The sequence below is a fragment of the Desmodus rotundus genome, chromosome 8 (genome assembly GCF_022682495.2).
Source record: "Desmodus rotundus isolate HL8 chromosome 8, HLdesRot8A.1, whole genome shotgun sequence".
NCBI classification, from domain to species: domain Eukaryota; kingdom Metazoa; phylum Chordata; class Mammalia; order Chiroptera; family Phyllostomidae; genus Desmodus; species Desmodus rotundus.
The window spans coordinates 93,776,799-94,065,156 of record NC_071394.1 but is presented as its reverse complement, the minus strand read 5'-3'; the positions used below and the strand labels follow the sequence as shown (position 1 = coordinate 94,065,156).

Genomic DNA, 288,358 nt, shown 5'->3' with positions numbered 1-288,358 from the left:
TGGTGGAACAGCAGGGGGAACGCTCTCTTTCTCTGGGGATTACTAGCAGTCGGTATTTTTGGTCTAGAGAGGGCCTGCTTGAGGGTGAAGCCAACAGAGGAAAGCAGAATCAAGAGATGGAGAGAGTAAGACTAGGTCCTGATGACATCCTTTGAGCCCCTGGATCCAGTTGTGCCTGAGGCCAACCATCTCCTATTTCTTTGTTTGTTTTTTTTAATTAAAATTTTTGATCCTTCAAATTTTTGCTCCTCCTGTTACTATCATTTTTGCTTAAATCAGTCTGAAGTATTTCTATCACCTCAACTAAAGGGGTTCTGACCAATAGCCATGATTCTGGGTTGGTGTTAGTTTCATCCACTCGATTGTGAGCCATCTCAAGACGTATCCAGTCATCTTTTTAATCCTCTGTGACTAGCACAGCGCCTAACACAAAGCAGACACAAAAACCATTAGAAGAGTGAGTGAACAAATGAATGAATGAATGAGATTCTGCCCAGGACTATGGAGGGATACAAGGACATATAAGAGATTGTTCCTGCCTTCAAGAGCCTTGAAGGATAGAGGTAATCAAGTAAAAATGAGGTCATTAGTAGGGGCCCTAATGCAACAAGACTGATGTCCTTATACCAAGGGAACATGTGGACATGCACAAACGTACAGGGAGAATGCTATGTGAACATGAAAGCGGAGATTGGGGTGAGGTATCTATAAGCCAAGGAACCTCACAGATTGCCAGCACACCACCAGAGGCCAAGGAAAAGGCCTGGAGTAGAGTCTCCTCTGTAGCCCTCAGAAGGAACCAACCCTGCTGACACCTTGATCTCAGACTTCCTGCCTCTAGAACCGTGAGACAAGACATTTCTGCTATTTAAGCCACCCAGTGTGACACTTGCTACAACAGCCCTGTGCACAGCAGCACACAGCACAGGTCCTCTTCCTGTCCTTCAAGGACTGGCTCCCGCAACCTCGCTGGGCTGCCAAAGCCCTTGCCCTGCCCCTTTGCCCTCAGGCCACACTTACCTTTGCCTCGTTCTTGAAGGTGCCCATTCTCATGGAGCCTTCACACTTACTGTTGGGCATGCTCTCCCTTATCCCAGGGTGGTGTTGAAGCCTATGCACTCTTCTGGTCCCAGCTCATCCTCTGGGCGCATTCCACCCATTCAATTGACTGTATGCGCAGCCCTGCCTGGCACCAGAGACACAGTGGTGAGCTGGACATATATAAGCTAGACAGGGGGGTCAAAGGCCAGAAACAAAAAGTAAATGAACAGGACAAGTTCCGTTTGTGGTAGTGTTGTGATGGCAATAAAATAGGGTGGTATGCTAGAGACCGGGGGGCCACTGAGGGTCAGGGAAGGCCCCAAATAGAAACATCTCAGCTAAGGTCTCAGTGACAGGAAGGACCAGCATAGTGAGCTGACACCCACCTCCACCTTACCTGGTAGACTCTTGCGGCACCATGCATGTTTCCTTCAAGGCCCCTACCACTGTTGGAATTTCCTATCTGTTTATGTGACTATTTGATTGACACCTGAGGCCCCCACTGGACTGTAAACTCCATGCATCAGGGAGCACGGCTCATTTTGCTTACTACTGCCTGGCACAAAAGATGGCACTCAGTTAATATTTGCAGAATTAATGATTCATGCTCCAAGATAGGGTAATGAATCCCATTTCCTGCCCAAGGCAGCTTAGGTAGCAAGAGTTTAACCACATCTTTTTGGCCCTGGAATTATATGAGAGAATGCTTTTCAGAGGCAGCTTTGCTGGCAAACGCCCAAGCAAGCCCAATGCAAGGCCCAAGAATGTTCTGGAAGAGAGCAGGGAGCCAGAGGCAGGAACTTGGCGTCTGGGGCACTGTGTCAGCTGCAGGAGCTTGCCTTCCTCCCTGAGGGACCATGATCCCAGGGCAGTAGTTTTGGATCCATCTGCAACCTGGGACTCTGCAGGCCTGGAAATGGACTCTGTTTGCTAAGCGGAATTTTCCGGTCCCCTGCGGAGAAGCTGAAGAAGCTGGCTCACTGCTAATTTCGTTTTCCTAACTCACCAGCTTGGCAAGGCCTCACTGCTCTAGCTACAGTCTCGTGGAGCCTCAGACCCGTTCTGCTAGCCAAAGAAAGAAAGCTGTGACTCACCAGAAATTTCATTGCCTTTTTCTGGATTTTATATATATATATGTGAAAGTTCTCACATTATGCCTTAGCTCAGCAGCTTCCACCTGCTGCATAGATGCTCAGATGCTAGATTGGAATAGTAGAAAGGCTGCTCAAGATGTACCTCAGACGAGAGAGCACAGGTCCACGTTCATGTCGACATCCTCCAAAAGTGCAGCTGCAGCAGGCAAAAATGGCTCTCAGGTCCAAGGGGTCCCACTTTCAAAGAAATAATAACCCCCTGAAAAGGGAAGGACAGTGTCCATCTGTGCTATCTGTGGCTTAGGCGCCTCTCTGCGGTCCCCACACAACCCAGATGGCTGACAGGACGGTGATCAATGTGCTGGTCTTGCAGGTATAAGACCCTGCATCTGCCCCCTCCTCCACCATCTTCCTGGGCTCCAGCCATACTGGCCTTATGGGGTTCCTTAAATCTAGTGAGTTTCCTGCCCCCACAATGAGCCTTTGCCCATTCTGTTCCCTCTGCCTGGGACTGTCACCCAAGTCCACTCTTCTGACCCTTTTCACCTTGCTCCTTCCTTTACAGCCTGGCCACAAGACCTTCCTCAGGGACACTTCAGTGACCCCTGAAGCCAGGCCAGGCCAGTCCCCCTTGGTGTGCGCTCTCATGGCACCATGCTCCCCTCTGTAGCACTCTCTGCAGCTGTAACGTCACACGCATTTGCTGAACTCTCTGAGGGTTACCGTCCCCTCACTAGACTGTGAACTCCGTGTTGGCCTCCATGAGTGTCTCTAGCCCAGGTGTTTCCATCTGGATGTTCCAAAAGCCCTTTAGACTGGTCATGTTTCAATGCCCCTCCACTGACTGGCTCATCCTCATCTCAGTAAATGCCACCTCTGCCCTCCCAGTGGCCCAAACTGGAAAAGGGAGTGGTTGGGAGTGGTCCTACCATCTTTTTCTCCCCCCCCAACTCCAACCCTAACCCTACTTGGTGTCCAAGTCCAGTCAGTTCACCACCTAAGTATTTCATGGGCCCCTTACCTCCTCTCTTGGCCCCCGTGAGCTCATCCTCCTCATGGTAGCCAAAATGAAATTTGGAAATTCAATTTTACCCTTTCCCTCCCCTGCTCCAAACCCTTTGATGGCTCCCTGCTGACCTCAAGACAAAGCTCACACTCTACTGAGACTTAAAGGCCCTTAGCTATGTGGCCTGGTCTAATTCTCCAACCTTGTTTATCACCCCTTCCCCCTAGAACACCATGCTGTAGCCCCCCTCAGCTATGTTCGGCTCACCCACATGCTCTCTCTGGCCACTGTCTGGGCCTTTGCTCATTATATTTCTCCACCCTGAAAGCTCTGCCCTATAAAGGCATTCGAGCCTTTAGTTCTCAGTCTAGAATATGCTTCCTCCAGAGAGCCATCCATGTCCACCCCACCACCACCTCCATTGCTCTACAGCCTCCTTCCCATCACTACACTTACGAGGCTGCATCATCATCTCGTTTCCTTGCATGACTCCCTCACTCGAGTGGAAGGCTTGTGGGGGATCAGGGTCTTGCCTGCTCTGGTCTCTGCTGCATCCACAGTGTCCTGGCACATATACCTGGACAGACAACGAAACAGTGAAAGCCAGAATGAGCCAAGACCTTCATCTTCCCTGCAGCTGCTCACTTTGACAAGTCCGTGGTTTGCTTTTGGGTACCTTTCTCCTCTTTACCTCCACTCATTCTGCCTCCCCCGGTAATTCCATCCAAGGCTGCATTGCCTCTTGCCCACGGCTTCTCATAAGGAATGTGCTGTCCTTTCTGCTCTTTCTCTTATCTTATCTCCCTGACCACGTGGCCTAATTAATGGTCCCCAAGCCATCCCAGCACTTCCGCACCCTTTCAAGATCTTTTTTATCCCCCCACTCCCAAAACTTACCTTCTGGCTGTGACTTCCATAACTTTTGCACATTTAATTCCCAGACGCTGTTCAATTCTTACATCCCAGGCTGAGCTAAGCTCCTGAAGTAATTTAGGTAACAGCTTCATTATCTCATCTTTCCTTTACTCTAATCTTCCCATTTCTATCGCCACCTAGGAAGCAGTGAAAAATGGGTTGTGAAAAGTATTTTCTGCCCAAACCTATCTCTTCCCTTGCAGTTCTTATCTTAGTTCATGTCATCGGCATCCACCCAGTTGCCTGAGATCTGAACCTCAGAATCACCACCTACCTCCTACTCTCTATTTCCAGGATGTCTCCAACATCCTGCTCTCCTATTGAGGAGTCCCTCAAGTTCAGCCTTCTCTGGCCACCACTCGGGCCCTCATTATCTTTATTCTCCTGGACTAAGCTCACCTCCTGACTGGTCCTCTTGTCTCCAGCCCTATGCCTATGCACACACCCATCTACCTATCCACCAACTACTCATTTATTCAAGCATCCATCCACCTATCTGCCCATCCATTTTATCCATCAATCCACTCACCCACCAACCTACCCACTCACTTACCCATCACCCATCCACCCATCCATCATCCTTCCATCTTCCAATCTGCCCTCAGTGATCTTTCTAAGACACACTTTGGTCACATCATGCCTCTGCTTAAATAACTTCCATGCTTCTACATTAGAATATTCTAGAGAAGGTTTAAAAAAATACCAACACCAAGGTTTATCCCCAGAGATTCTGACTTAATTGGCCTTGAATGGGGCCTGGGTCTTGGTGTTTTTAAAAGCTTCCCAGGTGATTCTAATGTGCAACTCAGGTTGAGAACCAGGTGGCCTAGAAGATAAAGGCCCAGCTCATTCTCCTGTCATTCAAGGCCCCCCACCCTCCAGTCAAGCCCTTAACCTGTCTCCCCAGCCTCATGTCCTAACTATTCTCTCCTACCACATTTGGAATCCTTGCTCTACTGAGCTACTCCTCTATCTTTGTATCCACGGTTACCTCTGCCTATAAGTCCATGTTTCTCGGCTCCTCTATTTGGAAAACTTCTACCCATTCTTCAAGACCCAGCACGAATGTGACCTTTTTCTATTTATGGGCCTCTCTTCCATAGCACCTCCTATGTGTCATCCCATTGCTTGGCACTGTATATGGTCACTAAAACAGGAATACTCCCTGCTTTGAAAGAACTTATAGGTGGGGGTGGGGGGGAGGCTCCTTAAGGCAAATGTTCACAAACTTGAGTGTGCATCGGAATCTCCTGGGGGGCTGGTTAAAACACAGATGCTGAACCCACCCCCAGGGTTTCTTGTTGAGTGGTTTGGAGTGGCCCTGTATTCCAATACATCCCCAAGTGATGCTGCTGATGCTGCTCAGGGATCACATTTTGAGGACCTATGCCTTAGAGTGTGGTCACAGGCATGCTGTCTGGGGAGGTATCATTTAAACTGAGACCCAGAGGAAGAGAAAGAGGCAGTCACCACCAGAGCAGGGGCTAACGCATTCCAGGTGGAGGGAACAGTGGGAGTGAAGGCCCGGGTGGGAAAGAGCTCTGCATGAAAGGTAGAGAGCACAGGAGGAGCAGCGCTGTCAGCTTCTCATGTATGAGGAGGCTTTGTCACTTTCCACTGTAGTCTCTGTCTTCTGCCTCAGCCACTTGACAAGGAGCTCCTCCAAGGCAGGTCTGTGTCACATTCCTCCAGAGCCCTCCTGAGACCTGGCTGGAAGTAAATGCTGAGGAATTTGGGTTGGGTGGTTGAATTTTAGTATTCTAGCTTATTCTCTAGGCTATAAACAATGGAGAAATCTCCTCCCTTTTTCTTAGAGAGTTTCTAATATATCTATTCTCTATATAACCAAATTCCCTCCTCCCAAATTCCCGCTATCTATACAGACTTTTAGCTCATTTCATGACAGGAAGAAAATTCCTCCAAGTCAAGTGTCAGGGGCTCCACCTACCCTTCCCAAGCCCAGGGTTTGGGCAGGGTGAGGGTGTGGAGGTGGTGTGGGAGCCCAGAGGCCCTTGGGGCTGCACCTTCCAGCACTTGCACTTGGCTTTGAGAGGATGATAAGGTCAGAGCAAGAGTCAGCAGACTTCCCTTCCTCAAAAACACTAATAGTGGGAGGCTCAGAGTGTAACGTGGTCAGCCCTCATAGGCAGCCCACCCTCAGGGCACAGGTGGAGCAAGGCAGGCCTGGGGGACCCTGAGCCTCAAGGGTAGAGGATGGGCCTCTCCCTCACAACCTGTCTTTCCAACATCTCCTTCCCACCATGGAAAGCGGAGTAAAGGAAGAGTCAGGGTCGGAGGGCAAGATGGTAACATGGGACTGGGGGTCTGATTTTGCCCTTCCCTCTTCCTTTCTGGAGAATAAGATATACATACCCTTTGCTGAGGCTAACAGAGGGGTCTTTGAGGGATCCAGTTCATTTTTGGCAGCATCCCATTTCTCAAGCTTTGGTAAAACAGGTTGTGAGGGAGAGGCCCATATAGATCTGCGGTTCTCAGACTTGAGCATGAATCAGCATCCCCTGGAGGGTTTGTTAAAATGCACATTGCTGGGCCTGCCCTCAGAGCTTCTGTCTCAGCACGTCTAGAGTGGGGCTCGGGAATCTGCATTTCTAACAAGATCCCAGGTGCTGCTGCTGTTGGTGGTCTGAGGATTGCACTTTGAGAAACCCTGGTTTAGCACAGTGCTCAGCCAGAAGATGCTAAGAATCTATCCATCATTATAGGACAAAGATTTACTTGCCTTATGTGTAGTTTACTCAAAGTAGCTTTCCTTAATCCCTCCTCCCAAATACAGAACCTGAAACTCTCCAGGCCCATGTCCTGGGGGAGGACCAAGGGGTTAAGAACCTGAGGGGACCCCAGGAGCTGGGGCAGGCAGAAAAGGGAAAGGGAAGTGTTCACATTTTGTTCTTTCCACTGCATAGTTCTGGAACTCACACAAGTATTTCAAACACAAATGGTTTGTTATTTCTTAGCCCTGGGGAAGGCCACTTCTTCCTAGAAGGCAGAGAAGCACGTAGCAAATGCCATATGCTCTGGGGGACTAGATGGAACAGGAGTCAAAGACCTGAGTTTGGGCCCCAGCACGGCTCTGGGACCTTGGGAGGGTCACTTCAGCTTCCGTAGTATCCGTTTCCCAAACTGGGAGTGTGTTAGAATAAAACTGAGCTTGAAAGGGCCCCATGAGAGTCAAAAGAGCCATGGTGAGTGACACTGTGGAACACTGTCTGGATGGCAGTTTCAGTGAGGCCAACCCAAGCTGTCTCGGTTTCCACAGGAAGGACCAGTACCTCCTCTCGCCGGTGAACTGCTGGTATCTGGTTCTGCATCAGACCAGGAGGGAGAGCCGAGACCATGCCACCCTCAATGACATCTTCATGAACAATGTCATCGTCCGCCTTTCACAGATCAGTGAGGATGTCATCAGACTCTTCAAAAAGGTAGGCAAACAAACCCACTGGCCTGCCTGGGTCTCTGCGCCAGGCTGGCCATGGCAACACTGTGCCAGCCAGGGTGGTGTGTGGTTTGGGGATATGAGACCAGGGGTCAGGTGTGTTGATGGGTACAAGGGGCCGAGGGCTGGACTTGGCATCCCAGACCCTGAGTTTGAAGCTTGGATGTGGCTGGTGGCTCAACCATTGTCGCAACCACCACAAAAATAAAAACCTTTTCACGAAAAAGTAAGCAGTTCATATTTGTTGCAGGAAATTTGGGAAAATGGACATAAGTACACACACAGAAATAAAATGTTATCACTCAGCAGTAATCACTTTAGTGTCATCGGTGTTTTGTATCATGTACATATGCAAACACATTTTCTATGAGTGCTCATTTTTGTACACGTGCCAGTTTACACATGTACTTTCCCCAGTGAGATCAGACTGCATGAATGATTTTACTGTCTGCTCGTCACCTAAAAGTTATGTAACACTTTGTTGTAGAATTTTCCCATGTCAATAAATATATTTCCATAACATTTTTGAATGATTAATAATATTTCATTATACAATGTGCCCTAATTTATTTAACCAATGTCCTATTGTCGAACACTTGAGTTATTCCATTGTTTTACTCTTATAAACCATGCTCTGCGAGCGATGTTGTGTGATACACAGGGTTCAGCAGAAGCAGCGCCTGCTGGAGTGTGGTGGGCAGGGTATGTGAATGTCTCACACAAGATGGGCAGCAATTTGGTTATTTCACCTAAAATGTCAGATGATGTGCTTGAGTGTGATATTGTTATGTTACAGAATTACATGCTTATGATTTTGTAATAAAAGATTTTGTAATAGAAAAACAGGGATGTTATTTGTGCTGGACCCTGCATACACCTTTGTCACATTCACTGCTATTTCCTAGTTTCAGTTTCTCCAGTGGGAATTGGGAGATTAAAGGCTTGTTTTTAAGTCTTTTAACAGACTGCTTGGTTGCTTTGAGAAAGGTTTTACCCTGTGAAGGCCCAGAAGCCCAGTGCAGTCACGGTTTATGCCCCTGAGGTCTCAGTATCCCAAGCTCCTTGCACAGCATGGAGCAAACACTAGGTGCTGTGTGCAAGTCCAAAGAACTGAACTCACTTCTGTGAACTTCAGTTTTCTCATTTGTAAAGTGGGCAAGCCATTTATCTAGTCTTCCTGAGCCTCATCCTCTTTGTCTTGTGAATGGCCTTAAGGTCCCCTTCCCAGGAGCAGCAGGAGGGTTAAAGGAAACAGTGCCTGTGAAGGAGGAAGTTGTGGAGAAGTGGTTCAGGGTGTGGTCTTTGTGTCCAGAACTCTTGAAATTCCTGGGGTCATAATTCTGGTTCCATCATTAGCTCTCCGTCATTATTCTTCAAACTTGTTCCGTATACTCTCTGAGCCTCGGCTTCATTTGTGAGGTGGGGGTAGAAATATCCACTGGGCAGTTGGAAGGATTAAGAAGGTTTTTAATCCCAAAGAAAGCATGGAAAACAGCCCCTGGGGCTAAATGCTCTGGAAAGGTGACCTGGGATTGCTAGAAGCACAGGAAGAGGACTAGATGATATGAAATATAATAATCTCTTCATGGTCTGTACTAGGATTATCCCTTCTGAGGATGACTTCTATAGCAAACTGTAGTCACAGGCTAGTTCCTTCCTTCCACTCAGCTCAGTGTGCTCTGGTGTCCTCCTGGGGCCATGTTAAGGAAACATAGTCTAAGTTTAATATTTGCATAAGCAAACATAATTAGGAAGGTAAATACAGTGCAATTAAAAAAAATCGCATAGTGCTTTGCAAAGCCACACTGAAGTGATTCAGGTCACTTGGTCCCATCACAGGCCTCTGCCTGCTGCCACTGTCACAGCTTGTTTCCTGGGTGGGAATGACTCAGAAATAAAGGGTCATCAGAGCCTTTAGGAAATGAAGGGTCTTTCTTCTGAGCTGAGGCTGGGGACAAGCGAGATGAATCTTTTCTGTTCTCATTTAGGCTGACAGCAGCCTCACTTGTGATGAGGTTAACAGGGTGGAAAATAATGAAAAAATTTCTACAGCTGAGCTCCTAGCTGCCTTGTTACCAGGCCTGTGCCTGTGGAACAAAGGAAACGACCCAGCCCCTGTGGGCCAGGAGAGAGATGGAGACAGGGCCTCGCTGGCTGATTTAGCCCAGCACAGCCCTTTGTGTTGCGTTGGTTATAGATAATCTTGGCACTGAGGCTGCACTTCTTACCTGATACGAGTTCCTGCAGGCCTCACTGCAGGGGCTGCTGTCTGGTCAGACTGGGGAATGGGCTCATCACTCACCCATCTTATAGATGAGGAGGTGAAGCCTGAGCAGCTGCCAGGAGAACCCAGACTTGGTGACTTTGGGCCTGTTCTCATCACTGGCAGGTGGCAGTGTGGCTGGGGTTTTGGAATCTCTCAGAACTGCCTCTCAATAACTGTGTGACACTGGGCAAGTCTCTCTGAGCATTAGTTTTCTCAATTGGGAAATTGAGATGGTGACAATGTCTTTATCAGGGGCCTGTTTTGAAGAATAGATGTAGGCCAAGTGTATAGCACAGGCTTGGCTTTCAGTTGGTGCTCACTGAATGGTGGCTCACCAGTGACCCTGAAGAGCCCCCTCTGCATTCCTGAGATAGATAACACTTGGGGTGGGGCAGTGGGGTGGGGGTGTGTGTGTTCCTTCATCACCCGTCACTTCATGCTCTAGCAATGCATCTGCAGGAGGTGGGAGTGGCTTCCAGGCCAGGTGTCCTTCCTGGGCTTGGGCCTGGGGTAGCTGCCTTGACTGCTGGCTTCTCACAGATGCAAGATGCTATTTGACTTAATAACTACCTTTTCGTGATTCTCCATTTTCCCTTTTGTAGCAGAATTTATTTACATGGCTAGAGGAAGCACTTCAAATTCCAGAAGCCATTTTAGGATTCATCCATTCAAATAGACTTGTACATGCAGGTGGTCCTTGCTTTAAGTGTGAGGTCCACCATAGCAGAATGGAACTGGATGGGGTTTTGGAGGTCATTAGCAGGATCAGGACTATTATAGTTGCAAACAACAGAAACCCAGCTCAACCTGCTTGAGAGAAGAAAGGGAATTTACAAGCTATGTAGAGCCAAGCCTGGCTTCAGGCATGGGGGACTTCCAGGGCACAAAGGAATTCAGTTTCTCTGCGGCTCTGCTCTAATTCCTGCCCTGCTCTACACACCCTTTTTAAGGAGAGACAGTGAAGGGCTCTTCTGTAGTCAGTCTCTTTCCATGTGATAATCAGAGGGCCCCTGGCAGCTTCAGGCTTACATCCTACCTGTTTCAGGTTCAGTGGAAAGGAAGAACTCCCTTTTTCCAGAATTGAGTCTTATGGGCTCTGATTGGCCCAGTGTGAGTCATATGAACACTCCTACCTGTGGCTGGGGGATGCAGTGTGGACTGACCAGGCCTGAGAAACACACCCACCCCTGAAGCCAAGTGTATACTCAATTTCACCTGATGCATGTGGCAGAGAATGAGTGAGGGGCGATTCCCCATGAACTGGGGTGTATTAAATCAACAGATGTCTACTAGGCTTTATGTTCCAGTCCTTTTATCATCCTCCATAAGAGTATTCATCCTCCCTCTTCTAGATCTCCCTCAATAAAGGGCATTCATTACCTCTCAGGATGGTTCATTCTATTTGGGGACAACTGTGGTTAATAAAAAATTCTCCCCAATGTTGAGATAAATCTTACAATGTTCCTACTCAGAGGGCTTGGTCATACACTTGAGGGCCACATCACTCAAATTTACATGGAAACCTGTCAGTTGCTTGAAGGAGACAGGAGTTGTGATCACCCACCCAGGTATTTCCCTCCACTGGGTAACATTCTAGGTTCCTCCACTTGTCCCTCTGTGATGTGGCTTTGTGTTTCCTCCCCACCAGGGATACTCTCCCTGGGTCAACCCTGGGTCTTTTCTGACCCACAGAAGTTAATATTCAGGACCATTCAGAATACTCTGGTTTTCCCAGCCTAGAGGAGAGCAGGGCTATGTTGACTCTTCATTTCTAATAATGAAATCTGTGATGGCATTTTGCCTTTTTCATGATAGTCTCATCACGTGGTTGACTCACCCTGAACTCTCAGCTCAAATCCCCAGGTGTTTTTGTACCAACTGTTTTTTAATCTATCCTATGGATTCTGCACTTAGTTTTTTGTTTTTGGGGTTTTTTTTTTTATACTTGCCCTTTTAAAACTTTATTATATTAGATTCTGGTCAAATGGGATCAGTGTTCTTATTTAAGTGATTTTTCAAGCAGCAATGGGGTAACTTTTTTAAGAGGTCCTAATTCTTCCTCTGTGGGAAAAGCCTGTCTTATTACTTCTCTGTATCTTCCTCCTTGGTGTTAGCTTCTTCTCTGTGTCAATTCTTTGGCCATATGTTTGATTCTCCTGTATGTTCTTAGTGGAGAGGTGGAAAGTGGGGCAGAGAGTTGAGAATGAGATACATTTAAGGTGACTCTTGAGTTGGGTGTTAAAGGATGAATGGGAGTCTACCAGTGTGGAAGGGAAGAGGGGGTTCAGTGTTAGGAGAAAGGCAGGAGCACAGTGGGTACAGTACATCATGATGGTGGTCCAAGGCAACTCACAATGGAGGTGGCAAAGTGGTGGTCCACAGCTGAATTCGGTTTTCAAGGGTAATCTGCTTGGCCCTCGCTATGTTAAGAAAATTAGATAGCCAGTCAAGAAAAACTTCAGGGTGGAGACTTCCCGTCAAGGTGGTGGCATAAGTAAACATGGCTCACTTCCTCACACAACCACATCAAAATACAACTAAATTATAGAGCAACCATCACAGATCAGAAATCAAGTTGAATGGAAGTCTGATAACTACAGAATGAAGGAAACCATGTCCATCCAGACTGGTAGGAGGGGCACAGACTCAGAACAGGCTGGTCCCACATCCATGTGTAATGGATAAAACTTTGGGAGGGATATCTTGGGAGTGAGGAGTCCCAGACCCACAACAGGCCTCCCAGTCCAAGGTTTCAGTGCCAGGAAGATAAGTCCCCATAAGTTATGGGGACTTAACTTATGGGGGCTGCAAAAAACATCAGAGACTGAGTTGGTGGAAGAAATTACTGGAGTTCCAAGCAGTTTCCCTTGAAGAACCCATACACAGACTTGCTCAGACTCACTCCTTCTGAGATCCAGCACTGGGGTAGCAGCTTGAAAGGCACCAGTGGCATACAGCGAAGAAGTGAAGTGTCTGGCATCAAGGCAAGTGCTGGGGGTCAGCTTTCTCCCAGACAAAAAGGTGGACAGAGGCCATTGTCCCTTTTCTGAACCTTTCCCCCACAGAGCCACAGAGCTGGCAGGATGGTGCCATATCTGAGACTCCATCAACCTGGCTGACACTGTTTGCCTCACCCTAGAAATCCCCTGAGACTCCTTCCCACCCAATTTACAGGCCCACCCAAACAGTTGACAGTGACTTTTTCATATAAATGTCTGGTCTTGGCTCATGCTGCACAACTTCCTAAATCCTCTCAAACAAGCAACAGCTGGCCTCAGTGAGCCCCTAGCCTCTGCACCACTTGATAAGTGACCTCAGGCCCAGTACTAGCAGCAGTCAGCCTAGATTCACAGTTTGGCTTCACATGGGAACTTCTAAGCCCAGCAAAGGTAGCAGCCATCTCTAATTGCTTTATAGCCCAGGCAGAGTGGCCCTAGGCACAACAGGTGGGGGCCGACCTTGGTCTGCACCACCCAGAAAATCCCAGAGCCTGTGAACCCAGTAACAGCTATAGACCATATCAGAGCACCATCACCCTGCCCCTGCACAGCTGATTCTCCATGGAGGATGGAGGGTGGTGGTCAGTGGTCACAGCCAGTCCTTGCAGCTGACTGGACTGGGTAAATCCTTCCCATTGATCTGCGAACAGCAATCAAAGCTCAACTATAAGAGGAGGGTACACTCAGCCCACACGAAGGCTGCACCTTGAGTACCCAGCTTGGGTGATAGGGGAGGCTGTGCCACTGACCCTACAGAATACCTACTACATTAGGCCACGCTACCAAGTCAGGGAGTCATAGCAGCTCTACTTAATACATAGAAACAAACACAGGAAGGCTGCCAAAATGAGGAGACAAAGAAACATGGCTCAAAGGAAAGAACAGATCAACACTCCTGAAAAAGAATTAAACTAAAGAGAGATAAGCAATCTAACAGAATCGGAATTCAAAATATTGGTTATATGGATGGTTAAGGAACTCAGTGAGGACCTCAACAGCATAAAAAAGATCCAGTCAAAAGGAAGGTTACACTAACTGAAATAAAGAACAATTTACAGGGAAACAACAGTTGAGTGGATGAAGCCAAGAATTTAAATCAATGATTTGGAACATAAGGAAGCAAAAAACAACCAATCAGAACAACAAGAAGAAAAAAGAATCCAAAAAAATGAGGATTGTGTAAGCAGCCTCTGGGACAACTTCAGGAGGTCCAACATTCACCTCATAGGGGTGCCAGAAGGAGAAGAGAAAGAGCAAGAAATTGGAAATCTACTTGAAAAAACAATGAAAGAAAACTCCCCTAATTTGGTGAAGGAAATAGACATGCAAGTCCAGGAAGCACAGAGAGTCCCAATCAAGATGGGTGCAAAGAGGCCCACTCCAAGACACATCATAATTAAAGTATCAAAGTTAAAGGTAAAGAGAGAATCTTAAAAGCAGCAAGAGAAAAACAGTTAGTTGCATACAGGGTAGTTCCCTTAAGACTGTCAGCTGAATTCTCAAAATAAACTTTTCAGGCTAGAAGGGACTGGCAAAAAGTTTTCAAAGTCATGAAAAGCAGGGACCTACAGCCAAGATTGCTCTACCCAGCAAAGCAATCATTTAGAATCAAAGGACAGATAAAGAGCTTCCCAGACAAGAAAAAACTAAAGGAGCTCATCATCACCAAACCATTAGTATATGAAATGTTAAAGGGACTTATTTAAGAAAAAGAAGATCAAAACTATAAATAATAAAATGTCAAAAAATACAAATCTATCAACATTAGGTCTAAAAAACAAACTAAGCAAACAAGAACAGAGACAGAATCACGGATACAGAGTGTTTTAATGGTTGCCAGATGGGAGAAGGGTGTGGGGGAATGGGTGAAGAGGTGAGGGGATTAAGAAGTACAAATAGGTAGTTACAGAATAGCCATGGGGATGTAAAGTACAGTGTAGGAAATGCAGTAGCCAAAGAATTTATACGCATGACCCATGGACATGAACAATGGTGTGGGAATTGCCTGAGGGAGAGGAAGGTGCTGGATGGATGGGGGCAGAGGGAGAGAAATTGGGACAACTATAATAGCATAATCCATAAAATATAATTTTTTTTTTTTAATTTCTTTTTTTTTTTTTTTTTTTTTTAAATTTATTTATTGTTATTTAATTACAGTTGTATGCCTTTTCCCCCATCCCTTCACCCCACTCCAGGTGAACCCACTTCCCTCCCCCCTCTCCACCCTCCCCCTTGGCTTTGTTCATGTGTCCTTTATAGTAGTTCCTGTAATCCCCTCTACCTACTGTCCCCGCCCCCACCCCCCACCCCCGCCCTTGCTATTGTTACATTGTTCTTAACTTCAATGTCTCTGGTTATATTTTGTTTGCTTTTTCCTTCTATTGCTTATGTTCCAGTTAAAGGTGAGATCATATGGTATTTGTCCCTCACTTCCTGGCTTATTTCACTTAGCATAATGCTCTCCAGTTTCATCCATGCTGTTGCAAAGGGTATAAGCTCCTTCTTTCTCTCTGCTGCGTAGAATTCCATTGTGTAAATATACCATAGTTTTTGGATCCACTCGTTTGCTGATGGGCACTTCGGTTGCTTCCAGTATTTGGCTATTGTAAATTGTGCTGCTATGAACATTGGGGTGCACAGATTCTTTTGGATTGGTGTTTCAGTGTTCTTAGGGTATAATCCCAGCAGCGGAATTGCTGAGTCAAAGGGCAGTTCCATTTTTAGTTTTCTGAGGAAATTCCATGTTGTTTTCCACAGTGGCCTCACCAGTCTGCATTCCCACCAGCAGTGCACTAGGGTTCCCTTTTCTCCGCATCCTCTCCAACATTTGTTTGTGGATTTGTTTATGTTGGCCATTCTGACTGGTGTGAGATGATACCTCATTGTGGTTTTAATTTGCATCTCTCTGATGGCTAGTGATGCTGAGCATCTTTTCATATGTCTCTGGGCCTTCTGTATGTCTTCCTTGGAGAAGTGTCTGTTCAAGTCCTTTGCCCATTTTTTAATTGGGTTGTTTGTCTTCCTGGAGTGGAGTCGTGTGAGTTCTTTATATATTTTGGAGATCAGGCCCTTGTCTGAGGTATCATTGGCAAATATGCTTTCCCATATTGTTGGTTCTCTTTGTAATTTGGTGCTGTTTTCTTTAGCCATGCAGAAGCTTTTTATTTTGATGAGGTCCCATTTGTTTATTCTTTCCTTTATGTCCCTTGCTTTAGGGGATGTGTCTGTGAGGATGTTGCTGCGTGGAATGTCTGAGATTTTCCTGCCAATGTTTTCTTCAAGGACTTTTATGGTGTTACGGCTTATATTTAAGTCTTTTATCCATCTTGAGTTTATTTTCGTGTATGGCGTAAGTTGGTGATCGAGTTTCATTTTTTTGCACGTAGCTGTCCAGATCTCCCAACACCATCTGTTGAAGAGACTGTTTTTGCTCCATTTTATGCTCCTGCCTCCTTTGTCAAATATTAATTGATCGTATAGATTTGAGTTTATTTCTGGGCTCTCTATTCTGTTCCATTGGTCTATGAGCCTGTTTTTATGCCAGTACCAGGCTGTTTTGATTACCGTTGCCTTGTAATACAGTTTGATATCAGGTATTGTGATACCTCCTGCTTTGTCCTTCTTTCTCAAAATTGCTGCTGCTATTCGAGGTCGTTTATGGTTCCATATGAATTTCTGTAATGTTTGTTCTATATCTGTGAAATATGTCATGGGTACTCTAATAGGGATTGCATTGAATCTATAAATTGCTTTGGGTAGTATGGCCATTTTGATGATGTTAATTCTTCCAATCCATGAACATGGTACATGCTTCCATTTGTTTGTATCTTCCTTAATTTCTTTCTTCAGTGTTGTGTAGTTTTCTGAGTACAGGTCTTTTACCTCCTTGGTTAGGTTTATTCCTAGGTACTTTATTTTTCTTGTTGCTATATCGAATGGGATTTTTTTCCTGATTTGTGTTTCTGCAGTTTCGTTGTTGGTGTACAGGAATGCCTTTGATTTCTGGGTATTGACTCTGTATCCAGCTATTTTGCCAAATTCATTTATTAGGTCGAGTAGTTTTTGAGTGGAGTCTATAGGGTTTTCCATGTACACTATCATGTCGTCTGCAAACAGTGACAGTTTCATTTCCTCCTTTCCAATTTGGATGCCTTTTATTGCTTTTTCTTGTCTGATTGCTGTGGCTAGGACTTCCCATACTATGTTGAATAGGAGTGGTGAGAGAGGGCATCCTTGTCTTGTTCCTGATCTTAGTGGGAAAGCTCTAAGTTTTTGTCCATTGAATGTGATGCTGGCTGTAGGTCTCTCATATATGGCCTTAATTATGTTGAGGACTGCTCCCTTTATTCCCACTTGGCTGAGTGTTTTTATCAGAAATGGGTGCTGTATCTTATCGAATGCTTTTTCCGCATCTATTGATATGATCATGTGATTTTTGTCTTTGCTGTTGTTGATGTGATGTATTATGTTTATTGATTTGCGAATATTGTACCATCCTTGCATCCCTGGGATGAATCCCACTTGGTCATGGTGGATGATCTTTTTAATATATTGCTGGATGCGGTTTGCTAATATTTTGTTGAGAATTTTAGCGTCTATGTTCATCAGCGATATTGGCCTGAAGTTTTCTTTCTTCGTTGTGTCTTTATCTGGTTTTGGGATTAGGATGATGTTGGCTTCATAAAAAGAGTTTGGGAGTCTTCCATCAGTTTGGATTTTTTCGAATAGTCTGTGAAGGATAGGGGTTAGTTCTTCCTTAAATGCTTTGTAGAAATCTCCTGTGAAACCATCTGGTCCAGGGCTTTTGTGTGATGGGAGTTTCTTGATGACTGCTTCAATTTCCTTTGCTGATATTGGTCTGTTCAGGTTTTCTGCTTCTTCTTCAGTCAGTTTTGGAAGATTATATTTTTCTAGAAATGTGTCCATTTCATCTAGGTTTTCAAATTTCTTAGCATATAGGTCTTCATAGTAATTTCTTACGATCCTTTGTATTTCTGTGGTATCAGTTGTAATCTCTCCACTTTCATTTCTAATTCTGTTTATTTGGATCCTCTCTCTTTTCTTCTTGATAAGCCTACTTAAAGGCTTGTCGATTTTGTTTATCTTTTCAAAGAACCAGCTTCTGGATTCATTGATCCTTACAATTGTGCTTTTAGTCTCTATGTCATTTAGTTCTGCTCTGATCTTGGTTATTTCCTTCCTTCTGCTTGCTCTGGGCTGTCTTTGTTGTTGTTCCTCCAGTTCTTGTAGGCGTAGGGTTAGGTTGTTTGTGTGAACTGTTTCTAACTTCTTAAGGTAGGCCTGTATTGCTATGAACTTCCCTCTCAGGACTGCCTTAGCTGTGTCCCATAGGTTTTGGGTTGTTGTGAGTTCGTTTTCATTTGTTTCCAGGAAGTTTTTGATTTCTTCCCTAATCTCGTTCTTGACCCATTCATTGTTTAATAGCATGCTATTCAGTCTCCATGATTTTGAGTGTTTTGGGTTTTTACCCTTGGGGTTGGTTTCTAGTTTCAGACCCTTGTGGTCAGAGAAGATGCTTGATATGATTTCAATTTTCTTGAATTTGTTGAGGGTTGCTTTGTGTCCTATCATGTGGTCTATCTTTGAAAAAGATCCATGGACACTTGAAAAGAATGTGTATTTTGCTTCTTTGGGATGAAAAGCTCTGTATATATCAGTTAAGTCCATTTCCTCTAGGGTATTGTTAAGTGACACAATATCTTTGTTAATCTTTTGTTTGGAAGACCTGTCCATTTTTGATAGTGGGGTGTTAAAATCCCCTACTATAATTGTGTTGCTGTCAATATCTTTCTTGAAATCCTCCAAGATTTTCTTTATGTATTTGGGTGCTCCTATGTTGGGTGCATATATATTTATAATGTTTATGTCTTCTTGGTGGATTCTTCCTTTGAGTATTATGAAGTGACCTTCTGGGTCTCTCTTTATGGCCCTTCTTTGGAAGTCTATTTTGTCTGATATGAGTATTGCTACCCCTGCTTTTTTTTCCTGTCCGTTTGCTTGGAAAATTTGTTTCCAGCCCTTCACTTTCAGTCTGTGTGAGTCTTTTGTCCTGAGATGGGTTTCTTGTAGGCAGCATATGTGTGGGTCATGTTTTCTTATCCATTCAGCTGTTCTATGTCTTTTGATTGGAGCATTTAATCCATTTACATTTAAGGTTATTATCGATAGGTAGTTATTCATTGCCATTATTTCCTACCTGTGTTCCTCTGTCTTTCTCTTTTCCTTCCTTTCCTTAAAGCAGTCCCTTTAGCATCTCTTGCAGAGCTGGTTTGGTGGAGCTGTATTCTTTTAGACTTCTTTTGTCTGGGAAGCTCTTTATTTGGTCTTCTATCTTGATTGAGAGCCTTGCTGGGTAAAGTAGTCTTGGTTGGAGGCCTCTGGTTCTCATTACTTGGAATATTTTTTGCCATTCTCTTCTGGCTTGGAGCGTTTCCATTGAGAAGTCAGTTGCTAACCTTATTGGGGCTCCCTTGTATGTTACTTCCTTTTTCTCCCTTGCTGCCTTTAAGATCCTCTCTTTGTCTTGGAAATTTGCCATTTTAATTATGATGTGTCTTGCAGTGGGTCTCTTTGGGTTCCTCTTGTTTGGGACTCTCTGTGATTCCTGGATTTGGGTGACTTTTTCTCTCCTCAGATTAGGGAAATTTTCCATCATTACTTTTTCAAACAGGTTTTCTATCCCTTGCTCTTCTTCTTCTCCTTCTGGTATTCCTATTATACGGATGTTGTTACGTTTCATGTTGTCCTGCATTTCCCTTATTGCCTCTTCATTCTTTCTGAGCCTCTTTTCCTTTTCTTGTTCCTTCTGGGTGTTTTTTTCTACTTTATCCTCCAGCTCGCTGATCCGATCCTCTGCTTCATCAAGTCTGCTTTTAATTCCTTCTACTGTGTTCTTCAATTCAGAAATTGTATTCTTCATTTCCTCTTGGCTCTTGTTGATATTTTCTATTTCCTTTTTCATGTTGATATAGTTTGCAGTGAGTTCATTGTAGTTTCCTTGTAGTTTCTGGTAGTTCTCTTTGAGCTCAGAGAGCTCAGTGAGCTTCCTGATGACCATTGCTTTGAACTCAGTATCTGATAGTTGACTTGCCTCTTTTTCGGTTAGTATTCTTTCTGAGACTTCCTCCTTTCCTTTCATTTGGGAATTGTTTCTTTGTCTTCCCATTGTTTGTGAGGCTCTTCTTGTTGGCCTCTGCTTCTTAAATTGCTTTGTTCTGAATCCCTGGGTTTATGATATGAACTTCTATGGTAGAATGCCAATGGGATTCGGTGGTGCTGTCTCCTTACTCTCCTGTGCTCACTGGTCTTGAGCTGACGTTTATGTGTTTAACACGGTCTAACTCTAGTCTTTTCAGCACTCCAGGTTTTGTTGTCGCACCTGTGGGAAAAATAGAAAGGGGGGGAGAAAGAAAAGGAAAAAACAAACAAACAAACAAACAAACAAAAAAAACCAAAGATGGGAAGGAGGGAAAAAGGAAATAGGAAAGGAGGAAAGGGAGGAAGGAGGGAAGAAGGATTAAAGAAAGATCGGAGGCAAGATAAGAAGGAATTTTAACAAAAATTAAAACATAGAAATAGATAAAAGAAGGGAGGAAGAAGACATAAAAATGGTAAAGGATGGGAGGAAGAAGGAATGAAAGAAAAAAAAGAGAGAGAGAGGAAGAAGGAGTTCAGGGGGAAAGGAAAAGGGGAAAAAAAAAAAAAAAAAAAAAAAAAAGAGGGAAAAAAAAAAAAAATCTTCTGTTGGCTTTAAACCGTTCAGGTTATTTCTGCTGTTGTCCTGTCTGTGCAACGGGAGGCGGTGGTTGGAAGGATTGGTTTCACTTTTCTTCCTTCCTGGGTCACACTCTTCACTGTTTTGTAGGTGTGGTCCCTGGCAGGCAATCAGGCCGTTGATCAGCCAATCCAGCAGCTTTGTTCTTGGGACTCTCGAGTGGCCGCTCCAGCCGCTTTGGCTCCGGACGCGTGCGTGCGCAGCAGGGGAATCCAGCCGCTTCGGGTTTGTGACGTTATTTGGGCTCTGAGAGCGCAGCCGGCCGACCGATCGAGCCGCCCAGGCTAGGGAGGCTGGCGCGCCGCAAACTGCTGGTTCAGCCGCCTTGGTGTTACGTCTCTCGCCAGCCCCTTTGTGCTTGGGAAGTGCGCATCCAGCCGGCCCTACGCTTGGTGAGCGCGCAGCCCGCCGCGGAGCCAGAGGCTCTACGCTTGGGGGCCCGATCCAGCTGTCCGGGGCTTGAGACTCTCGGGTGGGCGGGGCCGCCCTGGGACCGAATCACGCGGTCCTCGGTTCCGAGGTTTTGGGTCTGTGGGTGGAGCAGCTAGTCTCTGCTCCAAAAGATCTCGGAGGTTTCAGGTGTGGGCGCCCCTCCGGGGTTTCATGTACGGCCCCGTTCGCTAATCTGCGCGCGCGCTACCGCGCGCAACCGGACCTCAGGTGAGCGCCGGTGCTGCTTATCCCGCGTTCCCCGTTCGCAGTCCAGGGGCGGAGGGGGGAGGGGCGCCAGGGGCCTCGGCCACCACCGAGAGTTCTCTAACTAGCCCCTGAGTGTCTCTATTTTCTTTTTCTTTTTGAGAAATTCCTCCTTTTCAAGCCCCCCTGGTCCAATCAAGCACCTGGCTGCTCACAGCGCAGCCTGGCCCTCTCTCAGGACTCCTGCAGCGGCCCCTGCGCCAGGGCTGGCGCCTCTGCAGCCCTTGTACCGCGCGGTCCCGGGTCCCGGGTCCCGGGGACCTTATTGTCCTTGAGCACTCTTCTTACCGTCAGATCTTTCAGTGTCCTCTATCTTTGGTCTCTAATCTTCGTATATGCTGGAGTACTGTTGGCTGTTCGCTCTGCTCCTCAGATCAGCTAGGTATTTCCCTGGCACTGAGGGGAAGTGAATTCTGCTCCCACCTATGTTGCCGCCATCTTCCTTCTCCCTCCATAAAATATAATTTAAAAAAAAGAAAATTAAATCAACATTTTAAAATTTTGGGATTTCACATAAAAATCATGATTTTGTGTTTCTCTTAAGAAATCAGAAGCGCTGCAAATACCAGATCCACGAGGGTTCATACTTGGCAGTACTTGGCTGAAACCCAGTAGCTGCTGGCCCCTTTAATCAGGGCACACTCTCTCCACTGCCTGTGGACCCGCTATTGTCTAGTGTATCACACCTACTTGGCTCCTTTGTTTTGCCTCCCCAACCTTTATGCATTTTAGTTTGTGGCCTCATCTTTAAACGTTACCTACCAGTGGTTGGTGTACAAATTCTAGCTTCAGAATCCCCTGGAAGGCTTGTGAAACATGGAATGCTGGGCCCCATTCCCACAGTTTCTGACTCAGTAGGTCTGAGTGAAGCCTGAGAATCTGCATTGCTAACAAGTTCCCAGATGATGTTGTTGCTGCTTGTCTGGGGGACCACACATGGAGAATGGCCTACCTAGTCCAAACTCCTTGTTTTCCAAGTAAGGAAACTGAGCCCCCCTCCTCCTCTGGTAAGTGCAGAATCTGGCCCCAAATGCAGGTATTTGACTCCAGGTCTGGAACTGAAACCACTACCCCCCGTGGTGCACCAGTGGGAGGTTCCATCTGCATCCTGCTTGCTCTCCCTTCCCACCCCAACCATTTCTGAGACTGGGCACTGAAATCCATTTCATTTCCAGCCTCAGCTTCCTTAACAATAGCCACCCATTATTCTATGCTCTGATGCTTGCAGAATTTAATTACTTGCCAGGCAGTGAAGTGAATTCGATTGTTGGAAGCTGTGGTGTTCTAGAGGAAGCGCTAATGAGGAAAAACTCTTAGCAGAGAAGAGAGAGCATTTTGGGGGCTTGTGTTTGAAAGCAGCCATTCACTGTGTGGCAATAAGGGCTTGGTCTTAAGTGAGCTTTTTCATTCCTGCCTCGAAGATGTCTGTCGCATTTCATAAATAAATTGGGGCTTTTGTGTGCAATAATTGCTTTGCTTTGTAACCAAGATCAAAAGCACCAATGGCCTTGGATTCAAAGCCAAGTTTACTTTTTATTATTGGGTTGAAGGAGAGAGTGAGGGTTTGCATACTGGAGGGTCCAGCTCTGAGGTCTGCATGGAGAGAGAGAGAGAGAGAGAGAGAGAGAGAGAGCGAGAGCGCAAGTGCAAAGTGGGCAGGCTGCCAAGGCATGAGGAACTTTCAGCCAGTCTCTACCATCTCCCAGGGAGATGAAGTTGTGAATGCTTACCCTTCTAGTACAGCTTGCTGCGCTGGTCACCATCAGGCATTCCCAATGCATTCAATAAACATATATTAGTACTATCATGACAGTAGATAAACATTGATTATAAATAACAATTAGCGAGTGCTTACTGTGTGCCAGTATAGAATGCTGGGCTAAGCATTCTATAGACATTTAATTCTTAAAGCCTAGGAGTAAGATGCTATCATCACTTAATTTTTCAGATGAGAAAGCTGATGCTGATATAGGTGGAGCTGGGATTGGGATCTAGATTTGTCTGACTCCAGAGCCCAGTTGTAAAGGCCAGTGCTAAAGAAGACAGAGAAATGAGTCAGACATGATACCCTCACCCAAGGAGCTCACAGTGTAGAATGGAAGTGAAGACAGATGTGTAGCAGTGATTCAAATACAGCAGAGAGGGAAGTTGTTTCAGACAGAGGAGGACCTCCAATCTGGGCCAGTGTGGGGTGGAGGGAATTCGGGGAAGGTTTTACGTTGGGGAAGCAGCATTTGAAGTGAGCCTTGAAAGATTAGCATCTATCCCAGTAGGTTCCCTGGAAAGCTGATTCTGAGACAGTGATTATGATGCAGAGGTATATTAGCTAGTGGTCTTGGGGTGCCCACCTGTAGAAGGAAAGGGAGTCAGCCAGTGGAGAAGGTGGGTCATGGTGCAGTCACAACAAAGGCCTCAACTGAGTCCTTGGTAGCTCTGAAGCTGGGGTGCCCTCTGAGTTGTTCTGGGTTATGGCAAGGAGGCTGGGTGGACCTTTATACCCTCAAGTTGTTCCCAGAAGGGGGTGTGGCCTTGGGCAGTTGCCTTTTTATCTGAGGTAGTTCCCAAAAAGGCTGACAGCTAGGGGTGTCTGCTGGCAGCAGTTCTCATAGCTGGGGGAACAAGTCCATGAGTCAGTCAGTCCTAAAGGGGATCTGGCTGGCAGCGCATCACTGTGTCCTCAAACATACTCAGAGATTCAGGAAAAAGGAGAGACAGGATCCCAGACCAAAGGAAAGGCCCGCGGGCAGAAAGTCTGGGTCCTGTACCAGGAACAGCTAGGCCGATATTGTAGTCTAATGCAGCGGTTAGGGTTACGGACAGACTCTCTGGCTCAATTCCTGTTCTCCCACTTTCAGGCCATGTGAGCTCATCCTAATCCCTCGATCCTCTGAGTCTCTTCAGTTTCAAAATGGAACTAATGATAACCTCCTTCATGGGGTTGTTGTGAGGATTAAAAAAATAATAATATAAAATCCCTACCTGGTACACAGTAAGTAATCAATAAATATTAGCTATTATTGGGATGATTATTGGACTTTGAGAAACAATTTAGTGAGAATTAAGATTGGAGAGTAAGATTAAGAATTAAGATTGGGGTAAAGGAATATTTTATTCGGGTACACAGGTTAAATAAAGGGTCAGAAGTAAAAAATGTGCTCAGGAAACAACTCACTGATTATTTCTAAACCATGGTGGTCTTATCTCTTCCTTGATAGCCTCTTATTTCTTTTTCTTGCCTTATTGTATCGGTTAGGACCTCCAGCTGGTACAGTGTGAAGGGAATGGGAAAGAAGTGGCACTCTTGACCTTTAAAAGGCAATGCTTCTAACTTTTTACCATTTAAGCCACAAACTCTTAGCGAATTAGGAATAAATAGGAACTTCCTTAGCTCGACAAAGGTTATTTACCAAAAACCAATAGCAAATATCATACTTACTGCCAAAGAGAGTTCAACAAGATGACTGGTTACAAGATCAATATAAAAAAATTAATGTTCCTGTGTGCCCACCACATTCAATTAGAAAATGTAATTTAAAAATACATACATTATAAAACAAGAATGATTGAAAATTAATACCATTAATGCTACAAATTAACTACATCCTAGAAGCCTTGATAAGTAATGCTTTCATTGTCATTCAGATATAAATGTTTCATAATTTGCATTACAATTTATTCTTTGCCTTATGAATTATTCAAACTTAGGTTTATTTTAGTTTCAAAGATTTTTGGAAAGCTTTTACTTGCCTTTAATTTGTAACTTTATTACACCATAATTTAAAAAATAAGGTCTGTTTATTATTGTTGTTGTTGTTGTTATTATTATTATTATTATTATTTTGGGTTTTTTTGAGTATTTGCCTCATCAGACTATCAAGACTTCCCTAAAGTGATAATCAGTAGAACAGGTGGCGCTAGAGCCGCAAGGCAAACTGACCAATGGGACTGACCGCCTGTCTGCACAGGGAACACAGTGCAGGGTGAAGGTGCGTTACAGATCGGGGGAAGGACAGAGTACTTCATACATGGGGTGACTGCGTGGTTGGCCACCCTCGTCTTGTTACTTCATGAAGTGGTTTTATGCACACTCACATCACACCCATATTCTTTCCTATGGAAAAAAATAAGACTTTTACCTTAGTTCATAAAACTGTATTATACATGGACTAAAGTGCTAAAGGTAAAAAGCAAAACTTTAAAACTTTTGGAAGTGTGAGAGTTATATTTAAAACCTTGGGGGTAGGAAAAGAAACATAAAAAGAATGTTTTATTTATGTTAAAAATAAAAAAGCACAAACCGTAAGAAAAAATATTAATTCCATTATATAAAACTAAAACAATCTTCCTACAACAATAACGAACAAGGGAAAATCCAGATGAGACAAGAAGATATGTGGCATGTACAAAAATTTTTTTTGATATATTTATTGATTATGCTATTACAGTTATCCCATTTCCCTCCCCTCACTCCACTCCATCCTGTCCACCCCCTCCCTCCCACATTCCCCCCCTATAGTTCATGTCCATGGGTCATACTTATAAGTTCTTTGGCTTCTACATTTCCTACACTATTCTTACCCTCCCCCTGTCTATTTTCCACCTATCATCTATGCTACTTATTCTCTGTACCTTTCCCCCCTCTCCCCCTCCCACTCCCCTATTGACAACCCTCCATGTGATCTCCATCTCTATGGTTCTGTTCCTGTTCTAGTTGTTTGCCTAGTTTGCTCTTGTTTTTGTTTTAGGTGTGGTCGCTAATAACTGTGAGTTTGCTGTCATTTTTACTGTTCCTATTTTTTATCTTCTTTTTCTTAGGTAAGTCCCTTTACATTTCATATAATAATGGCTCGGTGATGATGAACTCCTTTAACTTGACCTTATCTGAGAAGCGCTTTATCTTCCCTTCCATTCTAAATGATAGCTTTGCTGGATACAGTAATCTTGGATGTAGGTCCTTTCCTTTCATGACTTGGAATACTTCTTTCCAGCCCCTTCTTGCCTGTAAGGTCTCTTTTGAGAAATCAGCTGACAGTCTTAGGGGAACTCCTTTGTAGGTAACTGTGTTCTTTTCTCTTGCTGCTTCTAAGATTCTCTCCTTCTGTTTCATCTTCGGTAGTGTAATGATGATGTGCCTTGTTGTGTTCCTGCTTGGGTCCAGCTTCTTTGGGACTCTCTGAGCCTCCTAGACTTCCTGGAAGTCTATTTCCTTTGCCAGACTGGGGAAGTTCTCCTTCATTATTTGTTCAAATAAGTTTTCACTTTTTTGTTCTTCCTCTTCTCCTTCTGGCACCCCTACAATTCGGATGTTGGAACGTTTCAAGATGTCCTGGAGGTTCCTAAGCCTCTCCTCATTTTTCCGAATTCTTGTTTCTTCATTCTTTTCTGGTTGGATGTTTCTTTCTTCCTTCTGGTCCACACCGTTGATTTGAGTCCCAGTTTCCTTCGCATCACTATTGGTTCCCTGTACATTTTCCTTTGTCTCTCTTAGCATAGCCTTCATTTTTTCACCTAGTTTTCGAACAGATTCAACCAATTCTGTGAGCATATTGATAACCAGTGCTTTGAACTGTGCATCCGATAGGTTGGCTATCTGTTCACTGCTTAGTTGAATTATTTCTGGAGCTTTGAAGTGTTCTGTCATTTGGACCATTTTTTTTTTTCTTTGTCTTGGTGCGTCTGTTACTTTAAGGGGCGGAGCCTTAGGTGTTCACCAGGGAGGGGTAACGCTGGTTGCTGTGCTATGACGCTATACGTCGGGGAGGGGCCGAGAGGGAGCAATGGCGCCTGCTGCACTCTCCACCGTGTTTCAGCTACTCCCTCCGCTTCCCACAATCAAACTGGGCCCCTCTGGTGCTGGTTCCCGAGTGCGTGGGCTTGTGCACAGTCTAGGCCCCTGTGGGTCTCTCCAACAACCTCTCCTGTGAGGCTGGGAGTCTTTCCTGCTGCCGCCCCAACCCCCACAGGCGTTTTCAATCAGAGGTTTGAGGCTTTATTTCCCCGCGCTGGAGCCCTGGGTTACGCGGTCTGCTTCGCTCCCCTCCATTAGTCCCGGTTTATCTGTGCGTGAGTGTGGGGCCGCGGGGTGGTACCCACGCTCTGCCTGCCCCATTCTCCGCCACTCTGAGTCTGGCCCTCTCGGTTTATCTGTGCGAATGTGGGTCCGCAGGGTCTGCTAGTGGTCAGACTGCCTGCCCCGTTCATCCCACACTCCGCCAGTCTCGGTTCTGCCAGGGCAACTCGAGTCCTCTCCGCCCCGGCTGCCCGTCTCCTCCCCTCCTACCGGTCTGGATGAATGTTTATTTTTTATTTCCTTGGTGTCGGACTTCCTTGCCGTTCGATTTTCTGTCAGTTCTGGTTGTGCTAGGAGGCGCAGTGTATCCACCTACGCCGCCATCTTGGTTCTCCAGCATGTACAAAATTAATCAAAGGTTAATACTGAGAATATAGAATCAGTTCCTACAAATTAATAAGAAAGGGGCAAAGAACCCAATAGAAACATAGGTAAAACATATAAATGGGTAAGTCACAGAAAACCATTTTTAAATGGTTAAAAATAAAAGAATAGATGCTCATAATCACTGGTAATCAGGAGAGGGTAAAATGAAACGCGACACAGTCTGAGTCCCATTGGACTGGTAAAGCAATCAATCCTACGTGGTGGCAGGAATGTGGAGCAGCGTGGGCTCTCAGATCCTCTTAACAAACCTCTGAGTTTGGCCAGCCCCTTTGAGAACAGCTGGGCAGTATCTAGTAACAGTGAAGTGAAGGAAGAGGTACATACCCTGTGACCCAGCAATGTCACTTCTAAGTGTAACCTAAAGATATTCGAGCATATCTGCACACACACAAACCTTGTACAAGAACATTTGCCACGATAGTGTTTGTAGTAAAGAAACAAAGAGAAATCACCTAAATGTCCATCATGAAGGGAATAGTTAGGTAGGCTATGGATAGTCATACAATGGAACTAGATCTACATGTATAAACATGGGTAAAACTTGAAAGATAATGTTGGGCAAAAAAAGCAAAGATCCTATGATATTTTGATACAATATGAAACAAAATTTTTTCATCTTTTTAAAAAAGATTTTACTTATTTATTTTTAGACAGAGGGGGAGGGTGGGAGAAAGAGAGAGAAGCATCAGTGTGTCATTGCCTCTCGTGTGCCCCCTGCTGGGTACCTGGCCCTAAACCCAGGCATGTGCCCTGACTGGGAATTGAACTGGCAGGCCGGCACTCAATCCACTGAGTCAATCAGCCATGGCTAAAACATAAATTAGTAGTTCATATTGTTCATATTGTCTGATGCCTGTCTGACATAGAGCTATCCAAGTGTAGACCATGTAAGAATACATACCAGCTTCAGGAGAGTGACTGAGGGATGAGGGAGTAAGTAGAGTGACAAAGGACATTCAGAACACTTCAGCTGTAACTATTTTGCTTTCTAAGAGTAATTTTGAAGCAAAAATGGGAAAATCTTAAGAGTTATCTAATTTGGGTGGCTTGTTCTTGGGTGTTTGTTACTGTTCCTTCAACTCTTCTGTACGTTTAAATATTGGAGATATTTAATACTTAGATATTTAAATACTGGAGAACTGAAATTAAGGGGTGAGGGGTGAAGACAGATCAAGGAGGCCCTTGGGTATCAGAATCAGAATCTGGGCTTTATTTTTTAGACATTGGAGAACATTGTAGGTTCTTGAATAGAGAGTGACATGATCAAAGCCAAGTTTATGATGATTAATAATATCATAATTATTGATAATTATTGTGTATCTGATGGCTTTGAAAAGAGAGATGCTGGACTCTCTCTAACAAGGGAATGGGTAGTTACATGTTATTAATATATATACACTAATATACAGGTCAGTGGTGGAAGATAGTAGGAGCCTGGATCGGGGAAGTTGATATGGGAATATAAAGGAAGGGAAGGATAGAGGAATGGTAGTTGGATGAGTGGATGACCGAGGGGATTGGTAGGTTAATGGGTGGGTGGGTGTGTGGATGGATGGATGGATGAGTAGGTGGGTAGATGGGTGAATGGGTGAAGGGGTGGAAGAGGGGTGAATAGATGGGTGGATACCTGGCTACACTTTTGAAATGCCAGTGAAATCCTCATTCCATCCTATTCACAAACAGTGGAAATGAAATTAAAGATCAGATTAGAAAATGACAAGGAGTTTAAAGAAATGTCTCAGGTCAGTGATTCACCAGTATGATCAATAATGTTTTAATCCGACAAATAAGCCAGACAACACCCATATTCACCTTAAAGATAATGTGGAGGGGAGAAAAGAGCTCAGAACTGAGTGGCCACAGGTTTTCATAGATACTGATTTTTCAGGAAGACAGCTTTGTCATCTTCCCCAGAACACACAGACTCTCACCTACCCCCTGACCCTTTCCTTCCTGATCTGTAAGAGATTCATGGCAAAACAAACAAACATAAAAAAAAAACACAGGCTGACATCAGGGACATAGTCAAGCAAGAATCTCCTGAGTATGACTTGCTTCAGCAGAAACTCAGCCCAGAAATCTGCACCATCTTCTGGCTTGGCCTGGAAGCCAGGAGGAGGGGCCAGAATTTGGTCATAGGTTACAGGAGATTCTGCAAAATTGCACTGAGCACTCTGTGCTATTTGATAATTATGAGGATCTAAAGCAGACCCTTGCAAATATCAGTATGCTTTTTATGATAAGGCAGAGGAGTATCTGTGTTTTATAATTATCTCGGAATGTTTGGGAAAAAAATTCTAAAGGTATGTAGAGTGTTGGCTCTCCCGACGGAGGCAACAGAGTGAAATGGTTGAGAAAATCACATTTACTAGCCCTACAATCTTGGGCAAGTTACTCACCCTCCCTGAGCCCTGATCTTTAAAGTGGGGTTAACGATAATGCCTCCAGTGAAGGGGTTGACATTAGGCCTACACCAGGTATTATCTGTAAAGCAGTTACCATTGTGCCTGGCACACGCTAAGATATCAAGAAACAATAGTTATTGTTGTCGTTATTAACTACTATGATAAGTATTATTGTTAGTAATAATACCAAGCATTATTATTAACAATAAGTATTGTTAACTAATATTTAGCATTATTAGTAGAGATCCAGGAACATCTAGCCTGACCACATCAGTTCACTTGTTCATAGCCATCCCAAGGTATCTTTGCACTACCTCTGACCTGTTACTTTAAACATTTTTTAAAATGAAGGCTTTCAGTGCAAATAGAATCCCAGAGAGATGCTGGGAGTAATTACAGGGGAAGAGGGTGGCAGGCATGATGCTGGGCTCATTGCCTCAGCTCATTGCTGGGCTCCAGTGGGGCCCACCCCTGCCAACAACCTAGGATGAGAGGTTCCAGGACCTTCCTATTTCCTTGCAGCCTGGTATCCCAGCCCCAGCAACAGGGGAGAGAGTTCAAGGCTCAAGTCTACATTCCATCTTCTTGCAAAAACAACATGTAGAGGACAGCATTTGGAGCTGCAGCAACAGGAAATAGAAATTAGTTTGGGAAGGAGTGGAGAAGAAGGGAGGTGAGCAGCAGCAGGGGAAGGAGGACAGTGGGGGACAGGGGAGGGAGCAAGTGTCCAGATGGAAGGTGGGGCAGAGTGTAGGCTAAGGACGATGTAGGGAGGCAAGGAGTGGTGACATGACAAAGTGCAGACAGCCCAGTTACTGGCAAGCCAGGACACAGCCAGAAGAAACACTCAGCCATAGCTGTCCAAGCTGCCCTGCTCAGGGCTAAGCTGACCTTCCAGGACAAACTGGAGAAGCCCCATTCCTCTGAGACACGCCTTTAAAGCCTTTGCTTTGGAAATGCAAACACAGTCGCTTTGGGAGATGGCCAGTGCTTACATACACCAGATACTTAAATAGGGAACATCTGTGCGTCTCCCGTTTTGTTATTTGATGAGAAAACAAGCTGGAGTGTGGAAAAGCGGTGGGATTTAGAATGACAAGAGCCAGAAGTTTTTGTTTTTATTAAGTTTTGTTAGTTTGTTCACTTCCCATTGTTTGCTTGGAACTCCAGAGCTGGGAACTGTGGAATGTCCCAAAGGTAACCCTACATGAGGATAGCTGGTGAAGCAATGTGAGAAAGCAATGTGAGAGGCCTTGCTGTAGCGGGGTCTGGTGAGATGGAAGAGAGGCCTGGAAGCCCCGCATGGGTGATTGGGGGTTGAGGAAGGCTCCGCCTTACTTCCTGCATTAAAATGTTCTAAAGGATTATTTCAAATGGTCTCCTCTGGAGACCTGAAGGGGGAGTCTTGTCATTAAAACACAACACTTTGGCTCTGACCAGTGTGGCTCGGTTTATTGGGCATTATCCCACAAAGAGAGGAGGGTTGCCAGTTCAGTGGGAGGTTAGGGCACATGCTTGGGTTGTGGGTTTGGTCCCGTTGGGGCACGTACAAGAGGCAACCAATCAATATTTCTCTCTCTTTCTCCCTCCCTTCCTCTCTCTAAAAAATAAATAAATAAAATATTTAAAAAAATAAAATACAACATTTTATGACAGCATTATTTTCTAGATGTAAAGGGTGGCTTTAGCCATGGGAATGATCCACTTCTAAGTTCATTTGAGGGAGACAGAGACATGACCTAATAAAACTTTTCAAATCTGCTCAAAAAGCCCTAGGACCAATTGTAGTAGTTTTGAGGATTTTCCCATAAAAACATGCTTAACCCTATACTGAAAACTAAATCAAGCAGCACATTGCAAGATTCTCATGGTGAAGAAATTTATTTAACTCAGGAACCATTGTGTCAAAAAAATCTAGTCAGCTGGTCCCATTCGATAACACTCTGGGGGGGGGGTTTGTGCACAGGCATTCACAGAACCCCTTCTGTATGCAAATATTCATGACCTGCACTCTGGGAAGCCAGGGCTCCAGCCTTTAGGAGCTTATGCACCCTCTAAGTGGTTGGAACTTGGTCCTCCTGCAGGAACTATGTGAAAGCTGGTGCTTGCTTGGTAGAGGGTTTTCAGAAGGCTGTCTCACTCCATGGTCGTTTGGGTATTTTCACACTGATAGAAGCACATATTACACCAGTATTCTTTCACATAAACAAAAATGAAGTTTTGCTGGGTCCCATAAGCTGGGGAAGTCCAGGGGTAAATCTTATCCAGGCAGGTCTAGATCCAGGACTCTCATGCTGCTGTCAAGGTCCCAGTTCCCCTTTTGATGGGCAGCCCAAGACCCCCTGACACTCTAGCTTAGTGTCTGCAGAGGAGAGATGATCAAGGATGTGGTTGTTGGAAAGCTCCCAGAGAAGATTCTTATTGGCTCAGCCTGGACTACATTTCCATCTCCAACCCAGTCACTAGACACAAGGAACCAGAGCAGCACTCTGGTCACATTGGGTCCCATGCCCGATGGACCATTTTCTATGACTAGGCAAGCAAGGGTCAGTCCCATCATATCTCCTGGCCTGTTATAAGAAGGAGGAAGGGAGAAGTCAGAGATGGCCATTATGGCTGATTAATTCCTAACAGGGCAGGTGGGCCCACAAGGACCAGGCAAAAGACAACTAGACATGCCTGCAAGTGGGGGCAAGGAGCAAGGTGATGAGAAAGTGAATTGGACAGGCAGGTGGTGTCCAGCAGGCATGCCCTCCTGCATACCTTCTTTGTGGCCTGAACTCATCTCTATGACAGCATTTTAAGGGCTTATTTCACCCATGTGCCTACATACCATGTAAGGCCCTGAGAAAGCAGACCACAGAAAGTTATTACAAGGGCCCTCTTTGGAGTCAGACCAACTAAAAGCTGAATCCTGGCTCTGCTACTTCCTATCTGTGCAACCTGGAGCTAATTGCTCAACCCTTTTGAGCTCTGGCTGTCATCTGTCAAGTAGGCATAATATTATGACCTACTTTAAAGGTTTAAATTAGATAACATATGGAAGTGACTTTGGACAGTATTCAGCAAATGGAAAGTACTCCATAAACGCTAGCTGTGATAAATAGAACTGGGGCCTGCGTCTCACTCAGCTTTGTGTCTTTGGTGCCTAGTAGAAACTGGTATCTAGTAGGTTTCAGTAAATGCTTGTGTAAATCGCATCAAAGCTAGGTGGGGAATTGGCCACAGAAGTGCAAGAGGAGAGTGAGTTCAGGGAGTGCTGGGATTCTATGCAGGCTGTGCTGTTGGGGTCCATGGAGGAACCTGGCGGTTCAGTCACAGGACGTGGACTCTTTAGTGACTCTCAAAGCTGGGGTATGAGAAGGACATTGGTTAAAAAGGCACTCTCACAGGTTCTGATTTGGCAGGTCTGTGATGGGTGTCCTTAAGGAGTGCCAGAAGATTCACATGGCCACCCCCTGCCAGACCCTACTGGTTTCTGGGTCATAAACTCAAATACCCTCATGGGCCAGATGAGTGATGTGGACGAGCGGAGTGAGAGGGAGGTGCTGGGCACTGTGGAGAACACACACCCCGCCCAAAAGGGCTGCCATGCTGGACGTGGAGGCCCAATCTGGATCTTCTGGTTTTTTAGAAGAAGCTGAAAAGCTGCACATGTAAGGGGAATTTCCTGATTTATAAAAGCTGGGAAAAGAATCAGATTATCTGAAAACACTGAATGGCCAAATAAAACATGTCCGCAGGCCAGTGAAGCTGCCACTTGGAGCCCTTGGTCTGGGGCAATGGTTCTCACCCAGGGCGATTTTGTCCCCCAGGGGCCATTTGGCCATGTCTAGAGGTAATTTTGGTTGTCAATTTTGGTGTGGGGTGGGGAATGCTACTGGCGTCTAGAGATTAGAGGCCAGGGATGATGCTAGACATCTGACAATGCCCAGGACAGCCCCCACCCCCACTGAAGCATTAGCTGTGGGCAGAAGAAAGAGACAGGTCCGGGGCCACCTGCCACCTGGTTTTACAGACTTACTTGGGTCAGGCAGACTGCACTGCAACCTTTCAACCTCAAAGAACCACAGTTGCCATGGCTGAGCCCTCCTTGGTCCAATGTAATCATTTCGTACAGTCCACACACTTCCTGTGCCTGAAGGAAGCAGCCTGCCACCCCTGACCTCTGCAGGCATGAAAGTCATGTGAGAAATGTGAACAAAGAGTGCTAATATGTTGCCACTTGGTCCCCAAGGGCTGGGTGTGACGGTCTGCTAGAGATTATCAGGGTTTTGGCCTCCTGTTTCTGGTGGAATGTTTGGTTTGGGCTCCTCATTCAGTAGTTTCTGGAACTGCAGTTGAGAATATTTCCCTTCCAACCAACCCCAACCATAACAAAATAAAATTCCTTCGAGTCCTTGCAGTTTAGTAACTATTTGCTGAGCACTCACTCTGCAGCCAGCCCCATGCTTGGTGCTGAGAAGGAGGTGAGCAGAGAGACTCAGGTAGGGTCCATCTGGTGCCTTACGGGGCTGTTGAGGAAAGCAGAACCAGACCTCCAGCTCTTCCCTGTCCAATCCACCCTCCATACACACCCCGTCTTCCTCTTCCTGAAGAAGCACAGCTCTGATCATCGCACTCGCCTTCAGAGGCTCCCAGTTCCACTCTGAATGAAGCCTGCCCTCCATAAACCTGTGTGACCTGGCCTAGCCTCCATTTCAAGCTGGTCTTCACCCTACTGTTGCTGTGCTTCTCTCTTTTCAAACCAAGCTTCTCCCTACTCCCAGTCTCTGCCTTTGCTCAGGCTGTGCCCCCTCTCTGGGACACAGTGTCTGTGCATTCACCGGAGCTGAGGTGTCTCTGGTGGAAGTCCCTGCAGCCTCTTCATCACTTCATCCCACAGGCCCTTATCTGTAACTCTTTTGCGGCCCTTTCTACCTCCTGCCTTAGAATTGTTGGGTTCTTGTCTCTTGATCCTGCCAAGCTGCAAGATCTTTAAGGGACAACTTAATAAAATATTCAACTTGTATTTCCTTTTGTGGGCAAATTCTTAGCCTGGTCCCTGCCATCAGTGGATGTCAATTTAGCCTGTACTATTATTTCCCAAGCCCCTCTTTGATGCCAGGTGCTGCCATATGTGGTATCTCTTTTCATCCTCATAGGTACTCCATGGCACCTGTGACATCCTCCCACTTTTACAGATAAGGAAACTGAGGCTTAGAAGAATGGTCACTTCATTTGTTCATAGATTCATTCAACAAATGAGCACCCACTGTGTGACAGGCTCTGTGGCACTGCAGGGAGGGCAGGGGGGTGAGACACAGCAGACTGGGCACCCTGGAGGCCGATTCTGACAGCTGGGTTTAGCATCCAGCAGAATAATTAGGGATTGTTCTTGGGATCCACGCCTGGGGAGGGGGCAGGGAGAAAGCATGGGGGCCATGACTCCTGACTGAAGTCGTAGCCAGCCCGATGGCCTGTTCTGCAGGCCGAGCAGCACTTCAGCGCTGTCCAGGTTGAGACAGGAAAGGCAGGCCCCTGTGCCCCACACAGATCCATCTTTGAATGAAGTGTCAGTCTTTGGGAGGTATGTCACCTTGCCCTCTGTGGCTATCCTTTGAGGGTGCTCTTGGCTAGAGGTTGTCTGCTGCCAGCCCTCCTAGCAACTGGAAGAGCTGAGAATCTACCACCAGAGAGGAAGTTGTTTTCCTCTCATGGATTATTCAAGGGGGGGAAACAAAAGACATGAATAAATAAGTAAGCAAGCACAAACATTCCACATCTTTACAGGTGCAAAGAACAGGAATAAGTGTTATTTTGCAGATGGGATAGATGATGTGCCAAGAGGTTAAATGGCTTGAACCCCTAGGTCCAGTTCCTGTCTCTGTGGCTGCAAAACACAGTCCTCTCTACTGTCTGACCAGGCCAGTTGCTAGTGCTAGTTGCCCAGAGTCTTGAAAGTCCAGCTGAAGAGCTGGATCTTGATCCTTGTAGGCTTTGAGGAAACTTTGGACGGATCCAGTGGAATACATTTCTAGGAGGGTGCACGGGCACAGGCATGCAGAATTGGGGATAAGAGTCGGACACTTGGTTAAGGGGCGGCTTCAGTAATCTGGGTCCTGCAGTGATGACGTGCTTGTTCTGGGGCTGGTGGTGGGAAATCTATCTTTTAGGATGCTTTTGGCTGCAAGTGACAGCCCCAGCTTAAATTGGCTTAACCAATAAAGCCACAGAAGTGGAAGTTCACTAGGAGGCAGGCTTTGGGTGTAGTTCATCCAGTTTCTCAGGAAGTCATTAAGGAGCCAGGATTTTTATTTTTTTGTTCTGCCAGTCAAGGCCGCTTCCTTTTATGCCCCTAAGATGTCTGCTGGTAGCAGCTGGGGCTCAAAGAAAGGCTAAAACCTTCCTGTTAACCATGCAAGTCCTTCTCTTCCATCCAGTGAAGTCACTTACCCCTGGGCTAACAACACAGGTCAGAATCTGTCATCTCAAATTGGGGTGGGGCCAATGTCCTTGGAAGAACTCAGCTGGCGGGTTGAATGCAGAGCCAATCCACAGCTCTGTTAGGAAGTGGGAAGGGCAAGATGGTTGTTGGGGAGGGGACCGGCATCACCTGCCTCTGAGAACAAAGGATTGGGCTGTCAGAAGGCAGGAGGCAGTGACAGAGTGGACTGAGAAGGAGGGATTTTTTTTAAAGTATCAAAAATAACTCCCCATTTTCTAGTCACCATGCTTGGGAAGATATCATCCCATTGACCAAACTCAAGGCAATGGAGGGAAGTTCAGGAGTGTGCTTTGGGGTAATTTGAGTTCAGTGTGATAGGGGATATCCAGACCATACTGTTTTGCAACAGCTGAAAACAATAGGTCTCTGAGCTTGGGCTCATGGTCATGCAGGATGGAGCCCAGGAGAGAGGGCCATGGAGATGATGACATGGCTGCTGGCCACCGAGAAGTGGAAGGTGGAGTCAGTGGTGCGTGGGGAGCCGGTGGGGCAGAGGCTGAGAAGGCACGGCTGGTGGGAACTGTGAAGGCAGGACTCTCCCCAGCACAGCCACTTCTGGGGATTTATCTGATGGGGTTACTCTATCAGATAACCCCATCAGTGCCCTTGTGCACAGTGATAGAGTACAAAGGTGGTCACCTCACCATTGTTTGAAATATTAGGAGGCTGGAGACAACCTAAATGCCCATCACTATGCACCTGGTTGATTAATTATGCTACATCTGGTACACAGAACCCCAAGCAGCTGTCAAAAAAGGAGGATGCAAGAGCTGCATGGGCTGTGAAGGAGAAACCTCTCAGATATATTGTTAGACGAAAAAGCGAGATGCAAAGGTATACAGAGAATACTCCCATTTGTGTTTCAAAAAGAACATATGCTATCCAAATGCATGCTTGTGCATCCATAAACTTTCTGGAAGGTATCAGAAGAGACTTTGAATAGCAGCGACTCTGGGTGGGGGGTCTCGGAACCCGGGAGACTTCACGTTTACCTTGCTGGCTGTTAGGGTTCCTTTCACCATGTGCATTTAGTACATTCAAAAATGGGAGATCATAAAAATAAATACAGAAGAAACTGGGTCTTGGGTGTCAGATGTGGGCGAGACTGAGCACTGACAGGAGCCACTGTGGGTGCCAGAGAGTCCAGTCATCAGTGGGGCAAATGCCCGGGGGAAGGGCTACGGGAGACACCATGGCACAGACTGAGAATCGGGGAGAATAAAAGGAAATGGGGGTAGCTAATTGGGTTGATCGAGCAGCCCTGTAGAAGCTTGGGGTGGAACTGAGGGCTCCCTGCGAGATCTGCACAGAAAGTTCTGCTAAGGCTCTGCTGTGCTTTGGATTGGGTCCCTTTCTTTAGTCACCAAAGCTGGAGTGAGGTCTAAGCAGATCTCTGGGAATCGCCCCAGAGCTTTGCTGTCTGTTATGAGATCTGGTCTATACAAGGGCTCCCTTCAGACAAGTGATTCTTGGCAATTCCAGGCCCAGAAGCTGATAGAAAGGCTGTGGGCAAGGGGCACGAGCCTGGTACTGAGCCCTCCCCAGACCACTGAGTCCAAGGGCTGCTGACCTGCACTCCAGCCCCCCTTAGAACGTCCATGCACATGAGGGTGTAACAGCCCCTGTAGAGTTCTGCAGTAAGAGAACCTGTCTCACTTCGTTTAACTAGCTTTTCCCAAATGTATGTGGTCACAGAAGCCCCAGTCCCCTTTTATAGTGTGCCCCCCCCCTGCCCCGAGCATGCTTTGGGAAGTGTTTCTTTGGTTTTGTAATAGATGTGGTAACTAAGTCTTCAAGGCCACGTGGCCAGTTGGTGACATAGTGGGGGGGAGAACCTCAGTCTTCTGCCGGTGATCCAGAGGGCTGTCTATTTACCTGTGCTGCTCACGATGAATTGAGATGCTAGATCATTATCTCTCAAACTGTGTGCTGTGGAACCCCACTCTCATGAGATGTTAATGAGTATTAAACTAGGGACACATATTCTGGTCACATAAATGTAGGACACACAGAATTAAAGAAAGCTGAACAGGTTGATTGGCTGTGGGGTTTCTCAGAATCTTTAATAATGGTGATGTCTCTGTGAATCACCAAGCAGGTTCCCCAACTTATATAGCCAGGGGAAACTGCTTCATGGACACAAATTTAGGAATTCAAGTCTAGATTGATGAGATTTATGCTGATTTCTGCAGCCTTCCCCACCTGACCTCACCCCAAGCATTCCTGCCCTTGCTGTATTGAAAAGGAAATTTAATGCAACCAGCCACCTTCTCCCCTCTGACATCTGCTCTTTCATCTTCCAGAGCAAGGAGATTGGCCTGCAGATGCACGAGGAGCTCCTGAAGGTCACCAATGAGCTCTACACAGTAAGTCCTGCTCAGCCTCTGCTGCCATTGAGATGGAGCCCCCTTTCTTCAGTGCCCAGGGCTGGAGGGCAGCTAACCAGAGGTCTGGGAGGACCCTGGGCCTCTTTGCTGTGTCATATACCCCAGTGACAGTGGGTCATTGTGGGGGGATATAATGATTTGCAACCCCAGCTTCTCATTCTGTACATCGGTGCTGGGACCCTGGACATGTCTACTCTATAAAAGTTCCAGCTGTGGGAATGTGTTACCTGCCAAAGCAGAAGACACAAACTTGGGGTGGTGGGATCATGGACACAGAAGCTCCCGAGGAAGGAGTGTGGGTTTGGAGTCAGGACAGGTGGAAGCCGGGGCCTGCTCCTTGCTGACTGGGATCTCAGGTGCACACGTAGCTCGTGTGTGCTCAGCAATCTCATCTGCAATATGGGGCGCGGTTCCGAGGATCACGTGAGGTGATGGGGGTGAGCATGCCCTGCTGTCACCAGGAAATAATTTCAGAACACCACAGTTTGGCCAAGAACTGACCTTGCTATCTGCTTGGAGGCAAAATCTGACTGGACTTGGGATGAGTGTTAGAATCCAAGGAGGTGAGCGAATGGAGAACACTGGTTATGGTGCAGGCACTTACTTGGTGGGTGGTGCAGCAGGACTTCAGACCAGATTTGTCTGTGATCAGTTTGCTCTGCTGGGATCTACGTTACCTCTCCTATTGAGAATTCTCTTTCTCTTCCTCTCTTCCCCTCTGCTTCTTAAATTCCTGCCCATCCAAAGTGCCAGGCTCAAAACTCACCCTTGATCACAGAATCTCACCTGGAGACATCACTTCTCTGAACTCTTAATTAATCTCTCTTACATGCACACACTCCCCTTCTCATTTCTTCACTCAGCAAATGTGTACTGATGGCCGGCTGCAGCCCCCACAGGCTCTTGGTCGAGGCACCTGCTCTCTCTCCCAGGCTACATATCCAGCATACACGATGCTCTGTCTTAGGCTGCTGTATCATCCTTTCACACGCTTTACTCTCGTCTCCCTGCCCAGATTCTAAACTCCTTGTGGGTAAAACCAGTTTCTTTCTTTTATTCATATATCCCTCCCTCCCTTCTCTGCTTCAGTGAGCACCCTGGGAACACCAGGGATGTACAAGACACTTCAAAGACCATCTCTTGAAATGTTCACAGCCTGCCACTGTGCCTCTTGCAGCTCTGGGTCCACAGCAGGCAGCTCCACATGCTTGAATTTAAATGAATTTCTGGGCAACTACTGAAGACGCAGTGTGCAGTCAACAAATGACCTGGGGAGGGGGTGCTGTTGGCACCCCAGTGCTCTCACTCTTGCGCGGTACGCGGCACCTCCAAAATACCAGATCAAAGGCAATAGAACAGCACCTCCCCTCTTTTATTTTATTGCCTCCCTCACTTTTCCTCCCTCCTTCATTTCCTCCTGCCTTCTTTCCATCTGTCTGTCCACCCCCCTATCCATCTACTCTGGAAGTCAGCCTGTCTCCCTCCTTTGGTTTTGTTTTCCTCTGTGCTGCTTTCATGATCAGGCAGGCTTCTCCCAGGTGGTCACAAAGATGATCTCCCCACCCCACTGCTGCACTCACTTCCTAGCCGCTTAGTGCCCTCTAGTGGAAGGAGAACATGCCTTTCCCGGGGTTTCCAGCCAAGCCCAGGGCTGTCTCTATTAGGCCTGGCTGGACTCCTGAGATCCAGTCCCTGTGGCCAGATTAACATAGTGTTACTAATTGGCCAGGCCTGGATCTCACACCCACCCCCAGGATTGGAGACTGGTGTCAGTTTCCCACCAACCACATGGACTGAGAATGATGAGGGGAATTTGGGGGACTTCCTCAAAGAAAATCAGGAAGCTGTTCTAGAAGGAGGACTAGATGATCCTAGGCAGAGAAAAACAACAGATGTCCACTGAGGAGTAGCTGGGGGAGAAGAAGGAAACCGCTCCACACTGGCTAGTGCTCAAACCCCTGTTCCTCAAACCTGTTTGGCTCCTGCTCCGGGGCTTAATACTCACATGCGCCCTTTGTCTGGAGTACGCCACCCCTCACCCCCACTCCATGCTCTGTTCACCCAGCTAACTGCTTCCCTTCTTCAAGGTTCAGTTTAGATGTCAGTTCCTCCAGGAAGCCTTTCTTTAGTGCCCTGTACTTCCTTCATCATAGCATTTATCACACCGTATGATAATTGCCTGTCCAATTGTGTCCCTGCTGGAAGGTATATTCTGTGAGGGCAGAAACCCTATCTGTCTTCCACACTGAGGTATTTCCTGGCATAGTACCTAGCACATGATAACCTGTTCACTACAAATGTGGTGACTGAGGGTATAGCTGTGCCCCAACCTGACCATATTTACCAGATTGAAGGCAGCAGAACTGTACTTCCCCTACTTTATTCTCCCTCCTTCCCTCCCTCTCTCCCTTCCATCCATCTACCCACCTATTTATTCATTCATGCAAACATATATTGATACTTACTGGGTACAAATTTCCACTTTAATATAAGGAATATGATCATGAACAAGGTCCTGGCCCTCATGCACTTTAACTTTAGTTGTGATGAGACTGTTATAAACCTGCAAAATGAATAAATAGGATAGTGTCGATAAGTTCTATCTAGAATGTGGAAGCTGCACAGTGTGGGTGGTTGGACTGAAATTTGGGGGCTTCTCCTTTTCTTAAACGTTGTCTATGGCGTGCCCCTGCCCCCCTCCCGTCTCACCCACTTACCTCTCTTGAATGGCCCAGGGCTGGCCAGCCCGGGGGCAGAGAAAGTGCACACGGACTGCACTGTGGAAAACCTGTTTTCTCACAACTGATCCTTATCCTGCCCCAGCATGTCCTTTTATGGATATCGTCAACTTCCAGGCTGCTTTTGCCTTCTTTTGCATTTAAACCACTATCTGAAGGGCTATGCAGATAGTGCTTTCCTGTTTTTAAGAGCTGAGGATTTGGAAAAATGTAAAGGCAAAGGTACACAGCAGAAGGCAGTGTGATTACCAGAAAAGACAACGTCCACAGCTAAGAAGGCCTGGCTGTCTGCCTTGCTGTGTGAGTTTGGACAACACATGTGCTAGTTCTGGGTCTTAAGTTTCCTTCAGCGATGGGTTAACACACCAAGATTCCTGGAGGGCCTCTGGAGCACCTATGAAATGAATCTGGGTCCAAGAACAGTGGTCTCAATTTCTGTGTTCCTATGCAGTGCTAGACTTGTTCTGAGGGACCCTCCTGATAGGCTCTGGAGGGCTGGAAAGGGCACCCCCGTCTGGCATGAAGCTGGGTGGGTGCCTCTGAGGGGCCCTTTACTGATCCTAGGTTGGAGACTAGACCTCAGCTAAAATCCTGCATCCATCTCTGCTCCCTTCCCAGCCCAACAGAGCTGTCAGCCAGTGACTGTACAGTCACAATTTATGGAGCACCTTCCTATCTACCTCCCATGCAGTCTTCACCAGGCAGCACAGAGAGGGCAAGCCTCTGCCATGGGCACCCCGCAAGTGGTGGGAGTGTTGGGTCTCAAAGCCAGGTCTCCTGGGTCCCTGTGGGGTAGAGGATCCTTTCATCCCTATTTTGTGGTTTCCTCATCTCTAAAGCAGGGATCACATGGTATCCACATCATAGGGTTTAAAAAAAAATGTGTTAATTGATTTTAGAGAGAGAGGAAGGGAGAGACAGAAACATCGATCAGTTGCCTCTCCTATGCGCCCTGACCAGGGATTGAACCCACAACCTAGGTGTGTGCCCTGGCCGGGAATTGAACCCTCAATCTTTTGGTGAACGGCATCACACTCCAACAAGCTGAGCCACACCGGCCAGGGCCTTACAGGATTGTTTTTGTGTGTGAGAAATAAATGAGTTCCTATATGTGAAGAGTTACTGTATGTAGGCAGGTAGCATGTGCTCTGTAAATGTTAGCTGCTATTGTTGTTGTTATTGCTATCACACTGCCTCCCAGGACTGGGATGAGGATAACTGAAATTCCCCTTGGGGATAATTAAAAGAGAGATTTGTGAAGTCTGAAGTAATAGATGAGTTTAAATGTTATTTAACCTGTCCTGGCCTGGCAAAATTGAGCAGACTGTTCTAGGCTATTGAACTAAGGACCTTTCATTCTGACTCCTATGTTTTAGTTAATCAAATAAAATACATTTATTTATCTAGAGGATTCTAGGTATAAGTAGTTAGGCTCCTTTCAGAGAGGTCCCCAAGTAAATTCTTTTGTGGCAGCTGTGGGACGTAAGTCACCCTGGGTGATCAAGTTCACTGATGTTCTTGGGATCAGGAATTGCCAACTGAATCACAGACCATGTGGCCTCAGCATTGTCAGGACTATGTTCTCCAAACATGGGGTTTCTGGAATGCAGTTTGGAGACTGCTCTGGAAGTTTGGCTAGTCGGAGAGCAGGAAGAGCGTTCCATGGATCAAGAAGAGTAGAAAACTGGGCAAAGGAAAATGTGAGAACACCCTGCTGGGATGTGGGCCTTGAGTGAGTAGAGGGATGCATGCATGGATGATTGGACAGGAAGGCCTAGCTCCAAACAGAATGCTCTCTCTTCCTCTAACTACCTCATGCAGATGATAGATTTAGTGGTGAGACAAACAGACCTCCACAGCTGAAGCAGAAAAAAATGGATGCAGCACAAATGATTGAACCCAGAAAGGGTGGAGTCCAGAAATGAACTTCACCTGCATCATGGTGGAGAAGCAAAGGGACTGGTGGAGCCTGTGAATGTGGAGGGATATATAGAGAAAAGCTTCAAGAAGGGGAAAGACAGGAGCCATGGAGGCAGACCTGAGCAGGCATTTCCAACTCTCAGCCACATTATGTTCCTGGAGCCATAGCATAAAGGAGATGGTTGAAAATAAGCAACTGCTTTGGTTCTCTATGCCTGCAGTCCTTCCTTTTGGCCACTAGATGTCGAGAACGCATGGGTCCAGCATGCTTTCTGGTCCCTTGAGTTTGGAAATATGCTGAGTGTAACTGACGAAACGAGTGGATGAAATTAGCAAGAATTTTAGGGCAACTGCAAATATGCAAAATATTGGGTGGAATGCTGAGAAGTCTTTTCACCAAGACCGACAAAGAAAAATTGATATCATTTATTATTCATTTATTGTTTTGAAATTTTGGGAGGTTTTCAGGTTGAAAGAAGGAGGGAGAAGCATGGTGTAGAATGACTTTTTCACAATAGTTGATGTTCTGTACAGTTTGCAGACATTTTTTTTTTGAAGTCAGGTGAGTTCAAGGTTCTCAAACTCTCAGCCCAAACAGGAGGATGATGACGATGGTGATGATAATGGTAACATGGCTCTTACTATGTGGTAGGCATGTTCTCAGAACTTTACAAAAATTAGCTCATTAAGTCCTCACAACAAACCTATGAGGTAGGTGCCATTATCCTCATTTTCCAGATGAGGAAGGAGCAGTCAGAGGGGTTATCACTTGCCCAAGGTCACACAGCCTGTAAGTGGCAGCATCAGGATTCAGCCCAGACATTTGGGCCCAGAGTCCATACTCTTACCTGCCATGCTCTGCAACAGATGTTGCCCCTGTTGACTCCTGACCTCTGGCAAAGGGAACTTTCTGAACCACAGATCAATGCTGTGATTTAATAAGAGTCACAGAAGAAATCCTCATTCTAATAAACTTACTTCACAAGACTTTAAATGAGAGTAACTAAGGTTATAATGTTGGCCAGTAATTCATTCCAAGTTCCCTGACTTTAAAGGGCCTAGTTAGGCAGGCAAACAGCACCCCCAGGTGGAAGCCGCTGCTCCATTAGCTGCTGTAATTATCCAAACAACAGGAGAAGAGGATAACGAGGCTCAGGAGCCATGGATTCTGGGAATTGTTGTGTGTTTTAACATAGCAAGTCAATCATAAATTTGATATTGCAAAGGAAAAGTGTACTTTTAGTTGGGGACCAGGAATCAGGATATTGCTCTAAGGCTGCCAAGAATATTCAACTACTGAGAAAATTGTAATAAATTAAGGAAACAGTATTATATGGTAGAAAAATGGTGGATTAAAAGTCAGAGACCAGGTTTCTAACTTGGCTAAATATACGCTTATCATGTGACTCTCCACTCTGCTCCTAGCTATTTACCTAAGAGAAATGAAAACATACGTTCATGCAAAGAATTGTATGTGGATATTCATAGCAGCTTTACAAAACTGTAAACAGTCCATATAACTATCAACATATGAATAGATAAATTGTGGTATAGTAATACAGTAGAATACTACTCAGCAATAAAAAAGAACTTCTGATACCAGCAACAACATGGGAGAATCTCTGAAAATTATGCCAAATGAAAGAGGGCAGACCCAAAAGAGTTCATTTTCTGTGGACCCATATACATGATGTGCTACAGTGACAGAGAGCAAATCAATGAATGCCTGGGCCTGGGCTCAGGGTGGGGATCGGCAGCAGAGAAGCACGAGGGATCTTTTCGGTGCTTCTGATTGTGGGGTTGGCCATAAGGATGTAAAGTCTGGAGACTATGCTGATAGTACCGTATGATCTTAGAGAGGTCACTTTGCTCTTCTGGGCCTCAGTTTCCCTATTTATAAAATTCGGTGGTGGATTAGATGACATCCAGGATTTCCTATTATAACAATATACAACTTTTATTGTGGATACAGAGTAGCAGAGAGCAATGTGCTTTAGAGTCATTTTATAGTCAACGATGAGTTTAGTTCAGAGAGCAAAGAATATGTATTCAGTTTCCCAGTGGTACTCCTTTTGGAGACAGAGCCATTTGTAGGCCAGTTTTACTTAAGGAAATAGCAGAGAAAATAGTTTGTATGTGAGTAAGAAGGATATTCCCATGGGAGCTCCATGAGTATTGGAGGAGGGGCTTTCCCGATGACCCTGCAGGAGGGGGCAAGCTAGAGAGGTCAACTGCAGAAGAGCCAGCTTTGCCTTATCACCTCTGAGACCTCAAATGTGTGGGGACTATGTTTGCCCTTTTAAATTTTTACTTGTCCATTCCTGGCACTTAGTAAGGACTTAATGATGGTGGTGATGATGATGATGATGAAGAAGAAGCTGCTAGTGATGATCATCATCATTTCCGGTCCTCAGAGAGTTTGTGCAGAAGTAAAGAGCTGCGGGAGCTCAGAGTATGTCATGGGAAGAGGCAGGGCTGAGGAAACTAGCACAGAACTTTGGGGGCCCAGGCTGGGCACTCATAACCTTCTGATTCCCCCACTCATGTGTCCTCAGGTCATGAAAACCTACCACATGTACCATGCGGAGAGTATCAGTGCAGAGAGTAAGCTGAAGGAGGCTGAGAAACAGGAGGAGAAGCAGTTCAACAAGGCTGGAGAGCTCAGCATGAACCTGCTCCGCCATGAGGACCGGCCCCAGCGCCGCAGCTCTGTGAAGAAGATTGAGAAGATGAAGGAGAAGGTGAGTGAGGGCCCTGGAGCAGGAAGAGGAGGGCCAGGCCCCCTGACAGCCTCAGACTCCCCCTCTGCACCCTGGGGGGTGTGAGGGCAGAATAATGCTGCCTGCATCTGATCCTTTTGCCTAGGTCAGCAGGCGGGAGAAGTGCTCAGCTGAAAAGAGAGCTGAACTGTGACAAGACTCATGCCCCTTGAGTGCATTCTCTGATGGGCAGGAGTCACCAGGCATTAGTGGTGACAGGAGCTTGCCCCAGCTGGGGGCCAGCTGGGACTGAATGTGTCCCAACCAAAGGGAACAGCACTAGGCTACCAATCAGCACCGGGGAACTTGGTAAAGAACCATTCCAAAATTGCCACTGCCAAGGCAAAAAAGCACCTGATACACAGTGATTCTAACATATTCTAAGTGTTAGAATCACTGTGTATCAGGGCTGGCAGGTGCTTTAGTAGGATATGGTGAAGGACATGCTGGTTTGGGAGGTGGATAGGCTGAGTTTGAAAATGCCACATTTTTAACGCCTCCCTGAACTTCAGTTTTAAAATCTGACGGTGATGGCAAATAAATCTCCCATCCATGTCAACTCTGATCTGTCGGTAGTGGCTGCCCAGAGCTCTGTGTTGTGGATCATGAGCCCTCTCCAGGCTTCAGCTGAAAACGGTGCTGAGGTCGAGTAAATTCTGCCATGGCCAGAATTTAGAGGGACAGTGCACAGGTTGCTTTTCTGTCATCCTAGGCTAGGTGACTTCTAAGGTTCATTTCTTCCCAAAATGCTATGATTTCTTGTCGAAGTCTCTCCATTCATTCATTCATTCATTCATCCATTCATTCCGTGGAATCAGCAAACATTTCCTGAGCTCTACCTATGTGTCAGACATTGTACTGGATGTTTATTTGGGCTTAAATGAGATGAATTCTATGATGATATGATCCTATAGCTCTTAAAAATTATAGGAGATTGAGTGGGAACAAGATCCAACAGGGCCTGGTTAAGCTGGAAAAGTAACCAGAGGCAAATAAAATAAGACTTCTGGGTAATTGCCAAATGCAAAGAAAAATAGGCTCTACAATACGCAGGCAGAGACTCGAATTAAAAATGGACAAAGAATTTGAATAGACATTTCCCTAAAGAACATGTACGAGTGGCCAATAAGCACATGAAGAGATGCTCAGCACCGTCAGTCATTAAGGAAATGGAAATCAGATCCACAGGGAGACACCACTTCATACCCATTCGGATGGCTAAAATAAAAAAGGCCGACAATGTCAAATACAGATAAAGATGTCGAGAAAGTGGAACCCGCGCACACTGCTGGGGGCAGTATACGACTCAGCCACTTTGGAGATTTTGGCAATCCCTCCAAATGTTAAATGTAGACTAAGTTACCATATGATTCAACAATTCCACTCCTAGGTATCTACTCAAGGGAAATTTAAACATATGAGGTCCGTCCAGATGGTATCCAGCCATGTAATATGAAAAATAGAGACATTTACTGAAGAAGATACAAGATGCAAGAAACATTATATGTAGGACAATGACTCCTCAGTCCCCTTCAAAGTAGGCACCTTAGGACCTCACACAGTTCTCCCAATCGCCATCAGCTGCCCCATTGTGTTTTCCTGAATCTTATTGATGGACTGAAATCTCTTCCCCTTTAAAGATGATTTTAGTTTTGGGAAAAGGCAGAAGTCATAGGGCATCACATCTAGGCTGTAGGGGGGCTGAGTCGCCTGGGTGATTTGATGTTTCACCAAAAAACTCTGCACGAGACGTGATGCACGAGTGGACGTGTTATTGTGATGAAGCTGCCAGTCACCGGTTGCCCATAGCTGCAGCTTTCTAAATCATCTGAATAGTTTCCATGGAGGAATGTTCAAGGTTAATGCAAAATTTGATGCAGATTCATTGCTCTACTTGCTCAGTCATTTTGAATGTGAGGGACACACAGTACACTTGCTCACTCAATGGCATCTACCACGCCCACTGACTAACTAGTACAGTGAAGTCGTCATTGTTCACACATGCACATTCCAGTCCTCTCCCCTTGGCTGCCAGGTTACATTGATGTTGCGCAAACTGTTCTCATTATATTAAACAATGGCTGGACTTTTTCCAGACAGACCTCAGATGTCTGTATAAAAACTGGCACATGAATGTTCATAGGAGTGTTATTTATAATAGCCCAAAAGTGGAAACGACCCAAATGCCTGTCACTGGTGAACAGAGAAATAACATGTGGCCTACCCATACAATGGAATGTTACTTAGTCCTAAAAGCAATGGAGCACTGATTCATGCTGCAGCATAGATGAATTTGGAAACAGTATGCTAAGTGAAAGAAGCCAGTCACAAAAGGTCACCTATTGTAGGATTCTACTTATATGAAGTGTCCAGAATAGACAAATTCATAAAAACAGAAAGTAGATTAGTTTTTACGGGGCTGGGGCAGAGGAGATTAGGGAGTGACCGCTAATGGGTGCAGGGTTTCTTTGGGGTGATGAAGATTCTCTAAATTTAGATAGTGGTGGTACTTGTGTAACTCTGTGGGTAAAAAAAAGATGATCAGGGAATTAAAGAACTACAATGTAGGGAGATATATAGAAGGGTAGAGAGAATACTGTCTGGGACTCTAGAGTCTAATTTTTGTTCGGAGTTGTATGCTAATTAGCCATTTGGCTCTTGGACAAACTACTTCTCCTCTCAGTTCTCATTTCTTTACCTATAAAATGGACAAATTAAACTAAGATACCTATAATATCCTTCCCAGGTATAAAATTATATGAGTCCATAAAGGGCTGGAAATGGTCTTGGGGTCAGAGTGGCCCCCTGCAGATTGGTCAGGAGTATCAAAGTGCTCTGTGGGGGGTTGGGTGCATGGTTGATGTAGGGTGTTACTGTCAGAGGTCTGTTTCCGGAATTTTCCAGAGTAAATGGACCCTGGAGAAAGGTCAGAGAAGATCTCTGGGGACACCTCTGCTAAAAAGCTAGAAGACTCAGTCTGGAATAAGGAAGGTTTAAGAATGTCTAGGTGAAGGAGGAAACCCTGTTTCTTTAAGGAGAGCTGCCTTTTTACCCAACAGTGGGACTCACTAGTCTGAAAGGGGTGAGGGCACAGCTCTCATGTACTCTGTACCCCTTCCTGCCCAGCTGGCCCACAACAGAAGCAGCTTCCAGGGAGGCAGTCCAGCTCCTCGCCAAGACTGGCCCCTCTGGCCGCCCCACTCTGCCTCTCCCACCACTCACATCCGGACAACCAGGGAAAATCATTTAATGACTGCCTCATGCAGGGGTTGTTCGGGGTGCGACAGGTGCAGCGATGAACAAGGCAGATCACGTCCCTGACTTCATAGAGCCTACTTTCTGGTGGGGGACACTGAAATTCAGCAAGTGCACAAAGAAGTAAAAATATAACTTTGGGTTGGAAAAAGTGCTTTTGAAGAAAAATAGAGCAATCAAGATGTCCTTCAGTAGATGAATGGATAAGTAGACTGTGGTAAATCCAGACAATGGAGTATTCACTAAATATTTAAGATCCAAAAAGAAGTGAGATAGTAAGCCATGAAGGGACCTTAAAATGCACATGACTAAGTGAAAGAGGCCAAATTGAAAAGGCTACATACATACTGTATGACTCCGACTCTATGACATTCTAGAAAAGGCAAAACTATGGAGACCATGAAAAGATGAGAGGTTGCCAGGGGATGGAGGGAGGAAGGAATCAAAAGGCAGAGCACAGCAGGTGTTGAGGGCAGGAAGACTATTCTGTGTGACACTGATGACATCTACACCCATAGAATGTACGACACCAAGAGTGAACTCTAAGGCACACTGTGAACTATGGGTCACAATTATTAATGAGTGTACCACTCCGGTGGGGATGGTGGTGATGGGGGAGGTTGTGCAAATGTGGGGGCAGAGGCATATGGGAAGTCTCTGTACCTTCCTCTCGATTTTGCCATAGACCTAAAACTGCACTACAAAAGAAAGTCTTAAAAAATTAAATAAAAATGAAAATCACTAACAATTGAATGAAGATTAAATAAGTGAAAAAATAGAACAGGGCAAGGGGATAGAGGGTGGAGGGAAGGATAGTGGAGAGTCGGGCAGCGCATTTTGTGCAAGGCTGCCATCAGAGTCCCACCTGACCATGTCACCTTGGGACCTGGATGACTTGAAGGACCAGCCACATAGAGACTTGGAAGGATGGCCTGCCAGGCAGGTGGAACAGCTATTCTGAAGGACCTAGAGGCAGGAATGAACTTGACCTCTTAGAGGATGGGCAGAGGAGGCTGGCGATGAGGGAGAGAGTGGAGGAAGAGGGGCTTGAGAGGTCACCAAGGCCATTGTCACAGTCTGGGCAGCCACGGAGGGCTGTTAAGTAGGGGCCCCAGGAGGTCTCACTGACTCAGCTCTGGTAGATGCCTGTAACGGGCTGCTGCTTAATGAGTAGTGCTGCTATTGGCCCATGTGGGCAATGTAAGATGAGCTTTGTTCAAAAAATCCTCACCCAAGGATATGTTTCTTGATTTTAGAGAGAGAAGAAGGGGGGCGGGGGGAGAGAGAAACATTGATCAGTTGCCTCCTGTACTCGCCCTGACCGGGGATCAAACCTTCAACCTTTTGGTGTACAGGATGACACTCCAACCAACTGAGCCACCCAGCCAGGGCTAGGTGAGCTTTTTGGATACAGTGCCCAAATCTTACTCACCTATCACATGGAGTAAGGTATTTTAGAGGGATGGTGTGGCGGATTGAATTACCTGCAATGACCGTAAAGAAAATCCCAAATCCCTTCCATCAATGGCTCAGCTCTCACATCTACTCTTTCTTTCCTCCAGAGGCAGGCAAAGTATTCTGAGAACAAGCTGAAGTGCACGAAGGCCCGAAATGACTACTTGCTGAATCTGGCTGCCACCAATGCAGCTATAAGCAAATACTACATCCATGACGTCTCCGACCTAATCGACGTGAGCACCTGGAGTCTGGGACTGAAAGGGCCCCACACCTGGGCTGGTGCCAGTCATCAGCTGCAGGACAGGCTGGCCCCTGTCCTTAGCTGAGGTTCCAGGGTGGAGGGGAAGGGCCCTGAGCATGTGGGGCCTGGGAAATGAGTTTCTTCTTCCATGGGTGGGAGAGGGCCTGTGGTGGATCCCACACTATTGGGTCAGGCAGTCACATACTCAGAATGCAATTCCCAAGTACCCTCCTCTGCACCAGCCCCTTGGCTGGGTTTGGGGTCTGGGAGCGACTGTCCGCAGTCCACACCCTAGAGATTTCCCAGAGCAGTACAGATGTGTTCAGCGCCCCCAGGTCTAGCTGTCAGACAGTCACATACACAGGGAAGAAAATAGTGGGACAGAATTACAGCTGGTCCTTGAATATTGTGGGGGTTAAGGGTGCCAATCTCCCCCTTCAGTGGAAAATCTGCATGTAACTTTTAATCCCTCAACCCTCAACCACAGTCGTCCCTCTCTAACTGCAGACGGTCATTCCCTGATAGAAAATGGTGTGGGACATTGCATATAGTTGGCCCTCTGCCTACACAGGTTCCCAACCCTGCATCAAAAATACCATCTTCAGTCCACAGTTGGTGTAATCCGAGCATGTGAAAGCTGGGATACAGGGAGACGGCTGCACATTTATTGAAAAAAATAATCCATGTATAAGTGGACTGGCACAGTTTAAACCTGAGTTGTTTGAGGGTCCACTGTACACAGGTCAGCTTTACTTGGGGATGTTATCATTGGAGAAATCAGGCAGTTTAAGCAAAAGGAGAACGGCACACTGACTCCCGAGTGCCAGCTGCATGGGACAGGCCAGAGGGACAGCTGTACTTGGAGAAAGAACATTGTGAGCAGTGTCATCAGGGAGAGCCTCTGTCATCTATGTTGGAACTGGGACTGCTTTCTTGTGTCTTCCCCCACCTAGCAGATGGGGATTTGGTCCAGGAGATGCTCAGTAAGGATTCCACAGTGCTGAATGGATCCCTTTCCTCTGGCCTTGGTGTATCCCATCAGGAGGGCTGCAGGAGGGACCCATGGTCACCATCCCCAGGAGAGGGATCTGCTGGGCCCTGCCTGTGCCCTGCAGTGCCTGAGGCCAGACCTCCCCACCTCTTTCTTACAACTTTCCTTTTCATTCTTTCCAGTCCTCAAATTTTTATTGAGCAGCTACTAGCTCTAGGTCTTGAAGTGCTGCAGTAGACAAAAGCCAGTGGTTCTGCCCTTGTGAAACTTATTCTGCATAGCCCTGACCTGTTAACAGGCAATTGCGATGCCATGCGGCAGGTGTCGTACTGAGGCGGGTGGGGGGAGATGTGGACCCCTAGAGGAGGCATATCTGACATAAACTCTGAATGGGGAGAACATCAAAGAAAACTTCCTGGAGGAAGTGACCCTAAACTGAAACCTGAAGGAAGGGCCTTTAGGCAGCAGGAGAGAGGAAGAGTATGTCGGGCAGAGGGAATGCATGTGTGAAGGCCTAGGGATGAGAAAGAGTGTGGTGAATTTGGGAAGCTGAGAGAAGTTCTGCTTTCCCCAAATGCCAGTCCCCAGCTCCCCCTGAAGGCGCTGGCGTGACTTATGTGGTAGGATTCCAAAATGCACAAGGACCCCCAGGATGAAAAATTTTGACTGTGGAATAAAGGGTAATTGTAAGTCATCATGATGGGACAGGAAGTGCTGGTGGTGCCCACCTTCACATCACAGCCCTCACCTGCACCCTTCTGTTGTGTGCCTGTTTCCAAGTGCTGTGATTTGGGCTTTCATGCCAGCCTGGCCCGCACCTTTCGGACCTACCTCTCTGCTGAGTACAACCTGGAGACCTCTCGCCACGAGGGGCTGGATGTCATCGAGAACGCGGTGGACAACCTGGATTCCCGAAGTGACAAGCACACCGTCATGGACATGTACAACCAGGTCTTCTGTCCTCCACTCAAGTTTGAGTTCCAGCCCCACATGGGGGATGAGGTACGTTTCTCTGAGGACCTGCGTTTGAGGCTGCTTCTGTGTGTCCTCCCATGTGCTCCCAGAACATTGGTGGGATGGGGACCATTTTCCCCCATTCCACATGCAAGATGTTAATCTCAAGGCCTGGGGTCAAGTTCTTGGTCCAAGGGCTTCCCCAGCCAAGGAGTTTACACTAATACCTTAACCTTGCTGGCTCCAGTTCCCCACCTACAGAATTGCAGGACCTTAGTGCTCCTTCAAATCCCCCCCACTTATGTCCCCAAGAGAGTCCCACATCTGCGTACTTTCTCCCCTGGATCACAGGAGGCTGGGCCTCATCAGAGCCCCTCTAGCCAGAGCCTCACGAGGGCACTGCCTGTCCTCTGGCACAGGGAGCACACCAGCGACGGCGCTTCCCTCAGTGCCCGTGCTGCTCAGATCCTCGCTGTATTCTGAGGGGGAAATGATGGGACACGGCATTTGTCACTGGCCCCAAAGCAGCACACTAGTTACCCAAGCTTCACAAAATTCCTTATGCAAATAGTTCCTTGAGCTTTTCTGTATCATTCCTCCCTCTCTCTAGGGCTTGGTCCCTGGGCTTGGAACTGATGGAGGATAGCCACCACACTCTGCCTCCCTGTCTCTATTATCTCTACCCCAGGGATATGTGTGCAGAACTTTCTCCCAGTGGCCTCTGTCCATCCACCTAGATTAGGGTCCGGCACAAATAGTGCCCCTCTTCTATTACAAAATTATAAGCATGTAATTCTGCAATACAACAATATCATGCTCAAGTACACCACATGACATTTTAGGTGAAATGTTCAAATTAAAACTATATTACACCCATATTATTACCCAACCAACCACACTCAAGCTGGCCTTTCCTCTGCTGGACCCTGGATATCCCAACCAGGCACATGGGAGCTCAGGGTACCCAGACCAGTAGTGTACAGGACCCCACCCGCCTCTGGATCCTGTGGGAGCTCAGCTGGACCATCCACTGAACTTGCTTGACAGGAAGGGACAAGGAGGCTCCTTAGCAGATGGCATTTTCTGGACCCTCCGGATGATTCTACCCACTTTCTTCATCTGCAAAAAAGAGGCCTGTGCAGGGCTTCCTGCAGCACCTGCCCCATCCCTCTGCCCTCACATCTAGCCCTTTTGGCCCATCATCTGGACCTGAAAGTTCTGACCACATGGTTACCACTGGTGCCTGCGAAGTTTGGGTTGCCTAGTTAGTGATATATAGCTAGTAAATAACAGAGCTCTACTGTCCCTTATGATCTCAGCTGAGTTACCCCAGGCAGCCCAGCCTACAGGTGGTGACAGGGCCCCGGGTGGAATGGATGTAGGGAGAACAGTATTTCTCCCCACTCCTCCCCTTCTCCACCTCTCACCCAATCAAGCTGCTGGGGAGGGATTTCCATGAGATGAGATTGCCTCCCAGTTGCCTCTCTGCCTCTCTGAAGCACTTTCCTGCTGGGGAATAGAAGCACCAGCTGGTTGTTGCCCATTTAGTGTTCTTTTCATTGGCTTCTCTTTGGCAGTTGCTTTCTTACTACAACTTCCTGCCTGGAAATTAACTAACTAGTCTCACTTATTGAGATTATGTCAGAGCTCTTAGTCAACCCTCAAGAGCGCACAATGTAGAAGACCACAACTGAGAGGCCAACATTGCAATTCGGGAGGCTGGCCCCTTGTTCCCGTCTAGTGTTACCAGGTATAAGCTGTGGTACCTTTGGCAGGTCATTTAAGGTCTCCAAGCCTGTTTTCCCAGCTTTTGATAGGGATATTTGTGATAGCTCTGGCCCTAACTCCACAAAGGTGATGAGGGCACTGGGCAACCACAGACAGGTCGGGGCTCTTGTTTCTACAGGTGTGCCAAGTCAGCGCTCAGCAGCCTGTCCAGACAGAATTACTCATGCGGTACCACCAGCTGCAGTCCAGACTGGCCACTCTCAAGATAGAGAATGAGGAGGTGAGTGAGCCCCTCTGCCCTATAAGGGACTTCCTTACAAAGTCCTAGCTTGTCCTGGGGAATCCAACTCACCAAAGAACACATGAGAAATTAGGGTTCATCTGTAAGATGGACAACCATTAAAACCACTCACACCAAGAATCCTTAATGGTAAGGGGGAATGCTCACAAGATATTAAGTTAAAGAAATACAGAGAAAGTAAAACTGTGTGTTCAGTATTATCATAACTAGGGTAAACTAGAGTATGTGCATATGTATCTGTGTATTCATAGTCATAGAAAAAAGACGGGAAGGAAGTACTTCAAAATGTTAATAGTAGTTATGTCTGGGTTGTGACTTCTGTTTTCCTCTTTGTGCTTTTCTCTATTTTCTGTGATGAGTTTATGTTATTTTTACCATCAGGAATAATAATAAATATTCTAATTTATACAATTAGATAATAACCCCAAACACACTAAACATGTCATGGATTCTGAGTTCAGGGAACTTCTGTCTTACCATGGCCAGCATACCTCCCATGCAGCTGGTGACACGGGATTGCCACTGGGAGGGTACAGATGGAAATCCAGCTGTGGTGGTTCCACTGTGATGTGGATGGTTGAGGCCAGGTGGGAGACCCTCTATTCTAGCCTGGACACCTCCATGCAGGGAGGATGTCAACCAACTGGAGGACACCAGGATGTGGGGCGTGTCACCCAGGATCATGGGCAGCTTTATCATTGAGAAGCATTCACAGCTGGGGATGGGGAGCCATGGTCCTGTCTTCACATCTCAAGAGGGCTGCCGTCCTGGGCAGAGAGGCTGGTTCACCCTGGGTCTCTCCACAAAGGACAGAGCTTGTGCAGATGTGAGACAGGTCATCTCTCAGGATGATGACGAATCAAAGCACTTCTTGGGGGGAGGTTATGAGGAGACAAATGAATGTATTTGTTTTTCATACCTAACAAACTGTTTTCTTTATTTATTCATGTTCTACATCTTTCCCTGAAACATTTTAAATTGTTTACATGGAACAATATATGGATAATAATGTTAATGGAATTTAAATTGGAAATAGGGGCCACAGAAAGAATGAAGCAAGTGTTCCTCTGTATAGGCTGTCCATGGTCATGGAAATTCTTGATTTTGAACCTGAGCTTCTATCAGCCATGTTAGAAAGAACTGATTCATTCATTTATTTATTCAACAAGTATTTATTTAGTGAATACTTACTCAAGTATTTCTTAAGCACATACTATGTGCTAAACATTGTGCTAAATGCAGAGTAAAGTGAGTGAGCAAGACAACATAGTAGCTCCTCTCATGGAGTTTATATTCTAGTGAGAAAAGATAGATAATCTAAACACGCAAGCAAACAAACCAATAAATGAATGAGTATGCAAAGTATTAGACAGAGATAGGCACTAAATCAAAAATTGTTGTCAGGGGGGTGCCTGATGTCACTAGGAGGTGACAGTTAAGTAGAGGTCTGAGTGACAAGAAAGAGACTTTGAGCAACAGTAATTTAACAATGAATGTAGGTGCGGTTTCCCCTGGAACTGTTTTTGGAATGACGCTCCCTCAGAGTACAGGGCCCAAGCCAGCGAAGGGATATTGTGAGGTGGGGGCTTGTGTAGCCTTCTAGGGATCCCATTCAATCCCAAGAGAGAAGTTGGAATCCTGGAGAAATGACCGGGCAATGGCGTTTCAGCATCTGTATTCTCTTTTCTGTCCGGCTTTTGATAGGACTCAGGTGGCAGATCGCTGGAGAGTTCATTCATTTAGGATGGCCACTCAACTTACCCAGACTTTGTCCCCTCCCGGGAGAGAACCAAGAGTATTTTTAGTGTTGTCCCTCCTCAAGGGACCTGCCTCCCATAGAAGGAGCTAGTTTGGGGCTCTATAAAACCAGGTAAAGAGAAACACCCCTAGAAACCTGAGTTCCTTGTTCATCACAATATTCTCTGAGGTTCTCTCTGTACGAACCAATTCAATAAAACAACTTCAGATTGGGCAACCTGGGTTCTCACCCCAGCCAGCTAACTGGCCTTAGTTTGCACATCAATATAATAGGAATGAATGATTATCTTGTCCTGCCTGCCTCCTAGAGGCTTTGTGTGAAAGAAATAAAGTAATGGTTGGAAAAGGACTTTGAGGTGTCAAAGGCATTCTGAAGCTAAAGGATCTTTGTTGACATGTTTTCCCAGGTGAGAAAAACCCTGGATGCCACCATGCAGACCTTACAGGACATGCTGACTGTGGAGGACTTTGATGTCTCTGACGCCTTCCAACATAGTCGGTCTACAGAGTCTGTGAAGTCGGCTGCCTCTGAGACCTACATGAGCAAGATCAACATTGCCAAGAGGAGAGCCAACCAGCAGGAAACAGAAATGTTTTATTTTACAGTAAGTGAGCCTGCTGTCTGCTGACCCGCTGGCATTGACTTTTGGGGAGCAGCCCAAGCTAGTGGGAACCAGCGAAACCACAGGGGTCAGTTAGACCTACAATTCTTCTAATATGCTTCTCAAATTAAGTTACCTGGCTTGGCTTTGCGAAGTGCAGAAATTGAGTTACCACTGATAGTATTGGCATTGATCTTGAATTGACAGTCACTGCAACTTTCCTGTTCTAGGAAAAAACCAGAGAGTGTGTTCAGAAGGGTAAGAGGAAAATGGTAATAGAGCCAGGTGCAAGCCCCACGTAACAACCCGAAAGTTTAGTGGGTAGTTGTCATGTTGCAGTGTCTTAAATTGGGGTGCAGGCTTTGGAAACAATGCCATGCGTGGTCCATGCAAATTGCTGGTGAGTTGCTAGCCCTTTATATAAAATCCCAGGTGGCTAACAGTCCACTCAGCCAGGGACAGGGAGGAACAAGGATAAGAGGCAGCAGGGCTTTAGTTCGACGTGTGCTTAGCGAACATAGAATTTGGGTTTGTAAGGGACCTTAAATCCTCTGTCTGATACTTGATCCCATTTAACCATATCCTTGTCCAAAAGCCATCCAGACTCTGCTTGCACAGCCCCAAGATGAAAAGCTCCCTCTTCCCCCAAACAGCCCTTTTGTTTGGCTTGTGGCTGGCTATAGATATTGTGATGTTTTCCCTTGTGTCTGTTCTCTTTAAAAATCTGCCTCACTAGGATTTCTGGCCATCGGTCTTGATTCTGTTCTCTGGGGTGATCCAGAGAGAGGCTAATTGTATAGCCTTTGGCGTGACCGCAGGGTACTTGGTTTTCATTTCTCCAGGCTAAATGTGTCTGGTTCCTTCAGTCCTGCCTCATAAGATTCTTTTGAGTGCCCTCAGTCTCCTAGTGACTGTCTCTGGAACATGGTCCCTTTGTCAGTGCCTCTTCCAAAGTGAGACTCCCAGCAGCGTGGTCTGACCAGCACAGAATAGAGCTAAACTTCCACAGTAGGTGCTATGCCCCTTTTCGTATGTCCTAAGATCATATTCCTTTTAAAAAATAAGGATGGGTTTATGCCAGTTAAATCTGTTCCCTGCACCCTGACATTGAACCAGGTCACCCTACTTCCTAAGGATGTGCAGGCGATGTCTTGGGTAGGGCTTATGTTTACCACCAGTGGGATTTCCTCTGGATGGATTTGGTCCATGGCTCCCGGCTGTCAAGGTCCTGATCCAGTTCATCACACGGGGGGGACAAAAGTAGACTTAGAGTTGCTCGTATGGAATATTTACAGTAAATAAAAATAATACAAGAATAAACTTTGTATTTCATGGACTCACTACTGTAGACCTACTTTACTCACCCCTGTATATGCTGCCTCGTCAGCCCTGGTGTCACCTGTGGATTCAGTGAGCGTGGCTTCCAACCTGAATGTTTGTCAACAAGAAGAGAAGGCTGGTACGTCGGGGCAAGGCCAAAGCCAGAGTTGTTCAAAATATGCCACGAGGCTAATATTGATCCACTAATCAGTACTTTTCGATTGTGGTCATTTAACCGTCACACACTCTCCCAGTTCTCACATTCACCTGGTGACAACCCTTCTCAGATCCCTTGTTAAAAGCCCATAGTTGACACGGACTGCATTTCCTCCATCAACACTCTTTGTCCTTATTGTTTTCAAGAAAGACAACAGAGCTAGTCTTAGTGCATCAGCCGATGCCGATTTCTGGCATTCACCACTTCCACTGGGGGCCTTCTCTGTTTACTGGGAGAATTTGTGGGTATGAGAAGTGCATGTGAGTGCTAATTCACGCTGGCAGCAGAAACAAAGGAATCTGGATGGCAGGGCAGGGAAGGGGGGCCAGCCTGGTTGAAGCTGAAAGATAGAATTCACCGGCATCTATGTTAAGGGTCATCGATGTTATGTGTTCGTGTTAGTATTCAATTTATCAACCTGGTTGACTAGTACACCTTATGCCTTGATTTTGTAACATAATTTTGGGTATTTAGAAGGACATAATATTCCATCAGTATGATTGGATGGCATTCTTTCCTTCATAGGTCACACATGAAGGCTGGGTGAAGCTTGGAAGAAGGGGGCAGAGTCCGTAGGCCCCAGAGACCCAGGGTGTGAGTGGATAATCCACCAAGGCTTATTATGTTTTGGGATTAAGAGCTTCAACTACCAGGGGCAGTGGAGTGTGATAGAGAAAATATCTACTTACACCTCAGCCCGAAGCATTTAGAGAGAGCCTGTAGGAGAGTAGTTGTTAAACTGAAGTGTGCATTTGAATCACATGGGAAGCTTGTTCAAAACATAGGTTCCCAACTACTATCCTCCCCAAGGTGGGGCCCTGGAATAATGAACGGCTTTGGGCCTCTGTGGGGTTCTCCTCCTGTATAAAATGAGGGCTTAGGCTCTTAACATTCCAAAGCAGGAAGCTGCATTTTGACCACCTCCCTAGCTGGGTGGGAGGCCACAGTGCCTGCACTGCACTTGGAGAAAACTGCAAGTCAACTCTCCTTTTACAGCGAAGGGGCTGTGGCGGCCCAGAAAAGTTCAATAACCTGTCCAAGGCCACACACTGAGCGGCCACGGCTCGGAGTCTTGCCTCCTCCTGGGTAGAATGGGAATGACGATGCTCCCCATGTTTGCCATCCAAGATCGTGGTGATGACCAAGTGGATGTGTTTGAAAACTGTCAAGTGCTCTATAGATACAAGGGGGAGTGACTCTTCCTGGCCAAGGGATGAGGTCGTAGGAGCTAAGAAAGGCCATGGCCAAAGTGAGGGGCCATCACAACCTTCCACCAGCCCAGCACTGCAGAAACCCACCGAGGTGGGAGCAGGGTGAGGTGACCCAGTGTTACCTATGCAGATGTCAACCCCCACCCCAAGGGCCTTGCCCCTACAACTGTGTTCATAGAAGATGCTGGGCTCCAGACACTCCTTTACAGGTTGTACTGGGGCCCTGAGCCTCCAGGGCTCACTTCCCTGCTCCTCTGCTCCCCCTTCTGAGCATTCTGGCTGGGGCAATAGAATAGATTTCTCTGTGAGAAACTAGCTGGCAAATCTGGAGCAATTACATCCATTCATGTGCCTCAATTCTCGGGGTTCTTCAGTTGCTATTCCAGCTACTTAGAATGTTCCTTCCCTGATGTACCTACACAACCCCCTCTTCACCTCCTTCAGGCCATGTCGGCTTTGCAGCAAGATCTGCCCGAGCCCCCTGTCCTCCATTTCTGCCTTATTTTCATTCAGAGCATTCCTCCCCAAATAGTGTAGTTTACTTACTTTTGGTCAGCTTGTTTCTCTTCTCACTCTTTTGCATCAGCTCCACCAAGTCAGGGATTTAACTAAATCTCTCAGCATCTGCTATAGACCAGACATATAGTAGTCACTGAACCAGGTAAGGACCGCACCTGCAGTGGCTCCTGGTCCGGTGAGGGCACGCCGCAGCAGGGGTGACTCCAGCCCTGTGTTTGTGTGATGCAGGGTGGCAGGGGAGCTGAGGGAAGTTGGTACCTGTGTGAAGGTGTGGCTAAAGCCCTGCTGAACTTGGGACAGACAGATACATTTCTATTCTGGGTGGCCCTTTTCCTCCCCACTGCACAGAGCCCACTGTGCTTGGCTAGACCTCTGAGCTCGAGGCAGCCGGGGGTCCCAAGGGCCTTGAGCATATCACTTCCCTGTGCCAGCCTTACCTCTCTCATCTGGAAAAAGAAGAAAACGTATCCCCCTATGCAGTGAGGGTTATTTTAATAAGACCATCTCTAGGGGCCTGCAGAGCCCTTCCTCCTTCAGAGGCAGGCCAGATGAAAGAAAGACTTATTTCGAAGCTCCTCTCTGACAGATCTGATAAAGCTCTCTTGCCTCAGCTGTGTGCCCCCAGGGATGGATCCGTCTTCATTGCTCTTGGCCCAGAAGCACAGTGGAGCTTTGATGCCCAAAGATGCCCTCTGCTGGGCCCCCACAGCCCTCACCTGTCAAAGCGCCTTTCACTGCTCCCATTCCCCCTGAGCTTTCTTTGTGTTCCCAGAACAGACCTGGGATGCCTGGAGCCCTCATAGGTCTGGGCAGCCACACTCAGCGGAGCTGGGGATCTGATGGAGCAGAGCGAAGGAGCAGCTGCAGAGGCTCCCCTCTCCCCATGCTGGGGTCCTTGAGGGTGGCATGATCTCCCTTTGACCTCTCCACCCCAGAGGTCCATTCCACAGCAGATTGTGGGTCTTGGCCCTGCAATCTCTAATGTCCTTGTGCCTTGTGTCTTACAGAAATTTAAAGAATATGTGAACGGCAGTAACCTCATCACTAAGCTGCAAGCCAAGCACGACTTACTCAAGCAGACCCTGGGTGAAGGTGAGTCAGGTGGCAGAAGCCTGTGAGGAGGGGCTGTCTTCCCCACTGGGTTCTGTTGTGGCGCCTTAAGCTGTTTTAGCTTCAGATACTGGGCACTTGGCAGAATGAGACCTGGTACTGGGGCCACCTTCCAGGACTGGGTAGGCTGCTGCGGTCTCTAGTCTATCACCCTGGTACCAATGCTGAGAGGGCTCCTGTCTGGCTGCAGAAACTAGGGGGCAGACACAAGTTTTGGTTTAGGTTGTAGGGGAAGGTCTAAGGCAAAGTGATAAAGGAGTCCCCAGTAGGGAGGGGGTGGGACTTCAGAGACACAGGAATACATTGCAGTGACCGGGATTCTAGGTCCAAAAAAGAAAAATGCATATGTGTAAGGCAGGGTTCGGTCCTTGAGGGGCCTGAGGACTAGGTTTAAATCTACCCAAAGGTTTCCATGGCATACGAAGCCTTATGTCATTTGACCTCTGCCCACTTCCCTGACCTCAGCTGCCATTCTCTCCTCCCTTACTGTGCTGCAGCGACACTCAACTGCTCTCTGCCCTTCAAAACTCACTGGGCTTATTCCTGCCCCAGGGCCTTTGCTGCTCCCCCTGCCTGGAATGCCCTTACCCCAGATCTTTGTATGGACAGCTCCTTGTCCTTCGGTTGTCAGCACAGGTATCATGTCCCCAGTGAGACTGTCCTTGCTTCCCAACCTCAAGGAATCACCACCTCTGTCCCATCTCATTCATCATCATGTGAAATCATCCTTTGTATTATTTGTTCACTTGCTTACAGTCTTTGGTCATTCCTCCCCCGCCTGCCCAACAGTATCATATCTTAAACCAGAGTAGGGACTTCCTTGCTTATTTTGTCCATCACTTTATTTCCATTGCCTAGAACAGCATCTGGCTCATAGTCAGCCCTCAATTAATAGTCACTGAATGAGTGTTGAATAGAAAGATCACCAGAACATGAACTAGGACCTAAGGTCAAGGATGGTTTACAGCAAGTGCTGGTGGCCCTGGAACATGGAGTGAGGCGAGGCTCTGAGGGGAGGAGCTGACCTGGGTCTCAAGCTGCTGGGCCTGCTTGGAGCACCATTAGCTCCGCCCCAGACATATTGTGTTCTGTTTGCAGAGGGCTGTTGGCTGACTGATGTGCTCCACCAAAAGGAAAGGAAACATGGGGTGCAGGAAATAGGGAGCCAGCACGAGATAGATGAGGGGAATTTCCAAGGTGATGATGCCAGTAGATCCCTAGATGACAGCTGGAAGCTGCCCCAGAGGGTGCCCAGGACTTGGGGGCAGGAAAAGCGTTACAAGATGAGAGTTGTCCTGGGGCTGGGGCTGGCATTCCCTGGCTGTTGGCTGTTTGCCATCTGACGTGGATCCTGGCCGGCAGGATCCTGGGTTGTGGTGGCAATAGACAAATACACACAGACTACCGAGTCCTGTGGAGGAAAAGGGACAGCGCAGCCACTCTCTCAAGAGGAGAGCACTCTGACCCTTGCCTTGACAGGCTTTCATTGTTTTTCTAGGCCCCTTACATCAAAGATGGTCCTTGTTTACTACGAATAGGTTTGTTTTGGGTGGTTATCTTTTACAGACAACAAAAGAGAGGATGTTGTTAAATACATCAAAGTAGGATGTTTGCAATGTGAAGGGAGAAATGGTCCAACCGGTTATGCTCCATACTTGGGAGGGTCTAGCTCAGATTTTAGGAAGATAAAGATACTCAGTAACCATTTGCTGCCTCAGGGTGAGGGAGTTTTAGCAAGAGCAAGTCTCATAGCAGCCTAGGTACAATGCAGGCCTGATTTCCCACTGGAGAACCTGTCCGTGGACGTGGGTCCTGCCCGCCAACCTCGCTCCCCACTGGCTTTTCTGAGTGGGGGCTGGGCCACATTTCCCACGCTTGGAACAGTTCCCCACAGCCATCCACAGCATGTCCTTGCCCTTCACTGGACCACTCTCTTCCCTTTGGGGGTGCACATCCCGGGGGCTGTGCCCTGGTCACTCAAGACCTCCCCAACACTGTCCACTCAGCAGACTACCCCCTGGGCCTCCGGATCTGCAGCTGCTTGGCATTTGTGAGCCCCATGCTTTAGAGAAAATGGTGAGAAATTAAACCATTTCCCAGCCCCAAGGCACTTATAGTCTAGCTGGGAGACAACTCATGAATTCATGAACAACTAAATAACAATAACGTTGTCACACAGAAAGACTGGGCGAATTCCCAAATGAGCAGCACACACTCTGAGGCCTGTGAGTCAGGAGAGGAAGGGACCACCGTGGGTCCAGGAGAGCTGGAAAGGCTTCAAGGAAGATTAATAACTAGGGCTTAGAGGAATAACCAGGGCTTTAAAACTAACACTGATGGAAAATTTTCAATCAACTTCATTGGCATGTAACTTGTAGACAATAAGATGTGCCCATTTTATGTGTAGAAATCAGTTTTGATAAACATACACCCCCAGGTATAATCACTCACATCAAAATATAGAACATCCCACCACTCCAGAAGTTCCCTTGTGCCCTTCTGCAGTCAGTCCCCCCATCCTCCACCCCACGCAACCACTGCTCTAACTGCTGTCACCACAGATCAGCGTGCTGTGTGCCAGCCGGCGCGAGCTGGGGAACTTTGGGGAGTGATGGAAATGCTCCATATCCTGATTTGGGTGGTGGTTATACCAGGGCATGCATTTTTGTCTAAACTCATTGACTTGGGGGGAGGAGAGGGGAGAGTGAGTTGCAGTGGCCTTTTCTTCATTTCCTCCCACCCCTCCATCTTCTGTGCGCCCTGACCTGACGTTGCAGCGTTGGGCCAGGTGACTGGGGCCATTGAGGGATGTGAGTAACAAGAGGGAGACACAGCAGGAAGAATGGAGCCAAAGAGAAGAGACAGAAAGTCCTAGAGGGGAGGATGGCGAGGTGTGAGGGGGCATCGCCCGACTTGCATTGGAGACAACGATTGGTGCTTGTGGTCATGGGGCCACGGGCAGGCGGCTGTTTCTCACGTCGTGTTTTTCACGCTGTGTGACATGGGAGTTGGTGGCTACTAAGGTTTTTGAAGTCGGACGTGCTGGATTTAGAAAACTAGATGTTCTCTCAAAGAATCAGATCCCTGATGAGAAAGCGCTTCTCTCCGGCTTGCCTGTGCGTGCTCTCAGATGCGCCTTTCATTACTGCCCCAGCCTGAATGGCCTTAATGAAGTGATGATAATAATTTCAGTTGGCGTAACTCTTGACCCATTTGGTCTTCCGAGTTTATTTAGTCTACTACACCTTGCTCTGCGATGGGATTCACCAGGCCTTCTTCTCAGTTCGAGCTGAACAGCAACAAGAAAACTGCAGGGAAGTGCAGCTCAGGAGTGTGAGGGCAGCTGAGCTAAGAAGGGCTGTCTGGAAGACCCCCTAGCCGATTTCCAGTGAGCCGGCAGTGGAGAAGCCACTGTGTTTCTTTGATACCCGGGACAGGGAAGTTTTAATAATTTGTTTTAAACTAATTTTAGACTTACAGAAAAGTTGCAAAGGTAGCACAGAGTTCCCGTGTACGCCATGTCCAATTCCCATTATTATCCTACAGTCGTAGAGTGTACTTGTCACAATTAATGAACATTGGTGTATTAGTATTAACTAAAGCTGATAAATCACACAATTACTGAAAAAACTGAAGCTGAGACCAGATCTTTGTCATCATTGCTGTTCACTGCATGAGGAAGGTATACCTGGATGCTTGGGGCACTGGGTGAAAGGGGAGAATTTTCAACCAGGAGAATTTGCACTGACTTAGACTGATAAAGTTCTTGCCCGCTGGGCAAGGGGAGGCATGGAATCAGCAGGCCAAAAAGAGCTCAGAATTTTGGCTGGTTCATTCTTTTGAGTGTCGGATGGTTCACATCTACCTGAGCACATGGACCTACATCCTGTAGAAAGCTGTGCGAGGAGTGGGGCTAGGGTGGGGTCCCACCCGCAGTGGTGGTCTTCTTATTTCATCTGAGACCTATTCTGTGTGGGGAGGAACGATCTGGAAATTGTGAGAACAGGTGAGAAGTGTGGGGCCAAGGGGAATCCTTTGACTGAAAAGTTGCAAGGTTTTTTTTTTAATTAAATAAAGTATCATGTCACACGCCTCAATTTCTCTCAAGTACTCTTTTGCCAGCTTGGCTGAAAAAAAAACCCCATAAATTAGAGAAAACACAACGTGTTTTTGGTCACCTTCACTTAGAAGTAAATTTTTGAACATGACTGATCCCAGTACACAAGTAAAACAGATTCAGTTGTCATTCCTTGTTATAAATTATGTCACTGCCACATCTTGGGAACAGGAGCACCTGCCCTTATATACCTCTGGCTGTTGCTATGTTGTTTTATTGGCCAGAGAATTCCTAGTGTATTATCTCTGAGTCTTAGCCCTTTGACCTTTTTATTGCTCTGGGTAGTCTGTAAGCTCCAGGGCTTACGCCAAAGATACAGGTGGTTTTTCAATTTACTAAAGCCCCTCACGAATGAATGTGTGTTGCCCATAAAAGGGGTGGGACACAACCTTTTCAGGCCAAGATTTAATAGCCCCTTACAGAGCTCTGTATCAACCAGGACCAGACAGCCTGACCTTCTAGAAAATGACTGAGCCACCGAGTATAAAATACTTCTTTTTAATCTCAACAGGTCTCCAAAGGGAAAGGACAGAGTAGTTTTGATTTCTTATACTTGTTAGAAGTTGAGACAACAGATTCCAAAAGATGTTGGTGATGGGGCTCTTGAGAGCTGGAATGTGGTCTGAAGCTGAGGAGAGGGTGTGAGCGTCCTCGCCAGGGGGAAAGCTTGCTGTGAGGGTGCGCTGACTGACCTTCCACTGCAGCACCCCAACCCTTTGATCCCTGTCTCCCCACTGCTTCCCTCCCTGCCCTGTCTGTCCGTTCGTCTGTCCTTCCATCTATCCAAAAGCACAGGCACTGTACTTGGCCAAGACTGAGGGTACAGTGTGTACAAGACAGACAAGGTTCCTGCCTCTATGGGGAGAAGAGACCTCAAACAGTAAACAAACTATGAAGTAAAGAATTATAACTGTGATAAGGGCCATGAATGAAAAATTCGGGCTGAGGTGGAGAACAATGGTGCAGGGGCAGCCATGGGGTGACCTGCTTTAGGTTAGCTGATCAGAGAGGCCTCAAAGGGGCGAGGCTGTTTAAGCTGAAATGTGGTTTAAGCTGAGGCTGAAGGAGGAGAAGGCGTCAGCCATGTGGAAAACTGGGGAAAGAGTGGGGGGCAGAGGGGCCAGCATGTGCAGAGGTGGGAAGGATTGTGGTGGGCCAGCACTAAAAGGAGGGCAGCGTGACTGGCCCGTCTCGAATACGTGGAGGAGTGGGCAATTGGGGACCAAGAGGAGGAAACTCCTCCTAGGTCCCTTTGTGAGTCAGGCTGCACCTGCGACTGCTGACATGAGGGAACGATGCGCTTTACGGTCAGCGCAGGCCACTGGCCCACCTTTCATGGGCTGCCATTGGCTCCTACTCAGGGCCCTGGGTCTACATGAAAATTTACTGCAGATTGGTGTCTGGTAGGAGTTTGCTGCAGACCCTGGGCATACAATCAAATCAAGCAGAACACATTTGTTTCACCTGACTTTTCTGCTTTTCTGCTTTTCTGCTTTGGTCTTTGGCTCCAGTTGAACCCACTTCAGTCATTCTTTTTTTTTTTTAATATATTTATTGATTATGCTATTACAGTTGTCCCATTTCCCCCCCCTCACTCCACTCCATCCTGCCCCCCCCTCCCTCCCACATTCCCCCCCTATAGTTCATGTCCATGGGTCAGACTTATAAGTTCTTTGGCTTCTACATTTCCTACACTATTCTTACCCTCCCCCTGTCTATTTTCCACCTATCATCTATGCTACTTATTCTCTGTACCTTTACCCCCCTCTCCCCCTCCCACTCCCCTATTGACAACCCTCCATGTGATCTCCATCTCTATGGTTCTGTTCCTGTTCTAGTTGTTTGCCTAGTTTGCTCTTGTTTTTGTTTTAGGTGTGGTCGTTAATAACTGTGAGTTTGCTGTCCTTTTTACTGTTCATATTTTTGATCTTCTTTTTCTTAGGTAAGTCCCTTTAACATTTCATATAATAAGGGCTTGGTGATGATGAACTCCTTTAACTTGACCTTATCTGAGAAGCACTTTATCTTCCCTTCCATTCTAAATGATAGCTTTGCTGGATACAGTAATCTTGGATGTAGGCCCTTGCCTTTCATGACTTGGAATACTTCTTGCCAGTCCCTTCTTGCCTGTAAGGTCTCTTTTGAGAAATCAGCTGACAGTCTTATGGGAACCCCTTTGTAGGTAACTGTGTCCTTTTCTCTTGCTGCTTCTAATATTCTCTCCTTCTGTTTCATCTTGGCTAATGTAATTATGACGTGCCTTGGTGTGTTCCTCCTCGGGTCCAGCTTCTTTGGGACTCTCTGAGCTTCCTGGACTTCCTGGAAGCCTATTTCCTTTGCCAGATGAGGGAATTTCTCCTTCATTATTTGATCAAATAAGTTTTCAATGGTTGGTTCTTCCTCTTCTCCTTCTGGCACCCCTATAATTCGGATGTTGGAACGTTTCAAGATGTCCTGGAGGTTCCTAAGCCTCTCCTCATTTTTCCTAATTCTTGTTTCTTCATTCTTTTCTGGTTGGATGTTTCTTTCTTCCTTCTGGTCCACACCATTGATTTGAGTCCCAGTTTCCTTTGCATCACTATTGGTTCCCTGTGCATTTTCTTTTGTCTCTCTTAGCATAGCCTTCATTTTTTCATCTAGTTTTCGAACAAATTCAACCAATTCTGTGAGCGTCTTAATAACCAGTGTTTTGAACTGTGCATCCGATCGGTTGGCTATCTCTTCCTCGCTTAGTTGTATTTTTTCTGGAGCTTTGAAGTGTTCTGTCATTTGGGCCATTTTTTTTTTTGTCTTGGCGCATCTGTTACTTAAAGGGGCGGAGCCTTAGGTGTTCACCAGGGCGGGGTAACACTGGTCGCTGTGCTGTGAGGATGTACGTGGGGGAGGGGCCGAGAGGGAGCAATGTCGCCCTCTCCCCTCTCCACCGGATTTCAATCTTCCACTCCACTACCCACAATCAAACTGGGCCCCTCTGGTGCTGGTTCCCGAGTGGGTGGGCTTGTGCACACTCTAGGCCCCTGTGGGTCTCTCCAATGACCTCTCCTGTGAGGCTGGGGGTCTCTCCTGTTGCCGCCCCAACCCCCACGGGCGTTTTCAATCAGAGGTTTGAGGCTTTATTTTCCTGCACTGGAGCCCTGGGTTGCGTGGTCTTCTTTGCTCCCCACCGTTTGTCTGGTTTATCTGTGCGCTAATGTGGGTCCGCGGGGTGCTACCCGCAGCTCTGCCTGCCCCATTCTCCACCACTCTGAGTCCGGCCCTCTCGGTTTATCTGCGCGAATGTGGGGCTGCAGGGTCTGCTAGTGGTCAGACTGCCTGCCCTGTTCGTCCCACACTCTGCCAGTCTCGGTCCCGCCACGGCAAGTCGAGTCCTCTCTGCCCCAGCTGCCCATCCCTGCCCCTCCTACCGGTCTAGATGAATGTTTATTTTTTATTTCCTTGGTGTCGGACCCCCTTGCTGTTCGATTCTCTGTCAGTTCTGGTTGTGTGAGGAGGCGCAGTGTGTCTACCTACCTACACCGCCATCTTGGTTCTCCCACTTCAGTCATTCTTGTAACTGCTTGTGGCTTTGGTCAGGAATTAAGGAATTGTGTGATTTGTTCTAAGTTCTATTTTCAAGTCTCTATCACTCTCTTCTTCCCCTCTTTTCTCTCCCTAGCCCCATTCAGCATTGTTTTCTGTAGAGAAAATAAATGCTTGGTTCTTTCTTTTAAAAAGTCTCTTCTTGTGAATGCTGGGTGGGATTCTAGAGACTGGAGGTGTGCCATCCAACGCCGTGGCCACTAGCCACGCGTGGCTATTGAACAGTTGAAGCATGGCTAGTCTGAATGGAGATGTGTGAAATGAACACCAGATTTCAAAGAGTTACCCCTCCCCCAAATACAAAATATCTTATTCATTTTTATATTGATACATATTGAAATTATATTTTTGATATGTGATATTAAATACAATATATTATTAAAATTACTCTTCACCTGTTTCATTTTGCTTTTCGTAATGTGGCTTCAAGAAATTACTGCTTGCGTTATATTTCCATTGGGCAGCACTGGCCTAGGGGTTTTCTCCTGCCCCATGAAAGGAATAAAGTCCTGAACCATGCAGTATGGAAGAACTGCACAAGCAGTGTGCTAAGTGAAAGGGGCCAAATGCAAACGACCACATATTTCATGGTTCCATGTGGAGGCAGTGTCTGGAGTAAGCAGGTAGATGGAGACAGTGGGTGGATTAGTGGTTTCCAGGAGCTTCAGGTGAGAAGCGGGAGTGACTGTAAATCGACACAAGGGATCTTTCTCATGTGACGGAAATGCTCTAAAACCACATTGTAGGTGATGGTTGCACAACTTTGAATATTAACTAAAAATTATTGAATTTTACATTTCAAGTAGGTGAACTTTATGGTATGTAAATTATGTCTCAGTAAAACTGTTCAGAATAAAAGAGGGGGCAATGGGTATGAGTCTGGAATTCCAGGGAGGTGTGGGATCTGGAGGTAAGATTAGGGAGCTCTCAGTAAGCATCTGAGGTCACCCAGAGAGGCTCCCAGAAAGAGAAGGGGACGAGATCCAGGGTGCATCCTGGGGCATTCCTACCGTCAGAGGGTAGAGGTTGGGCAGATGAGGAGGAGACAGCAAGAGAAACTGAGGACTAGCCTATAGGCAGGAAGGACACTTGGGAAGTGTGGAGCTATGAAAATCAAGAGGAGAAGGCTTTATAAGAAGAAGGGAGCAATGAACTGAGTTGAATGGTGCTGAGAAGTTAGATAAGAACAGAGAAGATAGTGGATTTAGCCACACAGCACCATCTCCTGGGAGTGGTGAGGAGAGAAGCCAGCTGCAATAAACTGAGGGGAGGAGGGACAGGGGCCCTGGACAGCTCCCTTGGGAAGCCCTGTTATAAAGGAGAGCTGAGAAGTGGGGATGTCATTAGAGGGACAAATGGGGTCAAGGGGAGGTTGAAAGCTAGGATGTACACATCCAGAATGTGTTCACACACTGAAGGAAATGATCCAGAAGGGAGGAGACTGGTGATGCTGGAGAGAGGGAGATGCTTGCAGGAACAGAGCTCCTGGGAAGGGTAGAGGGATGGGTCCCAGAACACAGGCGCAGAGAGAAGGAGTAGGCTTTGGCAGAAGCGGGGAGCCTCCTCAGGAGTACCAGCAGGTAGCAGGTGAGAGGGCGGGTGCAGGTATGTGGGTGGGTCTCTTGGAGGCAAACCCAAGACCCCAACTTACTGATTTCTCTTTGCCATGAAAGGAATTGAGCAGGTCCTTAGCTGTGAGTGACAGGAGCAGGGTGGGAGGTGGGTAGCAGGGTTGAAGACCAACAAGAAGGTATCTTGTAGCTGATACACTTTAAGGCCAATCAGTCTTAGTTGACATAAAGCAAAGCAAAGTATGGAGCTTTAGTATGCATAGACAGAATCACCTGGGGTGCTTGTTAAAGTGTAGGTTCCTGGGTTCTTATCTCAGACATGCTAATTTAGGAGGCCCATGGGAGAGCCCAGAAATCTGCATTTTTAGCAAAGGTCTCTGGTGATTCTAATACAAACAGGAGGCTGTAGTTTGAGAATCACTGAAGAAATTTATGCGAACAATAAAAAATAAAATGTATGTGGACATAGCCCTATGAATAGGAGGCACTTCAGATTTGATAAAAGGCTGTTATTTTTAACAGACCACAACTCACACATGATTTGGTTTTTCATTTTACAAATAATTAAAACCAGTTGGTTTTTGTTTTTAGAAAAATGTCTTCTCTGGTTAAAAAACAGCAACTAAACAGTAACATATACTTTTCTTTCCAGGGGAGAGAGCAGAATGTGGCACAACCAGGTAAGAGCTGGGCATCTTGTTTTCTCTCACCTGTTGCCCTGAGGTGGGGAGTGGGAGGAGGTGGGAGGAGCAGGAGAGAAGCGGAAGGTGGAAGTCAAGACTGCTGAGAGCTCAGACTGGCTGGGCTGCTCTCAGAGTGGGATAGCTCTTCACCACTGTTGCAAGGAAGTGATGTTTTTACCACTGCTCTGCTGGGATGCTGATGGGGAGGGGGCTTTCAGAGTGGCTGTGGGTCAGTGGGGTATGTCCCCACCTCAAGTGCACTGTCTATCAGCTGGGACAGTAATATATTGCGGTGGCTGAGGGCAACCAGTAGAGGCCAGAGACTGTGGGGTAGCTGTTGACCTTTCTTCCCATATGGCTACTGAGCAAACTGCCCAGCTGAAGTGTGGGGCCCAGCCGAGGGTCCCCGTTTGCTAAGGCTTTGGATTTGGCTGGAATTGCACATATCTGGGCACATGCATGCGCATACCCATGTAAGCGTGCACAGACGCCCCTACTGCCCGCGCCCTGGCTTTGGACCTCACCTGCACCTGGATGGGGAGCCCCTTGTTGGGAAAATAACAAACGGGCAACTTCTGCTTTCTCTCCAGCTTGCTCAGCGTTACCCTTTGTGCCTTCCCCTGAGCAGACCAGAGCCAGTGAACACTTTCCACTTGGCAGCTGGTAGCTGATGTTTCAGCAACTGGACCCTTCCTCCACTTTCACAGAGCGTAGACCCACACACAACCTGTCGTTGCCCACGTTGTTCCTTAGAGCCCATTTCTTTCAGAGTTCACAGGAGTAGCTATCCTGCTGCCCGACACCATTTCAGCCATGACCCCGGGGCCTGCACTTGTCCAGCTGTCTTTTGCCTCATTCTGGACCTGGCAACCTGATGACATCCTTTCCCCACAAATTCTTCCCCATTGACCCAGAATCCTGGAAAGCTGTCATACTTGGCAAGTGGGAAGATGAACCCTCAACTCTCTGCTCATCTGGAAGGGAGTTGGCTGGGAAGAGGCTTGGAAAACTCTGGGGTTTTCAATTTGCTGGGTCCAGGAAGTCAGAGGCTGGGGGCTCTCCAGAAGCTTAGCTGTGGGGCTGTTCCTCTGGGCCCTGCAAGTCTAGGACCATCAGGATGATCCATAGTGCCCAGTGCGAACCTCTGGCACCGGGGCAACAGATACACACGGTCACTTTCTAAGAACCTTTTACAAACAATTTGTTTATTCTGGCAAGAGGATGTTCTCATAGTCCAAAAACAACAGGAGCCACATTTTACACCCAAATTTGCAAATGGTGAAACAGATGGGGGATGAATTGAGCTGTCCCTCACTCCCTCTGAATTCCTAGAGTTTATGTGGGAGAAGATTGTTCCAGCAGGTTCGAAGAGAGAGCTGTAATCAATCCTTGGCCAGGTCCCAGGGTCTACCTCAGTGAAAAGTTTAGTTTTTGTTGTTTGTTTTTTTTAATAAAGCCCACTGAGATGTTGTCTTCCACACCCTCTTTGACCTAGGGCCTGGGAAGTCAAAGCTAGGATTACCAGACCTCCCACTGAGACGTACTGCACTAAACTAAACACCCAGTCGTCTGCACTCTGACCCTTGGTCACTGTCAAAGGCAACTTTGTTAGTAAACTAAAAGCTTCCCTTTACTTCCACAATTTTTTTTAACATGTTGTACAATGAATTGTCCACTTGGTAATGGGTTTTAAGTTAATCTGAAAGGCCCTGGGTGAGATGTTTCTATACTGTACCTCTCTGTATCTTCCATATTTCCTGTCCAAGGTCAGTGTTGTTGTGGATGGTCATTTGTGCAGGTCCTCTCAGCCGAGTCGCTGCTGTCCTTGTGTAGATGGACCAGTTTGTGCACATGGGCTGTGACACGTGATGTTTTTCTCACACTTAAGACCTTACCTTCTAATGGCCCAAATTCGTAATAGCCCTGTAATTTAGGCTGAACATACACAACAGTGCACTTGGAAAGTGTATGGCAAATGTCAAAGCCAGATGAAAACGTAAGGTTTGATTATGGTTACTCAAACTTAAGACTGACTTTCCTAACCCAGGTTGATGTGCCCCTGTGGTCTAGATTAGAGAAGAAATCACTGGAGATTTCTGTCCAAACAAATGCAACCCAATGCACACCCACGCACAGCCTCCCAGAGCCTGACCACCACTCTCCTACAATATTGCTGCCATTTTGGACGTTGACACCCATGTCTGTTGGGTTTTTAGGGAACAATCTAATCACCGTCCTTTCAGTCACAGAGTAATTCTGAGGTCAAGTCCTGTGTTGCCAATATTTGTTTATTTTCATCTTGGTTGAAGGGCAGAAAGGGGACATTGGTCTCTGGTTTCTCTTTCTTCCTCTTCCGTGGCTTTCTCTGTTCCTGTTTTCCCTGCCTCTCTCTCTTTCTTTCTTTCCTTTTTGCTCTGCAACTGAGCAGCAGAAGAGATGGAAGGCTTAGGCTGCCCCACTTTCCTTGGCTGAGCTGCCCCCCTGCTCCCCACTTTGTGCCCCACCCAGCACTTCAGTAAGTCGGTATCTACTTGGTGTCATGCAAAGTTGGGATAGCTACGTTTCCTTGTCAGAGATTCCAGGCAGCGCACAGAGCACCACACCAAGAGAGAAACCCCTGTGTGATTCCACCAGCCCTCTGCTTTCTGGATTGGGTAGGAGAAATGGGAAAAAGTATCCTATTTTCCCTTTATTCTATTTTGTAAACTCAGAAGAAAAAAATCCTTAGGACTTATTTTCAGGAAATCCAGCAGCTGGGCACCAGGACTTTTTGGTACTCGGTGTCCAACACCTGTATTAAGAGTCTCTACTCCTGCTGGCATGGGAGTTTAATCCATAATTTAATGCTACTGCTGGATGTTCTGTGATAAAGTCAATTTCCCAGCTTACACCCACACCTGAACCTGGAGTAGAAAGAGCTGAATTCTATTCATTCCCATGACCTTGGGCAAGTGTCTTAATCTCTCATCTGCTCATTTGCCTTATATCTAAAGTGGGTCTAATAATTCTTGCCTAACTCCCAGGGTTGTTGTGAGGGTATCATACCATGTGAGATAAGGAGCCGATCTGAGAATGTCCAAAAACAGAAACCCCAAACACTTTGAGGACAAGGTAGCAAAGTTGCTATCTTTAAGTTATTCCTAATTATAAGACTTGAAGCCTGTGGCCTTGTGTCACATTTTTTGGCAATTTCTTTTAGAATTTGGAAATTTAAGAGCAGATTTATTGTGAGAAATACCAGCTCCATACGCCCACATCCTCAAAAAATAAGCAACTTACAAAAAAATAAATGACATGGACTTAGCTAACCGAATTGACAAAAGATCCAAGATGGGCTTGAAATATTCTTGCCTGTTGTTTCATTTCAAAATTTTGGTCTGTGCTGTTATTTTGGTTCCAATGTTTGGGTGGCATGATATTTGGATTCAACTGTGTCTTTGCCCATGCATGTCCTGGAGCTAGCAGCATTTGCTCAATACTTAAACGCCGGGGAGAAGCTGGTTAGAGCTTCCAGGGTGCCTAGGCTCTCGAGGAGACACTCACAAGGCCAGTGAACAGAGGCAGCATGACTCTTATTCACATTGATTGGCTCCAAAACCCATAAAACTTCTTGCCCATTTACAGAACTCAGTCGAGACCTGGAGACCAGGTCTTTGCTTGTCATGTGTGGACATTATCTGTGCCTGGCTGGGCCCCTACTTGCTGCTTCCGAAATTGTGAACCAAGCCATTTGAAAATGAACGGCCTCTTTTGGTGAGGGGTCCTCCTCCTAACCTCAGAGCCCTTTGCCCTGGAAGGCTGGCAGCATTGAGTCAGGCCGACTTGGGTGGCAAAAGATGAGCAAATAAGCCAACACAGGCATATGCATGGTGAGCAACTCTGGAAACTGGTCCAGTGCTTGTGGCTGTTTCACTGTTCCTGGGGAACTGTGGTGCGGTTTCCCCTCCCTGTGGCCAAGAGTGGAGCACAGGGAATGGAGATCCTAAAGCAAAGCAAGACACTTTCAACCTGACCCCTTGGGTCCTCTGCTGGCAAGGGTTAATGAGAGGGCTGAGTCTCTGGCTGGAAAACAAGTAGTGCCCTGAGGCTCTATGACCAGCTCAGGGGGAGAAAGTTTGGATTTGGAGGCCAAATCCAAAGAGGCCTGAGTTTAGGGCTTGGCTCTCCCAATTCCCCTTTCTAGGTCTCGGTTTTTGCCTCTTTAAAATGAGGCCACACGGACAGGACTGAGCTGGTGTTAAATGTGGCAATGGACCTGAAAGTGCTTTAATCAAAGTGTACTTGACTGAAGAACAGGATGTAGTCGTCATCCTGGGTCACCCCAGAACCCCAAAGAAGCTGCAGCCTCCCTCTTGGCATCAGTTTCTTTATCTCAAAAATGAGAATAATAATTGCCTGGCTCTCAGGTCAATGACATAAAGATTACTCAAGTGCATTTGAAATGCCAGGAGACATTAGGAAGATCAGTGCCCTGGTACATTGGGAGTTGACACTTGGTGATAAATTTAAGCCAAAATAATGAAAATTAACCCTTCCAATCATCTTTGGAAGTCTCTTGCTTTCTCAGGCTACAGTACATCTGTCTCCCCTGATTCCCCCTCCATCTGGTCAGCTTTGCAGGATGACAGCCTCCGATTGGAGGGCCAGTGGTTTCCTGGACACGTACTGTGTCCCTGCTATGATTAGAATGCATTTGCGTTATACGAGTGTGGCTGCTGCCTAACATTGTGGGTAAAGTAAGAGCCCCCAAACATCCAAAGGCCTTCAGATGGAGCATCAGACAGCCATGTGCTGGGGGTTCAGGGGCTCTCATTTGCATTTTGTGTTCTCCCATAGTGGGTTTTAAGAGCGTCTTTCCCAGTTGTATGTTTACATTGGTTGCTTTCTTGATTTCTTTTGTTCCATTTTCCCCTAGGCCCCCCAGTCTTCCCCCTAAACCACAGAAAATGAGGAGACCTAGGCCTCTCTCAGTGTGTAGCCATAAACTATTTAACGGCTGTATGGAAACGTTCATTAAGGTACTTGCTGGGGAGCCACAGAGTCCGCGAATGTGCCCAATGTAATGGCAGCCTTTCTCCACCTCCTCTCCTTGGCCAGCAGCCCTGCCCCTACCTATTGGAACTTACCATCTGTGCCCTTGGCCAGGCCCTATGGCAAACTAGTTCCTCCTTGCAGCCTGCGCTTAGCTTTGGTGAGGGCTTCTAATCAGAGCTGCCTTTGTCTTTGACCAGTTGCTCCTAAATGCCTTCCTGTGATTCTCAGGGGTAAGATCATGAAGAAACCCAGCGAGGTCCGAGCAGGGCTGAGATGCTGGCCCTGCCTTGCTGCTTCAGGAACTGTGGTCCTCACTAGCCAAAGGGACAGTCAGAGAAACCCCCTACCTCACTTTGCACCCACATCTTCCAAGAGGAGCTTGGTTGGAAGGAACACAAAGAAAATCTCTGTAGGCAACAGTGTGATTTTTTTTTTTTTTTTAGTTAAGAATATACCAGCAAAAGGAAACATAAAATCTGTACAACAGGACACCCTCCTACCTAGTTTTGCTTCTTGTTAGGCGGTTTGGGAGAAGGGAGAAAAGCTGAGACAGTCCCTGTAGAATTCCCGGTTAACTCTTTACACCTTAAAAACAAAAGTATTTCAGGTAGGTGAGGTTGTTTTTCCTTGCTTATTAAATGCAAAGGGTACAGGATCAAGCCATCCCAGATGGAATGGTGCAGGCAAATGCAGATGGTGATGGAGTCAGAAAGGGCAAAGGCAGGGGAGTGACTGAGGAAGGGGGGGTGCATTCTTAACATCAGTCAGGGAAAGCAAGAGAGAAGGCCCCTGCCAGAGCTCCCCACCATCCAATGAAGACACTTTCTGCAGAAAAGAAGGCTGGTGTCACTTGGTGGCAAGTAAAAGCTCTTGGGCTTTGCTGCCAGTTTTGGAGTAGTGGGGGTTCCCTCCCCTGCCCTCTCTCCTGCATCCTCAGGGTACACACAGGACTTGCAGAGGGGGCGGGGGGTGGGCAGCATGCCTGGATCCTAGGCCTGTTTCTGCCCATGGGCTGAGTTCTGGGGACAGGACAGTGGGGCACAAGTTGAGACTGCCCAAGTGGGGAACAGTGGGGGCTGCTTCAGGTTACCTCAGAGGAGTGAGGCATGGAGGGTCCCAAAGGGTGGGGTGCTGCTGGTTGAATCAGGAAAGAGGTACTATTCAGAGGTGCCCTTGAGTGAGCACTTTTCCATCCCATAGGCCACAGGAGGATGAGGCTGTGTCAAAGGGTCCTTCTTTCTTCAGCCCCCTTTTTCTCTCTGCCAAGACTTCATCCTGGACCTCGGAAAAGCCACTCTCCATAACTTAGTGGGGCCTGAAAGGCGTGTAAGCTGTTCTCCCTGACCCCAAGGAGCTCATAGTGTCAGTGAGGAGGATTTCAGCACCAAGAGCAGGAAGTGTGAGGTGGTTCAGATGAGCGCCTGGTGAATTATCCCCATGGAAACACGTTCTGTGTGAGCTTAAAGAAGGAGAGCTACTAGGCACAGGAGGCTTGGGTGGGGGCAGGGGCGGGGATGGTGGCACTGCAGGGAAAATAGGATAAAGTAGAGGGGAGTAGGTCAGAGTCATCCCTGAAAGGAGGAAGAAAATGAAAGCTCAGAGACAGGACACCTTCTCTAATTTGCTCAGCTCTTTGGAAATGGGTGATCAGTGAGAACACGTGGCAGGGGCTAACTCTTACCTGACGGGAGTGAAAAATTAGGTGTTCTAATGAAACAGTCTTTTAGCAGATAGCTCCTACATAACATGTGCGGCTGCCCAGTCATCTGACTTCATTCCTGACAAATACGTGAGAACGTCTGTGACGGTATGACAGTTTGCCCTGGGAGGTAGTCACAGTGGGCAGCTGCATACATCGTGTCGCCATTGCTTCAGTTAGCCAGTCTTCCTTAGAGCTTGTAGCATGGCCTTTGTCAGTGGTGCCAAACTTTGTATTAGAATGAGCACCCTGGTCCTTCACAGCTCAGCTTTGCAGGGCACTGGAGGTACAGAATGGCAAGAGACACGTGACAGACAGGGCTGGTGGACCGGCTCTGAAAAGAGCCCACAGTCAGGGGCACCCCAGAGCACCGGGCTGTGGTTCATCTCGTTGGAATGAGTGCACAGCCTCCTCAGGGGACTGACTGAAAACGAAAGAGGTGTGTTTGTTACACGAGTGCATTTCTGTGAGTTACACTGGACTTACGCCACATACCTTCCATGCAGTTCAGCAAACTTCTGCGCACCTACTGTGAGCTAGGCAGTGTGTAGACAAGCTTGCGTGCAGCATGGTCTTACTCTCAAGGATTATTAACTTCCAGAAAATGCAAAGGCAGTATAATATGGTCAATTCTTTAACCTCTGTGAACAGAATTTCAGTTTCTCTTATGATTCACAAACCATCTGGAAGAACATTCTGCATGGACTTAGAATCCGCAGCTTGGAAATGCCAAACCTGTAAAGGTTTTCCAATAAAATCACATCACTGGGACTCCATGATTATGAGGGTTTAGAGGGACAAGGAAGCATCCCCAAGTTAAGAGGGACAGATAAATGTGTTGGAGTTATGTAATAGATTTCTAGGGCCCTACCTGAATTGACCCTTTTCAAAATCCTTGACTTTTTTCTCCTCTCAGATAGAAACCCAATTTTTGTTATAAATTTTGAAGCCTAGGAAGTCTGCCCCTGGGGCAGAGGGGGAGTCCTCGCCTCGTCTCTATAAAATGAGGATGGTAATTACCTACCCATTGAGTGTGTGATACTGTCAGCACCAATGAACTGAGAGACACCATGTTTCTAGGGCACTGCCTGGCACGTAGTAAGCTCTGCAGAAGTGTTAGCTGTTACTGTGGCCATTCGCTGTTAGGAGATTGCTCACAGAGCCCCGTCGGACCAGGCTGCTTGCTCAGTCCTAGGATTCAGGTAGGTTTAGCCAACACATGATAGTTCCAGTTTTCGAGATGTTGGCAACTGGACAGATGACACCACCTAGAGGGTGCACATCCTCCAGGTCCTCAGTTCAGCCTCCTCAGAAGCCTGGAAGAGACGCAGCACCCTGCCCCGCTGCACTACAGGGAGAAAGAACAGACAGTGCTCCCCTGAACACCGGTGGCTTCAGTGACTGCAGTGAAAGCAAAGGCAATATCCTGAAGGTGTTCTCACTCTCTACAGCTCTCCCTCCCTCGGGCCTTTCTCAGCTTCTGGGTTCCCTGAGGTGTTCTCAGCGCTAGTGCGAGGGCCCAGGGTGGGAAGAAGAGAAAAGCTGTGTGGAGACTGAGGAGAAACTCCCCAGGCTATTTGGTAGGAAAGCCTGGGAAGCTGTTCGGAATTTGGAATCAGGCAGAATCCTGCTGGGCCTATTCAGAGGGCACTTGACAAACATGATCTTCGTAAAATTAGCTTTTTACCAAGAGTGAGGTTTCCTGAGCTGGATTCAAGGGACAGTATTGCAGTAGACACAGGAAGTTATGTGTCTCTCCTTTCTGTGGGTAGCTGGGGTCACATCAAGGGGTCTTAGGTGGGCTCCTGCCCACTGGTGAGTGAAGAGCCCCTGAGCTGAGGAGAAGCAGTATGTGATGAGGAAAGTGTTCAGTGCACACGGCTCCTGCACTTTGACAAGGACTAAAAGAGGCCCCTACGTCACCCAGCGTCCAAGGCAGCCACACTGGAAGGCTGGCTAGGTCAGGGTCCAGACCCCCCACAAGGCCCTGGGTCTCGGGGAATCCCTCTCAGGCAGGCTGGCCGGCAGTCTCCCCAGGACCCTTGCTGGCTGCCATTGCATTTTGGCGTTCACGGACTCTGAAGGATCTGCTATTCTAACTGATCTTACTCCTGCATAATCTTTTCTTTTTTTCCTGCTCTGCTGCCTGTTTATTTTTTGTTATCAGAGGAAGAAGAAATGCTCGAACCAGGAACCAGGTATTTACTAGAAAGGTCCGTTAGCCCCACTCAGCTGGATGAAACCTGTATTTAGTACTGACTTCTAGAACAGGGCCCACCTTGCCCGTTGCCTGTGGGTCTATTTTATTATTCTCTCCCTGACCATAGTTAATCAAGGAAAGAATTCACAGGTGGGGTGTAGAGGAGCCACGAAAGCACCCAAATGCCCTTTACAAAAGCACATTGCATATGCCTATTGTTTCCTCAACTTCTGAGGAGCCTAGTAATTTGGTGTGACCCCTTTTAAAGAAAGTTTTAAGAGTATTTTATGCTCTTTAGTGGTCTGACATAACAGAAAGACCAACCAATTGCAGAATCCAAAAGAATATTTTCCCTTGCCCAGCCCTTGGTGGCCATGGGCCAGCCCAGGAAGATGTAATTGAAAATACATTCACACCCCAGATGCCTGTGCTCAGAATTGCATCTTAGTCAGCCTATTTGACTAAGGTTGGCCACTCAGTGGTCAAGGGCTGACTTAAGCTGTTTCTAGAACCTATTTTATAACATGTTTACTCTTTAGCAAAGTATCTGGATGCTTAGGTTGTAACATACTGAGTAGAACTGGTCTTCCCTTCCCAGAACTCAGAAGGACCCCTGGGGTCAGCCTCGCTTCTCCGATAGTATGCTCTTCTTAATTCCAGCATCAGGGACTGAAGTCCTGGGAGGAGGCCCTGATCCTGCTTTTCTGTCCCTGAGCACTGGGGGAATAGGTTGAGAGGGGCAAGGTGGAGCGGGAGGCGGACTTCACCCCTCCATGCAGTGGGTCCCCTCTCCTTCTCAGCTGCCCATCAAGCCTCCTGAACCCTGATTCTCTCCCAGCTAAATAAGAAGACAGAGCATTTCTTTAAAGTTATCATAGCTATGCCTTTTTCTGCATATAACTGAAGACTTTGTATTTTAACTGTTGGTGGAGACTTTAGGATTAGCAGTTCCTTGCTTGTTTTCCTACTAATCTCATGGTACTAATATTCTGGCTTGAGTTTGTAATCTGTGTTTGCAATGTCTGTTTCCCCATGGTGGTTGCCAAGCCCAATAAAACTCACAATTCTTTTTCTTAAGGATTCGGGACAAGCTATACCACTTGTAGTTGAGAGCTGCATCCGATACATCAATTTATACGGTAAGCTCAATTGTGGGGCAGTGTTTTCAGCTCTCTCCAGAACAGGTGCTCAGCTGTGCTCGTAGGAAATGAGATTCTAACTCATCTGGAAGACTTCCTGTCACTGTGCTGAGGAACAGCTGCTCTTCTGAATGCTCTTTTGAGCCTTGTGTGTTGGGGGAAGGAGAGCAGTGGTGAGAAGACCCAGGAACTAGCAAAGTCAAGGAGCAGGGAGGGCATGGATGGGGGGACCATTTTAGCTCCTTTCTCACTCCCACCCAACCCCAGAGCTCTGCTTTGAGCCCTGAATGCAGTTGGCCAATCAGTTAATGCTGCAAGTTTGCAGTAAGCTCCATGAAGGAGTAGTGGCTGGGATTTGCTAGCCATGGTATCCCCAGCACTTAACTTGTACTTCTGTCAACTCATGTATTCATTCTTCGAAAAGTATTTTTTCAGAGTGTATAGCAGGCACTGTTTGGATGGTGGGAATACAGGCTTGTACAAGATACTGGTAAGGTGCCAGTCATAGGTAGCTTACATTACCAGTTGGAAAGGCAAGGAAATAACAAAGCAGAGAAATAATAATGCAATGTCAGGTATTGATATTGCCAAAAAACTAATGAAGAGGGAATAGAGAGCGGCTGAATGGGGCAGGGCTGGTTTGGTGAAGGTGGTAAGGAGAGACCTCTCCAAGGGGGTGACTAAAACTCCAGGGCCCTTTGAGACCCTAGTGAGTAGAGGAAGCCAGCCATGCGGCCCAGGTGGAGAGAAGGGGAAGTGTAAAGGCCTCATATGGGACCAAGGCCAGTGCGACTGGACAAGAATGGGCCAGTGACACAGTGCAGAAGGTCAATATTGGTTAACGAAAGAAATAAGTGTCTATTGAGAACATGATATGTACAAACCAAACTTTGATGAAAGCCCACCTTTTAAGAGTAAACACTTTACTAAATTATAATGTGGAGAGTTGTTCTATATAGAAAAACCGAATCCCAGGGCAAAGATTAGAGTCTCCCCCACTACTGCCCTTTTAAGAGAAGGGAGGCCCTTCAATTCCCTCAGTCCTATAGGATGCTGATATGTCGTTACTGTTAGGTCAGGTGTCAGGGTCTCCTTTGTTCTGGCCTTGTAGAAATTTAAGAAAATGAGATTGTTTCTCTTTAATAATTTAATCTCTCCTAAATTCCTCGATCCCAGGTCAGCATGTTCTTTAGACTCTAGCTTTTCTTGAAGGGAGAAAATGCCTGTGTTAGGGGAGGGAAGGGTGAGGCAGTGGGATTGATCCTTTTTGTTCAACACCTCCGTGGCCATTCCTCTCAGATGGCATTTATACTCTTGGGCAAAGGTCTTTGGTGCCAATGCGGCTGGTAAACTCGGTAGCAGCGTGCACCAACCAGTTATTTGCCTGAGCCAACTTATTGATTAAATCGGAAGTTATCCACAGATCCAGTCTTGATATAAACTTCTTATGGCCTTTTCCTCCAAGCCCTGACAAGAGACACAGACATATGAAGCCGGATGTGTCTGAGTATTTTGGTCAGCCATAGTTTACTGCAAAGGCCATTTTGGGCTTCTGCCAGGAGACCTTCATTGAGAATGACTGTCTGATAAATGATGGTGGGAGGAAGAGACAGCAATGGGGTGAGTCATCAAGTTCCCACTGGTCTGATGAGCTCAAGGCCTCATGGAATTTTTCTCTTTCTTTTTTTTTTCCCCTTTAGGACTCCAGCAGCAAGGGATCTTCAGAGTGCCAGGATCTCAGGTTGAAGTCAATGACATCAAAAATTCCTTTGAGAGAGGTAGGTGCAGAGTGGGCATCTCAAGCTTGTGGCCAGAGGGATCCAGGGTGGTGCTAGCACATGCCTTAGAGCCAGTGGTGTGCCGGGCTGGCTCGTATCGACATCTCTTTCCAACTTTGCCTTCAGCGACTTCACCTTGGTAGTTTGAAATCAGCCACGGTGGGAGTATTTACATTGCAGAAATTGGCAAATGCTGAGATCTTTTGTTTTTCCTTTTCCCCTCCAATGAACTCGCTGTTACACATTTACCAGCACACATGGTGACTCTGGCGGGCTGTACGGTGTTTGCTGGGATGGAGGGCCTTGTGTAGCACTCTGGACTGATTACGCGAGTCTGCAAAGGCTGCTGTGTTTTACAAAGTTGGAAGAACGTTGATAACACTGAGTGGCTTTTAGAATATCTTAATTCTTAATTTTCTAAGTAGTGCTTTTGGCAAAGTTGCACACCGGGAGGAAGAGACCATGCGCTCTTTCCACCCGCAGTGAGGTCACCTGGTTCTCACTTTGATTAACCAAGGGCAGAGAAGTTTATTAGAAATGAAGTGACCACTAGCATAGGAGCACAAGTGGCTTATTTGGTACAGCCTCCCTTGGCCTCAGAATCCCTGATGGGGACAGACAGATGGCCAGTGACAGTGTCCATGCAAAGTAAGGACTCCCTGGTCTTCATACACCTCTGCCCTTTTATACAGGTGCTTATCTGGCCTCCTAAATGATATCTTTGCCTCCAGTTTACCAGCATTTGGGAAGGGTAACATCTGCACAGTCTACTCCTTTTAACTCTCATTTATTACTTTTTTCTCTGAATGGTTTTGATATTAAGTTTGGTCTGAGGACCCCAATCCCAAACCCATTTCCCCACAGTAGATCATGTCCCAGTTTACAAATAACTTTTTCACCCATTGTTCTAACAGCCTTGGGAGGTATATGGTTTGTCCCTATTGGCTCTGCTCTGAACAGGTCTCGCCTGGGGGGTTCTAGCTCTAGAATTCTCCCTACTTATTACAGGGCTTCTCCTGGAGGGGCTGCCTCCTCTGCACACTCGCCCCCTCCCTAACTTCCCAGTTCCATCCTGAGGTCTAGCTCAGGGTGGAGGAAGCATTCTGTCAGCCCCAAGTGGTCACCACCATAGCCCCCAGCACAGACCTCTGAGGCCCTAGGCACTCTGACTTGAAGCCAGGTGTAGAGAGAGGATTTGAGTGGATGGGGCACTCAGTGGCCTCCTAGGGCCCAGGGGAGCTTAAGTTCTGGAGTGCCTTCCAGGATCTTGGGCACTCAAAACCAGAAAGTCCAGAATTCCCCTGTTCCAGACTCCTACTCTTTATTCATCCATTCATTCATCCACTCAGCCAGCATGCACTGAGCCCTACCCTGCACTAGGTAATAGACCAGGGCCTGAAAATAAAATAGGAACAAAAGGATGGTCACTGCTAGAGGGAGAGAGCACAGGCAGCAGGATCAGTGCAATGATGGAGTAAGCACTGGGTAGCGTGCCCTGCTTGGATGGAGCTGAGTGGAATAACAAAGCCCAGGAAAGTTTCCTGGGGAAGGGAATGCCTAAGCTGAGCTTAAAGAGTGAGAGCCAGGGAAAGGGGATTCTACACCCAGGGAACAGCATGTGCAAAGGCCACAAAGTAATAGGTATCTCCCTGATGGAAGTGTCATTCATCATTCCCTGAGCTTCTCTTGACAACACTGGATGGCCCAATCTAGAGCTTTTTTTTCTGCATTTCCCCAGCTCCTTAGCACCCCTGCTGCCCTGCGTTCATTGTAAATGAACGGAGACACTGCTGGAACCTTTGCTGGTCCCATCCTCCAGGGCTCATCCCATTATACAGAATTCCTTGAGTCTCACATGGGTAAACTCACTGCATGGTGCCTCCAGCCTGGCGAGCACTTCAGCCAGGCATTTTCCTACTTCCCTTTGTCCTGGAAGTAACCTTTTTGCCAGGCAGCCAGGCCCTAACCCTACCCCAGAAGCACTGCTTTCTTTCCTCCTTGAATGTGATCTTCTAAGTTTAGCACCTTCTGTCACTTGCTTGGGTGCCTTGCAGGGGTGACATGAAATTTAAAAGAATTCTCTGCTCCTAACAAGCCATAGACCACCCCAGGCATAGCCTTGCTGGGCAGAGATCACCTGACCCAAATCTCAGCTGCGAAAAATATTTTCTGCTTTTTCTTTGCATCACTATACAGTTGGCTCCTTTCCCTCTCCCCACCATTCGCAAGTGAATCTCATTCTCTCGGCAGCCTGGTCCTTCTGCTCCACCTGAGCCCACAATGAAGCATGGCTTAATTTAGAGGGATCGTTCCTGGTATGTCTCTTTTAAGAAAAATCGTTCCTGGCTTCTAGGGGCTGGCTAGTGCCCAGATTTCGCACTTACTCTTTTCTGTTTCTTGACATACACCAACCAACTGTCCTGGGTTAGGCTCCTTACTCAACTGATCCTCAGGGTCGCCTCCTCCCACCTCTCCTGCAAACCCACTGTGTTTCTCTACCTCTCCCCAGTCCCCCGCCCCCACCCACCACCACCAACAACCAGGTGGCCAGAGCTTGCGCAAGGCTCAGCGTTTCTCTTCTTGCCCACCCCTCACATCCCTCATGCTGTAACATGTGACAGAACTTTCTCTCCAAAACCAGCGCATTGTGTGTTTTTCCTTTCTTTCTGTTGTATTTTTTAAAATTCAAATCCCCAATCCCTCTGCAGGATGCCTGACCTTTACTTGTTGTTCAGAGAGTTGGGTCTTTCTCCTTCCTTAGCACTCTTCTTTCTCTGGAGCAGAAGTTCTTGCCTACATTTCTTACAAGACTGTTGAAAGAAGCACATGTCTCTTTTCCTTAACCTTCTGGAAAGCCATTCTTGGCTTATTAGTTCTAAACCCACTTTCTATTTCTTCTGACATGAGTTAACCAGGGTTTTAGTGGGCTTATTATTTTTATTATTGCTGTCAATAAATCTTAAATGCACTCCTCAGGTTTTGAGATCTTCCTGTAGTCTTCTGGCGAAATGAAGGAGGAAACATCTGGAAAAGGCAGGACTCAGCAGCTGTGCCTTGGAGAGAGCCGTGGCTTGCTGTTGCCTCCCAGGCCAGATTTCTACCTCTCTGTTTCCCTTCACAAATCAATCCATGTCCTCTTTGTACGTCGAGATGAGGGCACTCCCAGTGGTCTCTCCTATGCAGAGGGCAGCTGGACAGGGACCCAATGACCCCTTCTCCCTGCACAGATAACGACGGGGTTTGGAATTGGGGCTAAAGTCATGGCCTCTAGTATCTGACACATTCTAGCCTCAACCTGGCGCTTCTGAGACTATTTCTTGCCCCAGGAGGAGGGGTGTGACCTGGAGACATGGGGGGGAACTGTCATGTTGAGGAGCCTGAAGAGGAGCTTGCGTGCACCTGTGGCCACAGAGAACTGCCCGTGTGAGACATACTACCTGCATGCTTCCTGCCATGCCCCCATCCAGCAGCAAGTTTCCCTGGAGCCTTAAACACACGCTGTCTGTTCACATCTGCCCTGGGCACAGCCCTTAAAGTCTTCGGCAGTGCTCAGGTGACCTGGCTGAAAGTCAGCTGTAGGCAAGGCCGTCTGGCAGCAATTCTAGCCCCCCCAGGACATCCGCTCGCAAAGTATGAACACAGCTTTCTCTCAACTTCCCTGGCTTTTAGCTCTAATTCTCCTCCTGGAGGAAGCCATCATTCACACAAACCTTCCTGCTCATCTTGAGCTCTGGAATTGCATTCACTTCTGGGGCCCAAACTGACTAGTGTTTCAGAGAGCCAAAGGCCTAAGCTAGGAGGAAGGGATTTTACAGACTGAGTATCTTCTGGGAGGCAGAGCAAGAGCAAATAGTGTGTAATATCAATGTGTTAATCATGTTTAACAAGGGGAGCTAATATGGAGACAAAAATCTGTGCACTTTTGCACCATGAAACCACAAGAGTAAGGTGCGGTAATAATAAGGAAACGGCTTAACACAGCACAGAGTTCAGAACTCTTACGGTCCTTCAGAGGGGCCTCAAGGGCTGCTACTGGGATAGAGAGGGAGGTTGAGGGGATAGGCCTTGAACCTCTACCCCCCGGTCAACTAAGACATCTCTCTTCTATTCGTTGACAGAAAAAAAGAAAGGTTGGGATTCTACTGTAGAGGAAGGAGGGAAGAAGGAATGGAAGGGGGAAGGAAGGAAGATAGACAAGAGGCATGCAAACAGGCAGACAGAATTGAAAAGGCAGAAGAAGGACCATCTTCCAGGCATTCATGAGATTGGGGAGCTGCCTGTACTATTTTTGCCCACATGAGTGTGGGCAAGGTGCCTCACATGTTGGGGCCTCAGCTTTCTCGAGAGAGAGAGAGAGAAGGGTGGCGTGGAAACTGCGCCTCCTTTGGTGCTGTTGTGAGGATGAAGGGAGAGGACGCGTGTGAATGTGCTGTAGCTGTGCAGGCCATGATTTTTTAATGTTTCCTCTCCTCCTTTCCCATGAAAAAGACTTGTCAGGGAAGCATTCTCTCTCCTCCCACGGGGACATCTGAGACCAACCTATGGAACACCAGTGTCTGGCTGTCACTCACGTCGTTCAGGTTGGGCACTGCACAAGGGTGCTCTTCCGAGAGGGCAGCAGGGGGACTTGGGCTCAGGTTCTGTATGCCACAGCCCTAGTTCGGGAGAAAAGGGGGCTTTTTCTGATTTGAGCTGCGGCCCTGGCTCACATTCTCCTCCTGTGGAGGCAGGGTAGAGAGAGCTAAGTATGAATTTCCAGTTGTGCTCTTCACTGCCTGCCGGTCTCAGGGTGCTCTGGGCTGTTCTGGGAGAGAGAGAAGGCCATTGTGCAGACTTCTCTCAGCACCTTCAGGGAGGTGGTGCATTGCTGCGATTCCTCTCCCCTCCCCCATGAAAGCTCTCCTGGTGGTGAACCAGCTCAGCAGCCCCGATTAAATTGCAAAGTGCTGCTCTCCTGCGAGATCATTTGCCCTGTCCTATTGGCCAAAATCCAAAAGCTTGACAACATTCCTTGGGCAGGGCTGAGGAAAAGAAGGCTTTTCCTGTGTTGCCGGTGGTTGTATAAACTGTGCAGCCCCAGTGGGGAGAAAGCAGATATGGCAAAGATGAGTGTGACTTAATGAGTGTAAGGGAAGGGTGATGGGTGGTTTTATTTTATTTTTACAACACTGCTATAGACTTGAACATTTACAAAATCAGTTGCAGGGAGAACTCTGAACTTGCTGTGTGGAGGAGGTTCTCCCATCTGCCTCCCCTGCAGTTTGGGCTGGCCTCAGTCATCTCTCTGCCATCTGCGTGCTCCCTGACTCCTTACGAGGCTGACCCATTGCCCCTGTTTCCTCACAGGTGAAGACCCCCTTGTGGATGATCAAAATGAACGAGATATCAATTCAGTCGCTGGTGTTTTAAAACTGTATTTCCGAGGACTGGAAAACCCACTCTTTCCTAAGGAAAGGTTTCAAGATTTGATATCTACTATTAGTAAGTATTTCCCAGGCAGAATGGTCATTTCCATTGAGGTTCCACTATGAGCTCATCATCGTGCTAGGCACATAGGAGGGACCCTGTGAAAGCAGCAGTGTGGCCCTTGTCCTCACGGAACTTAAAACTTAGTTGTGGAAATAACAAGATGGTTTATAATGGAAGAGCTAACGAGAACAGTACACCCCTGGTACGGAAGAAGCTCAGAAGAGAAGGATAGAAGAAGACTTAGTTTCTTAGATCATAGCTGAGAGTGATCTGTGAGCGGTCTTCAGGAGGGGTGGACACAGGGATCCTGGGAGGGGTTGGGGACGCACTGACCAGTGGTCCAGCAGGAGGGTGTCCCATCCAGAGCATGGTGCAAGAGGCTGGAAGGGTGACCCAGAGTAAGAGAGGGAAGACCTTGAATGCCTTGCAAGGATTCCAGAGATTTTCCCCTTGGGTAATGGGGAGCCATGGAGGGTTTGGGAGTCAGGTCAGCAATGTGACAAACAAAGAAAATGGTAAAAATAAGTTGACTAGGGGCTTCCTCTAGCTGTCAGAGTCCTCCTTGGCTGGTATGTCTGTGGATGAAGTCAGGAGCCCAGGCCAGGGGGTTGAAGTAAAGGCGCCTTGCCTGTAAGATGCGAAAATCCAAGGAAACCTTTTGGCAATACTTTTAAATTAACTTTTAATTTAGAATATGGACATTTTAGTGTTTTGGAAAACTCCTTAATATGATTGGCAGAAAATTATCCCACCCTCAGTTTCAGTAGGGATACTCCTTACAATGATCTGAGAGAGATCTGCAGCAAAGAAATCGCCCCACTTGTGGTGACAGCCCAGGGAGGCCTAACCCCCTCCTGCGCCTCGCGTGAAAGACCCAGTCTCCACCCGCCTGCCCTTCACACCGCTTCCTGATCATCTTTCCTGACCCACTCCAAGCTCCAAATCACCCCTGAGAAATTCCAGACCACAAAGGTCCAACCTTGTCTGAGCCCTGTGTCACCTGCTCAGCCCGTGTTTCCAGAAGTCCCAGTAGTCCAGTTCCCAAGCAGGGTCCTCAGCGGACAAGGTGGTTGATCTCTGGCACGAGCTTGTTACATTGAATGACTTGAGTCACAGCCTGAATCATACTGTGAGAAAGAACGTCCCTTCTCAGTTCCTTCCCAAACCCTGTGATTATTTACATCAAGGAGAAAACCTCATGGCCAATCTCCCTTCTACATGGAGAGCTGGAATTCAGTCTCAGGAACTTTTGTTATAGAACAATGTCTACCTATAATTTAGTAACATTGTTTTGATTGCATTGTATCTATTTTTACTACCTTCTAATTATGGCAAGTGATCCTTATTTCTCATTTACAGAATGAGGTGAAGTCTCCTTTTTAAATAAATGTTTTTAATTAAAAAATTAATAAATAATAGTGAAGGTGGCACTAGGGCATGATGGCCGAAGCTGAGGACGTGGAGGGGCAGTGGAATCAACCAAGGTGTGAGAGCTTAACTCTGTGGGAAGGCTCGGTGGGGCTGCCTGGAGCCAGACCTTGAAGGTGGGCTGGAGTGTGCCTGACAGACAAGAGAGATCAGCAGTGTGTGCAAAGGCCTAGGAGTGACCAAACCCTTTGTGAGAGGGAGATGGTGGGTAAGTGGCCTGCCACGGAGTTCCACCATGGGGCACTATTGGACATAGGGCAGGAGCAGCGCCAGCACCCCGCCCCCGGATGCCAAATGCCAGTAGCACCCTCCAGTCTCTGTGGCAACCTCAGAGAATGCCTCACACGAGTATATCTGCAATGTCCCTCGAGGTACACTGCTGCTTCCTCTGAGAAGCATGGCTCTAAGTCACCTTCAGACATGTTGGGAAGGGGCAGTGACTAGGAGATGGGCGTGCAGGGCTGGTGGAAGCTCCTTCATGAAGGGCCTTGGATGCAGAGGAGAAGTGGGAAAGGTGTGTTTTAGAAGAAACATGTTGACAAAATGTGGGGGAGGAACTATGCTGAAAAAACATGTCTTCTGAAAAAGACACTGACGTGGATTTGTGTGTCAGCTCAGCATCAGCGCTGCAGAAAAACAGCAGAGCTTTGACAGCTCACTCTTCGCAGTGCCAGCTTTCCCTCTCCACAAGGCAAAGCATACGTAGCACTTTGCTCTCCTTATCAAGCCCAATTTGCTGCTCCCACCCCTGGCCTGACTGATTCAACACTCTTTGCCTGAGCACCTACTATGTGCCAGCCTGTGCAATAGCTGATCTGGTGTTTATAAAGAGTTTAATGAAACATAGGTTACAGGTGACAGAAACTCAACTTATACTGGCTTAATCCATAAACGGGAATGCATGGGCTCACATTCATGAGATTTTGGACCCTCACTGGACACAGACCCCACATGGCATCAGCAGGAATCTGTCCCCTCTGTTTCTGGGTTGTCATCACTTTTGGGCAAGATCTTTTCCTGTGGAATCCCCCAGCAGCTTCACACTTTCCTCTACCCAGTTTCAAGAGGGTGCCTCTCTCTCGGTTTCTCTGGCCCAAAGTCCCAAGGATCAACTGTGGTCAGTTCTGATTAGGTTCTGACCCTTCCCTGGCCAGGGGAATATGATGCTTTCATTGGCCAAGCCAGGGTCCCATTTCAGTCCCCAGAACTGAATAGAACTGGCTTCCCTGAACCATGTAGCCTGATCTAGTACCAGGTGGAACTCACAAATGTTGTCTGTTTAGCTCTGAGGGTGATAGGCGACCTGAAAGCCCCTTTATGTTGCAGAACTGGAGAGCCCAGCTGAGAGGGTGCACCAGATCCAACAAATCCTCATCACCCTTCCCCGCGTGGTCATCGTGGTCATGAGATATCTCTTCGCTTTCCTCAACCAGTGAGTTGTCCAGCCAGGGGGGGGCCCTCTTTGACTCAGCCCTGACCTCTTTTGGGAGGGGGGTCCTGAGGTTTTTGCAGGTGCAGCTGTTCTTATAACATGGAACCCTCCCAGAGTTGAGTGGAGCCCCAAGAGAAAGAAACCACAGGGGGAGGCTTCGCCTTTCCCAGGTGACTTGTGGGTGCCTCCTCTCTCGTAGCCTCTCGCAGTATAGTGATGAGAACATGATGGATCCCTACAACCTGGCCATCTGCTTCGGGCCCACCCTCATGCACATTCCTGATGGGCAGGACCCTGTGTCCTGCCAGGCACACGTCAACGAAGTCATCAAAACCATCATCATCCATCATGAAGCCATCTTCCCCAGTCCCCGGGAGCTAGAGGGACCCGTGTATGAAAAATGCATGGCTGGAGGGGAAGAATATTGGTAAGATTCCATTCCTCTTAATATTATTATTACCATCATTGTTGTTGATGTTGCTGTTGAACAGGAACAGTAAGAAACCCTTTAATTTTCTTACTGCTTTATAGTCTGTACCCCCATACACATTTTCTCATTTGAGCTTCACAGCAACCTGACATGAGATAGATGCATCAGTCAAGACTGTTGATTTATAAGGGATGGAGGTACAACTCACATTGGCTTAAGCTAAATGGGAATTTATTGGTTTACTTAAAAAGTCTAGGATCATGAGGGGCTCAACTGTTATCATCAGGACTCAGTCCTACAATCCCCAGCCTGTGGCTCTGCTCTCTTCCATGTTGGCTTCATTCTCAGGTAGCCTATTTCTTGGAGGTTTCAAGAAGGCATCTGGTGTCCTGGCTGGTGTGGCTCAGTGGATTGAGTGCCAGCCTGCGAACCAAAGGGTCACCAGTTCAATTCCCAGTCAGGGTACATGCCTGGGTTGCAGGCCAAGTCCTCAGTAGGGGGCGCCTGAGAGGCAACCACACATTGATGTTTCTCCCCCTCTCTAAAAATAAATAAATAAAATCTTAAAAAAAAAAAAAAAAAAGAAGAAGAAGGCTTCTGGTAACTCCAGATTTAGAGCCTATTCTCTCAGCATCCCCAGTGGAACTGCTAAGGCTTGAGTCTGGTGCACTGAGATTAGCAGATGTAATGCTGTCATTGGCCAGGTGAATTGTCAGCCCATCTCAGGCAGCAGGGAAGTAGGTTACCCCATTTCAAACACATGAACAGAGAGTGACATATCCTGCCATTGTCCCCTTCCACCCAGAGTTCTCATTTCCAAAGTGAACTCGCTGTCAGTGAGAGCTCCACACCAGGTCAACAGGTGCTAGTTGGGCACCAAAGTGGGTCTGGGGAGAAGTAGGTCAGAACCTTATCAAAATCAGGGCTGACTGCTCCCCTAGGCTAAGACCTGACATGAAGTAAGTAGGATTTTTTTTAATGTGGAAAAGACAGGAGAGTCAGAACACCAACTGACAGAGACCAACCAGTCAAAGGGTTCGAATTCTTTCTTTACTCTCAATCCAGGACAACGCACAGCTCTATATTTAGGCATTATGTGCACTGCTTTGAGCCAGGTGCCTACAGGAGTCTGTCTTTTGATTGTCAGAGTATTCCTGATTCTCGAATTGCTTTAGTTTCATGGGCATATTTGGCCACTGCTTCAAAGAAAAGACATGTTCTAGCCCATGTTTCCCCGCACAGAAGGACCAGACCCTGGCGTTATCTAATCATAGCTCTTTAATCTCATTTGAGGCACTAGGAGCGAGTCTGTCCCTGTTCTGTAATAGAAACATTAAACAGCCAGCAAGCAGACTTTCTGGACAAAGAGCTTTTCAAGTTTTTGTAATCATTACCAGCTCTCTGTTCGTGTTGCTATACGTATATAAAATCAGCATTCTGGATAGGGTCCTACAGATATTAGTGTATTTGTCAAAGAAAAATATACAGTCACCACACTCTTCTTAATTGCATTTGCATCCCATAAGAAAGGAACACAATTAATTACATGGTAATTTTAGAGACATTTTCAAAGCACAAAAGTGAGATTTGGCTGAGGGTCTCATCACAATGGACAACATTCACTGATTCAACAAATGGTCATGAGCTCAGGCCAGCATCTCATGGATGGCTCAGGCTCTGGGCTGAGGGGGAAGGGATGTACCTGGAACAGGATTAACCCCTGATGCGTGGAGCCCTGGTGGAGGCGGGAATAGGCAGTTTCAGAAGTGGGGTCCCCCGAGCCAGTGTAGCGAGTTCAGGAAAGGCTTCCTGAAGGAAACAATGACTTAACTGAGACCTACAGAATGAACTGGCATCAGCCAGGTGGAGTGGGCAAAGAATGTTCTAAACAAGGAAATGCAGTTCTGTGTATCCAGAGTGTTTTTCACAGGACGAGGGGCTGGTGAGAGAGGATGCTCTGCAAGCCAGCAGGAGCCAAGTGATGAGAGGTCTGAAACAAGCCATTGTGTAGAGTCTGGACCTTATCCAGGAGGCAATAGAGAATTTTTCACAATAAAATCTATATTCCTTTAAATGGTGTTACAAATGTCACCTCCTCCAAGAAGCCTTCCCTGACCACTCTGTGTAGGTCTCCTCTGCTCTTGTCTTAGTTCTTATCTCTGCTCATCCGCTCCTATGTAAAGCATTTCTACTTGCAGCAGTTTTATTTCCTGGCCCATGAGAGCAGGTCTGTGTCCACCTGACCCCTCAGTGCATCCCACATACCTAGCACAGTGTCAGGCATATATTAGGACTCAAGCAATGACTCAGTAAAAATACTGACTATGTGAGTGAACCCTAGCCTCAAGAAGTTTATAATCTCATGAGAGGGTAGCAGCTAGTGAAATTATCCCAGTGCATATATGACTAAATTTGACAGGCCTTGACTCACTCTACCACTCCGTCCATCCTGGTTGCCCGCCTGCTGATGCCGCCGAGACTGAGCTGGGCTTCTGCACACAGCAGCGGAAGGCGGCTCCGACTGCTCCTCGTGAGCTTCACTCCACTTCGCTGGATGCTCACCTCCTGTGAATGCAGGGAGCCAGGCTAAATGAATGACTCACAGTACTTCCAAAATGCCTTTCTTTTCTGCCCTGTGGTTTCATAAGGATAAAAGCCAGGGTTTTACCACTGCCCTCTGGATCTTACAGAACACCTTGGCATTGACAACTTTACTGAGAAGACAGCCCAACAAATTCCAGGGCTGGGGGCAGCCAGGGAAGGTTATGCAGGGAAGCTTCCCGACCAGGGAGCCGAAAGTGGTTTTCTCTTAGGAAGGAAAGTCCATGGATGGTCAAATGGAAAAGATGGGGTCAAGTGGGCCTGGGCCTGATCTGGGTCAAGGCCCAGAAGTGGACTGGGCTGTTGCCCGAGGGAGGCTAAGGGCAGTGTGAGGGTACAAAGCCCCCCAGTGAGTTCCCCTCCTGTATCTCCTTGCAGTGACAGCCCGCACAGTGAGCCAGGGACCATTGATGAAGTAGACCACGACAATGGCACTGAACCTCACACCAGTGATGAAGGTGAGTGAGGGGTAATCTGGGGCCAAGGAGCCTACCTGGGGCCTCTCATGCTGACTCATGACTGCTTAATGCTGGGCTGGACCGCATAACCCCTCCAACTTCGTACATCATCACATCCTCCAGAACAGGTGGGGGCCCAGGAAGACCTCCGCGGCCTGTGCACTCCCATTTGACACATCCCTCATTCCTTTTTGTGTCCTTGCTGGCCCAAGTGCATATCCTACATGACAACAGTTTCCTAAGTAGGGAGCATGCTTTGTCCCTCTGTCCCTCCCCCACCAGGGATCTGTCCTGTGCCCAGCCTGTGCCGGGACTTGGGGCGTGTTGCTGAGCTAGACTTGGGTCGTCGGGGACCACCAGTCTTGTTACCTGACAGGTTGGGAGCAGCTCCCCATGATCATAGTGACAATGCCAGACTACAGATGTGTCCTAGTGCCATGCGGTGCCACACTGCTAAGCCTAACAGGGATGACCCAGAGAAATGGAGGGGGTGAGGGAGAGGCCAGCCTGGGCTCCAAGGGGCTCAGCAGGCCCTAACACCCCTTCTAGACTAGACTCTGGGGCACCTGGACTGTGCAGATAAACAATCTGGATAATACAGGCCCAGGGCCAGCCTATCCATTAGGCAGAGTGGGTGTAGTGTCCAGGGGCCTATGATATTTTAAAATGTCTTAATTTCTTTTCAAGCAAGAAGAAAAAAATGAATATGACCTAGCCTGGGTTATATTCATCTTTATACCAAAGCAGTTTTAAATTTAATTTTTAACTTTTTAATGGAGGAAGAGACCCATGCTGGCAAAAGTGCAGAGGGCCTGTTGAAGTCGTAGCGTAGCCCAGTACAGACTACACACAGCCCTCCTGTCTCCCTTTCTCCCTGTGGTGCCTTTACTTTTTGAAAATCATTATTCAGCAGTTCTCTTAGTGACCTTGGTGCTTCTCTTGTGGGACAGTCCCAGGCCCTGTTGGCCACAATATTTGTCAGAAGAGCTGGGTATGTACTCAGGTGTGGTTTCTGGAAGCTAGTGAAAGAAGCAAGACTGATAGGTGGGTTTTCATTTTCTGGTAGGACTATTTTAATTGCTAATGACAGAATCTCTGACTCAAACTGACTTAAGCTTAAAAGAGATTCAGATCATATACCTGAAACTTTCAGGATAGGCATGGCTTCAGGCGCAGCTGGATCCAGGAGCTGAGTGGATCTTGTCAGGGATTTGTCTCCATCTTCCGATTTTGCTTCCCTCTGTGTTGGCTTCATTCTCAAGTAGGATCTCCCTGAGACCATCATGCAGGGAGATTTCAGATTTCGTTCTTTTGCACAAAGTCCAGTGGGAAACAGTTTCCTTTTCATAATGGTTCCAAGACAGCTCCTGGGGAGGAGTCTCATGGGACTGCCTGGAATCATGCACCCAGGCAAGAACCAATCACTGTGGCCTGAGAGGGAGCCATCAGGTTAGGCCTGGGTCACAGGTGCAGAAAAGGAAACCTAGATATAATGTTGAGCTCTGCGAGCATCCTTAGAGGCTAACTTTATCCTTACCTGAGAAAAATGTCATGCATGAGCCTTTGCTTGGAGATGTGAAGGCTGCCCCCTTCTGCTTGTTTGCAGTGATTTCTCTTTCCTTCTTTTCCTCTTTCTCTACCGCCAGCAGTTCCCACTCTCCCTCTACCACTATTAACACCTGCACTGCCTCCTTGTTCTCACCATGCGTCACTTACTTTATTTCTGTGTGTGTGTGTCTCCCTCTTGCTCCAGTTCATGCTGTCAGTCTCTCTTCTTCCGCTGGGGGAAAAACACCTCTTGTCCAATAAGATAGACTGATGTCTTCAAAAATGAGAAGTGTCGGGACTGCTGCTGTGAAGGCAGCGGTGTGCACAGAAGGGCGGGTCAGGTGCCCTCTGAGAACCCTTGCAGACCACCTTCCTGGGGGTTGAGGGCACTCTCAGTCACACATGTTGAGTTTCCCCAAGCTCCTCAGCCCCAGGGTGGAAGGCTGCTATGGGCCCCCAGACTGAGGAAGATGAGGGCCAGAGAGAATGAGTCTTGCTGTGTGAGGAAAGAAGCAGCCACAGGAGGCGTGACACCCCCCCCCCACCAAAAGAATCCCCCTTCCTGAAAATGCTGCCTGTCCCTTCACGGAGCAGAGACACAGTGCCCCTGGAATGGGATAAGTCAGAGCTGCCTGTCTACTTCCCCAGAAGCCCCCTGCTCCTGCAGGAGGTCTTTGTCAGGCTGTGGGTTTCTGAGAATGACAAAGCAGGAAGAGCTATCCTAAAGGGCCACCCCTGGGAGAGCCAGTTTTGTGCTCCCTGAAGGTTCTCACTGTGTCTCGTGGGTTGGTGGAGGATGCTGAATCAGGGGCATTCTTTGGAGGAAAGTTAATTGCATTTTCTAAATGTTTGGATTCACGCTGACCCCAGCCAAAACCTTCACAGAAGTACTGAGCTGCAGGAATAGTCAGGGGACACTGGGCTCTGAGAAAGGAGACCTGGATGTAAAAGAGAGGGAGAGAACTTTACGGTCATGTGATCTTTGGCAAGCCACAAAACCTCTGGCCTCAGTTTCCATGTCTGTAAAATGGAAATGACAAGCTCCGGGAGAGTTGTGGCCTGGGTTAAAATGAGGTGACATATATGAAGGAGCTTGGCACAGTGCTGGGACAACTTCGGGGAGAAGAAACACTGACTATGTGAATCCAGTATAGCTCCTTCCTCATCCTGGTAGAGAAACTGGGTCCAGGGAATTGTATTGACATAGCTGCTCATCGGCAGCCCGAACCTCCTGATTTCTTCACCTAGTTTCCTCTAAGACATTTCATTTGGGGGATCCTCAGTACCTCTGTCTCTCTAGAAAACACTCAGCAGACTACAAAGGTCTTCAGCCATAAGACCACGATTCCATGTCCTCGTAATAGATGGATCGCCCAATGAGTGAACAAATTGGAGGAAAAGGTAGTTGTTTGGCCATCTGCTGCTTTTCCTGTCTCAGCAGACCCTGTGCCCAGCGGGTGCCGGCCACCCTGTCTTGAGTCTGTCAGCAAGCACAGCATCAGTGTACGTCTCTGGAAAATCCACCTGGGCTTGTGGTTTTGGTCTCCAAGATTTATAAAGAAGCCGTGTTAGGCTAAGAACCCTTAATTGTCAGAACTAAACCAAATGAAAACGTTAAGGTAGCCTTTCCGTAGCAACTTTATTAATTGGATGCTAAATGAGGAACAAGACAGCCAGATAAAGAAACTACTAAAATCTGTAACAGAAACATGTCCATACAGTTAAATATGTCAATTTTCAATTATAATTTCATCCTTGTTCTCTTACTAATATTTTCCCCAAATTCCCCAAATTGCCTTTGACTCCTTGCCCATCATCTACGTCTAGAAAGCCATTAAGCCATTTGGTTCTTTTGGAGGTTCACTATGGGTCAAATTTTGTTTCGGTTGGAATGCGTGCCTCTGAGAAGGGTTCCACGGTTCATCAGATTGTGCTAGGCATCTGCTTCAAATCTGTGTAAGATTTTTGTTTGCAGTTCCCAATATTTTCTTTAGTAAAAAATTTCAGACACATAGAAAAGCCGAAGGACTTTGTACAGTGAACAAACATACATCTACCACCTCGTTTCTACAATTGTTAACATTGTGTTGTACTTACTTTATCTTATACTCATCTATCCAGCTCCCAATCCAGTTCACGTTTAACACATTCCAAAGTGCATTGTAACCACCAAGGCACACCTCCCCCAAACACTTCAGCATGCAAATAATTAACTAGGGGTCAATATTGTTTATGGTTCTTTTTTTTTTTAGTAAAATTACATACATGGAAATGTACAAATTTAATATTATCATTCCGTGGGTTTTTATAAATGCAAAAACTAGCACAACTCAGACCCCTATCAAGATATGGAACATTTACCACACTCCAGAAAGGTCCTTCATGCCCCTTCCCGGTCAATCCCTGTCCCCAAAAGCCCAAGAAGCAACCATTGGTGTGATGTACTTTTTTGCCACAGACAGCTTGCCTGTTCTAGAACTGAATATAAATGGAGTTATATGGAAAGGGTTCTTTGGCTCTTGTTTTTTGCTCAGCATAATATTTAGAGATTTATGCCCATTGTGTGTATTAGGTAAGGTTTTGATGGTATTAAAACAGTAGTACAGTCAGTTTATATATGAACACCCAATTCTGCCTGAACCATGGCCACGCTGCCCTGTGAGCAATAAAGGGTGGTAGAAAATGAAAAACAGAGGCCACTTTATTGCTGCCGTGGCTACTGTTCCTAAGGCCTAGTGCAGAGGTGGTAAAATGGCCTGTACCATGTGCCCGAGGCCTGACACCGATCACTGTGTGGAGAGACTACATTTTGTTTATCCATTTGTCAGAGGATGGGCGTTTGGCTTGTTTCCACTTTTTGATTATTGTGAATAATGCTGCTGTACACATTTGTGGACAACTTGTACAGGAATGTTTTCATTTCTCTTGGGTACACCGATGAGGGAACTGCTGGGTGATACAATAGCCCTGTGGTTAATCTTTTAAGGAATGCCTGACTGGTTTCCAAACCCTAGTGGGCGTGAAGTGGTATCTCACTGAGGTTTGGAGTTGAATTTTTCCAATGACTAATGATGCCGAGCATCTTTTCATGTGTTTATCGGCCATTTGTGTATCTTCTTTGGAGAAATGTTACTTCAGATCCTTTGTCCATTTTAAAATTTGGTTGTCTTTTCATTGTTGGATTATAAGAGCTCTTTATGTAGTCTAAATATAAGTCCTTTAGCAGATACGTGATTTGCAAACATATTCCATGGGTTGTCTTTTCACTTTCTTAATGGTGTCCCTTGAAGCATAAAAGTTTTGTTGCTTATGCTTTTTGTGTTGTATCTAAGAATCCTTTGCCAAAACCAAGTTCATGAGATTTAACCTGTTTTATGCTAAGAGCTTTATAATTTGAGTTCTTATGTTCAGGTAATCCATTTTGACTCATTTTGAGTTAATGTTTGTATATGGTGTAAGGTACTAGTCCTGCTTTATTCCTTTGTGTGTGGCTATCCATTTGTCCCAGCACCATTAGTTGAAAAAATTATTCTTTCCCTCATTGAATGGTCTTGGCCTTCTTGTAAAAAAACCAGTTGACTCTAAGGGTTATGTCTGGACTGGCAATTCTATTCTACCGGCTTATATGAGTGGGGACCCAAAAAAACCAGAATAGTCTTCTGGAGGGCAGCCCCCTTGTAGTACAGGCTTCCCCTGCTAGGTGAGTCTTCTAGGAACCCGTCTTTTTTTTTTTTAAGTATATTTTATTGATTGTGCTATTACGGTTGTCCCAGTTTTTCCCCCTTCCCTCCAGCAATCCTCCCCCTTAGTACATGTCCATGGGTCATGCATATAAGATCTTTGGCTTCTCTATTTCCTCTTCTTTTCTTAACATCTCCCTGCCTATTTTGTACTTACCAATCATGCTTCTTAATCCCTGTACCTTTTCCCCCATTCTCCTCCTTCCCCTTTCCCACTGATAACCCTCTAAATGATCTCCATATCTATGATTCTATTCCCATTCTAGTTTTTTGCTTAGTTGGTTTTTACTTTTTGGATTCAGATGTTGATAGTTGTGAGTTTGTTGTCATTTTACTGTTCATAGTTTTGATCTTCTTTTTCTTAGATAAGTCCCTTTAACATTTCATATAATAAAGGCTTGGTGATGATGAATTCCTTTAGCTTTGCCTTGTCTTGGAAGCACTTTATCTGCCCTTCCATTGTAAATGATAGCTTTGCTGGATAGAGCAATCTTGGATGCACGTCCTTGCTTTTCATCACTTTGAATACTTCTTGCCAGTCCCTTCTTGCCTACAAGTTTCTTTTGAGAAATCAGTTGATAGTCTTATGGGAACTCCTTTGTAGGTAACTGTCTCCTTTTCTCTTGCTGATTTTAAGATTCTCTCTTTATCTTTAACCTTTGGCATTTTAATTATGATGTGTCTTGGTGTGGTCATCTTTGGGTTCTACTTGTTTTGGGACTCTGTGCTTCCTGGACTTGCATGTCTATTGCCTTCACCAAGTTAGGGAAGTTTTCTTTCATTATTTTTTCAAATAAGTTTTAATTTCTTGCTCTTCCTCTTCTACTTCTGGCATCTCTATGATTGAGATATTGGCACCTTGGGAGATGTCCCAGAGTCTTCTTATTTTCTCCTCATTTTTTTTTTTTAATTCTTATGTCTTCATTCTGTTCTGGTTGAATGTTTATTTCTTCCTTATGTTCCAGATTGTGGATTTGAATTCCAGCTTCCTTACCTTCATTGTTGTTTCCTTGTGGATTTTTCTTTATTTTACTTAGTGTAGCCTTCATTTCTTCTCTTATGCTTTTGCCATATTTATTGAGTTTTCTGAGCATCCTTATAACCAGTGTTTTGAACTCTGCATATGTATCTCCATTTTGCTGAGTTCTTTTTCTGGGGTTTTGTCCTGTTCTTTCATTTGGGCCATATTTCTTTGTCCCCTTGATTTGGCAGCCTCCCTGTGTTTGTTTCTGTGTGTTAGGTAGAGCTGCTTTTACTCCTTGTCTTAGTGCACCTGTTAAGTTATATAGGGCAGAGCCTTCAGCATTCACCAGGGTGGGCCAACCCACTTCACTGCTTTGGGACTGTGTATAAGGGATGGGTTGGAGAGGGGACAATGCCACTGAGACTTGGTCAGCACTCTCCCCATTTTCAGTCACTTCACCCCCTTCCTGTATGCAACTAGCACTCCCGTAGCTGCCACCCTATTGGTGGTTCCCAGAGTGGGTGAGTTTGTGTTCCTTCTAGGACTATGTGGGCCCTTTAAATGGCCTCTCCTGAGAGAATGGCAGTTTCTTCCTCCACCCCAACCTCCACTGGTTTTTACAGCCAGAAGTTATGAGGCTTTATTTTCTTGGCCCTGGAACCCTGGGCTGTGCAGTTGGGCCTGGGGCTGGGATGGCTCACTCCCAAGATATACCTCCTGATTTTATCCACCACACATAAATGTGGAACCACCTGTTCCCCTGGCCCCCTCACCACCACCACCTCCCCACCACCGCACCATGTCTTCTCTGCCCTGGTTTCCCATCTCACCCCTCCTACCAATTTGGATGAATATGGCTTCTTCAAATCCTTGGCTGTCAGACTTCCACACAGTTTGATTTTCTGACAGTTCTGGGTGTTTTTCATTTTGAGGTTAGTTGTGATCCTTCTTATGGTTGTGCAAGGAGGTAAAGTGTGTCTACCTACACCTCCATCTTGACTGGAAGTCTAGGAACCCATCTGTATCAGTGTACCAGCTGGCATTGTTGTGAGAGGCTGCATTTGGCTTCAGTGAATTTTTTTGAAGACCCTTTCACCATGTTTGCCCATTTCATGATGGGTGATTTACAAGCACACCTGCTCCAACCTCCCTATTTATCCAGTCTCTCCCCAAGTGACTTTTCTAAATTTCCCTGGTCGAAGAAAGTCCTCAAAGGGAAACATTTTGCCAATGTGGAAGAGGTAAAACAAAAATGGCAGAAGCACTAAAAGGCATCAAACTGTTTTGAGCAGTGGAAAAAATGTCTTGATAGGTGTATTGCATCAAATGGAGAGTACTTTGAAGGTGACTGAAGTTTAACATGTAAGAAAAAAATAACAAATTTTTATAAATAAATTCTGGGTTATTTTGGGGTCCTCCTGTCAATGTATTTATCCTTGAGCCAGTACTGGACTGTCTTGATTACTGTTGCTTTGTAGGAAAATGGAGACAACTGTACTTGAACAACAATAAAAAATAAAAATAACATAAAATAAAAAATAAAAATAGAATAAAATAAACCTAAAAAAAAAGGAAAGAAAGAAAGAAACCAAGATATGTGAGTTCTCCAAATTTGTTTTTATTTTTCAAGATTTTCTGGGTAGTTTGGGTTCTTTGCATGTGAATTTTGGAATTAGTTGTCAGTTTCTACAAAGGAGTCAACTTGGATTCTGCCCGGGATTGCATTTGAGTCTATAAGTCAGTTTGGGAATATTGCCATCTTAATAGTGTTAAGGCTTCCAATCCGTAAACATGAGGTATTTTTCCAATTACTTAGATCTTTAATTTCTTTCAATAATGATTTGTAGTTTTCAGTGCATGAATTACTTATTTTGTTAAATTTATTCCTCAGTATTTTATTATTTTTGTTACTAACGTAAGGTGAATTGTTTCCTTAGTTTCACTTTCAAATTGTTCATTACAAATGTATATGAATACAATTTCTTTTACTATTCTGCTCTTGTATCCTGCGGCCTTGCTGAACTTAGTCATTCATTCAAATAGTTTTTAGTGAATTCCTTGGATAATCTGCATATCATAGCATCTATGAATAGACATAGTTTTACTTCTTCCTTTCCAATCTGAATGCCTTTTATTTATTTTCGTTGCCTAATTGCCCTAACTAGAACCCAGTACAATGCTGATTGAAGTAATGAGGATGGATACCTTTGTCTCGCTCCTGATCTCAGAGGGAGGGCATCCTGTATTTCACCATTAAGTATGATGTTAGCTGTGGGTTTTTCATAGATGCTATTTATAAGATTGGAGTTCCCTTCTATTCCTAGTTTGTTGAGTTTTTTTATCATAACAAATTTTGTCAAATGCTTTTTCTTCATCTATTGAGATGATCATGTAATTTTTATTTTATTAATTGATATATTAATTTTTATGTTAAACAAATTTTTCCTGGCATAAATTCCACTTAGGTGTGGAACATAATTCTTTTTATATGTTATTAGATTCAATTTGCTAGTATTTTGTTAAGGATTTTTGCATCCATATTCATGAGATACTGGTCTGTAGTTTTCTTTCTTTGTGATGTCTTTGTTTGATTTTGGTATCCAGGTAATAATGACTTTATAAAATGAGATGGGAAGTGTTTCCATCTCTTCTATTTCTTGGAAAAGTTTGTGAAGAATTGTTACTAATTCTTCTTTAAGTGCCTGCTAGGATCCAGCAGGTAAGCCATCTGGGCCTAGGAATTTCTTTGTGGAGAGTAGTTTTTTAATTACTGATTAAATCTCTTCACTTGTTATAGGTCTATTCAGATTTTTAAATTTCTTCCTGAGTTATTTATTTTCTTTTTTTTAAATAAAGATTTTCACATCATTTTTATAGGTTCTTTTTTTTCTTTTTCTTTTTTAAAATTTAATTGTTGTTCAAGTACAGTTGTCTCCATTTTACCCCCACCACTCTCCCCTACCCCAGCCATCCCCACTCCCCACCCTTGATCCTACCCCTCTTTGGTTTTGTCCATGTGTCCTTTATACATATTCCTGAAAAGCTTTCCCCCTTTTCCTCCCATTATCCCCTCTCTCCTCCCCTCTGGTTACTGTCAGTTTGTTCTTAATTTCAATGAGTTACTTTAGTAGTTTGTGTCTTTGTGGGAATTTGTCCATTTCATCTAGGTTATTTAATTTACTAGAGTACTGGTAAAAATATTCATAGTATTACTTTATAATCCTCTATTTCTGTACAGTTGGTAGTGTCCCTTTTCACTTCTGATTCTAGTAATTTGAGTCTTTTTCTTTTTTTCTTGGTTAGTGTAGCTAAAGGCTTGTCAATTTCATTGATTTTTTTTTTTTTTTCAAAGAACCAGCTTTAGAAAAGAAACCAGGTTTCTTTTTTTTTCTGTAATTTTTCTATTCTTGATTTCATTAACTTCTACCCTAGACCTTATTATTTCCTTCTTTGCTTTCCTAAAGTGTGACTCCAGCCAGGCTCCAACTGGAATAGTCCTCAACCTCTCCTTCAGCTCAAGGGCTGGCCTCTCCATCTCCTCACTCATGGCATAACTGTCCTCTCAATCAGCAGGAGTTGAATTGAATATCAAACATACAACATGTATAGATGTACTTTCATGTTTACATTGCATAGATGTAAAGGCTCTGGGCAGGAATCAACTTAGCATGTTTTAAAAACACCAGGAAGGCTTTATTAACGAGGCCTGGGGCCTGGGTTTAGTTATCAACTCATCCCTCCCTTACTTGTGTGACTTGCCTCTTATGTGGCACATCATTTCTCTTCAGCCTCAGTTTCCTCATCTGTAAAATGAGAATAGTGCTGCAGATATTGCTGTGAGGGTTAAATGTGATAGTGTAAGGAGAACACTTAGCATATAGTAAAAACTTAATTTGTTCATGCAAGTAACAAATCAGTATTGAGCGCCTACTCATTCCAGGGACTGGTTTAGAAGTTGGAAAATAGCAGGAAATAAAATCAAATCCCTGTCCTAATGGAGCTGACATGTTAGTAGGAAAGATTGACAGTAAACAAGTTTGAAACTACACGTGCATGTGTGTGCATGCATGTACACATGTAAGATCAGGCTGTGATACATGCTATGAAGAATAAAGCAAGAGAAAGTTTCAGAGTGATTTGGTAGTTGGTGCTTCTGTAGTTGCGGGTGGTCAGGAAAGGCCTTGCCGAGGGAATGACTTTGAGTACAGACCTGAATGAAATTAGGAAATAACACACAATGGTCAATAAATATTTGTTGAATGTGAATACATTCAAAGATCTGGTAGAAAAGCATCCCAGGAAAAGACAGTAAGAAGTGCAAAGGCCCTGTGACAGGAAAAAGTATGGCCCATTTCAGAAGCACCAAGAAGTCTCTGTGAATGTGTATTCTGTTGTGATTAGTGGTAATGTGTACTTGATATCTGTAACTTGCTTTAAAATGCATTTTAAAAAATTAGATGGATAGGTAGAGGGATGGGTAGATAGATATGCCATAAAGCTAGTACAGTAAAAGGTTAATAGTAGAATTTACGTAGTGGGTATATGCATGTTCAGCTTACTTTGTTTGAAAAATGTCATAATATGAAGTTGGAGAAGAAACATCAAGAAGGCTAGTGAGGCTGGAGCAGACTGGGTGGCAGGGCGATGAGGCTGCAGAGGTCTCTGGGGCCCAGAGCATGAACAGCCTCAGGAACCATGAGAAGACATTTGGGTTTTGTTCCAAGTACAACAGGAAGCATTCCCAGGGATTTGAACAAGAGAGTTTCATGATCTGGTTTATGATTTTAAAAGAACTCCCTGGCTACTATGGGGAGAAATGGTTCCCCAAGTAAGAATGAAAGCAAGGAGAGAATTTTGGACTTCCAGCCAAGATGGAGGCATAGGTAGTATACTTTGCCTCCTTGCACATCCAAAAGAAGGACAACACAAATTTAAAAACAAAAAATAACCAGAACTGCCAGAAAATCAAACTGTATTGAAGTCCAACAACCAAGGCATTAAAGAAGAAACATTTATTCAGATTGGTAGGAGGGGTAGAGATGGGCAGCTGGGGCAGAGAGGATGTGTGACCAGGCGGCAGGCAGGCATGGTGGTGGCTGGTGGACCAGGTGGTCCCAAATTTGTATGCAGATAAATTGGGAAGAACAACTGGGGAGCAAGACAGACCACACAACCAAGGGCTCCAGCAGAGAAATAAAGCCTCAGAACCTCTGGCTGTAAAAAATCTGCGGGGGTTGCAGTGGCAGGAGAAACTCCCAGTCTCACAGGAGAGTTTGTTGGAGAGACCCACAGGGTCCTAGAACATACACAAGCCCACCTGGGAATCAGCACCAGAAGGGCCCAGTTTGCTTATGGTAGTGGGAGAAGTGACTGAAAGCTGGCCAAGAACCGAGCAAGTGGCATTGTTCCCTCTTGCACCCCTCCCCCACAGACAGCACCACAATGCAGCCATGTGGGTTGCCCTGCCCTGGCGAATACCTCAGGCTCCACTCCTTGCAACATAACAGGCATGCAGAGACAAAAATATATGGCCTGAATGAAAGAACACATCAAAGCTCGAGAAAAAATAGAACTAAGCAATGAAGAGACAGCCAACCTGTCAGATGCAGAGTTCAAAATACCGGTAATCAGGATGCTCACAGAAATGGTTGAGTATGGTCACAAAATAGAGGAGGAAGTGAAGGCTATGCAAAGTGAAATTAAGAAAAATATACAGGGAACCAACAGTGAAGGGAAGGAAACCAGGACTAAATCAACAATTTGGAACAGAAGGAAGAAATAAACATTCAACCAGAACAGACTGAAGAAACAAGAATTCAGAAAAATGAGAAGAGGCTTAGAAACCTCCAGGACAACTTTAAACTTTCCAACATCTGAATCATAGGGGTGCCAGAAGGAGAAGAGGAAGAACAAAAAATTGAAAACTTATTTGAAAAAATAATGAAGGAGAACTTCCCCAATCTAGCAAATGAAATAGACTTCCAGGAAGTCCAGGAAGCTCAGAGAATCCCAAAGAAGTTGGACCCAAGGAAGCACACACCAAAGCACATCATAATTACATTACCCAAGATTAAACAGAAGGATATAATCTTAAAAGCTGTAAGAGAAAAGGCCACAGTTACCTACAAAGGAGTTCCCATAAGACTATCAGCTGATTTCTCAAAGGAGACCTTACAGGCAAGAAGGGGCTGGAAAGAAGTATTCAAAGTCATGAAAGGCAAGGACCTACATCCAAGATTGCTCTATCCAGCAGAGGTATCATTTAGAATGGAAGGGCAGATAAAATGCTTTCCAGATAAGGCCAAGTTAAAGGGGTTCATCATCACCAAGACCTTGTTATATGACATGTTAAAAGGACATACCTAAGAAAAAGAAGGTAAAAAATATGAACTGTAAAATGACAACAAACTCACAACTATCAACAACTAAACCTAAAAAGAACAAAAACAAAAGCAAACTAAGCAAACAACTAGAACAGGAACAGATTCACAGAAATGGAGATCACGTGGAGGGTTATCAGTGGGGAGGAGCAGGGGAGAGAATGAGGGAAAAGATACAGGGAATAAGAAGCATAAACAGTAGGTACAAAATATACAGGGGGAGGTTAAGAATAGAATAGGAAATGGAGAAGCCAAAGAACTTATATGTATGACCCGGGGACATGAACTAAGAGGGGGAATGCTGGTGGGGAGGGTGTAGGGTAGAGGAGAATAAAGGGGAGAAAAAAATGGGACAACTCTAATAGCATAATCAATAAAATATATTTTTTTTTTAAAAAAAGAAAGCAAGGAGGCCAGGTAGAGGGACAACAGTGGCAGTGGAGGTGGTGAGACTGGTCATACTCAGGGCACAACTCAAAGCGGTTGCTGATGGATTAGATGTGGGTTGCTCGAGAGCAACAACAAGGCTTTGGCTGAGCCAGTAAGCAAGATGGTTCTATATCCTGATGGGGAAGATGAGGGAATTAAGTAAGTCTGGGGAGGGGTGTGTGGGAGAGTGGTACAGGGGAGAATCACATATTCTATTTGAGGTATGATCAACCCAAATAATGAATTTCTTAATAACTGGTAGCTATTCTTACTCTTCCTACCACACACTTATATAATGACATCTGCAAACACAAGTGTTCACTCTCAGCTGTGGCTCAGCCTGCTCCTCCCATTTTCTTCTTTCTCTTACATTTTCCATTCCTCATTCCTCATTCCTCCTCCGCCTCCCCACCCCCACTCCCAAGCACCAGACTGCCCCCAGTGACTGCGGGGCCTCTGGAGGTGGGAAAGACAGGACCTAGAACCAGGAGGCAGCCCCACCATGCTCCTCCCAAACCTCTGCTCAGGTCAGCTTCCCTATCAGTTGAATCAGCTCAAAGGAAGCCCCTGGGGTGAGCGCCCAGAGAGCAGCAGCCAGCTGGGTTGAGCTCCTGGTCTGCAAACCCTCTGGCCTTTTGTTCTCTTTAGCTAGGCTGGCAGGCAGTGCTAGTACATGGCCACGCTGCAGAGTTAAAGTTGCAGCAGAGAAGGACAGAGATCTTCCCACTTTACTGAGAAGGCAACTGTGAGTCAAAATTGGAGTTATTTGACCCCTTTAGCTGTGTTGTTATTTTGCATCAACTGTGTTAGGATAGCATTTAAGACATTTGTCAGAGAGCCAGCTGGGAAAAGCTGACTTAACCGTCTGATGCCTGCTCCCTGCAGAAGGCTGTCCCAGGCACTGAGGACTGTGTACATCCAAAGACAACTGCATCTCCTGGGGACCCCAACACAGTCATCCAAGCCAGCTGCTTACAGAAAGAGCGCTAGCACCTGTGTATGGTGGGGATTAGTGGGGGAGGTGAACAAGGGGGGTGCTCCCTCTGCTCTTGGATTTTCCATTCTGCCCCGAGCCTCAGGAGCTCATCAGCTCTGGTAACAACAAGCGAGTCTCATGTGAGTTAACTCTGTGCCCACACTGCTATAAGCACTTCGTGTACAGTAGCTCATTTCATCCTCATAAGAACCCTGTAAGGTATAGGGACTGTTTTTATTCATCCCTATTCTACAGATGAGGAAACTGAGGCTCAGAAAGGAGAACTAAGTTGCCTAAGGCCTCCCCAAAGGGCAGGTAGAGGGCTGGAAGAACAGATGCAGGTAATCCATCAGGAATGGAGCAGATAGGAGGCCCATGGATGCTCAGCATAGGGAAGGTATCTACAGGCTAGGGAGAGCAGGGGTCACTTTTGTTACTTTTATTCTATTATAATTTAATATACCCACGTGTATTATTTGTATAATGTTGAACATTTTTGTGCTTGTTTTAAAATGTAAATGCATTAATACCTATAGACGGTTTTCTAGCAAGTATGGACACCTCTTAAGATATAAGTATAACACAGGTTAAATCAATCACAGGCATAACTTCTTCTGCTCCCTGTACAGTCTCTTCCCCAAACATCACTAGCTGTACAGTCTTAGGCATACCACTTAAACTCTCTGCAGCTTAGATTTCTTGTCTGGACCTACCCCACAGGCTAAATCCATTAGTAATTATAACCATAATCATGAAAACCATTATCAGCTGAATACCTGATAGATGTCTGTACTATGCTGTCTTTCGTCTGTTATCTTTTAATCCTTCTAACAACCCTACAGACAGTGCAGCTGAGGTGTACGGGGTTATGTAACTTGCCTGAGGTCCAGACAAGAGGAGACAGAACCGGACAGTAGCAGTGGCTCGAGGGCAAGAACCAGATCCTCATTGCTTAACCAAGTCAGGGCCTGTCACTGACCAGAGGAGAGTAAATGTTTGATGGGTAAATGCCTGTGTGCAAAGAGATATGCTGAGCTGCGGCCCCAGTAAGAATTCTTCCTCCCCCCACATGAAGCCCATGGATGACCGCATTAGTCAGCTCCGGCTGCCGGAACGGAATACCCCAGACCAGGTGGCTTAAACAACAGAAATTCATTTCTTCACGGTTTGGAGGCTATAGAAGTTCAAGATCAAGATGCCATCAGGGTTGGTTTCTGGGAAGTCTCTCCTCCTGGCTTGTAGACAGCTGCCGTCTCTCTGTGTCCTCACATGGCCTTTCCTGTGTGCACATGGAAAGAGAGAGATCTCTGGTGCATCTTCCTCTTCTTAGAGGGACATCAGTTCTATCGCATGCGGGCCCTACCCTTTTGATCTCATTTAACCTCAATTACTGTCCAATGGCCCCATCTCCAAATACCATCACTTTGGGGGTTAGGGCTTCAACATATGGTTTGGTGGGGCACAGTTTAGTCCACAATGGTGAGCTGTGAGGAACCCTTAAACAGTTCTGGGTACTCTTAAAAATGTGTACAACATTTTGCGTAAATGGGAGTCCACATACATCACCTGTTTAACTTCCCAAAAGGTAAGAACCATTAACAGTAAGTGGACAAAGAAGGAAATGATTCATGGAAAAATGGAAACAGAATTTGTATGAAGGGGTAGAAGGAAAAGAAATTTCTTATAATAATGTTTTAATGAGTGTTTTTAAAATGAAGAACAAGCAGGACACTGGAAAATAAAGGTGTGGTATGTCAGCCCCCCACTTTTCTTTTTGAGAAGTTAGATGGCCCGCCTGAGGTCACAGTGTGGGAGAGTGGATCTGAGCCTAGACCCCCAGTGTCCTGTGTGGGCTGTTTGCTGTCCGTGCTGCTCCGAGGAGCTACGGCCACCTTAGCAAGGCCCCTGGCCTGCTCTTACACTGACCTTGTGGATGTGCTTCCTTTTTATTTTCCTTCCAGAGGTGGAACAGATTGAGGCCATTGCCAAGTTTGACTATGTGGGAAGGTCCCCGCGTGAGCTGTCCTTCAAGAAGGGGGCCTCGCTGCTCTTGTACCACCGCGCCTCAGAGGACTGGTGGGAGGGTCGTCACAACGGCGTGGATGGACTCATCCCACATCAGTACATAGTTGTACAGGACATGTGAGTGGACCCTACCTTGAAGAATACCATAATTGACTAGTGATGTCTAGAATGGGCACAGGAAGGGCAGTGCTGGGTTGTATGCCAGGGATATGTTCTCTCTGATGTAATACCCTCGGTCTTCTGTAAGAATAGATCCCCTTAAATGGTGACCCCTTTAACAAATAAGCAAATTGCTCATGCTTCAGAGACAGTGTTTGATGCCCTTGGCCCGTCCTACCTACCTGACAGCCCCAGAGCGTCGGTCATCACCACGGTTCTAAGCGTCCACTGGATCTTGCCATATACCTTCACCTTCCTGCCTGCCCTGCAGCCAGTGGGCAGCCTACCGCCCCTTAACTGCCCACCATTCTCCACCCCTGAGATGGCACTCTTGGGGGACAGGCAGGAACGATCATCCCCACATTTCGAGTTGATAGGGTACTATTTTTTATTGAGGAATAATTGACATATAACATTATATTAATTCCAGGTATACAATATAGTGATTTGATATTTGTATACATTGCAAAATGATTACCATGATGAGTCTAGTTAACATCCATCACCACATATAGTTACAGTTTTTTCATATGTGATGAGAACTACTTTCTTAACAGCTTTCTGATATGCAGTAGAGTATTATTACCTATAGTCACCATGCTGTACATTACATCCAGAACTTATTTATTTTATAACTGAAAGTTTGTACCTTTTGACCCCCTTCACCCATTTCACCACCACCCCCCACCTCCCATCTCTGGCAACCACCTCTCTGTTCTCTGTATCTATGGGTGCTATTTCCTTTTAAACAACATCAGGCATTTTAAAAGTCCCTGTATCCCAAATACTAACCCTACCAGAAGGCCCAGAAAGTCTACACCTTCCATTCTTTGAAAGCCATTGAGGGTACCTCTGAGCTTTAGTCAGACTCAGATGGAACTGCTTAATCAAGGAAGCAGCCACCAAACAGGACCTAAAGGGAAGGGGAACAAAGAGAAAGGCAGAGGGAATGGTCTGAGAAAGTTCCAGGAATAGGCAAACCCCATGAGGAGTGGCCCACCATGAAGGGCTCTTGGTACTCTGATGTTCCCCAGCCTCTGTGGACAGGGACAAGGCACAGGAAGGGAGAGGGGACTGGGAGGAAACTGGCAGGGAACTCCAACAAGCTCAACCACTTCACAGGTGTCCCAAGCCTTGGGTGAGGAGGGGAGGGATGGCAGCACCTTCTTCCTCCCTTGCTTAGCCCTAAACCACTTCTTGTGGAGCCACATGGAGACTCATCACTCAGTGCCCAGCTTGCAGGGTCCTCCCCCCATCTCTCCAACACACCCTCCAGCATTTAGCTTTTCCTCACCCAGAGGAGCCTGGGAGAGGAGAAGAACTTAGAGGAGGGGAGAGGAGAAGGTAGGCATGGGGTGATGGGACAACAGGAAGTTCTGCTGGAGAAGCTGACTTAAGAGGGTGGCAGTGGGCACGCATGGCGGTGAGACGGGGAATGGGCAGTGGCTCACCGAGAGCTGTGGGCATAAATTAACCATGAGGTGTGAGCTGACTCAGCCCCTCAGACAGGTCTTGCGGAGCCCTGCACATCCTGGGTCCTCTGGAGAACTCCCAGTTCACATCTGTCCTCCTCTCCAGGGACGACGCCTTCTCCGACAGCCTGAGCCAAAAGGCGGACAGTGAGGCCAGCAGTGGGCCGCTGCTGGACGACAAGGCCTCCTCCAAAAACGACCTCCAGTCCCCCACGGAGCACATCTCGGATTACGGCTTTGGGGGGGTGATGGGCCGGTAGGAAACACGGATTCATTTTTTCCCTGCTAAGTGCCAGGCTCGTTGGGATCTGATTTGGGAGAAACAAGGGGGCAGAAGGGAGAAAAGTAGGCTGTTGTGGCTCCTTGTTTCCCACAGGTGATACCGGGCACAGCTGGGTCGGTCAGCTGGCCCTGGTCTAAGCACGCCAGGTGTGAAACAGTCCAGCTAAGTGGGAAGGGTGGGGGGAGAAGGAGGAGGAGACACATATATTGGCAAATCAGTGCTTTTTATTTAAAATAATAATAAGGGGGAGGGGAGAGAGGTACAAATTAGCAAGTATTTTTCCAACATCTCTCTAATTCTTGCACCTCCTCCACGTTCTGTTGAAAACCAAGGAGTTATATTTAAAAACGTGAAGCTCGTACACTCCACGAAGTGCGCTGCACAAACAGAAAACTCACACCCCCTCGAGTACGGGGAACACTGGCAGTCGACTCCACCCACTTACCTGGTGGGAGCACAGTTGCCAATATTTTCACTCCCCCTGTGTGGGCCAGGCTGTGTCACATGGCCTCTCTGCCAAGACAAGAGCTCTGCTCCTTAATCTGCACACAGTTGTAGTCCAAAGTAGGTGGTTGTTTAAAAAAAAAAAAAAAAAAAAAAAACAATAAGGAAAAGAGAAGAGAAGACAAGACAAAAAAGGCTGATAGTTTCTCACTGCTTTCTTAATCAGATTCTCTTTATTTTCTTGGTGGGGAGGTCATGGGACCAGTCCATACATACGGGCACTTGTAAATAGAGCCAAAAAAGCAGTCAAAATGGGAACATACATTTATGAATTTATTTCAGAAGTCCCGCTGCCTCCTGTCAGCATATTCTATTCAGTGAAGCAAATAGTTCAGGTCCCTGTGCCAGACGGTAGAATTGGGAGGGAAAGTGGAAAGCCAGGGTAGGTAGATGGCAAAGCCATGGTCCCTTGATTCCTAGGGAGGGGATATCTTCTCCTGCCTCGATCTTCCTCTCCCTCCCTCCTCCCTCATCTACTTCTTCTTGTTCTTCCTTTCTCAATACCTCTTTCTCTCCAACACCTCTGCTTTGGTCCTGTTGGGGTACCCACAGGTGGTGCTTAGCTTGGCTGGTGGCATTAAGATCTAAAGCGCTGCTGACCACATTGAACTTGGTCCCCTATCCATTCCAACACTCTGTCCCTCCTCCCCACCCCCTCGACAATGCCGCCTTCCTTCCCTGCAGCAGTGTCTTAGCAGCTCTAGTGACCTCCATAGGGTGCAGCATATCTCCCCGGGGTGCAACCTGTAATCTTCAAAGTGCTTCCACACTCACTGAACCTCCCCCAATGGTGGGCAAGGAATATTATGCCCATTTAACAGATTAATAAAACGGGTCTCCAAGAGGCCACGGAAATTCTGTGACCAACAGGATAAGGACTCAGCCTCCTGATAGTCTAGGCCCCTTTTCACTCCACCAGAGCCTCCCTGAGGGGTGAAAAGTATCCAAATGCATGGAAGACATGTTTGGTGATGCACTTTTTCCTCTTAAATGACTAGTTTTCCAAGATCTGGAAACCCTCCTAGAAATAGCCCTTTGCTGGAGAGATTGGAGTGGGTAACAATGTTGGACTGTGTCCTGTTCCCAGGGGGTCCTCCTGTGCTTACAGGGAGCTGGTAACTGTTGGTACAGTCAAGCCTCAGTGCTTCAGACCAATTAGAAGCCCTTCGGTATCATGGCAATATCTGAACTGTTTGAGAATGTATCACGAACCCAACTAACTCTCATCAAAGCGTTCACGGGTTGAAATCCTCCTGGCTTTGACCTAAGAGGTTGCCAAGATTCATTGTGTAATTAGCCCTGATTTCCTGTGTGCAGATTAAGCCTGCCCCCTACTGGTGAGGTCCGTACTTAGCCGGTGCTTTCACTGTGGAATCCTGGAGTCTGGCTGCAAGGAGGCTTTACTATACCGCTCCCTAGGCTAGTGTGTCGTTCTTGGTCCGGGGGTTGACTGACGCATTCTGATTGCCAGGGTTGACTCTGCCCCATGCCCCCGCCCCCGGCTCCTTTGCAGAGTGCGGTTACGATCTGATGGAGCAGCTATCCCCAGGCGCCGAAGCGGGGGCGACACACACAGCCCGCCCCGGGGCCTGGGCCCCAGCATAGACACGCCGCCCCGGGCCGCCGCCTGCCCCAGCAGCCCCCACAAAATCCCCCTCACGCGGGGCAGGATCGAGAGCCCGGAGAAGCGGAGGATGGCGACGTTCGGGAGCGCCGGCAGCATCAACTACCCTGACAAGAAGGCGCTCTCCGAAGGGCACTCGAGGTCGACGTGCGGCTCCACCAGGCACAGCAGTCTGGGGGACCACAAGTCCCTGGAGGCCGAGGCCCTGGCAGAAGTAAGGGCCAGCGGGAAGGCAGGCTGGGGCAACTGAGACCCCCAGAGGGGCAGCAGGGTGGGGACTTGTGGACTGGGAAGCCACTTTGCCCTTTATGCTAGTCTCAAGGCTAAGTCAGAACACAGGAAAGATAGTGTGGGCTGGCTTCCCCTCTGCCTGCTGGCCTCCCCGTGGGAGTGGAAGCTGGGTGAGTGCAGCTGCTGACTGGGGACCCTGTAAAGACTGAAGATCCGCCCTCCCCCCCACCCCCAGTCTTCAGGGCTGGAGGAGGGACTCCCTCTAAAGGAAAGGGCAGATAATGGGGATGTAGTAATGGCAGGTGTCTCCATAAGATGGCATAACTGAGTCATTCATTCACTCATGTGTTCATTCATTCATCTGTCTGTTCATTCATTCATTCGTTTCATTCATTGACAAATAACCGCTGAGCATCTGTTGTGTGACAGTCACTGTGCTAGGCACTGAGAGTACAATGATGACCTAAAATGGACCCAGGCCCTGCCCTCGGGGAGCTTAGAGAAGAGAGAGACATCAACCATTAACACGGCTATGAAATGGCAGGTGGGCCAGGTGCTTTGGAAGAATGGTCCATGGTATTTGAGAGCCTAGAATATGGGGATTGCTCCTAGTGGGGAGAGACTTCCGGGAGGGGAGGCAGCTACAACCCGAGATTCAGAGGATGGGGGGAACACATAGCTGAAGCTGGAAGGGAAGAATCTTCCAGGCTCTTCCAAGGTACTGAGAGTTGTTCTTGTTTTTCTTAAGTTTTTAAAAATTTGGATGAGAAAGCTGTGATATTTTATATTTACCAAACAAACCAAATTTCTTTAACACATTTTTAGGAAACAATTTTTGTTTATTAATTTGCACGTGGTGTCATGTGTTTTGGACAGTTCTATCATATTTGCAAAAGGTTCTATTTTTTTCTCTCTGGAATTAGGGCTGGGTGCCCATTGTGTGCCCGCTCCCCTGTGTTATCTCTCATTTAAAGTAAGAAGTACAGCCAGAACCTTCTTGGCTGTGAGAATTTTCTTTATGGCATTTGAATCCCTGGTACAAAGGGAAGGGGAAAGGTGTGGGCTGGGGTCCTGTGTGCCAGAGGCCAGGAAAAGTTCCAGGGGAAAAGCCAATGCAGAGACAACTCACCTAGCAACTAGAACTCCTGTTCACACCCACAGGGTCTACCATGGCCCCGTGTCCTGATGCCCACTCCTGAGAGACACCTGGAGATCAGCACCTCGGCATGGTCCTGCAGAGGGGGACCTGTTGGTCCTTTCATTCTTGAAGGCTGTCCTCTTGGGGAGCATCACCCTAGCACCCATTGTCACCTGGGAGCTCTCTCAAGGGCCATGGTGGGGAGTGACTCCCTGAGGCCTGGCCTAGAGCCAGTGTTCCCAGAAGTAGCTCCCACAGCAGATTAGTTCACAGAATGTTAATGGGGGGGGCGGGGACTGTGGTCAACAAAGCTGAAAGGCTTGTCTGCAAGACTTTTTAGAACCTTTAAGTATGTTAATGTGCTTTGTGAATGAATATCCAAGACAGAGAACAGGGCACACCCCACCACCTAGACTTCTTTGAGCTTTATTCACAGAGCACTTACAAGACCAGCCTAAAGAACACACTTGGGGAAGGTTATATGCATTTTCTTCCCTTCGTAAACATGTCTGCACACACTCTAATCTGATAGCTGCCATTCAAGAGCTCCTTTCACAGAGGTGACAAAGGAAAGCCTGGTAGATAATATGTAAGTAGCCAGAAGGGGGCGCTGGACGGCTTCCAGCTTGCTCAGCACTGGTGCTGACTTTGCAGGCTACAAACAGGAGCTGTGGCGGGGAAGTACCAAGTAGTTGATGGAGTTATCCAAAATACTCTGGTCTCAAAATGTCCCTTAGGACTTAGATTTGAACCCAGTAAAGAGGCTGTTTGGGAAACTTGCCACAATGACATCTAAAGTGGGAAGATGTAGTTTGGGAGGAGGTGAAAAATGCTCACTTTCCCCCACAGTCTGTCACCCTCCACCCCACCCCCAGCCCCGCACCTCTCTTCAGCTCCCTTCTGGAGATTATGGCCTCACCTCTCAGACTAATGCCAGACTCACAACTAATGCCAGACTCACGCCTAATGCCAGGCTCATGCCTAAACTACTCAGCTGACCTCTCTGAGCTGTCTGTCTTTCTTTCTGGCTCACACTCTCCCAAGGGAGAGTGGTACTGGTGGGAGGGATGGTGGTAGAGGGGCGATAATTGCATTTTATTTATAGAAGTTTTACCTTTGGGCTCACACTGGAGTAGAGCAAACAAAGACTAGTGATGTAACTAGAGGGGTTAATTGAAGCAGAAAGGGGTGTTGAAAGCAGGCTTTACCACTGCAACACTGGGAGAGAGCGGAGTGGGAAGAGGGCAGCCATCTCTCCACCATGCAGAAAATCCCCACAGCTAATCCTTTTGGATAAAGGCCCAAAAGGCCCCTTCCTGAAGCCACCAGTATTATGGGACAAAGGATAAAATGTCATGGGGAAGCATAATATTAGCTTTAGTTTAATATTAGTTAGTTAGCTGTTAGGTAATTATCAATAGTCTCTTAATGGAACAAAAAGGATAGACTGGCACCTTGTCTGTGGCTAGACTGGAGCCTGTCGTGGGGGCCCAGGACTGGGAGGCCACCTGCCAACAGGAGGACAAGAGGAGATGAAAGAGGAAGGTGGGTGTGGAGGGGGCGGTCAGGACATCTCCAGGCTCCAAGGCCGGCAGTCTGGCTGGGCTTATAGATTTTCCAGAGTTGCCCCAGGGCAGAAGAGCAGTGTGTCTTAATAGTCGTCATTGTCACTGAGGCTGTGCACAGACCTCCCAACGGTGGTGGTTTTAAGCAGTATCCCTAATTGTCCCCTCAACGGCCAAGCCTGTGCAGCTCTGGCCCAGCTCGGCCTGAGCAGCCCCTCTTGCATGTTTGATGTGGAGGTGTCCCTTGGAAAACCCTGTGTGGACCACGGACTCTGGCCAAAGGGACCTTGAAAACCACGGGCAGTTACAGAGCTTCATCACATCCATTATCTCATTCCATCTTCACAGTAAACTTATGGGCTTTCAGCAGAAGAACACAGTATGGTGCGACTGAGATTTGCAAGTGGCAGAGGGGTCTTCGCTTAGAAGTCCCAGCCTTGTATTCTAACCCAGGGCTCCTAGGTTAAATGCTGACATCCAGCTCCAGCGCCCCCTCCTGGCTGGAGGGGGAACGGAGGCTTTGGAAAGATGGAAAGATGAGCCCCAGGCTGACAAAGCAGCCCCTCTGCTCACCGGGAGGTCCCAGGGCCCTCTCTCTCTCTGTCATTTAAAGCACTCTCATCCCTCTTAGTTTAAATATTGCAACTTCCCCAGTAATTGAGCAAGCAGATAAGGATTTTTGTTGTTTTTTTAAAGACTTCCATTTTTTAAAAAACAAAATTTTCTGATTATGACACAGAGAAGAAAGTAACAGCCCCACCATTTTGGGGTGAACATTCTGATACATAACCTCCAAGGAATTTTTCTGTGGGCAAGGATTTTGTTAAAGTAATAATAGTGGTTAGTGGCATGGATTTTGGAGACAGATTGCCTGGGTTGAGACTTGGACTGTGCTAGTAACCAGCCGTGTGGGCTTGGGCAAATTACTGAGCCAGTCTGAGCTTCCGTTTCTTCCCGTGTGCAGTGAGCTTAATGGTAGTTATGACCTCGTAAGTGTGTGGATTGAATGAATTATTCATGGAAAGGGCTTGGCTTGGTGCTCAGTCTTAGCACTTATTGTCGTTGTGATTGTCATGGTTTGTGAGCGCTTATTGTATGCCAGGTGTCATGCCAAGCTCTTCACAGGGACCATGTCATTTAACTGCTCATTGAGCCCCTGAGGTCTGTATGGTAATGTTCGGTCTCTGAGGCTCAGAGAGGTGAGGTAATTTGCCCAAGTCATGTAGCAAGGGGGTGGCAGAGCCAGAATTTGAACCCGTGTCTGTGACTCCAGTGCTTGCCTTTCTTAACCAGTGGTCTGACTTGCCCTCATTAAGTCAGCTTCCTGTTGAGGCTGTGTTTAGCCTACAGCCACATGGATTCCCCAATTGGTGACACCCTGGGATTTCATCTCCATCCCAGCCATCTGGCCCTGGGGAAACCTCCCTCAGAAGCCCACAGGCTGCTGAGGAAGGATTGGACCCCACATCTCCAGACTCTGTGCTGACAAGAGCTCTCTGTGCCCCCAGGACATCGAGAAGACCATGAGCACGGCTCTGCACGAGCTGCGGGAACTCGAGAGGCAGAACACAGTCAAGCAGGCGCCAGATGTGGTGCTGGACACCCTGGAGCCCCTGAAGAACCCGCCGGGCCCCATCAGTTCAGAGCCCGCCAGCCCCCTGCACACCATCGTCATCCGTGACCCTGACGCCGCCATGCGCCGCAGCAGCAGCTCCTCCACTGAGATGATGACCACCTTCAAGCCAGCCCTGTCCGCCCGTCTGGCTGGTGCCCAGCTGCGCCCGCCCCCCATGCGGCCTGTGCGGCCAGTGGTCCAGCATCGGTCCAGCAGCAGCAGCAGCTCAGGTGTGGGCAGCCCAGCTGTGACGCCCACCGAGAAGATGTTCCCCAACAGCTCAGCGGACAAATCAGGCACCATGTGACCAACAGGATGGGGTGGCACTGCCCTGGCTCACTGTGGCACACCACGGCCAAGGGCGGCCTCTGTGACTTTCGCATCCTTCCCAGTGCTCCTGGCCTTGTCCAGCAGAGACCAGAATGTCAGCCTGAAAGAACATCTATGCAGAGCTGCGGCCCTGGCGCCAGCCACAGCTGGCACCCAGCCCTTGCGGGTGTAAACAGAGGCCCAGAGGAGAGCGGGAGCAGGAGCAGCCCCAGCAGAGCGTTTCCTAAGATTATGGCAACATGTTAAATGGCTTCGCCTGCATATCGTCACTGGAAAACTATTCTCTCGACATTCTCTCTACATACATAAATATGTGTGTGTATATATGTGTGTTTGTACATATATACACATGTATGTATGTATGTGTCTGTAGGTGTGTGTATATATATATATATTTATGCATCTATATACATATAGTAGATTTGGACACACATACTAAATGTATATAGAATCTCCTTTTTCTTTTTATGAAACTTAGATTTACCTCAGACCCATGCCACCAAACATCTCCCGCTGTGATTTGGTGGGATTTGCAGGGACTTTTCTGGGAGAATCTAGAGGCCCACAACAGCTGCGAACGAAGCAATATACCACTAACCTGCAGAAAAACAAAACCAGGCTCCCACTGTCTCCAGAAGTCGTGGCCTTCCAAAACAGTCTGCCCCTAAGTGAAGGGTGGGGCAGGCAGCGCCCCAAACAGGCTGCTCCTCGAGGTGGGGAACCCTGCACAGAACCCCCCGTCCAGCCCAGAGACCCTGCCTTTCCACCTGAAGGCCAAGGGCCAACCGTACCCCCGAAGGCACGGGAGGACGTTGGCGAGAAGACCCCTGACCACAGCATCCTGGCGTGTGTGCGTGTGCGTGTGTGTGTGTGTGTGTGTGTGTGTGTAGAAGAGGGGATAGTGAGAGCCTACGCCCTGTCGTAGCAGTGTTCTGTGTGGTTGGGAAAAAGGGAAAAAATAAAACTGCAGTGGTACGGAACACCTCAAACCTAGAAATGCTGTGGGAATAATTCTGGTAACTATAGAGGTTTAACTTATACAATTTTCAAAATATTTAATTTCTTCTTTTCCTCTTTCTACTAATTATACTGTGCCAGATTTAGAACTAAACAGGCGAAGAGGCTTCGAACCCCGTCGTTCTGACTGAAAACCAGGCCGTGACGCACTTTGGCCAGTGCTCTCTTGCACGAAGTGCATAAGTGCCCAGCTCAGACCAGGGCCGAGGAGGGCGGTCCTGGGCACTCTCTGTCCTAGCCCATGCTTCGGTTGAGTGGGTGCAAGTGAAATAGCTTCCTTCTCCCTCCCCTTCCCTTTCCTTTCACCCACCTCCTCCAGAGCATTTAACATCGTCGAAAATAGGGTGAAAGAACTGTGGTGTGTGATCGTCAAGTATTATCAGCAAGGCTTCCAAATCTTGGCTGGGAAAAGGCCTCTGGATCAGCCTCATTTGATTCTACTTGACTTCCTTTTTGGATCTCTTGGTTTTCCAGTGATGGCTGTTTCTGAATAATGGAACACAGGTGAACCAGATTCTAATGGGACCACTTTTAGCCACCACCCTCACGTCAAGCCAAGGGTTTCCTCCCTGTTGTTCTCAAGCTTCATCTCTCTCTTTCTCAAGGCCTTTGAATGTGCCCCTGGCTGTGGTTTAGTCAGAAGTCCCGTGTTTGAGTCCCAGCCCCCACCGCTTGGGATCTGCGGGACTCTGGGCAAGTCTCTGCACCTCATTGAGCCCCAGTTTCCTGCTCCATAAAAATGAAGATAGTAAAGATAATATGTAAGTGAGTAAGCTGTTTAAACTAGAAAGCACTGTGCCAACATGATTATTCTTTTTTTTGTCATTAGTAAGGTAAGCCTTTTAGCTGAAAAACTGTCTGAGACCTTCCTCTTGAAACCTCCTAATGGCATTTGAGAAGGAGGAAGAATTTCCCTACCAGCTTCATAAGACCCCCAAAGCATGGCCCTGCAGATATATCCCCTCTTGATGCTTGAAATTCCATCATTACCATTCCACCCCATTGGCTAAATTTTGCCTTGTCCTCTGGTCCTCTATAAAAAGGTGACTCCACCCCAGAGGGAAGGACCTGTCGAGTCACAGTACCAAGGTGTGTGGGAGTGGTCAGCCATTCTGCCTCACCTGAGGACCGACACTGAGAGCACCCAGTAGAAGGATGAACCAAGAAAGGGCACAAAAAAGAGAATGTCAGGGAGAGGCCAATGACAAACTTGACCTTCCTCATTTCGCCTAGAACCAACCATTCTCTTTTAGCTCATGGAAATGAAAGCACCTCAGAACCAGCTAAGAGCCCTCTGCCTCTGTGAGCAGTGTGGGGACACCCCCATTCTACAGCTTAGGAAAGAAAGCAAGGCCTTGGGATATGCTGTGACTTGCCTAAGATTTAACAAATTTCTGAGAGTGGGGGCTGGTCAGGCTCGTCGAGTCAGTTATTTGCAGGGATGCCACGCTGCCCAGCAGTGTACAAGACACCCCACCTCTGCCCCCAGATGCTCCACACCTTAAAGGTAGTGGGCTCCTGGGCGAAATGTCACGTTCTGTGCCCTGACGACCAGACGAAAGAGAACATCTGAGTAGACAGATCTGTTGCCTGATACACATAACACCAGTCAGACCATGTGGCTTCTCCTCCGAATGGACTAACTTCATTTTTCTTTCCTGAAAATGGACCTTCCTTTTACCGAATTGCCTGAAGGCAGAGCTGTAGCTGTTTTGTTTAAGCACCTGTTTTTCCTTTGGGAAAAGGCTGATGAGTTTACATTTAGAGAAGCTCACACCTCACTCATCCAGCCCCAAATCTGAGCCTTGATGCAGAACCAAATGGAAAATTACTTTCCTGCCCACCCCCCACTTCCTCACCCGGCACTCTGCATGTCTCGGTCCCCTCCACAGGCACCAGGCCCGCCCACGGGCACTGAGCATTGGCTCTCTTCCTGACTCCTGCCTGTGTTAGTCCACTAGATATTGCTGTATTTGCTTAAATGCTGGAAAGTAACTGTTAAAATGTGAAATTGTAATATTTAAAAGGTGACAATTAAATTATAGCCAATGCCACTCACCAAATCTTTGCACCTAGTAGATAGTTCAATGTAAACAAATACCAGAAACCTAACTGTACAGTGAGTGTGGGGGAAATGTAGTAACCTAGTTAGTAGTCCTCAATATAACCAGTTGTACAAGGGGAAGTGGTGTTTACCTACTTGTTCATCACCATTACTGGAAGCTGTACTGATCAGTTTGTTGATAACGGGCTTTTTTTTTTTTTTTTGGCTTCACAGAATTTCTTTTCTTAACCTTCAACTTATCCTGAAGTCAAGCCTTTTGTCTTTATGTGTAACGGATGTTCAGTCTATTCTAGGAATGAACCAGCAAGAAGTTCATTTAAAACTGACCAAAGACAATTCCTTCCTGGTCGAGTTTCCTGGGCCTCAGGGCCCAGCCGCCGCTAAAGACCTTCCTTGGATCAAATTGAGAACAAGCCGTGCTTCCGACGCCACTCTCCTTCTCTCCCTTTATTCCCCTTTCCTCTTGAAGAGCTGCTCTGAGCTGTGGGATTCCGTGAAAAATTCTTGCCTTTCCTTGTTTTCAGTGCTAACGATTTCTCACCTTGAAGCGCCTTTGAACCCAGACAGAGCGCACAATGGGAGGGACTTGTAAGCTTGGGCATTAGACTTGGGAGTCTGTCTTCTGAGGTCACCAGGCCAATGGGCAAGAGAGAAGTGGATTCCCAAGGGATAAACGGTTTCTGTCCCGTGAAGACACCCGAGTGAGAAGAGACACAGGGAAATGGAGCCATCCTCTGGCCACCAGCTGGAACCAGCAGTTCAGAGATCTGCCTTATAAACCCTTCAGAACTGGGTGTGGTACAGAGGGGGCCACTGTGGGGAAGGGCCTCAGCATGGGGCTGGCTTCTCTGTTAGAGGCCCTTGGAGTGCCTTGTCGCTTATATTTCCTTCTCATTCAGGAGGCACAGACGCAGAGGGCTTCCTGTGACCTGGTCATTACTTGGCACTTGGTGCCCACACGGCTGGTGGAAAACCACAAAGACTAATGTAATGGTTCTTCCTCTCAGTCTTTCTATTCCTAACTTTTCACACATTCAGATGGTTCCACACTAGAGCAAATGCCTCATTCTCCTAAGAAACCCAGAAAGAACAATGGCTGGCTCACAACCACGGTGGGGGGCCCTGTTTGGCTTGAGGCTGGTGGGGAGGAAAAGGCAGGAAGGGGTGAGCCGAGGTGTTGCTTAGCTGATTTTCTGCTATGCAGAGCTAATGCTGACGTTTCATGTCAACTTCCCCGGTTCTCTGGGGTCTCCTCTCTCCTGAGCAGCCATGTAGAGAATTCCCCATATACCCAAAGCTGCCCAGGGGAGCTGAGAGAAGGGACTTGGCTGTCAGGTCCGAGTGCTCCTGGCCTCTCTGAGGTTGATCTGCCAGTGTCCCGCTGTCCCACCCTCTGGGACTGGCCGAATGGCCAACACTGCCCCTTGCTGACACCTCCTTTCTGTGTGAACTGTCCCAAGCAAATAACAAAGCTGTTTCTGGAACCAGAACAACCAGAGTGCACTCTGCCTTCCTTAGATGGAAGATTCTGCTCGAGTTTCTGCTCAAGCCCTAGTTCCCGGCAGTGTGACTGTTTACACGGTTTGGCAATAGGTTTGGTTCTGATTGCTTCAGAGTGGCTGGTCTATTTTGTTTCCTTTGGTTTCCTTCCTTCCCAAACTGTGTCAGGAAAAAAAAAAAAAACAAAACAAACAAAAAAACGAAACCACCCTTGGAAATTGCTGGTTGCCTGTCCCCACGTGATGAGAAGTGCTGCCCTCTCCCGGATATCGTTTCTCCACCTTACAACCAAACGCCCGTCCTAAGGAGTGTCTGATTGGATCCTCTGTCGCATATTCTGATGGTGCCTGCTGGTTTGATGTGGAGCTATCCTGTGAAATAAAACAGCTTAACTTTTCTCAAACGTGTGCTTCAGCGGCTTTTTGAAAGGGCGAAGCGGCCCAGCGGGGGTGGGGAGGCCCCGGGGGTGCCCCTACCCTCCAGTCCACACTCTCCGTGTGCTTCTCCCAGGAACCATCTCTGAAATGTCCTTCAGCTCAGATCCCACAAGGGGAAAGCCGAATTGAAGGAGGGCTTCTTCAGCCACACAGCTTGTCGAAGCAGGAGCTGGGCGTGTCAGAGCAAAGGCCAGTGGGAGGAGCTGTCTGCAGAGCACCTTCCAAAGTTGGACCCAAAACACCAGAGGCCCCAGGATACTGATCTCCAGTGCGAACTCAAATGAAACACTTTAGCCTTTGTTGTCTACACACATGAGATACAGCCCCTCGGAATTTTTTCTTATCTATGTTTCTCTGTGTGTGTGCACCGTCTACTGATTACTTATTTCTGCCCCATGTATTAGATTAAGCCCCTTACGTGCATTTTCTCATCAAATTCTCAAACAGCTATTGATGGTAAGAACCCTTCTTAAGCCCTGTTCTGCAAACTGGGGTCTGAGAAGTTAAGTGTCTCACCCAAGGTTAGGCCAGGAAGCGAAGGGGCCGGGATTTGAACCCAGTCTGTCCGTCGGACGCCAAAGCCATGCTGTTTACAAGTGCGCGGCGCTGCCTGTCACTGAGCGTGCTGAGTGCGCCGGGACTGGCAGCAGGATCTCGTGACCAGGGTAGCTTGCCCGCTGCCCGCTGCCATCGAGGAAAACTCCAGGGGGCCTTTGCTTTCTGGTGAACCGTCTGGTGGGTCTTCGTGCACGGGCTCCTTCGCAGAGAGAACAAGGTCTTCTGCCAGCGTGGGGGATCTGCTGTTCCCACCGTAGCTCCTTGACGCTCAGTGGAGGCCTCTTGCTAAGTCCAGGCCCCCACACTGTGCACCTGTCCCAATGCCTCTTCCTCTTCGGAGGCCTTACACTCAAGCCTGCCTGGGTGCAAGTTGAGTGGGCTTCTGTTTCTTGCAATCAAATAGAAAAAGAGGAAAGAATAATAATAGCCAACGTGATTTGAGTGCTTGCTATGTTTCAGGCATTCTTCGGAGCCCTTTCACATGTAAAAGCTAATTCACCAATGCTCTCCACCACCTGTAAAGTAGGTCTTCTCAGTTTATGTAGGAGGAAATAACTTGCCAGAGGACACACTGCTAGGAAGGTGGAGCTGGGGTTTCCACTTAGACCACCTCCCACTGAGCCAGGTCTTCCCCATTCTCTCCCAGGCTTAAGAACCTGATGGGCCCCTGGACCTGCTTTGGAACAGAGAACAGGGAGGAACTGTCAGCTTCACTAGTCTGGGTTTGTTTGACCTAAGATACCTCCCTCAAGGGCCGTGTGCCAGGCACAGGGTGGCTGAGCTGGGGCTGGGTGGTCTGCTGCTGCTTGCTGCTGCTCAGCTTCAAATGAAGAAACCAGGGTGGATCCCGTGCTCTCCCAGGCCATCCTGCTTCCGATGAGTCAGCAGCTTATATGGGACAATGCCCTGGAGAAGCCTGGAGATAGCCCCACTACTGCCTCAGTGCACGTGGGGCACCTGCCCCTGGAGAGGCCTTAGAAGAGCTCTCCCCATGGAAGGTTGTGGAAAAGGATGGGGGCCAGGGGTGGAGGGCTGGGGGTGGGGGTTGAGGAGGGACGGGCAGCAGCAGTGATCCCTTTCCTTTGGGTGCTGAGGGGAGGCTGTGTTTAAATAAAGGACTGTAAGAGGGGACGGGGTGGGGTGGGGGGAAAGCTCCCCAGGCCTTTGTAGCCACTGCAAGAAGTCCAGCCTGAGAGTCAAGAAGCAAATGATAAAGGAAGAATGTCTTACAGAACCAGCACCGGCTCACCTGCAACCTTCCTTGGCCGCCCCAGGGGGCCTGGAATCAGATCCCTGAACCCCTCACTGTGGCCCACAAAGCCCCCCCACCCAGGACACTGCCCCTGCCCATCTCAGCCAACTTATCTCCTCTCCCTCCTCGTCAATTCTCTACCTGAACCCTCCTCTCCTGGCACCCAGTGAGGGCCCAGTGTCCATAGGCCCAGTCCAGGGCCCATTAGGAAGTCACATGCAAGGATGGAAGGAAATAAATGAATAAAGACTGAGTGGGGCCCTGGCCAGGGGTGTGGTCCAGTTGGTTGGAGTATTCGTCCTGTGTCAGGACACCTACCGAGGTTGTGGGTTCAATACCCCATCCGGGGTGAGCAAGACGCAACCAACTGATGTAATCTCTCTCACGTCGATGTTTCTGTCACTTGCTCTCTCCTTTCCTCTCTCTCTAAAAATCAATGGACGTATCCTCGGGTGAGGATTTTTTTTAAAAAGAAGAAGAAATGGATGATTGCTCTTTCGCATTTCTTCTTCAAAGCTTGAGCCCACAGCCAGCCTGATACTCTGCTGCCCTCATGTGGCCATTTGTAAAATGGCAGGTGGGATGAGTTACCTCCAATTTTTATTGTGAAAATTTCACACTTACAGAGTACAGAGAATAGTATAAAACTAACCCATTATGTCTATCATATATTTTGAACAATTATTTACATTCTCCAAATTTGCTTTATCTTTTTAAAATTTCAAGTTAAAACTCTAACATCATGACATGTTACCCCTGAAATGCGTCAGCACACATCTCTAAAAATGACATTTTTCTACATGACAATCCCATTATCCCAACTAATAGAATTAAGAACAATTTATCAGTATAATGTCATACCTAATTCATATTCAAGTTTCATGGACTGTTTCCCAAAATGTCTGTAAAAGATTGGTTTGTTCAAATCAGGATCCAAACAAGGCTGTAACAAGGTTATCTGAAGTCTTTTTTACTCCAGCACAGTGGCCTCATGGCCTGTGGCAGAGCTCTGGTTTGCTTCCTGGTACCGTGCCCGTGGGCTGAATTTGCCAGGTGGCTTCCTTGAGCCGTCGGCTCCCTGGTTGCGGTCCTCCGAGTATGTCTTGTGAACTGGAGTCGCATCTGAGCATTTGATTAGACTCGGTGGCACCACTTTTGGCAAGAATGCTCCCTGGTTGCTGTGCACTTCGTATCGCATCACATCGGGAGGTGCACGCTGCTCACTGCCCACTGTTAGAGATGATAAGAGTGGCCACCAGGTTCAGGTGGGTCCACCCTCATCCCTCCAGTGAAAAGCTGCGTTTTCCCTGTGAGCAGAAATGAAAGTGCGGCTTGATGAGCTGGGACCCGGTGAATATACGCTCCCCCAAGAACCTCTCCCCACTGGAGATCATCGCCCGGATCAACGTTTCATTAGAAGATGGAACACGGTGGTTTTCTAATTTTATCATTTCTCCTACATTTATATGCTCACATTCTCATCAACGAGGGCTAATATTTCCCTAAAGTACAGTTTTCTTTTGAAAGGGGGCAACAGTTGGTTAATTCTTTCCCCTTTCTTATCAACTTTCAGAGTGAGAAGCTGATACAATGAGGGAATTCTTTCCTCCTGCTGAGACCTATTATAAATTCCTGGATTTAAAAATATTTCATGTGGTTCAATCAGTTGCAATCAATAGCCTTTGTGATGCTGACTGGAGTCAGTGGGGCAACTTGGAGCTGTCTCTTGTTTTTGACAACTTCCTCATTTGGGGCACAATAAGGGACTCCAGGCTCATTTGCACCTACTCTGCCCCAGGCTTAGAATCAGCCATGTCTCCAAGGAGCCCCGGTTCCTTTCCGTGGGGGCCACGGTCCATGCACTTCTAGGTGGTGGGGCTGCAGTCTGACTTCAGAGCTAGAGCTCTTCACCTCTCCGCTCTCTGGTTAATAGTGTGTACTTGTGATAATAACGTTTATAATTAGAACTGTTACTCCTACTGCCAAAGCCAGACACTCACTATGTGCTTCCCAACACTTAAAAATGTATTCATTATATCAACCCTCGGAGGAAGGCATTATTATTCTTACCTTGCAGAAGCAGAAACCGAGGCTCTGAAATGTAAGAGACTTAACCCAGATCCCATGGGAAGTGGAAGAGCTTGGATGCAAACTGAGGTCTGTGTGACTCTGCATCCTGTTCCCTTGGTCACGAGAGACCATGCTGGTTGGTGAGGATTCTGTCTTGGTGATTTCTGCTGTCTCCTTCCCAGGGTTCATTGATTTGCTCCCTTAGCCCCAGGCCTCCCTGTGTCGCAGGACCCCAGAGCCCCAGGGCCAGACATCATGCGGTATCTTTCCAGGTGACCTGCCCAGTGAGCACTTGTTGGGCCCCTACTACGTTCACAGCGGTGCTATGACACACAGGTCTAGTTGAGGAGACTGAGGGGCTGCCGTACAGTGTGTTCGTGCTGTAACAGAAAAGTGTGACCTGCCTTAGCAACCCCAGAGGAGCGTTCGACTCTCCAAGGAGGCTCTGGGGAGTCTAAACAGCCTTTGGGGAGGCGTGTCCAGGCACCCTGACAGATGGTAGAGATGTCATGGCACGGGACTCAGCTGCACGCCCTTCAATTCCTTCCAGGTGGATGGGGGCCTTAAGAACACATGCCTGGGAGCCCACGGAGCCAAGGGGAGCTGCATATGAGTTGCTCCTCACAAGAGGGCTGTCCTGCCCCTGGCACCCATAAAGCCCAGCACCGGATTGGAAGCAGAGTACAGACACTTACTGGGGTCAAAGCAAGCAGGAAAAGATTCCTATGGGGGAGAGGAGGGACCATCAGGCCAGGGGCTCCAGCAATTCTCCATCTGGGGGCCCTCAAGCCAGCTCCAGGCAGGCAGAAGACCTCTGTGGAGGGTCACTGTGGTTTTTGATCACTGTAGCAGAGCACCCCAAATTCGGTGGCTAAAGATAATCAACATTTATTGTTGACCACATCCTATGGGTGTGTTGAGCAGTTTTCTGGGCAGGGCTGGCTGAGGTGATTTCTGTGGTAACCGCAGTTTGGCAGGAGCTGGGTGGTCTGGGACGGCCTCACTTACACGTCTGGTAGGTAAGCTAGTGTCCGAGGGGTGATGAAGATGACCTGGCCAGCTGTATCTCATCATCCAGGAGGGTAGGTAGGGTTTGTTCACATGGCGGTGGTCAGGTGGTTCCCGAGAGCAGTGGGAGTCAGGGTGGGCTCCAGCGCTCAGGCACCGTCCGTCCCTCCGTTTGCATCACCTCTGTTAATGTGACATTGGCCAAAGCCAATCACACGACCTACCCCAGCTTCAGATTCAAGGAGTGAAGAAATACATCCACCTCTCGATGAAAGGGCTCGGATCATACAGAGGTGTGGGTAAAGGTGGGCGAAGAATTTGCAGTCTGCTTGTTCATACATGTTTATTACCTCTCTTACTATATATAGCACTCCGATGTTCATTTGGGGCATCCTCCCTCACCCCCAATGAGACCTAGACAATCTGAGGCACAGTGATTAGTTCAAGGATGGAACATGTGACCCAATTCTGGCCGATGGGATTCAGCCCTGGCACTTTTACTGGGGACTGCTGAGAACGAGGTGCTGTCGTTTCACTAATCAGCTGTGCTGGTAGAATGTGGGCCTGGGTCTTCTGCAGGCTGTGTCTGCTACTGTGTGCATGTGTGGGGCACTGCTGGAGCATTACGCCAGCACTGAGGAAAGCAGATATAAGGCATTAAGAAACAGAGATTGAGAGGAAGGAAAAGACCAGTCTGATGACACCTGAATCAAGCCACTCCTGAATACCTACTTGTGGACTTTTACATGAGCTGATCCATAACCCCCCTTTTTTTTATTAGGCCATTCTGTATTGGCTAACTCAACACTTGCAACCAAATGAATCCAGACTGCCTTGACCGGTGTGGCTCAGTTGGTTAGAGCATCAGAGCATCATCCCATGGACTAAACTGATCCCCAGTTAGGGCACATGAAGGAGGCAACTGGCTGATATCTATCTGTCACATAGATTTTTTTTCTCTCTCTTTCTTCCCCCGCACCTCACCAAAAAAAAATAAAAAATCAGTGAGCATATTGTTGGGTGTGAACACACACACACACACACACAAAAGGAGTACAAAATAATACAGCTCCTTTCCTTAAAACTTCTTTCTCTCTGATCGCAAAGCTCTTCCTGTCTGTAGACATTGATGTGAATGGATATTCCTTGTCTAGTTTATTGCCTGTCACCCCTGCCGGGGCATACAGTAGGTTCTCAGTAAACATTTGTCGAAAGCTTCAGTAGGAGGGGTCGGGACCCCTCCCAAGAACAGGCTGTGGTGACAGACATGTACCAGTCTCAGCAAGAAGCTCCCAGAGGTGGTGATATAACAGCCCGCAGAGCTGGTGATGGACACAGTCCATCAGTGTCGACTGGCCCCGACGCTGGGGCTCCAGGTGCTTCTAGCAGCATTACAATAACGACAGCTGGCACTCTGTGCTTGTTAGGTGCCAGGCACTGTTCTAAGAACTTTACTTGCAATAACTCATTTAATTCTCACACTATCTCTATAAGACAAATACTGTTATTATCATCCCCATTTTATAGGTAGAAAACTGAGGCACAGAGATTCAGTAAGTTGCCAGAGTCCTCAAGGATTACAATCCAAATTCTTTATCATCCCCAGGTCTTTGCAGGGCTGCCTCTATCTTATCAGTTGGGTCCCAGCACAACGTCACCTTCTCAGAGAGGTCTTCCCAGATCATCCAGTTCATAGTGTCTTCCCTTCCCTAGTACAACATCCTGCTCTGTTTCCACATCACTTACCATTGTATTAAATTAACTATTCACTTTCTTAACACACTGACTTGTTTCTGTCCCGGCCCCATCCTCCACCCAGGCTGTCAGCTCCCTGACAGCAGGGACCAGCACTCCCTTGTTCACCTTCGGACTCCAGCACCTGGCACAGGTGATAGCAGCTCAATAAACATTTGTTAAGATGGAGGCAAGAGTGGAGGGAAGAAGGACGGGAGGGAAGAGGAGATAAGGCCTGAGCCTGCCTCCCAAGACAAGAATGAGGATGGGTCCTGGAGGAAGAGAGAATGGAGGCCAGAGAGGAAGGGAGACCCTGGAAAGGACCTCGGGGCCCTGGAATTCCTCAAGGTGCAGCCAAGAAAGGCCCTTCACTCAGCTCAGAGCATGTTCCCCTGATTGAGGTTGTCAGATTTGGCAAATAAACGCTCGGTTAAATTTGAATTTCAGATAATCAGGGAATAATTTTTAATGTAAGTAAGTCATGTGCAGTATTTGGGATGTACTTATATTAAAAAATGTTTGCTGCTTATGTGAAATTAAATTTCCTTGGCATCCTGTACTTTGTCTGGTGGCCGTCTCCCGGACCCTCCCTTTGCGAGGAGTGCCACGGGAGAGCCCACTGAGCGCTGGCCTGCTTTTTCAACATGGAACATTTTGTTTTTGCTCCGGAATAAGGAAGTGCAGTCTCTTTATTGATTTAACAGAAGGAGAATATCCGTGGAAACCGCAGCTTGTTAGAAGAGGTTGGCTCTCGGGGTGGATAAATACCACAGGGAAGGCAAGACAGATGCCTTGCCCTGACTCAAGGGGGGCCTTCAGATCTGCTTGTGCCCCCTGACTTTGTTTCCCAGGTCCAAGGTGCGCTTGAGTGGGTGCTGTTAAAGAGAACAGGAACAGCAGGGCTCAGCCTGGGAGGAAAAGATGTATGGGCACATGGGTTTATTCTGGTGATTCACTCACTCATTCAGCCTCACTAGGCAGCTGGAGGCAGGAACTCAGAGGTGAAGAGGACTGAGTGCTGCTCTGGAGGCCGTTGGGACTCAGGAAAGGAATCCGGACCTTAGGACTAACACGGGATGCCTGCTCCCAAATCTGTCTTCAGGATTGAAGGGGAAGAGGACATTTCTTTCCCTTCCTGCCTCTCTTTCCTTTCCCATTTTTTTCTTTTCGCCTCTTCTCTCATCTACCAGCCCTTTGTCATGTTAAACCTAATTACTTTGTAAACAACTAGGACCATAAAGGAACAACTACTGGTGCACTCAGGTGGAGGACCCAGTCTTTGTCCCAATTCCTTTGTCTCTCCAAACCCAGCCCACTCTCTCAGCATCCATATCTGGGTAGGCAAAGCCATCCGACTCAGCCAGGAGTTCATTTGCCCACTTTTTTCTGACTGGCAGATACGAAACCCACTGCAGCCTCCATCCTTCCCTGCCCTTCCCCATCTCCCTGTTGAAGCCCTACTAGGTCCAGCATCCTGGGATTCTCAGACGTCTGCCTTGCTGCCTTGTCCACTCAAGTATTCCTTGATAAAATGTTGATGGGTGATCCCTTCTGGTTTGGGGTTAAAAGACCTAGGTTCAAGGCTGAACATTGCCACCGACAAACTGTGTGATCTTGAATGAGTTCCTTTGCCTCTCTGGGACTCAAAGACCATGTTTATAAAATGGGGATACTTCTCATAATGAGGGCCTTATGAGACTATTCTGTAGTGGTTAATGTGGACTCTTAAGCCAGACTACCCAAGTTCAAATCCTCCCGCTTTCACTTAACAGCGGAGTGCCCTAAACAAGTTTCCCATTTACTTCTCTTCTCTGATTTGGTTTGGGTGGGTCTGAAATAAGGCAATATGTGTGAAAATACCTAGAACAAAGCTTTGCCTACAAGGGCCTAACAAATGTCAGCTATTATTATAATGGATATTAAAGTTCTTTATCCAACTGCTATTAATATTATTATTATTGCCCAATGAGTGTTTGGGAAAAATCAGTTGAGTGCAGGTCTGGCTCAGGGGCCACAGGCTCCTTATGAAGAGAGGCCAAAAGAAGGGAACCTTAACCTGTCTGAGCCTCAGTGTCTTTGTCTATAAAATGGCAATAATAACCCCACCTCTCCCTGCTTCACAAGGAAGCTTTAGTGCCAACGGTCAGCACTTAGAAAAATATCTGTTGAATGAGTGCATGCATGTATCATGTGGGCTGGCAATGGAAGGTGCCCTGGGCAACACAACTGTGTTGACTTGCTGCCCATGAGACCTCACACCACGGAGACCCACCTAGGGCAATGGGTGCGTGCTGAGTTGAGCAGACAGGCTGGGTGGTTTGCTGGTCAGCTCTTTGTATTTGGATAATAGGTACTCTGACACTAGGTGAGAGTGTAAATGTATTGGTACAGCCTTTTTGGAAAACCACATCGTGGTAGCCAGCACAGTTTAAAAGTATAAACAAATTAACCTGGTAGTTTCATCTACAGGAAGTCATCTACCAGATATCTTGGGTCAAGTGTGCCAAGATTTATATAGTGTGTTCTCTGCAAGTCTTTGCGATAGTGAAAAATTGGAAACAACCCAAACATTCCTCAGTACGGGAGTAGACAAAAGAAATTGTGGTGTATCTATATTTTGGACTACATAGCCACTGAAAAAAATGAAGTAAAGCTATATGTATTAACCTCCAGAGGTCTCAAGATGTATGAGTATGGTTAAGTAAACAAACAGAAAAACTCAAGTTGACAGAGTTATGCATTTAATATAATATTTGTGGAATAAAATCTTATCTATGTATCTGCATAGGAAATATCCGGAAAGCTACACAAAGTGAAAGTGGTTAAGAAAGGGAAGAACTTTAAATTAAAATTTTAATTTGATAAAAGAAAGAGCACGCTTTTAAAGTCCAGAGGCCCTGTTTGTGTAATTTGGGCAAGGATACTCTGTGACTCAAGAAAACCCTATTCAATTTTTTAAAAAGATTTTATTCATTTATTTTCAGAGGGAGGAAAAGTGAGGGAGAGAAATACTGATATGTGACAGAGATGTGGATCGGTTGCCTCTTGCACACCCCCAGCTGGGGACCTGGCCGTCAACCCAGACCTGTGCCCTGACTGGGAATCCAACCAGCAACCCTCTGGTTCACATACCGGCATACAACCCACTGAGCCACACCAGCCAGGGCTCGATTTTTTGAGATTCCTTTTGTGTAAAGTGACACTGATCATGCCTACCTCCCAATATTGTGATGGGATTAAATGAAATAATAGATATGAAAACCTCTGCTCAGGGCGGGGACAGATGATTATAGCAATCAGGGAGGGCAACTTAAAGAAGACATTAGCCTAGACCCTGCAAGATTTGGTAAGGTATGGATTTGGTCTGATACCTGGCTGTCTCTTCCCAACATTCAACATGCACTTGTTTATTAAGGGTCTGATACAAAACCGGATGTGGACCTTTAACCACTTGTCTTCTGCTACAAAAGGTGAAGATGTCTGGCGCGTGCGCAGTAATAGCACTTTGTCTGCGCTCTGCCCACGTACTACAATTCCCGGCAGGCTCCGCGCCCGCAGCCCGCGCGTCGCGGAGTGCTGCGGTAACGCAGTAGCGCGGGGAATTTCGAGTGGCAGTGAAGCGCGGGAGGTCAGTGGGCAGTGGAACCCCCAGGAGGAGCCATGAACTCCCTAGTCGAACCTCGGTGGCCTCCGGGCCTGGAAGTCTTGAAGGTGAGTGCTTCGGGGAGGTGGGGGGTGCCCAGGTATCAGCGGGAAACCGGCCCCGCCTTCAGGACCGGGCGCCGGCGGCCGGCTTGGCCCAGGGTGCCCCCGGCTCCGCTCTGCAGCTCGCCATCTGCGTGTCTCTGGGCCGCAGTTTCCTGGGGCCTCGGTCCCTTACGGTGAACTGAGGTTGGCGGTCTTACTGAACCGGCTATTCTGCAGTTAAGCCAAACAATAACAGTGACCTCGAGAAGAAAGTTAGTTACTCTGAACGGTGAAAACGATAGGGACAAATTACCCCTTTCTGAGGGTTTACTACGTGCTAAGCATTTTGTAAACGCTTGCAGTACATTAGTTGAGAATTTCCCGGTGTCACTGGACATGATTTTGGGTAGACCTTGCAGCAAAAAAGCATTTATTTGATCACCTAGCAAAGTATATGGTTTCCTTTACATTCTGTTTTATTTGTTCTAATTATCCTCAGTAAGCCTAGTGCTGGTTTGCTCTCCTTCCTAACTGTCCTAACTCCTAACAGTTGTGCGCGTCTCCCCTTTAAACCAAGAGATCAGGATTTTCTTTGTTTAAAGGCTCAGCACTAGCCAGCCTTCCATTGAACTGAATTACTTCATTTAAATAACATTGACTTTGAGGCTACTTGGTTTTTGGCAAGGCGTTTCCGTTTCCACTTAACAATAGTAGTGAGCCCTGAATTCCAGCTATATTTGGTCAAAAGCAAATACATTTTGCTGTGCTGAGAATCAGTTGCTTGGTTTTTCTCCTTGCAATGTGATTACTTCAGTTTTGCGGGCAAGATCACTTTCTCGTTCTCTTCCTCAGTTTTGTAAACTTGGGGATTATGGTCTCTGTCTCATTGACTCAAAAGGCTGACTTTGAGGATTAAGTGAAGGGACTTGTGGGACGTTAAAGTAGGTATGAGGCTTATTCTTGACTTCATCAGTGTCATCTGCAGTTCTTGGGGACTTGAGATATAGCCCCGTGGTGAAAACTGACATTGTGGAATGGATTGAGGAAAGCCGTGGTTTTGAAGTTGAGGCCTTGGCACCGAGGCGCAGTGGAGAAGGGCACAGAAGATCCCAAGTTAAATCTGGTCTCTGCCTCTCATTTGCCTGTGTGACCTTCCGTTAGTTACTCTCTGAGCCTGAATTTCCTCAACTGTAAACTGGGAGCAAAGATAAACAGTGCATAGGGTTGGCTAAATGAGCTGGTGTGTGGACAGGGACCCTGTCTGACTTACGGTACTTAACACCGTGTGTGGCACAAGGTGGGTGCTCAGGAGTTATTTGCCAATTGATTGAAAGTATCTGGAAGGTAAACATTCAGTTGATATATCTTATTATTAGCATGTAACATATGTTAAGTTTTCAACCCCTTTTTATTTGTTGTTGTGAAGATTGCATTGGATAAAGGAAGTGAAAGCTCTGTAACTTGTAACGCTACCTGTTTGTAGATCTAAGCATATTGTATATGTTCTTACAAGTCCTGCAGTGTTGTTTAGAGGCAGGTTCCATGTCTTCTGTGGCTTTGATATCTCACCACAGCACTAAACTGAGGGTGCAGCACCGGAGAGTGTTCAGTGATAGAGTTGATTGAACTCATATTAGAATCACGAAATCGTAAGGCTCGGAAGCCAGCCCCTCCTCTGTTTCAATCCCTTTTATAATGTATTCTGCTAGCTTCTCATCTGGTGTTTGCTTGAATTCCTCCAGGAACAAATGCAGGGTCCAGCACAAATAACACCCTTTTCTTATGACAACATTTTTTATTACAAAATCATAAGCTTGTAATTCTGTACCATAACACTGTCACATTCAAGCACACCATATGACATTTTAAGTGAAATGTTCAAATTAAAAGTATAAATTATCATACCCATGTTATTACCCTACCAGCCACACTCAAGCAGGCGTTCTTTCTGTGAGACCCTTATTAACTGCTCCTAGAAGTAGCTCTGTTTGAAGTTCTTTCTTGTGTTGCATAGAAATCTGACTCCAGATCCATGGTTCTTAATCTAGTGCCCATGGAAAGACTTTGGTGTTTGAATTATTTATAAAATTTTTGTCTGTATGCTTATCTGAGAAGAGAGTCCATGGTTTTAATCCATTTTTTTCAAAGGAATCTGTGACCCAAAAAAACTTAAGAACTTTTGCTTTCGTTATTGTCTTTTCACCCATTCCCTACTTCTCCCTTCCACTTTCTCTAAGTTAAATCCTGGGGCATCCACTTGACCACTCTCTGTTTGGGGTGACAGGCACATGTGGCGTGCATTTCTGCCTTGCAATGGCATGACTGGAAAGTCATATAAGAATGTTATAGCTCATCTGATGTGGTGTCACCTGGCTCAGCTCTTGCTCAGCAGACGGGTCAGAACCACTCCTCCACCAGAAGAGGATGGTTACATTGAAGAAAGTACAAGACACACTAGATGCCAGGACTCTGGATTCCAGCTCTACTTCTGCTCTTTATTGATTTTCAACACAATCCTCTTGCCTTTTGTGTCAGTGGTAGCTTATCATGCAAAATAATGGAAGAGCCCTGACCTGCCGGCTCAGTTTGTTGGGCGTTGTTCTGCAGAACAAAAGGTCACTTCATTCTGGTCACAGCACGTGCCTGGGTTGCGGGTTCAGTCCCCAGTGGCAATTGAGTGATGATTCTCTCTCACATCGATGTTTCTCTCCATCTTTCCTCCTTCCTTCCCCTTCTCTCTAAAAATAAATAAATAAAATCTTAAAAAATAATGGAAGATTTTTGGTATTTTAACGTTTATTTCCCTGGTTTAACCATAACAAAAATTTCTAGTTTTGACAGTTTATAAATGTATGTGGATATAGCAGAAAAAATTAAAATTCAGGGTAAGAGAAAGTAGTAAGTGAAAGTTGCCCACTACCCCATCATCCCGAGATAACCAGTGTTTGACGTTTTCTCTCATTTCCTCCATTTACCACGTGTGTGCTCACATACGCACATGTCCGCACTGAGCATGTGTATTTAAAATTTGGGATCACTTTAGAGTCAATTTCTTGGGTTTGATCCAACCACTTTTAAGCGCTGTAGTCTTAGTCTATAAAACTGGGGTACAGATGCTATAGATTTCATAGGGTTGCTATGGAGATTAAACTACATAGTTCTATTATTATGCATTGTTGTAGATTTGTTCTCTGATTTTTTTTGAAAGTTTCCATTAAAACAAGAACATTTTCCCATGGCATTTTTGTGTGAAAGCACTTTTTAAAATGTCTACATAATATTTCATCATATGGACTATTAAATGACATTTGTCTTTTTTGTTTGTATTTTAAAACTTAGGTAATATGCTCATATGGTTCAAAAATACATGAAATTAAAAGCAAAAGTCTGCCTCCCAACTTTGTCCCTTTCCTATCCAGTTTCCTAACCCCGAGGCCATTATTTATTACTTTCTTAGGTATCTTGTCAGGATGTCTTTATACCCATCTATATACAAGATAAAAATACAATATATTCTTATTTCCCCTCCCTTTTGAGCAAAAGGTAGCATACCATATGTACTGCCTTTTTCCACTTATTCTGGCCATCTTTCCACATCAGTGCATAAGAAGGCTCCCTCTTTTTTATATTCTCTTAAAAATCTTCTCAGTATTCTATGAAAAGGAATAACATTTTATTTTAAATGACTTAAAAGATTTGGGGTTGTGAGAATAGATCCTTTCCTGTTCAGTTGCTTTCCAGGTTGGCACACATCTGTCTGACTTCCCAGATTGTCCTCTTCACGTCCCTGTGCTGTCACTGGCCCGGCCTCTGCAGGGCTTGTGCATCTGGCTGCACTGTAGAGCCCCGCAGGGGCAGGAGGGAGACGGGGAGGTTCAGTCCTGGCTGGACGGGAGGTTCAGTCCTGCTCTGGATACACGCTTCCTCATTTGTGAAGTAGGAGTTTAATTAGATAATTTCTAATGCGTGGCTTTAATATTCTCTGATTTGGTTTTTAACCTAACCTGTGTGGGCTGACTGGCTACTGGTACCTTTCCCCTAGCAGCGACTGCGGGCCAGGGGTGGGGTCTGAAGATGAGGCAGATCGGAATAAGAGCTGGAAACACTTGGGAAGTGGAGCAGGAACAGAATAGCCCTTTTGTGAAGGGGTAACAGTGTTGCGTAGGAACCTGTATAGTGTCAGCTTTATCTGTCTGAAGTGTTTCAGGTAACCTGAGATTTGAATGTGTAAGAGTCATATGGGGGAGGTTTTGCTCTTTTGCTCTATTCGTTAAGGTCCCCTGCAGTTTATGTGGAGTTTGCATTTGAGTTTGTATATTTGAGAAAAGTATTATTAAATTATTGTCATTTTTTTAGGGTATGCGGGAAGAGTTCTTGCCAGACATTCCAACCTTGGTGTCTTCCTGATAAGTGTACACGTGTGTTTACGTTTCAGACAGTCGACGATTTGCTGCGGTGCGGAATTTGCTTTGAGTATTTCAACATTGCCATGATGATTCCTCAGTGCTCCCATAACTGTAAGTACTGCTGTTTCTGTAAAAATGTGATTTTTATATGAGGTGGTATTAGTTTGATACCAAAGATATGTGCACACTTATTTCTACTTTTAGGGGCATCTTGAAGTTTTCAGAAGGTCTTTTCTACCGTTTCCTCTTGAATATTGAAGTTTTTACAGAGGGTTTTGTATTTTGTACCACCCTCTTTTGGATATTTCTATATCTATTATAACTTTTATGGCAATAAAGATTTTGGTCATGATATGTGGTTTTTTATTTGCCAAGCACTTTTAGATGTTGAATTTCAGAGTTTATGTTTTTTAGCAGGATAACAGATAGGGGGTTCAACTAAGTAGTAATTTGTGTAGAGTTTCAAAGTATAAAAATCCCAATGGGGGAGTTACACCACTGAAGAGTCTTACAGTTTTATCACTGAACTTGCTGAGTGATGCTGGACAGACTCCTGTACAGGAACCTTCCAGTACTTACCTTTCTGAGTCTAGTATGTACGTGTTTGTTATACTTGAGGCATTTAACACATAGGGGTGAGCCTCTCCTTGTTCAGGAGCTGGCTGTCTAGTTTATGGGTTATCTAAGGTCATGATCTTCCTGTCCTCTATTTTCTTTTTTCTTCTTTCTTTCTTTCTTTCTTTCTTTCTCCCTCCCTCCCTCCCTCCCTCCCTTTCTTTCTTTCTTTTTTTTTAGAGAGAGAGAGGGGAAGGGAGGGAAAAAGAGAGGGAGAGAACATTGATATGAGAAAAAAACTTCGATTGGTTGCCTCTCATATGCGTCCTGACCAGGGACCAAACTCGCAACCCAGGCAGGCACGTGCCTTGACTGGGAATTGAACCTGTGGCCTTTCACTTTTTAGGATGATGCCCAACCAACTGAGCCACACTGGTCAGGGCTCTGTCCTCTATTTTCAAGTGGATTTTTCTTGGAAAGTTAAAAAAACCAACAACTTTCACTTAAAAAATGGTTTTGGTGGGCAGTAAGTTTCGCTGGAAGAGTTTCTGTAGGGAAGACAGAGAGGATGGCGGTGGCTGCAACATGGTCATTAGAGATGCACTTGGGCTTGGCTCTCGCCCTTCCCACTCTGTGGGCTGAGGAGTGTGCAGTGCCCAGCATTGCTTCAAAGGTAAAAATCCGGTGCGCAATTTTACCTCAGAGAATGGTCGTGAGAATGACATGTGCAGGGCCCACTGCTGACACAGTGTAGGCCCTCAATAAATGTTAGTAGGCCAGGTTCTTATTAATAATTGTGATAAATTTGGGGGGTTGTTTCTAAATGTGTGCTAACAGCATCTTTATTTACGTATGACTTACACGAAATAAAATACATCCATTTTAAGTGCACAGTCGAGTGTGTTAGTGAGTTTTGACAAATGCATCTACGATGTAACTGCCGCAGTTGGGTACTGAGCATCCCTATCCCCTGAGTGAGTTCTCCCCACCCCAGGCTGTGCGGCTGCAGGCGGTCACGTTGGGTCCGTTACTGACCTCTTTTCTGTTCCACCGGTCTATGTGTCTGTTCTTGTGCCAGCGCCACCTTGTCCTAATTTCTGTAGTTTTTAGTAAGTCTTGAAGTCAGGCATTGTAAATATTCCAACTTTGTTTTTATCGAGATTTTAGGGGTACTTTCAGGATCTTTGCATTTTACATTCATTTCCACATAAATTTTAGAATCAGATTGCAGATTTCTACAAAAAAAGCCTACTGAGATGTGCGTGGGGATTGCACTGAATCTAAATCTCAGTCTGGGGAGAACTGACATCTTAATAGTGTTGAGTCTTCAGTATAGGAACATGGTATTTTCTTCCATCTTTTTAGCTGTTCTTTAATTTCTCTCCACAACGTTGTTTAGTTTTCAGTGCACAGGCCTTGCACACAGAAATAGTTTTTTATTTTAACCTTTTATCTTGTGATCTTGCTAAATTCACTTTTTTTTATCCTCACCTGAGGACATTTTTTCCATTGCTCTAAGAGAGAGAGGAAGGGAGAGAAACATTGATGCGAAGGAGAAGCATCGATTGGTTGCCTCCTGTATGCTCCCGGACCAGGGGTCGGCACCCAAACTGGGGGTCGTGGGTGTGCAGACCGGGGGTGGAACCTGCAGCCTTTTGGTTACGGGACGATGCTCCAACCAGCTGAGGCATGGCAGCCAGGGCACTGCATCCACTTTTTAATTCCAGCATCTTTTCTGCTGATTCCTTAGGCATTTTTACATGCACATTCATGTCATCTGTGATAAAAAGTTTTATTTGTTCCTTTCTACTCTGTATGCCTAATGTTTCCTGTTACACAGGCTGGGGCCTCTAGTGCAGTGTTAAGTGGAAGTGGTGTGGGTGGACATCCTCTCCTTATTCCCAGTTTTATGGGGAAAGCATCCAGTATTTTATGTTAGTTACAAGTTTTATCTTGTCCTCAGTACATTTTCTAAATTTGTCAGTTCGAGGCAGTTCCTCTATGCTCTTAATTGGCCAAGAGGGCTTGTTTTGTTTTGTTTTTTAATGACTGGGTGTTGAATTTTGTCGTTTGTTTTCTGCACCTATGGAGATACTCATATGATTTACTTCCTTTATTATATAATATGATTAATTACATTGATTGACTTTTGAATGTTAAAACAACTTTGAATTCCTTTTAAGAAATTTTGTCCATTTAACATAAGCTGTTGAGTTTAGTGCCATTGAGTTGGGAATTTCTTTCAGATCATATGGTGCTGAGCCAGGCAGAGGAGCTCTAGCAAGTGAATGCCACAGATTTCCTACTGGACCCATGTGGCTGATTTTGTGCTCACTTGAGGTGCAGGAGCATCTTAACTGCTCTCTGCATTTCTCACAAAGGAAATTGGCTCATGTATTGTTTAGTTGGTATCTCCACGGGGAAGAGAGGGTCTGGCTTCCTATTCTGCCGTCTTGCTGACATCACCCTCTCTTTATGGCTACTTTACCCTCATACTAAGGTATGACGTTCTGGGGTGTCTACTGAATGCCCAAACTCGGTGGTAGAAAATCTAAGAACTCCTGGCCCTCTGACACCTCTTCAGTTACTGTTCTTTCGAGGAAGTTGTTTTTTGTCTGGCCTCAGGGATTTTCACCTTGTATCTGTGCAGATGTGCATTTAATCACAGAATTGGGTGGATCCCTATTCATATTTCTGAAAGTCTTCCTATATGTGTAGCCTCTTTCTGGTATTCTGCCTTACAAATTTTAATTACCTGGATTGCCTTAACTCTGATCTTTGTTTCTTCAACCAGCAAGACTGATGCCCCGTCTGTCTCTGCCCTGCACTGTGGTCAAGCAGTTGCCTCCAGGCAGCAGGCTCCGGCTGTGGTAGAACTGTCATTTCAGCCACTGTCCAAAGTCTGAAAATAGTGGTGCCTTTGTTTCCCCAGTGTTAAGTTGTTTCTCGAAGGAGGATAATTCCTGACCCTGTTACTTTCTCATGGACAGAGGTGAGAAGTTGCTTCTGTAGATTTTAATTATGTCATCTTAGGGAAGAAAGGCTTTACTTTTTATGAATTCAGTGAACTCTACTTAGCTGAAAAATTAGGCTTTACTTCCATTCTTCTTTTTTCTTGTCACCGATGTCATTCTTTAAGAGGAAATTGGTGGGGGGTACTGTTAGTAATGATAGTTTATTTTATGGGCACTTATTTTTCATTCTGTATCTCTCAAGATTTGGGAGGCCTTTTCAACTAAACACCACTCATCACAAGTTCTTTCAAGACTGAAAGTCGCTGTGGGGGTGTAGTGTTGTTTCATGGACACAAAAGCCCTGGAGCGGAGTAGGAGCCAGACCTAGCTGCCCTGTTCTGCTCCCCACCTGGATTGGCTGGAACTGGTGACTTGGAATCCTAGCCACTAATGGCTGCTCCTTAAACACTCAGGGCTGGTCGTTTTAAACCACTCTGTTTTTCTCTTTTTTGTTTTTTGGATATGCATAATGAACACTGCATTGGCAGGTGTGCTGGGATTTGAGTTGGGCGCACAGACAGAATGCAGGTAGGTCAGTTAAATTGGTCCAAATTCATGGTTTTAGAGAGTATATTTTGGGGGAGAGGGAATGGACTTTCTCCAACCCATAAAACACCGTAAGTGAGAATTATTCTCGCTAATAGTCTGATATGCTCAAGTGCCAGTTTTCTTTCACTTGCATAGTTTTTCTGACTTGATAGGGGAAGCCACGCTCACAGTTTGTGCTGCTAAATGAAGCCGTTGGCTTGTGGTTGCTGTTAAACTAAGGAGGGACCGGCAATCATCTTTCTTTTCCTTTTGTGGATTTTGATTCAAGAAATTCATTAAGTTTTGTGCTAAATAAAAAGCACCTTAATTTCATTTTTAAAAGTGAGATATGAAATGTTCATTTAATGACCTTTGGCTAAATTAAGAGGCAGTATACTGTTCTTGTAGGCAAATGATGTGTTTTTGTTCTTTTGTTCTAAGAGGCACCAGTGTGAAACAAGAGGGATGAGAGATGGCTGTGCACACAGAAGGACATAGAACTGTGCACGACTGCACTTCGGGAAGTGCTGGAGTGCTGGTTGTTGGTTGAAAGGATATTTTTCTCTTACCTGCTAACTGGTCGCCTGACACTGGAACTGGAGGCAGAGGCCAGCCTTCTCAGCTTTCCAGGACCTCCTGTCCCTTTCAGATTGGGAATTGGATTTTCTGATTTAGCTGGAATTATTTTTGAATTGGTTCTATTCTCACAAAATCCTTAAATCACACACAAAAAGGGTTGGTTTAAGTTTTAGAAATTTGCTTTTTACTGTTAGGATGCTAGACTCTTGATATTTGAAAGCCAGCAGGTGGCTGTAATCCTGTTTGAGATTAGAAATACCTGCTCCCCACCAAGGCTTGGATGTTTTTGTGAAGCTACCCTTCAAGTCATTGTTTTAGTGTATCCTCCCCTCCACTCCCCACACTGCTCCTATGAGCTCTTGGGTGGAAAATCAAATGTCACAGGTGATTTACTGTATTTTTTGGACTATAAGACGCATCTCCCCCCCCCCAAATTTGGGAGGAAAATGGGGGTGCCTCTTATAGTCCAAATGTAGCTTACCTGGCTTGTGGGGGCAGGGATGGTGGTGGAGTGGGGTCACAGGAGGCAGGAGCAGGGTCGCTGCTGCAGGAAGCCTGTGGCGGCAGGAGTGGGGCGATGCCACGCACCCTGGGCTGGGAGGAGGTGGTGCCTGGGTGGTGCGAAGTGAGGGAGGCAGGAGCGGAGTCCCGGCTGCGGCATACTATAGTGCTAGGGAGGAGGGTACAGCAGTGCAGGCACGTTAGGAGAAAAAAGCCTGCGGCGCCCCTACGTGCTTCTAATCGAGTGACTGATGTGACCCCCCCATTAGCATTAACATAGGCAAATTCCACTGCAGGGTCACCTATCAGTGTGGCCCTGCAGCTGTTGTAAAACTAAACTCCCATCATGCTTGGACAGGTTGGGCTGATGGGAGCTGTGATTTGGTAACAGCTGCAGAGCCACACAGGTTGTACAAAACTGCTGTCCCCATACAAGAGTGTTGCACAACCTGTGGTCCTCCAGCAGCGGATCTCTCCATAACAGTGTCAGCAGCAGATCCCCCCATACCATTGTCAGCAGCAGATCCCCCCATAACAGTGTCAGCAGCAGACCCTCCATAACAGTGTCAGCAGCAGACCCCCCATAACAGTGCATCATCCACTGATGTTCTCAGCTACAGTGGCCCCATAACTATGAAGGTCACAGTGCTGATAGTTTTGTCATTACTGTACTTTGTTGTAGAAAGATACGATAGCGTACCATAGTCTCCTGCTGAATCTACTGTAATTGTAGGAAGATGTTAAAGCAGAAATCCTCTTCTGCTTTAAAGGATGTTATTAAATATTTTACCACATTTTTTGCTTCAAATTTTTTTTTCCTATTTTCCTCCTCTAAAACCTAGGTGTGTCTTATGGTCTGGTGTGTCTTATAGTCCGAAAAATACGGTACATAAAGCCACCTAGGACTACGTGGGTCCAAAGCTCTTGAGTTGCTCAAACTGGAGTGGAATAACACCGTTGCTCGCTAGAGAATGAATTGTGTCGGTCTGCAGTTCACCAGCACATATTCGGTCGTCCACTAGTAGACTGAAATTAAGCCAATGGCTTGATCTACTTTGGACTAATGTCTGGTTCTCCATATTTCAAAACAAAATGCACACAAGACTGTGCAGAAAAGAAAGCACTGGCCTCATTATACATACTCTGGTACCTGTGATCATAAATACTACTTATATAATTATAATAAGTATATTTATGAATAAATTATAAATATTTAAAATAATTATTAGAATTACATTATCATGGGCTGTGTTACTTGCCTTTGCCACCTATTAGCTCTGTGACCTTGGGCAAGCTGGCTAAGTCCTGTGCTGCATTTCCTTGTAAAGTGGAACTAATACTAGTGACAACGTCAGGGCTGCTGTAAGGATCAAAAGAGCTAACACACCCTGACCAGTGAGGCTCAGGGTTGGGCATCGTCTCGCAAAGTGAAAGGTTGCTGGTCTGATTCCTGATCAGGGCACATGCCTGGGTTGCGGGCCCAGTTCCCAGTTGGGGCGCATGTAAGAGATCAGTGTTTTTCTTACACATCAATGTCTCTCCCTCGCTTTCTTCCTCCCTTCCCCTCCCTCTAAAAATAAATAAGTAAAGAAATAAATAAAATATTTTTTTAAAAAGCCTTAATACATGTAATGTGCTTAAAACAGAGCATACAGTAAGTGTATGAGGTCTGTCCAGAAAGTATCCAGCCACATACTATGAAAAGTAGAGACATTTATTGAAAAAGATAAAAGAAACATTGTGCATAGGACAATGACACCTCAGTCCCCTTCAAAGTATGCACCTTGGGACCTCACACAGTTCTCCTAATTGCCATCAGCTACCCTGTCGTGTTTTCCAGAATCTCATCAACAGTCTGAAATCTCTTCCCTTTCACAGGTAATTTTGGTTTTGGGAAAAGCCAGAAGTCACAGGGTGCCAAATCTTGGCTGTAGGGGGTACTGAGTCACCTGGGCGATTTGATGTTTTGCCAAAAAATCCTGCAGGAGACTTGATGCATGAGCGGGTGTGTTGTTGTGATGAAGCTGCCAATCACCAGTTGCCCATAGGCGCGGCCTTCTGAATCATCTGAATGTTTTCCATGGAGGAATGTTCAAGCTTAACAGAAAATGTCAGGAGATTTGTTGCTGTACCTTGCTCAGTCATTTTGAATGTGGTAGCCACACAGTGCTCACACTCACTCAACAGTGTCTACCACCCCCACTGACTAGTACAGTGAAGTTGTCATTGTTCACGCATGCCATTCCAGTCCACTCTCCTTGGCTGCCAGGTTATTTCAATGTGGCACAAACCATTGTCATTATGTTAACAATGGTTGGACTTTCTCTGGATAGACCTTGTACAGTGTTATGTTAAACCATGAGAAATTGCCAATATTTGTCTTTTTTTTACTTCCCCAAAATGATTTTCATATGGTTCAACCTAATAGCAAAAACATAGTAAGTTTTAAAAAAAAAATTTGTTCAATCAGAATCACATATTATGGGCGTGATTACTGACCTGAATGTAGTGAATCAGTATGGCTTGGGTTAGGGCCTTGGAAACCGAATTAAAATCAACAATCAACCTCCCTGGGCAGCGCCAATGAACAGCCAGGTTTGGGAATTCTTGGCTTACACTATTGCTCCGGAGACTTACTGTGTGAAGAGGAACATTGATAGCAGGAGCCTGGAGAGGACTTCTGTCTTAGAATGACTCATTCCCCACGTCTCATCCACATCTGAATTTGGGGTTATATAGGTGGGCCTTTGGACTTTAGAGCTGATGCTGGAATAAGGCTTTTGGGGTTGCTGAGATGGGATGACTGTATTTTCTATGGGAGAAGGACATGGGCTTTTGAGGACAAGTGGTAGAATGCTATGGACTGAACTGTGTTTTCCCCCAAATTCATACGTTGAAGACCTCATTCCCAAAATGATGGCATTTGGAGAAAGGACTTTTGGGAGGTACCATATTTTTCAGACTATAAGATGCGCACCACCCCCTGCCAATTTGGGAGGAAAATGGGGGTGCGTCTTATAGTCCGAATGTAGTTTACCTGGCTCGCTGGGCGGGTCGGGGGGATGGGTGTGGTGGTGGAATGAGGTCTTTTTCCCCCTATTTTTCCTCCTCTAAAACCTAGGTACATCTTATGGTCCTGTGTGTCTTAGAGTCTGAAAAATACAGTAAGTAGGTTTAGATGAGGTCGTGAGGATGGGTCCTCATGATGGGACTAGTGCTTTTATCTGAAGAGATGAGAGAGCTTGTTCTCTCTCCTGCTGCCCTGTGGGGACACAGTGGGTAGGAGGCCCTCTACAAGCCAGGGAGAGAATCCTCATCAGAAATTGACTATACTGGCACCGTGATCTTGGACCCCTGTCCTCCAGAACTGTGAGAAATAAAGTTTTGTTCCTTAAGCAGCCAGTCTACGGTGCTTTGTTACATGGCAGCCCCAGCTGACTAAGACACCCAGTTCCTCCCTCCAGTCCTCTGTGTCATTGCTGTTACTCATTTCACTTACATGTAAGCATGCATTTGTCCATAAGCATGAATGATTTAATACTTTGTTGCTCTTATTTTGAACAAACTTATCTGTTAGATCAATTAAGATAAAAGAATAAAAGCTTTTACTTTCACTTCTTCTTCAGTGCTATTCCTTCTTCCTTCATGTAGATTGAATTTCGGAGCTACGTCCTTTTCCTTCTCTCTGAAGAACTTCTTAACATTTCTTGCAAGGCAGGTCTACTGGAAGCAAATTCCCTTAGTTTTTATTAGCCTGAGTAAGTATCTTTCTCACTTTGCAAGATACAGAATTCTAGGTTGGTGTTTCTTTCCTCTCAACACTAAATCTTTCATTTCAGTCTTTTCTTGATTGCATGCATTCTGAGAAGGTAGATTTAATTCTAATCTTTGTTCCTCAATAGGTAAGGTGTTTTTTCCTCTGGCTTCTTTCAAGACTTTTTTAATCTTTGGTTTTCTGCAGTTCGAATATGATAAACCAAGTCATAGGGGTTTTTGCATTTATCCTACTTGGTGTTCTGTGGGCTTCCTGGATCTGTGGTTCGGTGTCTGACAATAATTTGGGAGAAATTCTCAGTCATTATTGCTTTAAATATTTTCTCTGTTTCCTTTCTGTCCTTTGGGTATTGCCATTATGCATAGTTATACCTTTCGTATTTGTCCCACAGTTCTTAGACATTCTGTTCTGGGTTTTTTCATTCTTTCTTTTTTTTTCTTTTCAGTTTGGAAGTTTTTATTGAGATATCCTCAAGCACAGAGATTCTTTTTTTCTCATCTGTGTCCAGTGTACTAATGAGCCCATTAAAGGCAATCTTCGTTTCTGTTACAGCATTTTTGATCTCGTAACATTTTGAATGTGTTTTAAGATTTCCATCTGTGCTTATATTACCCATCTGTTCTTGGATTGTTGTCTCCTTTGTTCATCAGAGCCCTTAGCATATTCACCATAGTTGTTTTAAATTCCTGCTCTGATAAATCCAACATCCTGCCATATTTGACTCTGGTTCTCATGCTTGCAGTTTTTTCAGACTTTTTTTTTTTTGCCTTTTGGTATGCCTTACCGTTTTTTCCTGATGGGGGGATGTAGTGTACGAGGTAGAGGAGCTGCAGTAAACGGTCCTTTAGTGATGTGAGGTGTGTTCTCTCCTGTCAGTTAGTCTCAACCCTTAAGTCAGCCTGTGCCCTTGGACTGTGCACCCCAGGGCCCCCCAACTTCCCCAGGTTGACAGGACAGCTAGAAGTAGCTGGAGTTGGTTGTTTCCCTTCCCCTATGTCCTCTGGGCTCTGATAAAACCCTAATAGAATAGGTTCTGGTAAAATAGTTTCTCTGGAGGGCAGGTCTTGGTAAGAAGAGAACAGTGCTCTGGTGTATTTCAAAACTATTACTCCCCCCCCACCCCCCCACCCTGCCGGCAGAAGGACTAGGGGACTTTCATCTCATAGTCACTTCGAGGACCTGGTGGAACTCTTAGAGTTGAAACTCAGTGTGAGCCCACCCCCGAAATATCTGTGTTGCGCTGGAGTTTTGAAACTCAGACTTCAGCGATTGTCCACACTGAGCCTCCAGCTATTTGCCAATTACAGTGCAGATTTTCCAACTCCACCTCCCCTCTCACTGACCCTGGTTCCAGCAGAGGTTTCTTCTCTGATTTCCACATGTTTCTAGTCATGAGTTTCTTCTCTGGTAAGTTGTTACTCTCTATACCCAGCCTGTCTGTCTCTCCAGTTTTGAGGGCAGCAGTTTGCTCTGTGACCCACGTTCTCTGATGGATCTAAGAGGAGTTGTTGATTTTCCAGTCTACTCAGCTCTTATTTGAAAGAGTGTGGGCTTCCAAGCTCCTTATATACCAAACCAGAAGCCGGAAGTCCCCTTTATTCATCTTTGCTTCCCAAAGAACTTAACTCTGCCTGTTTTATCTTTTTTATAACTTGTTCTAAATTTTTCCTCCTGGATGCTGTTACCGAGGCTGGTACAACTTGTTTATTTGCTGGCTATGTGTATCTGAACCCATACTGTCTCTTCCTCCTCCACTGAACTGAATCCTGTTTTAAATGAAGCCCCTTTCCTAAGCTGAATTTGGGCTACTAGCAGATTATCTACCAGTAAGGTACCATTCTGATATTGGTCACATGTATTTTTTTTCTTTGGGAGAGCATTTGATGCTGCCTTGGGTGTGAAGAATTTAGTTAATGTCAGTTTCCTACTTAAGTCGTCAGGACTTAGTAAACTGTGATTGTTTCACTATTTTGTAAGCTCCTTGAGGTCAAGAACCTTCCATTATATATTGTTCTTTTCCTTGTGTTTGCCACGAAAGTACTTGTTAAATGTGGGGTGGTGGACATCATTTATAAAGTTAGGGTATAGAAACCCCTAATTTGATAACCTGGGTATATATTATTTCTTAAAGTGTATCTATCTTATTCCAAAGTTTATATTTTAGAATATTAGGCAGTAAATATTGTTGACATGTTCATACAATATCCATCCCAGGTCTTGCCTGCATGTTTCTTACATGTTGTAGGGGGATATAGTGAGCGCGATGCATGCTGCTTACGGAGTTGCGATGTCCTAAGGACTCGTGATTATTATTATTTGATGTTTCTCTCTCCTGAAACTGTTATGTAATCATATTTGCAAATTTTGAGATTATAATGCTATACCTTAGATGATAATATTCTAGAATTTAAGTCAGATTTTGTTAGAGGTCAGATTCCTGTATTATTAATATAGCTTATTAATTTGTTGCATTTATATTTTTGCAGACTGTTCTCTCTGTATAAGAAAATTTTTGTCCTATAAAACACAGTGTCCAACTTGTCGTGTGGTGAGTTTTTCTTCCTTTTTTTGTTTTAGAAAACTTACTGGTTGGTGCAAATATTTCTGCTTCATGTGTGTACAAACGCCCAAGGGAATATGTGTAATTGCTGACTTAAGCCACATAAAAGGCATTTTCAGAAGGAGCTCTAAAACACATATGTGGGGAACTGGGCTTTGTTCAAGTTTTTGTGGGGATTTCTGATAACCTAAATGTATTTTAGGAGGTAAAAACTACAAGTTGAGAATGTAGCACTCAAATCTTAAGACCTTTGTTTTTATGGCTGTTCATTTTTTATAATTTCTCACATTGGGTAGAAAATCTGATGGGTGGATTATTTATTTGCAGATGACTGGTGTAAGTATTTGTGGAGAAAACGGATCCATGGCCCTTGGGCTGCACCCAGCCTAACTGTCCCTTGCTTCTTTCCCAAAACAGACCTCCAGGGACAGCACTGGCCAGTTTGTAGTTACTGGTTTCTGAAGCTGTTCAAGTAGTGGAAATAGATGAAAGGATAGCTTAAGAGGGAAGGTAAACATAAGTAAAGAAAGAAGAAAAAGAGAGAGTGAGGTCTGACTGAAAGGGCACCTGGAGATTAAGAGTTTTTGGTTCTTCTAGTGTGATGCCTCTGGTAGGTACAAAGTGTCAGAATTCCTCTGAGCTATCATGTAAGAACCCTATGTGAGAAATGATAGTTTCTCAAGTCTACACTCTGACAACTTCCAGCACACTGTCTTTGTCAGGATGACATCGTCGTGGAGATAAACTGTATACCATTTATGCTAAATAACCACTGGTTTTACCATTTTCCTATTGCTTTCCTAAAAACCAATCTTGTTTTTAAGCTCCCTTTGGACTCGTAGTGTCTCTCCCAATATTATCACTTAAAAGAGCATCTCTTTTGTTCTTCAAGAGAAATTTTTGGTGATGCTGAGTGCTGGCATTCTTGCTCATATTTGGTTTTATCTTAGTACAGAGTATATATGGTTTTACCATGTGCTTTGGGGAGCTTTTATCAGATTTCCAGTTGGCCGATTCTGATTCATTGTTTTTAAATGAGTTTTTATCTCATATTAGTATGAGATAAAAATGAACTTTATTTTGAGGCTTTCCTGGAAGACTAAATGGGATGGGAAGTCTCAGGAGAATGGGTCACACATTTTCAAAAACAAGATTATGACAAGTAAATTATTGTTTCCGACCTTTTCCCATCTGGTGTTTTTCTTTTCTAGACAGTCACAGAGCCAGACCTGAAAAATAACCGCGTGTTAGATGAACTGGTAAAAAGCTTGAATTTTGCACGGTATGATTTGGAGACTAACTTTAACTACTTTTGCCATTTATATGTGTCCCTTTTTATTATGCACTTTTGGGGATTAGAGAATGCAAATTTGAATATTTGGGGTAAAGAAGGGAAGCAGCAACAGTTATAATCATACGTGGACAATTACAATGGCAGTGGGATTTTCTCCTTTTACTTAACAGAAATCCACCGTTATGAGACACAACAGTTAAAATGCAGATTTGAGCACTTCACTTCTGGGTGCTACAAGGGTACTCCAGCTTTACTTTTTATTTTGCCTGTCCCAGACCTAGAGTCAACCATTTTCCCAACGGTTCCCAATGGTTTCTTTTATCAGAGAATGGTATTTGGAAATCAGGATCTGCAGTGGGCTGTGCTCATTGTTACTGGGGTATCATTGCTTCCAGGCCCTCTCAAAGGACAGAGCTGGGGTACATATGCATGTATTCCTATGTGTATACTAATCCATGTATACAAATACATCTGTAGTTGTTTCTTTGCCCATTACATATTAATCCATTCATTCTTAATCTGATTTACTTAGCATGTATAAAATGACGTGCCATGAGAAATATTAGTAGACTCTTTATTAATTCAGAAATGTAGCTTTACTTCCTAACTGTCAAACGCATGATGGTGAAGGTGAGTTTGATCACCCAAAGGGCTATAAAATGGCATGTTCTACCAAATAGTATTTTGAATTATTTTTAGATTTAATCATGCAAGTCAAGCAGGAATTTTTATTAGGAATACACTGTGTTTAGTTAATGGTTAGGTGCCCATGTACTTAAGTGTACTACTTCTAGGCTTTTCGGAGCGTTTTTGGAAGTACATTACATTGCCTCTAAAAATGTAAAGAGATTTCTTTCAATAAAATTGCACATTTTTTGATCCTAAAAAATGATCAAATTTGAGTATACTGAACTTACCTAGTATGTATGACGTTCTGGAAATTGGCTAGTTAGTTAGTTCCCTAAGCAAAGTCATAAAAATGTGGTGTGCTTTCTTAGACTAAGGAACTCTGAGATTCTCTGATTCTCATAATTAAAATTACTGCTTTTATTACAGTCTTTTACCAGTGAGTCTTTCAGCCAGATTTTGAAGTCTGTGAGAAAAGGTGAAGTCATGTCTTTGGAAAGGAACTTTTGAGACAGTATCTGGAGGCTTGTATTTTTTCTTCAGATGGTAACAACATCCCTGCTGGGAAAAAGGGAGTGTTACAAAGAATAGCATCTGTTTGTGGAAGAGAAGTCATCAATATCTTTGTGTTCACAGAACTTTTGGTAATTTGAAAGGAGGCCTTGGAATGACTGACCTTCCCCCTCCCTCCCTTCTTCCCAAAAGGAATAGGCTATTTGATTATTCATCACAGTGGGCGTGGTGGAGTGGGAAGCATTCTCTCTAGATTTGGGGTGGCTTTTATCATTTGTTTCTCCTTTTGTTTGCCTTCTCTGAATTGCCTTATGGTGAACATTCCTTGGACATTTGTCATATCTGAAGCACTGTGGTATCTTATTTGCAAATTTACTGATGAAATTCAAGCTAGTCAACTTCATTACTTGTTTAAAATCTGGTTTAAGATTGATGAGGGTAGAGGTTTAATTTTATGACAAAATGTGAGATGTTTATATGGTTTGTTGATTTTGTTTCTTCCTGTCTTTCCATTGCCATCCTATGACGTGATTTTTTAAAATTTAATTTTCTAAGTGGAATAACAACGTGGTATTGGAGATAATTCTAGAGGTTTTCACACACAGGCTGCCATACACGTGTTACATTCTCTTCTGACTTTTGTCTTATTTTCAAAGTACGAGTGTTTTGTTTTTCCTCAAGTCAACTTTATTTAAAATAGTGTTCTCAAGAAACTTGTGTTGAACAAAACTTAATTAAAATGTGTTTGTCTTAGTGGACTGTCATTCTTGGGCTAAGACAATACCGTTTCTGTATTTTTGCATAGCAGCCGGTCTACGTCTGTATCGTTATTTTTATGAGTTGAGTGTATAGAGCATACTTTAGTACTTCGGTTTATTCACCATCGAGGTATGAATTTTTCTCCATGTATTTACTCTACTTGTAAGAATTTAAACATCTTAGATGATAATTGTAGTAGATAATTCCCTTCGCATTTCACAAGAGTATGTGGAATATAATTTCACCTTATGCTTCAGTTTGAAGCCTGCTGGCTTCAGATTCAGGCAGCACTAGGTTTCCGTCTTGGCCCTGCTACTTCTGATGCAGTGTGATCAGGATACTAAACCTCTTTGGCTGCTGTTCCCCATCTGAAAAATGGGAACAATGCTGTTGATACTTTGAGGGGTTGTTGTAAGGATTAAAAGTGAGGGGTTATACTAAAAGATACCCACTATAGTGCCTGGAACAAAGGAATCTACAAAACGATCCCTAATATCATTATCATACACGTTTAGCTATATTGTGCCGTCCTATTTTATGTTGATGCCCTAAGGTGCTAATAAGAATTTGTGCTTTGGTGGGCCTCTGCCAGTTAGTTTAACCCAGTGGTCCTAGATGGCTGTTCGCGTGTTTCAGATCAGAACAAGCACTTGCAGGGAGTTTTACTAGTTACTGAAGTCCATGGACTTGATTGCATGGATTTCAGGACTGCCTTTGTCCGCCCACGGACTTTTTGACTCTTGACTCCTAGCTGCATTCCCAAGGGTAAGGTTATCGTATAGTTAACAAATGGGCAAGATTCGATCATCTCAAGTCCGTAATTCATCCCCCTAAAAATAATCTATGTGTTTATGATAGATGCCACTAGTCATTGTAATATCAACTCACTTTAATATATATATATATATATTTATAGGACTGATGAAAATCATAGGAAAAATGACCAAATCCAGTATCATTTAGAATTACTATTTTTACAGAGCTCATTTTTAAAAGCTTATTTTTTAAAAGCTTTATCGAGATATAATTAACATACCATAAGTTGTACATATATTTAAAGTGTACAGTTGGGTAAGTCTTGACATGTTCATAGGAGATTATCACAACCAAGGTCCTCATTTCTTTGTGTCTCTTTGTGACCCCTCTCTCTTCACCCTCCTACCTCCTTCCTTTGGCAAACACTGATCTGCTTTCTGTTACGATAGTTTGCATTTTCTAGGGTTTTATATAAAAATAGAATCATACATCCTAACTTTGTATACGTTGTAAGGTATGGATTCAAGTTGATAATTTTTGTGTATAGATATCCAGTTGTTTCAGCAACATTTGCTGAAAAGGATATCTTTCTGTTCTTAGTTTGCTGAATGTTTTTATCATGAAAGGGTGTTGAATTTTTGTCAGGTGCTTTTCTGCATCTATGGAGATGATCATGTGGTTGTTTTTCTTTGTCCTATGAGTGTGCTGTATATATTACTTTGATTTCCTTATGCTGAAACACCCTTGTATTCCTAGGATAAATCTCATTTTATCGTAATATATATTCCTTTTTAATGTGACATCGGATGTGGTATACTGTTATTTTGTTGAGGATTTTTGTACCTTTATTCATAAGGAATATTGGTCTATAGTTTTCTTATGGAATCTTTCTCTGGCTTTGGTACCAAGATAATGCTGGTCTCATAGACTGTGATAGAAAGTGTTCCTCCTCTTCCTTCTCCCCCCCTTCATTCTTCTTCTTCCTCCATTCTTCTTCTCTTCCCCTGCCCCCTCCTCCTCCTTTTGGAAGAGTTGGAATAGTATTGATATTTTTCTAAATATTTTATTTTATTTTATTTTATTTTTTGAATTTATTGGGGTGACTGGTTAATAAAATTACACAGGTTTCAAGTGTACAATTCTGTACTCTGTAAGACGTCATCTGTGTATTGTATTATGTGTTCACCACTCCAAGTCAACTCTCCTTCCGTCATGTTTAAGGTATGTGAATTGCCATAAATAGTCTCATGGTTTTAAATACCACTTGTACATACACTGCTTCCAGATTTGTATCTTCAGCTAGATCTCTTCCCAAAACTTTAGCCTCATATATCCAGCTGCTCATGTCACATTGGACGTCTTAAAAGCAGCTCTTGATAGTGTGGCCAGTACTAAACTCCGAATTCCCTGTGCCACTCCCCAACCCCCACGCCAGATCTGTTGCTCCCACAGTCTTCCTCATCCAGTAAAGGACAACTCCTTCCTTTCATTGCCCAGGCCAAAAACCTTGGATTCATCCTTATCCTTCCCTTTCACACTTACTCTGTCATTCCATCAGTGTGTCCTGTTGGCTGTGTTTAAAATACTTCCAGAATCTGACAGCTTTTCATCACCTTACCAATATTCTGTCCATGCCAACATCAGCCTAGATTACTGTGATCACTTCCTAGTGATCTTCTGATTTCTTCTTTCGCCCTCTTAACGTCTTCTCAGGGCCGCAGCAACCAGAGTGATCCAGTCCTTTACAAAAAAAGTCAGGTCAAGCTCAGTAGCATCCAGAGGTGGTTTCCCATCTCATTGACAGCAAAATCCTCTGCTCCCTGCATAGTAGAGTCCCTCTCTGACTTCATCCGACTTCTCTCCTTGTTCATTCAGCGCCAGTCACACTGGCCATCTTGCTCTTTCTCAAACACGTTAATCGTACTTTGGCCCTAGAGACTGCACGTATTGCTCTTTCTAGGTGAAGCAGAGTTTCCTCAGATATCCACATGGTGTAGTCCTCCACTTGCTTTAGACTCTGTTTTCCATGGGTCATCTTCTCAGTGAGGTCTGCCGTGACCATCCTGTTGAGTCCGAAGCACAACCGTCCTCATGCATGGCTTCATCGGCTTCATTTTTTTTATAGCACTTTTTCCTTATGTTGTGTGTGTCTAATCTCTCTCCACTAAATATGGTGTGAGTTTCATTTGGACAGAGACTATTTTGTTATACATTGTTTTCTCCCCTACCTAGAGTGACAGGCGCATGAAGAAATTAATGAATTTTAATTTTATTTACTTATTTACTTATAAAAGATTTTATGTATTTATTTTAGAGAAAGGGGAAGGGAGGAAGAAAGATAGGGAGAGAAACATTGGTGTGTGGTTGCCTCTTGCATGCCCCCTACTGGGGACCTGGCCCACAACCCAGACTTGTGCCCTGACTGGGAATCAAACCAGCGATCCTTTGGTTTGCAGGTGATGCCCAACCCACTGAGCCACACCAGTCAGGGCAAAATTAATGAATTTCAATTTTAGCATGGGGCATAATTTTATCATTGCAGTGGTACAACTGTCACATTCTTTGCTGGCATATATTGAAGTTAGAGAGCAGATCCATAGAATAAAATTCATTTTAATTGTGAATAAAGCAAAAGCTGAAAAGATAAACTCCTGTGGTAGTGTGGAAATGGTTTATCATGACAGTTTCATCCATTATTCGAATAGTATCTTTTACTTTGTGATAATGAGATGAAAGCTTTTCCTAGAACCTTAAAGAGATTTAACTGATTATGGTTCTGTGTTTTTATTTTATTTGTGTTTTCTCTCAAAGGTAAAGATCCTTGAGTTTTTCTTTTAACTGTCCTCCCACTGCTTTTATTTGTTTACTTTCAAACGTTTTACTGTGGAAAAGCAGAGCAAATAGTATAATGAACCCGTATGTACACATTACCTACCTTAAACATTTGTCAGCTCATGGATAATATATTTTTTTAGATTTAATTTATTTATTTACTTTTAGAGAGAGAGGAAAGGAGGGAGAAAGAGAGGGAGAGAAACATCAATGTGCGAGAGATACATTGATTGGTTGCCTCTGGCACGCCTCCAGCTGGGGACCCAGCCTGCAACCCAGGCATGTGCCCTGACTGGGAATCGAACTGGCAGCCTTTTGGCTCGCAGGACGGCACTCAGTCCACAGAGCCACGCCAGCCACGGCTGCTCATGGATAATCTTGATTCTTCACATCTACTCACCCTCCCTTAACCCTAATTATTCATTTAAAATACTTAATATTTAAAATATTAGATATGTCTGTTAGTCTCAGAACATATTTAAAAGCGTCAAAGCATTCAGATTATGATTGATAATTAAATATGAAGCAGAATATCTTGATGTAAATAGAATTTTTGTGGATTTCTGTAAAAATGTGAGGTAGAATAAAATAATTACGGCTTTTTTGTTTTTACGCCATTTCCTACTAATTGAAGTAACTAATCTCTAGGTAGTATGAATGTTAATAGAATTTTTTTTTTTTGACTTTAGGAAAATACAGAAAGGGAAATCCAATCAAAGAATATATCATTTTGGTAAATATTTATCTTTTTCTATGCGTCTTTAGATTTCAGGTGGTAATACATGCTATTTTATTCCCCATATTCTTATTGATAGACACTTGGATTGCTTTTGGTTTTTGTCTTTTGAATACTGCTGCTGTGAACAGTCTTGAACATGTCTTTTGGTGTATATTTCTTTTGACACATATCTAGAAATGTAATTGCTAGGTAAGAGAGTAGGCATTCATTTATCTGTTTGTATCTTTAAAGCTAGTTTTCAAATTGTTAAAATCAATTACACTTCCACTAGCAAAGTATGAGCGTTCCAGTTACTCTGTATCTTTACCAACACTTAGTATTCCCATTCTTACTTTAGCCTTTCTGATTAGTACATCTAAGTGAGATTTGTGTAATTATTGTTTTTAGTTTTACTATTTCTTGATTTTCTTAAAGTGTGACACAATGCACAGTGAAATGAGTACAGCGGGTTCAATCATTGGATTTTGATGAATGTGCACCTTTGTGTAGTCACCACCCCAGTCACCGTGTAGAACATTCCATCACCACAGATCCCTCTTCTGCTTGTGGTGCTCGCCCAGCCCCACAGACAGTCGACATTAGGCTCCTGCCTCACAGATGCTCTTACCTTCCCACGACGGGATCTCATACACGTATTTATTCTTTCCTTTGCTTCACATACTGTTTTTACGCGAAGCTTGCATCAGCATTCATGACTTTTTTGTTGCTTGTATCAGTATTCATTATTTTTTTTTGTTTGTATCAATATTCGTTATTTTTTAGTGCCGAATAGTATTCATTGTGTGAATATACAGTTTCATTATTTATTCATCTGCCGATGAGTTTGGACTGTTCGCAGTGTCTGGCTGGTGTGGTGGAAGCTGCCATGAACGTCCGTGTGCAGTCTGCGTGTAGGCGTCTGGTGTGTGTCTAGGAATGAAATTGCTGGCTTGCAGGATACGTGGGTCTGGAACGTCGTGAGAAATGGGCGGGCGGTCCTCTGTTAGACCACACCCAGCAGCGGTGTGTGAGAGTTTCAGCTGCAGCACATCCTGATGATATTGGTATTGTTAGTCTTTTCAGTTGTAAGCCTTCTATTTGGTGTGAAACGGTAATGCTGTGGTTTTAATTTGCATTTCCTGATGGCTGAGTTACCTTTTCTTGTACTTACTGCCTATTTTTATGTCTTTGGTGAAGTGTCTGTTCCAGTTTCTCACCCAGTGTTCCAAAACTGTATTGTCTGTCTTTTTCTTACTGATTGTCATTCTTTATGTATTTTGGTTAAATATATGTATTGCATTTTTTCTCCCTGTTTGTAGCCTGCCTTTTCATTTTGTAGAGGGTGTCTTTTGATGAATAGATGTTTTAAATTTGATGAAATCCATTTTATCTCTCTCTCTCTCTCTCTCTTTTAATGACAACTACTTTTGTTAAAAATCCTGCCTTAGAAATCTTTACTTACCTTGGGTTGTAAAGATTTTTTAATATGTTTTCTTCTAGAATTTTTACAGTTTTAACTTTTGTATTTAGGCCTGTGAGCCTATTCCAGTTAGATTTTATGTGTCATGGAGGTGAGGGTCAGGATTCATTTTTTTCTCCGCAGATGCTCAGTTGCAACAGCACGACATGAGGCAGAGAGTCACTGAATCGCAGTGGTCCCTTTGTTGTAAATCAGGTGACTGCGTGTGTTGGTCTAATTCTGGACACATGTTCCACCTTCTCTTTCTCTCTCTGCGCTAGTACTACAGTGTCTTTAATACTGTAGCTGTATAGTATGTCCTTAACGTCCGTAGTGCAAGTTTTCTGCTTTGATTTCCTTAAAGAGTGCTGGCATTTCTAGGGCTTCGATTTCTGTATAAATGTTAGAATGAATGTGTCATTTCACTTGAAAAAAAGTTGCTTGTGTTTCGATTGGGATTGCATTGACTCTCTAAAATCAGTGTGGGGAAAATGGGCATCTTAACATTGTCAATTGTTCTAATTCGTGTACATGTATATCTCCTTATTTATTTAGGCCTTTCAGAGATTTCCCTTAGCACTGTTTTGTAGTTCAAGATATAAGTTACATATATATATATATTTTTTGTTAAATTTATTTTCAGGTGGTTAATATTTTTGATGGTATTTCAAGTGGTATTTATAAAAATATTTATTTTTCTGTTAGCTAGTATATAGCTAGAACATTAATTTTCGTTTATGGACATGCTCAGTGACCTTGCAAAAATTCACTTATTCTAGTTGCTTGTAGATATTTTTTAAATTTTCTGTGAACATAATAACGTCATCTGCAAATTGAAAACTTTCTTTTTTCCTTACTGTTGTGTCTTTTGTATCTCTTGTTGTGCCTTACCACAAAGGCTAGGACCCCCAGTGCAGTTTGAAGAGAAGTGATGGCAGTGGACACCTGGTCTTGTTTGCAGTCTTAGCGGGAGGTGTTCAGTGTCTCACTAGTGACTGATGGTAGCTGTAGGTTTTTTGAAGGTATCTTTTACTAGAGTGAGAAAATTTTCTTTTATTCCTGGTTTTCTGAGTGTTTTTGTTGTGAATGGGTGTTCAATTTCCTCAAATATATTTTCTGTGTTTATTAAGATGATTATACACTTTTTTCTTTTGTTTTGCTAATGCAGTAAATTACATTGATTTTTCAACTAGCAAACCAACCTTGCATTCCTGGAATGAATTCCACTTGCTCATGATGGATTATATTTATCTCTAGATTTTATTTGTTAATATTTCATGTAGTATATTTCTATCTATAGCTATGAGATATTACTGAACTATAATTTTTTCCCCCTAAAATGTGTTCATCAGATTTTGTAATCAGAGTTATGCTGGCTTTAATATGAGTTAGGAAACATTCTTTTTCTATTTTCTGGATGTGTTTGTGTAACAATTTTATCTTTTTCTTAAATATTTGGTAGAATTCACCAGCAAAACTATCTTTCTTTTTGGAAGGTTTTTGATTGCAGCTGTTTCTTTAATACTACTACTCTTCGGGTTTTCTGTTCCTTCCTTTGTCGGTGTTGATGAGTAGTGTTTTTCAAGGAGTTTGTCCATTTCATCTAAAATTTCTAATTTATTGCTATAAAGTATTTATAACATCCTCTTATTTTTTATTCTCTGTAGGATTTGTAAAAATGTCTTCAAATTCTTTGTTTTTGTAATTTTTATTTTCACTTATTTTTTCTTTTTCAATATGTAGGAATTTACTAATTGTTTCCATTTTTTCAGCTTTTTGCTCTGCTCATTTTCTTTTATATGCCTGTTTTCTATTTTGCTAGTATCTATTATTATTTATTTCATCCTTGGGTATAATTTGCTATTCATCTCCTAACCTTATAAGTTGGAAGCTTTTAGAATGTCGATTCTCAGTTTTTCTTATAAGTTATAATTTGGTCTATAGGGACTGGTTTAGCAATCCCCTAGGCTATCGTTCAACTCAGAATATTTTCTGGTCGCCATTGTTATTTGACCTGTGGGGTTACTTAGAAGTGTGGTATTTAATTTCTTAACACTTGGAGATTTTCTAGCTACTTTCATTGAGTTTCATGTGAATTTACAGTGGTCAGAAAAGATACACTGAATCTTTTCAGCTCTCGGGAATTGTTGAGACTTGCTTTATGTCCCAGAACATATCTGCACGGGTAATTGTGCCATGGATCCTTGAAAAGAATGTGTATTCTGCATTTGCCGTGTGTAGTGCCTTTCACTTGTGAATCACATCAGTTTACTAATTGGGTTGGCTCAGGTCTGTATTCTTACTGGTTTTTGTCTCTTCTATTAGAGAGGTGTGTTTAGATTTATACTCACTATTATTTAAACTAACTATTGTGAATTGGTTATCTTTCCTTTTAGTTCTATCAGGTTTTGTTTTATATATTTTTGAAACTGTGCTGTTAAGTGAATATAATTTATGATTTTAATGGCTTCCAAGTAAATTGACCATTTTGTCAAAATGAGATATCTGTCTTTGTTTCACATGACACTTTTTGCCTTAAAGTCTATTTTGTCTGCTATTAATTTTTAAAGTTGCCACATCAGCTTTCTTTTGGATAGTGTTGGCATGGGACATCTTTTCCCATCCTTTTATTTTGAACCTTCTTGGCTATTTTTATTAAAGTGTTTTCTTGTAAACAGTATATAGTTGCTTCTTATTTTTAATCCAGTCTTTACATTTTAAATGATTACAGTTTACCATGTTACTTTGTTTTCTTTTTGTCCATTTGTTCTTTTTTAAAAAATATTATGCTACCCTGGCTTGTGTGGCTCAGTGGATTGAGTGCCAGCCTGTGAACCAAAGGGTGGCCGGTTCGATTCCCAGTCAGGGCACATGCCTGGGTTGCGGACCAGGTCCCCAGTAGGGGCTGGGCAAGAGGCAACCACATATTGATGTTTCTCTTCTTCCCTTTCTCCCTCCCTTCCCCTCTCTAAAAATAAATAAATAAAATCTTTTAAAAAATACAAATATTATTTCTTTTTTCCTGCCCTTTTGTTGATACTAGAGTATTTTTATAATTTTATTGCCTTTGTTAATTTTTGCATAATACCTTTCAGTGTCAACTAAGGGATTACCCAAGAAATTATACAAATACACCTGTAACATAATATAGGGTAACATAAATTAGTACTTTTATCATGTCCTGAGCAATGCAAAAGCTTTATAATATATTTGCATTATTTAATCCCTACTTTTTGCTATGTTTGGAGAGATCTTTTTTCCATATATGTTATAAATCCCACAAGACATTGTTGTGTTGTTTTCAAGGAAGTCAGTGGTCGTTTAGCCGCATAGTTACTTGTTCTGGAACTGTTGACTTTTGCTGACATTTTTGTTATCATCTAGGACTATTTTCCTTTTGCCTGAAGATTCCTTATAATATTTTTTGCTTGCTGGTGAGGAATTCTATTAGCTTTTGTTTGCTTTAGAATGTCTTTTTTAAATTTCATTTTGGATGAATATTTTCAATGGAAATAAAATGCTGGAAATTATGTTTTTGTTCTGTACTTTAAAGATGCCATTCTATTCTTTTTGCTTTCATAGTTTTTATTGAAAAGTCAGTGATCTTCCTTACTGTTGTTCTTGTAGATCGGGGATTCTTACCTGAGAGTGATTTTGCGTTCCTTTCAGCCCCTCCTCCAGGGCACATTTGGTAGTGTTTGCATATATTTTGATGACTTCAACCTGGTTGGGAGGGATGTATGCTACTGATGCTTGGAGGGTCCTGTAATTCCTTCTGAGCTTCTTACAACGCACAGAAGAGAACTTGCAACAAAAAATCATCCTAATGGGGCAGTAGCGCCAAGATTGAGAAACTGTGTCCTAGAGGTAATGTCTTATTTTTTTCTGGTTATTTACAAGACTTTTCTCTTTATTTTTGATTTTCAGTAGTTTGATTATGGTATACCTTTATCTTTCCTGGGATAGATTTTAATTCCCTGTTATTCCCACTGTCTTTTTGTCCATTCATTGGTTTGTTTTTTTTTTTTTTAAATTTAACATATTCATCATAGTTACTTTGAAGTTTTTATCTTCTAATGCCACTCTTTCTATTACTTCTGGATCTCCTTCCATTAACTGTTTTTTAAAAAATAATATTTTGTTGATTATGCTACTACAGATGTCCCATTTTTTTTCACCCTTTATTCCCTTTAACCCTGTACCTCCCCTGCCACCTACATTCACCCCCCTTAGTTCATGTCTGTGGGTCATACATTGTAAATTCTTGGGCTTCTCTATTTCCTATACTATTCTTAAGCTCCCCCTGTCTATTTTGTACCTACCATTTATGCTTCTTATTCCCTACTGATTTCTTGTGGAAATGTGATTCCCTTCACATTTTCCCCCATTCTCTCCTCTTTCTGCTGATAACTCTCTATGTGATCTCCATTTCTGTGATTCTGTTTCTGTTCTCATTGTTTGCTTAGTTTGTTTTGTTTTTGTTTAGGTTCAGTTGTTCATAGCTATGAGTTTGTTGTAATTTTACTGTTCATAATTTTGATCATCATCTTTTTCTTAGATCTAAGTTCCTTTAACATTTCATATAAGAAGGGCTTGGTGATGATGAACTCCTTTAACTTGACCTTACCTGAGAAGCACTTTATCTGCCCTTCCATTCTAAATGAAAGCTTTGCTGGATAGAGTAATCTTGGATGTAGGTCCTTGCCTTTCATGACTTTGAATACTTCTTTCCGGCCCCTTCTTGCCTGTAAGGTCTCTTTGGAGAAATCAGCTGATAGTCTTATGGGAACTCTTTTGTAGGTAACTGTGTCCTTTTCCCTTGCTGCTTTTCAGATTCTCTCCTTCTCTTTAATCTCGGGTAATGTAATTATGATGTGCCTTGGTGTGTGCTTCCTTGGGTCCAGCTTCTTTGGGACTCTCTGAGCTTCCTGGACTTCCTGGAAGTCTATTTCCTTTGCCTGATTGGGGAAGTTCTCCTTCATTATTTGTTCAAATAAGTTTTCAATTTTTTGCTCTTCCTCTTCTCCTTTTGACACCCCTATGATTCAAATGTTGGAATGTTTAAAGTTGTCCTGGAGGTTCCTAAGCCTCTTCTCATTTTTCTGAATTCTTGTTTCTTCATTCTGTTCTGGTTGAATGTTTATTTTTTCCTTCTGTTCCAAATTGTTGATTTTAGTCCTGGTTTCCTTCCCTTCACTGTTGGTTCCCTGTATATTTTTCTTAATTTCAACTTGCATAGCCTTCACTTCTTCCTTTTTTTTTTGCAACCATACTCAGCCATTTCTGTTAGTATTCTGATTACTGGTGTTTTGAACTCTGCATCTAATAGGTTGGGTAGCTCTTCGTCACTTAGTTCTGTTTTTGGACCTGTGATCTGTTCTTTTATTTGGACCATATTTCTTTGTCTCCCTGGGGCCTGTTATGTTGTAAGGGGCGGAGCGTGAGGTATTTGCCAGGGTGGGGCAACCCACTTCGTTATGTTGTGGTGCTGAATTGTCCCCGAGAGGGAACAATGCTGCTTGCTTGGCGCTCGGACGGCTTTCAGTCACTTCCCCTGCTACCCAGAAGCAAATTTGGTCTTTATGGTGCTGATTCCTGGGTAGATTGTCTTGTGTATGTTCTAGGACTCTGTAGGTCTTTCCAGTGAACTCTCCTGTGAGGCTAGGAGTTTCTCCCTCCACCACAACCCCTATAAGTTTTTCCAGCCAGGGGTTTTGAGGCTTTATTTCCCCGTGCCGGAACCCTGTGATGCACAGTCTGTCTCTGCAGTTGTTCCTCCTGGTTTATCCGCACACAAAAGTAGGACCACCTGGTCCACCAGCTGCTGCCTCACCTGCCTGGTCCTCCAGCCGCTGGCTCACTGTGTGTCCTCTCTGCCCTGGCTGCCCTTCTCCGCCCCTCCTCCCAGTCTGGATGAATGTTTCTTCTTTAACTCTTTGGTTGTTGGACATCTGTAAAATTTGATTTTCTGGCAGTTCTGGTTGTTTTTCGTTTTTAAATTTGTTGTTGTCCTTTTGATTATGTGAGGAGGCAAAGTGTATGTACCTATGCCAGCATCTTGGCCAGAAGTCCCCATTAACTATCTTATCTCTTGATTATTGGCTACTTTATTGCCTCTTATCATTTGAACTAACTTTCAATTTTATGTTGAACATTGTAGGTGAAATGTAATAGGGGCTGTGAGTTATCTTTTTTTTTGAAAGATGTTGAATTTTGTTTTGATAGGCAGTTAAATGATCAGCTCTTCACTTTTGTCTAGGCCTGGTTTAGTGTTTTTATTTGGTTTGGTCTGTTTCAGTTTTTTTTTTTTTAACTATATTTCTAGAGCATGGTCCTTCTTCCTAAGGTGTGGCCTTTTTGGGGTTACAATGGAATGTCTGGGGTCTTGCACCAAGGTCTCAGCTTTGGATGGGCTCAAACTCCCAACAGTTTTCTTATCTCTGACCTTTGGAATCTCAGCTTCCTAGCATCTGCTTCTTGCCAGGTCTCCTGGTTTTGTCTTATGCTTGTGCAGCCCTGCAGACGATCAGGAATTGACAAAATTTTCTAAGACTTTTGGGGTTTACTTTGCATGGCTAACCCCCTATTCAGCATGCCGTCCCTCCAAACCCAGCCGCCTTTGCCTAGAATTCTGGTCTCTGTTCCCTCTACCCATGGAGGTCACTGGTCTGTGTGTTGACTTCAGTTCAAATACAACCCCCAGAAAATGTTTCTAGGGGAAATTCTTGGGGAAGTTTTGGATCACCTCATGTTTCTCTTCTCTCAGGGTTTGCAGCCTTGTGCTGACTATATAGCCCATGCTTACAAACAGTTGTTTGTATATATTTGGTCCAGATTTCAAAGTTATTTATGAATGGAGGTTAATTCTGATGCTAGTTATTCTCTATTGCCAGAATCTGAAGTTCCTCCGTTTTATTTTATAGACAGATTAACTGGTTTTTAAAGTCAGATATATTGCTTTATATTTATTTTATTCTAGAAGAAACATTTAGGTTTGGTTATCATTATAGAGTAAATCTTATATTTCATAGAAATAAGTATTAATTGGGAAATCAACTTATGTTAGTTAACTTATTATACATTACTTGCTATCCTAATTGTCCATTGTGTTTTTTTGCTTCAAGGAATCATTTATTGCAGTTTGCCTTAGAGTCACCACCCATTTCTCCTGCTTCCTCCTCTTCAAAGAACCTTGCTGCCAAAGTACACACTCCTGTGGCCTTTAGACATTCTTTAAAGCAAGGAAGCAGGTTAATGGAGAATTTCTTGATTAGAGATACTGGTGGTTCTACATCAAAGTTGTTGATGAACAGGAGTGAAAACAAATTCAGCCCTCAAAGAGAGGGGAGCACTTCTGCAAAGACCAGTGAGACACCTTCCTTGGGAAAGAGAGTTTCTGGCGTTGCGGGTGCTAATGTTCCTGAGTCACCCTCTACATCGACTTTGAAACAAGTTACTAGAGGTAGGAAATTACTTTCATGTTTGTATTTTCTTAATGGAAACCTTTTCATCCCACGTGACATAAGAATACATAAGTACCATTTTTGAGAGGGGAGAAATTCAAGAAAGAGCAAACCAAGTCTGAACTTACGACGTTCTCAGAAGTTGATGTGTGCAGTGCTTCAGGGTGTTTGTTCTGTTTCTCTCTGATTCAGGCTGATTGCTGCATAAAAGAAGCAGTTCTCAGTAGTTTACACTTGGAGCATGGCAGTAGCTTTCTGTTCTTCAGCTTTTAATTCCCCCCTCACCCTTCGCATCTTTTCTACTTTAATCTTAAAGAGCGCCTTGTGTGTTACTACACCACTGCTTGCACACTTCCCAGCTGTTCTGACTGGTGTTTACAGCCTAAAACAATATGGCCCCTGCCCTTCCTGTCCAAACTTTTTCAGCCCTGCCTCTCAAAAGTCCTCTGCTCTAGCCAAGCTGATCTCCCTCCTCTCCTTGAATATACCCAGGGACTGGCAGCCACTACCTGCAGGCCAAATTTGGCTTGTCACACCTATTTTTGTCAGTGAAGGTTCACTGGAGCACAGCATATTTCTTTTGGGAGCCACCTGGCTCCCAAAGCCTGAAACCTTGACTACCTGGCCCTTTGCAGGGTGTGCCGACCCCGTTCTGCCTTTCAGACTCTGTCCAGGTCCTAACCACTCTTCGGTTATGTTGGATAGTATCGACAGCTCATGTCACTGAAGTGTTAGAGCATGTTTTCTGGCCTATTTGTGTATAATCTGCTTAACTTTTTGATGAGTGGGTCAGCCCGGGTTTAACCTGTTGATTCAAGTCTGTTCTTGCCAGTGATGTTTAGAGGACCTTTTAGGCAGAAGCTGTGCCTTAGACATCTTTGGTACACTCCCAGCACATACAGTGCAGGGCTATTCGTGGCTATTAAATTTAGATTCACATTAGTTTATTAGTACTCAATTGTTTAAGTTTCGTAAGGATATGTACATTTTACTTGCATTTCCTAGTGTACCTTACTTTTGGTCAGTCTGTCAATTCACAGTTCTTATGGTAGTGTTTTTAGCTTGATAGTTAAATTATTTCTTCTAGCAGAGCCATTTTTTCCAAATGAAATCTTACAATGAAGCACAGCATATAAAAGAGATCAAGCAGGCCCTGCTGCATTAGAGATGCCCTGCTCCGCCTGACCTCTTCCTTCGTCCCTGTCTGTCACCCGCGGTGGCCTGCAGGCCCCAAGGTACCTCTATAGATCCCTGCCACTCCAGGAAACAGTTTGAGAATGATTGCATTCCCTAATTTTAATTTACAAACAAGAGCTAAATTAACAAATTTGTAACCATTGATAAAGTGAGCGGTAGTTGGCCCAAACCAGCTTTACTGTAGCTGTACCACACCACCCCCTTCAGTTCGCCCCCAGCCAAGTATGTCTTAGCTCAGGTTGTTGTGATTGCTTTGGCACTCAACGTGGATGGATGGTTCCTAGGATTTGGGAAAACCAAAGATTAGTTTTATAGTTTGATCACACCTTGGGAGGAATGACTTAACCAAAGCATTTTCTAATAAACCAATTTCCAGACTTCTTTGCAGTCTCTTCCTTTTTTGAAGTCTGCGACTTCCCACAATTCTGTCCTTACCCAGTAACCTGCCTGTTCCCCTCCTGTTGCCTGGAGGTGCCATTCTTTCCCTCCTCTTTTCTAAGTTGTTCATGTTGGGATTCTGTTTTTTTATCTTAATCTGTGAACAATGCCATGTTATATCATTTTTGCCCATTTTACCAATAATAAATCATCTTTTCTTTTTTAAAAAAAAATACAGTGGATTGTCCTGTTTGTGGAGTTCATATTCTGGAAGATCATATTAATAAGCACTTGGACAACTGTTTATCGCGTGAACAGAAGAAGGAAAGCCTCAGAAGGTAAAAAGTCAAGCATAACCCTAGAGCTGCTTTAGCTAGTTGTCCCTTGTGCCTTTATAAGCTTGGGGGGAAACCACAGTATTCATTTTACCCTCGTGACCGGTCGTCCCTGACCTGTGAGTCCCTCTCTCACTTGCTTTACTTCCGTCAATTCCTCTTCCATTCCCTCTCCTTGTTCTTTCTCTACTCCCACTTTGCCAAATATAATTAGCTATTGAATTTAACTGCTAATAGAATTTAACTTAACAAGAAATTAGTGACTTAGGATTAAATTTTCTTTAAACTTGTTTTCTTCTCTGAGAACTTGAGAACTACCATAAAGCTCCTTAGCCAAAGACAGTAAGGCTAGACTCTGAATATAGAACATATAAAATCTTTCTTCGGTTTTTAGGATGCTCAGAAGTTTCACAATTTTAAATACAGCTAGTTTAAAATAATTTTTTTCCCAGTAGGCAATTATATACATACAGCTTTAAAAGGTACACAAGGGTATATATATATGAAATGGGATGCCCTCCTGCCTCAACCCCCCACCACCCAGGTGGCTTAACTAATAAGTTGTCAACTCAGTGTTTGCACCCACACTTCTGTTTTGCCTCCCTTACACATCAGAGTCACAGTGATTTATTTATGCAGGCCTCTGTTGTTATATGTATAAATTGTTTGGGAGTGAAATTTTAGTCAAAGTTCTATTGCAGGCGCTCAGGAATCAGTCGTTAATGAAGATAATAAGGAAGCAGAAGCCACAAATTAGAGGAGTCTGGTAATGAAGGGAAGAAGAGAGATCAGACAGTAGTTTGGGGGAAGGAAACATCTAGAATAAGGAAGATTTTATTTTTTAAAATAGAAATTGGTGAAGCCTTCAGTCTCTCTCCTTCCACTGTTTCCAGGGAAAGTGCAGATGTTAGGTGGAACAAGGTCAGGAGCATAAGAGATGAAGAGCCCAATAATGAAGTTAATCTCTGATGTGTAGAAAGAACTTTTCTTCTGAGACAGAGGGTCAGAGAGACTTGGAAAAGGAGAGAGGGGAAGTAAAGGAATTACTGGCATCTGGGAGGTCGAGGCGAATAGATTGATAGGCTCTTACATTTGCCTGTTTTGAAGGACGTGGAAGAGTGTTTTCAAAAAATCATGTTAATAAGGGAAGACCCTTTCTTATTTTTTATGATTAAAGATAAAAAGGCATCGCTTAATTTTTTGAGTACCAGTAAATATGGAGTGAATTCAGGTTTCAGGGGACAAACTCATGCTGTTATAACTTACAAAAGCTAACACATGCCCCACGATGATGCTTTGTTCATTTGCTTTGGGGGGCATTAATTGACAGTTCTTATTGTAGTGTTTTTAGCTTGATAGTTAATATTTCCCCCCAGCAAAACCTTTTTTCAAGTGAAGTCTTACAGTGAACTATAACACTTAAAAATAGATAAAATTGGTCCTGGCTGGTGTGGCTCAGTGGATTGAGTGCTGGCCTGTGGACTGAAAGGTTGCCAGTTCGAATCTCAATCAGGGAACATGCCTGGGTTGCGGGCCAGCCCCCAGTGTGCAAGAGGGAACTTATTGATGTTTCTTTCCTTCTCTTTCTCCCTCTTTTTTTCCTCTCTCTAAAAATAAATAAGTAAATCTTTAAAATAGGTAGAATTGGCTGTGTTGCTTCACAGTAGAGACAGGAGGCCCGGGACTGTGCTGCTCCACCCGACCTCCCGCTTCATCCCTGGCTATTGTCCCCGGCGGCCTCTAGGCCCCCAGATACGGCCACAAATGCCTGTGCGGTCGTGTGTGCCCAGCACTCCCTCCTGGTGGGAAATGTGTTGCTGAGAATAAAAGTAGATTTTTGTAGGTAACTTTATTAGTTGAGATTTGGAATAAATGAAACTGGGTCATCCCAGGGATTATTTCCCATAAGCCATCAGAATTGGATGGCCTGCATTTCTCTTTAGAAATGTTTCCTTCTAGAAGCCGAGTATTTTCTCTTTGAAGAGTAAGGAATCGGCACAGATATCTTACTTGGACTGCTCTTTTTCTAGATGCATCCATCATATTTCCTCTAACACATTTAACTCTTGCAATGAATCCGAAGACATACTCATCCATGTATAGTTAAGTTCAAGTTCCAATAGTAGTTCCAGATCCTGCTCCGGGGGCTGCTGCAGTGCTGCCAGGTGCTCTGTTGTTCAACTTAGAAGCACTGCAGACTGAATCTGTCTCCTAGGAAAAGACTGAGTACACAAGATAGCGTATGAAGGCTCTGAGAAGTCCTCCATTAAAGACAATTGTTAATTTTCTTTAACCCAGTAATTCCTAAGCTTATTTTACCCCCAAAGCTCTTTGTCCTGATAACTCATATCTTGCGAAGCTAGTGTTTGTGAAGCTACATTAGGGAAACACTGAGGCTCATTTCTCTTTAAAGAAGTTACAACTTGGTCTGGGGTCTGGTCACATAAAAGAGTCTCTGACATTTAAAATTTTTTTCCATAACCCCCTGACACGCCATTTCCTTGATATGGATGACAACCCTTAACCCATTCTGTGTAGATTCATATCAGAGTTGATACAAAGAATGCTCTTTCTTTTGATGTCTTCAGGTTCTGAGGACCCTTAAATGTGTTCATTAGGTTTCACTAAATCGTGGAAGAAAGATCAGTGTCATTTTCATGTTTTGGGAAACATTTGTGAGGATTCACATTTTAGCATTCTTGGCGGAAATTGTTGATTTGTGCTGGTGCTTTTCGTTGTGTGTGCCAGTGAACGGTGCAGCTTTCCACTGGAGTTTCATAGTCATGAGTTTGGTCATCTGTCCCTGATAAATTAAATGCTTTAGCTGTACAGACTTAATGCATTGTCCCTCACAGTGCGCTTGTATAAACTCCTATAAAATGTTTCAGCTCTAGCTACCTACTGGGATTTAGCCATAATTTTGTCAGTCTTGTTGAGTTCAATGGGCTGTCATTGTAAGAAGAGTGATTTTCAGAAAAATGTTACCTGTGGAGGGTGTGCAGGTCTTTCTACAATTAAATAGTTATTTCTGGCTTTTAGACTCTATTGATAGATCATAAAAGAAATAATTTAGCCAGGAAATGACACTGTTGGTTAGTAGAGAAATGTCTGGTTTTTCAGTCTACATTTAACTATCGTTTCTGTCATTATGTTCTGAACTATTCGCATCAGATTCACCCTGTGGAACCTTATTGATACGGATTTTAGGTCCGCGCTTCAGGATAGAGTAAGTTGGGGGTTGGTTGGGAGAAGTGACTGAGAATCTGCATTTTAAATAAGCTCTCCAAGTGGTTCCGAGACACACTGGCGTTTGGGTTGAATGGCCTTCTGTGAACTAGTTATATGGAAATCCTTTGTAAAATCTTATTTTTTGATAAAATGATTGCTTTTAGCTTCCTATTTATTTTTACCTGAAATTTTGATAGTCTTGTTTTAAAATGATTACAATTGTAACAACTACCTCGAATACATATTTATTAATCACCTAATTGCCATAGTGTTGAGTTAGGTGATATACTCAGAGAACAAGTTTATAATCAGATTAAAACTCACTAACTAGTTTCTGTTTATAAAATTGTCTTAAGTCACTGATACCCTTGGGTAGCTTGACTTCTATTCCATTTTAACAAATTATGTTTATTAATTGGTATTTTGGAGGGAGTAAAAGAAACTCATTTAATAGGGCTTTGCTATATTTAAAATTACAGCTTAGTGCTAATCAGTATATCAATTATGAAAATAGAATGAAGAGCCAGATGGTGATTTTGCTAATACCCTTCTTGTAATGCCTTATATACATATTTGTTAATACAATTTCTTGAAGCTGAAGAGAACAAAACCCTGTTGTGTTTTTTGCTGTTGTTTTCAATTGTGTTCTTTGAAGATGATAGCACAAGAATACCATCTACCCATCGGTTTTCTGAATTCCTTTTTCATTGGTGGTAATGAATTGGGTAGAGCTAATCGTCCCAACAGGTCTTTTATTTCATCCTGCTTTTGCAAAATGATTGTCTTGGATTTGAGGGGAAGTTTTGCATGTGTATTAAAACTTTTTCTAAAGAAGATATGTATGATAATAATGTTAAGTCCATAGCTTAATACTCAATAGGATTTGTACTCTGATATAACTGTTTTTTACAGAGATTTTGCATAGGAGCTATAGGCAATTTTTGGCAAAGCATGCTTTAAAGAGATAGAGAATTGAATAAGTCTAGATAAATGTGATTCTTAGTGAAGTTCTCATAGCATTTAGTTCACAGGCCTTTTGTGTGCGTCCTCAGTCTGCATCTTCAGGCCTGCCCGCTTTCTGAGACCTAAGTTTCTCTATCTGAATGTCCCACTGGCACCCCATGCATCATGTCACAGTGAACTTGATTTGCAAATTTCATCCTTCTCTTTCCCATTTTTATCTTAATGGGTCCATTCTCTTGGTCACCCTAGAATTGAGTCAGGAGGTAAATTACTATCTTAAATGAAAAGCATTTGATAATTCACAATAACCCTCAGTTATCTCTTTTTCTCCCCTTTTCAAAAAGTTCTGTTCAGAAAAGGAAGCCGCTGCCCAAAACTGTATATAACTTGCTATCAGATCGCGATTTAAAGAAAAAGCTAAAAGAACATGGATTATCTATTCAAGGAAATAAACAACAGCTCATTAAAAGGCACCAAGAATTTGTACACATGTACAATGCCCAGTGCGATGCTTTGTATCCTAAATCAGGTAAAGCAATAAAACAGTGAGTAATGCAAACCCTGCATACCGCAGTTTTCTATAGCTCGGTGATTGTAAATCATAGAGATGGATATTTAATAGGTACACTTTTGAAAATAGATAAGACATGCAAATGTATTTCTTCAGAAGGTATTAGTTTATATACTATGATGCGCCAGCCTTTCTCTCAGCCAGTCTCGGTCCCCATTCCCTCTCAGAAGCAGTAACTGCTGCCGATTTCTATGTGTCTTTCCAGAGGTAGTGTGGGATAAAGAGTTGATTTAGAGGTGCCAGCTTTGCAGCATTATGACTGGGTGACTATGGGCAAGTTCCTTAAATTCTTTAAGTGAATGGATCGAAAAACTGTGGTACATTTACACAATGGAATACTAAGCAGCAGAAAGAAGGAGCTCCTGGCCTTCGGGACAGCATGGATAGAACTGGAGAGTATTATGCTAAGTGAAATAAGCCAGTGGTGAAAGACAAATACTATATGATCTCACCTGTAAGCAGAACCTAATCAAGAATACAAACAAACACATAAAATAAGAACCAGAGACATGGAAATAAAAAGCAAACTGACAGTGACCAGAGAGGAGTCGGGGGGGGGGGCGCGGGTATAATGAGGGAAAGAAGGGGAAAGGGCAAGTCAAGGAACACGGATAAAGGACCCATGGGCATGGACAACAGGGTGGAGATTGACTGTGGGAGTGGGGGAGAGGGGGAGTTGGGGGAGAGGAGAGCAGTGTGGGAAAGAGTGGGACAACTGTAATTGAACAACAGTTAAAAAAATAAAAGCTGTGTCAGCTAAATGGAGGCGTAGGTAGATATGCTTTGCCTCCTTGCACAACCAAAAGAAGGAAACAACCAATTTAAAAACAGAAAACAACCAGAACTGCCAGAAAAATGAACTGTATGGAAGTTCGACAACCAAGGACTTAAGAAACATTCATCCAGACTGCACCACAGCGCAGCAAAGTGAGTTGCTCCACCTTGGTGAACCTTTATGGCTCCACCCCTTGCAATGCATCAGGTGCACCAAGACAAAGAAGTATGGCCCAAATGAAAGAACAGATCAAAACTCCAGTAAAAGAACTAAGCAACGATGAGATAGCCCACCTATCAGATCCAGAGTTCAAAATACTGTCAATCTGCATGCTCACAGAAATGATTGAATACAGTCACAAAATAGAGGAAGAAGTGAAGGCTATGCAAAGTGAAATGAAGAAAAATGTACAGGGAACCAACAGTGAAGGGAAGGAAACCGGAGCTCAAATCAACGATTTGGAACAGAAGGAAGAAATAAACATTCAACCAGAACAGAATGAAGAAACAAGAATTTAGAAAAATGAGGAGAGGCTTAGGAACCTCCAGGACATCTTGAAACGTTCCAACATCCGAATTATAGGGGTGCCAGAAGGAGAAGAGGAAGAACCAACCATTGAAAACTTATTTGAACAAATAATGAAGGAGAACTTCCCTACTCTGGCAAAAGAAATAGACTTCCAGGAAGTCCAGGAAGCTCAGAGAGTCCCAAAGAAGCTGGACCCAAGGAGGAACACACCAAGGCACATCATAATTACATTCCCCAAGATGAAAGAGAAGGAGAGAATCTTAGAAGCAGCAAGAGAAAAGGACACAGTTACCTACAAAGGAGTTCCCATAAAACTATCAGCTGATTTCTCCAAAGAGACCTTACAGGCAAGAAGGGGCTGGCAAGAAGTATTCCAAGTCATAAAAGGCAAGGGCCTACATCCAAGATTACTCTATCCAGCAAAGCTATCATTTAGAATGGAAGGGCAGATAAAGTGCTTCTCAGATAAGGTCAAGTTAAAGGAGTTCATCATCACCAAGCCCTTATTATATGAAATGTTAAAGGGACTTATCTAAGAAAAAGAAGATAAAAAATATGAACAGTAAAAATGACAGCAAACTCACAGTTACTAATAACCATACCTAAAACAAAAACAAAAGCAAACTAAGCAAACAACTAGAACAGGAACAGAACCACAGAAATGGAGATCATATGGAGGGTTATCAATAGGGGAGTGGGAGGGGGAGAGAGGGGGGAAAGGTACAGAATAAGTAGCATAACTGGTAGGTAGAAAATAGACAGGGGGAGGGTAAGAATAGTGTAGGAAATGTAGAAGCCAAAGAACTTATATGTATGGCCCATGGACATGAACTATATGGGGGGAATGTGGGAGAGGGGTGTGCAGGGAGAGGGGGGTGAAGGGGGGAATGGGACAACTGTAATAGCATAATCAATAAAATATTTAAAAAAAAATAGTCATATCCAGAGGTATTTGACATACTTGTGCCCCTCAGTTGTGATGGCAGTTTTGATCATCTTGTCAATTTCTCCATTGTATAATTTTCCCCTTGCTAACAATAAGGAATCTATAGAGAGACATTTTAATACCATATATTCTATACCTCATTAAAATTTCACCCTTCTGTCATTCTTTGGTAATTTTACCTGAACTTATCTTTTCTCTGATAGTTGCAAAATGATGATTTTTGTAACATCAGCACTACTTCCACATTTGCCAATTGCCACTTGACATGGTTTTGAAAACCAGAACCCTCTTTTTTTTTTCTTTATTTATGATCAGTGTAGATTCACATACTTATAACTTATTGTCACCCTTAATGATTTTGGTTTTATGTTTTTCCAGGTTTGGCCAGTGGGTGCTTCTTTATGCTAGTTCCTTGTCCTCGTGATGTACCCCATTAGTTTATTTTTATGTATTCATTCATTCCTTCATTTATATGAGTGAGGGGAAAGGAGGGAGAAAGAGAGGAAAAGAAACATCAGTGTATGGTTGCCTCTTGCACAACCTCTACTGGGGACCTGGCCTGCAACCCAGGCTTGTGCCCTGACTGGGAATTGAACTGGTGACCCTTTGGTTTATAGGCCGGCACTTAATCCACTGAGCCTCACCAGCCAGGGCGGAATAATATTTTTAAAAAAGAAAAAATGGACAAAAAGAAAACAGTAACGTGGTAAACTGTAATCATTTTAAACGTAAAAACTAGATTAAAAATACGAGGGAATTACATACTGTTTAAAAGAAAACACTTTAATATAAATAGCCAGGAAGGTTGAAAATAAAAGGATGTGAAAAGATGTGCCACTCAAACACTAACCAAAAGAAAGCTGATGTGGCAACATTAATAGCAGACAAAATAGACTTTAAGGCAGAAAGTGTTACGGGAGATAAAGACGGACATGTCATTTTGGTCCAAATGGTCAAAGTGGTTGTTATCCTACTTTTGGTTGTGCGAGGAAGTGAAGCCTGTCTACCTCCACCTCCATCTTTGCCGGAAGCCTCCCAGTGTACCTTTTATTTAAAACAAACTTTAATTGAGGTAATTGCATTCTTAAATGATCCTCTTGGTGACGATGGTTTTTATAAAAATCTTTAAAATGGGGTTATATCAGGTCTGTATAAAAATGGAGTGAAGAATGCGACCCCCTCATACACGTGCCATCCAGTCGAAGCAGTGTCGACCCACGTGTGCCCAGAGTGTGTCATCCGTCACCTACTCTCTTCTTGCACACGGGTTATTTTGAAACAAAGTCCAGAGATAGTGTCTTTTTGTGTATAAATGTGTAGAGGGGATTGTAGATTTTTATTCTATACTATGTATTTTAGTTTTAATATGTTGACTTTGGAGGCAGAAAGATAATGCTTGCAAGTTCAGTGCTGTTTGCATTCCAAGGCATTTATGTGTGTGACGGAGTGTATTCCAGATCTCTGATGTCTGTGATTGTCTACACCAGCTAACAACAGTGCTGGAGGCAAGGCCATTTCCCCCTGCATTTGTAGACCTTTGTATCTCCTTGAAAAGTAGCCTGTTGTACATATTTAGTGTATTGGAGTTTGAGTGCATATCCCCTGAGAATTGAATTCACATTAATAAATTAATTTTTCAGTTCCATTGAGACTGCTATTTGTACCTGTATACTGAAAGGAAAGACACAGTGATTTTATTGTATTTTTTGGTCATATTTCAAACTGTTTGCATGTATAAGAGTTCAGTGTTTTAACTCTGTTATTTTTTAAAACTTTTATTTTGAAATAACTGTAGCCTTAAAGAAAAATCAGAAAAATGGGACAGGGAGTTTACATGTACCCATCACTCAGCTTCGTTGTTAACAACTCATGTGACCATCGCACAGTGAGCAAAACCTTGTCATTAACTGTCTGTTAACTATTGGCTCTATGTCTTTATTTTAACAGCTGCTGAAATAGTTCAAGAAATTGAAAATATGGAGAAGACTAGGATGCGTCTTGAAGCTAGTAAACTCAATGAAAGTGTATGTTATAGTCTATTTCAGTATCTGGGTAGAAATAAAGTAAAGTTGAAATCTCTACTAAAATTAAAGCAATCTAGTGTGTATTACATCTGTTCAGTGGGAAATGTACTGGAATACATTTCCATTTAATACATTATGATTGGCTTGCAGCTCATTTTTTAGCACAAAATTCTATTACATTTATCAGTCTTCCAGCACAACATGCAATCTAAAGTAGAGTTTATTAGTGAGTTCTAGCCCTTAGGAAAAGCGTATGCCCATATTTATCAGGTAGCATTTGTATTGGTCCTCTCTCTGCTGGTTGCATTTGATAAGCTGTTGAACTTATGCAGCCCTTGTCATCTGTGAAACTCGGGGTTGAACTCTGTGATCTCTAAGATCACCTTAGCTCTGGCACTCCGCAATTCTGTGATTATACTGAGTGAGAAGTTAAGTAATTGTAGGAGTTTGTGAAGATTATCTGTTGAGCTTATTGAAGGGATCAGAGCCCTAAAATTTTTCACTGTTGCCTTCTAGCTTGATGGCCCAAAACTTGAGGAAGGATGCCAAAGAAGAAAATAGTCATTGTGTCCTATGACACTGGAGGAAGTGTTTTGGGCTCTTTTTTTTCTAGATCATCAGTAATGTGTTTGTAAGGAAAACAACGACCTTAGGGAAGTGAGAGTATAATCAGATAGTGGAAAAAATGAGATTTTCGTTGACTTTATTACTACCTATGTGCAAACTGTGTGGTGGAGACTGTAATGAATAATGTAAGTAGACTTCTGATCTCTTAAGTCTAAGATTTTAAAAAGTGGAACTAAAAACTTAACATGTCTTATATTTCCCCTGTATTACATTTCTTATAGATTTGGGGAAGTTAAATTGGAAAAGATAGAAGGGAAGCAAGGTTTGCCTTATTAATGATTTGCTAAATGTCTCCAGTCTTGTACTTTAAAGTGTCACCTATTGTATTAATGAATGTGAAAAACTAAGGATTGAAAATATGAAATTGAATTGTATTAGTACTTCATATGTTCTAATGGAACTCATGTCGTATTTTCTACTGATGAGAAAGTATTGGGTAAATTATATACTAATTATATTGAAGGGAAGTACACAGGAGTTACTTTTCCTAGGTCTGTATAAAACAGAGATGAGAGATTATTTCACTGTATTTTAAACATCCACATTTGAGATTTTAAAGTTTATAGTACTGATTTCTATTTTTGTCATTTAATGAATTTTTAATTAACAGTTTTTGTATCGTTTTAGATAATGGTTTTTACGAAAGATCAAACAGAAAAGGAAATAGATGAAATTCACAGTGAATATCGTAAGTTGTTTGACGTTTTCTTTATTTGCAGAGAATTTGAGTTGCAGTTTTTTATCTTAAGTATATTTAAAAATTTTTTTATATTTGATACAAACTTATTATTACTTAAGACTGAATTTTAGTTGTGTTTACTAAGGCAGTGACCTTTTTTTTTTTAGTCAGTGTGCTTGCTTTTTGATTTGTGACTAACATTCATTCTACTTTGAGCTTATCACTAAGCACTTGGCAAATATTAATTAGTTGCTCTCAAAGCATCTCTGTGAGAAGAAAATGGGATTAAAATGGAAACATTTCTGAATTTCCAGCCCTGAATTTCCAGCCCTGTCCTCAAGTCACTCAATGACATTATTTCTGTAAAGAATTCCAGCACTTACAGCTTGCAAATTTGTGCCAAAAAGAGTTTTCATTTTATTAGGTATTAACAACTTCCTAATTTTGTCACTTTCTTTTCCTTAAATGGCCTTTGTACATCCCTTTCCCAGGGCTAGCACATTACTATTTTGTCAGGTAGGTAGGTAGCTGTTCTCTGCTTGGTTTGTTTGTAGTTTAAATTTACATTTCAGTACCGGGCAAACAATAGATAGCTAATAAATATTTGTTGGATGAGTATCCACACATGATGTGTTTTAGTTGTGCTAAGAGAGATTTGTTTTCTATTTTCAGTTCTTAAGCTTTGAAGGGGCAGGTGAGGCAGTGATCTGTTTGGGCAGGGAGGAGGGCGTGGTTAGTGCGCAGGCTCTGCTTGTAGGTGGGGGGCGGGGCCCTGTGCCGTACTCGACTGTCTGCAGACTGTAGGCTGGACGACCAGGGTCACAGCTCTGTTGCTAGAAAGATAAGTGTGGTGTGATTTTTTTTTTTTTAATCAACTTTTGGGAAATCAAAGCGATTTTTCTTGAGACAGGAGGGAGAGACTATCAGTAGATCACTGATCACTGAATTGCCAAAACTGAGGCCTGTAACAATAAGAAAAACAAAATTTACATGGAGAAAAAGTAACTTAAATCACTAAAAAATGGTATCTAATATATATGTCACACAAAAGAAGAAGTAGATTAGATACAGGCAGGACAATATACAAATATCTATTCCCTACCGTTTAAATATCTTTAAAGAGTTTAACTTTACTAAATAGGTCATGTTAAAATAATTGATTTTGCCCTATAGTATATACTATACTATATACCTCAGTATATACTAAAGGTATATAAAGGTATATACCTTTAGTATGTACCTCAGTATATACTAAAGAAACAAACAAACAACTTTCAGGCATTTCTAAAGCTTAAATGCTTAGTCATGCGTTGTGATTTAGTGTCAGGTTCCAAATATTGATTTATTTTAAACATTTTTATTAATATTTTATATGCATATAGTTTTTTTAAAAATCACTTATATCTGCAAGGCTTATTACTAAAAAACAACTTTCTTGCTTCCTCCACCATCAACTTGTCTTCATTCCCACTCCCTGGAGATAACAGTTGTCGGACTTTGCTTTTGTCTTGGTAATTATACTTATTTTTATGAAAAGATGGTTCTTTCTGCTGTTTCTCAGTGTTTCAGTTCTTCATGTTAACGGTTGATTGATGTCCCAACATGAAGCATGAAGATTTGGTCTTTTGTACATCTGACTCCTGCCTTTGCCTTCTTCTCATCCCCTGGTTATTGTCGTAATTTTTTGTAAGTCTAATATTTAGTTAGATACTTGCAGTTTTAGCCAGACAACATACATAATATGGTTCTGAAGGGAAGCAGAGTATGCCACCCCCAGAATACACTACTGTGGCATAAGAATTAATTACGGTACTTTAAGCTGAAGGCTACTGAGAAGCAGATATTAAAAAAAAAAAAACGTGCTCTTTGCCTTCCCTTTATCTGCCTAAAAGCTGGACACAAATTTACATAGGTGTCTGTTCATCATCCCCTTTCTGTCCCTAGAGATAAATTAGTCTTCATATCAATGGAGAAGGCACTGCCTTAAATCTGTATAATAGACCTTATTCTCGTTGACTGTGGTTTTCCTAGTCACATCCCCAAAACACCCTTTTTGTGTGGGGGGGTGTAGTGATTGGGGGAACTGGGAAAGTGGTATTTAAGCCAGTGTTCTAAGCCCTGTCTTTTAATCTAGGTATCTTCCATGAATATGTAAGATATGACTGTTAATAAACCTCTGTTTGTTTTCCTTTTGTTAATTTGTGTTTTGTTATAGGGTTACCAACAAAGAACTAAGAAGGTTGGAGGGAAAATTATTTTTTCCTCCCCTACAGTTATAATTCCTTTTAGGAAAACATTCTATTTTTTAATAATTTTCTTTCACTTGCTTAGATTTCTATTTACCTAGTATTAATTTACCTCTAAACCTTCCACCAGAAATGTATATTACTTTCTCATACATTTAAACACATTGGTGTTGATCTACTCACTACTGTCTCAGGAACATCCTGCCTGAGGCAGCCCCCAGCCTCAGGTGCTGTCCTATTCCACTTGCTCTGGCTGCTCTTTGCTGCTCCTGGAATTCCCTTTCACCAACCTTCTGGGCGTGGTGCTGAGTGCTTCATCTTATTTCAGCAAACAAATCTGCCTCTTCTCTTTCCTTTTTTTGGTGGAATATAGTTTTAGGAAACTCCCTGAGAAAAAGGTTTATGGAGGGATATTTTTTAAGACCATACATAACTGGGAATATTACCTTTACTATTGATTGATTATACTACTGGCTTTACAATTTTAGTTTGGAAAGATTTTTCCCTCCAAGTTTTGAAGGTATTTTTTCACTGACTTATATCTTCCAGCATTGCCATCATTAACTACCTTGCCATTCTAGGTCTTTATCCTTCATGTATAACATTTTCCCTTTCCTGACCCGTACATGTTCAGTTTGTTATGTTCTGTCAGTCTCTGTCTCCTCTCTCCTGATTTCATGTATTTCTTATTCTTATTTCCACCACTGTGCTAGTCACAGTTGCTTCCTAACTAGTCATCCCCAATCTACTCTTGACCCTCTCGAATTCATTAATACTCAAAAGCCAGCCTGTCTTTTCAAATTGGTGAGTCTTCTGATCGTACTGTTTCTGCCTCGCTGCCCTCCTGCCATGATCAGTGGAAACCTGTCGGTTCCCAGACTTGCCTACCTCTAGCCTCGTCTCTTTCCCTTACTCCTTGTGATCCGACCATTTGGGTATCTTTTACTTCTTTTATCAAGTTCTTTGCTGCTGCAGGGCCTTTGTTACCCTCTTCTCGCTTTGTGGGGAATTGTCTCCTTCTCTTGATGGTTTTTGTGGTCTCATCTACTTTGCCAACACTTACTCAGCTTCATTGCAATTTCCATGGGAAATCCTCCGTGATCTCCCAGACAAGGTGACATTTCCCTTTTCTATGTACTTACTACATCATCTTGTATTTTTTCATATCACTATTCCATTTGTTTATTCAGCACAAGTGTTTTGATTAAGTACTAATATATGCAAGACACTGTCCGGGTGCTAGGGATGTGGGAACGAACAAGACAGCCATAAAGCGCGTCCTTCTGGAGCTCATCTTCGACTAGTATTTTAGAAGGTGATAAATGAAAAAGAGAAAAAAGGAAACAAGGGTATAAGAAAGTTTACATTTTTTATAGGATGGCCATAATTATTATTTATACAATTAATTTGTGATTATTTCTAATTAATTTCTAATTGTGTCTTTTAGTTTGCTAGGGCTTCCATAACAAAGTACCACAGAATGGGAGGCTTAATACAACAGACATATTGTCTTTTCGGGGCTAGAAGTCCAAAATCCAGCAGGTTTGGTTCCTTCTGAGGGCAGTGAGGAAGAACCTATTCCAGGCCTCTCTCCTTGCCTTTCTCTTTTGTCTCTTCACAGTGCCGTCCCTCTGAGCATGTCTGTGTGCCCCTTTTATAAAAACACCAATTGTATCAAATGAGGGCCACCCTAACAATCTCATCTTAGCTTGATTACCTCTATAAAACCCTGTCCTCAAGTGAGTTCACATTCTGAGGTCTCGGGGGTTAGTAGTTCAACATATGAAACTCGGTGAAACACCATTCAACCCATGACAGTAGTTAACAGTGTTTTCTTCCCTTATAAAACTGGAAGTTCGACAATGGAGGGAATGTTTCTTTCTTGCTCACGGCTTTATAACCCAGCGAATGAATAGATGAAGATGGGAGAGTCATCATAATGTTTATCAGAGTCTACCAGGCCTCTAAAAAATAGGCTAAGAGAAAACAGACGTTTTTCTACATCTCACTATTCTGTTTGCTTTTGAGAAGAAGCACACCAGCTTGAGTCTGTTCTCCAAGCTTAAGGTATTGGCTGTGCTTCAGCCGCCTCCCATCTTCTGACTTGTGCGGACTTTACTTCTATTCATTTATGGTGGGTTGCTTTTTAAAAGAAAAGACAGGAAGGCAGAAAATCACATTGTTGAATACATATTCTGTGCTAAGGGTCCCACAGATGTTATTTTAGTAATCCTCCCCGCAACTCTGTGACACTGGTTTTATCCTATTTCATAGAGTAAGAAACCGAGACTCAGAAACGTTAGACAAATCACTCATATTGTAGGTAAAAAGCAGAAGTGGAAATTAAACCCAGGTGTACCAGATGCTCAAGTCTAAACTCTTCTCACTCTACAAAAGATGCTTTGAGTCTGAGCGAATCACTTGTATGCTGGAAACCTCTTTTTTGGAGGGTAAGTTTTAGTTTCAGGTGCTAAAAAAAAAAGCTTAATTTTGTGAATGGGATACTTTGGTAGTTTTGTGATGATATATCCTTTAAAACAATCTTTTGGATGGACTTGTAATTCATGAGTTCCTCTTTCAGTAATGGAAAGAAACAATGAAATCAGTCAATTTGAACTTTATAGAAAGTGTATTTGAAACAGAGGTTGAATCAAATGAGTTTGAGTTACTTGTGCAGTTCAGATACCGGAACTTTTGATAAGTCTTCTTAATGAAGATTGTGAATTGCCCCAGTAAGAGGCAGCATTTTAGCCTGATGGAAAGTTACTCCACTTGCCTGCGTGAGAGGCGTATTTTCGAGATCTCTGCGGCTTTCTGCCGTGATGAAATACAGTTTTGTACTCTGCCAGAACACAGACACAGCTCCAGTGAGCATTCTGGTTATCTCCTAAAACTCTTCCTGGGAGTATCAGCCTAATCTTGCTAAGAAGGCAAGGCATTTTAACATAGTTAATTTATTCCCTTGTACTTTTGTTTGGTTATTAATTCAACAAATATTTTTTGAACATCTGCTGTGTGCCGGCTGCTATGCATTGTGGATGCAGCAGTGAAAAGGCGCATCGGTCACTTTTCTCCTGGGGCTTTCATTCTAGTAGCAGAAAGATAACATCCTAAGTTAGGTGATTATACCAACTTCAGGTGGCAAATGCTGTAAAGAAATAAAACAGGGTAGTTTGAGAGAAACTATGGGGGCATTAAGTAAGGTAGTCAGGAAAAGGCTTTTCTTGAGGAGTGGACATTTGAAAAGAGTCATGAGGAGAATAAAGTAAAAATAAAGAGGCAGCCATTCACGGAGCTGAAGGAAGAGTGTTCTGGACAGAGAGAACACAAAGGCCGGAGACCCTAAAGTAGAAGCAAAGGCAGTGAATGTGGCGAGAGTGTAGCAGTGAGTGCTGGGGGCAAGTGGGCTGATGGTGGGAGGGCCAGGTCGTACATGACCTTGTAAGATTTTATTTCGGATTTTATTAGTGCCATGAGAAGCCACTGGAAGGTTTAAAATGATAAGTAATATGACTTCACATTTTAAAAGATCATGATATTTGTTGAATAGAGAATAAATTAGTAGGCAGCAAGCAATAGTCAGAAAACCAGTCTGGAGGCTCATCACTCAAACAGTATTTATTGATCATCAGTTACTGCACCTCAGACAGTGTTATAGGCATTGGGAGTATAATATTAAGCAGACCAAGTCTCTGCCTCCATGGGGCTTACATTCTAGCAGGACTGGTCAGACAGTAAACGGATGAGCAAGTTGTGTAATAGTCAGGTAGTGAGTGATCCGTACTGCAAGGAAGTACAAGGCAGGGACAGAGTGAGGGAGCTACTGTTCAGGTTTGGTTGGTCAGGGAAGGCCTCTTTAAGGAGGAGGGATGGTATATGAGAATAGACCTGAGGTGAGGCTGCTATCATAAATTGTGACAGAGCTATGACCTAGTCTGGAGTGGCAGCAATATAGAAGTAAGACGGACGGTTCAAGGTTACCTTTGAAGTAGAACCAGTGATACTCACTGATGGATTTAATACAGGGATGACTAGAAAAGGAATTAAGAATGACTCCTACACTCTTGATTGAATCAGCTAGGGAAATAATTGCTGCCATTTACAGAAATGGAGACCAAGGGAGGATTATGGATGAGGAAAGGAAATAAAAATTTCTGTTTTAAGTTTTGGTTTCGGAGAGAACCAAGATGGTGGCGTAGGTAGACACACTGCGCCTCCTCGCACAACCAGAACTGACAGAAAATCAAACGGCAAGGAAGTCTGACACCAAGGAAATAAAAAATAAACATTCATCCAGACCGGTAGGAGGGGCGGAGACGGGCAGCCGGGGCGGAGAGGACTCGAGTTGCCGTGGCGGGACTGAGACTGGCGGAGTGTGGGACGAACAGGGCAGGCAGTCCGAGCACTAGCAGACCTTGCAGCCCCACATTCGCGCAGGTAAACCGAGAGGGCCGGACTCAGAGTGGCAGAGAACGGGGCAGGTAGAATGGTGGGTAGTACCCTGTGGCCCCACATTCGTGCACAGATAAACCGGACAAATGGCGGGGAGCAAAGCAGACAGCGCAACTCAGGGCTCCAGCTCGGGGAAATAAAGCCTCAAACCTCATTGAAAGCACCCGTGGGGGTTGGAGCGGCAGCAGGAGAGACTCCCAGCCTCACAGGAGAGGTCGTTGGAGAGACCCACAGGGGCCTAGGGCGTGCACAAGCCCACCCACTCGGGAACCAGCACCAGAGGGGCCCAGTTTGATTGTGGGTATCAGAGTGAAAGACTGAAATCCGGTGGAGAGTGAAGTGGGTGCCATTGCTCCCTCTTGGCCCCTCCCCCACATACAGCATCACAGTGCAGCCACCAGCATTACCCTGCCCTGGTGAACACCTAAGGCTCCGCCCCTTTAAGTAACAGACGCCAAGACAAAAAAAAAAAAATTTGCCCAATTGACAGAACACTTCAAAGCTTCAGAAAAAATACAACTAAGCAAGGAAGAGATAGCCAACCTATCGGATGCACAGTTCAAAACACTGGTTATCAAGACGCTCACAGAATTGGTTGAATCTGTTCAAAAACCAGATGAAAAAATGAAGCCTATGCTAAGAGAAACAAAGGAAAATGTACAGGGAACCAATAGTGATGCAAAGGAAACTGGGACTCAAATCAACGGTGTGGACCAGAAGGAAGAAAGAAACATCCAACCAGAAAATAATGAAGAAACAAGAATTTGGAAAAATGACGAGAGGCTTAGGAACCTCCAGGACATCTTGAAACGTTCCAACATCCGAATTATAGGGGTGCCAGAAGGAGAAGAGGAAGAACAAAAAATTGAAAACTTACTTGAACAAATAATGAAGGAGAACTTCCCTACTCTGGCAAAAGAAATAGACTTCCAGGAAGTCCAGGAAGCTCAGAGAGTCCCAAAGAAGCTGGACCCAAGGAGGAACACACCAAGGCACATCATAATTACATTACCTAAGATTAAACAGGAGAGAATTTAGAAGCAGCAAGAGAAAAGGAGACAGTTACCTACAAAGGAGTTCCCATAAGAATGTCAGCTGATTTCTCCAAAGAGACCTTACAGGCAAGAAGGGGCTGGCAAGAAGTATTCCAAGTCATGAAAGGCAAGGACCTACATCCAAGATTACTCTATCCAGCAAAGCTATCACTTAGAATGGAAGGGAAGATAAAGTGCTTCTCAGATAAGGTCAAGTTAAAGAAGTTCATCATCACCAAGCCTTTATTATATGAAATGTTAAAGGGAGTTACCTAAGAAAAAGATAAAAAATATGAACAGTAAAAATGACAGCAAACTCACAGTTATTAACGACCACACCTAAAACAAAAACAAGAGCAAACTGGGCAAACAACTAGAATAGGAACAGAACCATAGAGATGGAGATCATATGGAGGGTTATCAATAGGGGAGTGGGAGGGGGAGAAGGGGGGAAAGGTACAGAGAATAAGTAGCATAGATGATAGGTGGAAAATAGACAGGGAGGGTAAGAATAGTGTAGGAAATGTAGAAGCCAAAGAACTTATAAGTATGACCCATAGACATGAACTATATGGGGGGAATGTGGGAAGGAGGGGGTGGGCAGGATGGAGTGAAGTGAGGGGGGCGGGAAATGGGACAATTGTAATAGCATAATCAATAAATATATTAAAAAAAAAAGTTTTGGTTCATAGTGGGTAGCCAAGCAGGCAAGAGAATTAGGTATGACTGAATGAACTGCCTGACCAAACAGACAACATGTGTTTGTTTACAAGTAGTAGGTAAAGTTAGGTACCGGGGGAAGATGACTGGGAAGAAGAATGCCATAGGGAACAGAGCCTAATCCTAAGTCCTGGCGAGTTCCAACCTCTGCAGCAACAGTTCTCAGTTTTTCAAGCCTCTTTACACTATTAAAAATTGTCAAGGACACAAAAGAGTTTTGTTTATGTGAGTTATATCTGCTGCTATATACCATATTACAAACTAAAATGTATAGGACTTACGCTTCTGGTCAAGTAGAGTAACAGGGACCTGATACACCCTCCTCCGGAGACATCCAACATAAATGGACAAAACATATGAAATGGTGGTTTTTAATACACTGGGTATTAGGTAACAAAGGACAGGAATATCTACAAGATAGGGAAAAATGAGATGAGCCCTGTAATAGAGTTTCCAGGTTGTGGTACAGGCAGGGGGATCCCAGGCAGAGCCTGGTAGACTCTGAATTAAGGAGAAAGAGCTAAGATATCAGGGAAACTGAAGGCACTAGAGTTGACAGGACAGTGCAGGAGAGGAGAGAGTAGCACAGAGAGAGAGCCCTAGGAATCTGCAGAAGGTTGTGTGTATTCTAAGCTGTGAGTATACATGTGTACTCAGTGTAGAAAGTATGTTCTCTGGCTGGGAGGGTCTGCCTGGCATGCTTTGGAAATAGGATTCTTCTGTGCTGTTGCAGGACAATATCCTCAGGGACACACGTGAAGGAGGATTTTAAGCCACAGTGGCATGATTTATTAGAGTGAAAATAGATTGTATGCCCTTAGAAAGGCAGAGAGCAGGCAGGGTGTAGTAGTGGACAGAAGTAAAAGGAGAGTCCTCTGCTACTGCTCACTGCTCCCCTTCGAGTTTAGGAAAAAGGAAGACAAAAGGTATGTGCCAGGGAGAAGGGCACGGGCATGCTCCAAGGAGGGCGTGTGCTGGATTCTTTGTCTAGCTTGTGTATATTTCGTTGGGCTCAGAAAAGAGCAGGCTTTCTTTCAAACTATTCAATCTCTAATCTCTTTCCTGGCTTTTCCCAGGGCTGTGGTGTGTCTTCCCCCCATCCAGTCCCTTTCCTGGGTCTTCCAGGGTTTCATGCCCTTAAGATACCCGTCTGATCTTTTCCCCAGATTTTCCCAGGCTGGTCCTCTCCCCGCTTATAGTTGTAATTTTGGCTTCTACTGAGCATGCACTCAGTGAAAGGAGTTTCCCTTCACCAATTTCTTCCTCCCCTCATTAATCTGAAGGAACGGTGCCAGTTATTATTCCCTGGGGTGTCTTCCTGGAGTGACGGTGACACTGGCCTTTTCTAGTTAATCTGGCTTAATCAGATGCCTGGTTTGCTCCCTTCCTTTTTGTTAATGTCTACCTAACTACCTGCTGTAACATGACCACAGTAGAATTAAATTAGAAACCAATAACAAAGCCCCCTGGGAAACTGCCAAATATTTGGAAACTGAGCAACATACTTCCAAATAACTCACGGGTCAAAGGAATATTAAGACCAGGGAATTTCAAAATTATTTATTACCTCATTTAAAAACAAGAAATTCATTATGTGATTAACATAACCTTATTTTCATAGGAAATAACTGTTTCTCAAAACAAAAATAATCAAAATAAATGGTAATTTCTACTCCTAGCCCAGATGGTATAACAGAGAATGTACTTACATTCCTCCATTAATAAACTAGAAAACCAGATAAAGTGTATGAAACTATGGTTTTTTAGATGTTGGGAAAAAGCACAGGACCGTGATGCCTGACAGAGAGAAAACCAAGTGGTGAGCTCTCCAGGTCCAGAGCTTGCTGCCTGTAGGCAGTTTTCAGGCACAAACTGATCTGGTGGTGTCACTGAATAAGGTAAAACAGAAATGAAAGTTGTGGAAGACCACGGTTTCTAGAGTTTGTGGGATAGCAAAGAAGAGAGTACTTCAATCCACACCTGATTGAGAGGAAAGTGCCGGACACTAGGGAAACATGACTTGGAAGGATTCGCTCCAGAACTCTTTCTGGAGCTCACACAGGGCCGGGAACAGCTTGAATCCACAAGCCTTAGTAGGAAAAAACCACATAATATATAGGGATATCAGGCAGAATCCTCATGAAGGTGTTACTGCTTTAGTAGCTGGGCTAATCTACCTTAGGGCCAGATGATACATATTTTAGGCTTTGGGTTTTTTTTTTAAATGTTCTTGTTTATTAATGAACCTTTATGAAAATATAAAAACTTCCCAGTTGGGTTGCTCAGTAAGTTGGGGCATGGCCCTGTGTACCAAAAAGTTGTGGGTTTGATTGCTGGTCAGGGCACATGCCTAAGGTGTGGGTTTGATCTCTGGTTGGGCACTTACGCCTGTGGGAGGCCACCTAGGCAACCCATCTGATGTTTCTCACATTGATGTCCCTCTCTCCCCTGCTCCTCTCCCTTCCCCCACCCCCTTCCCTCACTCCCTCCCCCCTCCTCCTCTCCCCTTTGTCCCACCCTTTTCCCTTCCCCCTCTCCCTCCCCCCTCTCTCTCTTTCTTCCCCCTCTCCCTACCCTTATCCCTTCCTCCTCACTTCCTCTCTCCCTTCCTTTCTCTGAAATCAATAAAAATATCCTTGGGTGAAGGTTTTTGTAAAAAATTTTTAAATATAGTAACCATTCTTAGCTAGAGAGCCATATAAAAATAGGCCTTAGGGTTGGCTTTGGCCTTTGGGCTTTAGACTAATGGCTATGCAATTTTTTTCAAATGAAGTCTAAAAAAACAGACTTCACTTTTTAGAGTATTTTCAAGTTCATAGCAAAATTGAGGGGGGAAATGTAAGAGAGTCCCTACGTCTCTCCTGATCCACAGATGCAGTCTCTCCTACTAGCATTTCTCTTTAAAAAGCAATTAAAAAAATGTCCTCAGATGTGAATAAAAAATAAATCTTGAAGAATATGCGTTGGTTGAATGTGGGCTTATTCAATGGCTCTCACAACTGTCTGAACCACTTAAAACTTTTAAGAGGTAAATTCAGGGCATCTAACCAGCAGAACTAAGATTTTTAAACTCTAAAGTACTCCTTGCCAAATGGTAGAACTCCTAAAATAAGGCGAAGAGATGAGTGTGAACAGGTTTATTAGTCATAATATCTTCGCATTGTTCTTTCTTCTTTTTTAATTATAGTCGACCTACAATATATTAGTTTCAGATGTACAGCCTAGGGATTCAACATTTATATATCTTATGAAATATATAAGATATATTCTTTTGAGCAAAGATTATGGGACTTCTTGGGCAAAAGCAGTGGCTGCTATTTACTTTTTGGTTTTCAGCCTAGGCATAGGAGTAATTAGACTTTAAAAAGAAAATCCCTTTTAATTCTGGGGTTTTATTACTTCAGAAGATAAAGGCATTAAGCCTTCCTAACTACTAAAGAGATTACTGTAACAAGTTTCTTGTGTAATTCTTTACAATCCATAGATCTGGTCTAAATTCTGAAGACCCCAAAATGGGCATCGTTATCCTGTTTGCCTAATACCATTGTGTGAGCACATTTATTTTATTATTCTGGGGAGCAGAGGAAGTACAAAGTAATTATCCTTGAATGCATGGAGTTAAATAGGACTTGAAAGAAAACACCTACCTTGTAATCTTAGGATCTTCCCTGTTTCTAAAGAGCTAACTTTCCAGTAATCTTTATGGCCTGCTTATATTTCTTTTGCTGAAATTTTAACCAGTATCTTATTTCAAATTTACCAGACACAACCCAGCACCATAGCTTTACTAGGAGTTTTCATACACGTACTAGACACACAAATTTGTTGCAGTTAGGAGCAGTCTTTCCCTGTCCCAAGAACAGTCCCACTTACTGGTCAGGAATGCTGAAATGAACGTGCAAATGGAGATAAACCTGGCTTCTTCCACAGTGGAGGAGGCAAGTCAGTTGAGCTTTCACCAGCCAGGATTTTGCATGTCTAGACAACAATTTTCCATTGCCGTCGGTGTCCTACAGTTTACAGAGCTGTGGCGTAGCTCAAAGACAGCGAATGACTGGTATTCTGGAAGGGTAGCTCTAGCAACTGCATATTTTTCACTTGAAGCACAAAATTTCCCCCCTACCCAGTTATTCTCAGTATTGTGCTACAGGGAGAATAGCTGAGTATGAAAATAGTCCCAAAACTTTGTTTTAACTATTTGCTGTATGATTCTTTCTAACACGTGTTTTTGCAGGAGTTATGACACTGTGAAGCATGGATGGCTTCAGTGGTTAAGGGCGCTAGATAAGTGAAGTGCGACCTCAGCTCTTCGAACCCTGGTTCGAATCACGAATGAATGTCCTCAAGTCATGTTTTAACAAGACTGGCCACTCTTTATTCAGTAAATTAACGAACATTACTAATGGTGACCTGAGGTTAGGCTTAAATTATTTCAGAGGTGTGAGTGGGATTGGCGGTGGAGATGTCTCAGCTGGTTAAGGGGTTCTGATTGGAAACCAGCAAGAAGTGTGAAGGGAAAAAAGAGACCTGAAATGGATATTCTTTGTTTTTATAGCCCACCTTTCCTAGAGGCTTTTGCTGTTATATTTAATTAATATTCCTGATGTTAGTACTCTTGTGTCTTAGATATTAGAATGGTGTCTTTTGGATATATTTGGGAGAGCAGTATCTTTCATGCTCTAGCAAAAGACTTTCTAGAGAATGCGGTTTGGGAAGAAACCTACAGCAGCAAACTGGAATGCCGTGTTTCCATGTTTGTGTCTGAGGAGGGGAGAAGATAAAAAGCAAAGGCTTCCACGATCTCCCAGCCCCTTGTACTCTTGTGCTTGCCGGCTTTTTAATTTAATGCACGTGATTCCCAAGGGTGCTATTCTTGAGCAAGCTTGGACACTCAAGCTTCTTGATATTCACTCTGCTTGGTGGTTATAGCCTTTAACTTCTCTAGTCCTTGCTTTATTGAGAAGATCTTTTCAATTTCAGGTAAAAAACATCAGAATGAATTTCAGCTTCTGGTGGATCAGGCCAAAAAAGGATACAAGAAAACTATTGAAATGTCAAAAAAAAAAGTAACCAAGAAAGAAGATGAATCTACAGAAAAACTATTCTCTGTATGCATGGGTAAGAGACTTTAATTAAAAACAGAAATGATGTTGAATTTTGCTAATTTATTTTAATGTAAAAAAATTAAAGCAAAGGAATTTACTTTGGACTCAGTAGGTATTTGAAAGGGGAAGAGGCAGTTTTAGACATGTAGCAGTTGTTGAATGTGAACTGCGTTCATAACTCTGGGAAAAATGACTGGGAGCATGTCCTGAGACCCGTTTCTAACATCTGTCTTCCTTTTGGTTAATAATAAATCAGACATTTCTTAGTTCTTTAAGCTCGAAGATGTTTTCTGGGTATGGGAATTATTGCTGCAGATCTTACAAAGAGAATAAATTATTTTTGTTACAGGTCACGTATTTATTTTGGAGGGAATGTTCTGCTAAGAAAATCTAAAGCTAATACACTTGGTATGCCAATACATTGCATATTTCTTAATTTTGACCCATTTTAATTTTAGATTAATAGTATATTTATGTTGCCAGGACTTTGGGCCAGTAAATAAAACAGAATCATAATGGAGGAAAGTGCACAAAAAATTTTCCTATTTTTTTAATTGTAAAATATATATGATTTATTATTTTAACCTTTTATAAATACACAGTTGAGTGGCATTAAATACATTCACGATATAACTGTCACCACTATCTGTACCCAAAACTTTTCTTCCTCTCCAGTGAAAACTCTGTACCTAGTAAATAATAACTCCTTCTCCTTCCTCTCCCCTCAACCCCTGGTAATTCTACTTTTTGTCTATGAATTTGCTATTCTAGGTACCTCATACAGGTGAAATCGCATAATACTTGTTCTTCTGTGTCAGCTTATTTCATTAAGCATGATGGTTTCAGGGTACTCAAGTTGTGGCATGCATCAAAATGTCATTACTTTCTATGGCTAAGTAATGCTCTATTGTATGTATATACCACGTCTTGTTCATCTGTAATGGGTTATTTTCCCCTTTTGGCATTTGTGAGTAATGCTGCTATAAACATTGGTTTTCAAATACCTCTTCAAGTCTCTGTTTTCCATTCTCTTGGTTCTATACCTAGGGGTGGAATTTCCGGTTCACATGCTAATTCTGCTTACCTTTTGAAAGACCACCACTCTTTTCCACTGTGGTTGCACCATTTTCCATTCCCACCATAGATGTTTGGGGATTTCAGTTTCTCTCTATCTTCACCAACATTTGTTGTTTTACGTAGCCATGGTGGTAGTAATGACATAGTATCTCATTTTGATTTTGATTTGTATTTTCCTAATGCCTAGTGATGTTGAGCATCTTTTTTATATGGTTATGAGGCCTTTTATTTGTCTTTGGAGAATGTGTGTTAAAGTCCTTTGTCTATTTTTAATTGGGTTGTTTGGTTCTTTTGTGATTGAGTTTTAGGAATTCTTTGTATATCCTGGATACTAATGCCTTGTTACATGTGATTTGCAAATGTTTGTAGACATTGTTGGGGTAGTCTTTTTGCTTTCTTGATAGTATCTTTTGATCACATAGGTGCTTGGTTGTGATGAAATCCAATTTATCAACTTTTTTCTTCTGTTGCCTGTACTTTTGGTGTTAGATCCATGAAGTTGTTGCCAAATCAATGCCATGAAAATTTCCTTTGTTTTTTCCAAGAGTTTTATAATTTTAGCTCTTACATTTAGATTATGATCCATTTTGAGTTAATTTTTATATATAGTATAAGGTAAGGGTCCATCTTCATTCTTTTGGATGCCGATAATCCAGTTTTCTGAACCCTATTTGTTAAAAAGACTGTCCTTTCCCCATGAATGCTCTCAACATCCTTGTTGAAAATCAGTTGATGATATATGTGAGGGCTTATTCTGTACTCTGTTTTATTATATTGGTTGTATGTCTGTCATGCCAGTAGTATACTGCTTTAATTATTGTAGCTTCGTAATACATTTTGAGGTTGATATTTTGAAGTCCTCCAGCTTTATTATTCCTTTTCAAGATTATTTTGGTTATCTGGGTTCCTTGAGATTCCATGTGAATTTTAGGATAGATTTTTCTATTTCTGCAAAAAGTGCCAAAGGGATTGCATTGAATCTATAGATTGCTTTGGCTAGTTTTGACATCTTAACAATATGAAGTCTTCCATTCATGAATGTAAGATAATCTCTCATTGATTTATCTCTTCAATTTCTTTCAAGTTATATTTTTCAGCATACAAGTCTCTTTTACCTCCTTGGTTGGATTCATTCCCAAGTATTTTACTCTTTTAGGTGCTATTGTATTCCTTATATTATCTTATATTCTTGTGTCATTTAGTAGTTTGCTGCCTGAGTATATGAAGTCTGTCCGGATTTTAGTTTGGGGAGAAGCCAGAAGTTGCAGGGTGCCAAATCTGGGCTGAGTCACCTGGGTGATTTGATGTTTTGCTAAAAAACTCTTCATGAGACATGATGCGTGAGTGGGCACGTTGTTGTGATGAAGCTGCCAATCACCAGCTGCCCACAGCTGCGGCCTTCTGAGTCATCTGAATAGTTTCTATGGAGGAATGTTCAGGCTCCACACAAAATTTGATACAGATTCCTTGCTCTACTCACTCAGTCATTTTGAATGTGACAGCCACACAGTACACATGCTCACTCAATAGTGTCTATGCCCCCACTGACTAGTACAGTGAAGTCATCATTGTTCACACAGGCACATTCCAGTCCACTCTCCATGGCCCCCAGGTTACATTGATGTGGGCAAACCATTCTCATTATATGAACAATGGCTGGACTTTTTCTGGACAGACCTCATATACCCCATGGTCTTTGGGAACAACTTGGATTTGTTCATGCAGTTGTTAAAGATAGTCTTAGAAAGTGGTTTAGCTCCTGAGAAAATCTGTCCTACTATCTCAGATTTGGAGAACATGTTTGTTTATTGGTTGAGATTGCTTATACTGAGGGGTTATAATGTATTATATAGGGTGGGGCAAAAGTAGGTTTACAGTTATGAATATGTGAAACAAAGTTTATTCTTATATTGTGGGTTAATTATTATATGTTTCATATGAACAACTGTAAACCTACTTTTGCTCCACCTGTATGTGTATATGCACATAGATATTGCTCTGTCTGGGCTCACAGATGAGTGCTGCTGGTGGATGCTGTGCAGGAATGTGCATGTTTGGGAGAGGTGGGGAGTGTGAGAGAGGAAGACAGACAGACGGTCACACACTGACTGAAGGTTGGGCTTTGTATGGCGTCATACAATTGTATGAACTGTGTTAAGTTTCGCTCTTTAGAATAAACTCGCTCATTGAAGTGCCAGTATAAGTTGAAAAGGTGTGTTCTGTCAAGTAAAACCTTCATTTATTTTGTTGCATGTCTTTGGGGAAGTTTGATGTCAGAGCCTCATATTCGGGGCTCTATTTAAAGACCTCTTCTGACATCTAGGGACGGATGTGGAGGATTACTGCCTTTCAGTGCCCAACATTGTATGATACTTGTCCCCAAAAGAGAATTTATCTGATACCAGCTTACTAAAGAGAGGAGGAAGTAAGAGAAGATAGTAAATCAGGTGCAAAAGTAAAAAATAGTTCTAAGGGGAGCAGGGTCCTGTTCCCTGGCTTGCCAGTGTGGTTGCATTCCGTCGGCCAACTGAGTGATAGAGTTGCCTGGGTTTGCTGAGTGTCCTGGATGACTGGTTCCTCTTGCCATGGTCCTGGGTGACTCTTCACCAGAGGAGCTGGGTGGTCGTCCCAGTTAGCTTCTTTTTTCTTCCCCCAGATGCACATTAGAAGGTACAGTTTTGTTCTGGTGATGATTAGGCTGATTGAAAGCCAGGCAACATCAGGAGCTTAGTTTTAGAAATTGTACTCTTGTGATACATGCTGTTCTCCAGTATAACAAAAGCTTTTATCGTTATTTCTGGAAAAATTCTGACTATATGGACTTGGAAAGATATTTTTTGGAAGAATTTGTCCTCATCTTTTTCCATAAATTTTCTTTTTAACAAAACCTTGACAATTCTCTTTAGTGTCCTTTGTTAAAGGTCACCTGCCTCTGTAAGCACATGGATGAGTGATGTGTGAAAGCTCTGCTTCTCTGTGAAACTCATGAATAAGGGCTCTGTACTATTAGCACTCGTGGCCTGCATGTTAAGTGTATATAGTACTTACTCAGTTCCTGAATCTGAAAGATGGCACAGTTGAGATCCCAGCCGAGCTCTGAAACAGGTTGTAAGGGAGAGTCCTGAGCACTGAGGAATCCTTCACGGCTATTGTTATCTGCACTCACATCTGCAGCTATTTGGTCGTATCATACCTGCATGTCACATTCTTGTAAACTCTGCGTCTTTATCTGCCATTAGGAACCTCAGAAATCAAGAATATGACACAGGGTGCATAGAAATGTGACATGTATTGGATCAAACAAAACGATTGGATATGTCTGATTAGTTTTTCTTTTCAATAGTGAATATGAGATTCATTGTAACAGACTTAGAAAAATGTCTAGATAGATACACTACCATATAGCAGTCAGTGACAAATATTGTAATTGTTTTACTAATTGAGTCTTTAATCCTTTTTTAATGTTTCTTATGTTTATCAGTGTTTTCTGGTCTGTGAATATGTAGGAATTCATTAGTAATACTGCAAATATTATAGAAGCCGCATTAGAATTACAAGGTTCTCCCTACTCCTGATTCAAAGGAGATTTTGTTTTTAAATTAATTAATCTGGAAATACATGGAGTGGACAATATAATTAGATGGCATCATTACAGTGTTGATTCTGATTTTCTGGCTATCACTAGAGTTTTGGAATAAATAAACTTATATTTTACTAATACAAATAGGAATATTAAATATTGTGGAAATAATAAATATGCAGAGGTAGTAGGTTTTAAGGTACTCTTAAATGTTTCCTTATTTTTTCTTCTTTTTTTTTTCAATTTAGAACAGGAAGATAATAAAATGAAATTCTCAGAGATGCCCTCGGTGGTAAACCACTTCTCTCAGTCAAAACTGGACTCCCCAGGGACCGGAGAGCCTGGCACACCTGATGATTGTTCCAGTTGTACGGACATTCAGGAGGACGCTCTGTCTTCATCAGAATCAGAATCAGATTCGTGCAATAGGTAAGAGACTTGCAGTAGGTGATTATTTTAAATGTCTCTTTCCTGGGCTTTGCTGAGAGAGGCACAAATAATTAGAAAACAACTTTGGAGCGTGTTGCACTTCCTCAGTCTTCCATTTCAGGCTCCTTTTCCTGCTCGGTAGCATTCACTGTGACAGTAGGGCAGGGTGTGGGAGAGCACGTAGTCCTAGGGTGGTTTTCTTTTCTGCCCTGTAGCCTTTATACAGGTATTTTTCCTGGAGTTGGAAAAGAGGGTATGATAGGCAGTGAAATTTTTGTCAAGACAGTGAGTGAAGGAGATGTAGATAACCGTACTAGAAAACAGTGATAACCAGAAAGACAATGCATAGGGAGAGTAAAACAAGAAGAATTTAATTGAACTAGTAGAAGCAATGGGGAAACTTTAAAAATGAGAGATTTGGAGGTAATTCATTTTCCAACTGATTTTTTAAAAGATATTCTTAAAACATGAATTTTTAAACGAGGACATAGTGTAAATCACCGTCATACACGCTCACTCATCATTTTATGTTCTGGCATTTCACTTTATGTGATAAATGCTACCCATGTTTCCGTATCATCTTCATAACTTCTAAAGGGATGCAGTGTTCCCTTGTGTTTCTCTACTGTACTTGACCAAACGCTTCAATTTCTGTTGGAGATCTACATTTTCCTTGGTGTTCTTGTATACCTAGTGCTGTGGTAAAACTCTCCGTGACCTTTGATATTTAAAATTTAAAAATTTTTAATATTTAAAAATTGTTAAATAGTGCTCTAGATTGATAGATTATGTCTAATTTGAATCATCAAGTTAAGAAGAAATTTTTTATAAGAGGAGCATATCCAAAGACTCTGTGTTTTTCAGGAGTCCTGGTAAACAGTTTCCGATTGTGCAGAATCTGGTATTAGGAAGGGGAAATCTTCTCACCTCACCCCTAATTTTTTCAAGATCAAAAACCTATCTCAAGTTGGGTGAGGGAGAAGCATGTGGTAGCCTCAGTTTTCTCTAGGAGTGTGATAATGCTGCACAGCTTTTCTAGATAAGACTCTTCTTGCCTGTCCAGTGGGTCGTTTTTATCTTCAAATGCAAGTCTTAGAGGAATACAGGTAGCAGTGGAGGGATCCCAGAGGTCAGGAGAGTAAGAGAGAGTTTCAACCACACTCACAGGATGCCTGAGTGTTTCAGAATGCTTGGGACATAAAATGGGACATTTTTATGAACTTGGAGTGGGAATGGAAGATAGTGCAGGGGGAAATGCACGGCAGCCAGTATGTTTATCTGCTGGGAAACAGGATGAGTTTGGAGGTCTTGGCCTTGGACAGGCTTATTGACATCACTGAAGAGGATTGTTAAACCATTTTTTAAAATGTTAATAGAAGCTTTTACATTTTGTCACATTTTTATTAGTCATGCATATGTATATTTATACACCCATACACCCATGACCAGATGACCTACTAATTGCAGAGTAACAGCTTTATGAGTTATAATTTACATACCATACAATTCAGTCATTTAAGTATAGAATTTAGTGGTTTTTAAAGGTTCACAGAATTGTACAGCCATCACCACAAATTTAGAACATATTCATCACATTTTCATACATTTTCATGAAATGTCATACCTATTAGCATTCGCTCCTTATTTCCTCCCAACTCTGCCAGCCCCTGGCAACCACTAATCTACTTAAGTTTGCCTGTTCTGGACATCGGTCAAGATGGCAGCATAGGAAGACATGGCTCGTCTCTTCAAACAACCACATCAAAACTACAACTAAAACAGAAAAACCATCACTCAGGAATGTCAGAAATTGAGCTGAATGGAAGTCTGACAACTATGGAGTTAAACCACGTCCATCCAGACTGGTAGGAGGGGCACAGCCATGGAATGGGCTAGTCCCACACCCACAGTGATAAAAACTTGGGAGGGATATCTCAGGAGTGAGACTCCCAGCCCCACATCAGGTCCCCCAGCCTAAGGTCCAGTGCCAGGAAGATAAGTCTCCACAACTGGATGCAAGAAACAGCGGGGATTAAGTCGGTGGAAGAAACTGCTGGAGCTCCAAGCAGTTCCTTTTAAAGAACCCACACACAGACTCAGCTACTGCACTCACTCCCTCTGAGCTCCAGCACCATGGTAAAAGCTTGAAAGCTACCAGTGGCACACAGGGAGAAACTGAAGTGTCTGGCATCAAGGTGAGCAGAGGCCATCGCTCCTTTGCTAAACCCTCCCCACAGAGGAAGCTGGTGCCATATCTGAGACCCTATCAACCTGGCTAACACTGTTTGACCTGCCTTGGAGGTCCCCAGAGGCCCTGCCCAACCAACTTATGGTCCTTGCAAGCTGCTTTTCCATAAGAATGGCTGGTCTTGGCTCCTAAATCCTCTCAAACAAGTAACAACTGGCTTCAGTGAACCCTAGCAGCAGCCAGATTAGATTCAAAGCTTGGCTTCACCAGGAAATCTCCAAGCCCAGCACAAGGAGCAGCCATCTCAGATTGCCCTATAGCTCAGGCAGGGTGGTCCCAAGCAAAACACAGGTGAGGGGTGACCTTGGCCTGCACCACCCAGGAAATCCCAGAGCCTGCGCACCCAGTGGACGGCTACAGACCACGTCAGAGCACCAACCTTCTGCCCCTGCACAGCTGATCCTCCACTGACAGCAGAGGTTGGTGGTTAAGGGGTCACAGTCCTTGGAGCTGACTGGCCTGGATAAATCCCTCCCGTTGACCTGCCAACAGCAACCAAAGCTCAACTACAAGAGGAGGGTCTACTCAGTCCACACAAAGGGTGCACCTCGAGTACACAGCTTGGGTGAGAGGGGAGACTGGCCCCCCAGGACAGCCAATACATTAGGCCGCGCTACCAAGACAGGGAGTCATGGCAGCTCTGCCTATGCATAGACACAAACACAGGGAGGCCTCCAAAATGAGGAGACAAAGAAACATGGCCCAAATGAACAAAGAGATCAAAACTCCAGAAAAAGGACTAAATGAAATGGAGATAGCAGTCTATCAGATGCAGAGTTAAGTTTGTCTATTCTGGACATTTTGTATGAATGGAATCACGTAATACATGGTCCTTCACGACTGACTTCATCGACTTAACATAATGTTTTCAAGGTTCATCCATGTTGTGTCATATTTCAGGACTGTATTCCTTTTTATCATGAAGTAGCATTCCATTTTATGTATTCATTTGTTAGTTGATGGACATATGGGGTGTTTCTGATTGCAGTTTTAACAAGGAAAAAAGTCACTGGATTTGCTTGTGCACTTTGGAAACTTAGCTGTAGAGACCACATCGAAGGTTTTGCCTGGCTTGTCTTGAGAAAGTGCAGTGTCTGCTACTCATCTCAATTATGGATAAGTTTTAGACACATTGTAAAGATGAAATATGTTAATCTTTTAAGTTATTATTTTACTAGTACTCTCTTTAATACTCCCACTTTCCTCTCATGTTGTTGGTTTAAGATATTTAAGTTTGAAAGGTAGAGTCTCTTTCTAATATAAGACCTAGAAACTAGGCTAAAGGGAGAGTGGGATTGAAGTGAGCCTTCGCTAGAATTTGGTTTGGTACCAGGACAGACCACTTGGCAACTGCTGTCAAGGGGTAATTATGCAGCAGGAAGCAGGGGTGGTGTAGCAGGAAAAGTAGTAGATTTACTGTTGCATGACTTTGGGTCAGGAACTACTGGGCTATCTGAGATTCAGTCTTGTGAAGTCTTTTTCCATATAAAAATATCTCAGATCTGTTAGCAAGATGAAATGAGGTAGTAGATGTGAAGGTCTTTGATAAATATATGCTTATTAATCTATTTTTATAAAGATCAAATAAATTAAATTTTCTTCAGTAATGCTGCAAAATTTGGGATTCTGTGGCTGGACATTTCAGAATGCTTTTACAGCCCTCAATTCCCTCATTCTAATTTTCAGAGTAAATCCCCAAATTTATCTTTTTTCCTATTTCTGTTCTGAACTTTGGTAGAGAATGTTGTGAGCCTGGTTTGATTAGTTCCATTCAAAATTCATTTAATTTGGCCTAGCTGGGTGCTTACTACTGAGGTGGAGTCTTCGGACTTTCTCCGTATTACGTTTCCCACGGCACCTATTCCAAACCCCTCGCTTATATCTATTTCCTCACTTTCAGTGGATGCCTTGTCTCCCATTCCAGGTCACCAAGTCCAGCTGATCTGCTCTGTCTCCAGGTCTGTCTTTTCAACCTAAGGTTTCTTGAAATTCTTTACCTCTTCTTTCCTGTTAATTGTAAAAGAAAGACATAATTCTTAAGACATTTCTAATGACTCTTCTTTCCTGTCAATAATGAGATAAGGGCAATTTGATTCTTAAGAATGAGTCATCCATCTCCTCCAAGACATTGTTCCATCAGTCATAACCATTCCTTAAGTTTGCTGTTGGTCGGCCCCTTTCCCTCAGCCCTTCCTCTGGTCTCTTTCTTCTCTGATTCTTCCTGCTAAGCGGGAAGTAATTTCAACTTCCTCTGTGAATTCCAAAGCAGTTTATCTAAATCAAATCCTAGCTTGTATTATAGTTATTTGACTAGCTTTGTCATTTTTGTTATCATTCATCAGAGACCTTATGAATTTAAAATTTAAAATTCTCCTGCAAAGGCTTATTACAAGGCCTTTATGAGTTGAATGAGTTTTTGATTCTAATATGTACATTTTTTGTTCTACATTTCAATGTTTGACATGGTGATGTGTCTTATAATCAATAAGACAACTCCAATCACAACTGTAACCAGTGTGTCTCGTGGTTGCTAGTCCCTAGCCCGGTTGTCGCCGTGATGTGCTTGCCTGCGTGTGAGTGTCCTGGCTTTCCGGACTGTCATCACTTCCCCTAGTTAAAGGTACTCTTAGCGTGATTCTAGTTAGTTTGTCATCGAAACATCTTCAAGAAAATAAGGAAACAAAGAAGTTATTGTGTGTGAAAAAGTTACAGGGAAGTGCAGTAGGGCCTAAGTTCGATGTTATCAAGGTAGTGTCATTGTGACCACAATTCCTTATTTTCTTGCAAAACAGTCAAATGAATCATAAAAAAAGAAAGCTACCCACAAGTATCTGAAGACACATTACATTTCACTAACGAGCGGTGTGCACAGGATTGCCTGTTTGTTACATGATCGACTGAAGGCAGGAGAAATGGAAAAGATGGAAGAGATTTCAAAGTAACAGCAGCATGACAGATTCACCTGTTGAGAAGGGCTGTTGTTAGGGTGTCACACATCAGTTTGTCAGACACTTCTTACTGTTTTTGAACAAGAGCTGCTTATATTCCAATCACACGCAGTGTGATTGAGGAAAGACATGAAAATTATGAGTTCAGTTTCCAGATGTGCCAGTCAGTACCTGAGATGAAATTTCTGGAGACGGTGGTTGAGCGCTGGTGCTCCTAACTGGTACGGACAATGAGTTTGTGAGGGAAAACTCAGACGTTGTACGGTAAATCCTTTCTCTAGCTCAGGCTGTACTGTCACGGAAAAGATGAAAGCAAAAAAGAAAAGAAGACTCAGGCATTATACATACTGACTGCAAACATGATGGAGAGCTGGGCTCTGGATACAAAGACATTTTAGGAATACTTTAACCAATTTATTTTAGTTGTTTTCGATATGTGTACAACAGTGGTATAAACTAAAAACCTATGTCTATGTATGTGTAAAAGAACTTTTTGGACATGTAAAATTAAAAATTTTTAGTAAAAAGGAAGTATTACATCATCATTAAATTGACCTCAATTTTTTCTGTTTGTGACATAAAATAATGGTTCATTTTGCCATCATTATTGTTTTAGATTTTTGAAATGCGGTATCTGAAGATGAATAAGGTCCCTGATTCACTTCAAACATAATTTCATCCCCTCGTTAAAAATTCAAACAATAGGATGGCTGGGGTGAAGGGGAGTGGTGGGGAAAACATAAATTAAAAAAAATTCAAAAAGCAGGTTATAATACTTGTTGCTCCCCTGGCAGAAACCTGTCACAGTACAACAACCCACTGGTCAGTGCCAGTGTTATTTAGTGACTCTGAAACGGGGGTGTCAAACTCATTTTCACCGGGGGTCACATCAGCTTCATGGTTGCCTTCAAAGGGCCGAGTGTAATTTTAGAACTATAAATGTAACTGCTCCTTAACTAGCGGTTAAGGAGCTCGGTGCTGCTGCCGGGTAGAAACAAGGTGCCAGGCTGGATAAAACAAGGTGGAGGGCCGGATTCGGCCTGTGGGCCTTGTGTTCGCCACCTGTGCTCTAAAACTAAACAGTTAAAAGAGATACCCACTTGATGAGGGTAATTAACATAGAAAGAGAATTAAAAGTGAAAAGGTACTTTTCACAACCAAATGCTTGTAGTAGAATCAGCAATAAGTTGTCTTTATTTATCTGGTCCAACTTATTTTCCATAATATTTAGGGATGCCTTGGAAGACAGATGGGGCACTATACTTAGCGGCTTTGTTGAGATCTTTTCCAAGCCTAAAATTCTATAATCCTGTTATTTTTGACAAGTGTAATAGTTGGTAAATTATCTGTGTTCTTTTACCATTTGTCCATTGCAGATCATGAATCAACCTCCTGAAATTATATTTATTCCTTGTATATTGAAGTATATCTGTTTATCCCTTTTATTTTTTATAAAAATTTTCTAAAAGTTTTTTTAATGATAATTTTGTTGGTTTCATTGTAAAACCTCAAATTTTCAAAAGAAAGTACTTTTAAGTTTTGATGTTATGCATGTTTTTTGTGAAAAATAGAAAATTTAGGTAAACAAAAAATAAAATTTCATAATTGTACCAGCCAGAAGTAACTTTATGATAACACTTTCATATGTACATTCTTCTAAAGACAGAAGGATAAATAGGTAGGTACATAGATAGATAGATAGATAAATGAATATTTTTTAAACAGAAGGGTCAGAATGTTTATAATTTTTTATGCCTTTTTTCTCTTTTTAACAGAAATATCATGCTGTTTTGGGTCTAATGTGAATACAGATATATTGTGAGTTGTTTTTTGATTCCTGCAATCATGCTGTAATACGGACAATAGATCTTACTGTTATTGAATAAAGATGTTGGTTTGCTTTGCGTTGAGGCAGTGATCAAGCCTACATAATGTGGCAGACTGACAACTAAGAGTGATTTTATTTTAAGATCCAATAGTGGGTACATCCAATTTAAATAATTATTAGGATGAAGTTGTTTTCATGCTAACTTGATTCTGAACTTTTAAATAAGTACTTCTTTTAGAATTTGAATTATTAATTTCACATTGATTCTCTCTTGCCAGCCTGAAGACAAAGGATAAACAAATTGATAGGAATTTTAGATTTTTATACCATTTCTTGCTAGATGATTTCCAGGAGTTCAAGAGACTTGTCCAAATTTCTGTAAATTAACTTATTGTTCTTCTTAAGAAGAGAGAGCTTTTGTTCCCCAAGTTTTGGCAAGCAGAAAAAATGGCATTTTTATTGTGTGCTGAGTTACAAGGAAAGATGTTTTTGATTATGACCCCAGAGGGGAAGCTTTATCTTCATGCAGAGATGAATAGTAGTCATGCTTTTCTTTGGAAGAACCTTTAGATCATTATTTAAAACAATAAAAAAAAATACTTGTTCTTTTTAGTTCTAGGCAAAAGAAGTTAAAAAGAGACATTGGTTTTTTTGGCATAGCTGGATAAACTCGAATAAGCTCAATAGAGTAGATAATATTACATCAATATTCAATTTCCTGATTCTGATAATTTTATCGTGGTCGTGTAAGTGAGTGTACCTATTCTTAAATGCACGCTGAAGGGTTAATGAGGCGTGCTGGCTGCAACTCACTTGCAGGGGTTAAAAACACAGCGTGTGAGAGTGTGTGCTCTGTGTGTGTGCACACTCACATAGGTACCCAGAGCAATAAAACAAGTGTGACAACGTGCGAACAGTCAGAAAATCTGCGGGAATGATAATGAGTCATTTTTTGTAGATTTGACATTATTCAAATTTTAAAAATTTTGAAGAGTCCTTGTTCATAATCAAAGGAGTTTGTTTATACCAGGAGATTTCATAAAGGAAAGATTTATATTTATGATTTATTGACCAAAAAAAGTGGTAGCTAGAGGTGTGCATGGTGTGGTGAATATGGTTTTTATTTATTTCAGTCAGTCAGTTCAGGCCCAGCCCAGCGTGGTTGTCTCTGCTGTGGTGTGTGAGAGAGCGTGGGCTCAGGCAATGGGGACTGCGACTTTGGCGCTCACAGAGACCAGACAATTTCACTGCTTGGTAACCGCGAACCTTCTCGTAGATGCCAAGGGTTGGTCATGAAGGAACCTGAGTCAGATAAGGTGTGAATGAGTACATTTTAACTTCGCCCAGGTCCTAGCCTGCCGAGTCCGCAGCAGCACCTCTGTAGGAAGTCCAACATAAGCACCGGCACCGAGCACGAGGCACTTGGACAGAAAGACTAGTTAACCATTGGCCATGCGTTTAATGTGTTTTGGTACAACTTTTTCTTCACTTTTAGTAGTTTTGGATGTGTTCTCTCCAGAATTCTTAAGAGCAAGAGAGCAAAAGACAAAAATGTGAAGAAATCATGATTACCATTTGTTGGGAAATTTAAGTAGTTAAATTCTAGCCTTTCTGAAATTCTGAGCAAATTGAAGAACGATGGGGAAATCTTAAGGGGAAAGGTGCCATGGTTACGTTCACCTAAGGAATATCGAGGTTCTGATACCATCAGCCTGTTGATAAGACCAAGCTGAATATACAGCTTACTGAGAAGATGGGGGAACACTACCTTTATCATCAGAGTAGCCTCTTAGAGCCAAAAAAGCAAAGTTGAGATGTGTGTTGGGATTTTGAAGTCTTTCCATGCTGGTCTTGGTTAGGATTGGGTGAGCCTCGTAGTTCAGAATCGGTGGATACGTGAGATAGGGGTTTTGAGATGAGTGGTTCATAGGGTCTTGTGGGTGTGTCCTTTGATGTTTTCTCTTGAAAACCCAATGGATCTGTTAGGGAGTTTTGACTTAGCAGTTATCTTTCTGGACGGGAGTCTCCCGGATTGGTAAAGCGATGTTGACGAAACAGTGCATGGTGAAGTCCTATCACCGCAGGCAGTGCGGTGTGTTTTCTACGAATGCTGTTGGAGTGCCGAGTGCCGCGTGGGGATGTGGCTCAGTCGCAGGCAGACCCACGTTAGAAGGGCAGACAGGAAGGGTCGAGCAGTGAAGTAAGTGGCACAGTGTGCGGCAGTACGGGCGTGGGAACCCAGGTCTAGTTCTGTTGGGAGCCGCAGAGCCCAGGTCCATTCTCCTGACTGCTAGTGACGCTGTGGCCCAGCCGGCTTGCTGGTAACATTTTTGAAAGAGTAGGAATATGCAGTTCTTGAAATGGATTGGTTTCCTTAGACCCCGAGGCAACACCCCCAGTCAAGAATTTGAGTGGAAGTGGTTAATTTGGAAGGTGAAGAAACCACTTCAGGGAGTGGGAAGTGAGGCAGGAAAGAGAAGGCAGCATTTACAGGGGCATGTTTTCAAACCAGACGTCACTGAGCAACTGGAGTTTATTTCACCTGGGGGTTGGGAGCTGGTTTAAAACACTTACCTGAATTATTCCACCCAAGGGTCATGGGGCAAAGGGACCAGCCATTTGGTTGGGGGCTGCTCTCTGCTGCTTCCAGCCTCCCATGCTGGCAACAGAGCAGACTTGAGCAGCAAGAGGATGGACACCTTAGACAAAGGCACGGCAGTTGGAAGTCAAGCCTTTTACACTTAGGTGCCAAGGGCAAGGGCATAGGGATAGGGCTCCAACTGAAGACAGGAAAATGGTTTGGTTTTCCACATGCTTTATTAACACAAATGGAGTGCTGTAGGCTGTGGCCTCTCTCTCTCACCCAAGAGAACATAGGAATATATGTGGACGTTCCAGAGCTCTTGGCACCTCTGTGCACCTGCTGCCTGAGCAAGCTGGCCTGTTGCTGCCAGGAAGGGAAAAGATAACGATGCCTGGGGCTGTTGCAGAAGTGATAGACAAGCAGATGTTGGGAGTGGGGTGAGGGGAGAAAGGGACAGGGTATCCAGAAAGCTCTAAGACAAAAATGGTTCCACAAATTGATGGAAGAAAATGTGCTTGTTGGTGAGAAACAGTTTATTTTTTCATCTTGTGTGATAATAAACCAAAGTGCTAAATAATTCCTCATCAAACTGAACTTTATCGACTTGCTAAATAACAGTATCTTGGCCTTAGGCAGAAAGTCACAAGCACAGACCTCCCCATAGTTCTTTGATTGTCAGTTATATGTTCTTACTGCCCTGCTTTGTGTCTCCTTAGCAGTGATTAGGGCACTGTTAATGGGCCCTGTGGTGTATGTACACATACCTCCCTCTGCTGGGGACACTCTGCTGGGGGTGGCAGGAAAAAACCTGCTGGTCTTTCTTTAGAAAGTCCTTAGAGAAGTACCTTACTAATAGTTCCCAGTGTGGTGTGACTTGTAACCCTCCTTAGACATCATTTGGAGGGGTGGGGGGAAGCCAGCCTTCTATTTGGCACATCTAATGATAATTATTTAAAAAAATTGTTTTTACAAAGAATTGCTTCTTTATGCTTAAGAATTAGAAAGGGGTATTTTGAAGTGTACTTATCTGTACTGTTTGGTTTGTACTAGTGTATGGACCTTAAATATTCCTCTAATATGTATTTGCTGAAGTTGCTCATGGACTTACTTCAGATGACTTACTTTTCTCTATTCCTACACATCTGTTGCTTAGCACGATTTTTTCTGTCATGTTTGTTATGTGCCCTGTCTGGCAAATGAGAATCAGTTTCTCGCTGCTGGAGCCGGAGATTGCAGGCAAGGTAAGGCAGAAACTATTCGTGTGTTACTAGATTAGAACTGGAGACCTTCATATGAACTGATGTTTAGCTTAATATAGGTTCGGATGGATACAGACAGAAATACTGATAGATCGGGATATATAATAAGTTAGCTAGTATACACACGTGTTTCCTCACTCCGTGAGCTGACAGGGCCAAGCAGCAAGGGCACCACAGTTGCACCAAGCACACCTAGTACACTGACCTTGGTTTCTGACGGCATTCTCCAGTATAAGGAACCAGTGCTTCTCGGAGAAATGGCTGATCCCGTGGCTGGGGCAGGGAGCAAGAAGTGCTAGAAAAAGTAAGAGAGACAGAGAGAGGAGGGGGAAAGGGGAAGGGAAAGGTGAGGACAGGGTAAGAGAAGGGAAAGGAAGGGAGAAGAAGAGAAAACAAAAACCTGACAGCCACTGGCTCAGCCCGGAGAAAACAGCGACAGCAGTGCTGTGTTGACGTGTGCTTTCTTGGTGCGCAGCGACGGGAGTTACACTCACCTCTGTGGTCTTCCTCCCCCGAACGCAGTGACCTCAGTCCCGTTGTGAGAAAACATCGGACTCTGCTGAGGGCCGCTCCACAAAATGCCTGACTAGCACTCGTACAAACTGTCAAGGTCGTCAAAACACGGAGTGTCCGAGAAACTCTCACAGTCTAGAGGGGCCTAAGGAAATACGACGACGAAACGTAATGTGTCCTGGATGGGACCCTGGGACAGAAAAAGGACATTAAATAAAGACTAAAGAAATGCAAATAAAGTGTGACATTTAGTTATTAATAATGTATTACTATTGCTTCGTTGGTTGTAATTAATGTATCAGACAGTCTGATGTGGGATGTTAACAATGTAAGTAAATAGGTGTGGGGCATTGGGAACTTTCTCTACTATCTTTGCCATTTTTCTGCATTTTTATTTTATTCTAAAATAAGTTTATTTTTAAAAAGCATGTTACAACATTATAATAAAGAGGGACATTGGTGTGAAAACATTTAAAGAATGTGTTGAATATTGGAAAACCAAAGTCATCAAAATGCTATTTTCGTAAGTGCAAATTGGACACTATTTCTGGGTTGTAGTAAATTTAATTCTTAAATATTATTTTATTTAATATTAGATGTTACATTTAGTTACATAGATTAATTAATAAGCCCTATTTTAATGCATTCTATAAAGTGCATTGTCTTATACATATTAAAATTTAATCCAAAAATGCAGCATGAGAGAAGAATTCTGTTTTCCTCCCTGTTGTCTTATTTTTTAAATCGGTATTGCCTTTTTGTGCTAATATTTTTACTTTGTAGAATGATTTCACCTAAGAGGTTGTGGCGCAGCCTCTGCATTTCACCCTGAGGGGCGGGGTATTGGCCGGTATTCCTCTCCCTCTGCAGCCAGCATGTCTCTGTTAGTGAGTGCAGACTTGCAGAAGTGATTGAATAGTGATCCTCCAAGAACATGTGAAAGCACAGACAGTTTTATCTTTTCTCCAGTATTATTGCCACAGCATATTTGCTGTTAAGTAATAAGGTTTTCTCTTACTCTCAGGCAGTTCATGTTGGCAACTTTGGAGTTTTTTTATGCTTTCTGTTGGGTAATCTGATGATCCTTATAATAGCTTTTGGGTGTTGTTTTATAATTCTTCATTTTTTGACATTCTGAGTCAGTCCTAGGTGGCAAATATTTTTGGTTTTACTAAGTTCGTGGACTGCCATGATGGAAAGATCGTCTGTACAATTACTTTGAGCCCTTCCATTTTCTTTATCAGGAAAGAGTTTTAGAATTCCATAGTGGATTAATGCTTGTGTGTCTAAAGTGCTTATAGAATTGAAAGTTCCGTCCAGGGTTCTTACTTTCCAAATGATATCTTCATGTCATTGCTTGTAGCCACGTCTGATCGTCACCCAAGCTTTGGGTGCGATGACTGGAGTGTTGAGAGTTTGATTGGCATGACGTGCCAGTACTTGCTTATGGTTGAATTTTATAAACTGTGTTTTCCCTTTTTATTTTATTTTATTTTGTTTTTTTAGTTTTTATTTGTTGATTTTGGGGGGGGAATTTGTTGTTCTGCTTATTTATGCATTCATCGGTTGATTCCTGTGTGTGTTTTGAACTCTGCATCAGATAGGTTGTCTATCTCCCCGTTGCTTACTTCTTTTTCTGGAGTTTTGATCTGTTCTTTCACTTGGGCCATATTTCTTTGTCTCAGTGCACCTGTTATGTTGTAAGGGACAGAGCCTTAGGTATTCGCCAGGGCGGGCAACCCTCTTTGCTGCATTGTGGCTCTGTCTGGGGTGGGGGGGTCAGAGAGGGAGCACTACCGCTTTCTCACTCTGCTTTAGCCCCCCTTTCCAATGAACTGTCCTGTGAGACTGGGGGTTTCTTCTAACTTTGCAACCCTCACAGGATTTTACAGTGAGAGGTTTTAGTCTTTAGTTTCCCAGTCAGCCAGCCCCTGCCTCGCCCATGCAGTCTACTGCCTTGTGGCAGGTCCTCTGCCCCTCCTATCAGTCTGGATGAATGTTTCATTAGTTTCCTTGGTTGTCGGAGTTCCATGTAGTTTGATTTTCTGGCAGTTCTGATTATTCATTGTTTTTAGATTGGTTGTTAACCTCTTTTTGGTTGTGCAAGGAAGCAAAGTGTTCCTACCTGCACCTCCATCTTGGCCAGAACTCCACTACCTTTGATTTTAAATCAGAGGAACAGATGTTAAATCAGAGGAACTATGTTAGGCTGGCTCCTTGGAGACCTAACTTAGAACCTGGGGAAAAGGCACATTAGGATAAAATAAAAACATTTTCAAGTTAGAAGGTACCTCAAGAAGTCACTAAATATAGTAGCTTCATATCACAGGTAGGGAAATAGAGGCCCAGAGAGCTGATGTGACTTTATCTTAAGTCATTCAGTGAATAAAATTGAAATCAGTAAATCTCAGCCCAGGTTTTTCCCCATTGTAATGTGAGTTATACCAGAACTTTTGTATTGGGCACCATTGTTTCCTTTATTAGTAGCATTTTAATGGAGTTGTTTGAAATATCAATTAGACATAGAGTGAACATTTGTTCCCGTTTCCCTGAGATAGGCTGGTTTCCATTTCTTGTCTTGGCATCATTCCTGATAGCCCCTGTGTTACTATCCAGAATGCCTGGGTTTGGGGGCTGCATTTTATGGTTGCCTTGCCAGAAGGACAGGCAGTGTTACTTTGCACATCTTCTCTGTTCTCTTCACTGCCACGCAGATGGTCACATTCTGGAGCGTGGGCACGTATGAAACTGCTGACTTTGCTGACTCCGGTTGGTTTACCACATAAGTAGTGCACGTGGTTCTTGTACCTCAGAGAGATGCGAGCGTTAAAGCATGATAGGCCTCAGATGCAGAGGCTCGGTATTTTTTTAGGTGATTTTATAGAGGTTGGTTGTAGAAGCCTCTGAGTTTTCATTAATGTGTGCTTAGGAATCCTTTTCTTACCTAGTAAGTACATTTTATTAGCCATTTATTACCTGTATGGGTAACAGCATGAATGAAAATTTAAAAATATATATCAGAACATTAAAAGTTGGGGCAAATATAAGTTGGGAGTGATAATTATTTCTCATACCCTTGGTCATTTAGACAAACTCTTCATTTTATGTGGAAACAATTACAGAGCGGTTCAGTGTCCACTGCCTAAAATCCAGCAATATAAGGTGGTTTTAAAGTTGTTCTCCTCCTTGAACAGACCATAAGACCGGAATTTTATGGCCTAAACCTGGACTTGATACTGGGTTTCTCTGGTTTGGGTGGTTGGTATTGGCCAGGCATCCCACATTTGCAGAGCTGAATGCGCGTTCTCAGGATGGGCAGCTGAGTAGATTATATTGAGGCTGGTCTGCTGTGCAGAAGACACGCTAATCTCATCAAGGCTGGCAGGACTTGAAGATGGTTGGGATGTGGTGAGCAAGTTAAAAAAAAGCTCAACATCAAGGGTGAATCCTAAATTTTTGGCTTTAGCAACTGTGTGAATGGTGGTCCTGCCTAGTTGCTTTCATTTTCTTAATGGAGTTGAGGCTGGTTTACCAGCTGAGAGTGGGCTAGGATGGCGGGTAGGCAATTTGAGAAAGTCTTTTTGAGAGTGAGAAACAGAACGTGCCAGGTAAGTGTTGTAGGACCGTAGCGTCTTGACCACAAATTTGAGATTTGTGGACAAGAATTTTAAATGAGATTAGTCTGGTGATAAAGTCCGATAAAAGGTGTTTGTTTGCATGCTAATTGCTGGTGTACAGCTCAGACTAGGCAGCTAATTGGGGTTAGCCACGGTTCCCACATTGATTACAGGGGACAGTGCGGGGTACTAGAAAGAAATCAGACAAATCCGGCTTTGGATTGCAACCAGAATTAAAATGAAGATACATGTAATAGATGTTTGCTTTGGAATTCTTTTTGATCCACTGAGAAAAATTTCAAATATATATCTTTTTAAAAATGTTTAAGTTTCAGATAAAACTTAGTGCAAATGTTTGACAATGAAAGAAGACATGCTAATAATACATTTTCTTATCCTTTATAGCATTTAATAGAACCTTTTAAAAAAACATTCAAGAATAGCTATTCATTTTGCACACCTGGAGACTGAGAAGGAAAGGACCCATAAATTCAGTAGAAAAATGGGCAAAAGTCATGAACAGTTTGATGAAAGAAAAATGCTAATTACATCCATTTCTCACCTGTTGAGGTTGGCAAAAATCTTAACATTTGCTAACATACTCTGCTGGAAGGCCATGGGCAAACGCACTCGTCCATCACTGGTTGCAATGCTACATGATACAGTCCCTAAGGAGAGGAATCTGATGAGATCAACCGAAAGTACTGTGGTTCTTGCCTTTTACCCAGTGTTCCGATGAGCTTGTGCCACAGATGCACCTGCACCACACACATGCACAAATGACCTGTACACGGGGCTGTTCACCGAGTCATTGTTTATAGCAGCAGAAGACCAGGACCTACTCACATTCTCACTACCTGGTGCTGGTTGATTAAACTACAGTATATCCACACAATGAAATACTATGTGATTGTTAAAAAAGGAAAATTTCTTTGTTAACATGGAGAGATTTCCAGGATTTGCTTGGAAATGAAAAGGCCAAAGTTCGGAACAGCATAGATAGCATTCTTCTTTATTTTTCTAAAAGGGGAGGAAAGGATGTATACTTATATTTGTTTACTTTGTATAAAGAAACACCAGAAGAATAACCAAACTAATAAGTGATTACTTGTTGGAGACGAGGGGGAACAGGTTGGCTGGGACAGAGGGAGAAGTGAGACTTCTTGGTGTACTTCTTTTTATGTCATTTTGACTTTCAACCATGTAAATGTATTAGTCTACTTTAAACAAAAAAGAGGTGCTTTAAAATGAGGTTTTGGAAATCATCAGTATCTTCATCAATGTCATTGTTATAAATTGGTTAATACAGTTTGATGATGCAGGCAGTAAGGTGAGACACATTAATGGGATTTTATAATTTTGGGGACACCCAATTTGTTAGAAAAATTGCTACATAAGATTATGTTTCTGGTAAAATTAAAACAGTATCTAAAGAAAACATCAAAGTAACTGAACAGTAACCTACGTTGTAAGTATCTTTCTGTAATTCAGTGATAGCTTTGTAGTGTTTAAAAATCCTTATAATTGCTTTTGGAATATTGACACATTACACTTGGGTTTTTTTAAAGATTATTTTATTTGTTTATTTTTAGAGAGGGGGGAAGGGAAAGGGGGGAGAGAGGGAGAGAACATCAGTGTGTGGTTGCCTCTTTCATGCCCCACACTGGGGACCTGGCCTGCAACCCAGGCAGGTGCCCTGACTGGGAATTGAACTGGTGACCCTTTGGTTTGCAGGCCACCATTCAGTCCACTGAGCCACACCAGTCAGGGCTACACTTGTATTTTTAACTGTTACAATGTGACATTTAATGAATTTGATGTTGCCACAAAATCTTTTTCTGCTAATACACATTAGTTTTGTATTTTATTATGTAGCCTTTTGTCTGGGAACATTTATGAACTTCAGGTTACCCCTGAAAGCTAAATGGTTCATGTTGTTTCAGGTGGTAAATTTTGTTGACATTTTTTAGAGAAAATATGGGAAATTTTGCTAGTCAGAATTTTTTAGAGAAAATATCTTTTGGGTTTTCAGGAGAGCTTAAACTGCATCTTACATGATGTCTACTCTTTGGATGAATAAGACATTGCTCTGGGGAATGTGTCTTCACCGAAGATACTATGACATTAAGTCCTTGAGATGGGTATGTGTCCATTAGATCCGTGCACCTCAGTCATTCTTATTTGTTCCACTGTCAGAGTTCAGGTTAGCCATGGCTTTGTGCTTGTTTGTTGAGTTAATCTCCCTGGGCTGCAATTTCCTCATTGATAAAATATAACGATAGCTTTTATTGCCCTTTAATTTCCCTGGGTGATTCTAAAAAGCAAATGAGATGGTCATATATTGTTAGTGAATAGAAAGAATGTAAACTAAGTTGGTTTTCTGGTTTCTTCTCTTTTTAAGGATTTAGCATGTATTACTTGATAAATAAGTTCTTCCTGTTAATTGTTCTCGTGTTTGAAGATTTCTTCATTTTATCTTTTTCTAGATCTAGTGGAGAGCAGAGAAACTCTTAGCCTTGCTTTACCCATGAGCCTTGTTGATGTTGTCTGACAGAACCTTCCTAACGAACGCATTGGAGGAGGTGGCATTATTAACTCTCGTGGATTAATAGCATTTTCTGCTACCACTGGTTGAAGCAACATGATGTAATAGAAAGATGAGTTTTGCATTCACTCCCCTGTTTTTTTACTTAAATTTCTCCACACCATTGTTCATCTGTCAGGGGGGGTAAAACCTAGTGTGCTTATGGGATGTAAAGGTAGTGCGTATAAGCTAATTATCATGGTTGTGGAAGTAGTTGCTCACAAAGTGGTAATTTCTGTCACTGTCATCATGGAGTGATTTTCCTTTTTTGAACCTAGGGTGTTTGCTCTCCTAGTGCATATGTTATTGTCAGCCTGCTGTTAACATTTTGGCGTGTAAACTTTTGCTTACCCCGCAGAACGGAGTACCAAAAGGGGGGATTGAGGCGGGGTTTGTAGTGACCACAGCATTTATTCAAGTCCCGTTGTCTGGTGGGCATTGTGTGCTCGTGTCACCCCTCCAGCGGACTGTCCTGAAGGAGGGTTTCTTTCAGTTGGCTGTTTTCAACCACGTTCAAATTAATGCCACAATTACGAGAAGGAATGGGGAGTAACTACAAGATAATAGAAAAAATCTCACTTTTAAGTAATCTTTAATCCACAGGATTTTTATCGCAGATGTTTGCATTTTTCTTACCCCACAGTACCCTGTGTGCTTGCCATGCTGGGCAAATAACAAGTTCTGATGAATTTGCACCCTGGTGTCATAGAAACAGTGGACATCAAAGATTAAAATAGAGCTCAGTAGTGACCAGGTTTCCTAGGCCAAATTGAAGCATAGTGCTAAGGCAGTTATTCAGCTAATTCAGACTCAAATGTGTTTTATGAAAATGGAGCTGACATGTATCGAACGCTTGTTAGTGCCAATCTATATGCGGAACATTCTGTGTGTTCTGTTGCCTGACTTTGGAAGTATCTCGGTGAACCACGTGTGTCGTTATCCTGACTTTATCGGTGAGGCTGTTGAGACTTGGAAAGAGTAAGCAACTTGCTCAAAGTTATAAGTGAAAGACACCTGGCTGAAACTTTAACTTTGAAGCTAAAATTTGTGCTTTCTCCCTCTGGACAGTATTACCAACCATACCTTTGCCAGAGGTATTTGGCATGTTACTTTTCCGCTTTGTGGGTAAAATCTTGACTAATGGAATGAAATGAGATGCTGTGGAGTAGTATGTAAAAATAGTGCTTACCTTTGCCTGAGAAGATGTGCTGCACGTTTGGTCAGAGTGACAAAAGTGAAATACAGGTATTTTAGGAAGACCAACAAGGCCAAAGACCAACAATCTACCAACCAACAAAAACCAGTTTAGCTTATGCTTCTGAAACCTTGAGCTTAAAATGGTATGAAATACTAATTGTGGTTGACCTAACAGAATCTTCCTGAACAGAGGTTGGAAATTTTGTAGACTTCAAGATTCTTTTCTTTTTTTTTTTAATTTGTTTATTTGTTTATTTATAGAAAGGGAGAGAAATATCAATGCATGGTTGCTTCTCATACACCCCGTATTGGGGGCCTGGCCTGCAACCCAGGCATGTTCCCTAGACTGGGAATCGAACCAGTGACCCTTTGGTTCGCAGGCTGGTGTGCGATCCACTGAGCCATACCAGCCAGAAGCTGTTTCTTCTTGTTTTTATTTTTTTGTTTTTTTGTGGGTTTTTTTGCTGATAAGGCTTTCTCACATGTATTTAATCTGCATAATAATAGTTTAGGGAGCACAATATGAACAACCTTCTATAGGGAGCTATAACTTTTATGTACCAGACCTCATATTTATCCATCTTCTTAAGGCCTGGCTTAACAGAATGTTCCAAACCAAAATAGAGAAGCTACAGTTTACTCTGAAAACATTCTTTGTCCAAGAATTAAAAGCTTTCGCTGTGTAGATTTATGCATGCTTCGACCCTAGGTAGACCAGAGTGAGTCATTATTTTCTCTTGTGGAGGATTTTTTTAGATGTCTTGTAAGTATATTAAAGGAATTATTTTTATCTCCAAAGCATATTAAAATGGCTAAGGCTTCAAAAATATTATTTACTTCTATTCACAAGGAAGAGATCTAAGAGTGATAATTTTAGTACCACTGACTGTTAACGCCCCCATAGTCCAAGTCTCTTTGTAAAATCCTACTTGTGAAACTGTTTGCTTAATTTCAGGAACGTGGTTTAAGAGTAGAATATAGTAAGTACACAACTTTGAAAAGGAATGAACAGTTCCGTCTGGTATTTTTAATTGTATTAGTATCAACACTTCCTTCCCCGGCGGTGGCTAGATTTGGAGCAGCAGATGTAGCAGATAATCCTGAAACTTCATTTTAGGTAAACTTTAAACCTCCCAAACTTTTTTTTTTTTAATTCTCACCCGAGTATATATTTTTATTAATTTCAGGGAGAGAGAAAGGCAGAGGGAAAGAAATAGAGAAACATGGATCAGTTGCCTCCTGTATGTGCCCTGACCAGTTGCCTCCTGTATGTGCCCTGACCAGGAATCAAACCTGTAACCTTTTGGTCTACAGGATGATACTCCAACCAACTGAGCCACCTGGCCAGGGCCAAACCTCCCAAACTTGGTATCAGTCACTTTACTGATTGGCTATCATTCTGGTTAGTAACTGAGCTGGAGCAGAAGGCAGGGTAGTGAGGACTGAGGCAGTCATGGAGCTGTGTGGTCTGCCTGGTCCATGCCACTGAAGTCTCAGAGGAACAGGAGATTGCAGGCAACTTTTGAGATGTGTTTTTGTCTATCTCCTCCACCATCTGTTTTTCCTGAGGTCGCATAGCAAAAACCTCTTAGATTTATGTCATTAATGTACCGCAAATATTTTCCTTTAACAATCCAGTTATTTGTACTGGTGATTTGAGGGCCGCTTGGTAAATTGATCACAGATTACTAGGTTAGTTGACAAGCTTGGCCATTCTGCTTACTTAGCTGGAATGGTAGGGATGCTTTGTAACCTTCCTGTTAAAAAAAACCCATACGTGCGCATTTGGAGGTACCAACAAGAAGCTGACTTCATTTCTCTAGCTTATGTGATACCTACCAGGACCCAGAGCAACATGACCAGCCCCTAATCCCATTCTTCTAACTCAGGGGTTTTCGACAGGAGCAATTTTGTCCCCTAGGGAATAGAAATTGGTTCTTGGGGGCAGGGATGGCCAAAATATTTTACTCTTTTTATCTATAAAGCACAGTATATGTACGACACGTGTTTACAAATACATTACATTTGTGGCATTAAAATTTCATGAAGGGATAATTAGGAAAAATTGTCTAAAAAGACTAGTGGGGATGGGGGTGGGGTGGGGCAATAATGAAAATGGTTGAGAAGCCCTGTGTTGCTCTGTCCCAGTGATTTTCAGTCTTTTTATCTCAGGGCACACACAATTAACTGAAATTCTACAACAGACCAAAAGATATATTTTTTGCCTATTTGACCAAAAAGAATAAGTATAATTTTGATTTATTCACACCGAATGGCTGTTTTCTTTTTTTTTTTTTATTTGACAGTCTAAGGGGAAAGAGGTCCGTGCCCCTGACTAAATAGGTACTGCATGTTTTAAAAATTCTAGTGGCACACTGGTTGAAAATTGCTGCTCCATGCAGAAAAAGAATGGATGAGGGCATCGATACAACCTGAGTAGGGAGAGGGAACAAAAGAGTTACATTAAAGGAGCTCCAGTTTTCTTTATAAAGTTGGAATAATTTATCACCAAAGTAAGGAATAACAAAGGTTAGGATAGGAAAGGTTTAGACTGCCGCTGTGGGAATAGGGTTGGCAGTGGGTCTAAGTCCTCCCTAGCAAGTGGCTGTGTGGGTCTTTCTCTTAGGAAAATAATAAAGTTGGTAAAATTGGCCATGGATCTCCTTAAGGCCTCCTGCTTTTCCCTCTTCCCTCCTGATAAAAACTGAGTTTAGTTAGCCGTTTAATGGCAAAGCTTGTTGTTATAAGCCAGTGTGCACAAGGGTGAGGATGGCTGATGATAAATTAACGTTTTTGTTTTCAGGAGCACTTGGTGAGCAGTGGGCCATCCTCAGTGTGAGAGGGTAGCAGCGGCATAGGTGCTCTCGATAGGCTTGATCAGGGGGTCCCACCCGGGGCCTGAAGGAGTGATTGCACAGCAAAAACCATCTGTGGGGGAAACAGGGTCTCACAGATGCATGCACTGCTGTTTGAAAAATGTGTGCGTGTGCTGCTGTAATGAATAAAATATAAAGTAAAAGTATTACTAATTTTATAATGCTTCATTGTCATTGTATATTTTATCAAGCCACAAATACTAAAAGTATTGCTACCACCGTCTGAGAATTATTAATTCTGAAAAGCCTGAGGACTATTGTGTACTATATCAGAGGGCCACTCTACATGAAGTGTGATGCGAACCCCCCACACGTGGGTCATTACACACATGGACCACAGGCAGAGGGGCCCTACACAGAGCTCCTGGAGTGTCAGGGTTTGGGTGGAAATCCTCTGAATAAAACTTTTGGTACAGAACTGTATTTGTTGACTGTTAATTGCCTTTTTTCCCAGGCATCATAGGCAAACATTGCTTTCAAATGATTTGTCAGAAGTAATTATGAATGATTCATTTGCACTTTAAATCCTTATAATTTTTAAGCTCTTTTTATCTATTAGAGTAGCATTGGAAATATGATAGACGCCAGCATTTCCAAACCTGTCACACCTGAGAATGTGTCCTCTGTTTTCGCCTTTTCCACGCGGGCGTGGTCACCGCTGCTTCTGAGTTGACCTGTGCAGTGCCCATGACATTCTGTCTTTGGATATCTACAGAAATGCTTTTTTGACATTGATACACACATATTTTTTTAAAAATATTTATTTGGTAGGAATTTATTTTGGTAAGAACAAGATGCTAAAACCTTAAAACAGTTTTTTCTTATAAAGAAATAATACCTTATAAAGAAATAATAATATCAATAATTTTGTTCGCTCTGCACAGATAGGCCAGAAATACACAGTACTTTAAGCCAGGTTACATTGTAACAAATTCCATTTTTTAGCACAGTGCAAATTAATTAAATTTTACTTACTTTGCTTACAGAGGGATTATAAGCCACTTAGGAACTTAGCATCTCTTGTGAATCTCATTACTAAAGAGCAGTTTCTAAGACACGATTTGATCTTGGGCTGCCGTGGGCAATTGAAAAGGCTGTGACTTTACACTGTTTGAATTCAGGTTTTATGTTGAGGGATTTATTTAAGATTTGGAATTTTTTTCATTATTATTGCTAATTTATAAAGATTTAAAAAAAATAGCTTTATTGAAATCACTGTAGAATAAACTTCAGATATTTGAAGGACACACTTGGAAGAGTTTGAACGTACGTACACAACTGTGAAACCACCCCCACAATCAGAGTTTCCTTTTGCTGCTGTGTCGCCCTCCTTGCCCATCCCCAGCTCCCTCACAGGTAGCCTGGTCTGCTGATTTGCTTACTGTTACTATGGATTAGCTTACCTTTTCTAGAATTTTATATTGATTGAATCATACTGTCTTTGTTGTCTGGCAATATTGATGTATATCCTTTTAGTTCCAGTTCAGACATCATAAGAGATATTCTGGAAGAAGAGGAAGCCTGGGAAGCGTCACATAAGTGAGTTCTCATAATCAAAAAATAAGCATGTACTACTTTGACCTGAGAAATTATAATTCTGTACAGTTGATTTTCAAAGAAAAGAATATTTGTGCTTTCTGATTTAAGAAAGTGATAATTCATACACATCAAGGTAAAGATTTGGAGTTTACTACTGGTTTCTATATATTCCTGCTTAGAAATGGAATCCCAGTGTGGTAACACTGAATACTTGTCAGAAGTTGTTTCTCTGAAGACAGGTTGTTCCAATAGGTGGTTAATAGTTTGGCTTTAAGCACTGGCTCCAGAGTCTTTAGAAACTTTTAATCCTTTTCTAGATGTTCCTAGTCATAAGATGTTTAGTGTAGAATAAATGCAATTCCACTTCTCCTATACCACTTATGAATCAATTTGGGAAATGAAGCTTGTGGGGAGGAGGGGGCTATTCCAGGTCCCACTGGTGGGTAAAGAGGACATTAACGGTGCAAAAAAAGGATATGTTTTCATTAGCCTCCCCCTGCAGGAGTGGTCTGTAGCACGACAGGGCAGATGTACTGCACTATAATTTCATGATCACATACCTCGAATGGGCCCTCAGAATTGCCTAGCAGTTGTACTGCTTCTGTGACCACTTCTTTGTCCTGTTCTTCACAGGGATCGTGTGAAAACTCAGTTAACTGTCTCCACCCACCAGCTGAAGACCTTGTCCTTTATAGAGAAAATAGAAGCCATCATATAGGAACCTTTATCTTTTCCAGCGTATGAATCTGCCTGCACCTACACATATTTAGTCCTCATTTCCTCCTTTTATAATAAATGGAGGTCCTGACCCCAGTTGGAGGCTGAGCCCTCCTACCTCACTGCTGCTCTCTTGTCAGCAACTTGGCTTTGTCCCTCCTGTCTTGTATAGGCAACCTCTCCCTCTCAACTGTGTTTTCCAATTGGGCACGCTCAAATCTTTCCCATCGCAAAACCAACCAGCGCACAACCAACAGACAAAACCCTCTCACTCGACCTCTCATCTCATTATTCTCATCCTGCAGCTCCCATTGTGTCTCTCCTTCCTTTCTTTTCTTTTTTTTAATTGAGTTTATTTGAGTGACATTGGTTAATAAAACTATACAGGTTAATAAAGTCATACAGGTTTCAATGCAGTCTCTGTAAAACATCATGTGCACACTGCGGCATGTGCTCACCACCCAAAGCAAGTCTCTTTCTGCCCCCGGTTATCCCCCGTTTGCCCTCCTCCTCGTCCCCCGGCCCTCCTTTCCCTCTGGCTGGCAGGCAGCATACCGGTGTCCATGTCTGTGTGTCACATATATGTAGAGAGGATCTCTACTTGCAGTCGCCATTCCCTAATCTCCCACTTACTTGCTCTTTCACGTATCCAGCCAGACTCATCATTCTGACACAGCTTTCACTCGGGTCATTGAAGACCTCATCGCTAAATCCAGAGGGCATTCTTTAGGCCTTATCTTCCTTGACTTCTTAGCAGTGTTTGATACTACTATTAGCTTCTTCGCCTTTCTTAAAATGCTCTCTTCTTTGACTTACGAGACACAGTACCCCCCTGTTTTCCTCTTGCTCTACGAGGTTGATTGTTGATATTGGTCAAGATTAAATTTATCTCCTTAAAAATTTATCTTTCCTACCTACTTGATGCCTCCTCTTAGATATTTCTACGACACCTCAAAATCAACATGTGCAAAGCTAAACACTTGACCGTATCTACTCTCTCAACACCCCTGAAAAAAATTTTAAAACAAAATAAAAACATCATCCTTTTCTGATGTTCCTTTTCTGCCAGTTTCTTATGCCCTCCCCCAAAACTGTCATTCTTGACATCTTGTTCTCTAGGGCCTATATGTCCAATCTATGGCTGTATTGCAGATTTTACTTCGTTTTTTAAAGATTTTATTTATTTTTAGAGAGAGGGTAAGGAAGGAAGAGAGAGGTAGAGGAAAGCATTGATCAGTGGCCTCTCATGTGTACCCTGACTGGAGGCTGGGGACCAGACCTGCAACCTAGGCATGTGCCCTGGCTGGGAGTCGAAACCAGTGACTTTCGCTTTGCAGTATGATGCCCAACCAACTGAGCTACACTGGTCGGGGCCAGATTTTACTTCTTAAATATCTCTGGAATCCACCAATTTAATTCTACGCCTCTCGCCACCTTAATTCATGCTACCATGTGTCTCGATTGAACAAGAAATCGTGTCTAATTTGTCTATCCACATTTTCTGGCTTCTTTACAACCTAAGCTCTTTATTGCAGCGAGAGTGATCTTTTCAAAATGAAAGTCCAATCACTGTTACTCATCTCTCCACTTTAAAAATAGTCAATAGTCTCTTACTCTTGTTAGGATCTAGAAGGGACTCTTCAGCGTGCCTAAAAGGTCCTATATGGTCTGGTCTTCTCCAGACTCATGCCTTATCACACACTTACACATTTTTTCTGCTCCAGTGATACAGACTTCTTAGGTCTTCTCTTTATGCCACATTCTCTCCCACCACAGGGCCTTTGGACAGGCTTGACTCTCTGCGGAGAGTGGTCTTCTCGTCTTTCTTCTCCTAGTTTACCCCTACTCAATCTTCACATCTAAGCTCAAGATGTGCATCTCTTGGAAGTATTCTCTGCCTTGCCCTCTGGACCACATCCTCCTGTTACAGGCCCTTACAGCACCATGCCCTGTTTCCAGCACATTCGTGTGACTGTCCATCTGCTCTGCCATTCCATAGGTTCAACATTGTTGCCCCAGTGTCGACCCAGTTCTTACCCACAGTAAATACTTTACATATGTGATCTCATTTAAATAGCATAACACTACTGTGATGTGTGATTGTCCCTGTTTTATAATGAGGTGACTGAAGCTGAAAGGGGTAAATCCCCAGGTGGTGAGGTGAGAGTCTAGCCTAGTGTGTCAGGTCAGCACTCTCAACCATTAAGCTACGTACACTGTCTTTCCAAAGGAGAGGTGTGCTGTGCTGTTGACATTTTGTAGTTTCGTGACCGAATCCCTGGGAAAATGGAGAAGTGTGGTGTATTCGCAGAGCACAGTGTGAGTGCGTTTATCAGGCTGTTGAGATGTTTGGTGGTTTCATCTAGTGTTTTATGGGAGTTTGAGATTTTTGCTGCATTATTTTCACCTAAACATTATTTAACTTTGAATTCTGGGAGAGGAGGCCACTCCTTAGCTAATTTTGTTTTCTTGTGTTGGAATCTTCCTGACCAATGCCTATGACAAGCTGTAGCCCAGAATTCCTGAGCTGAGTCCGTTCTTGAAAAGAAGACTTCTTAAAGTCATTACTGTAAGAAAACCCTTAGCAAACAAACCCCATCACTTGATAGTAAATGTTAAAGCTGGAAGGATGTAAGTGCTCATCCAGTCCAGTCCCTTTATTTTTTGAAGAAGGAAGCTGAGCTCCAGAGAGGTAACTTGATGAGGTCAAGGTCCACAGAATCCAGGACTTCTCATTTCAGCTGAATGCACAACCATTTAAATAAGCTTATGCCAAAATAAATAAATTTTTAAAAACTAAATAAATAATAAATTTATGCCGTAACGTAGCTTTAGAGGCAGAATCAGGAAACACCTCTGCAGTTTTACTTTTCAACAAAATGCAGCGGTTCTACAAGTGCCTGTCTTATTCGTAGGCATATTCTGTGGTACCACAAATGGCATATTTGAGATATTAGTTCCAAGACATACATATTATTTCAGTTCCAACACATTCTCCTAATTCCATAAATGTTTGCGAGGTTCTGCTAGCAACACAGTGCTCCCTGTAAAGCAGTAATTTCATAAGCAGCAAAAACTTCTTATTTTCTACAGAGTGGTCTTGGGTTATGTCCGTAAATACTGGTGCCTCGTACCATTTTGAACCATAAGATATATGCACATTGAACAGAATGAAAACAGGAAGAAAAAACGGTCCTGGTTTGTCATTTCATATTTCCAGATTTCATTTTCTTTATACATAAGATGTGGGAGTCTAGGTTCCTGCTCTCCAGACCTGCTCCTCCCCCACTGTCCCCGCTCTCAGTTAATGGTAGTGGGATAGTCCGCCCTACTCTTCAGGCCAGAAGCTTAGGAATCATTTTCAGCTTTTTGCTCTCCCTTACCTCTCATGTGCAGTCAGTTACAAGTCCTATACAGAAGTGGTTGTCATACTTAAATATACATCAGAATGAACTAGAAGACTTGATAAAACACAGATTAGTGGGCTCTACCCAATTCTGAGATTTTGATTCGGTAGTTTTGGGGTGGGCCTAGTAGTGTGCATTTTTAACATGCTCCCAGGTATTGCTGACGCTGCTTCTGGGGCCCCCACTTTGAGTATCACTGCTGTAGATGGCCTCTGTGTCTGTCAGCCCCTCGTGCCACAGCCTCCTACAGGCCCTTTGCTCTCCTCCAGCTTTTAGCAGCAGCCATCCAACTGTTTTTCTGCCTCTAGTCATTATAGTTTATTCTGCCGCTGAGATCTAAAATACATTATGTTCTCTCTGTCATACTTTAAAGTTCTTCAGGGACTCCCTAGCATCCAAGCTCTCCCTGTTATGGCCTTAGCTTACCTGCTAGCTTGTGGAATTTCACTCCTTATATATAAAACCTCTCCACCATTCTGTTGCAGCCAAGCTGAACTAGTCACAGTGGCCTCCGAGAGTCATGCCAGGTTGTCTGTGTGCCTTTGCACCTGCTCTTCTGCCCTCATCGCCTTTCCCCTTTCTTCATCTAGATAGGACTTGCCATCCCTTCTTCACAGCTCCACTAGAAGGCCTTGCCTGCTCCTGAAGCACTCTGCACTTAATCCCTGACCACCTTTCCGGAGAGCATGCTCGTTGGGCCTTGACTCGCAGGCATCTCGCACAGTGCCTGGGTAGCCCACAGTGGGCACTCAGCAAGCATCTGTGGGACTGAATGTGTCAGTCAGTGTTTATTGGATCTGAATGAGCTCAGTATTAGGTTCCAGGCATTAGTGACATGGTTACATGGCTTCAAGAACCTGAGTGGATAAGAGTTGCCCACTTACCTTTTAAACTCTTTATCTTGTAGTGCCTCAAGAAGAAAATTTAAGGAAATAGCTTTCTCTGATAGTCTTACAAAGTCAGAAAAGGAAGAATTATTTTCTCTGTTGGTGATCTGTATTTCATCTTAACTCCATGAGGAGTCATTTGCATGCATTATAAGCCTGTCGTATGTTCTAATGGAGGACTGTTAATAATTTGGTTTCTTTCTTTGGGGTCATAACTTTATCGAAGTTAAACATACGTACATTAAAGTGGACAAATCTTAGGTATGTAGCTTGACGAATTGTTATAACTGAATCACTGGGGAGTTAGGGTTACTTTGATGGTGCTACTGCTCCCTCCCCGCCATGCCTCAATGAACCATTCCTCCTGGGATTCAGACTGTGAGGCCCACCCTGATTCTGGACTTGGCCATGTGGTGTGAGGAGAAGCTTGATGAGCATTTGCACAGTGGGTCTTGTCCTTTTGGAATATGCTCTTAGGGATGCTTCCTCTTGGAACAGCCATTCTGCTGTGACAAGCCCAGTCTAGGTATGGGAAGATGCCAACTGGAGGAGAACCTGGGGCTCAGCCCTCCCCTCACTGAGCTCCCAGCATGTTCTTCTCCGTGTGGCTTCTCTCCATGTTCTCTCCATATGGTATTTCCAGCAGGGTAACTGGATTTCCCGTGTGAAGTTTCAGCGCTCCAGTACCAGTTATTGGTTTATTACCTCACATCCCCAAATTCGTCTTTTTTGCCTGCTCTGTGAAAATTGAACTGGGCCCTTTAAATATCTTTTTTTTTTGCCAGCTCTTTTGATATTAAGCTTTATCAGTAGAGAGCTCTGGGGAAACATTGTGAAAGGAAGGGGTTTTGCCTCTTGGTTGCAGTGAGCTCACTGGCCAGGCTCCTGTAGAGGTGTGGCTTCCTCAGTGTCCAGTCCCATAGTGCACACTGTCCACCAGCTCATTGCTCTACCTTTAACACCAGTTCTCAGTTAGCTACATCTGCGGTGTCTTCAGTCAGGTGTGTAGATCTTTCTGGGCCAGAATGTCAGCTGAGTGTTGAATACATGCCCTAAAACACACACAGAGCCCTTTGGTGAAGACTGGTTTAGCAAGGGGTCTTGTGTTACATCCGTGCCAGGTGACTAAGGAAACATACCCAGTCAGTACGCTAACCGAGCAGACACTTCATTGTCAACACACAACAACAACAACAACAACAACAACAAAAATGCATGTTTACAGGATTGGGTGAGAAAGTCAATAAACTATGGCAGCAAATACCAACATCAACAAACCCTAGGGAAATAGAATCTGATTTCCAGATTGTTACAAATGTCTGGTTTTCACCCCCCAAATTATGAGACTTAAAAAGAAACAAGATTCTACATACACACTGTGGGTGGGGGTTGGGGCAACCAATAAAAATGTCCCAGAGGAAGCTCAGACATTGGACTGCTAGACCTTTCAATCAGCTGTTTTAAGTATGTTCAAAGAACTAAAGGAAACGGTATCTAAAGGGAAGTATGAGAACAGTGTCTCCCAAAGAGAGAATTACAATATAAAATACAAATATTTGAAAAAAACAAATTCCAGAGTTGAAAAGTATAATAGCTGAAATGAAAAATTAACTAAGAGGCTCGATAGCAGATGTGAGCAGGTGGGAGAAAGAATCAGCAGATTTGAAGATAGATCGATCAATTGAAATTATTTAGTCTGAAGAAGAGTAAGATAAAAGGATGCAGAATAATGAACAGCCTCAGGGCTGTGGGACACCAGCAAGCATGCCATCATTTGTGAAATGGAAGTCCCATGAAGAGAGGAGAAAGAGGAAGGAGCAGAAAGAATATGTAAAGAAATAATGCCTAAAAACTTCCTAATTTTGATGAAAAACAATCTATACATGTGAGATGCTCAGTGGACTCAGTCAAAGTCAGTAATATTTGAAAGGAGCACCAGACAAGCAACTCATTACTTATAAGGAATCTGGTGATTTCTGATCAGAAACTATAGGGGCCAGCCAGAGGCAGCGGGATGACATTTTAAAATACTAAAAGAAAAAATGCTGTCAACCAAAAATTCTATGTTTAGCAAACTATTCAAAAGTGAAGGAGAAGTCCTGGCTGGTGTGGCTCAGTGGATTGAGTGCTGGCCTGTGAACCAAAGTGTCGCTGGTTCAATTCCCAGTCAGGGCACATGCCTGTGGGCCAGGTCCCCACTAGGGAGCTTGTGAGAAGCCACCACATGTTGATGTTTCTCTCCTGCTCTTTTTCCTTCCCTTCCCTTCCCCTCTGTCTAAAGATAAATAAATAAAATTTTTATAAAAAATGAAGGAGAAATTAAGACCTTTCCAGGGGAAGAAAAATGGAGAATTGGTCACTAGGAAATCTGTCCTATAAAAAATACTAAAGGGGGTCTTTGAGCTGAAGTGAAGGGACAGTGGATGCTTGGATCCTCACGAGGACACAAAGAGCACCAGTAACGACAGACATGAAAGTGCAGGGAGATACAAAAGACAGTACAGGTGTATTTATCTTGTAACCCTCCTGCCTGACTTCAAAGACAACTACAAAAAGCAATGATTACATATGTGTTGATGGTCATACAATGTAAAAAGATATAACTCGTATGACAATAATAGCAAAACAAAAAAAAAGGAGAAAGGAAGAAGCTATTTAGGAACAATATTTTTATATACTATTGAAATTAGGTTGGTGTTAATCTGAACTAGACTTTTAAATTAATTCTTTATATTCCCCTGGGCAGCCATTAAGGAAATAAAAATTTAAATATAGTAAAAGAAATGACAGTGGGAGCACAGCGATGCACTAGAAAATGTTTAGCACCAAAGAAGGCAGCGAACAGAGGAACCAAAAAATGACATGACCGCTGTAGAAAACAAATCACAAATGAAGCTTATAAATCCTGCCTTATCGGTAAATACTGATAAGCATAAATGGAGTGAGTACTCCATTAAAAGGCGGAGATTAGCAGAGTGGATTTTTCTTATTAAAAAAAAACAAAATGAAAAGTGTAACTAAAGACAAAGGTAATTTTATAGTGTTAAAATGATCAATCCATCAAGATGATATAGTAACTGTAAGCACATACACACCTCACAACAGAGCCCTAAAATACTCAAAGCAAAAAAGATAAAGGAAAACAAACCCCAAGAAACCTTTACAAATTAGGTAAAAATAAAATGATGGGAAGGGAAATGACCTAGGAGCAACAAGGAGCTAAAGTCCATCAAAAAATTACTGCTGATGGGCCTGGCTTCTCCCTGTTTGTGGGTAGAGAGCCAACCAGGCTAAACAGAGTGGGCCATGGACTTGCCCCAGACAATGGACGTATTCATCGATGGCCTGCCTATAATGAATGGAAAGGATGATTCCTTGAGACAAAAGGACCCGGGAAGCTCCCTGGCTCTGCAAGTCTCAGGCTTGCTATACAAGCTCTGGTCTTCCTGTTCATGTTCCTTTTAAAGTGGTGCGCCGAGTGCTATATGCGGTAAGTGACGCAATGCAGAATCCGTCCACAGTTCTCTCTCTGATTTTGTCTTGCTTATTTGACTTAACAAAACCTTAAGTTCAGTCTCTTTGCTTATCGACCGTCTCCTTGTCCCTTCCTTTCGAACCTAGTATCCTCTGCTGCCATTAAACTATGGCTTCCCATCCTGAATCTACGCAGTCATTTCTGGAAACATTTATTATCCTTTCTGCTTTCCTCTTCTCAGATTTAGCTTGTGCCTCTTGTCTGTGATACCGGTACTTTCTGGATACCAGTTCTCTCATAACGCATGTAGATTCTCCCTTGTGTTTATCTAGAAAGGAACTAAAGAGTTTTCTAATATCTGATGGTAAAACCAAAGAGACCTATCCTTCTTCATAGACCTTTATCTAGACAGAGAAATGGGTTTATCACAAGGGAGGCTGCGTGCTGGCTGATGCATTTTTCTTTCCTTTGTGCCATTTTCTAGAAAGTAAATACTATTAAAATCCACAAAAATTGCTTCTTAGTATTAGAGAAGACAGATGTCATTTAACTAACATCTATCAAATTCCTAATATGTGCTAGTCCCCTGAGTAGGTGCTTTGATGTTCATTTTACTATTTAGTCCCTGTGATTGCAGGGTAGAGAAGAACTTTATTCATTCTGTTTTATGAGAAATCTGAGCCCAGAGGAATGGTGAATGGTCTTGAATCACCTAGACCCAAGTCGAGTGCTTTTCCCGCTCGGCCACAGCTGTGGACGGCACTGCACAGTGAGTGCCGGGACTGAGTTTTCCGCCAGTTTGCACCCTGTAATAAGGAGTCTGATTCCATTATTTTGTTGTTTGCTGACAGCTTTTGGGTATTAACCCATTCTCTTCCTCTTCTGTTTCACATCTGGGAAAGCTGATAGGAAATCCTGGGTGCTCCCTCCTTTGGTCCTGGCAAACTGCGTGCCCCTCTCTGTGCATGGGACCCTCCCTCTGACCCCACCCACCAACCACCATAAAGAACCCAGGCTAGTTTCCGTTATCGGACTGACCTGGGAAGTCTGCCCTGCTCTCCCCAGAAAAGCCTTTTTATGTGAGTAGTAAGTCTTTTCATACTGTGATTTGGGTACTGTGACTGAATGCAGGGTCGGCTGCCTGCTACCCCGAAAGCCAAGCTCATACACAGGTGCTGGTGAAAAGGGAAGTGGTTTATTCAGATGCCAGCAATCTGAAAAGATGGGGACTCTTGTCTCAAAGCCCATCTTCACATCTCCGTGCAGGCAGAGGTTTTTATAAGGAGAGAGGGGGACAGAACGAGGAGATCAAGGGGAGGGGGTTGAGATGTTCTCTGGGTGCAGCCCAGCCCAGTCCATTCCGATAAGGACCTTGAAACTGGTCAAGCAGTGGTCTGGTGTGTGGCATCCTGGTTTTTGTCATCCTGGTTTTATGGTTGAAAGTCATCAAATCTCCCAGAGCTGGGATGACTGAAGGTCAGAGTCTGTATCTTTTGAAGTTAGTTCCTAGGATTCTTAGATAAACATGCTCTTTATTTACAAGCTACATATTAGAGTCAGCACTTACAGAAACAATGTCAAAAGAATTGTGGGGTGAGTTATGATTCTTCACTATTACAGTACCAGTTCTGATTGGGGGCGGGGGTGTTTTTCCACACCAACAAACAATTCTAGGATTCCAGCTGGGCGTCCTGTAATTCAACTCAATTTTGACACTATCAGTGGGAGATAGCATCAAGTCTCACAGTTTCAGGGCTCAGCCCTACAAAACTAGCTCCACCCTCTCCTACGCCAGTCATATGTCTAGATTGTCACCTGGGTTTCTGACCTACCAGGCATGTGTTGGAGTTTCCTACTACCCCCTTCTTGGGTTCAGTTAATTTGCTACAATTGCGCATAGAACTAAGGGAAGCAGTTTACTCATTAGATCACTGGTTTATTATAAAAGGATACAACTCAGGAACAGCCAGATAAAAGAGATGCATGAGGCAAGGTCTGGGGAAAGGGCTGTTTTCATGCCCGCTCCAGGTGTGCTGCTCCCCTCAAATCTCCATGTATCACCCACGCTGAAGCTCTCTAAATTGTCCTCTCGGGTTTTTATGGAGGCTTCGTTACATAGGCACGGTTGATTCGGTCATTGGCCATTGATGATTGGACTCCATATCTGGCCCCTTTCTTCCTTGAGGTAGGGCTGAGTCACAAGGTTGGTTTCCCCGCACGCAGCCTCCGTCCTTACCTGCTTTTCCAAAACCACCTGGTAAATGTAACAAAAGACACTTTTAATCCCTCTCATCACAGGGGATTCCAAGGGCTTTAAGAGCTCTGTCGGGAGGGAGACCAAATATATGTATTTCTTATTATAAATCACACTGACACATACCCTCGGGGTGTGTGCATCCTGTCGTCCGTCTCAACAAGGAAACCAAATTTCGGGTGGGGGTCCACCCTAGCTCAGTGGGGTGGCCTAAACCAGATGTGTTTTATTGCTGTGTTTGTGCATTTGCAGTGAAGCATCCTTCAAACTTACTTTATGTGTAATTTAACTTGTGCTGCAGTCTGATTTTAAGAGAAAAATCAACTTCCTTTGCAAACTTTGGTAGAGCAACAACAAAGCATCCGCTGATACCTGTATGTCTGTCTTTTCATTAATAACGCATTGTCTTGAGGACTACAGGTGTATAGCGTGTACTCAGATCAGCTACACAGTATGTAGTCTTTTCAGATTGGCTTCTTTCGCTCAGTGTTCATGTAAGGTTCCGCCATGTTCTTTTGTGGCTTGAGAGCTCACTTTTCTAGTGCTGTGTGTAGTATTTCATTGTATGGATTACTGCTGTTCACTTCCCATTCACCTATTTGAAGGATATGTTGGTTGCTTCCAAGTTGTGGCAGTTATAAATAAAGTGCTATATGTAATTATATTATAATTATGAACAAAGTGCAAGGTGTTGTGTAAACACCGAGTGCAATTGCTGGATTGTATGCTAAGTGTATGTGTAGTTTGTAAGAAACTGTCAAACTTGCTTCCAAAGTGGCTGAACCATTTTGCATTCCCGCCAGCAGTGGATGAGTCCCCACCTCACCAGCACTGGGTGGTATCCGTGTAAATTTTTCTTTTTCAGAATTCTTTTGGGTGTTCTAGCTGTGTTGCTTAGGTGTGTAGCCAAGTATCCTCGTCCCTAAGGGCAATGAAAGGCTGCACCAGTCCGGGTGTGCGGTTGAACTTTGGGAAGGGAAGGGACTCGGACTTTTATGGCTCATTGGATGTAGTTGCTACATTCATCCCCCCACCCTGTCCTATGGGGAATGGAAGCACCTGAATCAATTGTGTGGGGTTTGGGCAGGGTTCACTGTGGGAAAGGGAAGATTGTAGGTGGGGACCTTCGGGCTGATTTAGTGCACTGTTTTTGCTTCTACGTCTGAATATATGTAGAAATTGGTGTGTTGTATACTTGTAATTCTCCATCCCGTAGGTACCAGAGCAAGTTTCTGATAGGGAAGTGCCACTTGTAAAAAAGTGCTAATGCCGTTGAGTTCCCAAACCCTAATGGACCACTTTGAGCTACAAGTATTTATGACTAATGATTTGCCTGATTGGAGCCTCTGAAAGAGTTTTAGACGTGTCTCCAACCTAGCATACCTACCAGGTGTACCACTTTTGAAAAGCAACTAGGCTCTTGTCAAAACTGAATGTCTGCATCATGGAGGCTATTAGGGACTGAATCGTGTTACCCTAAAATTATATGTTGAAGCCCTAACCCCGAATATTTCTTTGGAGACAGGGTCTTTAAGGAGGTGACTATGGTTAAATCAGTTCCTCAGGGTGGTCAGAAGGATCACAGATTGGCAGGTTAAAGACACCCCCTGTCCACTGTGGGTCTGCAAACCTAGAGGATGCTGATCAAACCATTCGGGTCACTCCTGTAGATACCAGTAGTAAGGCCCATTGTCCAGAGAAATTGACTGGAATCAGCAGTGGGCTGATGGTCAAGGGGTTTGATGGACGTTTTACCCTCCCTACAGTCCGTAGGCATCTAATATTGGGTGTAGGGATGGCCTCTTCTAAAAAATAAATAAACTCCCTCACCTCCTCCTGGGGCACACCCCTTAGTAAGGCAGTTTGGTTACTGCGTGCTGCTGTCCCCAGAAAGGAATCGTCTCCTTTGGTCACTTTCTGGGTAGTGGTCAGGACACAAACGGTGTTGCAGTTGCAGTGACCTTTCTAAGAACTCAGGATTTCTGTGACCGTTGCTGAGCATTATCCTCCTTTATTTCCACACAGCAACGCACTCTGTGCTGCCCAGATCGGCACACCTCCAGCTGGCAGCTTGGCTAAGTGGGGTTCTAGAAGAATCAAATTTAATTCTGGTTCTGCCACCTGGACCCTCTAGTTGGATATGTGGTTCTAGGTCAGGGATTGGCCAACTGTGGCCCGTGGGCCAAATCTGGTCTTCTGTTTTTGGTAATAAAATGTTACCCACGATCTGGGGCTCCTTTAATGTTATAGCAGCAGAATTGAGTAGTTGGAACAGGGACAGTATGGACCTCAAAGCCCCAAATATCTGGCCCTTGAAAAAAGGTGCTAACCCCTGTCCTAGATCAAAGGGCTAATGACCGCATGGCAGAGGACACTGCTCACCGACCCAGCATGGGTCAAAGTGTGGGAGATGAGGAGTCTCTGTACGTTTTATAAAAATGCCCTTATTCTTCTCCCACCTGACCCTTCTGGGTCAAAGGACTGGACATGAGTAGGGGAAGATTGGAAAAAGGTGAGAGTGCTAGCTAATGGAGGGGAACACACTGCTTTTGTGGAGGTGGAGAAGGCTCAGTGCTGACACCTGGGGAGGGAACCTCTGGACTCTGGGAAGTGTGGAAAGAGGAGGCCAGGAATGACCTTTGTCTCTCAGAGCCACCCTGGCAGTATGTATTCACGCGCGTGGTCCAGCTTTCCCCCAGAGACTTTAACGTAACAATCACAGGCATCCAAGGTCCTGGTCTTATGGATCTAACATGTAGATCACTCTCTCTGTCTCTTCACAATGGATTTGTATCGTACATTTTGCTTAAATACTAGACATACTGTGAAGGGCCATAGAGACCGAGGTCAACAGTGTTTATGCCCGGGAACAGACATGCTTCTTCTGTCAGGCCATTAGTGTGGGGAGTTGACCTAGGTCAGTTTCCTTGTTACCGACGTGGCCTTCACGTGTCAAGTTCCTCTAGTTGGGCTGCTTTTTTACCTTGTGCTTAGTGGGGGCTGGATTGTTGGAGGGTTTTGCTGACTGATTTTGCTCCCATTTACTTTGCCGTCCCTGCATGTCGACAGCCCGGGGCAGGTATCTCTTCTCCACATCCGTACCTCTCCCTCGATCCTTCACTGCTTCTGCTCGTTCCTTGGTGCTGGGTGCCTCCTTGGGGTGGGCTGGGGGTTTTCTGTGGTCTTGGCCTAGCCTCAGTCTTGGGCAGGCCCTGTGCACCTGGTCTCAGGGATGGGCTTTTGCAGCACCCGCCCCCCGCCCCCGGCCCCCGCGGTGGTCAGGCTGTCGCATAGGACCTCTCTGGGTAGTGTGAGGATCAGTAGCCCAAGATGGTGTTCTGTTCCTCCTCCAGAGGTAGAGGTTTTTGTCTCTTCCTTTGTCCAGCAATAATGAATTTTGTGTTCTTACAAATGATTTCCTATCCTTCCCTCACAGGCAGGCAGATTATTCCTCTGCTCCTTCCCCAGAGGCATGGATCTTGGCCTGAGTCCCATGGGCCAGTGAGTTTTCTGCTCTTCCCTCAGCAACTTAAAGCTTTTGCTTCATAGGAGAGAAGAGTCCAAGGAACAGGCAGGACTTCCTACCTGACCCCTATCACTCCCAGGCACCTACCTTATACCCGTGCCACCAAAGTTGGCACTCCTCAGTCTTCTTGTCCTGCTCCTCGTTTTTCTCCTGAGCACCTGACAGAAGCACCTGAAAAGAGCTTTCAGGTGCTATGGACTCTCCTGTGGCAGGACCTTCAGTACTAGCCCACATTTCAGAATGCGTTAGCATGTTACCCGAGAGCCACCTCTTTCTCCATTTCTCTGCCAACAGTAAGCAAATTCATGTGGCCCATCTCTCTTTGGAGGGACTCATCTTTCTTTGGAACTTGGTTTTCATGGTTGCCCTTACCGCCTCAGCTCTGACAGGATCAAGAAGTTACGATTGTTTTCCCTGACCAGTGTGGTCAGTTGGTTGGGTGTCGTCCCAATGTGCCAAGTTTGTAGGTTCAGTTCCCGGCCAGGGAACATATAAGAAGCAACCACTGAGTGAATAAATAAGTGGAACAATGAATCAATGTTTCTCTCTCTCTCTCTCCTTCTTCCTCTCTCTCTAAAATCAATCAATAAATAAAATGTTTTAAAGAAAGACAAGGGTTCAGTTTCTGGCTCTATCAGTTACATCTGTAATCTCTGCTAATCACTGTTTTCTCAATTGTAAAGTGGGAATAATAATAGTAATAATAATAATAATAATAATAATATTTTAACAGATTTGTCAGTGGAGTAGAAAGGTTTAAATGAAATAATGCCTGTGAAAGCACTTGTAAACTAGAAACTGCTGTATAATAATAATGATCATTATTTTCTAAGATGCCAATTCCTTTTTCCTGTTTTCAGAGACGATCTTCAACAAGACGCAGAAATAAGTCCCAGGCAGAATCGTCGCACGCGGTCAGAAAGTGCCGAGCTGGAGCCGAGCAATAAGCGGAATAGGAATTAGCGTGGGCTCTGGCTGGCTTTTCCAGTGCAGTGATCAGAACACGGCACTTGTTGCCGTATAGGGTTCATACTCATAAGTGCCCGAGTAAAGGTGTTAAATTCTAAATACTATTTTTAACTTGCTTTTCATTCTTTTCTGCCTTTCTGGGGAAAAAGTAGTTCTAAAACATCCTCACTTGGTTAGTTACCTTCTGCCCCTAGAACATCACTCTCTAAAAATACTAACCTCACATGTTCACCAGCTTTGCAGAATTTGGCAAAGGTGTTTTGTTTGGCTTTGGTTATAAATTTCAGAATGTCCTTAAGCCATTCTCCTTCTCTTCCATGGAGAAACCAGCCTCAGAAAAGGATTCTCTAACCTTTCTACCACATGGAGCAGTTGAGTTAAGGCTTCTATTTTTAGAAGGCATGATGTCATAACTCATCCTTAGTGTGTAAGCTCCCAGCGCCTGGATGCCAGTGTGCCCCTTCCAGCAGCTCATATGGTTGTTGCCCGAGTTTAAGGCAGTTATTTGTCAGATCCGTGTCCAGCATGTTACTTGGATGTTGGTATTATAACGTGAGGTCACAAACAATAAATTTAAAACATACGGGTTTAGTCTTCAGAAATGGCACTGAAAAATGATTATTGTTAGTCTTTGTTTTCACTTGGATGAATTGAATTTTTAATACTTTGAATCCCAGCTATTAAAAAGAATGTGCAATAAATGGGTTTTGTAAATGAATAAACTCTGTATCAATTTAAAACCATGTGCTTGAAAGAGAATCTTGTGAATAGCTGAGTATAAGCTACAAATTACTGGAAGGTGTGGTCAGAAATGACCGCTGTGCCGAGTGCCCACCCACTCCCAGTGCCTTCCAGAGCTCCTGATGCCTCTCTCCAGCGCTGGAGTCGGGCGTCACCACCCCCCCATCGCCCAACGCAAACACTTCAGCTTTCCAATAATCCGATAGCGAATGCGGCGACGTTGGGACACCGGATCATGAATGTTGCACGATGTTTATGACTTCTGCTTCCAGAGGATGTCTCCATTGACTGGCATTTCGATATGCTCTGGGGTTTCCGGGTAATGTATGGAGTCTCATTATGACTTAGAGTGAAGACACGTAAGTGGCCATTTGTTTTCTTTATGAATTCCCTGAGCTTCAAGTGGTTATGTAAGTATTTGCCGTAGTCATTTTATCTAAATCACGAGTGGTTCATTAGGGAAACTGAAGGCGGCAGCACTCACCGAATGTGTCACAGGACCTGATGTGCTGTGAGTGAGCTGCGTCAGACAACACGGGGTCTCCCATTGATGTGGTATTCACATCTGGGCTGCCAGAAATTATGCTCAAATGAAAACTGCTTGTTTCTGACAAGTACACAGTCTGTTGTGAATTAAACTGGAAGTAAGTACTACTTTAATTTGGGAGCCAGGCAAGTGAATTCATTCAGGTAATACTTGGTTGTGTGCTTGGTTAGGGAGCAGTCACCACGGTGAGCGCCGGCAGTGCCAGGGGGACCAGAGGCCATCTGAAAGCGTGGTTCTCAGTGGGGAGGGGAGGAAGATTTTGCTCCTCAGGGGACATGTGGCAGTGTGTGGAGGCATTTTGGCTATCACAACTGTGGGGTTAGGGGGTTGCCACTGATATATCAATGGGTAGGGGGCCAGGGACGCTGCTAAACATCCTATAACACACAGGTCAACCCCTACGGAATGTTTGCTGGGCTGCTGTGACAAAGTGCCCCCGAGTGGGTGGCTTAAACAAGTTTTTTTCCCTCACAGTCCTGGAGAATAGCAGCCCAAGATCAAAGTGTCAGTAGGGTTGGTTTCTTCTGAGAGCTCTCCCCCGGGCTTACAGGTGGCTGCCCTCTCACGTGGTCGTCTTCGTTCTCACATCAGTGTCCTAATCCCCTCTTACAAGGAAACCAGTCACACTGGATCAGGGCCCAACCACTTGTCCTCACCTCCACTTTAAAAACCTCACCCCCAAATACATTCTATCTGAGGCACTGGGGGTTAGGACTTCAATATATGAGTGGCATTCTGGGACCCATAACACCCCACAATAAAGAATTATTCAGTTCATGAAAAGGTGGTGCCTGTATACAATGGAATGTTACTTGGCCATTAAGAAGAATAAAATCTTACCATTTGCGACAACATGGATGGACCTAAAAGGTATTGTGCTAAATGAAGTAAGTCAAACAGAGAAAGACAAATGATTTCATGTGTATGTAGAATCTAAAGAACCAAATAAACGAACAAACAGACTTATGGATGCAGAGGACAAACAGGGTTGCTAGAGAGGATGGGGGAGAGGGAGCTAGGTGGAAAGGTGAGGGGATTAAGTACAAGTTGGCAGAGTTGTGAGGATGTAAAGCACAGCGTAAAGAATGTAGTCGATCATAAAACAACTACGTATGGTGCCGGGTGCAACTTGAATTATCAGGGCACCGCCTTGTGAGTTACATAATTGTCTAGCCAGCGTGCTGTATGTCTGAAACTTACAGGAAGTAATACCGAGTATCAACTGTAACAAAGATTTTTTTAAAAAGTTTTCTGGTTCAAAATATCATTGGTGCCACGATTGAAAAACACCCAATGTAAAGGATCTCCCAAGTGTACTTGGGAAATAAGGCCTAAAGGGCATTCACTGAGCTCTGGTTGTTAACACTTAGCATACCTGTAATATTTGTACATTGAAAGAAAGGTATTTTTATATTTATTTGAGAGTAAGGTAAGTGTTAGATCCTGGATTGAAACCAATATGCTTCTGATCCCAAGCTTCACCTTTTAGGAAAATAGGATTCCCGTCACTAGTTACTAATTCTTTTAACTTCCTAACTCCCCTCCAGGGTGTAACAGCCACCATGGGTCTGTCACCTCACGGTGACAGTGATGCTTACGGTTTGAGAGGGCGCAGGTGAGCGGCTGCGTGTGATTTAGAAAGGAGGTGCCTAGGCTGTTCGGATGTGGCAGCCCATCCATTCATCCTCTGATCCCTTCTCTCCTTTATACCCCTCACTGGGAATCACTGTTCCAGCTGAGGAAGTAATTTGCACACATAAGACAATGTGAGTGGTATAGGGAGGATGGTATGTGTCTAAAAACTAATGCATATGGGAAAGATTCACGCCAACGGGTGGACAAAATAGTGAGTAGGGACTTTTTTCCTTGTGGCCCCTGACCCTGTGGAATGAGAAGGAAGCGACCATCCAGACCACCTGCCAGTTACATTCATGGTGGGTGAGCACGATATTTCACTCCGCATTTTCTCAGCACTGGGGAGAAGGCAGAAACGGTAATACCCTCAGCTTCTGATCAAAGAAAATAATTCTTTTAATGAAACACATTTCTCCTACTATGTATTTTTATTATAAAAGTAATACGAACATTATAGGGGGAAATATCACAGCCATTCAGTTCACTGCCGTTTTGATAACCTTTCTGTGGTGTTAGTCGTAGGATGTTTCGATGTCTTCAGTGATCACCATGTGAGGCTGCAAACAGGTCACACTAGGTGGACACCCCCATGTCGTTGGCTTCACACCCCCATCTATGCTCGAGCTTTATGGGGGCATTTCCACATCCCCTTCCTGATGGCCGGTGTCCCTGACCTCAGACTACTGAGAACACAGGAACAAGTCCGTGCTTGAATCACATTGCAGTTGTCCTCACAGGCTCTGCTGGGCTTCTGCCACCCTGGCCGGTGCTCTGTCACGCACACCGCTGCCGGTCCTGCCGGAGTTCTGCCTCGCCCGGGGCGCCGTCTCCTGGTGCATCCCCAAGGTACGAACCTGCCAGGTGCTGAGGAATCCCCTCCTTTGGTTGATTTCTTTGATTCTTGGCCTTTCGGTGTTCCAAGTGGAAACAATGAGCGCTTTCCCACACTATTGTGGGCTGTCACCTGGACCCACCATGTCCCTCATAAGGATTTACATTTCTCTTTGTCCTTTCCCCCTTTTGTACCCCTTCTCCCTCTTTTTATCCCTTCCCCCCTGTTCACCCTTTACCCCTCCACTCCTTTCCCTGCCTTCTCTCAACTATCATGACTTCATGTCAAGTAGTGTGCAAAACAAAATAAACCTTGCCTTAGTGGAACTTATATACCAGAAAGGGAGACAAACATTGATCAAATAATTACACAAATTGCAGTTGTGATAAGTGCAACAAAGCAGAGGCGCATGGCCATATGAAAGCATGCAGTAAAGGGATTTCATTTTTGCCTGTACTCTGTAGGGAGCTTGCAAATCAGTCCAAGGTTATGTTAATTACCACATTCCCTCCTTACCCTCTGTGTCCCCCATTCCCAGGAACCTGTGCGCCTATCTTCTAACTCCTTTGGCGCAAACTACAAAACATTAAAATGCTCATGAAAGTCACCTCATGCAAACAGGTGCCTGTGTGTCCACTGACTACAACCATGTCAGACGTCCTGGACAAGTCAGAATTTCATATGACAGCCAGGACCAACTCCTCCACACTAAACACACACAGACACTGTGCTTTCATCAATTCTTTTTTTAAAAGATTTTATTTCTTTTCAGAAAGGGGGGAAGAGAAGGAAACACTGATGCTTAAGAGAAACATTGATCAATTGCCTCTCACATGCTCCCAACCGGGGACTCGGCCCGGGGACTCAACCCAGGCACGTGCCCTGACTGGGAATCAAACCCATGACCCTTCACTTCACAAGCCAGCTCTCAATTCACTGAGCCACACCAGGCTGGGCTATTGTTTTTATCACAAAAACACTTTCACAGTATATTATCAATACTCTCTAATGATTGCAGCATGGGTCCATCTGGGTCTTATACCTACCACATTTGCACAAAGTCTCCTGTTCTTGGACATTTAGGTTACTTCCAGTTATTTTCAAGTTTTTAATAATAGAATTACTTTCTTAGATTCTGGGGGGGGGGGGGGGTTCCGCCCGCAGGGCTCCCCTGGCCGCCTCGGATGAGAATAAGTCTACCAAGACATGATCTGCTTGGGGAGGAAAGGCTGACCTGTGAGAGGAGAAAGTTCAGGTCTGTCTCTCAATGGGCTTTTATTGAGTTTAGGGATGTACATCAAAGAAAGGAGGTATGGTTTACAGATAATATTTCTGGGATCATGGTGGTCCTTTTGAGTCAGGGTCTGGTAGGGTGACTTTGGCTGGGAAACTTTGGGAAACAAACTTATTTTGTGCTTGGACCCTTAACATTTAAATTGAGGACATTCTTAGCAAAGCAGATTTCATAAGACTTTATGCATTCTTTCTCAGGCCTGATCACATGCTCCCCGCCCCCACCCCCCCACGCTGGGAACCACCTGTTCCAGCATAGGGCTGCACCTCTCTTCGGCATTGTTTCAGGCTTGAATCAGGTGGGGGAAGCAAGGCAGCCAAGAGATTAGGAGACTTTTTATAGATAGAATGAGGATTTCAGGCTATGATAAAGCCGAGGGGTGAGGGTCTTTTGTCCCTCCTCCACAATCCCCTAAGTCCTTCCCTGATGGCCCCTTCTCGACTGTTCCTGTCTTAGGTTGTTCCTCCCTTGAGGAATCTGACCCATCATTGACTATCCAGCCATCTTCCAGGGGCCACGCAGGGTGAAGTAAGGGCACAGAGGCTGTGCCCCTGCCGGGAGCATAAGTTTTGTTTCCTTAGTGGAAAAGGTCCCAAGGTCCCTTAGTCAATGGGCCTCTTCGCCTGTCAGCAAGGTTACAGCTCCTGAAGCCAGGCAGGACGGTTCCCAACATTAGATCAGATTCACAGAAATGGAATTGTTGGAGTGTTTCTCAATCAAATATATGGGCAGGTTTTCAAAATAGCAAACACCAGAATATTAAACTCTAAAGGGAAGTTGTTGCTTGGATTTTTAAATAAAGGTCATTAAGCAATTTGTTGCAGCTCTTTAGTGGGAACTTCACAGCAAGTGCAAAAGCATTCATGTGGCTGTTATTTCTGTTAACTATCAAAGCTGAAAGTCCAAAATTGAAGGGGACTGAGAAAAGACAATTCTAAGTACTAGAAGTACTTTGAGTTCTAATTTGATTGCACTTAGGATCTCTGAGGGGAATGGCTAGAGACTCTTTAAAGTAGTTCTCTCCCAGAAAAGGAAACAGGCAAAAATTAAGACACATTCCAAGAATACACAGTACCTGTGAGTGTCTCAGGTTGGATTTTTAGAAAATGAACAATCTAGCTTTATGCAGTTTACAAGAAACATCAATCACACAGAAAGTGAAAAGATAGAAATTCCAGGCAAAGCTAATTAAATGTAGCAATAATTATAACAAATTAGCTATATGCATTTTTCACATTTCACATGAGCTAGTGAGATGTTATGAGGAATGGGGTGGGTTTGCACTAGCTTTTAAGAAGGAGTACAATTTGTGTTAGCAGAAAGGAGCAGGGAGAACACCCTGGTCAGAAACTCATGGCTTACTCCCGTTTCCGGTCGGGGGAGGGGAGATGGGTGCCCTTGGAGAGAGCTGAGGGCCAGCTGTGCAGAAGTTGGCTTTCCACGTACTGTTACTTCTTCCTACTATTGCCTCTCCTGCTGCTTGGTGTGGCCTTTCCCTTCAGGACCACGACGTCAAATGCTGCCCTTCATTTGCCAAAGCCCTTCCTCACCAGGGCTTGTTTGCATCAATATCCCCATTTGGTAAAGAAAAATTAATGTCACTGAGATTATTATTCCCTAACACTGTGCTAGGACATGAAGATAAAGGATGAGGTACAAGCAAGAAGACTTCCTTGCCCAGATGGAGCTTCTATCTGATCAGTGCAGCTCTTATGGGAGTGGATCCCTCCTGAGGCCTCCGCTTTCTCATTGATAAAATAGGGCCTTTTAGCCAGAATCTAGAATATCTGAGCTGCAGGGGACCATAGCTATCACCTAGTTCACTCCTGTTGTTTTACAGGTTGGAAACCATTCAGTGGGGGCAGAAGACTTAGGATGACTTCTGGCTGTGGCATTCCAAGCATCTTGAGTTTCTGATGGAACTTCTGGCTGAGACAGTTCTAGTGAGCAATGGAAGTGAGTAGCAGTCCCCTTGGTGTGCTGAGTGTGAGTGCACCTGCATTTGGAGGGTGGCACGGAACACAAATTTGAAAGCCAGTTCTCCAGCGGAGGGCACAGGAAGGATGTCCTTGGGTGTTTTTTGAGGCTACTTTAAATACTGATGAGGCTATAAATTCAGGCAAATCAAGGCCCCTGGTGAACTGGTAGCTCCTGGCTGGTGGCTCTGCTGACTCCTGGGGTTGCAGCCCAGGACCTAACAGCCGCTTCTTAAGATCTTCCTGTCAAGATCATTTTGCCTCACTAGCTGGCCTTGCTCAGTCTCCTTTGCTGGTGCCTCTTCTCTGTCTGGCTTCTTACCTCTTATGTAGAAAGTGCCCGGAACCTAGTCTTTGGTCATCATTCCTTCTCTATATTTTCTCCCTAGTTGTTTTAATCCAATCATTTGGCTTTAAATTCTATCTCTATGCTCCTGATTCTCAAAATTATTCCTCTTCCCTGAGTTTCAAATGGGCTTGCTTGACATTTCCATTGGCTAAGAGGTATCCCAGACTTAACATGTCCAAAACAGAACTCTTGATTTCCATTTCTTCCCCCAAACCCGCTTCTTCCCCACTCTCCCCCAGTTTGCTCCATTCCACCCCCACCATGCACACAGTTGCTCAGGCCAAAACCTAAGTAATGGGTTGGTGAACAAACCCCTTCAAAATGTATTTACTGGGTCTTCTGCCCCTAGATGAAGATCCCTACGGTCTATGACTTTTCTGACCACTCTTAAGTAATACAAAAAAATTCTGTAGTCCAAAGTTAAAATGTCTAGTCTCATGTAAAAATAAAAATTCTGACCCTGAACTTGAATTAAATAGTTAAATATTCTCCCAGCTGGAGACTGGCTCCTTGCAGTGGGGCCGGGGGTGCAGAGTGTTGGGAGAGGGGTGTTCCTTGTGGCCCAGCCTCTCTCCCCGCCCTGTGCTATACTGTCACTCACCCTCCACCACTGACAGCTAGTGCAGGGAGCGGAGAGGGAGGGGGAGATGGGGAGCAGGGAAGCCCCTTCCTGACTGGCACTGTCATCAGACGGCCCAGCTGCTGGTGAACCTGGCAGGTAGTTAGAGGTGGCTCTCATGGGTTCTACAGAGGTCCCACTGGGCAAGTGCAGGTGTTTTCCCTCGGGTGGCAGTTCTCCCCTCAATCTTTGGTTTCCCCTGGTCTTTGGGGGATGCCTTTGCCTTTCTGGACCATCCTCTTAAGCCTTTAGAATGGCTCCAGGACAGCTTTCCTGCATGGCCTGCCCGTATCCGGCATACATGAAAACCTCATTCACCCTGTCCTCTAAGAAACTGAAATGCAAACAAGCACCAATACAGCAACCCTCCTGTTCTAGCACCAACACACCCAGCCAGCTTGTCTGTGACCGTCTGTGTCGCTGTTGTCCAGGGGAATTTACCGCAAAGGCAGAAATGTTCTGTCTGTGCCGTACAGGATGGCAGCCACTCACCACCTGGGGCTGCTGAGCACTTGAAATGCTGGTGCAACTGATGAACAGAAATCTTTAGTTTCATGTAATTTTAATTAATTTAAATTAATTAAATAGACACATGAGACTGGTGTTTACTATACCGGAAAGAGCAGTTCTACATTTCCAGGCTGGTGAGTTGGGCGTTGGGCCTCCCTGCCCCTCCCAACTTCAGGGCCCACATATACTTCTTGCTCTCTGAGTGCACCAGAGGCCCTCTCACTTTATTGGAAATGAAGGGGCAAGCGTGCCACACCCTTCTCTCAGGGAAGAGGGATAGATGGGACCCCCGGTAAAGTTTATCCCTCAAAATCACAAACATTCCGTCTAGACCCTTTTTTTACATGTTCCTAGGGGTTGCAGTGGTTTTATGCAGCCAGTTTTTAGCTGAGTCATTGTCGTGAGTTCTGATGGGTGATTTGTCTCACAATTCCCTTTGGCTCAACCAAAACATTTTAGTATCCAGCCCTAGGAAACAACTAATATGCTTTCTGTTTCTACATTTCCTTCTCGGTGCATTTCATGTCATTAGCATCACAAACATGTGGTCCTTTGTGACACGCTGCCTTCGGTCAGCTTGTTTTCAGGGCTCATCATGTTATAGCATGCAACAGTGCTCCATTTACTTTTACTGTTGCATAATAATTCCGTTTATGGGATGGGCCACATTTTGTTTATCCATTCGTCAGCCGATGGATATTCGGGTTATTTCTACTCATTATGACTACGTTGAATAATGCTCCTAAGCATTTGTGTTTAAGTTTTTGTGTGAATATATGTTTTTATTCCTCCTGGGTATATACATTGGAATGGGATTTGGGGATCATGTGGTAACTGTGTTTAATATTTTGAGGAACTGCCAAAGTTTTTCAAAGCAGCTATACAATTTTAATTTCCCATTAGCACTGTATTAGGGTTCTAGTTTTTCTGCATCCTTTTCAATACTAGTGATTATCTGACTTGTTTTATTATATCAATGCTAGTGGGTGTGAAGTGGTAGCTTGTTGTGGTTTTGATATGCACTTTCCTGATAGCTAATGATATCGAACATCTTTTCATGTGCTTATCTGCCATTTCTATGTCTTCTTTGAAAAAATGTTTGTTCAGATTCTTTGCCCATTTTAAATTGGGTTATGTTTTTAGTATTGAGTTATGAGTTAATTGTATAGTTTAAAAATTTCATTTTCAGGTTGTGCAGATTCTTGCATATTAATCTGTATCATGCAGTCTTTTTAATTTTTAATTATATTTTATTGATTATGCTACTATGGTTGTCCCAGTTTTCCCCCCTTTGCCCCACTCCACCTCGCCCCCTCACAGTGTCTTGTCATGTCCATGAGTCATGTGTGTAAGTTCTTTGGCTACTCCATTTCCTACACTGTTCTTGGCTTAACATCTCCCTGTCTATTCCATACCTACCAATTTGTACTCCTGAATCCCTGCACCTCTTCACCCATTCCCCCACATACCCCTCCCATCTGGCACCCATCAAAATGCTCTCCATATCCATAATTCTGTCTCTGTTCTTCTTGTTTGTTTTTTAGATTCAATTGTTGATAGATAGGTATTTATTGCCATTTAATTGTTCGTAGTTTTGATCTTTTTCTTAAATAAATCCCTTTAACATTTCATATAATAATGGTTTGATGATGACTAACTCCTTTAGTTTTCCCTTGTCTGGGAAGCTCTTTGTCTGCCCTTCAATTCTAAATGATCGCTTTGCTGGGTTGAACAATCTTGGCTGTAGGTCCCTGCTTTTCATGATTTTGAATATGTCTTGCCAATCTCTTCTAGCCTGCAAAGTTTCTTTTGAGAAATCAGCTGACAGTCTTATGGGAACTCCCCTCTATGTAACTAACTTCTTTTCTCTTGCTGCTTTTAAGATTCTCTTTTTGTCTTTAACATTTAGCATTTTAATTATGATGTGTCTTGGAGTGGGCCTCTTTGCATCCATCTTGTTTGGGACTCGCTGTGCTTCATGGACTTGCATGTCTATTTCCTTCACCAATTTAGGGAAATTTTCTTTTGTCATTGTTTCAAATAGATTTCCAATTTCTTGCTCTTTCTCTTCTCCTTCTGGCACTCCTATGAGTCAAATGTTGGACTTTTAAAAATTGTCCCAGAGCTGCTTACACTATCCTCATTTTTTTGGATTCTTTTTTATTCAAAATTGTCCCAGAGCTGCTTGTGTGTGGGTTCATTAAGGGGAACTGCATGGGTTCCACAGTTTTCTTCCATTGATTCAATCCCCACTGGTTTCTGCAGCCAGAAGTTGGGGGGATTTATCTTCCTGGCACTAGAACCCTGAGCTGTGGTGCCTGGTGTGGGGCTGGGACTCCTCACTCCCGAGATATCCCTGAATTTTTTTCCACCACACATGGGTGTGGGACACACGTCTCTGTCCCTGCTACCAGTCTGGATGGATGTGGTTTCTTTAATTGTATAGTTGTTGGACTTCCATTCAACTTGACTTCTGATGGTTCTATATTTTAGCTGTAATTTTGATGTGGTTGTGCAAGGAGGAAACCATGTTTATCTATGCTGCCATCTTGATCAGAAGTCTATCCCACAGTCTTTTTAAACTTACTTTTTAATTTGGTAGATCTTTGTAGATTCCATTAGATTTTCTGTATGAAGAATCATGTAATCTGCTAATAAAGACAGTTTTATTTCTTTCCAATCTGGATGCTCTGCATGTGGTTGGGGAAATCTGCTTATATTCCTAGTTTGCCGAGTTTTTTTGAATCAGTGATGGATATTGAATTTTGTCAAATACTTTATATGTATCTATTGAGATGATCATATGGCTTTTATTTTGTAGTTTATTGATATTGGGAATTGCATAGATTTATTTTTGTACATTAAAATACATGTGGGAGAAGTCACACTTAGTTTGACGTGTTATCTTTTTATATACTGTTTTAATTTACTAAAATTTTGTTTAGAATTTTTTGCATCTATATTCAGGAGGGGTTTGGTCCATAGTTTTCATTCCTTGTAATGTCTATCTTTTGGTATTAGGGTAATGCTAGCCTCATAGCACTAGTTGGGAATTATTTTCTCCTCTTCAGTTTTCTGGAAAAATTAGTGTAGAGTTGACACTATTTATTCCTTAAGTGTTTAGTAGAATTTACCAGTGAAGTCATACAAGCCTGGAATTTTCTTTATGGGTAGGTTTAACCACATATTCCACTTCAGGTTATCTATTTCTTCTTGAGTGAACTTTAGTATCTTTCAAGGGGTCTATCCATTTCATCTGACATCAAATTGTCAGATTTATAAATAATAAATTGCTCATAATTTTACCTTTTTTAATTATCAGTTGTATTTGTAGTGATGGAATCTCTTTTATTTCTGTTAATGGTAATCTGTGTTTTCTCTATTTTTTCATCTGTTTAGAAGTTTATTAATTTTATTGTTCTTAGAAAGCCAGCTCTTGGTTTCACTGAACTTTAATGTTTTGCTATTTTCTGTCTGATTGATTCCCACTCTGATCTTTATTACTTCCTTTCTCGTGCTTACTTTGTGTTTAATTTCTCTTCTTTTTGTTGTCTCTTAAGGTAGAGGCATAAGTTATTGATTTGAATCCTTTATTCTTTTCTAATATAGGCATTTAATGCTAAAAGTTTCTTCCTGAGTATTGCTTAACAGCATTTCACAAATTCTTATATGATGTGTTTTCATTTTCATTCAGTTCAAGATATTTTATGTTTCCTTTTGATTTCTCATTTGAAACATGAGTTACATATACATGTGTTATTTAATTTCAAATAGTTGTTTCCCAGGCCTCTAGTAGTTTTCTCACATGTGCTAATCAGTATTTTGCTGAAGACTCAAGACAGACCTTCTGTTCTCTGGGGTTTGCTCTCTGTGCAGAAATCTCTCCGTGTCTCTAACTGGTCTCTCTGGACTTCCAGCTCCTTCTGCTCAATTCAGGAAGTTCATCAAGCTCCACCTGGGGTTCCCATCCTGGTACTGTGACCTGGAAACTCAATGCAGGAAGCTGGAGCAATTCACAGGCTTGCTCACCGTGGTTTCCCATCTCTCAGGGATCACTGTCCTTTATTGCCTAATGACCAGCTTCTTAAAATCGCTGGTTTTAAACCTTTTTTTTTTTCAAGCAGGGGAGTAAATCTGATCCCCGTTTTGGCTGGAAGTGAAAGTTTCCCATTGTCTTGTTATTTAAATTGCAAAATAATAAAAAGAACCTTAAGGTCATCCATAAGGGAATAGTTAAATAAGTAATGGTACATGCAAAGTGATACTGTACTTTAAAGCTATTAAATGTTTTTGGAAGAATATTTGTAGACATAACTCAATAATACAATAAAGAGATTGCTAATATATATCTAGTATTCCAGTGTTTAAAATGTATTATTAATAAAGAGATTGCAAATATATATCTAGTATTCCAGTGTTTAAAATGTATTATTAATTATTCATGTATTATGTGTATGCATAAAGAAATAAAATAAAATGCCCTAAAATATTAAGTAATTTGTGAATTTTGGTATTTTGGATTTTTAAAATTTTCTTCTTTGTTTTCTACACTTTCTAAATTGTCTCTAATGCATTCATTGAGAATCTTACACATGTGCGTATGTGTCTATGTCCACATGTGTGTGTATACACACACACAGGTTGTGGGTGCGGTAAAGAAGAAATATGGAAGGCTTGATTTTAGGAGGCCGAGGAGAGTTGGGCTCTAAGCCAGGCTCTGCTGCATCTGCCGGTGCGATTCAGGGCAGATCTTTTCTTTCTCTTGGCCTCAGGCCTCTCAGCAAAGGCAAAATGACTTTCAGAGGCCTCCTCCTCCCAGGGCAGTCTAGGAGCCCACGCCTGCTTTCAGGTGAACATTGCCTTGCTCATTCTGCTCTTTTCTTTCTTCTCCACATGATTCCTTAGAGCTAAGTAAGGTGAGATCTTTCCCAGTGTTCTCTGTAACCCCAGATGGGATGACAGTTTTTTGCTGGTTTGTTTTTCTAGGTCAGGGAGGTCTGGAGTAAGGAATTGTAGGGAATTTATAATTTTGAAGGAGCATTTCTCTCAGCTGATTACTGCCCATCTGAAGTGAGCAGTAAGCACTGGATTGGGGAAGGGCCAAGGCATCATCCAAGTACTGTGGGTGGGGATCCCTGCCCCCTTCACTGCTCCTTGCCTGCTGGTGCTATTTCCCTGCTCAGTTCAGACAGCTGTTCTCAGCTTCCATGGGCACCTCCCTTTTCCTGCCAGATGTGAAGGTACGCTTGTTCCACCTTCTGTATCTGACAGTGTAAGTTAGTCTTGAAGAGTAGGGGTGACAGCAGGAATGGGCAAGGATAGGACAAGCAGCAGGCAAGGGACATCCCATCAGAGGCACATTCTGCACCCAGGATCCAGGATGGTGAGGGACCGGAGAACATGACATGAACCAGGGATATTTAACCTGGAAGAGAATGTTCTTTAGGACACTGGTATCTCTGAGTAGTGAAAGCCAGCATTTACTGGGCACTCAGTATGTGTTGGGCACTGTGCTTCATTTTCTTTCAAAAATTCTCATAGGTGCCAATTACAGAAGTGGAAACCGAAGCACAGGGAAATAGAAAATCATCATTAACCTATCACGGTGCTAATTCCCACAGGCAGCATCCACCAATGAATGGTTAAATAAGTGGGTGAAGAGCTAAGGCACAGACTGGGAGTGGCAGGGAGATCTGAACCTTGGTCTGTATGACTCCAATCTCTGCAGTCTCAACCACCACGTCTGAGGAATCGATGTGAATTTAGCCCCAATTTGTCCTCTTGGGTTGCAGGTCAGCCACCTGGGTTCCCATTAGTCTTTGGTCTCCCTTACTTCACGCCCAGGTTTCCTTTCTGACCAGCACCAGGCTGACCTCTAATGCCTCCAGACCCAACACCAGAAACAAAGAGCACAGCATTACATAGTCTTCTTAACCAGAGCTCACAATTATGTAAGATCCAGTCCCTTTATCGGACTCTATTCTATGTCACTTGCCACAATTCTCCTTTACCAATAGAACCCTTTCCTGAATTACACACATGCTCCTCACATACTGCCAAATGCTGAAGGCTCTATCTCACCCTCACATCTTACTGACATTCATCAGTAGCTTGCCATTACCCAGAAAATCAAGTCCAGATCCCTAACGATGGCTCTCAAAGCCCTCCCACTACACCAAAACCTGTGCTCTTGGCTTCTGTACTTAACTGCTTTCCAGGAAGCTCAGATTGAATCCAGCTCTGTGCCTCCACTAGCTATGAAGCCGGGGGCTAGTCAACTGCCACTGAATGTCAGTTTCCATATCTCTAAAATGGGCATCACAAAACTTTATTCCAAGGCTAATATTCTGCTCACACCACCTGTTTGCTGCCCATGTCCATTCTAGTTGGTTGATGCCCATGCTCTACCTGTTAAATATTTTGACTATCACTCTGTATTAGTTTTGTGTTGCTGCGTATAGCAAATTACCACACATTCAGAGTCCTAAGCACCTATTTCTGCAGGTCAGAAGTCTGGGCGCAGCGTAGCTGTGTTTTCTGCTCAGGGTCTCACAGAGCTAACATCGCAGTGTCAGCCAGGGCGGGTCCTCGTCATAGCTCATTCAGGGCATTGGCAGAATTCAGTTGCTGTGGCTGTAGGACTCAGATCTCCCATTTTCTCTTTCTTTTTTTTCTTTCAGTTTTTAAAAGCTATTTCATTTTTTTTGAAATGACATTTTACAAATACATACTGCTTAAATGTTACCGACCTGCTATCCAAATTTTCTTTGGGAAGTCTTGGTGGTCTGTGGGCTCTAGCTGTCTGCTTCCTTAGAAGCACTTACTTACGTAGTTAACTGTAACCATATCGTATTTTTAGGGCAGTTAATAACATTTCGTGAAACGTGTATTGCCAGGCTGAGAAGAGGAAAGGCACAACTCTCTCCAGGGTTAACATAAGACTCCAGAAAGGGACAGCTTCACCTGGACCCCACCTCAGATTCAACCACCCAGGGCTAGATACCTTCCTCTGTTGAGCAGTGAGCCTGATGGTTTGAGTTACTACAAATCAAGGCTTTCTTGTTCACTTCAGGGAAACAGCATTCACTAATTAACAAAGGCTGCACATTGCCGCAGGCACTCTTGCTACTCTGCCGTAAAGTGCAAAAAGCCGAGGGAAGCACCAGAGTCCACTGAGGTATTGTATTTGCACATATGTGTTACATCTCATGAAAAAGAATCCCAGGATTTTTTCTCCTGTCTGTTTTTGCGTTGCTTCTTCATGGCCCGTGATGCCCAGTGAGGTTGTCAGTACAATGAAACCAAACTGATAGGACAGGGGCATGTTATTCTGCCGTTTTTCTAGGTCTATTCTGAGTTGCACATCAAACCTGGGGCTGATTACTCCACACTTGTTTAACCTGCTCGTGAGGTTCACAACAATTTTTCCAGTTCTGTGATGATCGATAATTTCAAAAAAGCCACTGTAACCATGCTTCATCGTCACAGAACCCAGACGATGACTTGTGGAGCATGGCCTAGGAAGAACCTGGTGCCTGCCTCTCTTTGGGGCAGGGTAGGGTGAGGCTCTGAAACAAACAAGCAGAGGCTGGCAGGGGGCATTGAGGACAAGCTTTCCCTCCATCATCTCTCTCGGGCCCTAAAACTCCCAGGCTGTGGTAGCTGCTGCTGCTAACAAATGAGTTGTTTGTGCCGCCCCAACAGGAGCATCTGGGAACGTTCCTGGAAGAGCTGCTTCAGAAGCAAGGGGAGATGCTAGGTGCCTGCCTAATTAGCTGGCTGCTCTCTCTGGTGCAGAGGCTCTGTCCTCTCCTCCTGCTCTTTCCCCCAGAGGGGCCCAGTGGGACAGACCTGCAAATTCAGTTTAGAAATGCTGGCTGAGGTACCTCCTGGAATTCAGGGCTCCAGCTGTGAATACTCCAACAAGGAGGAGCATTGCACCAGGGCAGAGGGAAGGAAAAACAACAGATGCAAGGGTGTTGGTTCTGTACCATAGCTTTGCCCATGCCCTCCCCCCAAAGCACAGTTGCAGGCCCACCTCCTCCATGAGGCTTTCTCCATCACCCTAAAGGAGAGCAGCCAGCTCCCTCCTAGTTCTCGGGCAGTAGATTTCAGTAAAGGGCCAGGAGTCAGATTACCTGGGTCCTACTTTGTCAAGTAACATGCTATGTGAACGTGGGCGTGTCAGTTACCTCCTCTGGGAACCAGGTTTTCTTACCCTTTAAATGAGGAGACTTTAAATGAAGCACTCGGGTTTCTGTCAGCTTTTCATTTGGGGATGCTTCAGTTCCAATTGTTACAGAACAGGCAGGGGGTGGTGGTGGTTCACAATATATTATTATGGAAAGGATCCCCCTTTCTCTCTCTGGGGTTCCACCCCACCACACACACACCTACTAGGTTGGAAATGTCCACCGCCAGAGGAAAGACGTCTCTCAATGCCAGAGACTGGTGAAAAGGAAAGAAATTATTTATTTAAAAGTTACACAGACTTAGAGTAATGACGTAATGTCTTCATTAAGATACTAAAGTACTCCAGAATACCCACAGATGGACAGTCCTTCCCTCTCCCACTGCCCAATCCGGGGTACCGTGTCTCAGGAAAAGAAGTAGAAGTCCGTGGTTCAGGCTCCCGGCACCATCAGCTGTGTGGCTGCCGCAATCTCCAGTTAATCCAGAGTCATGTGGCACCTTCTCATGGCCCACCAGCAAGAGTCCTTCCTCCCCTTTTCTTCCCGGCAAAGTCTCTCCTGCTGCCTAAGCCGCATGGCAAAAAGGAGCACCCCAAAACCACATGGCCCTCTTTCCTCTCCTCCAAAACCGCATGGTCCTCTTTCCTCTCCCCCAAAACCACATGGTTCTCTCCTATTCACTCCTCCAAAGCTGCCTGATCCTCTCCCTTCTCCCCCAAAACCTTGTGGCCCTCTCTATCTATGGCTGCCGCACCTGGGTTTAAATCCCAGTGCCCATCTTCCTCTGCAGACCCATTTCTGACAACTCCTACACTCCGTTACACCTGCCAGCATTCCTTATTCTTCCAGCTTTACTGGGATGCCATAGTAAGTCTGGGCAGGTGTGGCCCCATGGCATGGAGCCAATCTCCAAGCTCTCACCAGGCACTGTAACCAGGAGGAGTTGCTTCCTGGTTACATCTTGGATGGAAGTCACTCCCATCCCCCTGGCTCAAAGCATGCCCACAGCTATTTAACATATCCATGAAACCAGTTAAAGGTTACAGATATGTTAAATGACCATGCCAGGGGTTAGCTGCAAAGCTGTTGCCATACAAAACAGCTCTGAATGGCCCTGCTCCATGTGTCCCTTCCCCCAGCTCAGGCTTGTGGGGGTGAGGGCATCCTATATATATTTTTCTAATATTTCCTGGACACCTTGAGTTCTGGACCCCATTACAAATCCCTATTTGGGGCCCTCCTCTTGGCTGCACCCTGTTTCACAATGCCTTTATATTATTTTTGTCTTTTTCACTTGGCCCTTCTATTGTCCTTGAGTTTAGGGCTGTGTGTGGCCCCCAGGGCTTCCACGTAGGCTAAAACACAGCTGGAACTCATACCTTAAACATTTGCTTATGAACACCATGGCTGGCACCAGGGCTTCCATTTTCAGGAGTGGGCCTGAGTTCCTAACAAGCTTCTTGAAGTTAGATATTGGAGTGTCTCAGTTTTAGAACCCAGAATTAGCTGCAAAAGGACTTAGGGGGATTCTGGGGGGTGGCAGGAAACTTCCCTTACAGTATCAAGAAAGAAATGACTGGCTCTTCCTTGGCTATAGCTCCTTTCAAGTCGCTAGTTACCTCCAGCACCAATTACACACCCAGACGACGTTTCAGCAACCCAATCAGCAACAGCCTCCAGTGCCCACGCTGCCAAAAGTTAGCCAATGAGCAACAGCCTCACCGCAGCGACCACGCAGCTAAACCCGAGGGAGCAGAGAAGGCGACGGCCAGGCGTCTGGAACCAGGTTTCCTCAGCTGAAGTTGAGCCATTCCCTAAACTTTCCAGCCTCTGAGAGTCGTGGGCCCCTGAATCCTGCGCTTCCGGAGCCCTTTGCGACAAGCTCTTGTTGGTCCAGTGGGAGACGCAAAAGACGGCTGTCCCTTTCTTTGCAAACAGTGCAGCCTCTGGTTTGAAATACCAAGTGCTTTTCCTGGTGCGGCGGTAGAAGGCAGCCACCCAAGCAGCCGCTTGTCCGACAGAATGATGGCTCCAGGAGGGCAGGTACCTCGCTCACTGTTAGTCCCTGTTCTGCACAGAGTGTTGTGCTCAGAGTAGGTGCCCAGGGAACAGCTTGATTTGCGTAATGTTCTTTGGGCCCTTTGAGTCTTGCTGGGGCTGAGGCAGGGAGAGAGTCCCCGAGTGCGGTGATGTTGGGTAGGAAACAGCCAGTGGAAGGAAGTGCTCTCTTCCTGGGAGAGCAGGATGCACAGGACTTCAGGAAGCTGAGCACTCAGGCAGTGAGTGGTAAGTAGACCCTCTTGTTCCTGCCACCTAGAACGTTCCCCATCCATCTTGCCTGTCTCTGCCCATCAGACAAATCCTTCAAGGCCTTGTTCTATCTGCACAGAAGAGGGCTAGGAGGGCGTCTGGAAGACAAGACAATCAACAGGTTGGCCGGAAGGGACCTTGACATTGGTTGACAGAATCAGAGTCCCCAAGATACTCTGCTCTCTGAAACCTTGGGCTGACACATCAGTGTGAAATTGGAAATTGAAGAGGGAGAATCGCTTCACGTTTCTGGCCTCACATTTTCCCCTGTAAAGTAAGGTGACTGGTCTAAGAAACCATAGCTGTCTGCTCTCTGTTCCCAGAGATACTGATTTAATTGGTCTGTGGTTGGGCCTGTGAGATGATGTTTTTTGAAAGCTCCCCAAATGATTCAGCTGGGGTTGAGAACCACTGAGTTAAGTTGATATCTGTGAGCATTTCCACCTCTGGCTTTCTGTGACCCCAGTCATCACCATCAGTGTTGTTTGTACAGGACAGAGGTGCAGTATGTGGAAAAACAACGTTAATATTTTTTAGTGGTAATAGGAGTCCTGGCTCCCATTTCTTGAGCTCACATTATATGCTTGGTTCTTTGAATACATTCTCTTTTAATTAAATCAACAACCCTATAAGATCAATATCATGATTGCCAGTTTAGAGATGAGGTAAGTGAAGCTCAGAGAGGTGATTTGACCTGCTCCAGGTCAGAAAGCAAACTGATCAGTGGCTGAGCTGGGATTTGAACCCACCTCTGTTTGACTTCAAAGCCGGTACTTTTTCCAAACTGGTAACTTCAATATATAAGTGGTCAGTTAAAGAGTTGCTTGTATAATTGGTGCAATTTTGGGTTACTTTAGCATCTCACTGGGTAGAGGGAAGTCCCCCTCTTTTCTGCTTTGTCTACACACCATCCCTAGAGTATTGGGTTCTGCTCTTTTATATTTGGTGGACATTGACAAGCTAGAGTGCCTTAGGATGAGCGAGGCCAGCCAGGTAGCTGAGAGGATCCCCATTGTCACCTGGAGAACCTTGAAGGAGTCATGGGCCTTAGCTTCAGCAGCAGAGATGGGAGATAGGAGACCTGTCTTCATTTGCGTCATAGGCTGGTGTGCACAAGAAGGGAGAGGGATTCTGAAGCAAAGAGTCTGTCAGTCTTGAGGACTGGCAGTTCGGTACTCATCAAATAGGAATGAGCAGTAACCTAGTTCAAACTTAGTTTTAAAGATGAAGTTAATGCCAAGGAACTGGCCCATTTCCTGTGTGCTCAGTGTGCATCTGAGACATTTGCTGTGGGGTAATACTGGCCCTCTTTCCCTGGGGACTTGGGGGAGAAGCTGCAGGGGGTGCTCACTAAGGCCCGTGTGACTCCGTCTGCTGCTCAATAACATCTCAAGGATGCATTCTGTCCACGTGTGTTTGAAACTAGCAAGCAAGCAAATGGAGGGCACAGCCTTCTGCCTCGCTTGGCACACATTTCATGTTTCCTTGGACAGTTTTTAACTAGAAGCGTAGTAGGCATTGGCCTTGAGTAGCAGGATGCAGATGTGCTAGGTGGGTACTTGCATCTCAACTACTTGATGCAAAGCTCTGGTGGTTTCCTGTGAACAAATGCAGAGCACCAGATGGAGAGCTGGAAACTGTGGGCATCGAAATAAGAACTGGGTTTAGTGTCAGTTCCCTGGAAGCTCATGGTCTAGTTTGGGGGTGGGGGGAGTTACATAACCGACTACAATGGGAGACTGACAAAGGTGAGTATAAGGACAGTGTTGTGGAACACAGGAGAGGAAGGAGTTCTGATTGAGGAAGGAGCTCCCAGCAAGCTCCACAGAAGCCATGATGTTCTCCAAGTAAGACATATCTGGGAAGAGACTTTCCAGCTGCTGGATAGATTAGAAGATGGGCCCATGAAAAAAACAGACTATGGGAAAGGCCAGGGAGGTGTTTTTGGTTATAGGGGAAGGGAGTAATGGCTCTAATAGAATTCTGCTTCCACTGGTGCATCCATCCTGCACATGGCCATGACCTTCGCCACATTGGGCTACCTCATTCCCCTTGCTGGTAAGTGGTTTAGACATGAGCATTTGGTGTAATTTTGGTCAAGAAGATGTGAGAGGAACTGTTGTAGGGGCTTCTGGAAAACACTTCCATGTTGTCAAAAGAAGACACAGGAATGGAAGATCTTCTTTTCTTCTTCTGGATGTTATTGTGTCTGGATGTGATGCTGCTCTGGGGGCCACCGTCTTGCTATCATAAAAGGAGTGAGTCCAAGGGCAAAGCCCAGGCTAAAAACAGTGGAACAGGAAGATGAAGAGAATTCACATCCTTGATGATGTCACTTAGCAGCTGCATTAGCTCACCTAGCTCTGGATTTCTTATGTTAAGTAATAGATGTCTTTAGTGTTGGCATGTTGAGATGGGATTGTATGTTACATGCAGCTGACAGCATTCTACAAGGAAAGGAGAAAAGACACTAATGGATGTCACACCTGGCACAGATCCAGGGTTTTCCTGAGTCTGGATGTCCCTCCTAAGAATGGACTGTTATTGCCATTGCCAGCCGGCCATCTTCTTTTCTCTCCCAAGCCTTTCCTAAGCCTGTGTCCAGATGGGGCAGGCGGCTGGGGAACTTTCCATTTCAGACAAGTCCCTTTTTATTCTAAGACCAGCTGAGTTATCCAGGAGAATTATTAATTATCACTATATATTATGATAGTTAAATCACTATACATATATAGTGGTCTCTGTCTCTGTCTCTCTCTCTCTATCTATCATCTATCTATCTATCTGTATATCTATATCTATATATCTGCTGCTGCTCACACTGAGGTCTTGCTACCCAGAATTACCCTAGTGAGAACCAGCACCTACAAGCAAAGTATCTGCCCTTAAGACTTTATTGAGATTCTCTGCTGTTTTTTGAAACCACTTTCTGTCTCTCCCATTGAGTAGCACACAGGTCTTAGTTGCTTTGGAAGATAAACACTTGTTTTCCAGTTCCCTCTTGGGCCTTCAGGAGTGAATTCTGGGTGGACCAAGTAGCCTGTTTTTAATGTCAGACTGCCCACCCAAGAGATACTTTCACATGTAGTTTAAATTCATCAAGCTTTTTTTTTTTACATGCTTTAATTAAAACAAAAAACAAAGTTCTTTTATTTAGAGAGATGCCAGATGTTCAGAATCTCACCTTAAGGAATCATTTTCTCCAACACAGCTACTGGCTCTCAGAAGAATCTCTCTGAGCCCTGACTAGGGTAGAATATCCACTCACTCTGTTTGCTTTTCAAAATCTCCACCATACTTAAGTTCAGCTGATGGGCTGCTTTTTGTTTTATTAATTATCTAGATTATGACAGTTATTAATTAACATTTGCTAATGTTACAAGATGTTTTGGAAATTGAAAAATGAAGTTAATCTTAATCCCTCTGTCTAACATGTCAGTGAATTAATTTCATCCTGGAGCATGATCTTCTCATGTTGTCTACATACAGACATACTTGTGCACTATAATCCTAGTATGCATACATTTTTGTATCCTGATTTTTTAATATTATTAAATTATAATATTTTGCCCATGCTGACACCTTGTTTTATAATTATTTTAATGGTTGCATGATAGGATCAGCAATTAGTGGAATAACTTAACTTTGTAAGGGACACTGATGGTAGTTTAGGGAACTATTGTTCTTCTCCTCCTCTTTTTTTTTTATTTTTTTAAGATTTTGTTCATTTATTTTTAGAGAGAGGGGTAGGGAAGGAGAAAGACAGGGAAACATCAATATGCGGTTGCCTCCCACGCGGCCCCCACTGGGGACCCGGCCCGCAATCCAGGCATGTGCCCCAACTGGGAATCGAACCAGTGACCCCTCGGCTCGCAGGCTGGCCCTCAATCCACTGAGCCACACCAGCCAGGGCCTTCTCCTCCTCTTTTGTCTCATTGTCCATTTGTCCTCCAGGGACAAGGATTGAGGAATGAATAAGCCGATCTCCAGCTTCAGGGACAAGTCCTGTCATGGTTAAGTCGATCATGGCGGCCCCATTTCTCTTGCCAGAGGTTGGTTTAGGAACCTGCATGCTGTTCTGCAAAGGGATGTGAGGGGATATGTGCTGGGGAGCTTCTAGAAAAAGCTCTCATGCTCAAAAAAAAGAAGCAGCCAGGAAGAGATGTACCTTGCTTCCACTGGGTATTGTTTTATCTGTACATGATTCCTGTGAATGTAGCAGGAAGCATGTCCCCACTGAATCAGCCTTTGTCTCCCATTGTTAAAGGTGAAAGCCTCTTTCAGGGTGCAACCCTGCAATCTATTATTAGGAGATAGGCTCCATTTTTAGGAGCCATTATTAGGCATTTGGGGTGTACAGATCGGGGAGGGTTTCCCAAATGGTCAGATTTCTCACCTTAGCCAGTATCCTCCCCAAACTCTGGGCACTTTCCAGGGTCTTATGGTGAAGGTCTTGGTCCTCACTGATGTGGAAGGATGAGGACTAAAGCAGGTCAGCCAAGTTCTCTTTTCTGTTGTCCCAAGTGAGTCAGGGCACAAAGCGCCAACAAAGCCAGCCTGATCACAGGGAACTAGCCTACAAGTGTGACTCAGGGTGGGGCAGGAGGAGGCCAAATGTTGGGCACTTTAAGATGCCCTAGAAAGAGTGTCGTTCTTCAGGGTCAGGAGCCTGTAGGAAGTAGTTCTTTTGGGTCTTTTCAGATGAGGGGTCCTCACTGGAGACAGAGGGCTGCCAGGTTGGCAAGTTGTCTTTCTTCAGTGGACTGAACCTTTGCATAGGCTCTGTTTAGACTCTGTCCACACCCTCAGGCTTTTGCAAGGATATGGGATTTAGATTAGGAAGACTTGGATTCAGATTCTAATTTTATTCTTGTAGTTATTCCTGAGATTCTGATTCTGTTGTAATTGGGGCATCATCTACACTTTCATATTCTCAATTTCCATACCTACAGAATATAGTTATTTGTAATATCTTTGTCATAGAATTGGTGGGGTATTAAGTAACATATGAAATCGAGTGAAACAATAGTAATTTATGGGTTGCCTACTGTGTGTCAGGCTCTAGAAATAAAAAAGATAAATAAGAATTCTTCCTTGTCCTTAACAAGCTTACAACCTGATGGAGAAAATGATTTGCAAAGTATAGGTTATTATCACTACTACCTAGGGTCCATATATTTGCATTTCAAGTAAGGGTTTTGTTAGCATAAGTTACATGATCCTACCATTGCCACCATGGGGGGGGGCGAACAAGAACTCTGCAGGCTGGAAAGACCTCCAGGGGCTAGAACCTTATCTGCAAGGCTGTGTGGGCATTTCTTCCGTGACATTTCTCACGACCAATCTTTGGGCAGTTTGAGCTGAGGAGCGATGAGATCATGTTTCTTAGTCCCAAAGTCTCCTATCTGGATTGACAAGAGCAGGAACTGTTGATGATGGAGGAATCTGGAACATCTGGAGCGAAGTCAGGCCCCTCTTCTTGGCCTGAGAGACTCTTCAGGGACATGTAGCACCAAATGGAAGCATCCTCTGGATGATTTCTTGGTGTTAGTTCCTCTCCTTCCTGCCAGCTGGAAGGTAAACTGTCAGCCTTGATGAAGGAAGTATAAGGATTTACTTGTTTAGTAAAACAATCTAGGTCGTTTCAAACATTGAGTTGTTTCAAATATTTTTTTAAAGCTTTTCAATGGACTCTTACTTGGAGCGGATTATGTGAAACAGGTAACCATGGAGTGAGTGCTCTTGGTTGATGCTAGTTTGGGGGAGGGCAGGGTGTCCTGCCCATTCAACCCCACCCTCTCCATGGAGGGGCCCTTAAGGATCTTCTTGGTGGAAGCAACAGGACTGTCCAGAACACAGCCCGAAGCCCCCAAATTAGATAGACTCTAGCTAGACTCTAGTGTAGATAGTGTCCCTGTGTATTCACCACACCTGCGATGGACTGAGCTCTGTCGAGGTCCCCAACTCTAAGGAATCTCCCTGACCAGCCACCTCTTACAGTTGGAATTCCATCCCTTGGGGGTTCTGGAAGTTTTTAATCTTTCCAGAATGCCCTATATAAATGCAGGCATTCTTGGGAAAGATACAATAAACCCATGACCCATTCACAGTCACATTCACTTATTCTTGTATTCAGCTAATAGTTACTGAGCATCTACTTAGTGCAAGGTACAGTTCTATAAACCAGAGATACAACTCTGAACAAACACACAAAACCCCCAAGCTCTTGGAGCCTATGTACCAGTGGGGAGACAACAGCTGACAGCTGGGCTCCAGGGATTTGGGTGCAGTGCTGGGGGGCAAATTGCCTGGGATATGTTCCAGTTTTACTGTACTTTCCTCTGTACCAAGGTCCTTACTTGGCTAGAGCTATATAATGTGCCCAGCTTGGCAGGGCATTTCTGCCAAATTTTGAATTACCTGGTTTGCACACTGTCCTCTTGAGGTCCTTGGGGTCTGGTGGTGATGCTTGAAGGGCCACCTTGAGGCAGAAAAAAAGCAAAGAGGTAAAAGGAGGTAAGGAGAGGGTCTAATTCAGTGCTTCTCAGCCTTTGCTGCACATCATAACACCTCGGGAGCATAAAATCTCAGATGCCCAACTGTACCTCAGAGCTGTTAAATCAGATTCTCTGGTGGTGGGTCTTAGGCCTCAGTAGTGTGAGCTCCTTGGGTGAGTACCGTATGGGCCAAGTTTGAGAACCACCAAACTAATTTACGTAATGTCTCTGTAAGGTTTTTCTTGCTGATGGGTTGCTGGGTTCTAAGCACATGTAGTGTTCTCATCTTTGAATAGTATTGGACTCACCTGGAGAACTTGGTGAACACACACAGGCCAAACCTTTCTCTACATCTTAGGCTCCCCGGAGATGCACCGAAGCTGGAGAACCACTGGGGTCAGAGCATGTCCGAGTGGGAGGATTGGAGACTGGGTGCAACTCACAAATCCATGACTCCTCGGGCCCAGAGCCAGAAGGGAAAGTCAGTATTTCTGTGTAGGTCTTAGGACTTTGAAGCTCTACCTCCTGTATCACTATGTTGGAACTTCACACCCCATAAGTTGTTATTGCCCCCATTCTACAGATGAGGAAGCATTCAGAGATAGGAAGGCCACATGGGTTTCGAACCCCAGACGTGCTTTCCTCAGGTCCTGGATGTGAGATACAGTCATAGTGTTTCTTCTGTGACCCAAACTATGTTATAAGGAGCCCCAGAGAGGTTTGTCTACGTCTTAACTCAGATGACATTCTCATTGTCTTGTTAGGGTGGCTTTAAAAGTCCGCTCGAACAGAGACTTGGTCTGGTGCTCACAAGAAAACACTCCCAGTTCACGCTGTCCTGCTCGCTCTCGTTTTGTGCTGTTGAAGGGAGGCTTGCAGGCCTTTCCTTTCTCTGGTTGCCCTGGAATTAGTCCTAACTGTACATCCATCCGATGAGCACAATTTTTAGTGTCATTATGCAGTTTGGTGGAACTGTATACACCTTCTTCAGACTGCACCCGTTTCCCTTTTCCAGCACCTTTGCAACTGCAAGAACCTTCCATTGACTGCAAGGATCACATAATATTTGCCTTTAGTTTGAAATTTTATGTGATGGTTGCCTTTCACAACCACCTATGAAAATCTAAACTAAAAAATGGGGTGAAAAAGTGGGAGAGTGTCCTCCTAAAACAATACATTGTCTCCTGATTTAACAGGGGCAGAATCAAAGTCTGTCTATTAGACTTTGAACACATCTCTTCAGAGCCACATTTGTTGTGTGCAAAGTATAGCCCTGTGTTGTGCCTGCCCATGTAAGTGTGTAAGAGAGATTCATTCCTAGCTCTTGACAAACATGAAATTGCTTTCAAGAAAATGCATGCAAAAGCAATTACGATTATGAATAGCTTTGGCAGCTACAATCCTACATGATTAATTTTGTAATTTAGTCAACCTCCTCTTCATTCATATTTGATGTGAAGCCTGTGGAGTCAGGGGAAGCCCAGCACAGTACTTACAAAATTGCGTGTGAGGACTCAGAGGTGTGTGGTGCTTTGCCTGCATTCAGGGTTGTACTCTTCCTTCCCTCAATGACCTTGCTGGGCATTGAGATCTGCTTTAACCTTGCCTTTGAGACAGTGACTGCTCTTTGGGAAGCCTGCCATAGACCCGATAAGTAACCAGCAGGGTGTTATAAGGAAGTGAGCATCATTTGGAACCTTCCACATATCCTCACGGTGCTTTGAGTCTGTGATGGGTTGGTGGGAAAGGCCCCTCCAGCCCTCTCTGAGGAGGAGGGAGTGTATTAGCTGCAATGCAACCTGTGTTTGTTCCAAGCTTTATAGTTTGCAAAGCATTTGAAGTTTCTTGGTCTCATTTAAATTCATGAGATAATCCTTAAAGAAGTTGGGACATGGCTAGGACTAGATCCCTTTGACCATTGAGGAAAGAAAATCTTGAAGAAGGTATGAGATATTTTGCCTCTTCTGGCCTGCTTCCCACAGTCACCCCTTCACTCCCTCCCTTACTCTCCGAAGAGCTCCTTGGATCCCTGTATCCCCCAGGCCCATACCTGGGGACCAGAGGCAGCTCAAAGATCTCCAGCTCCATGGTCACAGAGCCAGAAAGGAAAATAAATATTTCGTGTAGGTTTTGTGACTTTGAAGCCCTACCTCCTATGGCACTATATTGGAACTTCATACCCATGAATTGCTCCCATTCTACAGGTGAGGAAACATTCACAGGTAGGAAGGCCGCATGGGATTAGACCCCAAGTATGCTCGCCTCCAGATCCTGGGTGCGGGACAGAGTATTGCATCGTCAAAGGCCCTGGCATTTGTCTGCTGCTGACTGTGAATTATAGCTGGAGTCCCCGCAGTGTACCAAGGTGCTTAGGGTGCTTCTGTGAACTCGCAGGAGCTCAGCCTGTTACTTTGAATTTTTGAGGGAAACAAAGCAGTCTGACCCCACATGAAAGGGATGGGCTTTCAGTGTTTGCAGTCGTGAGAAGTGAGTGCCAGTGAAAGTAAGTGTGGGATGGAATTGAAGGTGAGTGTCCAGTCGGATCACAAGGGTTGAGTGGTACAGTGTCAGCAGGCATGCGTGTCCCATGAGGGAGTAATTGTAGTTCTTTAAGAATGAAATAAAAAGGATGATTTTTTCTTTTAATTTCTGTGTATAATTATTTGTTGCCAGGACAGAAATACTTATTCAGTTGTTTGGACCCAACTATGTAATGAAAGGGACATCATGAAAAAACTCCAGTGCCCACCAAGGGCATTGTGAATCTAGAATGTTTGGAAGCCTCTGGCATAACTAAAAAGCCTAAAGGTGTTGCTCCTCTTTTTCTTCAGAGGACTCTGAAGTCTGAAAAGCTTTTAAACCCCAGGAATGGATGCTCCCAGAGGGATTTAACTGCTGGGACAAGACGCAGAGTAGACAACTTTAGGTGGGGGTCTTTCTAGCCCTCCTGAGCCACACTTGGTCATGCATGATGGGATCCGTCCGAGTGTGTGCACAGGCTGGCCTAGAATGAATGATAGAGCAGTTAGTCGCTCAAGAGTGGGTAGACAGTGACTTAGATGTCCCTCATCCTCAGGTGTTCCACAGTCAATCTGTCACTGGTGGAGAGCTCAGAGCATCAGTCTCTGTTCAGTCCTTTTCTTCCATGTCCCTTCGCACCTCTCCCCAAAGGAAAGAATGTGGGCAGCCTGGAGGAGCTGGCTGAAATCTGTGTCAAGTGTTTGCTGAGTCCCAGTGACACACGGCCCAGCTCCCTCCTGCCCACTAGCACTGCCCTAGCCAGCCTTGGCCTTGCCTCCTTCCTGGCTGGGTCCCACACGGCAAGATGAGAGGGCTGGAGACAACAGATGCTGCCTGGTGTTAAAGAAAGGTATGAACGGAGACAACTTTCTGTGAGGGGGAAAGCACCCAGGGAATTCTTAAGTACCTGTCATCTCCACATTTCCATGGCAGCCTGTGAGTGTTGCCTGATCCCGGCACCTTGGCCACAGCTGGTGGGACTCATTGGCACTTAGGTACTCGGGCCTCGTGCTGGGCAGGACTAGAACTAATTATCTTCCATCGACCTTGAACTCTGAAACCAGGTACTCCTGGTTCAAATCCTGGCTTTGCCATGTACTGTTAGATAGGGAAACTTATCTAACTTATCTAAGATTTGGTTTCTTTATCTGTAAAATGGAAATTATATTGAAACACTTCCTAAGGTAATTGTGACAATTCATTGAAACACCTTATGTGAAGGACTAAGCATGGTGCCTGAAACAGAAGTCTTCGATATATAGTAGCAGTTTATCATCTTCATCATCACCTTCGTCTTACTGGAAACAAAAAACCTGTAAAGTGGAATGAAGAGATGTCACTGTCTCCATTTTGCAGAGAGGAAAACCGAGGCTCAGGGAGGTTAAGTCTGACTTGCCCCATGATACAAACAAATACAGTGGGCACTTCAGGCCCAGGTATGCTTCCTTCACCTGGCACTTCCTCTGTCACACCCCATTACCTCTCCTCCGTCGGGCCCCCATCTCCTGCCCCCTCTGACTGAGGTTGCCATGCCACATTCACCTGCTCTCATGTTCCGAATCCTGACACCAGCCAGCCACTGGAGGCTGGGTCAGCCACTTGAGCAGAGAATGAGGAACCCTTCTTGGTCCGGGAGTGTCTCCCGAGTGGACATATTCTTGCCATCTGTGTGCATGTTGTGACCCCTGGCTCTCCTGGCAACATCGGTGGTTTTGTCTCAGTCACTAGAGCCCACATTCTGAGGAGTGGGGCGCGGGGAATCCGTCCCGTGTGACCCCATCATGACCTTGCATGGCAGCAGTTGATGGATATTTTGAAGTGGGGGGAATACTTTCCCCCCTGAGTTTTCACAGGACTATGATTCCAAATGCAAAGAGCTCCCTTACTTCCATGTGTTGCCACCAGGCAGCATAGTCTGAGATTTGGTAATCCCTTCTCTGTACCCAAAACTGTCCTCTGTCCCCCCCAACCTTACCAGGAGGGAGTGTGAAGCGTGCCAGGATTAGTCAGAGGTCAGTTTTGGGTCATCCTCTCTATCAGTTTTGTTGTGTAATAAACTACTCCCAAACTTTGTGGGCTTAAAATAACTTGTAATTTCTCACAATTCTTTGTGTTGGTTGGTTGGTGATTCTGGTCCCAGCTGGTTGGCTGAGACTGAATGGTCTGAAGTGGCCCCACTCACAGGTCTTTGTCCTCAGCTGGAGCAGTGCATTAATCGTGCCTTTTTATTTTCTGTGTTTTTGATGCTTTAACATGTTGAAGATTTGCATACCCTGGAGGGACTGCCTCTCCCTGGTTGACCACTTCCTAGAGAGAGTAAATCACTCTCATGTGCAAACCAAGCAACCCAGGCTTTATGGAGTTCTTGCACTCTGAGTCACTATCCCCCTGCCCTAATCACCCCAGGGCAGGTACCAGATGACTGGGGACAGTCCTTATGCCCCACTTTCCCATTCCTACCCATGGAAACCACAATGATGGCTCCTGACCAACCCTGGTTCTTCCCCATGTGGCCTCTGTGGGATGGTGTGCTGCCTCCTCTTGGGAAACGTAAGAAACTATCTTTGCAATGGCAACTGTCTCTCCATCTGTTGACCTCACCATACCTGAATCATAATAAAACTTACATTTTAAAACAGGCAGCCGCCGAGATAGCTGGGTCCTTCTCTCATGTGGTCTCCCATCCTCCAGGAGGTTAGCCCTGGCTTCCTCGCATGGGGTCTCAGTGTCCCTGGCAGCAAGACAGGGCAACTTCAGTGTGCAAGCACCTTCAGACTTCTGCCTGGGTCACACTTGCTAATATCCTATTGAATAGAGCATGCCATATGGTCAAGTTCAGATTCAAAGGGTGGAAAGAAATAGACTCCATCTCTTAAAGGGAGGAGCAGCAAAGTTCCATTGCAAGGTTTATGCATACAGGGATGGCAAGAATGTGTTGCCATTTTAAAAAAATCTACCATATGCTCTGCTCTCTGTGCCTTTGGGGAAGTGGCTTTCTTTTCCTTAACTCTTTATAATGGGATATTAAGCTCTACCTTTCACAGGGCTGCTGAGAGGGTCAGACACCATAAATATAGTGTGCCATGGAAACATGAGGGTTATCTGACATCCCTGCCATGGTGTCATACTTCAAGTTGAGAAGGATCCAGGTGTTTGGATCTTAAGGGATGATTTTGTTATTATACAGCATAGGCAGAAGGATCGTTTCCTGAGACTTAGGGTGGCGTGGTTCTGACAAGTGCCTGACAAGATGCCATTCTGTTCTTGTATAAAATACATATTGTCTACAGTCTTGGTTGAGGTTCTTGATTTCTTCTATCGGGGGCGCAGTTCCGGATCCTGGGAGAGAAAGTCTGGTTGACCAAGCTTGGGTCAGACTTACTCCTGTGGTCCAACCGCGCCAATCAGAGGGGCGTGGTCATGAGGGCAGAGCGCATTTTTGTGTCTGCCTTGACTAATCCTTAAAGCCAACTGGGCGCACTAATCTTCAACACCCATGGATCACAAAAGCAAGTTACGAACACCCACCCCCCAAGATTCTCACCTCAGACTTGTTTTCCCAACGTGTTTCCATTTCCCTCCGGTTCCTGTTTAGATCCTGCCTCTTCGGTCTATTGCATTGCTCTCTTTGGCTCTTGTACTCTCCCACTTGGTGTTTTTCATCTGAAATGGTTAGTCCCTGTGCCTCAGCTCTTTCAGAAGGACTTTTGCTTAGATATATCTTCCAATCTAGAGCAACAACTAACAATGGATTTAGTAGAGATTTAGTTCTTCTGGGTTGATTTGAGGCTTGGGTTGCAGTAGCCATGCTGACTGACTCCCCAGGACTCAACTTGTAGCCTTGGTTCACCCACTCCACTACAAGATGTGGGAGTTAGACAGTTTCTGTGTCTGTCTCTCTGTTTAGACCATAATCCCCTCGAGAGCACCATGTTTCCACATGTTATTTGTGATTTTGTCTCTACAGGACTAAGGGAATTGAGTGGGGTGTAGAATCAAGGTAGAATAGGTTTGGGCTGGACCCTTGCAATGATGTGTGTTCTTTTGTGGCTCCCAGCATCCAAAACTCTTATTTGGGAGGAATCCTTCACTGGTGATAGGTGTAGTCCTGCCTCCCTAGTCAGAGCATTGAGAGGACCAGACATTCTCTTTGCTCTGTCCGTGGTCTCTCAGTCATACGTGACCTAGGCTTGACCACCTAGTTGCTTCCATCTTGAACTTTGAAATTTGAGGGAATCTCACAAAACAATGGTAACAAGAGAAATAATGTATACAGGAGGACTGGACAGCTGAGAGCTTAGCAGAGGTCACAGCTGGTCTCCAGGACGAGCTGTGCAGAGGAAGTGATCTGGTGGCCTGACCTGGGCTATGTTTCTGCCAGCCAGTCCTCCTGGTTCTGCCTATTTTCTGAACTTGCTTCTCCATTTTTGTAATAGGTTCAAAGAACTGTGCAATATTTCATTAGTAAGTTCCTTCTTTTGCTGTGGTGAATCAGAGTAAATTTTTGTGTTTTTGTTTTTGCAACTGAAAAACTGACTATGCAGCCCACGAATAATAACAAACAATGGATCCCATTTACCACGTATACACCAGGTGCCAGCAAGGGCGCTAAGCACTTTGTGTAGATGATGTTAATCCTCACAACAGTCCTGGGGGAGTTACTATTTTTCTTGTTCTGTAAATCAGTCTCAGGCTTTTATGAATAATGCTGCTGTAAACATTCTAGTATATATCTTCCTTGTGTCCATGAATTCACATTTCTGTCTGGGAAGGGATTGCTGGGTCATAAAGTATAGATATGTTCGTCTTCATTAAAGAGCTCTTACAAATTTATATTCCCGCCAGCACTTGCATGAGATTCTGGTTTCAATATGTGACTGGATCTTGGCCAACATTTGATATTGTGTTTTTTTTATATTAGCCCTCCTGGCAGATTTTTAGTGATAGCTCATTATAGCTTTTATTATTATTATTATTATTATTATTGTTATTGATTTTTGTGAGCAAGAGAGGGAAAGAAACATTGATTTGTTGTTCCACTTACTTATTCTTTCATTGGTCAATTGTATGTGCCCTGATCTGGGATCGAACCCCCAACCTTGGTATCTCATTATGGCTTGGTATCTTCTTATGCCCAATGAGGTTGAGGACATTTTTTAAAAGAATTTAAAATTTTTATTTATTTTTAAAAAAAGATTTTATTTATTTATTTTTAGACAAAGGGGAAGGGAAAAGAAAGGGAGGGAAACATCAATGTGTGGTTGCCTCTCGTGCACCCCATACTGGGGACCTGGCTGGCAACCCAGGCATGTGCCCTGACTGGGAATCAAACCAGTGACCCTTCGGTTCACAGGCTGGCACCTAGTCCACTGAGCCACACCAGCCAGGGCCAGAATTTTTAATTTTTACAGATGCTGAGCAGACAGTACAGAGAGTTTCTGTATGCCATTCCTGCCCCTACATACCATATACACACATACAGTGTTTCCTATGTTATTAACATTTTGCCTTAGAGTGTGGTGTATTTGTTGCACCTAATGTACTAATATTAATGCGCTATTATTAACTAAAGTCCACAGTCTCCATTAAGTTTCACTCTGTGTGTGGTCTAATTCTGTGGGTTTTGGCAAATGTATGATGTCATGAATCTGCCATTGGAGCCCAGGTGCAAACACGAGGCCTGCGGCCGAATCCGCCCTCCACCTTGTTCCATCTTGTGTCCACCTTGTTCCATCTTGTTTCCACCTTGTTCCATCTTGTTTCCACCTTGTTCCATCTTGTTTCCACCTTGTTTCCACGCCACGCCAGTGCCGAGCTCTCGCTTAACCGTTAAGGAGTACTTACATTTATACAGTCCTAAAATTACATTTGGCCCTTTGAAGGCAACCTCGAGGCCGATGGGGCCCCCGGTGAAAATGAGTTTGACACCCCTGCAGAGTAACGCCAGAGTAGTTTCATTGCCTGGCCACATAAGAAACGTCTAAACCTGTGAGAATTTTTTAGTTTGTTTCAGCCAAACTGATGACAATTGCCAGGAAGCAAAATCTCAACGGTTTGAGAAAATACTCCGGATATTGGCAGTTTTACCACATATTTTATGCATCAGAACCAAAGGGGAAGATGTGAGGGAATTACACGAGATCCGTTGGTGATAGATTCCGGAGGCTGGAGAAAGCAAAATGGGGAAATCTCTGGGATTGGATAAAAAGTACAAGGAATAGACACACACTTCTTTTACATAGGCGGGTGTAGGATAGTTAACAGTTAACAAGTAACATGATAATAAATAGTAAGGGAATCTGTGGTCTTGTGCTCTGGTGGGACATTGTGCCCTGAGGGGTTTAGTAAGAGATTATTCAGACAATTCAAAGGTGTGTTATCAGGTATGTTATCTTAGATGCAAAAAAACCAACAGACATACCCTGGCTGGTGTGGCTAAGTTGTTTGGTCTGTTGTCCTGCAAACAGAAAGGTCACAGGTTTGATTCTTGGTTGGGGCACACGCCTGGGTTATTAGTCTGGTTCCCGGTCGGGACGCCTACTGAAGGTAATTGTTTCTCTCCCTCTCCCCTTTCTGTAATAATCAATAAGCATGTCCTTGGGTGAATATTAAAAAAAAAAAAGACAACAGACAGGCTCAGTTAAGGGGAAGTTTGACTTTTGTTAGGCAAGAATACCACCCAAATGTGACTACCCACTTTGATCTGCTTTTAGTTAGAATGTTTTAACTTCAGACCATCCTATGTGGTTACTTTTGGTCTCTGAGTTTGGAAGGACACGGTGCGGGAGGGTGGGGGGGCCCTCCCCCTCCCCCTCCCCCCCCTCCCCAAGCTTGTCAGGTCTAGTATGTGGCCCTTTCTTGTCCACACCTGGAAAAGAGTTCTTTGTCTTTATGTGTGTGACAAATTCTCATTCTGTGGCTTGTATTCTCATTTGGTCAATGATATCTTTTGATGAAAAGAAATTCTTAATCTTAATTTTGTTCCATTTAACAATTTTTATTCATAGTTATACATTTCCTGACCTGTTTAAGACCCCCAAGGTTATGAATAAACTCTCCTATGTTATCTTCTAGAGCAGAGTCTATAAAATTTTTCTGGACAGTTCAGATAATAAATATGTTAGACTTTGTGGGTCATATGATCTCTACCACAACCAGTTAACTCTGCCATTGTAGTGTGAAAGCAGCCATGGAAATATGTGAAAACAATGGATGTGAAAGCCGCTATAGACAATGTGTAAAGCATAGGTGCATCCGTGTGCCAGTGAAACTCAATTACAAAAACATGTGGTGGGCTTAGGCTTGTCCTACAGGCCAGTTTTCCAAACCCTGCTCTAGAGTGGCCCTGCCCGGTAGCGCTTTCTGCGATGAGGGCGGTGTTTGGTTTGTGCGCTGCCTGGGACAGAGCCCTCAAGCCACCTGTGCCGGCTGTGCACTTGAAATGATGGCTAATGCAACTGAGGAGATACATTTTTAATTCTGTTTAATTTTAATTAATTTAAACTTAAATAGTCACATGCAACTCGTAGTCGCTGAAAGGACAGTACAGTTCTAAAGGTTCATTGTTTTTGTTTTTGTTTTCTTTAGATCTGCAATCCATTTGGAGTTGATTTTGTGTGTAGAGCTAAGGGATGGGTAGCTATCCAGTTCGCATGGAAACCATTTATTTAAAACACTATTTTCTCCTCAGTTTAGCAGTGGCTCCTTTGTCTCTCTATCTCTGAATTGGTTTTGGGACTCAATTATGTCTCATGGTCTATGTGTATTTATTTATCCTTACACCAGTATCATAATATCTTAAATATTGAAACTCAATAATGAATAAGACTGGATGTCTGGTAGATTTAATACCTTACCTTTTTTTTCTTCTTCAGGAATGTTTTAGTGTTTCTTTTATTTTTTTAGATTTTGTTTACTTATTTTTAGAGAAAGGGAGGGAAAAAGAGAGGGCAAGAAGCATCAATGTGTGGTTGCCTCTCGAGTGCCTCCAACTGGGGACCTGGCCTACAACCCAGGCCTGTGCCCTGACTGGGAATTAAACCAGCTACCCTTTGGTTTGCAGGTCGGTGCTCAATCTACTGAGCCACACCAGCCAGGGGAATGTTTCTTAACCCTTTGCATTTCCACATAAATTTTATAATTAGCTTTTCAATTTCCATATAAAAATTCTCTTATTAGATTTTGAAATTGAAATTGTATTAAATTTATAGATCAAATTAAAGAAAACTGACATACTGATAATATCCAGTCTTCCAATCCAAGTACTTAGTATAACTCTCCATTTATTTAAATCCTCTTCAATTTCTATAAATAATGTTTTATAATTTTTAGTGCAGAGGACTTCCATATTTTTCAGTGGATTTATTACTGGGTATTAAATATTTTTGATGCTATTTTATGTGATATCTTTAAAAATATTCTCTAAGTGTTCGTTGCTGGTATATAAATACAATTTGATTTTTGTACATTGACCTTGTGTTCGTAGCCTTGTTTAATTCACTTATTAATTATAATAATATAGATTCATTTGGATTACCTATGCATAAAAACATATAATTTGTGGATAAAGACATTGCTTTTTCTTTTATCCTGCTTTTTCCTTCTCTTTTTTATTTTTATTCTTTATTGCATTGTCAAGAATCTTTAGTAAATGTTGAATAGAAGTGGTGAGGGACAAGCAGGCACTCTTACCTCATGTTCATTCTCAGAGGGGAAACTTTCATCATCTCTGTTCCAGGTTATCAATACATCTTAACTTACTGGTTTTCTAACATTAAATCACCCTTGCATTCCTGGAGTACTCAAATTGTGTTGAAGTCTTCCTTATTCTTAATATTATCACTGGATTAGTTTGCTAAAATTTTGATTGTGATTTTGACATCTACATTAATGAGCAAGATTGGTCTGTCATTTTCCTTTATTATAGTTTTGTAATTAAAATGATGCTGGCCTCATACAACTAGTTGGGAAGAATTTCTTCATTTTCTATTTTTATACTAGTTTTATAATGTGGGGAACCGTCCCAAGCGTGGGAAATGTGGCTCAGCCCCCACTCGGAAAAGCCAGTGGGGAGCGAGGTTGGCGGGCAGGACCCACGTCCATGGATAAGTTCTCCAGTGGGAAATCAGGCCTGCATTGTACCTAGACTGCTGTGAGACTTGCTCTTGCTGAAACTCCCTCACCCTGAATTGAGGAAGCAAATGTTTACTGAGTATCTTTATCTTTACGGAATCTGGGCTAGACCCTCCAGGTATGGGACAAAGCCATTTCGACCATTTCTCCTTTTACATTGCAAATGTCCTCCTTTGATGTATTCACTGACACCCTCTCCTGTGTCTGCAAAGATAACCACCCAAAACAAACCTTTGTATAGTAAAAGAGGACCTTCTTTGATGTTAAGGGCCTGAAAAACCTATAAAGGCTGGTCACAGCAAGGCTCTGGGCGCTCCCCCCTTGAGGGAGTGGCCGAGGCGATCAGAGGCGCCCAGAGGCACCGTCCCTTTTCCCCCACAGGATCTCTGTAGTCCGTGTGATTGTGTATTGGAATACTGAAACCTCAACAGCAGATCTTGCGGCCGAGATCCGCGTCATTATAATATCTAGCATTATCCCTTTCTTAAATACTTGGTTCTCAGGTGAAGGTAATTTTGCCCCTCCACGGAACTTTTAGCCATCAATGTCTCCAGAACTGCGAAGAGTTCCTTGGAGGGGCAAAAATACCCTCACTTGAGAACCAATGATTTAACATATGGTGTGAAGTAGGGGTTAAATTTCATTTCTTTCCTCATATTCTGTTCAATTGATTTAATTGCCTCCCTTACAATCCTTATACTTCTAATTTAGTTTTCTTTCCTCGTTGTACTGGTTTGAACCTCTAGTGCAAGGCTGAGTAGAAATGATGATAGCAGGGGGACTTTCGGCATTTCACCCTGACTATACAGTAGGTTTGTTGAGAAAATCTGTTACCCGATTCAGAAAGTTACTTTACATTCTTGATTTATTAGGACTTAAAAAAATTATTAATGGTTGTTGATATTTTTATTAAGTACATTTTTGTGCCTATGTAGATGATATAAATTTCCCCTATGTTAATAATGCATTACAAAATAATATTACATTAATTCATCTTCCTAATGTTAAACCAGCTTTGCATTTTTAGAATAAACCCAATTATGTAGGCCTTGGATTATGTTATCTTCCGCCTCCAGGGAGCTTTTACTTTTGCTTTTGGAAGGCATCAAGGGCATTAGCAATTCAGGATGAACTTCAGCCAGTCGTGGGCACTGAGATGATGGGAAGTTGATTTGCAGTGCCTTCCAGGGCTGCTCTACTTTCCATTTATTCTTCCTTCGAAGGAGCTATTCATGTCTCCAGGTCCACATGGCAGGGAGAGTGACCAGGGCTCCTCCTCTGTGGGAGTCCCTGAATATTAACTTTGGTCCACTTGCTTCACAAAAATGTCTGGGGCACTATTAAGACTCTCAGCCTCTGAGCCCTCTCTTCCAGAATCAGCAAATGGCCCCTGGGAAAAGTATCCCCGAACACTCAGTTTTCTGCTTTATATTTTCTTCCAAATCATGACCTGGTCATTTTTCCCTGCCTTATTAATCCCCCTAGGGCTTCAGTTTCTTCATAAAAATAACAATAATTATTATTCTTGTTATCATCATTGTTTTGTTCAGCCTTTGTAGCTGTTCTCACTGGGAGGGTTGGTCTGAATTACCAAGTAAGTCATTACTAGAAGGAGTTTGTATTTTCTCAATTAGAAAAATATATATCAAGTATAGAAAGGTAAAACATATATGAATGTTAAAATAAAACAACCCATGGATTACCACCTTGGTAAATAAATGAAACACTATCAGTATCAGTGTCTTAGTAACCCCGTGCGCTCTGCCTCAATCACATTCTTTTCTTCCTCTGCAATAACCAACCCCTACCTTGATTTTTGTGTTAACTTTTGCTTTTCTTTACTGTTGCACCTATATATGCATCCCAGTTTTAATGCTTAGTGTTGCCTGTTTGACCTTTATATAAACAGAATCTTATTAAATGTATTCTTTTGTGTCTCTACTTTTGCTTAAGGTTATGTTTTTGGAATTTATTCAAGATTATGATTTTCTCTGCTCTATAATTTTCCATTGATACATAGTGTATTTTTTCATTCTATTGTTGATGGACAATTTTTCATGTACTGTTGATGGACATATTACTTACATTTGTAAGTAATATTATAGTGAAAGTTGTATACACTTGGTGCACAGGCAGTGTTATAGGATATACATATCTTCAACTTTGCCTGATAATACCAAACTCATTTTAAAAAATTGTATTTTATTGATTTCGCTATTACACTTGTCTTGATTTTTCCCCTTTGCCCCTCTCCCCCCAGCATCCCCCCTCCCACTCCCTCAGGCAATTCCCACATCACTGTTCATGTCCATGGGTCATGCGTGTAAGTTCTTTGGCTACTCCATTTCCTGTAGTATACTTTACATCCCCATGGCTATTTTGTGATTACCTATTTGTACTTCTTAATCCCCTCACCTCTTCACCCATTCCCCCATACTCCCATCCCTTCTGGCAAACATCAAAAAGCTCTTCATATCCATGCTTTTGTCTCTGTTTTCTTGTTTGCTTAGTTTGTTTTTCAATTGTTGATATGTATTTTTGCCATTTTATTGTTCATAGTTTTGATCTTCCTCTTTTTCTTAAATAAGTCCCTTTAACATTTCATATAATAATGGTTTGGTAATGATGAACTCTTTTAGTTTTTTCTTGTCTGGGAAGCTGTTTATCTGCCCTTCAATTCTAAATGATAGCTTTGCTGGGTAGAGCAATCTTGGCTGTAAGCCTCTGCTTTTCATGACTGAATATTTCTTGCCAGTTCCTTATAGCCTGCAAAGTTTCTTTTGAGAAATCAGCTGACAGCCTTATGGGAACTCCCTTGTAGGTAACTAACTTCTTTTCTCTTGCTGTTTTTAAGATTCTCTCTTTATCTTTAACCTTTGGCATTTTAATTATGATGTGTCTTGGAGTGGTCCTCTTTGCATCCATCTTATTTGGAACTCGCTGTGCTTCCTGGACTTGCATGTCTATTTCCTTCACCAAATTAGGGAAGTTTTGTTTCATTCTTTTTTCAAATAGATTTCTAATTTCTTGCTCTTTCTCTTCTCCTTCTAGCATCCCTATGATACGAATGTTGGACCTCTTGAAGTTGTCCCACAGGCTGCTTATACTCTCCTCATTTTTTTGAATTCTTTTTTCTTCTTCTTGTTATGACTGGTTGTTTTTTTCCTTATGTTCCAAATCATTGATTTGATTCTAGATTTCATCCGGTCTACTATTGTTTCCCTGTAAATTGTTCTTTATTTCAATTAGTGTATCCTGTGTTTCTGACTGGATCTTTTTTATGCTGTTGAGGTCATCATTAAGTTCCTTAAGCATCCTTACAACCAGTTTTGAACTCTGTATTTGTTAGATTGCTTAGCTCAGTTTCCTTTAGTACTGTTTCTGGAGTTTTGATCTGTTCTTTCATTTGGGCCATGTTTCTTTGTCTCCTCATTTTGGCAGCCTCCCTGTGTTTTCTATGTACTTGGAAGAGCTGCTATGACTCCCTGTCTTGGCAGCATGGCCTAATGTAGTAGGTGTCCTGTAGGATCCAGTGGCACAGCCTCCCCTATTACCCAAGCTGGCTACTCGAGGTGCAGCCTTTGTGTGGGCTGAGTATACTCTCCTCGTGTAGTTGAGCCTTGGGTGCTGTTGGGAGATCAATGGGAGGGATTTACCCAGGCCAGTCAGCTGTAAGGAGTGGCTGTGATCACTTATGAACAATCTCTGCCCTCCGTGGAGGATCAGCTGTGCGGGGGCAGGGCAGTGGTGCTCTGATGTGGTCTGTAGCTGTCCACTGGATGTTCTGGCAGTTGTTTCCCAGGTGGTGCATGCCCAGGTCAGCCCCCACCTGTTTTTTGACCAGGGCCACCCTGCCTGAGCTATAAAGCAATCTGAGATGGCTTCTACTTATGCTGGGCTTGGAGATTTCCAGGTGAAATCAAGCTGTGAATCTAGGTTGGCTACTGCTAGAACCAAGCCTGGGGCTCACTGAAGCCAGCTGTTGATTGTTTGAGAGGATTTAGGAAGTTGTGCAGCATGAGCCAAGACTAGCCATTCATATGGAAAAGCAGCTTGGGTAGGCCCTTAAGTTGGGTGGGGTGGACTATCTGGGGATCTTCAAGGTTGGTCAAACAATGTTAGCCAGGTTGATGGAGTCTCAGATATGTCACCAGCTTGCTGGCTCTGTGGCTCTGTGGCTCTGTGGGGGGGAGGGTTTAGATAAGGGACAATGGCCTTTGCTTGCCTTGATTCCAGATACTTCAGTACCTCCCTGTATGCCACTGGTGTCTTTCAAGAGGCTGCACCTGTGCTGGAGCTCAGACGGAGTAAGTCTGAGTAGGTGAGTCCGTGTGTGGGTTCTTTAAGAGGAACTGCTCGGGACTCCAGAAGTTTCTTCCACTGACTGAAGCTCCACTGGTTTTTGCAGCCAGAAGTTGTGGGGACTTATCTTCCTGGCACTGGAACCCTGGGCTGGGGTGCCTGGTGTGATGTTGGGATTCCTCACTCCTGAGATATCCCTCCTGAATTTTTATCCACCACACGTGGGTGAGGGAGCAGCCTGTTCTGCATCTGTGCCCCTCCTACCAGACTAGATGAATGTGGTTTCTTTAATTTTGTAGTTGTCAGACTTCCATTGAACTCGATTTCTGATGGTTCTGAGTGATGTTGTTCTATATTTTAGTTGTAATTTTGACCTTGGTGTGTGAAGAGGTGAGCCATGTCTGCCTATGCTGCCATTTTGACCAGAAGTACAAACTCTTTTCACATGGTTGTATAGTTTATAATCCCCCTGCAATGCATAAGTTCCTATTGTCCCATAATTTTGCCAGCACTTGGTATTGATTGAGTTTTTTACAATTTTGCCAATATGATGAGCATGGAATACAAAATATACATTATATATTTTTCTGATGTCTGTTGAAATTCCACATTTTTTTCATATGGGACCATTTACTTTCCTCTGAAATACTGTATTTTGCCACATATAATGCACACTCATGTTTTTGTGTGCATTATGCATGGGATTATTATATCCATTATCATACCCATGGTATGTAATCACTATACCCATGTATAATGTGCATCCTTATTTTTCCCTCAAAAATTTGGGCAAAATGCACATTATACATTGCAAAATGTGGTACCTGTTCTGTGTCTTGCTCTTTTTGTTTTGTTTGGAATGTTCTTTTTTCCTATTGATTCCTAGGAGTCTTTCTATATTCTAGATTATGGCTAACCCATGAACTTCCTATAATGATAGAAATGCTCAGTATCTGCACTATCCAAAATAGTAGCCACCTGAGACATGTGGCTATTGAAGCACTTAAGATGTGCCCAGTACAAGAGAGGAAATAAAATTTTAATATTACAGAATTTTAATTTGAATAGCCACATACCTAATGGCCTTCAAAATAAACAACACAATTCTAGATAATAATGATGTGTTGGTTTTATGTTTTACATATTTTTCCCCAAGTTTGTGGATTATCTATCTACTCTCTGGTGCCATTTGATGAAGAGATGTTTTTTAATTTTAATATAATGTCTTTTATCAATCTTTTCCTTTTTAGTTTGTTTTTAATATCTTACTTGTGAAATTCTTATACTGAGGCCCGAGGAATTGATTTTTGTGTATCCCATGAGGAATTGTAATTTTTCCCCCTCATGGGTTATCAGTTTTCCTGGTATCATTTACTGAATGGTCCTTCCTTTCCTCACCAATATGCAGGGCTGGTGGTATCAATCAGGATACTGGCAAGCAACAGAAGGCATACTCAAACAATGTAATTGAAGAGAGTTTAGTAAAAGTACTATTTAAAAAATAAAGATATTACTTATACAGTCAGGGGCAGGGTTAAGGGAAACTGCAGGAGATGGTGAAATATTCTTGGACTGGTAATAGCTAGGAACACTTTCCTCTTCTAAGCCTGAAGGGTCAAGGAGAAGGAAGGACTTGCTGGACCCAGAGAAAGAAGTAAGCCACTAAATAGGAGGTGAGACTTTATGGAGAGAAACATACCAATCACTATGCGGAGAGAGAAAGGGGAGGGGAGGGGGAGGCCGAGGCAGAGGGAGAGAGGGAGAGAGGGAGAGAGGGAGGGAGGGAGGGAGGGAGGGAGAGGGAGAGAGAGAGGGAGGGAGACAAAGGGAGAGAAAGGAACATTGATGTGAGAAAGAAACATCTGTGGGTTGCCTCCTATATGTGTCCCGACTGGGGATTGAACCCACAACCTAGGTATGTGTCCTGAATGGGGATTCAACCTGTAACCCTTTGGTATATGTGACAATGCTCCAACTAACTGAGCCACCCAGCCAGGACTGTATATTTTTATTTTTAAAATCTGGTGGTGCTGCATAGGATTTTGAGGAAAGGGTAAAATAGAAGTGGTATTAGCAAAGACCATTACCTTTTTTTGTTGTTTCCATTTAAATAATTATTTTCTGGTTGCTTTTGTAGTTCTTCTCTGTTCCTTTTTTCTTCTCTTGCTGTCTTATACATTGAAGACTTTCTTTAGCGATTTTTGGGTTCCTTTTTCTTTATTTTCTGTGTGTCTATTATAGGTTTTAGGATTGTAGTTATCGTAAGATTCATATATAACAAGCTATGTTTATATGAGCCTATTTTAAGTTGATGGTCACTTAAGTTTGAATGCATTCTACAAGCACTACTTTTTTTAATCATCCCCCATGTTTGTTTTTGACATTGTATTTTACATCTTTTGTGTGTATTTATCTCTTAATTTATTATTGTAGTTATACATGCCTTAACTACTTTTGTTTTTTAACCTTCATACTAGTTTTATAATTGGTTCATCCACTACATTTACTAATTGTTTGCCTTTATCAGTGAGATTTTTTTTCTTTCCTCTATTATTTTTAGTTTTGGCCTTTTCCACTTACATAGCATACTTTATGTAAAGTCCCTTTAACATACTTTTTAATGCTGGTTTAGTGGTGATGGACTCCTTTAGCTTTTGCTTGTAAAATCATGGAGACATAAAGAGCATGGCAAGTTTGGGGACTGATGACAGATGTGACTGGAGTTTAGGGAGGACGGTGGGAAGGGGTGAGGAGGAGGCAGTAAGACTTGAGTCTGGAAAGGTAGACAGGGACCAGGCTAACAAGAGCCTTAACTCACATTGAGAAGTGTGGGAGCCATATTCTTAGGGCATCAAAAGCCATTTAAATATTTAAGCAGAGGAGTAATGTGATCTGGTTCATGTTTTAGAGTTACAAATGGTCGGAATACAGGCAATGGGTAGGAGGAGGGGAACAGACTAGAATGAGGAAGACCAGAGAAGAGTATTGAGCTGAGCTTTGAAGGATGGGCAGGATGGGCAGGGTTAACTAGGTAAGGATGAAAGGGGAACTTTCCAGGAAAGGGGAATAGCAAAATCTCTGTTGTAGAAAATGGGAAGCATCTGGAGTGTTAAGGAGCCAGTGAAGTGATCAGGCTAATTGGAAACCAGAGAGGGTCATAAAGTGGAAAAACAGTTAGTATATGTTAGGTGGGGCATCTAGGGCTCAGAAGTCTGTAGAACCAAGGGAGAAAGTGTCCATCAAAGGCTAAAGCCGTAGGGGTTGGGGATGTAGCGGAGGGTACTGGAAAGAGATCAGTTGGAGGTGAGAAAACCTAGATTCTAGACTCAGCTCTGCCACCAGCTTTCTGCATCAGTTAGAACAAGTTGTTTCTCCTCGTTAGGTCTCAATTTTCTTATAAAATGAGGAAGCTAGATCTCGTCTGGCACTGGTACTTTAGGATCCAAGCACCAGCCTCTATCCTTCTGTTCACTGGTGTGTTTGCATTTGCCCCCAGACTTTCTCAATCGTGGTCATTGTCTATTTATATCCTACAAAGTTCAGTCGCATCCAAAGCAAGCAGAATAGTGGGTGAGACAGGACAGGACAAAAATAAGCATAATATATATCCTCAAAGAAATAAGAAAGGCTATTAGAACATGAAGCAGGGACAAACAGTGATGAAGATACCAGACAAGGAGAACCTAATATTGAAATAACAGACTTAATACATAGGTTGAATGACAGAAAGGAAAAAGCTGAAGATTAATGTAACAGTTAGCTTTTGCTGTGTAACAAACTATTGCCAAACTTAAACAGGAGCCATTTATTGCTACTTGCAGTTTATAGGTAAACGGGACAGTTCGGATGATCTTGGTCAGCCTCAGTTGGTCTCAGCTGAACTTGCTTAGGTATCAAGTCAGCAAGAGGGTCAGCTGGGGTCTAGCTGGTTTAAGATTGTCTCACATACTTGTCTGAGAATTGTCTGGTTGGAAGCTGGGACAAAGGTGCTTCTGGGGCCACATGCCTCTTACTGTCTAGTAGCCCTCCTGGGCTTGTTCATATGGTGATGTCAGGATTCTGAGAGAAAGAGAGAGAGAGAGAGAGAGAGAGAGAGAGAGAGAATGTGAAAAGTCAGAATATGTTACAATGACAGCTAGTCAGGAATGGGGAAGTAGGACTTCGGGCCAAGACGTAGGCATAGATAAACACACTGTGCCTCCTTGCACAACCAAAAGAAGGACAACACCAAATTTAAAAACAAAAAACAACTAGAACTGACAGAAAATTGAATTCTATGGAAGTCCAACAACCAAGACAACCAAGGAGTTAAAGAAGAAACATTCATCCAGACTGGTAGGAGGGGAGGAGAGGCCTCATGGCAAGGCAGCGGCTGGTGGACCCAGCGAGGTGGCGGATTGTGGACTGGGTGGTCCCACATTCACATGCAGATAAACCAAGAGGAACAACTGGGGAGTGAGACAGACTGCACAACCCAGAGTTCCAGCAAGGGGAAATAAAGCCTCAAAGCCTCTGACTGAAAACACCTGTGGGGGCTGAGGTGGCAGTGGGAGAAACTCCCAGCCTCACAGGAGAGTTCGTTGGAGAGACCCACAGGGTCTGAGAATGTACACAAACCCACCCACCCAGGAATCTGTACCAAGATGGCCCAGTTTGCTTGTGGGTAGCGAGGGAAGTGACTGAAAACTGGCAGAGAGTAGAGCAAATGGCATTGCTTCCTCTCAGATCCCTCACCCACATACATCACCACAACACAGTGAAGTGGGTTGCCCTGCCCTGGTGAACACCTAAGGCTCTGCCTCTTACTATGTAACAGGTGCGCCCAGACAAAAAAATGGCCCAAATGAAAGAACAGATCAAAGCTCCAGAAAAATACAACTAAGCGATGAAGAGATAGCTAGCCTATCAGATGCACAGTTCAAAACACTGGTAATCGGGATGATCACAGAATTGGTTGAATGTGGTATGAAATTAGATGAAAAAATGAAGGCTATACTGAGGAGTGAAATAAAGGAAAAGGTAGAGGGAACCAACAGTGACAGGAAGGAAACTGGGACTCAAATCAAAGGTGTGGACTAGAGGGAAGAAAGAAACATTCAACCAGAACAGAATGAAGAAGTAAGAATTCAAAAAAATGAGAGGCTTAGGAACCTCCAGGACATCTTGAAACATCCCAACATCCGAATCATAGGGGTGCCAGGAGGAGAAGAGGAAGAGCAAGAAATTGAAAGCCTATTTGAACAAATAATGAAGGAGAATTTCCCCAATCAGGCAAAGGAAATAGACTTCCAGGAAGTCCAGGAAGTCCAGAAAGCTCAGAGAGTCCCAAAGAAGTTGGACCCAAGGAGGAACACACCAAGGCACATCATAATTACATTATCCGAGATTAAAGAGAAGGAAAGAATCTTAAAAGCAGCAAGAGAAAAGGAGAGAGTTACCTACAAAGGAGTTCCTAAGACTGTCAGCTGACTTCTCAAAAGAAACCTTGCAGGCAAGAAGGGTCTGGAAAAAAGTATTTGAAATCATGAAAGGCAAGGACTTATATCCAAGATTACTCTATCCAGCAAAGCTTTCATTTAGAATGGAAGGGCAGATAAAGTGCTTCCCAGATAAGGTCAAGTTAAAAGGGTTCATCATCACCAAGCCCTTATTATGTGAAATGTTAAAGGGACTTATCTAAGAAAAAGACCATAAAAAAATGAACAGTAAAATGACAACAAACTCACAGTTATTAACAACTGAACCTAAAACAAAAACAAAAATAAACTAAGCAAAAACTAGAACAGGAACAGAATCACAGAAATGGAGATCACATGGAAGGTTATTAGCGGGGGAGTGGGAGGGGGAGAGAGGGGGGAAAGGTACAGAGATTAAGTAGCAGAAATGGTAGATAGAAGATAGACAGGGGAGGTTAAGAATAGTATAGGAAATGTAGAAGCCAAAGAACTTATATATATGACCTATGGACATGAACTAAAGGGGGGGAACTAAAGGGGGGGAATGTGGGTGGGAGGGGATGTGCAGGGCAGAGAGGAATAAAGGGGGGGAAATGGGACAACTGTAATAGCATAATCAATAAAACATATTAAAAAAAGAATGGGGAAGTAGACTCCATGGATGGGAGGAGCTGCAAAGTAACAATACAAAGGGTATAGGCAAAGGGAGAGATGAAGGGTTGTGGACATATTTTAGTCTACCGGGATGCATCCTCTGACCATCTATTCTCTGAATGTTATTCACATTCCTCCCACATGAAAATATGTTCACTCCCATCCCAGAACCCTAAAAACTCATCAAACTATGATGTCAGCTTGAAGTCCAGGATCCCATGATGTATATCAGATTCCAGTGAGACTCCTCAGATGTGGCTCCTCCTCATTTGGAGACCCATGAGCCAAGAAGATGAGTTTCTGATCTGCAGATACATAGACTGCATTGGTGAAACAGGCAAAGGTTAAATGTAAGGGATACACTTATTCAAAAGGGAAAAGAGTGTGGAGCAAATACCGGTCACTGGTTCAAAGCAATGCTGAAATCCAATTGAGCTATTGATAACAGGTTTTCCACCATGAAAATAATAGGGAATATTTCTTGATTAGGTCTAGGTCCTGCTCCCTGGGAGTAGCTAGCTTCCCAGTCTATTTTTCTCTGGCTTTTGGGTCTTCCCTCTGGGATCCCCAAGAAATGGCCTGCATTTGCATCTAGGTAACTTTCTCAGTCTGCTTCCTGTCTATAGAAAATTGGGGACCTAAAGAACCTTTTATAATTTACACAGTTTCAGATTCCAGTCCCTTTTAGTCCAGGCTGGCAGCACTTTCACATGTTCAGTTCTCTTAAAAACTGTGTGGGCTTCCTATGAATAGGATTGGAGTTCAGTTCATTTGACAAAAGTCGCACCCACAGTTGTTTTAGAGATATGACTCTAACTTAGATTTATTCACAGTAACTTTGGGCTTGTCAGTCAGCCATGGGACAATGTCCTTAAAATTTCTAGGAGTCCTTTTGTCTAGATGAAAGGGCCTACAAGGAGGCAACAACTTAATTCTCTCAGAGGTTTTAACAAAGGGTCTTTCAGTCACACCTGCACATCTGTAGTGAAAATTGCACAAAGCTTCTAATGGCTTGAAAACCTCATGCCTGGGCAACAAGAGTTTTTCTGGTCAGGTTATTCAAAGAAGGCTCCTTCTCCATAGAAGGTAATTAAGTATGGCCTATAACATGTGCTAAAAGAGGCACCGGGAAGATTCCATTCTCAGACTCAAAAATCATTTTGATTTCTACCATGCCCAAATTCCTCCCACAGAGACTCATTGCTGTGAGTTAAACATTAACCTGTCATGGGGATTGGCCATGTATAGCCATTGTCATGGATAAATGTGCATTAAGTTAGCTCAGGGGCTGGCCCTCAGAAAGTGCTCAGCACTTCTTAGTCCCCTCCTGTCAGTCCACTCCTACTTTCCCTAAGGATCCTATTATGATTTATTGATATATTGCACCACTGGAGAGAAAATGTTAAGGCTCTATCACCTCAGTGTGAGTTGGTTGATTGATTCCTTGAACAATATTTATTGAGCACCTACTGTGTACCAGGCACTATTCTAGGCACTGGGACATAGTCCTGAGTAAGTCAGCCATTGCCTTTGACTTTTTGGAGTGTACAACCCAATGGGGACAGATAGATGGTAAATAAGTAAACAATCCATCATATAATGACAGGTTGTGGTAACCCTGTAATGGAAACAGGTGAAGGGGCTGAGATGAGGCAGCTAATGAACCCTGCTGTCTGCCAAGAGCAGAGAATGGGGAGGTGGGGAGGGGAGGCTGAGGATAGTCCTGTGCCTCCTCCACAATTTTGTCCGATGACTGCAGAAAAGACACTTTAGTTCAAATAAACAAATAAATCTAGAGAAATATGATCTGTCATAGCAAACTCAATACCATTAGTCATGATTCCCTCAAGGATCAGGGTAATGGATTTGGGTGTCAGGAGCCCTCTGTTGTAATGCCAGCATAACCCCCAACCCCTGTCTGTCCTTGGAGAGTCCCCTCCTCTCCTGGGCTCCTGGCTGTAAAGTGAGGGGGTGGGGTTCAGTGCTGTCAGACCACCCATGACTTCATGAGATGACCAACGCCTTCCATGGGAGTTTGTCAGCCACAGTTTCTGGCTGTTAGAATTCCCTCTTGTCTGCCCAACTGTGCAGTTCCTGCCTCAGTTCACTGGGTTCCAGCTCTAGGCCATCTTTTCTTTTAAGTGTTTTTCATAGTCCAGACAGTTGGCAAACCACAGTGTCCCTGGTGCAGTGACATGCTGGCCTGGATATTGTTCAAGAAAGAAATGGCTTACTCTTGGGTCCACCAAGTGCTTGGGGAGTGCCTGCCATATTTTGTGATTTTAAAGCTTCTCTTCTCCAAGATTAAGAGCAGATAATACCCCAAAAAATCACAATAAGAGCCACCGTTCATGCAGAACCTAGTGTGTCCTCAGTGACGGCGGTCATTGCATTTAACCCTCACATCAGGCCTTGAAATGGACACTATCGCCACAATCTCATAGACTAGGAAACTGAAGCTCAGAGACGTGAAGCTCACCAGTGGTGGCGTGATCTGATTCATCACATTGGACTCCAGAAGACCGGTCTCTTTGTCACCATGCTGTTTTGCAGTTCTTTTTGCCAACTGTGCGGAGGAGCAGCAGGTAGGCCAAGTGAAGGTGAAGCTGCCTTAGTCCCTACTTGTCTGCATCTTCCCCCCACCTTCCTTTCCAGGGTCCACCAGCAAAGGATTGTTGCCAGTTTGAAGTGACTTGTGTAAGCTCCCCCAGCAAGATGGTCCTGAGAAAGAACTGCCCAGCCACAGCAATGGTCACAGTCTTGAAGCTGCTGTTTCCTTTCCATTCCCCTAAACTCATAGAGTAAGTAGAGGCCCTGTTGGTCCCGTATCTTCCCAGAAGTGGTGACCGACTTCATGCTCTGCTTCTCTTGTCAACGGTGACAAAAAAAACATAGGCTGCTGCTCCATCTGACCTGACACAGACCCAGCTGAGCATGGATGGCACCCACCATTACAGGCGTGGTTGTGCCAGGTCCTTCTAGAAATCATCATCCCAGGAACAGGGAGGCTGGGCCAGGGCTGTGGGCCTGATCTCTGATTTTGCAGAACTCAAGAAACACTATTGGATTCAGCTCTCTGTTTAGTCCTTCAGCTGGTCAAATGTCTATGTCATGGAAC

General features: G+C 44.1%; 2 protein-coding genes across 13 annotated transcripts in view; both read left to right on the top strand.

Annotated features, from left to right (window-relative positions):
- Positions 1 to 125,648, top strand: part of SRGAP3 (SLIT-ROBO Rho GTPase activating protein 3) — a 348,421-nt gene extending 222,773 nt beyond the window's left edge. For 3 of the 7 annotated variants that reach the window (XM_053929334.1, XM_053929335.1, XM_024556479.3), the window contains 20 exons: positions 7,334 to 7,496; positions 38,919 to 38,981; positions 46,216 to 46,401; positions 51,237 to 51,365; positions 53,145 to 53,366; positions 55,225 to 55,326; positions 57,513 to 57,710; positions 61,982 to 62,066; positions 72,004 to 72,031; positions 76,950 to 77,052; positions 82,046 to 82,106; positions 83,807 to 83,884; positions 89,231 to 89,365; positions 92,108 to 92,213; positions 92,413 to 92,640; positions 95,623 to 95,702; positions 111,701 to 111,881; positions 113,502 to 113,651; positions 115,696 to 116,020; positions 120,249 to 125,648. In XM_053929334.1, the coding sequence (XP_053785309.1) occupies positions 7,434 to 7,496; positions 38,919 to 38,981; positions 46,216 to 46,401; positions 51,237 to 51,365; positions 53,145 to 53,366; positions 55,225 to 55,326; positions 57,513 to 57,710; positions 61,982 to 62,066; positions 72,004 to 72,031; positions 76,950 to 77,052; positions 82,046 to 82,106; positions 83,807 to 83,884; positions 89,231 to 89,365; positions 92,108 to 92,213; positions 92,413 to 92,640; positions 95,623 to 95,702; positions 111,701 to 111,881; positions 113,502 to 113,651; positions 115,696 to 116,020; positions 120,249 to 120,662 (2,937 nt within the window). In that variant the 5' untranslated portion in view covers positions 7,334 to 7,433 and the 3' untranslated portion in view covers positions 120,663 to 125,648. Of the gene's footprint in view, positions 1 to 7,333; positions 7,497 to 38,918; positions 38,982 to 46,215; positions 46,402 to 51,236; positions 51,366 to 53,144; positions 53,367 to 55,224; positions 55,327 to 57,512; positions 57,711 to 61,981; positions 62,067 to 72,003; positions 72,032 to 74,462; positions 74,550 to 76,949; positions 77,053 to 80,934; positions 80,966 to 82,045; positions 82,107 to 83,806; positions 83,885 to 89,230; positions 89,366 to 92,107; positions 92,214 to 92,412; positions 92,641 to 95,622; positions 95,703 to 111,700; positions 111,882 to 113,501; positions 113,656 to 115,695; positions 116,021 to 120,248 lie in introns of those variants that run through there. The other 4 variants (XM_024556480.3, XM_045192165.2, XM_045192166.2 and 1 more) reach the window with 4 other exon arrangements.
- A 10,258-nt stretch (positions 125,649 to 135,906) lies between these two features.
- Positions 135,907 to 247,671, top strand: RAD18 (RAD18 E3 ubiquitin protein ligase). Of its 6 annotated transcripts, none has more exons than XR_011651538.1 (14): positions 135,907 to 136,037; positions 140,449 to 140,530; positions 151,858 to 151,919; positions 153,143 to 153,213; positions 168,014 to 168,351; positions 170,166 to 170,265; positions 174,798 to 174,982; positions 179,221 to 179,297; positions 180,552 to 180,612; positions 194,036 to 194,173; positions 199,066 to 199,246; positions 222,377 to 222,439; positions 237,566 to 241,443; positions 244,564 to 247,671. XR_011651538.1 is itself a non-coding variant. In XM_024556482.4 (13 exons), the coding sequence occupies exons 1-13, from the start codon at positions 135,987 to 135,989 to the stop codon at positions 237,666 to 237,668; spliced, it is 1,512 nt and encodes a 503-aa protein (XP_024412250.1). In that variant the 5' UTR covers positions 135,907 to 135,986; the 3' UTR covers positions 237,669 to 242,561. The 6 variants fall into 6 exon arrangements, 3 of the variants coding, with proteins under 3 accessions (XP_024412250.1, XP_053785550.1, XP_053785552.1); XR_011651540.1 differs by having other exon boundaries at positions 140,370 to 140,530; XR_011651539.1 differs by lacking the exon at positions 222,377 to 222,439.
- Positions 247,672 to 288,358: the final 40,687 nt, after the last annotated feature.

Excerpts from the sequence above, each read along its gene's own strand:
- RAD18 (XM_024556482.4), top strand. The coding sequence starts at position 135,987 with ATGAACTCCCTAGTCGAACCTCGGTGGCCTCCGGGCCTGGAAGTCTTG. Across the intron at positions 180,613-194,035 it reads TGAAATTCACAGTGAATATC|GTAAAAAACATCAGAATGAA; the intron begins GTAAGTTGTTTG and ends TTTCAATTTCAG. Across the intron at positions 194,174-199,065 it reads ACTATTCTCTGTATGCATGG|AACAGGAAGATAATAAAATG; the intron begins GTAAGAGACTTT and ends TTTTCAATTTAG.